At 40.7% G+C, this 229,358-nt stretch overlaps 12 protein-coding genes and 2 long non-coding RNA genes across 32 annotated transcripts; 7 read left to right on the top strand and 7 right to left on the bottom strand.

Annotated features, from left to right (window-relative positions):
• The first annotated feature begins 9,320 nt into the window (after nt 1-9,320).
• slc18a3a (solute carrier family 18 member 3a) lies at nt 9,321-11,932 on the top strand. Its single transcript, XM_082558438.1, has one exon. It carries the CDS (start codon nt 9,830-9,832, stop codon nt 11,378-11,380), a length of 1,551 nt encoding a protein of 516 aa, XP_082414564.1. The 5' UTR covers nt 9,321-9,829; the 3' UTR covers nt 11,381-11,932.
• Nucleotides 11,933-12,591: 659 nt separating this feature from the next.
• Nucleotides 12,592-22,790, top strand: chata (choline O-acetyltransferase a). Of its 4 annotated transcripts, none has more exons than XM_082557902.1 (15): nt 12,592-12,821; nt 14,004-14,102; nt 14,435-14,626; nt 14,885-15,003; nt 15,524-15,577; nt 15,679-15,859; nt 17,559-17,736; nt 17,827-17,996; nt 20,524-20,624; nt 20,732-20,860; nt 20,951-21,073; nt 21,155-21,296; nt 21,553-21,615; nt 21,695-21,832; nt 22,351-22,790. In XM_082557902.1, the coding sequence occupies exons 2-15, from the start codon at nt 14,055-14,057 to the stop codon at nt 22,780-22,782; spliced, it is 2,070 nt and encodes a 689-aa protein (XP_082414028.1). In that variant the 5' UTR covers nt 12,592-12,821; nt 14,004-14,054; the 3' UTR covers nt 22,783-22,790. The 4 variants fall into 4 exon arrangements, with proteins under 4 accessions (XP_082414028.1, XP_082414027.1, XP_082414026.1 ...); XM_082557901.1 differs by having other exon boundaries at nt 13,527-14,102; XM_082557900.1 differs by having other exon boundaries at nt 12,592-13,761.
• Nucleotides 22,791-39,942: 17,152 nt separating this feature from the next.
• On the top strand, nt 39,943-41,346 carry LOC309720754. The gene is made up of 2 exons (XR_014280565.1): nt 39,943-40,438; nt 40,822-41,346. It is a non-coding gene; the product is annotated as an uncharacterized lncRNA (long non-coding RNA).
• A 1,797-nt stretch (nt 41,347-43,143) lies between these two features.
• On the bottom strand, nt 43,144-47,642 carry LOC309720007. Of its 2 annotated transcripts, XR_014280383.1 has the most exons (6): nt 47,600-47,642; nt 47,224-47,302; nt 46,113-46,197; nt 45,229-45,386; nt 44,745-44,802; nt 43,144-43,796 (listed from the first exon to the last, which is right to left on the bottom strand). It is a non-coding gene; the product is annotated as an uncharacterized lncRNA (long non-coding RNA). The 2 variants fall into 2 exon arrangements; XR_014280384.1 differs by lacking the exon at nt 47,600-47,642 and having other exon boundaries at nt 47,224-47,561.
• Nucleotides 47,643-47,997: 355 nt separating this feature from the next.
• Nucleotides 47,998-48,646, top strand: cUnh10orf53 (chromosome Un C10orf53 homolog). Its single transcript, XM_082556507.1, has 3 exons — nt 47,998-48,141; nt 48,256-48,375; nt 48,507-48,646. Exons 1-3 carry the CDS (start codon nt 48,048-48,050, stop codon nt 48,569-48,571), a joined length of 279 nt encoding a protein of 92 aa, XP_082412633.1. The 5' UTR covers nt 47,998-48,047; the 3' UTR covers nt 48,572-48,646.
• Nucleotides 48,638-66,571, bottom strand: ogdhl (oxoglutarate dehydrogenase L). Of its 2 annotated transcripts, XM_082556503.1 has the most exons (23): nt 66,407-66,569; nt 65,602-65,814; nt 65,053-65,223; nt 64,090-64,192; nt 61,201-61,316; nt 60,952-61,106; nt 60,280-60,426; nt 60,104-60,194; nt 59,841-60,020; nt 59,384-59,512; nt 59,051-59,230; nt 58,815-58,967; nt 58,102-58,204; nt 57,839-57,967; nt 56,812-56,962; nt 53,220-53,347; nt 52,965-53,143; nt 52,797-52,868; nt 52,070-52,195; nt 51,184-51,256; nt 50,923-51,086; nt 50,679-50,833; nt 48,638-50,581 (listed from the first exon to the last, which is right to left on the bottom strand). In XM_082556503.1, the coding sequence occupies exons 2-23, from the start codon at nt 65,812-65,814 to the stop codon at nt 50,467-50,469; spliced, it is 3,033 nt and encodes a 1,010-aa protein (XP_082412629.1). In that variant the 5' UTR covers nt 66,407-66,569; the 3' UTR covers nt 48,638-50,466. The 2 variants fall into 2 exon arrangements, with proteins under 2 accessions (XP_082412629.1, XP_082412630.1); XM_082556504.1 differs by lacking the exon at nt 52,070-52,195 and having other exon boundaries at nt 66,407-66,571.
• A 1,791-nt stretch (nt 66,572-68,362) lies between these two features.
• Nucleotides 68,363-96,581, bottom strand: parga (poly (ADP-ribose) glycohydrolase a). 2 transcript variants are annotated; one of them, XM_082556506.1, is made up of 18 exons: nt 96,446-96,581; nt 95,179-95,241; nt 94,368-95,036; nt 94,106-94,238; nt 91,704-91,826; nt 91,499-91,579; nt 91,054-91,128; nt 86,671-86,763; nt 85,285-85,439; nt 79,836-79,915; nt 79,680-79,740; nt 79,144-79,219; nt 75,916-76,063; nt 72,092-72,170; nt 71,891-71,999; nt 71,433-71,538; nt 70,208-70,336; nt 68,363-69,610 (listed from the first exon to the last, which is right to left on the bottom strand). In XM_082556506.1, exons 2-18 carry the CDS (start codon nt 95,193-95,195, stop codon nt 69,429-69,431), a joined length of 2,316 nt encoding a protein of 771 aa, XP_082412632.1. In that variant the 5' UTR covers nt 95,196-95,241; nt 96,446-96,581; the 3' UTR covers nt 68,363-69,428. The 2 variants fall into 2 exon arrangements, with proteins under 2 accessions (XP_082412632.1, XP_082412631.1); XM_082556505.1 differs by having other exon boundaries at nt 94,368-95,039; nt 96,446-96,580.
• Nucleotides 96,582-97,847: 1,266 nt separating this feature from the next.
• On the bottom strand, nt 97,848-119,806 carry myofl (myoferlin like). Of its 2 annotated transcripts, XM_082557412.1 has the most exons (54): nt 119,622-119,806; nt 119,131-119,186; nt 118,925-119,016; nt 115,971-116,079; nt 115,753-115,849; nt 114,162-114,325; nt 113,716-113,844; nt 113,230-113,292; nt 113,040-113,090; nt 112,914-112,944; nt 112,701-112,816; nt 112,474-112,600; nt 112,281-112,384; nt 112,129-112,197; nt 111,998-112,041; nt 111,837-111,919; nt 111,701-111,736; nt 111,438-111,553; nt 111,232-111,345; nt 110,832-111,009; nt 110,466-110,590; nt 110,271-110,380; nt 109,921-110,113; nt 109,641-109,796; nt 109,418-109,549; nt 109,129-109,292; nt 107,368-107,482; nt 106,783-106,885; nt 105,797-105,936; nt 105,543-105,707; nt 105,273-105,360; nt 105,006-105,083; nt 104,702-104,883; nt 104,407-104,565; nt 104,217-104,318; nt 103,962-104,123; nt 103,698-103,863; nt 103,402-103,472; nt 103,296-103,310; nt 103,102-103,200; nt 102,719-102,847; nt 101,075-101,230; nt 100,860-100,951; nt 100,590-100,760; nt 100,306-100,454; nt 100,017-100,159; nt 99,842-99,930; nt 99,666-99,761; nt 99,422-99,563; nt 99,218-99,317; nt 98,932-99,107; nt 98,723-98,832; nt 98,483-98,630; nt 97,848-98,340 (listed from the first exon to the last, which is right to left on the bottom strand). In XM_082557412.1, exons 1-54 carry the CDS (start codon nt 119,707-119,709, stop codon nt 98,302-98,304), a joined length of 6,132 nt encoding a protein of 2,043 aa, XP_082413538.1. In that variant the 5' UTR covers nt 119,710-119,806; the 3' UTR covers nt 97,848-98,301. The 2 variants fall into 2 exon arrangements, with proteins under 2 accessions (XP_082413538.1, XP_082413539.1); XM_082557413.1 differs by lacking the exons at nt 114,162-114,325; nt 115,753-115,849; nt 115,971-116,079; ... (1 more) ...; nt 119,131-119,186; nt 119,622-119,806 and adding an exon at nt 113,387-113,429 and having other exon boundaries at nt 113,716-113,766.
• Nucleotides 119,807-120,109: 303 nt separating this feature from the next.
• Nucleotides 120,110-126,144, top strand: LOC309720456 (centrosomal protein of 55 kDa-like). Of its 9 annotated transcripts, none has more exons than XM_082557419.1 (10): nt 120,110-120,213; nt 120,938-121,099; nt 121,201-121,320; nt 122,793-122,864; nt 123,083-123,233; nt 123,469-123,595; nt 123,999-124,185; nt 124,266-124,340; nt 124,608-124,730; nt 125,449-126,144. In XM_082557419.1, exons 2-10 carry the CDS (start codon nt 120,947-120,949, stop codon nt 125,638-125,640), a joined length of 1,200 nt encoding a protein of 399 aa, XP_082413545.1. In that variant the 5' UTR covers nt 120,110-120,213; nt 120,938-120,946; the 3' UTR covers nt 125,641-126,144. The 9 variants fall into 9 exon arrangements, with proteins under 9 accessions (XP_082413545.1, XP_082413543.1, XP_082413540.1 ...); XM_082557417.1 differs by having other exon boundaries at nt 121,201-121,428; nt 124,281-124,340; XM_082557414.1 differs by having other exon boundaries at nt 121,201-121,428.
• Nucleotides 126,145-126,486: 342 nt separating this feature from the next.
• On the top strand, nt 126,487-128,540 carry LOC309720740 (free fatty acid receptor 4-like; the record flags this gene model as incomplete). Its single annotated transcript, XM_082557876.1, has 4 exons — nt 126,487-126,500; nt 126,698-127,283; nt 127,357-127,488; nt 128,119-128,540. 4 exons carry the CDS (start codon nt 126,487-126,489, stop codon nt 128,479-128,481), a joined length of 1,095 nt encoding a protein of 364 aa, XP_082414002.1. The 3' UTR covers nt 128,482-128,540.
• A 3,776-nt stretch (nt 128,541-132,316) lies between these two features.
• LOC309720550 (leucine-rich glioma-inactivated protein 1-like) lies at nt 132,317-139,302 on the top strand. The gene is made up of 8 exons (XM_082557578.1): nt 132,317-133,112; nt 133,324-133,395; nt 133,946-134,017; nt 134,147-134,218; nt 134,995-135,066; nt 135,502-135,671; nt 135,765-135,929; nt 136,061-139,302. The coding sequence occupies exons 1-8, from the start codon at nt 132,916-132,918 to the stop codon at nt 136,876-136,878; spliced, it is 1,638 nt and encodes a 545-aa protein (XP_082413704.1). The 5' UTR covers nt 132,317-132,915; the 3' UTR covers nt 136,879-139,302.
• Nucleotides 139,303-139,500: 198 nt separating this feature from the next.
• mark1 (MAP/microtubule affinity-regulating kinase 1) lies at nt 139,501-174,926 on the bottom strand. 4 transcript variants are annotated; one of them, XM_082557574.1, is made up of 19 exons: nt 174,375-174,926; nt 171,660-171,860; nt 163,724-163,777; nt 153,514-153,562; nt 152,477-152,542; nt 152,142-152,212; nt 150,743-150,799; nt 150,400-150,636; nt 149,042-149,161; nt 147,079-147,178; nt 146,877-146,989; nt 146,587-146,791; nt 145,736-145,917; nt 145,498-145,589; nt 144,379-144,519; nt 142,686-142,937; nt 141,141-141,167; nt 140,451-140,495; nt 139,501-140,347 (listed from the first exon to the last, which is right to left on the bottom strand). In XM_082557574.1, exons 1-19 carry the CDS (start codon nt 174,423-174,425, stop codon nt 140,002-140,004), a joined length of 2,409 nt encoding a protein of 802 aa, XP_082413700.1. In that variant the 5' UTR covers nt 174,426-174,926; the 3' UTR covers nt 139,501-140,001. The 4 variants fall into 4 exon arrangements, with proteins under 4 accessions (XP_082413700.1, XP_082413702.1, XP_082413701.1 ...); XM_082557576.1 differs by having other exon boundaries at nt 146,638-146,791; nt 174,375-174,925; XM_082557575.1 differs by lacking the exon at nt 141,141-141,167 and having other exon boundaries at nt 174,375-174,923.
• Nucleotides 174,927-184,699: 9,773 nt separating this feature from the next.
• Nucleotides 184,700-203,853, bottom strand: efemp1 (EGF containing fibulin extracellular matrix protein 1). Its single transcript, XM_082557038.1, has 11 exons — nt 203,607-203,853; nt 202,900-203,003; nt 202,706-202,751; nt 202,258-202,506; nt 190,179-190,301; nt 189,972-190,091; nt 188,656-188,775; nt 188,397-188,516; nt 187,491-187,617; nt 187,209-187,401; nt 184,700-186,589 (listed from the first exon to the last, which is right to left on the bottom strand). Exons 2-11 carry the CDS (start codon nt 202,978-202,980, stop codon nt 186,428-186,430), a joined length of 1,341 nt encoding a protein of 446 aa, XP_082413164.1. The 5' UTR covers nt 202,981-203,003; nt 203,607-203,853; the 3' UTR covers nt 184,700-186,427.
• A 15,909-nt stretch (nt 203,854-219,762) lies between these two features.
• On the bottom strand, nt 219,763-220,545 carry LOC309720872 (cystatin-like). The gene is made up of 3 exons (XM_082558071.1): nt 220,194-220,545; nt 219,971-220,121; nt 219,763-219,860 (listed from the first exon to the last, which is right to left on the bottom strand). Exons 1-3 carry the CDS (start codon nt 220,392-220,394, stop codon nt 219,799-219,801), a joined length of 414 nt encoding a protein of 137 aa, XP_082414197.1. The 5' UTR covers nt 220,395-220,545; the 3' UTR covers nt 219,763-219,798.
• Nucleotides 220,546-229,358: the final 8,813 nt, after the last annotated feature.

Here is a 229,358-nt window from a genome sequence, read left to right as displayed (position 1 = left end):
GCTTCTTTCCTCCACGCCAGCATCTAAAGTTTGCTATAACAATACAATATCACCAAGAACTGAATAAATCAGTGTTATTTACTGAGGCGAATTCATGTCTGGTCCAGAGTGCTCTATGAATTAATGTTCAAGGAACATTTCACTTCATCCATTTGACTTCTGCATATCATGAAATTTGTTTTTACTTTGATGTTTATGTAAAATACACCATTGTTTAAGCACAACATTGAACAATACACAGTACCATACTGGTTATTATAAAATGACTATTTTTTTTAAGTAGGTTTCAGAAACCACGTACCACATTCTTATGGTTTTCTTTTACCAACTGTTGATACTCGTAATATGAAATGCTAAAATGTATAACACACGTAAACTTTTGGAAAACAGCAGAGTGCTTCAGAATTTAATATAAAAGTTGTTTTAAAAAGGATATGTTTTTAAAGATGAGGACTACTTTAACAAATCATTTTTCTGTTTTATGTTACAACATAAAATACATTTGTGGTCACAAATCATTCACACTCATCATGGACATGAATGCCATGATAATTCTGGGCTTTTAATTATTTCTTAGAACTGTTCATTTTCCCAGATGGAGTCATTGGAGTCAGAAAACAAGAATTTGGTGCCCACGTTTCAAAGTACTTTTATTTTTCTCCAATCCGCATACACACACCCCGACTACTATTTGGTCCTTTAGCAAGTTGCACCTCAACCAGATGCTTTTAGCAGCCATAAACAAGCTTCTGTATAATTGTGGTTTAATATTTGATCACTCTTCTTGGCAGAATTGGTAGAGTTCATTTTAATTAGTTGGGTTCCTGGCATGAATGGATTTTATGCACAGTCCACAAATGTTCAGTAGGGTTGAGGTCAGGGCTTTGGGAAGGCTGTTTCAGAAGTTTATTGTTAGCCTAATTTATTGATTCCAAAATCAGTTTTGATGTGTATTTGTGACTGTGCCAAAATAGCTCAATCTTTGTCTCGTCTGACCATACAATTAAACTTTTCTCCTGAAGTCATTTGACGTATTAATTGGGCAGATCCAAATTTTAGTCAAGATCGAAGGTGTTGAGTTTGGAGCAAGGGCTTTATTCTTGTTGGTACCCTCAGTTTGCTCTCATCTGAGGGTGACAGTTTGGATTTTTTACCAGTACTTAGCAAAGCGGTGACACATTCGAATAACTTATCGTTATGTACAACTAATTGAACTGATTACTGTGGACTGGCAGGTGTTTAGAAATGCCTCCAAGAGACTTTCCTGGGAAAATGCAATGAATGAAATAAATGAGGTCCTTTCAAATCTTAAATATTAGTTGGTGGAATTTGAAAGACAACAATTCTACTCTACAATGTATACAGTAGATTTTGTATAATGACCGGTCCCTATAAAATCCTATAAATACTGGAAAACATTGTTTTTGTGTGGCTGATGTAATGTTTATAATTTGCAGTCATCCTGATTAATCTAAAACAGTGACAACATGCACTCAATATCCATTCAATAATCAAATAATAAAGAATTGCAGATAGATAAACTCTCTTGTCTTTTCTTATCGTTTTATTCATGTTCAAAAAGATTATGATGCTTATCTAACAAATGTAAATTACCATTAATGACTGACAGTCCTTGTGAGGTTTAAATAGCAGCTATGTGTGCAGTGCTGGAAACCTCTTTCTCTTGAATCTTAACTTGAGAATTCAAATGAAAAGATGCACAGAGCAAGTTCAACACTTGGAATCAGCTAAACAAGGAAAAAGGATTTGCCTGGTCATGAAACTGCTTGTCCATGAATTATCCAATTACTTTTGACCCTCTGAAAATATGGAATGATGTGTAAAGGGGGTTGTAATTCCTAAAAAACACTAATTCCAAATTTTTCTGAAAAGCTTGAATTAATATTGAAACACTGCAGGTCAATCACATCTTGATTGTTTGCTTTAAAATCCACTGTAGTTGTGTACAGGAGGTAAACTATCAAATAAAATTCACCATTATCAAAAATAAGCATCAAGATCTAACTGTATAAAGATCTGATGTATACAGTATGTATTGTTGCGTGTATTTCTACTCTTCAGTATCGCTATTTGTACTTGAGTTTAGCTCTGGGTATTTCTTCCTCCACCGGATGTGTGTCAGGGTGATTACACTGTAGTATTCATTCAACCAGCATTGTGGACCTAACACTCAGTGGATGTAACATACAGTAGAAGCCCCCAGTTGGTGTTTTTAAGCAGATTAACTGATGACAGTCTGTCAGTTGAGTGTGTTGTTGCATAATTAAGAACTGCTGACACATGTGTCATCAGCAACTTTCTCATTTATTGCAGGTAAGTCAACCATTTTCCATTAGAAATTGGACATTTATGGTTCCTTGATCTGTACTTGAAAAAAAGGACTATTTCTGCTAGATGCAAGAGTCCTCTAGAGATTATTTTAGTAATTATCAACATAAAATAACCACCAGAGCCTTAATGACATGTACATTGAAGTGCCCGGACACTGGTGGGCATATGGAGCTGTCATCTGGTAGGAAGGGTTATTCTGACCCCACTTCCTGAACCGCTGCAGGCCGTTATTAACTGCCAACATGAAAGGATCTGTTGTTTCAAAGAGCATTATGCAATAAATAATTAGAAAGTCAGTTCACCACCAGAGTAAAATAGTAGTAACCCAGCGCTTATCATTTCAGCTCCTATCTGGTATCGCCATAATTTCTCCAGGAATCAAAATAGTGGAACATCTTCAACTCAGCAATTTTAAGTAAAATGAAAAGTACAGGAAGCTTATATTTTCTAGATAATAAAATATTAAACAAGAAAAAAAATAAGAAAATACTTGTTTCTGTGCAGTATGTTATCCCTGACTATGAAGAATTGCTGTGAAACACTTAAGGATAGAGATAAAATCTCGTTAAAGGGTTTATTAATAGCTAATCATGAAGTGTCGTCATATATTATGTCTGCAGATTAATTATTTAAGCCACACTGGCCAAAGATTTACTTCAAATAGCTGCTGGATTATGTTATACTCTGAATCCAAATGTCTGGCAGCAGAGCACGGGTAGCTTTTTTTTCCATCGGCTTTCCTTCTCTTACAATCAAAAATATTCAGGTACTTAGAGTTCACTGAGGATTATGTCTGGTCAACCAATGAAGTTTTCATATGGGTTTTTTGAGAGGATTACACAGGAAGATGACTACAAGTGCTGGAGAAAAGGTGGGGGGGGGGGGGGGGGGGGGGCGCAAGGAGAGTCTGGACTGTTCGAGAAAGAAAGAAGTCATGAATCAGTGTTATAAAAAAATAATGTGGAAGATTGGAAGGAATACGATTGCAAGTGTGTGTGTGTGTGTGTGTGTGTGTGTGTGTGTGTGTGTGTGTGTGTGTGTGTGTCTGAGGCCCCCAAAACAAGTCTAGGTAGCATGTGATTTGTATTAACTATATTGTTTGAATGGATCCTGTAGCCTCAAGCACAGACTGTTTTTTTAAAAAGAAGGTGGTTAATGTCTACAGTTTTTGATTAATTGTTTTTTGTTGATATTATAAAAACCTCAGCATTTACAAATTAGTCAGTTAATTCCAGTATTTTATTTATATGTGACTTTGCCCTAATTACCAAGTATCCTTCTGTGTGATACACAATCATGCTCACTAGATTTGCAAGGTATATGAAAATACAGCACTCCACCTTCCCGTCTAAATATGTTTACTACTTTATCTCAAAAACCCAAATGCAAAATATCAGATTTCAAAATGGGACTTCACAAACCAAAAGGAGACCTAGCTCTATTTCATACACAGTCTTAGTCAGTCTTAAATCTTACATCAGTACGTCTTTATAAAGCTGGACCTACAAACTGACAAATTGCTAACAAAAAAAAGTAAATTAGCTTGATAATGGGTAATACTTTCTATTAATATAATATTAATATGTTTATGCTAGCCTTTTATCATTGGCTTCTACCTCCTACCTTAATAATAGACAGCTAATGTGGCTACCAGGAAATTGCTAATAGTCAAACAGCTGAGTTACATTGAACCTTAAAGCAGATTCGAGCACAGCTTCTTATTTTTTATAGACAATGCTTTGCTTAACAATGATTTCACAAAGATCAAAGCGCTGTAAAGAGAACTATACAGGAAACCGAGCGAGTGCAACAGAGGCAGAGGTGTGTTATTACATGGCTTTGGATGACGGTGATTACTGTAACATAGCATATTGGAAAAACAAAAATATCTAAAATCACTCTTAACGATAATTTATAATGAATTTATAATCAATCTTTTTGAAAAACATACAGGTAGTAATTGCTGCATGTGTGACAATGTCCCACATTCAGATTGGTCTGCCCATTATTGAAAATGTGTATAAAAATAAAAATAAGTGTTTAATAATGTTTGTTATATAAATGAATAAATTATACATTTCAGCAGGTTTAATTCAAAATATTAATAAAGTAAAAACGTGCAACAGGCCCAGTTGGTCTTATTTTAAATCCTTTGGTGAGGAGGAATGAAAAGAGAGACCCAACCTGGGGTGCTAATTCCTCTGCCACCCTTTTTAATAGAACCAGAGAGGGATTTCGGCTCCTCATGACTGACCCCAGGCCAGCCGAGCACAAACACAAGATAAAACATCAGTCGGCTGCCTCAGGTCGACCAAACTCTCTTGACTGTCAGTGATCTTGACTGTCAGATGTGGAGCCGATTATATAACCCTGACAACATGAGACTGCACACGCACACACACAATACACAGCAGCACAAATGCTCTTGTTGAGCAGCCACAGGACAATCAATGGTAATGCTGAACACAGCTGCTCCTCCAATCAGTTCATTGAATTTTAGAAATCCCACTATTTGTACACAGTGTGATTTACAGAAAATGAATGGACATGTGAACACTATATTCACGTTCATCTTACCAATAACAATGTACACATAGCACATTACATATTAGCAAAAACATATTTGTTTTGAAGAAACCACATTTTTACAGGATTAGTGTTTCACTATAATCTGGATTAAAGAGGGGCTGTGCATCACTGCTCTTTAGAAATCACTATTTTAAATCATTAAACCACACACTTTGACCAGAATAGGATGTACCGGTCTGAGGCCACTTCATACTTCACATGATTTACATTTACACGACATATTAAATATTTAAGTTTATCAAACAGATTCAAATATTAGACAAAGAAAAAACAAGTAAAGACAAAAAGCAGCTTCTAAATGAAGGTACTTAAAATTGCTGCTAAGAGTGGCCCAACCAGTTATTAGGTTTAGTGAAATCACTTTTTCACACAAGGCCATGTAGGTTTGAATTTTTTTTTTTCACCTTAATAACAGACTGCTTCTTTTTTGTATGCTGGAGTTTTAGCCTGTATTTTCGGATGGCACGGTGTTCACAGACAGTGTTTTCTGGAAGTGTTCTTGAACTCACACAGTGATTTCTGTAACAGAAACAGGGCAGTTTTTAATTCAGTGGGACCAGAGAGCCCAGATATCACACAGGCATCCAATTTTGAGTTTCGGCCTAGTCACTTGCACACAGAGATTTCTCCAGATTCTTTAAATCTTCTGATGTTGTGTGCGGTAGATGACAAAAACACATTTTTATATTGAAGAAAATAATTCTGAAAGTGTTACACAGTTTTTTGCAGATTGATGAACTTTCACCCATCTTTACTTCTAAGAAACTGTACCTCTCTAAGATGCTCTTTTTTAAAATCTTTTTGACACATGTTGCTGTAACCAAATTGAAAATCAGTTATTTACTATACATGAAATAATAAAACGTCTTAGTTTAAATATTTTATATGTTTTTTTATGTTCTATTGTGAAGTGTGGTTTATTAGATTTGCATTTTTTATATACATTTTGCACAGTGACCCAACTTATTTTGGAATCACTGTTGTATACTTAATTTCTTTTTTTAAAGTTCTCACTCTTCATTGGTGCACAGTGTCTTCTACAGCAGCCACATAGATGAATCACACTCTACTACATAGACCAACAGCTCTTACTATTAATTTGACCTCAGTTGTATTTTACACATAAACATTAATTTTGGCCTAAAGCAGCAGGCCAGTTTATGCACAACATCCAGTCATCAGTTTTTCTAACCACACAGGGCCTGGACGCCATCGCAGTTGACAGTGGGCAAGAAGGTGGACACACTGCACAGGTTCCCAGTCTATCACAGAAACAATCCATTCACACACAGAATCACCAATTAGCCTAGCATGAATCTCTTTGGATATCTGCATGGACTGAAGGAGGTTTTAGCACCCCCAAAGAAAGGCTACTCTATATCACTGAAAGTAGTATACCCTGCTTTAAATACAAATGAAACTTTGCATTTAGCATTTGCTGATTTCAGTTTCAGTCTATTAAAAAGAAACTAATATTATAACCATCAGTGGCGGTCCTAGCCTGTTTTGATCGTGCCTATGCCATTCCCACTATGCGCTGGCATGACGTCGGGGCAGCACGAGTACGAGCATTTTTGTTTGTTTGTTTTTTGTCGATGCCCGTGATGCCGCCCCCCACCACGATGCCGCCCCGCCCATATCAAAAACCGCTATGGATAACCATTTAGCTCCACAGGGGTTATTTTTGACCTTTCATAATGTGTGCATTTGGCCTCAGTAGCTTTGGATTTTGTGTGGCTGCTAGAAATTAATGCTTTGATAACTGCTCGAGATTACATGGTGATCTTGAATCTCCTGAGCAAATCAGATCAGAGCAGAGTCACTGGGAAAACAGCAACAAAAAAAAGGAAAATGTTGATCCCCTAACACAGCCAATCCAGTTATGAGGTCTGTGCTGGCCCTGAGAGGACATTGCACTTAAAACAGATAAAGATGGGGGTGATTGACAAAATAAGTAAACACAGTTAACTAAGTTTGAAATCTGTATAAACGGTTTGTGTTTATTTATCTGCCACTTCTGTGTGTAACTGTGTCTTCATATGTTTCTGTTTATGCGTGAATGCTAACAGACGGAGTGAGCAAGAGGACGTCAAGGTCAAGAGCCCCTTGGGAAAACCAAAAGCCAACTCGCAGTTTGGCCTTCATGACTGTGCATAAGCTTTTCCGCTACAGTATGTTTACCGAGGGAAATAAATGTGATTATCGAGGCTGTTCTCTCATTAATGTGACATAACATGTGGTCTAAAAATAAAACTAATTTTGAGCTGCCTTTTTGTCAGATTTGTAACAATTATTAGTCGGATTTAACATGCCTACGTCAAATCGCTCGGGGAAAACAACGGGATTTAATTCAAAGAGGGATCAAGTAGAGTGTAAATTAAAGCTAAATTTATTCTAACTTCAGCTTAGAATACTTGATCATACTCATTGTTTCCTTTATGTCTGACGGTCTCACAAGTGTTTAGATTTTACACCGTTGCCCTACATTAGTCATAAAAAATTAGGTCTTTGAGGTCTTTTGGGTCTTTTTATAACAACAGAAAATTAGGGAACACGTATCAACTGGCAGCTAAACTTCATCAAGAACAAAAGATTTCTTTCTTCTTACAGATGTTAACATCAAGAATCTTTGAAGGCTTTTTTTACTATCACACACGACGATTCGTTTAATTCTTTCAAGGCTCATGAATCCACCACATTTAGTCTGCATGCTTTCTATTTTGTTTCATTTCAAAGTTGTTTAAAGAGAGGACAAGAGTGTTGGTGGCTTCTACTTTTTTCTGACTTTTTAGGTTTACTGTGTTTTTCCTGTGCGTCTGGCGCTTAATGTCATAAAGACTTTTGAAAATGTAAAAACATAGTGCACATAGTGAAATATGAGTTTATGATGAAAATTATAAAGAGCAGGAATGAGAGAAAACATTGAAATAATAATAGCAGCGCTGCGGGGATATGAGGACATCTACCGGCTGAACAAATGCACAAAGGGCAAAACACAGTAATCACAGTAAAGATACTAATAAGTAATAACTGATTGATAAACTTATCAAAACACAATCTAGCTAGACGATCCTCATTGATTATATAAATATAACTCACAATCAAACCATAATGTAGCATAATCATTAAAAAACAAACACAAAAACTGATTTTGCTGTGCAGTTATAGGTTGGTCAAAATTCACATCTCAGGTTTTTGTTTTTCATCAATTCAATCTTCCTCCACTAGATGTCGGCACAACTCTGTCTCATATCCCAGGTCTGTAGCTTACTACAAAAGCTGACAAATCAAGTTGTATTTTACACGCGAACACATGAACACAGTATTTGCCTCTCATTGAGTGAAAAAAACAAAACAAAAACGGAAATGAGTTTGAATCTACTTCTACTTCTTTAAATCCCATTGTACCTGCTTTCAGTTTCTTAGAAAGTATAATAATAAAAGTATTAATAATAATGAAATTGTGTATCATGACAAAACAAAACGACATGTGACTCCGATAACTGATTCATGAAAATTCTCTGAAGGGTAGACATCTGTTGAAACTGAATTGTTTTTCTCTCTTTATTAGAAAAAATTGCTGTCACTGAAAAGTCCTGCAGTTACTGTTTATTTCAGCCTCACCACTGGATGGCAGTATCTACTTTTAAAAAGTCAGTTCACTCATTTTATTCAGCTTTTCTGTTTTCTGTCGTTTCATGACGTACTGGGGTTTTACTGATGTTTTTTAAAGTTTGCGACTCTCTCTCTCTCTCTCTCCCCACACACACACACACACACACACACACACACACACACACACACACACACACACACACATATATATATATATATATATGCACAGTCATGAAGTTAGCTATATATATATAGTTAACTATATATATATAAACTACTGGGTTATAGCAGTGGTTAACAAAAGCGCATTGTTTAACTGTTAAAACGCATTGTTTTAGTGTCGTGTTCTGTGGAGCTGTCCACTTGATTGTGGTGCTGAATGGAGGGTGGGCGGGGGTCATTTTAAAAACTACAATTCTGCATGTTTCTTTCCTTGTATGGGTACTGCTGCTCGTGATCGCAAATGCATTCCTTGCGTTACTGAATTCAGAATCAACCAGAGAACTGAATATGTGCTCCTCTGTATGTCCGATTAGAAAAGTATTCTACTTTTAGCTTTGAATCAATTATAACCGCTGAAAATCTGGTAAAAACTGTTTAACATTGAGAAGGTTAAACTGAGCCTTTCAAGCAACTCAGTGGACAGCAGTGCGCACTCGGGATTTTATGTTTAATTAGCATAAAAGATCTGCTGGAGAGCAGCAGGACTGTGCGTCACAGCCATTGGCGAAGGTGGGAGGGGGATACCTATGGGAGCCAACAAAGTGCAGTGTGTACTCCTTCCTCCGCCGACAAAAAACATCTTGCCTGATGCGAAATGATGACTTAGCTCACAGCGTTACAGGTGACCGGAGACAGCTGGGAGTGTCTGGGTGCCGGAGGGGCGCAGCAAACGGACCTGAAACAGCCAGAGCACTGATGGAGCCGGCACTGTGAGGAGTGGGTGAATCCCCAATCTGGGAGTGCTGCCCGGGGCAAGCGCGTCACCTGAATGACGGGATATGAGACAATGAAGCAACTAAGGACGGCGGGGATAAAACGAGTGCAAGTCACACAAGTGGAAACGCGTGTGCGATGACGAACAGCGCAAGCGACAGAGAAGAGGTAAAGCAGAGAAAAGTTACTTAGTTAATTGGAGTGCCGGAAAAGAAAACACCATTTTTAAAAGAACATACACACATGTGCCAAGTGTGCGTAATTCTGTGAAAAGCAAACTGAGGAAGCAGCATTTCTTTTTCAAAAGTCAAGACTTGAGTCAGAAAAGGATAAAATCATGGAGCCGGAGGTGACCACAGAGGGCCGGGGCGCTAATATGGCACAGTCTGCCGCCTCCAAATTGTCCCAGATGGGTGAAAGAACTAAACAACTGGGCAATGTAATGCAAGACCCAGAACGACAGAAACGGATTATTCTAGTAATAGTCTGCATAGCACTTTTATTAGACAACATGCTGTACATGGTAATTGTGCCAATTATACCCGATTACCTTGAAGAGCTACAGAATGCAGCGGATCAAAGCCAAGCTGTTGCAACCAACTCCACTAATAGCACCCACAAAATCACCAAGGGGAACTTCGATCTGCAGATAGGCGTTCTTTTTGCCTCTAAGGCCATCCTGCAGCTCCTGGTCAACCCGCTAAGCGGCACGTTTATAGACAGGGTCGGGTATGATATCCCGCTCTTCATCGGACTAAATGTCATGTTTCTCTCCACTGTTATTTTTGCCTTTGCTGAAAACTACGCGACTCTCTTCCTGGCGCGCAGCATGCAAGGCCTAGGCTCTGCTTTCGCCGACACATCCGGGATCGCTCTGATCGCAGACAGGTACACAGAGGAGACAGAAAGGAGCAAAGCGCTGGGCATTGCCTTGGCTTTCATCTCTTTTGGGAGTCTTGTGGCGCCCCCGTTTGGAGGGGTCCTCTATGAATTCGCAGGGAAGTCGGTGCCCTTCGTGATTCTGGCCTGCATCTGTCTCATTGATGGCATATTATGTCTGACTGTGCTGAAGCCCTTCTCTAATCGTGAGAGAGAAAACATGCCAGTTGGTACCCCCATATACAAACTCATGATTGATCCTTACATAGCTGTTGTGGCCGGTGCTCTGGTCGTTTGTAACATCCCCCTCGCTTTCCTCGAGCCCACTATAGCCAACTGGATGGAGGACACCATGCATTCCAGCCAGTGGGAGATCGGCATGACATGGTTCCCTGCATTCTTTCCTCATGTCCTAGGTGTGTATCTCACTGTGAAATTATCAGCCAAGTACCCCCATCTGCAGTGGTTTTACGGGGCTATAGGTATGGTATTTATAGGCGCAAGCTCGTGCACAGTGCCAGCCTGTAAAAACTTTGGACAGCTGATGATTCCGCTGTGTGGCATCTGCTTTGGAATCGCCTTCGTGGACACGGCACTTCTACCAACTTTGGGTTTCTTAGTGGATGTGCGCCACGTGTCAGTGTATGGCAGTGTGTACGCGATTGCAGACATCTCCTACTGCGTGGCGTATGCCCTGGGGCCCGTGGTAGCCGGACAGATAGTGCACGACCTGGGCTTCGTTCAGCTCAACTTGGGCATGGGGCTCGCCAACGTACTTTACGCACCGGCGCTGCTCCTGCTGAAGAACGTGACACAAATGAAGCCTTCTTTCTCCGAGCGAAACATGCTCCTAGAAGACGGTCCAACGGGACTGTATGATACGATTAAGATGGAGCAACGAGAGAAAAAGAGAAAGGGTTTGTGTACAACGATCGACGAGAATGGCATTGAGACCTTTGCTCGGCGCTCTTATTCAGAGGAGGAATCCTCTGGGGGAGAGTATGCGTAAAAGACCTTTAGCTGGGTGTTAAACTATCCAAGTGCTAATGTAGAGTTGTCTGTATCATGTCCGATTCAATCAATTCCATAACACTATTATGATTGTGTAACAATATCAATTATTTACCGCTTCTGGTGACAAGTTCTCTGGGTTTTGTCAAATCGAGTAGGTTAAAGCTTTAGCAGAAAGGTACTCGCTTGCGTTTCTTTATTTAAAGGTAAGATTCCTGTGAAAGATTTTGCTGAGATAAATGTATATTCATTAAGAGTGTTTATCATTGTATCGGAAACTGACTCATATCGTGTTCAGGGATTGTGCAAATGTGTTTGAACAAAAGAAGAAATGTAATGCGTCTTTATCTGTAATCTGTATTGTATGTCAAACGGCATTTGAGAAAGGTGGGGAAAAAGGTGAAATCTGCTTTTGCGTTTTATTAATTTTTTTCTGGAATGCATAGGAATGTATAGCCTCACTGTATGATGATCCGCGACTGTACATAAATGTATATTCATGTACATAATTAAATCATCATCATGCGAATGATATTGTTTACTGAAATGGTTTATTTAGGGCACAAATTGTAATTTTTATTCTGAAATGTTATTTTCCTCTATAAATGGAGATAATATATACTTAGAAAGTTATCGCAACTGAAGAATGATATTTAAATGTGTTGTTAAAACACGAAAGTGTCTCATTTAAAGATTCTGACATGTTTTGCCCGTGGAAACAAATTGGTTTGAAAAAGAAAATCTGAAATTAAAGTTTTTAAGGCCAACATATTTGTGGTGCTCTGATCCTTGACCGTGAATTTCAAATAAAGAGAAGCATTTGATTTTACAGTGAAAGTGTAACTGAAAATTTATGGGAAAATGTCATTGGTTCAAAATATTAATAATTTCAGAGGGTTTTATGGTTTATATGAATAATAGGGTCTATTGAAGCATCTTGTTGGTCACACAAATATCTGCTCATAACGTTAAATGGCGTCATCTGAATCGGTCAGGTGCAGTCAGGTGAAAGGAGTCGTGCACCTAAACTGTTCTGCGTGTAGTGTTTGTAAATTTTGAAAGCCAAAGGGGGGGAAAATCCACGAAAAAATGCGTCCTAATTGTTTTCCTGCAAAGTGTTTCAGCATCTGAGGAGCTCAGATGGCGTCTAAATAAGGTGGGGTGAGCATGTGAAGTGCCAAATAAACTTCCCGGCGAATAGCAGGACTTCTGGGAGGAGCCTGGCTGTCAGGAGGCTGAGGTACCCTCTTTTAGCATCTCTCCTGAGCCAGCCAGGGAGTTGTGCTCATGCCATGTAGGGGATTGAAAGATGCTTAAAATGAAGGATCGAAGCAGTGACATTTTAAAGAAATTCTGTTATAAACGGATTCAAGTAAAGATGGACCAACTAAAACTACCTTCTTGAGCTCCAGGAAGAGAGGGTGTTTTTTCCCTCGCTGGTGAGTAAAAAATTCAGTTGCACTCTATTTTTTGTTGTTCTTGTTAGTTTCGCCTTAGTACTGGGAACATGTTTTCATCAAATGTGCAGTTTTGTAAGGCAATTTTCTCAATGTTATAATCTTGAAGAAAGTGCGCATTTGTATATTTCTGGCAGACAGAAACAGTCTGATCTTGTATTTTTCATCAACTTTCTGCGTGCATCATAATATTTTTCATCTGCAGATGAAAACTGATGGTTCTTAAATTGTTCTTCAGATGTCTTCATGGTTCTTTAAAGAGCCATCATACGTCAAAGAACCTTTTTATTTTGTAGCTGGTTCTTCAGCTATTACAAATGGTTCTTTAAAGAAAAAAAGGTTCTTCATCCTTAGCTATCTAAGTTTGATGGTGTAAAATGGCATAAATATTTATTCACTATAATGAGGGTGTGAATTATACTGTGTGTTTTGTTTGTGTGCATGTGTGTGCGAAGGTGGAGGGCGGGTTACCTGGTGATTACCCTTTAAGAGCAGATGGTAGGAAACTGAATATTCAAATAAAGCTAGAAATACTTGCTTAAAAATATACTGGTGGCAGGGGTGGGGGCCAAAGCCTAATGAACACACTTATCAACACACTTACTTAGTTTTGGCAAAGCACACTGCTTGGGTAAATGATCTGAGTACTTGTTCATCACTGAGCAATTTATTAAAAATGTTTTTGAGCCGAATGACAGGGAGAGAGAGAGACGTTAGAACACGTTGTACTATGGCAACCTCCCGGGAGCGGATGGAGGGGGTCAGTCGTTGGGATGTGCATGCGCAGGCAGATCGCGCGAGCGGTGTGCCTTGAACTTTCTAAGGGGAAAACACTTTCTCACGACCGGTGACAGCGAAGCGGATAACAGTCTTGAGCACTTGCTGGTCTTTGAAGATCTGGATTCTGGGACTGTTGGAAAAGGTAAAACATTTCCACTTTCCACTGAAAGAAATGGTTCTTTAAAGAACCATTGTTTGAAAGGTTCTTTGTGGCACCAAAAAAGGTTCTTCTATGGCATCAGTCTAAAGAACCACTTTTGGTTCCAGTTGGCACCTTTATTTTTCTGAGTGTGAGTGTGTTGGTTTCCGATTGTCACTGTGACTGACATTTATATTAATAAGTGTCGACTTTAAATAATGACTGTAGATTTTGTTTGTGGACAGAGAGTTCCTCTTGTGACTCCACCTGCTTGATTGCCCGTCTACACCGCCAACATGCCAGTTTTCGACCGAGACGCCTCCGAAGATTCAGGGGGCCGAGATGTAATTACATCTTCCATCTGCCTTATAAGCACACCGTATATGTTTTTCTCAATTCTACAACAGATAAATTTACATTTTACGATTAAAGGTTGCAAAATCAAATAAGGTCTAACAACATTTCAGGACATAAAAGTGGCTTTCAAAGGATTACGCTGGAATTCATGGGCAATTTAATTGGAATTTAATTGGAATCTCATCGATTCCTTAAATATTTGCTTAATAGCATGCGCAATCCTTGCATGGGGAGACTTACGTCATGTTTAGTCAAGAATTTGGAAAAAGGAAAACTGGTGATGAGAAGTGAAAGCTTTTCATCCCGCCATGTTCTCCAGGCTCTGCCAAAGCTGCCGGTGCCCAACCTGAAAGACACACTGGACAGATACCTGAGGTGCATGAAGCACCTGCTCACAGAAGAACAGTTCAACAAGACGCAAAACATAGTGATGCAGTTTGGAGCCCCTGGAGGAGTGGGGGAGCTACTACAGAGCAAACTCACGGAGAGGAGCGAAAACGTGGCAAACTGGGTAAATAAAAAAGACGTTAATTAATAAATGAAATATATGTATTTAAGAAACAAAACTGTGTTTTGGATGCTTATACGTTTAAAAATGTTAAAGTTTTAAACCAAATCTTGAAGACATTACTGATGTCGATAAACCTTTTAGAAAGATTGTGAAGCATGATGCTGTTTTATCTGCTTTTAATGGTCCAGTCCCTTTTTTTTATTTTTTTTTTTTACCTACAATCCTGTTTGGTTTTTGCTTTTTGTTTTTCCACCATAGGTTTATGACTACTGGCTGAATGATATGTACCTGAACAACAGACTTGCTCTACCTGTCAACTCAAGTCCTGCAATGGTCTTCCCACAGCAGAACTTCATGGCTCCTATTGACTCTTTAAGGTATGCACACCTGAGACGAGTGAACCACAAAAAAAATCTCATCATTTGATACAACGGGACAGACGAAGCCTCTGCAATCCACTAGTAGACAGAATCCTTTCTTCACTGGTGTAGAAACAGTCTCTGAAAGAAAAAAAATATCTAATTGCTCGTGTTACAAGTTGTAGGTGATTTTGGTTATTCCAGCACAAAGACTGACAAATAATAGTGAACTGTGAGAATTGCTTTTCTACCAGATTTCATTGATTATACAAATTTGAACACTTCCCTCTTGGCTGGACACTTTCAGAAAGGGTCATTACTCAGAATGCCTCGAGGTCGGAAAACTGTGGTTTGGTTAACATGGTATTGATCTGTTACCGGTTCCTTAACCACATGATTTACATGAAGCATTTATGTTGTTAGGTGTAATGAAGCTACACAATTAATCAAGAAAAAAAAGTGTGGTGGCAAAAGAGTGACCAAGTACAATGTGTGTGTTTTGTGAAGCATTAAAACTGAGCAAAGATATTCTTTCTAGATTTGCTGCACACTTAATATCTGGAGCTTTGGAGTACAAGACTCACCTTGATGAGTGAGTTAACATTTAATTCAAATTGTCATAAAAGAATATTCTTCACTTTCAGTTCTTGTGTAGAGAAAAAGCCTGAAAATGTTGTGTATGTCTGCGTGTAGCCGTGACCTGCCTGTGGACTATGCCCGGGGCCAGCTGGCAGGAACGCGTCTGTGTATGGAGCAGTATTATCGTCTCTTCACCTCCTACCGTCTGCCAGGACCTGAGAGGGACACTCTCGTAGCACAGGAGAGTAGCGTGATGCCAGAACCTGAACATATCATCGTGGCGTGCAAAAACCAGGTCAGACTTGGAGAAAACAGTCCCAGGGCAAGAGCCATTTCTTAGTTCTCCACCATATTACATGGTCTTCATCCAACGAGAGATTGGTTAGCATGTAACACAGCACATTCCAGATTTCTCATAGATATGCATTACAATTTGATTGATAGATTGAATCTTTATTTTGAACATGTTGAAAAAGTACAACAACATAGAATTAAAAGAGACAAATGAACAAAGCAAAACAAAAGGAAAACGAGCAACCACAACTACAAATAACTTTCATGTTCAAAAAGGAGCAGGAAGAAGCATAAGCTTATTTAATCCCACCCCTTTTCCACTATCTAGTAATCAATAGACTACAGAAATACCTCCTTGCAATTACATTATATGTCATGTGTATTTTTTTATTATTATTCTTTATATATATATATATATATATATATATATATATATATATATATATATATATATATATATATATATATATATATATATATGTTTCTATCTATCCATACATACGTATATACACATTTTCAATAACCCCAGTAACACCTCAAAGGATACACAACCTACAGATATATATATACACCCATACCAACATACCCGTGCACCCACACACACATGAAAATATTGGACAAGAACACCCTATCCAATCTTTACCTCTTCCCTGTACCCTGTAAAAACCATATCCTTAAACCGCTTTTTAAACTGTGCCATGCTCGGACATTGCTTCATATCTTTATTTAGTCTGTTCCACAGCTTCACTCCACACACAATTTTGTTCTTTATGTTGGAATGCTAATGAAAACAGAACAGATCACTTCACAATAGGGGTGACACAGTGGTGCAGTGGTTAGCATTGTCACCTCACAGTAAGACTGTTACTAGTTTGAACCTACTGTAGTAAGAAGAAATTCCTTTTGATGTAACTAGGTCGGGCTTTTCTGTGTGAAGTCTGCCTGTTCTCCTCATGTCTGTGCAGATTTCCTCCCACAGCCCACAAACAGATTTGTTAGGTTTGGTTGTTCTAAATTGGCTGTCTGTGATGGAAACTTGATGTTTACTTGAATTAAGATCATCACATCCAACTAGATTTAATAAAGAGTGTAAATAAACTAAGACTTTATTATCAGTTGAGCTAATTCAAACAGCAATTAGGAAAGAAAGAAAGAAAGAAAGAAAGAAAGAAAGAAAGAAAGAAAGAAAGAAAGAATGAAAGAAAAACGATTTTATAATAATAATGGATTGCATTTATATAGCGCTTTTCGGGGCCCTCAAAGCGCTTTACAATTCCACTATTCATTCACTGGTGGAGGCAAGATACAGTTGTAGCCACAGCTGCCCTGGGGCAGACTGACAGAAGCGAGGCTGCCATATCACGCCATCGGCCCCTCTGGCCATCACCAGTAGGCGGTAGGTGAAGTGTCTTGCCCAAGGACACAACGACCGAGACTGTCGAACCGGCAACCTTCCGGTTACAAAACAAACACCCAACTCTTTGCGCCACATCGCCCTTATATCATGTGACCCACTATTTGTTACACTTGCACAGTTTTTCTGTGGCTTTAAACTGCTTCTGTGGGAGTCATACCATCTGTGCAGGTACTCCTTGTTCTTCTTGTTCTTTGTGGCTCTGGCTAAGTTTGGGGCTCAATGCTGCTAAAAGAATCACTTAGATGTTATTTCACAATGTGGCTAATCTGAACCCTTTGTCCAGTTCTTTGTGCTGGATGTGATGATCAACTTCCGGCAACTGAATCAAAGAGATTTGCTGACTCAGCTGGAGAAGATTGTCAAGATGGCTGACAACGAAGAAGAGCAGCTCCCTCCTATAGGGCTTCTCACTTCAGATGGACGGACAGAGTGGGCTGAGTCTCGTAGTGTACTAATGAGAGGTACATTTCAAAAGGGATTTTATGTGGACTGCCAATAAAAACTCTCTTTTATATGAGGTGCCTCTCAGATGGACTTTTGTTTTCCTGTAGAGTCTACCAACAGGGACTCGCTGGACATGATTGAGCGTTGTCTGTGTCTCGTCTGTCTGGACGACGCAAGTGGACCTGAACTTAGTGACACCAAACGAGCCATGTTGATGCTGCATGGAGGTGGATTGACAAAGAATGGAGGCAACCGCTGGTATGATAAGCCAATGCAGGTAAGTGAACACATTTATCAACAAAAAAGGTTAAATTAATGTTTGTTTTATTAACTTTTTGTACATTCTGTGTGGAGACCAAAATTCTGAGTGATATTTGTTATTAAGGGAAAGAAAACTCTGAAGAAAACGTGGGAACTGTCTAAAATAACAAAACCCATGTAATGATACTGAAAGATAAGATACGATAAGATATCTGGGCCCTATTTCAGGAAGCCGGTTTAGTGCAAACTCTGAGTAAGTATACCCTGAGTTAACGAAAACTCTGGGTTTTCGGTTTCACAAAGCGAGTTTAGATTAATTCTGAGTGAGTCACTATGACGACACACTCCGTGAAGCTAACCTGCCCCCTAGCAGGTTTACTTCAACTAACCCTGACTTTCTCCGCCTCTTTGTCGGAAACCTGACTGTAGGAAGTGTCAGACATGGCGTGCTCCTTCCTTGAAGAGCCAGTAGATGTTGAAGCCCAAATTCTCCGCAGAGCTCTCCGCCGGGAGAGAGTGATTAGAGCGCGTTTGGACATTTTATCATTTCCTGATGATTTTCTGTGTGGACGTTACCGTTTTTCAGCACAATCTATAATTTATTTGGATAACATCCTCAGGCCTAATATTACGCATGTGACACATCGCGGACATTCTCTCAGTTCTGTACATATTATTTGTATTGCACTTCGGTTTTTTGCAAACGGGAGCTTTCTGTACAATATTGGTGACGCTGAGCACGTTTCCAAGGCTACCGTCTGTCGGGCAGTCAGGAATGTTACAGTTGCACTGAAACGTCTCCTGCACTCGTTTGTGGTGTTCCCCGGTCATAGACCCACAAGATTTATCAAAGAGGGATGCCACAAAATTGCAGGTATCAGGATGAATGAAACTTAATTCATGATGTGGTGATACTTGAACTACTACTTAAATTGCACATTTATTCTCACGGTTCCCAGGCATGATTGGCTGTATAGATGGCACTCACATTCCAATCATTGCTCCTTCAGTAAATGAAGGAGACTATGTGAACAGGAAGTCTTTCCACAGCATTAATGTACAGGTACATAGTTCCCTGTAGCATTTCAAACTAACAAATTATTTCATTATAGTAATGGATGCTAATTGTGTTCTCTGCACTGTGAAGATCATATGTGATGCTGCCAACATTATCACAAATGTGGGAGCCAACTGCTCAGCCTCTGTGAGTGGTGGTGGTGGAGGACCCCCACCTGTTTTTCGGGCCTCCGCTTTTTTTCTGTTGGCTATAACGGGTCGCATATGAGCATACAGAGTAAGCAAATATGTACTTGTAATGTGCTCAGATAATTTCAATAAGTGCTTACAGAAAGAAAATTAATGTAGCCTCTAACTGCAATTGATTTACATCGGACAAACAGACCAAGCACTATGGCTCATAATACAATTACACCTTACCTGTTTGGACTATATTTTTATATTTCATTTTTACTTGCTGCCAGGAACGTTTGGGGCCTGTTGGGTTGCACCTGCGCTCACATCACATCACAAAATCAAATGTATAAAATAAAAAATGAAATATAATAAAATAACGTGTTAAATGGGTGGAAATCTCTAGATCAATGTTTAAATTAACACTCACGCATTGACTCTGTCGGCTATGTTTTGCCATGCATGCTCCCTTTCTTTTGCAGCTGAGGCTGTGTTACTTTTTTTCCACAAAATTTGCATGTTATCGGCATATACTGCCATCAGAATTTCGGCCTCAAGCGCTGTAAGATACATTGACCGCGCCTTCTTTCCCTCCGTCTCCATGGTGACTCGCTTAATCTGTGCTCCACTAATCAGGGCTTTATGTATCCTCGTGCGCGCGTTTAACTTGGGGTTAAAGCAACTCCGCGTTGACTGAACTAATTGTTATCAGCCTTTCTGAAACCGAATATTCCGAGTTGGACAGTTCGGGGTTACTCAACCCTGAGTATCATTTTTCACTCTGAGTTTTCTAAACCGGCTTCCTGAAACAGGGCCCTGATGTCCAAAGTGAACAATATTTTTGGAGATAATTTATTTGAATTTCAGGAGCAGGACCACACCTCTACGCACGCCCCTTTCAGTTCTCTGTCAGCCCAGCAACCACCACCAGTCCCCACTGAGGCCCCAAACCACGGCCTCAACTCATGATCAAAGCCATCTGCCATTATCTAATAGAAACACTGTCAAATCTTAATGAGGAAGTTTTTTTGCCTTCTTAATGAGGAAAATTAAATGAACAAATTCATGTTGATTTCTCAACGCATTAAAGGATATAACTAACCAGTTCCATGGCCAATTAAGGAAATGCAAACTAAAAGTGGACGTTCCACTGGATTTAAAGCCATCATCTCACAAAATGGCAAAATAATTTAGTTTACTCAGGATTTTTTCACTTTAGGGGGTAATGTATGGATGTAAGAACATGTATTTGGAGCAAACAGTGCAGAGGTGCAGCAATCAAAAATTTATATTATTAAACATTTCAGTCCAACTCAAGAAAACAACCCCTGAAAACAACCTTTCTGTAACAGTTTATTGTAGGAGCTGATGGCTGCTGTGGAGTCGTGTGTGAACACTCTGCATTTGAAGGAATTGTCCTTGTGCAGTGCACAGAGTATCTCCTCAAATGCATGTGAGAAATGACACACATCTGATTTTGGAAGTGTGCAGTATATATGAGTTACATGTTTTAAAATAAGACTATTATAAATAATTGCTCCATTTATTTCTACTCATAAGGATTGGGAGTCCATCAAAGCTGGTCAGAGCTGCAAGTGTGAGCGAGCTGCCCGCGCCACGCAGACTCCGCTGGAAATGCACTCCTGAAATTCACAAGCTCATCACATCTGCTGCTGATAAACTCCAGAGGTGTGGTTTTCTTTAGTTCCTTGTCATTTGAAGAGATTAATTAATATGAGAAGCACATGATTTCAATAAAATGTATTCTTATTTTGTCAGAATGGTAAAGAATCTGGATATAAATGTCCACAAGTTCCATGATTACGGGAAAGGGTTTATCAAGAAGCAGAAGATGAGTCCAGATGCCTACATCCAGCTTGCTCTTCAGTTAGGCTTCTACAGGTAAAAAAAAAAAAAAAAATAGTCATCTTACAGAACTGATTAAACTTACCTACATTTTGTTCTCCCTGTACATGACTGCAGGTGTCATGGCAGACCGGTGTCCACCTATGAGAGTGCTTCTCTACGTCGTTTTCAGCAAGGCAGAGTAGACAACATTCGCTCAGCAACACCTGAAGCCTTTGCCTTTGTCAAAGCAATGACTGAAAGGAAAAACAGCACAAGTGTAGGTTGTTTTTATGCAGAAACTAAAGTCATACTGTGACTCAAATAAAAGCTGCTACAGGTTTAAATTAATTTTGAGTGGCTTAATCAGTTTGAGGTTTTTTGTTGTTGTTTTTTTTTGGGGGGGGGGGTGTTCAGTAATGCTATTCTGTTTTCTATTGGATTTTGTCTTGATGTATTCAAGCATGAAAATCTACTTACTGTAAATTAATGACCTTAAAGACTAAGCACTGACTGTCAGTTGTTTACTTCTCCAGGACACAGAAATGATGGAACTGTTGAAAGGAGCAATAACTGCACAGACCAGTTATACACGTCTGGTAACTATTCTCTTCTTCCAGATTTCTATGACAGAGACTCACATTAAATAAATGCAGTAACATACTTTCTATTTTTCAGGCTATTACAGGGATGGCAATAGACAATCACCTACTAGGGCTGCGTGAAATTGCACATGAAATGAAGATGGGGAAGCTCGAAATGTTCAAAGACGAAGCTTATCTTATCAGTAATCAGTTCATTCTCTCTACAAGTCAGGTATGTGCATGTAATTTTGGAATAAAATGATTCATATTTTAAAATTCAGTTCAATTCAATTATATTTATACGGTGCCAATTCACAACAACAGCCACCTCAAGGCACTTCATACTGTAATATAAAAAAATATATATATACCATGACATGATCCTCTGTGAGCATGCACTTGGTGACAGTGGGAAGGAAAAACTCCCTTTCAACAGGAAGAAACTAAAAGAAAGTGGGACAGCCATCTACCCTGACCTTTGATCTGTATTAATACATCGTAACACTGCAGTTACTATAATGGTTATGCCCTTCTTGTTTATTCTTTATAAAATTTCTATATTGTAACACAAAAATGGTAACTGGTTGTTTGAACGAAAACTACAGTTTAGGGTTTCCTTGTAATGAATGAGGAAAAACATAATAACACAAATCAGTCTCACTACCTACCTAAACCTTTCCTAGAGCAGTATTTCATCACACCAGTAAAGCTTCTAGTAGTTTAGGACTGAAGCATTTACTCTTCCCTCAGGTTCCCACTACTGTTGAAATGTTCTGCTGCTATGGACCCGTGGTTCCAAACGGATACGGCGCGTGCTACAACCCTCAGTCAGACCATATTATCTTCTCCGTGTCCAGTTTCCATGAGAGCCAACAGACATGTTCAGCAGAATTTGTAAAGTGCTTGGCGCAGGGACTTCGGGACATAAGGGATCTGTGCAATAAATGCAACGCTGACTGCGCTGCCACAGAGGAAAGAAAGGGCCAGACACAGAAGGCACACACACAGACCGAAACAAAGTGGGAGGAAAAATCCCCCCAGAGACCATCTGATTTGACTAAAAACAAGCAAACAGTCCCACAGGTTCTGGTGAAGACAACAGACCAGAGTAGCGTGGAGGCCCAAACTCAGACGCTACCACACGGAGAGGCACAGCCGCTGAGCAAAATTAGTAAATCATAGAAAACTGTCAGTGCCTGTGGTAATAGTGGTGATGTGATATTAAATGTGTTTTTCTGTGCTGCAATAATGTATTAGTAAGTCAATTTTAAAATATACACTGTACAAACTGTGATACAAAATGTCATGTAGATATTTATTGTTGTAGAAGATGCTTTTTCCAGGAATTGAAATGTGGCTACTACAGGATACATGTAGCTGAGAGTTCGTGCCAGACGAATGGGTAAACCTGACATGAATCAGCCAAAGAAAGAAGTTTATTTATTGCTGACCAACAGGTCTTAGAGTAAGGTTAGTGGGAAATATTGAAAAAAAGGGAAACGAGAGATGCAAACACTGGAGGTTCATTCGTATTATCACATCTCTGCATCATCTTTGCCGTCAGTCAGTTTGACAAAGCAAAAGCAGGCTGTGAGTTATGCCAAACGGCTGATTGTCTCACAGTGTCAACCTGCAAATTGCATGCTGCTATCTAATGATTTTCGGAAGACCAGAAAACAGCAATCTTCTCCTTGTGTTGTCTTCATAAATTCTTGTGTCTGTTGTACCAGTACCATGTGCCAATACATCTGCTCAAAAAACAAAGTATCCATTTATAAAATCCTCTTCATACTGTTCTGTACTCCTTATACTGGGACTCACACTGTGCTTGTGTACATAATAAATCCAATGTAGCCGTCCAAGATTTTATAAGGATACTTTATAGTTAGCCTAAAGAATGTTAAGTTGAACCAAATGTGTAAAGTTTTGAGCAGAATATTTCAATTAAAAATTAAGTTATTTATTTTTGTATCATATACAAATATATCTATATATATATAATGTTATAGAGAAGTAATCTGAAAAGTAAATATATAAAGGTTACTAACCAAAGGTGTTCACTGTATTGATGACTGTCAAAGTACTGTAATTAAAAGGCGCTGCTAATGAATAAAAGGAACAATTTAAAATGGTATCTTGCTATTAAGAGTTGAAGCATATTTCATGTTTAGTTATTTTTTTTAACCTCATATGTTTTATTATCACATGCACTACACTGCATGACAAGTTTCTCACATGAAAATGGCAATCATTTTGACCATAAACAATGATCAACATACAGTCAGGTCCATAATTCACTGAACAAGATAAATTTTTGCAGTTTTGCCTCAAACAATCAAGACGTGATTGAAGTGCAGAGTTTCAGCTTTAGTTCAAAGGGGTTTCATAAAGATTTGAAATAACTGTTTAGGAATTACACACATTTTCATACACAGTCACCCATTTCCAGAGACTTCAAATTAATTGGACAATGGTTTGTTTAGCTGATTCCAAGTGTTAAACGTGCATCGAGTAGCTTTACACTGGAATTCACAATTCAAGTTCCAACGGGGTGTCAATATAAGTGAAACAGTCCATCATCAGGCTGAAAAACAAGAAAAAACTATTGGAGATACTTGAAAAGCTTTAGGATTGACCAAATCAACAATCTGATATAGTCTTTAAAAAAAAAAGGAATGCACTGGCCAACAACACAAAAAGGCCTGAAATACCAGAAGCAATAACAGAATTGCATTTCATTGGTTAAAAAAAACCCCAACAACTTCACAACATCTAACAAAGTTAAGAACATTTTCAAGGAGGTAATCATTATCAAAGTCTGCAATAAAGAGATGCCTTCACAAACATAAATATAAAGGGTTTGCAGCTAGTGGCAAACCACTAATAGTTCAAATGATGACTTCAGATGATCTCCATCCAAGTGCTGAAACAGTCTTGATATTTTGTAATTTTGTCTAATCCCCTTTGAGACCTTGACAATGGGACTGTGCATAAAAGTATCTGTTATTCCAAAGTAGCTAATACAATATTTTTGTCTCTAATTTAAAAGCAAAAAGTCTGCAATTACATTACATATTGATTGTATTGATAGTGTGATGTAAATTTACTGTTGTGGTGTGCACAGGCAGAATTTGAAAAACTGTGTCTTTTTCCAATAAATATTGGACATAACTGTAACCATAAATGTCCGCTGTTAGACCCAAAACTCAATCCTCTGATTTCATCAATTCAATTCAATTCAATTCAATTTTATTTATATAGCGCCAAATCACAACATAAGTCGCCTCAAGGCGCTTCATAGATACAGAGAAAAACCCAACAATCATATGACCTCCTATGAGCAAGCACTTTGGCAACAGTGGGAAGGAAAAACTCCCTTTTAACAGGAAGAAACCTCCAGCAGAACCAGGCTCAGGGAGGGGCGGCCATCTGCTGCGACCGGTTGGGGTGAGAGAAGGAAGACAGGATAAAAGACATGCTGTGGAAGAGAGACAGAGATTAATAACAGATTTGATTCAATGCAGAGAGGTCTGTTAATACATAGTGAGCGAGAAAGGTGACTGGAAAGGAAAAACTCAATGCATCATGGGAATCCCCCGGCAGCCTATGTCTATTGCAGCATAACTAAGGGAGGATTCAGGGTCACCTGGTCCAGCCCTAACTATATGCTTTAGCAAAAAGGAAAGTTTTAAGCCTAATCTTGAAAGTAGAGATAGTGTCTGTCTCCTGAATCCAAACTGGAAGCTGGTTCCACAGAAGAGGGGCCTGAAAACTGAAGGCTCTCCCTCCCATTCTACTTTTAAATACTCTAGGAACAACAAGTAGGCCTGCAGAGCGAGAGCGAAGTGCTCTAATAGGGTGATATGGTACTACAAGGTCATTAAGATAAGATGGGGCCTGATTATTTAAGACCTTGTATGTGACGAGCAGGATTTTGAATTCAATTCTGGATTTAACAGGAAGCCAATGAAGGGAAGCCAATACAGGAGAAATATGCTCTCTCTTTCTAGTCCCTGTCAGGACTCTTGCTGCAGCATTTTGGATTGCTGAAGGCTTTTCAGTGAGTTTTTTGGACATCCTGATAATAATGAATTACAGTAGTCCAGCCTGGAAGTAATAAATGCATGAACTAGTTTTTCAGCGTCACTCTGAGACAGGATATTTCTAATTTTAGAGATGTTGCGCAAATGGAAGAACGCAGTCTTACATATTTGTTTAATATGTGCATTGAAGGACATGTCCTGGTCAAAAATGACTCCAAGGTTCCTCACAGCGTTACTGGAGGCCAAGGTAATGCCATCCAGAGTAAGAATCTGGTTAGATACCATATTTCTAGGCTTTTCAGGGCCGAGTACAATAACCTCAGTTTTATCTGAATTAAGAAGCAGAAAGTTAGCGGCCATCCAGGTCTTTATGTCTTTAAGACATTCCTGCAGTTTAACTAATTGGTGTGTGTTATCTGGCTTCATGGACAGATAGAGCTGGGTGTCATCTGCATAGCAGTGAAAATGTATGCTATGTCTTCTAATGATGCTGCCTAAGGGAAGCATGTATAATGTAAACAGAATTGGTCCTAGCACTGAACCCTGTGGAACTCCATAATTAACCTCAGTGTGTGAAGAGGACTCTCCATTTACATGAACAAATTGGAGTCTATTAGATAGATATTAGAGCTGGACGATATATCGAGTTTTTTAAAAATATCGATATATTTTTATACGAGATATAAGATGTGACAATATCCTTTATATCGATATAGTCTATGTTACGTTATAATTATACTTGTGGAGCCGCAAGTTTGCCTCTCTTTCTTCCACTTTCGTCTTTACGCAACGTTACTCGGCCTCCCCTCCTCCCCCATCGCTTCACCTGCAGGAAGCGACAAGATGGACACGGCAAATCTCCGTTAACGAGTTACTGCGCATCGCCCCGTGCGTGGGGCTGGACGGCGTCAACGTGTTAGCTAGCTAACCACGCTAAAGAGCTAACCACGCTAACGCCATGCAGCCCAGAGGTGCTGCACGGACTAAAATCCTTTCATTTTCTCAAAAGTTGACAGCGCGCCTTATGTATGAATTCTGGTTGTGCTTGATGACTGCGAACCGATTTTATGTGGAACACGGCGCTCAGCAATCTGTCAAAAAATGTTTTAGTACGACTTTGGTAAGCTACGGAGCTGCACCGCTTGATGGATTGTCGGAGCATTACGGCTGAGCCTCGCGGAGTGATACGTACTGTGCTTCAACGTAATATTACCCTACTGTGTATAAGGACCATAAATGGCACCTGTTAAGAGACGTGGTTGCGAAGCGGATTTCAAACTCCAGGCTGTCAGTCACGCAGTACAAGTTGGGAACAGAGCTGCTGTGAAACTGTCTTTGTTATTGTGCTCAGCGTCTTTTAGTTTACATTTTGACTGCACAATTGTGAGCTTTTTGTTATGCACAAAAACAACATTGTTTTCTTTTATTTATGGAGCATTATTATTTAATAAATGCTCATAATTTATTTTTGAGTAAATTTTATGTACATCTGTTCTATGTTAATAAAAGTGCCTGTGTGACATCTGGGACACAGCTTTGACTAAGAACTCTCTTTTTGTTCTTACTTTATGGCTTTAAAAAAAATATATCGAGATATATATCTTATATCGCCATCCAGCTAAAAAATATCGAGATGTGAATTTTGGGTCATATCGCCCAGCCCTAATAGATATGATACAAACCACTGCAGTGCAGTACCTGTAATACCTACAGCATGTTCTAATCGCTCTAATAGGATATTATGGTCAACAGTAGGGCTGCTCAATTAATCGAATTTTAATCACGATTACGATCTGGGCTTTCAACGATCATTAAAAATGACTGAGCCGATTATTAGCCCCTCCCTCATTTATCCGCGACACCTTAAAGGCCGGTCCGTGAAAATATTGTCGGGCATAAACCGGTCCGTGGCGCAAAAAAGGTTGGAGACCGCTGATTAAGAGGACCCGAGGGAAGCTCGGAAAGCTAAGCAGAAGTTATTTGGAGAGGAGAGTGACTGCTGTTGGTTGAAAAGAGAGGTAAAAAAAAAAAAAAACTTCAGTGGTGTTGCACACTATTTTATATTATTTTTTAAAGTCATTGTTAACCCTTTAAATCCGGTCAGAGCAGCACGCTCCGTTTTGTGTAACTATTTTTAAATCCCTGTAGAATCTGAACCGCGTAAGCTAGCGCAATAATTTGTTTTGCATATGAAACCGGAGGAGTTGTACTTACATCTTATGCCATCAGCTTGTCCTCGGTCACGGTTTCCTTCCACATATAGCTTTGCAAAAATTGCATAAAAAGCGCTTGCAGGAACAAAAACATAATATTCCAGAAACACGCTTTGCCGATCCGATCAGCTGTTCATAACACTTCCCACAGTGAAACAGACGTCGCATGTCCGCCATTTCCTGGCCGAAACCGGAAGTGACGTCATTTTCGCGGAAATGTAGTTTTTTACTTGTAGACCTTAAAAACCTCTACTGGTCATGTTTGGCTTTACTGAATAGTTTCTGGGATGCTTAGAACTCGAATTGCACTGCTGGAAATAGTTTATTTTGATGCACATGCTGTTTTCTTTGCAAATTTGCATCATAGGATTGTTTTTTTTTTGTTTTTCCTGCAGTGTATATAAAAATTGGTGTATCTCCAAAATAAAACTATGGAGACACTCAAAATAAATTTCCTGTTGTTGTAAACTATTTTTTGCAACTTTTTTGTATTTAAAGTTTTGAGGGATAAACCTCTTAAATTTCTCCAAGTAGAAATATATGTAAAAAAACAAAACAAAAATGATTTTCAATTTTTTTGTAGTTTATTGCACTTTTTTGCAATTAATGTAGTTACTATGGACTTAATGCATACATATTATTAAAATATGGGCTATAACAGTTATTTAGCAACTTGAAATGCTCCCACAAATGGCACTACAACATGTAAAAAAATAATATAAGCTCTGGCGGACTTGGTTCTATAGTAGGTCTTAAAGGGTTAAATAAATATCGTCAAATAATCGCGATCTCAATTTCAGTGAAAATAATCGTGATTATCATTTTTGCCATAATCGAGCAGCCCTAGTCAACAGTATCGAATGCTGCGCTAAGGTCTAGCAGGACAAGCACAGAGATGAGTCCACTGTCAGAGGCCATAAGAAGATCATTTGTAACCTTCACTAAAGCTGTTTCTGTGCTGTGATGAGCTCTGAAACCTGACTGAAATTCTTCAAATAAACCATTCCTCTGCAGATGATCTGTTAGCTGTTTGACAACTATTCTTTCAAGGATTTTTGATATGAAAGGAAGGTTTGAGATTGGCCTATAATTAGCTAAGACTGCTAGGTCTAGAGATGGCTTTTTGAGTAAAGGTTTAACTACAGCTAGCTTGAAGGCCTGTGGTACATAGCCGATCATTAGAGATAGGTTGATCATATTTAAGATCGAAGAATTAATTAATGGCAGGATTTCTTTGAGCAGTTTTGTAGGAATGGGGTCTAAAAGACACGTTGATGGTTTGGAGGAAGTAATTATTGAAGTTAACTCAGAAAGATCAATTAGAGAAAAAGAGTCTAACATTGCCGGCAATAAGTCGGACTCGTTCCCGGTGGGTGATGGGCTCCGCCAGGGCTGCCCTTTGTCTCCGGTTCTGTTCATAATTTTTATGGACAGGATTTCTAGGCGCAGCCAAGTGGCGGAGGGCTTTCGCTTTGGTGGCCTCAGAATCTCATCTCTGATTTTTGCAGATGATGTGGTTCTGTTGGCTTCATCGGGTGAGGGCCTCCAGCTCGCACTGGAACGGTTCGCAGCCGAGTGTGAAGCAGCGGGAATGAGGATCAGCACCTCCAAATCTGAGGCCATGGTTCTCAGCCGGAAAAGGGTGGAGTGCCCACTCCGGGTCGGGGATGAGTTCCTGCCCCAAGTGGAGGAGTTCAAGTATCTCGGGGTCTTGTTCGCGAGTGATGGGAGAAGGGAGCCGGAGATCGACAGACGGATTGGGGCTGCAGCTGCAGTAATGCGGACGCTGCACCGGTCCGTCGTGGTGAAGAGGGAGCTGAGTGTAAAAGCGAAGCTCTCAATTTACCGGTCGATCTACGTCCCTACCCTCACCTATGGCCACGAGCTGTGGGTAGTGACCGAAAGAACGAGATCGCGGATACAAGCGGCAGAAATGAGCTTCCTCCGAAGGGTGGCTGGCCTCTCCCTTAGAGATAGGGTGAGAAGTTCGGCCATCCGGGAAGGGCTCAGAGTAGAGCAGCTGCTGCTCCACATCGAAAGGAGCCAGCTGAGGTGGTTCGGGCATCTGATAAGGATGCCCCCTGGGCGCCTCCTGGGTGAGGTTTTCCAGGCATGTCCCACCGGGAGGAGGCCCCGGGGCAGACCCAGGACACGCTGGAGAGATTATAGCTCTCGGCTGGCCTGGGAACGCCTTGGTATTCCCCCGGATAAGCTGGAGGAGGTGGCTGGGGAGAGGGAGGTCTGGGCCTCTTTGCTTAGGCTGCTGCCCCCGCGACCCGGCCCCGGATAAAGCGGATGAAGATGGATGGATGGAGTCTAACTTAACATCAATGGTACTAAGAGTAGCTGTAGATAATATTACATCTGTGGGATGATTACTGGTAATTTTTTCTCTAATGATAAAGATTTTATTTGTGAAGAAGTTCATGAAGTCATTACTAGTTAACGTTAAAGGGATTGTCACATTTGTATAGCAGATTTTTCTTTACAGCAAATTTTACAGCAATGTTCCTTTTGGAATCATAACCTCTTTTAGAAAGGTTCCACTTAGCTTCTTAACAAAATCATTTATTGAAATACATACTGACCTTAAGAGGCTCCTGCAGGCAACCAGTTGATTTAAGCCGAGTTTATGTAGTGATCAGTTGCTCCAGACCATTGTATGGTTGGGCCATCCTGGAGGAGCTACCTGTGCAACCTGATTGGGTTATAGGTAATATCTCTTGATATCAGCAGTGAGAAGGACAGCAGCAAAAAGCAAAACTAAAGAAAAATCAGCCCAGATCAATAACGGGATAATTTCTTTGAAAAGTATGTATGTCTTGGTGTGAACATTTGTAATAAACACTGATCAGCAGTGAGTCTGCGGTGGCGCAGAAACCGATGGTAAATGGTAAATGGCCTGTATTTATATAGCACTTTACTAGTCCCTAAGGACCCCAAAGCGCTTTACATATCCAGTCATCCACCCATTCACACACACATTCGCACACTGGTGATGGCAAGCTACATTGTAACCACAGCCACCCTGGGGCGCACTGACAGAGGCGAGGCTGCCGGACACTGGCGCCACCGGGCCCTCTGACCACCACCGATGGTTATAGATTGCTTCTCTTTCTTTGATCTGCCCACATAGGCTAACCATGTCAGCAATTGATGCATATTGAATCAGTTACCCAGGTGACACACAACAAACAATGCCAGCAAATGCGCGGGTCACACTTTGCTACGGACCTTATAAATCCAGCGGAGTAATACAACACAGGACCTTCCACCTCCAGGGTCTCCAGGGTCTGTCTCATATCCCAACACGTTCTCACTCCCAACTCGTCAAACGTGTGACGCATGGTCAGGCTCCCTCTGCTTCACTTATGGACGCGCAGGGTACCCCCCTCGCGTCGGGAATTGACGTGAAGGGTCCTCCGATTGAAGAGATTGCCGCGGAAGTGCCTGTTGTCGGTATATTTAGACATTTTCCAAATAACATTGTAGTGACGTATACAGAACACAATAAATTATATGATGTAAACAACTACCTGAAAAACAGGTAGAACGATACTTTTGTATCGTTTATTGCATTTATGGAGGGAGTGATGTATGCTGGGTAATGGCACAGCTAGCTACTGGGTGACTTTATTCACCCGCTTCGGCTGTTATCAGTCCATACAATGGGCGTTATTAGCACAAATCAGTCCCATAGATATGGGCCATCTCCTGCTGGATTTTTCAGAAGGTTGTTCTCATCCATCCAGATGGAGGATCACTAACAGGAGCGTGGGAAGACTCCAGAATCCACTCTGGCTGGAATCCGGTGGATATGCAGTGTGTACAGGTAAGACCATTTAAACGGACAGCATTTATAGAATGACTGTTAAAAGTCAGCGAGTGTCAGTAATGTTAACGTGGTTATCTTAGTAATACACAGAGTGCTAATATAACAGCTTTAAGATGCATTTGTAGATATTATTACGTGTTTTACCGTCTTTATGGTGCTAGCTTAAACGTTAGCTTATATTGGAGTAAAGCTGTTACTGTTTAAACGATGTTAGCACAGAAATATTAGCTTCTGTCATGACTGATGAAGTTACTAGTTAATAAAGTTTTCAGTAAAGTGTTTAATCGCAGCCACAGATTGACAGCAAATATCTCGATTAGCTTCAGTGCATCTATAATACATATGTGCAAGTTTCAGTGCTTCGTTTAAACTGTATGATACTTATACTGACCCAGGGTCAGTGTAAAATACAATCCTAGCTGTGTGAACAAAGCCACCGTAAATTTAATCCTGCATGACAAACCTCAGAATGCAGGTTATTATTACTCTTTCCTGCTGGCACACCTGAGAGTCAGCTAGAAACTTACAGTGACGTGGACATCATGCAAAGACTGCCAGACTCTGTAATACTGCAAATGATCAGTGACTCAGGTTATCACTAAACTTTAAACGGCACCTCTGTGTCTCTGTGTGCTGAACATTTAGGATTGAGTCAGGCTGCATCAGCTGAAGCTGTTATTTGTATATATCAGTATTTTTTATTCAGGTGTGGGGAAAATACGTAAGACTGCAGTGAAGCGATGCACCAGATTAATCCCTGGCCAAAGGTATCATACTTAAATCAGACTACTGATCCAGCCACATCAGCCTTTTGTGAGGTCTGTTTAAAGTTGACTAAAAGTGAACTGCAGGTTCCTGAGAGGTGGATTGTGAGCACAGAAACACATGTTCATACATACAGCTGCAGCAAACTTACATTAATTTTAAATAGATTTGTTACTCTGATGTCTGTCTCTGTGTTAGTCCTCTGACAGACTGGTGACCTGTCCAGGTGTGCTCTACCTATGACTACTGGGACAGGCTCTAGCCTTTTTAATAGAAATTTTCTGTTATTCTCATTTAAAGTATTTAAGTGCTTATGCATATGCTTAGTTGTGACACTGTTATAGACTGTTCAGTGAAAGTTTCTAAAACTAGATGAACGTACTTCAGCGTCAGCAGTTTGAGAAAACAACTCCCTTTACAGGTGCTGATAAGGCCAAGGGCACAAAACAGCATAACCATTGATCCGTTGAAGTGTGGTAGGATCAGTTTGTAACTTCCTCCCTCTTCCTTGGAATGCATAAAAGAGGAGGAGCACCACTTCTGTGGCAGCGCTGACATGACTGAACTGTGATGTTTGATGTGTGTTGGCGCAGTAATAAATAGCTTGATCACAGCTCTTTCTGTGTTGCAGACTTTATTTAAAAAATTCCACGACACCTCCCACCCTCCCACTGTGAACCTGAATTGAATATTCAGAAGACATTTGTTTAAATAGTTCTACAAATCTGAGCTGTTGGTGTGTCCTTGGATTGTGTGGTAATAATATTAGAGCCTGCAATCTTTCTTACTGAATCTCTACTATGAGTCATGTTACCTGAGATTAATTCTATGTTTACCTGTCAGCCTGGACAAATGTGCTGTGTGAAGGAAATTAAATTAAATCAGATCTGAACTGCGTACATTTAAGGAACCTGTTCATATTTAATTGAAATATGAACTAGTGATTTTTTTGATTGCTGATTCCAAGAGAGTCTTTGTGGAAATCCTGTTTGGCTTTTTGTTATTTTAATTCTCTTCTCTGTTTTCCAGAACAGTTCTCCACAGTCGCTGTCCACATGGGTCAGTGGGACCAAGAAGCACTCTGCTAATGTGTGGACTCTGACCAGCAACATCCAGCAAGACCCAGACAGCGTTTTCTATCTCCCAGCTGGAGTTTTTTGTTTGTCTGTGACTGGAGAGTCAGATTTTTGTTGAGCTTCACACTTGCAGAGTTAAGTCAGTTTGCAGAGATCCCTCCCACCCTGGCTTTTATGTCCTAGATTTCTTATCTGAAAGAGTCCCCCAGAACACAAGAGACCAAGGAAGACCAACAGAGGGGCAGCCGCGCCACTGTCCCAGAAAGAGCTGAGGAGAGTCTCAGATGAGGGCTCACTCAGCAGCCGCGGAGCAGAAGCCAGGGGGAGTTGCAGTGACGCGCCCGTGAGCTCCGCCGGCAGCCAGTTGTGCCTGAGTGACCGAGCCCCAGGCCAAGAGGCCGGGGGCACCCCACCTCCGAAGTGGCCCGAGCGAGCCCCAGGCTCCAGGCCCCGATAAGCGGCCGCCAAGGAGTGAGCCGGTGTGTACCCGGACACAAAGAACCACCAACGCACCAATGTCTGAGGGAGTCTGCCACTGGCAGGGGAAGTGGTGGTAGGGGGAGATAGGCCTCCAAACCTTGGAGGGCCTAAGATGTCCCCAGAGAGGTGGCGCCTGACACCCAACCTGACATATAGACACAGAAATACAGGCACACACATATACAAACATCCATTCCCACCCTCATGCTCTCATATGCACTTATTCCACACTCAACCAACGTGGAGACAGACATAAAGAGACGCTGTACACACGATCACACTCCCCAAGCGTACTCTACAAACCGGGTCTAGGTACCCTTGCCCCTGGAGGGGGGAACTGCACCCAGACCCAGGTGGTGTTACCCTTTTCCCTGCGGTGGGGGGAGGCAGACCGCCCTGACTCCGCAGCAGCAGGGAGGCCCCACACTCCAGACCGCAGTCGGACGGCCAACTCCTCCTCCTAGCCCCCCCGCTCCAGCAGGTTGCAGAGAATGGGGGTGAGAGAAGACTCCAAACCTCCCTCCACCCGCTCATTGTAGTGTTGATGCATGTGTGTTCTAAGGTGCATTTAAAACCCAGGAGGGCATGGAGCTACCTGCCAGAGAGCAGCAGGTAAGCGCATGGTCCCTCCTGCTAGCCCTCAATGTCTACGTGTATTTAACATTGAGAGGTGGGCAACGACGCCAGGGGTGGGGTGTACACCCTGATGGTACTTTGGATTCCGTGTATCGTGCCCACCCCCAAGATCCTATATGTATGTGTAATGAGAGTGTGAGTAATGTGAATGTCTAAGTTGTGGGATAAAATTGTGGCAGAGGCAGCCAGAAGGGGACAGGGGGGGGTAGCCTCCTCTGCACCCTGGTGACATACCCCTACTCCAAGGTCCTGCATGTGTGGGTGGTTGTGGTGGAGCGGGAAGAGGGAGGCAGCTGGAGATGGGGAGGGAGGGAAGGGAGGGGCAAGTGACCCCTCCCTGGGGCCAGCTCCCCCGCTGACCCCAGTAGGCACCCCCATACTCCGCGACCCGCCAGGGAAAGGGGGCCCAGGCCCATCCAGACCGGGGCCCAGCGCAGCAGCGCCTCCCAGCCCCATAGAGCCCGGGACAGTCCACCCAACCCCACCACAGAGAAAACTGCACCCACCCCACCATCCACTCATCTTCCAGACTACATAAGACAATAAACACCCAGGCTGAGATCTTCCTCCACCTCTCCTGTATCTCCCCCTCCTGCAGAGAGAGCCCCTGAGGAGAGGAAAGCTCCTGCAAGATGTGACAATCTTCCCCACCAGTTGAAGAGCCCCCCAGGTGGCTCGATGCACCGGCGGCTTTCGCTTTTGAAGTTTGTTGTGTGAAAAATGACTGCTGTCCGGACAACTGGGATTTTAGTTTATTCACCTTTTTCTTTCTTAGCTCGCTTTTCGGCGGGAATGTAGTCGTATTTTCCGTGAACAGTTCGAAAATGCCGCTCCACATTTTCCTTCTTTGGCATTGCGATGGTAGCCTGGCAGATGAGGCAAACGCACTTCGAAAATGACATCGTGAAAAAAAAGTCCTCCTCCCATTCCGTATGAAAGTGATACGTTTTTGTCTTCTTACTTGGTCCAGCTCCCTCACTCATTTTTAACCCTTTCTTAGGTTTAAGAGAAAAAACCGAGAGCTAAAAATTGGAGTTAACTCGCTGACTAGCTTGTCAGTTTTACTACACTTCGCGCCGCTGTTTGCGCATGCGCAGCGACCTAAGCGTCAGAAAAAATCTGATGTCATCTGACTGGCTTCCCTGTATCAATCAAGTGACGGGATGGATGATAGGCTGGCATCTATTTTTTTAATGCCATGCGAGCTACCAATACTACCTTTGCGATTGACTGGTCGATCGCGATTGACGTATTGAGCACCCCTGGTCTACAGAGTGTTTCATCGATTGAAGAAGCCCAGCAGTTGGTCAAGAAACTACGGCAGCTTCTGCAGTGGGCTAGTAATAGGCCAGAAGTGATTAGTCATCTGCCATCCGAGGCACGGTCAGACAAACTGGAAGTCTGGCTGTCACAGGACCGACAAGAAGCGCATGAATCAACCCTGGGACTGAACTGGAACTGTGAGACGGACACCCTCAGCCTCAAGCACTGACCCATTGACTATGGAGAGCCCACTATGAGGAACATATGTCGAACCCTGGCTAGTCAGTACGACCCACTTGGGTTCATCATTCCCTTCACCACCAGGGCCAAGATTATTGTACAGCAACTCTGGGACAAGCATCGAGATTGGGATGACCCCCAGTTACCTCATGATTTGCTGCACCAGTGGAAGACATGGAAGGGGGAGTTGGTGCATTTATCAGAGTTAACATTGCCACGATGTTACACACTGCCGCACATGGATCTGTCTGACATTGCAAGAGAGGTACATATCTTTTGCGATGCATCAGAGCGAGCCTATGGCTCTGTGGCTTACCTGAGATCAGAAGATCATTGTGGTAATGCGAAGCTGTCATTCCTCATGGCCAGATCACGGGTTGCTCCAAGGAAGCAGATATCTATTCCCAGACTCGAACTCTGCGCTGCACTCACTGGAGCCCAGCTCGCAAAGCTACTTCAGACAGAGCTAACGTTCAAGGTGACCACATGTACGCTGTGGTCTAATTCAACCACTGTCCTCAAGTGGTTGCATTCCACATCCTGCCATTTCAAGGTGTTTGTTGGCACCAGGATTACAGAAATTCAAGAGCTTACTAACCCCAAAGACTGGCGATATGTGGATTCCAGAGGTGGGACCAAGTCATTGTTTTGCAAGTCTCAAGTAAGTCTCAAGACTTTATCCTCAAGTCTCAAGTCAAGTCTCAAGTAATGTCAGGCAAGTCAGAGTCGAGTCTCAAGTCACTGGTGTAAAAGTCCAAGTAAAGTCACAAGTCTGAAATTTTGAATTTCAAGTCCTTTCGAGTCTTTAAAAAAAAACGAAAAAAAGCATGTTGCAGTTATATGCTAAATGTAAATATTAGACCATGTAATTTTTAAATCTGTGTTTTTCTCAACACATAACAAAATAGTGAACTTAGAAAATATACACAAATTGTGAAATTGCACCTCTTTAAAATGCAGCTCAATTAAACCTAGCTCCAAGAATAATTTTCACCAACAGTTCTGAGATAAGCTGCATGTTATTCTTGGATGCGGTTGTAGGACTGGCTTTAAAATCGCATGACAAAAATATCATACATAAATAAATGATTTTTTTTTAAAAATATCATTAAAAAAAAAAACTGCATCACCAACGTAGCCTGGAAAACATTTGCTAGTTAGATGAAGTCAGCTATCTCATCGTAGCATATTTATATGCATATTTATAATCATACGGTTCTTGGAGTGAGTGCATACACTCATGAAGTTTAGTAACTTCCGGTCACTGCAACAAGCCCAGGTACAGTTTACCGACGGATGGGTGCAGGACCTTGAAATGCACCGTGTAGAAAGTAAAGACCATCGTACGTATCATAAGTTTACCAGTCTCACAAATCGTCGTCATAAATACACATTCGTTAACCGTTTATTAATAGGACCTTTGAGCTCAATGGTAATTAATTAGCAGTGGAAATAATTTCTGGTAGCATCACAGAAATGTAGCAGTGACAATAATACTGTATGCTGTAATCGTACTGGACAATTAGTGATACAAAACAACTGTTTTATCCTGTGAATAAAAGTATATGTTTTTGTCAATGTACCATAATAACAGAAGCGAAACGCAATATTGTGTCAGGACAATTCACTATTTATGCACAATAAACACAATAAATAAAGGAGCATAGCGCGACAATTTCTGTTCAGCGCCAGACTTGCTTGTAACCTATATCACCAATTATGTTAAGAAAAATGACGTATTAACTACAACAGCAGACTGACCTTTGTGGAAATGCTTGGAGCAGACTAACCTGTGAGCTGGAGTGTTCTGGGACGTTATAATTGGTCTTTGAATGGCTGCAATCCAGTCGCCTCTTTGTTACTTCGGAAACATGGCTCGAACAATTTCTCTTCAACGACGTAATCCGATAACAACCGATCTCTTTACTCGTCGGCTTCCCGTGGCTGTCATGCGACCGGCTATTGCAGTTAATAATACAACAGCTTCTTGACATTTTTGTGTTTCTTTTTATCGCTGTATAACTGATTTTAATTGAAAGCCTGCGTGCGCTAGTACCGCTTGCCACGAGTTCCCAGAATCCTTTGCGGTTCTACCCGTGAATGACGTCACATTTTCAATCTCTATATAATATGCATGTTAAATTTTATATTTGGGGTAAAATATCAAGTCTTTTCAAGTAAACCGGTTCAAGTCCAATTCAAGTCCCAAGTCATTGGTGTAAAAGTCCAAGTCAAGTCACAAGTCTTAGAACATTTTTTCAAGTCAAGTCTAAAGTCATAAAATTAATGACTCGAGTCTGACTCGAGTCCAAGTCATGTGACTCGAGTCCACACCTCTGGTGGATTCTACAAGAAACCCAACTGATGACATCACAAGGGGCAAAAATCTCACTGAACTGGCCAGCCCAAATAGGTGGACTCAAGGACCAGATTTCCTCCTCCTACCTCCTGACCAGTGGCCCTCCTGCCCATCGTTGGGTACATCAGACCCAGAGGATGGCATCGAGCTAAAACGCTCTGCCATATGTCATATGGCTAACACGACCCCGGGTAATCAAACCCCAGAGGCCCAGCGGTTCAACACATGGGCAGAATTAGTAGAAGCCACAGCTAAGGAGATTCAAAATGCAGCAATGCAGGGTGACCCAGCTGGGAGTAACTCACCTACTGCAGGGGCCTACACCGAGGCAGAGCAACAGATCTTGAGACAGATTCAGATGGACTGTTTCCCAGAGGACTACCACCTACTACAAGCAGGCAAACCTATACCGGCTAACAGTCGGCTGCTATGCCTAGCACCGCAGTATGATGCCAATCATAGACTGATCCGGGTTGGTGGCAGGCTGCGGCGAGCAGAGAGCCTTGATCTGTCTGTTGTACACCCTGTGGTCCTGGATCCCACCCATGTGTATACCAGACTACTTATTCAAGATGTGGATGCACGTCTCGGTCATCCTGGCCCAGAGAGAGTATTCGCTGAGCTTCGGCGGACTGTATGGATCCTGCGAGGTAGAGAGGCCGTTAAGCGGCACCAACATAGTTGCATGGATTGCTGTAGGTGGAGGGCAAACCCAGCTTCTCAGCAAATGGCTGACCTGCCGCCTGTCCGCCTCAGGCTGTTCAAACCTGCCTTCTATTCGACTGGCATGGACTGCTTTGGTCCTTTCTGGATCAAGATAGGCAGACGCAGGGTGAAGCGATGGGGCATTTTGTTTAAGTGCCTCACTACTCGGGCCGTCCATATAGACCTCCTGACATCCATCGACACTGACTCCTTTCTGATGGCCTTCCGAAGGTTCATTGCGAGAAGAGGGAAACCGGCAGAAGTTTACTCGGATCAGGGGACAAACTTCAAAGGAGGGGAAAAGGAGCTCCAGCAGGCGTTCTCCATCATGAGTCCGGACCTCCAGCAGAAACTGGCTAAGCAGCAGGTTCGTTTCCGCTTCAATCCACCTGCAGCACCCCACTTTGGAGGCACTTGGGAAAGAGAAATCCGCTCTATCAAAAACGCCTTATACACCTCTGTTGGCTCTCAAACAGTGAGTGAGGAAGTACTCAGGACCCTTCTTACAGAAATCGAGGGTATCCTGAATGCCAAACCCCTAGGTTATGTTTCTGCTGATGTGGCTGACATCGATCCAGTGACCCCTAACTACTTGCTCATCGGGCGGCCTGACAGCTCCCTACCTCAGGTAGTGTATCCCGAAGAAGAAGCGCTAGGGAGGCGAAGATGGAGACATTCGCAAATCCTGGTGGACAGATTCTGGTCATTTTTCATCAGACACTATTTGCCTAATCTCCAAACTCGCATGAAGTGGCAGAGACCCATGGAGGACATAACAGAGGGAGCGGTTGTTCTGCTGGTGGATCCACAGCTACCCAGAGCATCATGGCAGATTGGGAGAGTGACGAAGATTCTTACTGGTTCTGATGGCCACACCAGAACAGCAGAGGTGAAGATACGTGACAAAACATACACCCGGCCTATAGTACGTCTGATTGTGCTTCCGGCGATCAAGGATGAGGATGACCAGGTGGGGGAGCCCTCGTCTGTATAAACAGCCTTTCCATGGGGCCAATTTGCACCGCAAATTGGGGGGCGGCTATGTTGGAAAGGCTGTCAGCTGTGTGGGGGGGGGCCCTTGTGGCGAGAGAGCACAGTTGGACTATTGAGCACATGTTCCAGTGATCAGAGTTGGAGCTAACACATAGCAAGAGCCGCCTGGCAGACTGACTCTGCAGGGGATGTCTACACACGGTGTGAGTTGTGTGCGTCGCTAAAGAACTGTGAGTAGACGTGGAGCCATGCCTGAAAAGGACAGTTTTAGTCTTTTATGCCAATTAGACATTTAGTGGATGTAGAAGTGCAATGTGTATCGACCTGTTCGCTATGTGGCTAGTTCATGCTACTAATGCTACCTGTTATGCTACATACCTGCTGGCTGTAAGCTAAACGATTTGGTGTTTGTGATATATTGTTGTTGGGTGTATTGGCAATCAATGTCATGTACTGTAAGGGTTTGGGAGTAGTGTGTGAAACTCGTGTATGTAGATGTTCATATAGGAATTCCCATTTGTAGTTCTGGTTAGATTCGAAGAACGCTAATGCATCATAATTCATGACTTAGATGTTTATTACATTCAGTATTCTGTATATGTTCTGTTCACAGACCACACACACCCACACCCCTCACCACTCTGTAAGCCTGCGGTTGCATTACTGTGTTGCTGTACTGTGCTGTTAAGCTGAGGAATCACAGTAAAGACGGTATAACCTTTATCTGTGCGTCCTGTGTGTTCTGACCGACACCCCAAGGTGAACACCACTGCTATTCAGCCAACGCCTATACAGCCCTGGGTTCAACCCAAATTAACAAACAAAGTTCACCAAACTCACACAGTTTACATTCTGTATGTTTCCATCTTTACCAGCCACACTCTAACTGCATTTAAGAAAATAATCCTTAGAAATCGTTGTTTTTCTCTTTTGTAATTGATGATAATTCAGTGAATATACTGCGCTGCTTCCTTTGATTGCGTCACACATTGCTTTAAGTTTTTCAGTGTCCAGTTATTTTTTACTGCTGTTTGAATTCTCTGTATGTTTGACCCTGTAGACTGTTTGATGGACTGCTTGTCTTCCTGTTTGTTACCGCCGCCTGTTTTTTAATAAAGATTTGGATTTCTGACTTTAACACAGCCTCTGCGTGTCCTCCCTTTGTGTCCTCTTCCTCTGTGAATGTGTTGCATGTGTCACAGATTCATTTTATTAACAGTTTTCCCACAGTGAGTTGCATCAGCATTCATTCACAGCACATTTCAGAAGGATTCAGATTAATACAGTGATCTTACAGTCAGAATGATCCTGACAGAGTGCCACTGTAAATGATCTTTCGTCAGGTAAATTTTAAAGTTCAGTATTTCAAAGCAGGAGTTATGAAGAATCATACTGGAAGACAATCAACTTTTAGTGTTTTCCGCATATTAATTATTCTGAAATAGAGACGGTGACCCTAACTGTACAGAAGCACTAAACAACTGACAATCTAACAGACATCATTGGCCCGAGCTGTCATGCACAGTGAGTCTGATCCTTTGCTGTGAGAGTATGAAAAGCATGTTTCTGGTCAGTTTGGAAGAAATAATATCACAATGTTGATCTTTCTTTCCAATATTCCTTGTCTTTTACAACATAAACTGTGATCAAAGGTACTTATGTTCACAGCATGTAATAATACTGACAGTCCAGGGCATTGTGGTCTGTTGAGCTAGGGTTAGGGTTAGGGTTAGCAATTCAGACATATGTAATCAATATTAAACGTCTCTGACGTGGGCCACTGTCCGCAGTGTTGGGAAATCCATACCAGGCTGGAACGAGTCAAGGTAGGTGAGCATCCACGAGAAGACACAGCAGATGCATCCTACTAATACTGACAGGACCAGGAGACTCCAGAAACCAAGCATCTTCTCTTCAGTGCCATCCTCTCCTGTCACCCTCTCTGCTCGCAGCTCTTTGAGTATGGGGTGGAGAAGGGCGCAGAGAAACCCTTATTACTAATTTGTATTATAATTCAATTTTCATGAAATATTCATATTCAGTATTGGTCCTTTTATATTAATAACCACGTATCCACCCAGGCTCATGGTGGGGCAGGGCTCTGTCCTGGGATGCTTGAGTACAAGGTAATGTACACCCTGACCAGGTATCCAGTCTGTCAGAATTGTTTTCAATATTTGGTTCAAAAACATGAGTGACAACAAAAATCCAACTAGGATTCTTGCATATGATGAATGAAGTCTGTCTTTGACTGTATTGTCCAGCTGATCCATCAAACCCCCAGCAGGTGAATCTTATTCATGACATAACACGGCAACAATGTAAAAAATGAAACAGCAACAGTCTAAATGTAAAGTGCATTCTAAACTCCTCTTCAATAAATCATATGCAGAGTCATTCAGGACTGTAAAACGTGAACTACAGAACCCAGAGTCTTCATCATTAAATCTCTGGTTGCTTCATTTTTCTATCCTATATCAGACACTATAAGGTTAGGTTAGGTAAACTTGCATTCTCATGGTGAGGCAAAGTGCTTTATGTGTGTGTGTGCGTGTCATGAACGGCTATAAAAGGCCTATAATTAAAGAACAAAGCGGGGTTTGAGTTCGAGTTGCGGCAGACTGTCACTACTTGTAAATGGAACGCAGCCTTCCTATGGCGGACAGCTAATAACAGGAATCGGACGCGGTCCAGCCAAGTCCACAGCAACCACCATAGCAACCACCTAGCATGACCTTAAAAACATATTCTGTCTTCATAACTATCAAAAACATGAAACGATTTGAAAAGTGTTTAAGTGTTACAGCTGCAGAGAGCTATGGCGGTATCTTTGGAAGCTGTTTACATAGCTAATAATATACGATGTAACCATGGAGACAGTCTGAGCTAGCGGTGCATGTTTACTACAGTGAATAAGGTGATTGCGTGCACAGCGTCCACATGCTGCAGAGGGTAAAGACATTACTTCAATATTGTTTTATATTGATATATATTTGCCTTCTGTTGACCATCACCTCAGGTTCACCATTACAGTTTCAGCAGACAGATGCACACTGTCTAAATATCAACACATTCAAAACTCATGTCTCAGAAATAAGCACAGCTGTTCATGTTTGTCATTAGAGTTTTATTTGTAAGAAAATTATGAACTTCATATTGTGCATCAAATAAAAGAACATTTCACAACTCTGAGTCAACAGAAACAGGTAACAGAAATGTCTCTAATGTAGACATGTACAGTGTAGTGTAAGCATTAAAAGATCATAAAGGAAACACTAACATTTATGTCAAACTAATTGTAATAAAAAAATGAACAGGTGCTTTATAGATTTAAAAGAAAGAATCTGAAAACAACAATTTTTTGGTCTAAGTGATCAAAGTAGAAAACAGAACTGATGTTCAAAAACAAACCGTAGCTGCACTAATATTACACATCTCCATTGTTGTGGTGAACAGACATGTTGCTTTTAAAACCACATGCAGTGTGTGACCGTGACTGTTCACTGAGACCATGAACGCCACTTCGCTGAAGCCTTCGCCTTCTTCTTCTAAATTGGAAGCAGAAGGAGCACGAGCTGCTTTGATCTACTGAAAGGAAAAAGCAGAACATCTGAGCTGAAACCAGTCAGCTGAAATCATTAAGACAGGAACAAATTCAATGCAGTGTCTCAGGTGGCTTAGCCTGTTACAACTGTTGATACAAGCTAAATACGGTTAACACACAGTGTCAGGGAGCTCCAGTGTGGGAACTAGTGGCTTTACGTTTGTAGTCATTTAACTTTCATCCATTCATTCATTTAATTCAGGAGGAAGAAATGTCAGGTTGATGCAGGCTGGTTACATGCATTTGGTCCCATGCTGTCTTTAACTAAATGACTTGGTTCATTTTATGGCTGGGCTGTATGTGGGGTTATATCATGTTATTTGGGCAGGAGTACCTGTCCTCTGTTAGACTTAGAAAGTTTCTCCATAAGTAGAGTTTCTAACTCTTCTAGCACATCTGTGGCTGACAGCTTTTTGGTGGCTCTTTTTACCCCACACTGGTTGTGAGTGTGTAAATAGCCCCACTAGTTCTTTTGGGTTGCAGTTAACTTGGGAGGAAGAGGTAGGTCTGCCATGACTAGATGAATAACAATTATCTGGGATAGATAAATTTCATAATGCATGCATATATCTCTATAAACCTGGCCTGAGGGCTGCCATTTTTTACATTCAGTTATTTCTTTGTTGAATCTAAATAATGAATGTGTTACAGTTAAACTGATACTGGTCAGTGTAAATGGCTCATTGGGACACAGAAACCTTTAAATTAAACCCTATCACCTGATATCGAGTGTCAAACAATATCAAAGCTGTAAAAGCTGTTTACAGTCAGAATTTATAAAAACTATGATTGTAAATAAATTCAAACAAGTGAGCTTTTCTCTTTGGGCTGAATATCAACACTGTGATTTCTTAGACTGTAAGCTTTACTTTAGCACAACCAGTTGTAGAAGCTGCCACTCCAAATGTCTTTTGATAACAAGAAAAAAATACCTTTTCAGTACACGGCCTGAAGTTCTTCTCTGACATCTTCTGCAATCGGCTTTGTCTGCTGGTTTGAAGACAATAAACCACAAAAAAGATGATTTAGTCACTTTGTCTGCATCATGCAGCTTGAATGTGTCGTGTAACGATGTTGAATAGCCGTCGTTATCCCTCTGCTGCGTCAGTAGGATTGTACTGTACAGCATCTCATTGATATGTGAGGAATGCTAATGTAACACGATAACAGACTTACATCATTAAAACATAAAGGACAGGAGATATTTAGATATTTTTATATTTATATTACATTTTATAGCTGACGGATATTACTAAATAGATAGAATTTACTAAATAGCTGGATGAACATGAAAAATATGTCTATAATAACAAATGACCATGAGAGCCAGTAGAATTAATTCAACTGGACACTCGAAAGACGTCCTTAAATGCTCTTTAAGTGGCAGAACAAACGAACAAACAGTTAATCGCTTACTTGAGATTAAATCTGCTCAGCTACTTTGAAAACAGTTTATAAGTGGTTCCTCCTTTAACAGGATGACTGCTCAGGGGTAAGGCCATCATGCAGTCCAGCAACCTTTATGGTTCTGCTTTGATTCACCAGGAACTATTAGGGAAACCTTCCAGCGCCTCCTGTGAAAGACACAGGCATAAACACACAAACATTTATTAACATGTTCCACAGTGTTCCAGTTTGATTTTCTCATCCTGTGGACAACAACGTACATGGATGCAGGTTTATTGTTAACTTTTGTAAGGTTTATTTAGTGAACATATCCAGCTGCAGCTCCACTGTGATCCTGAACTGGATAAGCACTTAAGAAAATGTGTCAATAAATGCACATACATCAACTTACTATATTTATCCAAACAGACGGGACCAATAATGCTTCACTGAGTTAGAGACTTTAACAGTCTCTTCTATGTAAGAATGTCTCGTGCTGATAGACCTGCAAACTTGACAACAAAGGTTTTTCAGACTACATGTAGCTGTCCTCTATGTCAGCTAACACATTTACATTTATGTCACACTTATTTCTGCTTTCCCATTTTATAATTATTACTTACATTTTGATTAGATACCTTGAGTTTGTAAATGATCAGATTAGATAATTGGAATACAATGTATCCAATTCAGGGTTGCAGGAGGATGAAGCCTATCCCAGCTGATACAGGACAAAGACAGGCTGCCAGTTTATTGCAGGGCTAACACAATATGTGTAACAGAAAATCCACTTAAATGTTTGATATTTCTTATAATAATCATAATTATGACTATTATTTAAAGGTTTCTTTATAAATACATTTTGATTTTTTATAACCTCTAAAATATAAACCTGAGCTGTTTCAGATTCTGACCTCACTGCAGCTCCCTCTTGGAAGTACGTCTGCTTCTTGTCTACCCCCAGTGTTGACCGCCTGCCCTTGATATCACGTACTGTACCTGAGGAACAAAAAAGGACAAACACTTGCCTTCATTTAAGAAGTACATTCATACAGAGGTAATCTATGGAAACACACTAGTTCACCCTTTGGGAGAAATCAGTTTCTGTGAAACATTTCTGTAAATGAACATCATGTGGAAAATGAATGAAATGAGTTCTTCAGGTGACTCAGCAGTCCCACACTGACAAATGAAATCTAGTTAAACTATTAAGCATATTTGCTCTTCTGAAATCTGTGTTAAACAACAACAAACATAAATTAGTAACAAAAATACAGCTGAGTAGAGGCTTTACAAACCACCAGAAGCCATAATGCTAAATTTTAATCTTCAAATGTTTCTGAGCCGTCTTCAACCTGCTTTTAACACATTAAAGTCCCACAGTCAATGCAGCCTGACTCAATCCTAGATGTTCAGCACACAGAGAGTCACTGATCCTTTGCAGTATTACAGAGTCTGGCAGTCTTTGCATGACGTCCACGTCACTGTAAGTTTCTAGCTGACTCTCAGGTGTGACAGGTGTGCCAGCAGGAAAGAGTAATAATAACCTGCATCCTGAGGTTTGTCATGCAGGATTAAATTTACAGTGGCTTTGTTCACACAGCTAGGATTGTATTTTACACTGACCCTGGGTCAGTATAAGTATCATACAGTTTAAACGAAGCACTGAAACTTGCACATATTTATTATAGATGCACTGAAGCTAATCGAGATATTTGCTGTCAATCTGTGGCTGCGATTAATCACTTTACTGAAAACTTTATTAACTAGTAACTTCATCAGTCATGACAGAAGCTAATATTTCTGTGCTAACATCGTTTAAACAGTAACAGCTTTACTCCAATATAAGCTAACGTTTAAGCTAGCACCATAAAGACGGTAAAACACGTAATAATATCTACAAATGCATCTTAAAGCTGTTATATTAGCACTCTGTGTATTACTAAGATAACCACGTTAACATTACTGACACTCGCTGACTTTTAACAGTCATTCTATAAATGCTGTCCATTTAAATGGTCTTACCTGTACACACTGCATATCCACCGGATTGCAGCCAGAGTGGATTCTGGAGTCTTCCACGCTCCTGTTAGTGATCCTCCATCTGGATGGATGAGAACAACCTTCTGAAAAATCCAGCAGGAGATGGCCCATATCTATGGGACTGATTTGTGCTAATAACGCCCATTGTATGGACTGATAACAGCCGAAGCGGGTGAATAAAGTCACCCAGTAGCTAGCTGTGCCATTACCCAGCATACATCACTCCCTCCATAAATGCAATAAACGATACAAAAGTATCGTTCTACCTGTTTTTCAGGTAGTTGTTTACATTATATAATTTATTGTGTTCTGTATACGTCACTACACTGTGATTTGGAAAATGTCTAAATATGCCGACAACAGGCACTTCCGCGGCAATCTCTTCAATCGGAGGACCCTTCACGTCAATTCTCGACGCGAGGGGGGTACCCTGCGCGTCCATAAGTGAAGCAGAGGGAGCCTGACCATGCGTCACACGTTTGAGGAGTTGGGAGTGAGAACGTGTTGACCTGTGCAACCTGATTGGGTTATAGGTAATATCTCTTGATATCAGCAGTGAGAAGGACAGCAGCAAAAAGCAAAACTAAAGAAAAATCAGCCCAGATCAATAACGGGCTAATTTCTTTGAAAAGTATGTATGTCTTGGTGTGAACATTTGTAATAAACACTGATCAGCAGTGAGTCTGCGGTGGCGCAGAAACCGATGGTTATAGATTGCTTCTCTTTCTTTGATCTGCCCACATAGGCTAACCATGCCAGCAATCGATGCATATTGAATCAGTTACCCAGGTGACACACAACAAACAATGCCAGCAAATGCGCGGGTCACACTTTGCTACGGACCTTATAAATCCAGCGGAGTAATACAACACAGGACCTTCCGCCTCCAGGGTCTCCAGGGTCTGTCTCATATCCAGCTTTATTGAGATTCATGCATGTCATGCTTGTCATCTGCCTTCGTCCATGTTATAAAACTTTTGTTTTGTTTTAATGACCGATCCAATATGTCTGCAGCCGCTCTGAGAGCGCGCGGGCACCTGTGCGTTTTGGAAGAAACACGCGAGTGGAATATTGTGGAGCTCGTGGTCAGCGGGGAGGTCGTTTTCACCTGTAACATAAAGGATCTGGAGTTTGGTAAGTTTGGTTGACTGGGATACATGTAAGGTTTGTGGGATTAACGTGGAGCTACAAATCAACTTAAAGTGATAGGTCGTGATGACGTCACTCAGTCTGAAAACCTTTTGGTTTTTGTTTTTCCCCCAAAGGCGGAGATGGAAAACTGGACCCTGTTTGCAGAGAGGCTGTTGCTGCAGTGGAGAGTGCTTACTGAAAATAAACCCATATTTAAAAAATGCAATTAAAAACTACATATTATGCAATTACACCACTGTATGGATTCATTTATAAACACCAGTCAATTTATTAGGTTCACATGTTTAACTTCTTGTTATGTGAGATTTTCCTGCACAACTATCTTTACATTTACAGAGAATTCTCTGGAAAAGACATAATATTCAGTGACTAATATTTATCTGGGTGAAAATATTTTGTCAATTCTAGAGGTCTGAGGAGAACGGCCAGCCTGCTTCGATTTGATAGGAAGATTACTCTAACTCGAATAACCAGCCATTACAACTGAGGTATGCAGAAAAGGGCCTCTGAATGCACAACATTTAAAGCATTAAAGCTGTAGATGGGCTACAGCTGCATAAGAACGTACCAGGTGCCACTTTTTTCAGCTAGGAACAGGAAAATGAGGCTACAGTTCAAACGGGCTCACCAACATTGATAAACAGAAGATTGGAAAAAGTTGCCTGGTCTTATGAGTCTCAATTTCTAATGGTAAGGTCAGAATATGAAAGCATGAGTCTGTGCATTTTGGGCTTATGGCCATAATCCATTAGAATTTTGTGGCTTCGATCGAAATTCCATTGTAATTTCTTTAATTACAGATTTGCATAAGAATTTCAATCACTAAGATAGGCAGAGTTTCAGTGAGATAAAGCCTACATTTTAATTAAAACCTCCATGCCACTGCTTGATATTGCGTTCATCTATATTTGGTTCACATGACAGGACAGCCCACATATTTTTAAAGACACATTTATGGAATTAATAGAAAATTAAGGACACACAAAATCTGAAAACAATTACAAAATAGCTCCAGGATCATTAAATCATTTGTGTCAGTGAGCAAAATCCTATTTCAACCTATCATAGATTAACAGATGACCTGTAACTTTACTCATCAGTTCAAACTGTTGTATGTATGCCAGGTCATTCATTTATTAAAACATATTTATTGCATATTCAAATTATTCCCTGTAGGTGCAGTTATATCATGTTGAGCACATATTTCAGCTCCCACATGAATATGTGGCTCTTTCCCTATTTACTAAACAGTCATGTATAAACCTCTTTTAAATCACTAAATATGCAAAACTATGTTTCTGCATTACTGGTTAAATCTCCCAGCTCTACGTTGGAAAGGTAAACTACAGCGCAGCTAGACAAGAAGTATAATTTTAAGGAGCTTTTCTAATATCATTTGTGTTTGATATCTGGGGATTTTAATGTGACAACCATGCATCAATATTGCTCTCTGAGCATCCAAGGCTGTTCTTTGTTTATGTGTGTGCGTGTCCCAGCGCTTCAGAAGAAAAAGCTGAGCCTTATGTCCTAAGTAGAAAACATGGCTGCAAGTCTCTGTGCCAGCTGGCTCATGTCTCCTGGTGAAGTGATGTGTGACAATAAATACACACTCCTTCACAAACAGCTAAGGTAGCCAAACAATAACAGGCTATAAAATCTACTGATGTGTTAAGTTTCAGCACAGTTTTCATACCTGTGACATGCGATTCATAGTTATTGTTAAAGTGTACCTCTGGGGTGTTTTGGGTGTGTTTCATAGCTACAATCAAAATAAATATCAAAATAGTTATTTAGCAGTATTCAGCATAACAGCAAAAGAATATTTGAAGTAGTGAAACCACTCCAATAATGATTGTCACAGTTCTGCGTGGCTGTGTGAACAATACTGGTGTACTACACTCTACCACACAACAGAAGATGCAGGATTGACCATTCTGTGGCTTAGTGCTTATGCTTAATGTTCATAAGGAACTTTTTATTCTTAAACAATTGTGTAGAGATAGGTTTTTAATGACCCTCAACCTAAGACTAAGCCACATCAAAACAATGAAATGACCTTCTCCTTTACAAGTTTCAGTCTTGGAAGGAGCTCATGTTGAAAGCAGTGTCCATAAACTTCCTCAGCTCATTGAGGTGAGTAGATTTGTTTCCTGTCGCCGGTGCAGCCGCAGGATCTCGTCCCACATACCTGAAACAAACACGTAAGGTTTATCACCTGCAACAAGAGCTCAAATGCTTTGGCTAGTTCTCTAACTAGAAGTGAGATGATAAATAAACATTCTTACCAAATGGGTTTCTTGTTGGCAACCACTGTGAGGAAGCGTGGTCGGACATAATCATAGTAACCCATGTTCTTGTGCTCCTCCTGACACCAGATGAGCTCAGCGTTGCCGTATTTCTCCACCTCTTCACTGACCAGGTCAAACGGGAAAGGAGAGATCTGAGAGTTGGAGACCAAAAAATGACCGATGAAGAAATGACCACACAGTGTCAGTCTCATTTTAAAATCAGAGAAGAAGAACTAAAAACCTGTTCAAGCCTGATTATGGCAACATCTCTGTCCAAATTTTGCTGCTTCCTCTCCTTAGCTAGTTCATAGTAGACTTTGCCTGCACAGAAGATAACCCTCTTTACTTGGCCTGGGCTTTGACTTGCAGGGCCCTCATCAGGAATCAGTCTCTTAAATTTAGTGCCTGCAAACATAATGCATATTGAACATTAGTAATAAATGCAAATAAATACACACATAAAACATTAAAAGTTATGTCACGCTTAAAGGTAAAGCTCTACCTTTGGCAAGGTCATCAAAACCTGACCTTGCGTCCGGATGCCTGAGCAGAGATTTAGGAGTGAAAATGATCAGCTGTTTGAAGGGGAGAAGAAAAGGGAAAAAGTTTCCGTCACTGACAAACAACAGATTTATCCTGTCAGCTGTATCTTCATTGTGTGCGCTGAAAAAACTCCAGAGGAAAAAAGTTTTTATCTCTTTTTTCACGCTAATTTATTACCAACATATAGCACGCAACATCAGCACTGGGAAAACAAAACAATTCTTTAACAATCAAATAAACAAAACCCTTTGTGCTCGGTCGACCAAGTCCAGAACTTCGAAGTTTTTCCATAAAAAACCAACAATATTATCCCCTGTAGGCTTCCTCCCTAATTTGCTCTGGAACTAATTTTCTCACGCTTCGCAAAGCATCGCATTTATGTACAACAGGGGATCAGTTAAGACATTCACTGTGCCTGAAAACTGTGAGACAAAAAAGAGCATATAGAAAAAAGAAAAGACAAATGCTTTACACTTTGAAACTTTAGAGCTGAGCTAATTCTACTTTCTTTTTTTTAAGTGCAGGAACATATAGACCGAATTATGAATATCGTCAAACTGAGCCTCTTATAATAGAAACATCACATCTCACACTTTCCCAACTACGATTTTGATTTCAGTCGTGTAACAAAAATGACCCAAAAAAAACAAAATATTCTGCAGGAAATATCAGGTGTGCTCTCGATTTATCGTCAGAGAAAAAAGTGGTTTATACGTGATGTGTGATTTGAAAGCTCTGATCTGATCTTTTTTTTTTTTATTTAAAGTACTATATGACAAGCACAAAAGCAACCTAAGTGAGACATAAAGAAACCATACTGTAGTAATGGTGATGTCACACTTTACCGGTTTTCTGAATGGCAGCAAAATCTGTCGCCTGAGCACGTGACAGTAGTTAGCAGGAGTGGAGCAGTTGACCACAATCCAGTTACATTCATACAGCTGCTGGACATCAAAGTCTCCGGTGAATTCCTTCATGGAAGTTAAATAAATGATATTAACTCTAAAGGTAATGACTTTGAAAAAAGAAATTGTAGTTCTATCTTCTGGCGACAATGCCACTTCTCATAAGTGGGCAGAAGATAGAGCACATAATTGTGTGAGTGCACTGTATCTCTCCCCTGCATACACACACACACACACACACACACACACACACACACACACACACACGAGTACAGTACACAGAGGACAGTGAATGTTAATCCTCACTAATAGTTCAATCAATAACCCCATCTGAAGATGAATCTGGTAAGCTTCTGCTGATACAGCCTCCGCTATGTTCCCTCTTTTATGTTCCCTCGCAGCAACTGGTCACTGAGGACCTGAACTGCTGCTGAATACCAACACTTAGAGGCCATGATGAAGAGACTTTTCAACTCTACAGAAATGGGCAATCATCACTTAAGCAATCACCTAAGTAGCTATGATGTCAGCACAGCCAGTAAAGCAGGAAGGTAAAGAATGCTAATCGCAGTGCAATGTTCAGAGAAATAAATGATAGACTAGAAATGATCTGAAATAAATCATGGCATTAAGAAGAGGAAACCACTCCTACTGCATGTGAACATACAGGGATGTGATCTGGATCATCTTTGGTCATTTGCAGGAAGCGTTCAGGCCGAGCTGATGAATGCTCTGGACCCTAAGGACAAATCAAGACAAACAATAAATACGCACAAAATACATGATGAATTGTGACAAATAACCCAGCAGTGTCCAAATTCTAACATGATCTCACCATTCCTTCCATTCCATGTGGCAGCAGTAGGACAATGCCATTATTGCGAACCCACTTGGCCTGTCCTGAGCTAATAAACTGGTCAATGATACACTGGGCTGTATTGTGAAAGTCTCCAAACTGGGCCTCCCAGAGGATCAAAGCATTTGGGTTAGCCATGGCAAAGCCAAGCTCAAAACCTGAAGTCATAGACATGATTATTCAGAACAACCAAATATCCTCAGCATGATATTCAGCTGCTTAGTCTAGTCTTACCTACAACTCCATACTCTGATAAGGAGCTGTTGCAGACAGTGTAAGATGCCTGGTTCTCCCACAGGTGGTTCATGGGAACACAGATACGTTTGTCAACCTCTTGGTCATGTAGAACATGATGACGGTGACTACAAAACAGAAGATGTGAAACTGAGCCAGGACGGTAAGGACTCAAACAGAAAACAAGATTAGAAGACACCCTCTGAAGCAGTCCATTCACCAGCTGTGCTTTCAGTTAAAGACTTAAATCAACATGCTAACAAGCTGGGCTAGTTTTTAGAATGATAGCATTACAGTGTTCACCTTGTTTCCCTTAGTTTAGCATGCTAACATTATTAATTATAAGGAAAAGTCACCCATTTAGCAGTTATGGGGATTTTTACTCAGGACCAAAGGGAGTGAGAGACTAACAAAAAAGTAAATAAATACAGAAAACAGATCCATGCCGCCAGCTTGACTAAAAACACCACTGCTGTACCGAGTTAGGCACTTCTGTGTGAAACATAAAAACATTTACATTTAAATAATAAATTAATGAAACAATGTTTTTTCTAACTGAGTATCTCACACTGCTAAAATTAATGCATCAATTTAAGAGGCCCATATTTTTTTTTTTAAAAGTAATAGTAACATATATTTTTAATTGGTGATTAATATTGCTTTTACCTGTAAAGCAAAATTATTAACTTGTTTAGTATCTACAAAAGGAAGAATGAAAATTAAATGACAATTTGCAAGAACATATAGAAATGTGATTTAAATGACCTTGAACAGGGTTTTCGGTGCCAGATAGGTTAATCTGAGTATTTCAAATCGACGCTGATCTGCTGGGATTTTCCCACAAATCACCCCTTGGTTTTACAGAAAATGATAGAAAAGAGAGAAAGTCCAGTGAGAGGAAAAGACGTTCTAAGGGTGAAAACGTCTTGTTGATGCCAGAGGTCAGAGGAGGATGGCCAGGCTCCTTCAAGCTGATAGGGAGATAAGGGCAACTTATCAAATAACCACTTGGTACAATCTATGGTATGCAGAAGAGCATCTCTGAATTCAAAACACATACAGCAGCAGAAGAACACACCAAGTGGCACTCCCGCCAGCTAAGAACAGGAAACTGAGGTTCTCTCCTACACGGACTCACCAACACTGGACAATAGAAGACTGGAAAAATGTTGCTGGGTCTGATGAGTTATAATTTCTACTGTAACATTTGGATGGCAGGGTCAGAAACTGGCATAAAGAAGCATGGTTCCACCCTGCCTTGTATCAACAGTTCAGGCTGTTGCTGATGGTGGTGTAATGGTGTGGGGGATATTTTTGGGGGGCACACTTTAAGGGTCCTTAGAACCAACTGAGAATTACTCCACGGTGACCAGATCTGCAGTAAATGTGTGACTCCATCATGTCAATATGGCTCAAAATCTGCAAGGAATATTTCCAGCACTCTGTTGAACCTATAACATGAAGAATTAAGGCTGTTCTGAAGACCAAAAGAGGTTCAAGGGAGCCCAACTGCTAATAGCAGGTAGTGCCAGTAAGTTTATGCTGTCTTTAGTGATTGTGGTGAAAACAGCACTCTTCCAAGGAAATGTTCAAAGGTCTTTAATCCAGGAGATGCACTGCAAGCATTGAAGCCTGTGTTCCTAGCTCATAAAGGCACTTTCCTCTCTAGCGATCTTCTGTCAGTATGAAGCTCAACAAGAGTGGATGTGAGCAAAGACCCAAATCTTAACAAGTTTTGCCAGTCCGCTCAGTCCCACTAAGGAATCATCCTTCAAATCCAGCACGCTCAGACAGTCACTTAGACCCCTTTAAGATCACTTTCATGACATCTACACACACACACACACACACACACACACACACACACACACACACACACACACACACACACAGTGATGGATGTTATGTAATATTAAGGCAGAATAACTGCAGGAAATAACCCAAATCATTGTGCCGAATGCAATATAGTTCCTCCATGAAGACTAGATTATCATGATAGTAATCTTTTACATAGTATTGTCCATAATTATGGGCTAATGAGGGCTCCAAATGTACTGCATAATTGTCTTGCTTGATCCTTAATCTACATTTGGAGAAGATACATTTTCTCTTCAAGAAATATGCTTATGAAATAACAACAGCATCTATTGTATTAATTAAGGTAGCACACATAATTTCACATTTCATTTTTCACAATTTGTTTGCACCCAATCCACAAAGGGAAAAAAAACTTTTAAGAGAGCTCTCTCTTAATTGCCTCATAAACAGCATGCCTACATTTATTCACTTTATTTTCACACACACTCACAAAAACACACACAGTTCCTCTGCCAGGGGGCCCCATTAGTCAGGGAAAGGGGCGCACGCTGAAGCGCATGCAACCTATCCAAACACAACGACTGAATCTATTAGTCCACGCTGTTACGTACATCACAGAAACGCAAGCAGGCCCACTCAACTGTAACATGCCAATATGCTCAGCTCCTAAACACTATGAAAGGAACCAGACTAGTGGGGGATAAAAAAAAAAAAAAAAAAACAGTGTAGGTAAGAGGAAGAAAAAAGCTGTGAGGTAAATTACAGGTAGGAGAGCAAATACAAAAAACTGATCGGGGATTAACAGGTGATACATAGCTAAGAGTGGATCCAACATTTGACTGGGGTAATTTTTTCCCAACTAGGTGAATTGCATTGCTGAAGGGGACATCGGGGTGGGAGACATAGATGTCATTGGTAAATGCGAAGCAAAAAGAAAAAGCCCTGTAGCCTCTGGTTAGTTAGCGTGATGTATGTCGCTGTAAACTGAGATGGGGAGTGTCAGTGAAGATGAGCTGGTAGAGAAATGATAGGGGACAGACGAGACAGGCACAGAGCAAGGGAGGCTGGTTTTGTTCATGTGTCACTCGTTCCCTCTATACCATGACAACACCATGTGGGCTTCAGCGTTCCCAGGAGACTGCACTGACGTCTTTTGTCTGGCAAACTCGCTATGCCACTCTTCCCACACCCCTGCTTACTTAATTTACTATCTGTCAGAGAGTGCCATTTACCCTTTAACACTACTTAGAAATGTTGACAATGAAATATGATGGATCTTTAAAGATATGTAGTACACTTTAACAATTCAAGAACTATATCTAAAAAATGAAGACGTTCAAAATAATGAACGGTGCTCCTTATTCTTCTTAATTAAGCATGCAAGCTAATTTAGTTAGAGGACAGTTGTGTTTATGAGGACTACCCATCTACAAAAATCTATATAGCAAAAGTTAATATACCTAAACGTCTTTTGCACAATTGCGCAGAGCTCTGTAACAGACCTTTGCAGCATGGTGAGCTCCTCCCAAGACAAATGTGACAATTTAAAAAATTCAGACAGTGACTTTTTACATCTTGATAATGCATGCTCAATCAACCAGGTAAGGAAATCCCAGAAAGTTCATTCTGTTCATCCTGATGTAGCATTTTCAGTCACTCCCTCAGCAGTGAGTTTTTCAAAGTACTTTTTCAGCACGTGTTTTTCCTCCCACTGAAAATGCTACATTCAGATAAATAGAATCAACTTTCTGGGAGTGACTCCTCACAGGCTCACCTAAAGGTTCCTCGTTCAACATCTTGCCCGCTCAGTCGTACATGTATGCCATCTTTCAGGAGGGAGCCAAAGGCTATGTACTCTCCTAGAGCCCAGTCCATCTGACGACTCTTCACTAGGTCAGCTCGACCACGCAGGATACGGGACACACCTGTAGAACCGAACACACAAACACACAGGCAAAAGACACATATGACTAAAAATATTGTGTTGTGTGGATGGAAGAGCGGTGTGATGGTTAACACTGTCACCTCGCAGCAGAAAGGTCCGGAATTTGAGGCTAACTGGGGCTTTTTTGTGTGGGGTTTACATGTTAATCGCACAATCCATTGGAGATTCTTAAGTTGGCCACAGGTGTAAATGTTTCTTTTTTGTGTTAGCCCTACAACAGACTGGCGACGTGTCTATAGCATATGTCGGCTCTCACCTTATGGCAGGTAAAAGAGGCTCCGGCCTGCCAGCCACTAACTTGGATAAAACAAATATGAATGGTATTAAATGGATGGACTGTGCTGTAAATAGAATTTTTTTAAAAATGTTACAGTCTCAATAATTCTTTAGCTTTTTTGTTACATGAGCTTTCCAGTTCTGAATTTTGGAAAGGATGTGTTATGTAGATTTGTGTAATTTAAAAACATTACACTCACAAGTGTTTATGACCACCTTTCCAAAATCTCCAATACTTTGTAAAATGTAAATAACAACAGGGTGTAAGGCTTTACAAATTATTTAAATCCCTTTATTAATTTAAATAAACAGTACAAAAACAAGCTGATTTTTTTTTACCATTAAACTGTATCACTGGTTCTTTGTTTTGTCTATTAACAACAATTTGAAAAGCAATTGCTTTACTAGGTTTACCTCAACCATGCAGGACATGGCACAGTGGCTTACAGAGGTTTCAAAACTTGGCCCTGTCACTGTGCATATATATTCCACAGTATATCAATGTTACTGCTACCACCACTACTATGACTGATCCTCTGTCTCACTGCTTTGTTCTCTGGCATAAAGCAACCAGACTCACCAGGGTGGATGTTAAAACCTTCCAGAGGCACTGAGCTGGCTATCTGCCCAATGTGCTGCAGAACCTCCTCGTCCAGTCCTGTAGGGAGGCAGCTCATGCTCTTGGGCTCTCCCTGCGCTGTGAAAAAATCTGCAGAAAGCAACACAATCACTCCATCGGGGAAACAGAAATTACTCACAAAAACAGTAAATAAAACATTAACTTAAAAACTAACTATAATTTTCATGGTTAACTCACTTTTTGTTTCTAAGTGGATAATTTACCTGGCCAAGGGGAGTCGAGCCAGTGCCGAATGTGTAAGATCTTTTCATCTTTAGAGCTGGTGTATGCCTCCTCACATATTTTGTCATATTTTGCAACTTCTTCCTGCAAATACATTTTGTAATAATAAATGCTACAATTTCCCTAATGCTAACTAAAGTGTGCTTTAATCACAGACCTTCAGCTGACTAGCCTAAACAGTGTGCAGCAGTAATATAGAGAGATAGAGGGGAAAAGTCTCCAGAAGCATTCGTGCCTTTGCTATATATTATAAATGGAGTGTGAGTCCAAATAGCAGGCCTCACAACAGAAAGCAGTGTCCATCAAAAGCCAGAAGGAAGGAGCTGTAGTATTACTCTGCCATGTGATATAAAAAAAAAAAATCAGAATGGATGTTATGGTCAAAGTTTCTGTTGTGGATGAAAAACCTCTGCAATTGCACTGAATGGCGACAGAACCGCATACTTTAACTTCACTGGGCAATATATACTCTATGTGAGGGATTGTGAGGCTAGATGACTGAAGTGAGGCAGTAAATTGAAACTCAAATACAGCTGTGCTAGCATAACATATTTAGTTGAAGGCTAGGGTAATATCTAAGTGTGATTTAATGCACATAGCCCAGCAGATGGTGATATACCAAATAAAACTGCATACAGTAGCAGCAGCAATATACAGTATATTTAACAAGAGAAAACACTACTAGATCACAAACCTCAAATTCCTGCAGTGTCACCACTCCCTCAGCAATGAGTTTTTCAGAGTACTTTTTCAGCACATGCTCCTGCCGATGGATCTGTTTGTACATCAGCGGCTGGGTGAACATGGGCTCATCCATTTCATTATGGCCAAAACGTCTGTAACAAACCTGCAAAAACAGACACTTTAAAAATAAAACTGCTACACATACGTAAGAAGCTGTTAATCTATTTAGACTCTGCTGCGGCTGACCAGGTCAATGACGACATCCTTGTTGAATGTGGCCCTCCACTCTGCAGCTACGCGGCACACATACATGACAGCCTCGGGATCGTCCGCATTCACATGGAAGATGGGCGCATTGACAACCCGAGCCACGTCAGTGGGGTAAGGAGATGAGCGGGCCACTCGAGGATCTGTAGTGAAGCCAATCTGACAACAACCACATGCCAAAATTGGTACACTAATTTTGCTTCATTTTATGTAATACAATTTAACACACAGACAACAGGAGACAGACAAATTATTTTCCAGATATTTTTTAATAAGTGGGATTGTACTTAAGTGATGCCAAAGTTCCAATACCTGGTTGTTGACCACCACATGGATTGTACCATTTGTGGTATAAGAGGGGAGTTCACTCAAATGGAACGTCTCATAAACAACTCCTTGTCCCGCAAAAGCAGCATCGCCGTGCATCAAAATAGACATCACCTTAAAAATCACATTATAGGCTTAAAGGAAGCATTTTGCTATCATTTTTTTAGACAGTAAAAGTATTGTGCAAAAGTCTTGAGCTACGCGCATTTCTTTATACTAATAAACCTCTGTGCTATGTGGGGGTATTGAATGTTTAAATATACAAATATAATTGAGACTGTGGGATTTGTATAAAATATTTGTATATACTGTAGAGATGTCACTCACGGGCTCTATGTCTCAAATGAAGACCCACACATAGCACAGGGGTTTACTAGTATGAAGAAATAAAGGGTGGCTGAACACTGTCGCACAATGCTGTATCCGGTACAATAAGGGTTACCTTCTTTCCTTGAGTGTCTCCTCTGTAGAACTGCTCTGCTTTGGTCTTTCCCTGAACCACTGGATCCACTGCCTCGAGGTGCGAGGGGTTTGCCACGAGTGACAGCGTGATGTTCTTGTCAGTCTCACGGTTAATCCTCTCGTGGTACATCCCCAGGTGGTATTTGACATCACCCGAACCCTACATGCATAAAAAATGGAGACTGAATAAAGCATCAGCTGTAAGTCCAGACTTATTTTCTCTGAGAGTTTTCCACATATCACCTCATCAGCAGCCTCTAATTTGGGGTCAAACTGACAAAAGATCTGATCCAGGTCCTTACGGATCACATTAGCCAAGACGTTCAGTCGACCCCTGAAAGTACAGTTTATAAATATATATAAACAGAAGGAAAAGACTTTAAAAAAGACTGATGTAAGAAATAGGAAATGCACATTACCGATGTGGCATCCCCATGATTACGCTGTCGATCCCTGCTGCGCTTGACTTGTCAATGATGGTTTTAAGAGCAGGAATGAGAACTTCGCAGCCTTCCAAACCAAAACGTTTCTCCGATGACCACTTTCTCGCCAGGAAGTCCTCAAACCTAGACACAATAACAGATCTTAACAGATCCCATATATGGACCACAGATGCTTGTGCTACTAACAGGTAGCTGTGAACAGCTGGTTATACAAAATATACTGGTTCTGACTGATGATAGCATATGCTCCATTACAGTAATTTATTTTTAGAATAATACTATGATGCCTTAAACACCTTGTACTCAAGCATTTAGAAAATGCATCTCACTACGTGTGTGTGTGTGTGTGTGTGTGTGTGTGTGTGTGTGTGTGTGTGTGTGTGTGTGTGTCATCAGAACAGGACAGTGACAACAGAATAAAACAAGCAAGGATACAATAAGACATATATTCACCCTAGCGAGATCATTTTAAGGACCCTGCAGTGACTTATGAGCTAATTTATTAAGGATAAAAATGAGCTCACATGAAGAATAGGGTGTGTTAACTTCCTATTTTGTTTATGTTATGTGAGTCAGTGTTGCGAGCTATAACTAAAGGTGAGGTATTGCGCTGTCACCACAGTGTGAATTTGTTTATTCACTGCTGACCGTGTGGATCTGATCAGGCGCGCTAGCAGGGTTCTCTTCTCAGCACTAGTGAACTGCATGATTCCCGGAGTCTCGAACTTCTGACGAATCCACTGACACTGGTTCACATTATTAATGAACATAAATTCAACCCCTATGTGACTGCAGTAGGATGCCTGAAAGCAAAAAGTTGCAAAGTAAAAGAAATGCACAGAAAGGAAACAGCACGACAGCTTCTCCTGTTCATCGGAGACACGTATGTACAAATACCTCTAGTCTGCGTATGATTTCTCTAAGTGGAAGGGTAGTCTCTTGTCCACCGATGAAGGTGGTGTGGGGCAGCTGGAAACTTCTATCCAAGTCAGACTCATCAAGACCATATAAACCTAAAACAAAACCACATGAAACAAATATCTAATTAAGACTCTTAAGAAAGGCACAAGATATAATTTACTGACTCACTTTGAGCGCATACTCCAAGCTTAAACAAAATACTTTCCACCCAAAATTAAGATTTAAGTTGGTTTCATTTGATCAAATGAATCTATTACAATTTGTGTCCCACGTCACTGCAGACAAAGGCCTATACCCTATAATGGTTTTCAACAGGGATTAAGAAAGGAATAATCAATGACCTGGCAATTGAGTATTGATCAATTTTCAGATCAATTTTCAGTTTATTGGAAGAATTAAAGTCCTCCCAATTTTTTAATATTATGTAAGAAGAAATCGTAGTAAAGCGACCCAAAAAAAACTATACAAATACATATTTAAAGTGTCTGATTCCATAAATTTATCTTGTTGCTGTGGTGAGACTAGTTGAATTAAAAAAAAAAACAGTCTTTTTTTCTTTGTTTTTAAATGTGAAAAAAAATGACAATATTTAAGTTTTAATATTTACAAGGTACTCTTATACTAAAGTTAAAGATTGAATGTATATGTGTGTGTGAAGTTGCATGTACATATGTGAAAGCTGTAAATACATAAACAACTCAGAAGACAAAGAAAGAAACAGAAAAGATGATCTTGTGTGAGCAATGTGAGCTACTTTCAGCTATCACTTATTCACAAGGGGTTGCCACAGCAGGTAGCTCTGCATGTATTATTTGGCAGATTTTTATGCTGGATGTGCAACACCCAAAGGTTTTGTGTCTCACGGTGTGAGTAAGGTAAAGACCAAAAAACCATCCATCCATCTGTTTTCCGCCTATCCAATTCAGGGTGGGGGGGGCTTTGGGGGTACTGAAGCCTATTATCCCAATCGTTACATGGCAAAACTCTGGGTACACCCTGGACAGATTTATAATCTGTTGCAGGGCTAACACATAGAGACAGAAAAACATTCATGCAGGAGTGCCCAGAGAAAACCCACACATACATGGGGAGAAGATGCAAACTTCACACAGAAAGGCTTACCCTATTCCTGTGTATTTTTTTCACCTCCTTTTATAATCTCTGTCTTTTCAGGTGAATGTTTATCTTACATCTCAATGTATCACTACTCAGCTGGTGTAGTCATTAAAAGAAGCAAGACAGGCACTGGTTTCAGTTCAGGGCAGAAGTTTCAACGGGTTAAGGTGAAGGGGAACAGGATCTCCACCGTGATTGAAAAAAGTAATTGCAACAATGGTTGATACATTAAAGGAAGAAACTACTACTCCTCTAAAATATTGTAACTGTGATTGAAAAGAGGCAAACAAAGGATGTTAGATGGAACGACTGAGCAAGAAGGTATGTGGCGCATATCTCAGTTAGGTGTATATATTACAGCTTATGACGTAGTCATGGTAATGAATTATTCAACAATTAAAACAAACTGAAAAACTATACAATCATTTATTGTTAAATCCAATTATCAACCATTCAAGCACATTAATGCATTAGTAATGATTTTCTAATTGTATCTAAGTCATGCTAATGCTAATTAAATATGCTTGGGTTTAGGACTGCTAGTCAGTCAAAACAAGCAATCTAAAGACATCCTATCAGCCTATGGGGAATTGTAGTGCCCATTTTTCACATTTTATAAATGAAATGATTAATTGATCTATCAAAATATAATAAGCAAATGATTAATTACTAATGAAAATAATGATTAGCTGGTCTAAATGAGATTGCAGAGCCCCCTCCAGCATGGCTTGCTAAGAATTAACTGACAAACTTCAGAAGTTTCATCTGAGATGATTGGTTTGATGGCAAAGACTTCCAAAAAAATTGATTAGAAAATAAACAATAATACACTATTAATTTATAGATAGTAATGTAGAAGGGCCCATGGATGTAGTGCCCCCACATACAGGTACAATAAGGTTCTGTGGTAACAAAACCCACCTGAGAGGGCTGGTCAAGCTCAAGATTACTGGCAAACATAAGAGGAGACAGGTGCAAATCATATTAGGAACACAGCAAAGACAAAGGGGGCCAAGAATAGACTTGTGTACAATCAGCTGACCAAATAAGGGGCCATGGAGGCTGTCATTAGCTTTCATTAGGGAACTATAGCCCTGGTGATCATACATAATGCGATGCTATGTCATGACTCTCACTGATCACTGATAACACCAGCCAACAGAAACAACGTCTCTCTTTTCCTCCCTCTCACTCACTCTCTCTCCTCCTTACTATCTATTCCTGTAGACTTCGATCGCTTTCTGTGGCCATCCCACATCCTCCGACCCTCAGTTCGCTAAATGAAATGGAGAATGACAAGAGCTCAGCCTGAGATTAATGACAGCATCAGGCTGACCAACCAGTATACAGACTTGATAGGTGCTTTGTACTGAAAAACCACATCCACTCATCAGTGTGATCAGTTATATAACCCTTGATCTTTAATGTAAGTGAAGCTGTACATGTATCTACTGTAAAAAATACAAAAATGTTGAAATACGGTCCAAGAAACAGACAAATACAATCTTGTCACCATAAGCAAGGCAAGATTAAGCTTTTGAGACTGAAATCCTAAAACATGGGAAGCATCTTTAGAGTTAAATACAAGGGAAGATTTCTATAGTAGGATACTCATCAGCATATATACAGCCTCAGGGTTAAATCCATATATATTCCATCAGACGGGGTCTAAAACAAGGAGTCCCATACAACTTCCTCTTCAAAGCCTAAATCAGACATGACTCAAATGACTAAAAGAAAGCATCTCACCTAATTTATCAATAGTGGTGATCAGGTCGGACGGAACGAAAGAGTCGAGGTCAGCATCCAGGATTCCTAAAGGGTCTAACTGAGCAACATGGTGACCACGGATCTAAACAGAGAGACAGATGGAAATGTGCAGTGGGGGTGAAGAAAAGATAGAGAATTAGATTTAAAAAAACTAAATGAGAGAATCTGACAGGCAGAAAAAAATAATAAGCAATTTGGTTTCCATCATCAAACTGAGTATGAACAGCTGGAGAATAAGCTAACACTCAGTTATAGGTCAACCTTTCAGAGAAAAGATACTCCTGGGAGAGCTTTTATGTCTGTGTACACACGCAGACATAAACATTTCCACCAGGACTGCAACAAGCTGGGAATAAAAATGACGCCTTTGCCAAAAGACTGAATTTAATAAATCCCTTGGATAGTTCCTTGAATTAATTAGAGGGCGAGTGGAAATGTTACCACCTGCTTTGTTTGAGTAGTCTCTTTGATTTTTCCATTTTCAAAAAGCAGTCAGGGTAAGTAGGTTGGAGTTAATCTTGCAATTTGCATAACCTCGTGCAGTGACAAACAAGTTGTATATTCCTTTTAATACAAGGACACGCACAAACAGCTTTCTTTGCCAATTGCATCTGCTTCTCCAAGTCCAAGCGGAGTCTGTTTGATGTATTTTTCACATACTCGTCAGAGATGCAAATAGTCAGTTGCAGCTCGAGATGGATGACATCTTAATTCCATACACAGACACTGCCTTAAGATTTAAATGGATAGCTATGAGATGTGACTTAATTATATCATAAATCAGCATCACATCAAAATTAAATGTCTGTATATCTATCTGTGTGTGTGTGTGTGTGTGTGTGTGTGTGTGTGTGTGTGTGTGTGTGTGTGTGTGTGTGTGTGTGTGTGTGTGTGTGTGTGTGTTAGTTATCCTCACAGCTGTGCCAGGTGAGTGTGGCCTACCTGGTAAGCTCTAATGAGGGTGTGCACAGCCAGGTGGTCCTCCACCACTTTCTCTGCCACGTCTAGTGAGTGGGACAACACTCGGCCCTGCAGCAGAGCAGAGGGCCGTCTCTCATCCGCCTCGCCAGATGGACCGGAGGCCTGGATGTTACGGAAGAAACTGTCCCAAGACTACAGCAGAGAGACAGACAGATCCATCAAAGGAACGCTGGTATATGTAACATGATTATTCAGTGACTAGTGAATGCTTGGACACGGGTGACAGAATAGGGAAAAGCTGGATGAGAATCCAGGACAACGCAACTACATCAGATGCCCCAGGCAGCTGAACTAAGAATAACATAATTTAACAAGAAAAACCTTAGTAAGGTCAGGGATATTCAGCTGTATTTCAGGACCAGCACTGGCACCAGCTTGCAATTTGAGTAACTTCTGCAGAAATTCTCTAGGTGTCATAGTTTTCTCTTTAAATTTTCATTTATGGAAAGGTATATTCAACCGACCTTTTTCTGTGTAACTTAAGATGCAGTTTATGCTACACATTGTTACCTCGTGGACGTTTTTATGGTCATCCAGCCATGCCAAATACATCTCCTCCACATAGCTGGAGTTGCTGACCACTGCTGGAAGAGGATCAGTCCTAGAGGAGCAGCCTCTCTTTGGATGAGCCCAGCAGCGCCAGGTCAGCCCTCCTGCACGCCATCGAAGGAAGGGGCTCCCTCCACCTTTCAGCACACCAGCTAATACCCGAAACTGACTCATCTAAAAAAAAAAACCCCCAAAAAAAACAAACCCTAAGGTTAACACTAAAGGTTAAGACAGACATACCACGCAGGAATGTGAACAGAGATGATTTTTTTTTTTTTACCGCAAACGGAATGGGACATTTTTGTAAAAATCCCAGCTAGAGTGATACTCATCTGTGTTTGGGAAAAGCGCAAATCACACCTAAAGGGACTGTGTTTGCAACACAGGGTGGCTTTAACAGTTTGCACTGAGTTTTAAGATCAGCCTGAAGGAACAGTCCGTTTCTGCGTAGAACGTGTGCAGCTGCAAAACGCGAACAGCCCGTATGACGCTCCACTAAGTGAGCAGTATGTGACCGACTGCTACATTCTTCCTCACCTTTTTCCTGCATGATCTTTTTTGTTTCCTTCACTCAACATCGCAGGCATCAGTATCAAAACATTTTATATTTCATTCTGCGACTGTTCCACTTTCGGACCTCTAATCCCTCACCAAAATAAATCCTCATAATCTCCGCTCGTCCCTGATACTGCTCAAGCGCAACACGGAACAAAAATATACAGGGTTAAAATGTCACCTGCCTTTTATTTCTATAAAGTGCCTTTACCTTAGACTGCACTGTTCTTTGGCTTTACTGTCATCGCCGAGAGGTGCAAGTGGGACAGGTATCAATGAAGGTGACACAGATCCGAGGACAAGAGCAGCTGCTCGGCACGCCCCCTCGGTGTCAGGTGACGCTTCTCCGCACAGAGGCAACTTGCTGCACCCAAAGGTACCTAGGTAGCGACCTAAAATATCTGTTCATACAGAGGATTTAAAAAAGATCATTAAAAACAAATAGATGTAATCAAATAAACATATATAGCACATATATAGCAACCCTATTAGTTCTTGTGTTTGTGCTGTGAACTCAATTTTATAATCAGAGAACTTTCCTCAATCCTGTCACTTCAGGCACACGGTTAACATCCACCCAAGTAATTTTTCTTTCTAAGATGCATCACACATATGTCAGTGTTAATTACATAAACCAATTAAACTTTTATAAAGGCTGAACACGAGTCATTTGATCAAGGGCTTTCAGATTGATGGGCTTCTACCTTGAGTGGGTTAAACAATAAAATAATTGGCCCTCCCTCCACCCTCTTTCCTTCCCCATTTCTAACCCCGCTCTCGTCCTCATCTGGATTTTCATCTTTCATACTTGCTGCCACAGAAGGAACAGTATTATCAATCATGACAAACACACCACTGAAAGGGGGATAATGGAGTGAGCACTAGTCGCAAGAGGATCAAGCAGACAGAACAGGGTAGGTCTAAATATCAGAGCATCGCTAATCACAGCATCCCCGTTTTCTTGTTTTAAGCTCCTTTTAATGACACGAAAATGTCTGTTTCTTAACACACTTCATATAACAATGTATCAATAATTCTCAGCCAGCAATAAGGCTCAGTGTCTCCTGAGAGTTTTTTCCTTTTTTCTATTATTTGCATTTGCTTAACATTTGAGTTTGCTGCTGCTCTGCAGGTGACCCGGACTTTGCAGGGTCAGGCAATTATGAACTGAAATGCCATTTTGTTGCAGTGACTTTGCCGCCTGACGGAGATGGAGTGAAGACCAGTTGCTTTTTGGCACGTTATTATTAATGTTCATTGATGAAACGACCTGTGCCGCTGGGTAACATTACAAGCTCGATGTTAAATAACTTCCCGTTTAGAATGATTACATCACTACACTGGGCAAAACCGGAGCGGCTGTCTGTGTCTGCAGTGGTGAAAATCAGAAAGGAGTGAATATTCCATAAACACCCATTTCTAGTGATATATAAAGATGAATTAAAAAAGGGAAAAGAGAAGAAAACAAAACAGTCTTACTATATCATCATTTCTGTTGACTAAGGTTATTCATTTGCAGGATCAGCCTGCCAAATTCAGTCAATGTTTAGTGTTGTTTGATTAAATCCAGCAGGCACCAGCAACCTGAATAATGTTCACATCCAGGTAACCCACGCTCACATCGACAGTTAGATCTGCTTAACCAAATTAACTTTATGCGTGAGTCCGCAGCTTGTTTGGTCAATGCAGGCCTCAGTACAAAGAGCAGAAGAAGCAGATAATGTGTAATCCACTTACCCCAGCCAAGCCTACACACCATTTATGGAAGTCCACGTCATGAGGTTATTTAGGAGCCCTAATTCATCTAATACAGCATGTTTGAAGGCGGAATTTAATTTTTCTGAAAGCCCTAGGTACACGTGCTATCACAAAAATCAATCAGATGATTAAATAATGTATGATTTCATGAAATTAAGTGACAGTGAAGTGCAGTGCCAAGACACTGTTCCAAACTGGACGAAGCCCCGAGATTGCAGCAAAATCTGTTATTTTTGATGGATAATTACATTACCCTGATGTATAGAAACTACATAATGTTACACTACAGAACGACCTCTTTAAAGAATTTTCGGTTCAATCATTGCGCCTAAATTTCACATTGTGGCGATCACTTTATTCAGTGAACCGTGTTTATTTGAGCAGGGAAACGCAACGCAGAGCAGAGAAATACATGTCATACTTTTATTAAGAAATTATAATAAAACGTACAACCTAAAAGCCTAAATTACAGTTCTATGCAATACTCACAGGCTTTAATGTAACCAAACCCATTAAATAGAATCCACACTGCCAATCAGAAAACACAGTAAATAATAGAAAACGTGATCCCCAAAATAAATGTTGTGTAAAAACATATAACAAAAATATTGTTCGTGCCATTTTAACTTTATTCAATCCCCCTGTATGTAGCAAATGAAGTTGTTCAGAGTAAAATGAAACGTCTAGACTGTGAGCTTAAATTTCCTGTATGTTTAATTTGAGATGATTTACATTACTAGTGATCATTTTGATTGTTGTGATCCATAGTAAAATATGCCTTAAGGACAATATGTATGTTACACTTCGGTATCAGACAGGATATAAAAGAGCAGCATATATTTGTAGAATATTTGATAAATAAATGTTACCCATGCATAGACTACAGAATGGCATCTCATTCAGGCACCTCACCATAGCCCGGGTACAGTAAGTAGAGAACACAACTCATCCAGAAAGTGTAGCAAACACAATACAAGACACGATAACCACGGAGGATTATCATGTCCTGGATTATCAATGGTGAAATTTGTTCACAACCATGCATATGATGAATATTTGGGCATATTTGTATTTAGTGTGTAAAATAAAAACAAAAAAACCAAACCCTCCACATTACATCTGGACTAAAGAAAGAACAGCAACCAGGATTTACTATTGCTATAAGTCTCTGAAAAAAGTCACCACATTTGGTGCCGTACTATGAGATTCCTATAATACCACCAGTGAGAAAGGCAGAAATGTGTTTTGATAGCTTGCATGTTGGGATCACAAACTTAAAGTGTGTGTGTGTGTGTGTGTGTGTGTGTGTGTGTGTGTGTGTGTGTGTGTGTGTGTGTGTGTGTGTGTGTGAGAGAGAGAGAGAGAGAGAGGGAGGGAAAACAAGTGACCGTAACCACAATACTAAGGGCACACTGCCTCTTTTACAAAGTGTGAAAGGAGAAGGGAGGTAAGATTAGGTTACAGTTGTTTTCCTGTTAATGAGAGTCTGAAGTCACAGGAGACATCCCAGAATCCTTAGCAGTGTTCAAGGTGTCGGAGGCTGCTGGGGAAGAGACTGTCTCATAGATGAATCTGTAGAGGCTGACGTCAGGTCGTGTCGTGTGACAATTCTTGCACACCTCGTTGAAGTACTGGTTTAAAAGGTCGTACAGCTGCCCTGTGAGGGTAAAAAAAAGGGTGGTGGAGAGAGGGGAAGAGAGGTGGAGGAGAGACAAAAGGGACGCGGTCAAGAAACATGTAAGGAAGACGGGATTTAAGAGAATAGGACCAAAAGCACAAATGAATCGTGAACGAGAGAAACAGACACTCAAGCAGGTAAGAAAAAAAAATGAAGGTGTACTCGGGCTCATTTATAAATCAAGCGCACATACGCACTCGCATACTGCAACACCCCCCCCCCCGTAGCTCCACTTTAGGAAATGGATGGCTAGAGGGGAATTTCTCTGAAAGGCTTCAATAAATGTCAACAGAAGAAAAATGAAGAGAGGGAGAGGGAAGAGGCCGGGGCCAGTTTAGGCAGTAATCCACTCTGCGGCTCAGGCTGAATGGATGGGCTGAGGAGCGGGGATATGGCCCATATGGTAGAGTACCTTAACATACCCATGGAGTGTGTGCTGTTATTTATACACACAGTACTGTAATGACACCAAGAAGGAAAACCTCCCTTGAGGTACAAAAGCAAAAAGTTCCTGTTTCTAATAATTCTACTGAGTGACCACAGCTTTGCCACAAACGTCTTTTGTGTGAATCTTACCAACGGTGACCCGACTCTCGGTGAGGAAAGCGTGCATTTCATGAACATCTTTCATCAGCTGAGCATCTCCAAATGTGAAATACGCCACATCTCGCCCAGCCTCTGCTGCTGCCATGAATTGAATCAGCGCTGAAAAAGAGAGAAGGCGAATTTCAAGACGAAAATTCAGGCGACAACATTCCAGAATAAAACTATAAAGGTGTAATTGAGCGCTGAAAAGCATGACAGACTAAATAATTGGTCAATAAGCCAGATAACGTACAGCCTGTGGCATAAAAGAACATGAGTGGCAATTTGTATTAGTGGAGTAAATAATCCAGTGTTGGTAGAATAGCCTCGTAAACAGCATTCAGTCTCTGAGCTCCTGCAAATTAGGTTTCATGATTTTTAAATATTTAACAGAATGGTTATACAGTTCAGATTAATGACATCATTTGCAAAAGCTCTGTAATCTTTACTTCAAAATACCCGACTAGTGTTATGTAAATACCACATCTCAAGTCAGCTCCTGGACTTTCATGTAAAATACAGTTATTAGCTTCCAAAAATACCAACTATGCTAACACTGGAGCTAATGGGCGGGGCCCCCCGGAAGCTAATATCATCCTCGGGGACTATGTGAAGTCCAGGGGATCTATTCATAGCATGCTGCAGAGGAAATTAGCAGCTTCAGTTTTAAATCCAACAGTCCAGAAGCACAGCCTTAAAGCACTGATGTGCACAGCAAAAACAGGGTACATGCGCCATGAATTTAGGCATACAGAAAACTCTGCACATCCAACACACAATTGGCCAAAAAACAACAGTAAGGGTCTCCCTGCTTATGAAGACTGATGTTGTGTAAGCAAACTGAGACCAGCATCAGCTGGATTTATGGTCGTCTTTCTCTGTAATCAATCGCCCATTTAATGGAAAACATAAATGTGTCAGATGATCTATAAAAGACTGAAAAGGGACAGGAGAGTGACACCCTGGGAGAGCTTCTAATTGACTAGAGAGGCTTGAGAGAAACAGCATCTTGGAAATTGTCGTACACCATTAGCTACATAAATGCTGAAAGTCCTTCAGCAGGGGCTCTACTGACTGGGAGATGCCGTGATCAAGTTTGAGCTACTGATATTCACTGCAGTCTTGGGAATCCAGCCTTAAATTTTTAACGTAAGAAATGTGACACAGATGCTAGCCTAGTTTATAGATTTTGTTGCCATAAATCATCCAATTATACCTTTGAGCCGTGTGTCTCCGCCAAAAGCTCCGCAGCCCCAGTTGCCTGTGGCCACTGCAGAGAGGTGCTTCCTGTTGGCATTATTTCGATGGAATCCGCAGTATGCCTGGAACGAAAACAAAAGAGGGAGAAGGATGTAAGAGTGGGGAAGACAAACAAACAGTACAGTCTTTTCTATGATCTCTCAGAGTCTATTAAAATTAATTGAGAGATATGTAGTATTTAGCAGTTAAGCGGTTTTACATATCACTTAGATTTTAGCAGCTGTACCAGACAAAATGTCAAAGCTCATGGTAGTGAACATTTTATCAAAAACAATATAACATCGGCCGTGTTCGGCACCATCGCACTGACACCTTTAAAAAGGTACTACAAATTAGAGCAGCACTTTATAGGTTTCTTGCCACCTTTCACAAACATGTTTGGAAAAAGAACCGCTGAACTAAATCTTCCCTCACCTTGTTGAGTTCTCTGGTCATCTTCTCGGGCAGAAACTGTTCCAGGAAGTGCCTGTATTTAAGAGCATCAATGGCCACAATCTCTGTACATCTTCTCTGCCAGTCATCCCTGGGAATGAAAGAAAGATTTTACATTTAAAATATCAGCACAAGTACCAACAAACACAAAAATAATCCTATGGAGGGGAGAGAAAAAATTACCTGGGTGTCTCGTCTTTGTGGATACCCACCCATTTGTAACTCTCAGCATAGCCAGAGTATTTACTGTATTGTTCAGCTCCTGCAGTATAAGACAAGGGAAATACAATATTACTCATTGCTCAGCAGTCAAAGCACACAGCAGGTTCAAAAATCAAATTTAGCGCTTTCTATGCTCCACATGAGCATACAGAGTATCAGCTTATATTGAATTGTCACGAATAAAGCCCACTGATTTAATAAGTAATCTGCTATGGGGTTTTAAATGAAAAGCTTTGAGCTACAACTGGGAGAAAATGTAAGAACAGAACAAGCAAAAATTAATTACTGACACACCCGTGTTTTTAAGAGATTGAGTCCTTTGTAACACCTAGGGTTATGTCCTAAGGGTTAGAATAATACACCTATGCTTCTTTCTGAAAAGGCTGCCCCTTAAAGGCTCCATACATTAGGAATGATGTGGTTATATTACACTTTGTTGAAGAGTAGAAGTTAAACATGTGAACTAAAGTTGTATGAGCAGAGTATGAGAAAGTGTTTCTTAAGTTAATGGGCAGAAGCCACTAGAACAAAAACCAGCAATTATGGATAATTTTGCAAATATTTAATAAAAATTTTTTAATGTACATTTTTTTCTGCATTACATATAAAACTTTTTTGGTTTCCACAGAAATTGCGTTTTCTAGTAAGGCACTGGCTGTGCAAACAAAAGGAGCAGTTGCTTTAAAGGATACTGTGCCACTGCAGGTCCAGCACTGCAATTAAAGTGCTTTCCACAACACCAGCGACTCCTAACGTCAAAGAACAGGCTGCCCATATCACTGTGTCCACCAAAATTCTTCCTTCTCTCTATTCACCTTGAGCCACTTCAGTCTGGCAACCGCCCATAATGGCATCCCGCTATGCTGACGTCCATCAGGAGATTGCATCGCAGACCTTGTCTTCCGGTGTAAAACGCCAGTGGGCATTCAAACTTAGACTTGAGTTTTGTTTTACAAGTACTCTGACATTAAAGTTCCAGATGCACTTGAAGACTTGTGCTAGGGCATCGCTAAAGATGAAGAAATATGATCAACTCGACAAAAGAGAAAAGAGTCTAGCAAGAGAAATGGGACTTTAAGAGGAAACACAGCATTCGTGCAAGGAATACTGAAGATTTTAATGAATCTATGGCATAACTGGCCCATTCCATTAGTGCAGCAATGACCTTAGTTGGGCTATAAATTCTTTTCTGTCCAAATGTAATAAAGTTAAGTGGAGAGGAGGAGGATGGAAGAGGGAGGGAAGCACTATGAGGGGAGGGAAAGAGGGGGACAGCGACTAACCACCTGAAGGTCACTGGGGAGAGATAGGAATTTCAAGGAAGACAACATGGCGCCACATAAAAACAGACAACGATTGGCTTGCTGACAGAGTTCGTTTTTTTTTTTCCATTGTGTGTGTTTCTTTGGTAAAGTGGTCCAGCAGCATGAACGTCATCCTATTTGTTTTTTCTACTTTTCAACCGACCAAAATAACAAGCATATAAAGTATGCCGAGGGACATCCGACAATGCAAATGTATTTTAATTTTTTTCAGATATGTGTCACGTTACAAAAAAACAGAATCAATCAATAGCAGCCATTTTTGAGCGATTTAAGTCAAAAAGATATATTCTCATGCCAAAAAGATGAATTTATCAAACAGCATAATGTCTCAAAATGATCATTTTATGAAATAAAAGCATCAAAACAGTAAAACAAAGTAAGTGTTTATATTTTTTCCACACGTCTGCATATCTTAATCTGCACATACTTCTTTCTGTTGACACTGTCGAGATGTGAGGCATGGAAAAGAAAAAAAGAAAAGGTAGGATGACCAGAATTGCAAGAGGGAGGCAAATGAGAGGAAAGAATAACCGAAACACTGAGTTGGAGGTTGAAAAATAGAGCAATTCTGCTTGGGAGAAATGAAGGATAACCAAGCAGTCCCATCTGAATCAATGCAATGGATTTACCTTCGGACTGGAAGGAAGTATGAGGGCAAAAATAAATGGAGCCCAATAAACACAAAGAGCTCAATGAACAGGAGAAAATAACTCAGTGATGGACAAAACACCGGTTTGAACCAAAATGTAATACTAGAAAGGCATGGGAGATACATAGATGTGTCTAGTTTCTATTGGAGAAAGAGGAAAGCCAACACAATACCAAGGAATAATTGCCAAATAATAGCCTATATACCCCATGGCATGAAGATAAATTAAATGTAGAGTATTTATAGTCTGGTTACACCATATATCAGTGTCTAGTGGTTCTATATGTTTTGTAATAGTGTTTACTTTCTACTTGAAATAATCCAGTACATGTACATTACATAAGGGGACAGCTTGCATTGATACTCAAGTATTATTACACAATCAATAAATCTATCTATCCATCTATTTTATGACAATATTTCTATGTTGCAGGATCAGTACTCTAGATTTTCCTCTCCCTAACCACCTCCTCAAGCTCTGAAAGGCGGTATAGAAGGGGGACACCAACAGCCAACCAACAGATGTAAGTTCTCAAGCACGTCCTGACTCCGCCACATCCTCTCCTGGTAGGCGATACCTGTAGAAGGTGCCTGTAAGTATCTTAGTCAGATGTCTAAACCACCTCGACCATGTCCTTTGATATGTAAAGGTACTATAGCAGCTCAATACTGAGCCCCTCCTAAATGACTCCTCATCCTATCTTTATAGGAGAGCCCTTTCGGAAGAAGCTCACTTCCCCCACTTATGTCCACAAAATTACTCTTTCAGTCACTAGCTAAAGCTACTGAATTATTAGAGTAGGGATGTAGATCAACCAGTAAATTGATAGCTTTGCCGTCTCTTCACCACCACCACAGATCACACTGTACCGAACGCTGCACAGCTCCTCTACTCGAGACAGCAAGTGGAGTGAGCACTGAGTGAGCCCTCCACCCATTTCCAGCCAACAACTACTATCTCAAAATCGACTTGCCAATTTCATTCCCACCATATCACATTCAGTTGCAAACCAGTCCAGTATGACCAGGAGGCCATTAGTCATTGAATTAAAAAAAAAACCACCTCATTCACAAAAAGCAAAGAGGTGATTCTGAGGCCCTCAAGCTAGAGACAAGCCGCTATTTGGCTATGCCTCAAAATTCTACCCATGAAAGTTATGAAGACAACCAGTGACAAAGGGCAGACCTGGCAGAGCCCAAACCCCACCACAAACAAGCCCAACTAAGTGGCAGCAATGCATAGCATGCTTTCACTTAGCTATAGCCCAAAACAAGAGGCCAAATACACAATACTCCTGAAAAACATCCCACAGGACATCCCAGGGAAAACCGTTAGTCAAACTCCCTTGAGATGATCAAGACCTTTTCCAGTGTTTGACAACCAGGTTGAAACCACACTGTTCCTTCTGAATCAGAGGTTCTAACTAATAAATGGACTCTCCGGAGGATCATGCTCATCAGGCTCTCATTGTTGTTGCCCAGGTGAGCATGGAGATCCCCTGGAGGACGACAAAGTCCCCACATGGTGACTCTTACAGCGTCCTGCTCAGTGACTCCAAGAAAACTTTTCAGCACATACTGTAAGCACAAACAAAAGTCAGGACCCATTCCCCAGGCAGAAAGAGCAGGGAGACAACCTTCTTATCCATCTGAAAACAACCCCAAAACATGAAATCACTTTTTCTTTAACTAAAAAAAAAAAAAAAAATAGATTGCAGTGATCAAGTTCCCAGTAAAAATGTCATACAAATCAAAGCCTCAAGACTTAAAAATACATATGTTTGTGTGAGAAAAAGAAAGAAACTACACACCTGTGATGATGAGGCATTCATTGTATTCAAGAGCTTCAGTAAAGAGGCGAGAGATAATGAGTTCAGGGTTGATAAGGAACCTGATTTCTTCTTGGACCAGTCCATGTCCTGTGACTCCACCACCTACAAACCTGTTGGCAAAGTCCACCTAGTGAAATACAAAAAAAAAAAAAAAAAGAAAAAGAAAAGAAAAAAAGAAGGACATTTGTTTGGCCTCAAACTTGAAATTAACATTTATTTAAAAAAAATACAGATTTCTATTTGGTTTGTTGCATGACATGACATGTACGGTATGACATACTGCCCTTTGACCTATCAGTATAAATGAGAGAATTTGTGAAATTCTGTCACTGTCACTCCTGTTATTTAAACAAATACTTCAATTAGTGTCTCATTATCTATCCTTTTGTCCACTGTGGCCATTTATATCAGATAAATCTATAAAGATCATTGCAATGATCCTTCCTGCATGGAAATAATCCAATCAGGAAATTGTAACAGAACACAACCCATGAAGTCTAAAGATGTACTTCAAATCTACAGTGCATGAATGTGTGCAGATTTCCCACATGTCTGAGTTTTGCATTTTCTAAGAGGCCTCACTATTCATTATCTATTCAGTGTTTATTCAACAAAGAGAAAAAGGAACCGGCCAATAAAAGGTCATTGCTGTTCAGCAGTCTGCCAACTTTATCTGCGTTTTATCCAGTTGCATCTTTTATAACTTACTAAAAGTAAAGGACTTGTCCATCTGAAATTTTTAAGACTGAACAACATATTTGAGTTATGTCAAAAACTACAACCAAACCAATTTGACACCAACTCCTAGTGTCACAATCTAAAGTCACAAACCCTGAGAATCAATATACAGTCAGGTAAAGAAAAGAAAAGTGCTACAGCTCTGATTCTACAGGCCTCAGCTACCATGTTAAAAATGAAAGTTCATGACAATACAATTAGAAAAAGACAATAGTATGGAAGGGTTGCCAAGGGAAACCCTCTTCTCTCTCTCTGCAAAGAACATGGCAGCACAGTGTAGGTTTGCCAAGTTGGATCTGAACAAACACCAAGACTTCTTGAACAATGTCCTTTGGACATGTTTGATGAAACCAACACAGCTTCTCAGCAGAAACACCTCAAACCATGTCAAGCACGGTGGTGGAGTGGTGATGAGTCAGGCTTCTTTTGCAGTCACATGACCATGTTTTTCAGTCTTAAAAAACTTCAACCCAATCCAGCTAAAAAAAATACATATATAATGATATGAAATGACCAAAATAACAGTCTGGACTAGGGATGGGTACCGGTTCTGACATAAACGGTAGTAACCAGACCGAAAAGCAGCGCACATTTCGGTGCTTTATTTCGGTGCTTTTTTTTTCCTGAGCTGTGATACACTTTAGATTCTAGCCAATCATTTTACGTTTCTGAGGATAGTAGGCGGGCCCAGGTACGTACGTTCTGTTAGAGCAGAGCTACAGATTAAAAATGTCCAAGGCGAAGCGGTCAAAAGTCTGGCTGTACTTCACAGCAAAATATGCAAACTCAGCAGCCTGCAACAAGTGCTTTAAGCTGATACTGTGATACTGTCAAAGGAGGTAACACCTGAAATCCGATGAAACACCTGGTGACGCATAGCGTTTTTTTTAAAAGCCCAGAAATGCGCCGTATTTGATAGCTTGCTGCGAGACCTCACACCGAGCACATGTACTGCGGGTGGGTTACCTGTTATGCAACATCCCCCAAAAACACGAAGAGGAGAGTCCTGGCCCCTAGCCCTGCCAGTGTAGCAGAAATGATGACGGATGATGGTGGCAGCAGCAGCCGTTCTTCTCTGCGTGAGTAGCTAATTTACATTGAGTAGGCTAACCACGTTATTACATTAATGCACGTAAGGTGAACTAGCAAACATCATCATAGCTACATGCGGCTGTCCTCTTGTTTGATGGCAGATACTCCCTTCACCCTGGCTAAAAGGGCTAAAATGACCAAAGAAAAAGTGGAAAACAGTTAAACATGAGAGGTTTAGGACAAAGTTTGTGTTTTTTCCATTCTTTAAGCACCGGTTTGAGCACCGTTTGAGCACCGGCACCGTTTCAAAAGTACCGATTTGGCACCGGTATCGGATAAAAACTAAACTATACCCATCCCTAGTCTGGACTGATATTAATGACATTTTCCACATTTCAAAATCCTCTCTGTTACCCACAAAGTTCAAGATCTACACTGAATAGAGTCCAAGAAATAAAATTTTAAAAAACAGCCCAGGGATTTGTTGAAATAAGATAAATCCATACCAATAACCGATATGTTTGTGCTTATTTCTAGGACTCATGCTTCTTTGGGGAAGTATTTTCAGTGTGGTGCTTGAGCTTCATGCCTTGAAAGACCAGATCTTGTTTTTGTGGCACGCATAAGAGAACATCCCATTCAAATCACAATGCGGATATTTAAACAGCTTGTCAGGGGTGAAGGTTCTGCTCAGTGGCCCACAGCTACGTCAATCTGTGTGACAGTGGGTTTGTGTATGTTTTCTAACCAGCCACTCAACTCCTCACCTTCACTGGTTTACCCCTAACCTCACCCCCCACCCTTCAATCTCACCTCCCGACAGGATGACAGCTCGCTCTGCCCTATCAAAACTCAACACACAACCAATATCCAGCCTGCTGAGGTAGCCATCAATCCGCCTACAGGACTCCAAGCTCACTGGGTCACCCCAGTGAGATGGATCCCCGACGTCATCTTTGTCTCTGTGTGCCTCCTTCTCCCTCATCCCCCACTCCAGGGTCCTCTCCTCCACCCTTGCCACTCGGAGCTACTCATGTGTATACATCAGCTGTCAACTAGAGTAAAATTAATGCGGCAGCTACACAGAAACAACAAGGGGGGTAAGAAGATGGGGTGAGTCACTGCAGACAGAGATTCAATAACTTGCATTGATATGCACAAAAATCATACAACTGGTTTAAAGCTGAAGGTCATATTTTTACTTTTTAAGCAAGAAAAATAGACTGATTGACAGAATCATACTCATTAGGTGTAACCACAGTAAAAAACTGCAGAATACTATTTGTATTTAAAATTAAAATTCTCACATTAAAAGAGAAAAGATGCTGTTAAGAAGTGCTTTGGATATTTTTAACAAGACATGGATGACATGAAAGTATTTAATTACTGAAGTCAGAGGTAAAACTGTGTGCTTAGTGTGTGGTAAAACATTCCTACCTGGAGCATTCCATATCCATGTTCCTCAATTGTCCCTTCACAAGTGATATGCAGGCGTGTCAGCTGAGTCTGAGAGCTGGACAAAAAAAAGGGGAGAAAAAAAACCCAACGATTACAAACACTTCAACATTCATGTGGACTTCTCATCCACATTGGGGCCCTTTACTCTTTCAAATCCACCCTTTAAAAACACTGTCCTACTACTACTTTCATTGTAGGAATTTATATAATGGCAATTATCTGTGCACATGAGCACCAAAGAAGCTATGAGGAGTTGATGGTCACTATCCCACTCAGACAAAATCAACACACTTCAGAGTTATTCAGGAAAGATTTAGTGAAACTTTGATAGAATTTCAGGGTTTTACTTCCTGTTAAAATAACAATTACTCCCCTACAACAATTATATGCCTTCACAGAATGCAGAATATACTATTTGTTTTGGACAGAGTATGCCATGAATAGCAAAATAATTTATTTTAAATGCACTTCATTAGTTTATTATGTTCATAAGGAACCAGAGAAGTAATTATTACCTTTCCCAGTCTGGTGGATTGTTTAGTGTTTGTCTTGTAAATGTAACAAGACCCTTGGGTGCTTAAAAATAAAGCAGACAAAAGGTTATTCAACTGAAAGACACAGGGAAGCGCAACAACTTCTACAACATTATGTTAGTTATTTTCATTGCTTACTAGTCTGTGTAACTCTCCTGAAGTAACACAGCAGAGTTTTCAATTTCTCAATTTTTCTTGGTGAAGGACCTTCAAACAACCTGAAACCAAAAGAAAATGCATGTCTGAGTTAAAAAACACTTAATTTAAAACACTACATGAAAAGGTTTATACAACTTCTGAAAAAAAGAGTAAAATGTACAGTATCTCCCCTTCAAAGTAGTGTCTGTATGCCGTTCAGGCATATAAACAGTCAAACAAATTGAATGGTGACACTTGGCATTGTGCTATCCAGCCAACTATCCAGTAGACCAACGGGAGGGGATGTAGAAGTGCAAGTCATCACAGCAACACTTCCACAGCAATGCTGAAAGCATAACCTTTCCAGAATATCTACGATGGAACATGAAGCCAAATCTAATTCAGGTCTAATTTTAGATTTTTATGGGGCAAGTTCCAAAACTTTATAATAGCACCTGTATTTTTGACATTAAATAATGTGTTACATTTTAGAAGATGAGAGGCATTAATGTTTCACTCATTTATTATCTAAAGCTCACTGCACAACAGGAACATGAGTGAAGTCACGCTTTCAAACTGGCATGATGTCTCTCCCATCTACCCTCATCCTTCATACAACGGCACTGCCTGAGGCCCCGTTTCAGTTTTTCAGTTACTATTAAACTAGGGTGGAGGGATGGAGAGAGCATTGGATGGAAAGCTTAAATCACCCCCATTCTAGTACACTCCCTCCATTAAAAGCGACCTAAGCTGATGACTAACCATAGTTCAGCATCTCTCCCTCCCACCACTTTCTGCTCAGACCGGTAAAGAAATAAAAACAGAGGGAACAAATTAAATGAAAAGGTAATTTGCTAAAAGCCTTACTGTGAGTAAAGAAAAAAAAAGCTATTTATTTAAGATAATTTTTTCATGTCAGTTTTGGTTTTCTCTACACTATTTTCTTACACAGCACCTTACTCATCCTCTGTGAACCCCTTCACCCCATCAGTTCCTTTAGTCAGTGTTAATTTGGCATAATGTATCCTGGAGGACAACATTACTATGAGAAAGTGTAAGTGAAACAAGTAAATTACAGTGGGATTTACAGTATAGCCACAAATTATACCGCACTTGAGAAAGAAGGACTACTAATTATGAAGGATTTTGTTACAAAATATACTGCAGCAATTTTCATTTAAGGACAGTAATTAGTTGGTTCTTGTCGTCTATAACCGTACCTACTGCATAAAGTGCATATGGAGACAATATTTCTGACAGTTTTGCCATAACCTGTTCAGCTATTTTCTTGCAAACAAGGTAGACCATCTCACAATGACTTAAAAACAAAAACAGGTATTTATTTCTTACTAATGAGCCTTCATTGTTGACCAAACTTTTATTGGAATTCCCTATGTCATTTTCTTCTCAAACCCAGGAAAAGAAAAGCCATAAAATGACAAGTCTTCTGCTTTCTATCCTCTTCCTTGAATCTATCCATCACTTAACAGAGGACAAATCTCGACAGTTCTGCCAAAACAGCAATCAGCAGATTGCTTGCTGCTCTGTTTGCCCAAGACAGAGCGTTAGTGTAACCGATAAGCTAAGTGACGGACACTCCCTCAATTACTGCGAGAAGGGGAGGGCGTGTAACGATCCAGGACCCATTTTAGACTGCAGCGGTTGTCTCGTCTCGTTTCCTCAGAAACACAAAGACTTTTTTCCTCCTCTCTTGGCCTTTCCTGTATTTTGCTCTAGGCAGAAATACTGACAGTGAAGGCAGACCCAAGTGGTCTGAAACAGCCAACGCTGCAACTAAAATCAATACTTACATCATTACAGACACAGATATCGTGCCCTCAAACAGATGACACACAGATGACACTGAAAGTGCAATTATGGTTTAGATAAAATAAGGCAGCTGAAGGTTATATGGACCAAATCAAAGATAATTAGTAGGATGACAGGATTTGTAAAATAATTCTATCGAACCTTAAAGACAGAGCAGATGCATAATACTCTGAACTAGAGGAGGGAGTTATTTGCTGTATAATACTATAACAACAAGAAATATTTAGGAATTCATGCAGATAGCAGGAGACTATGTAAAGCTACAGAGTGGGATCACCAAGTGCTGGGGCGCAAAGTGGTTCCCAACACTCTGCTGACTCAGTAACTACAGTGCAAACCTCCGCTGGCACTGACATTAGTACAAAAACTGTGCAGCAGAAGCTTCATGGCATAAGTTTCCACTGTCAAGCAGCTCCTGTAGATGTGATGTGTAGGTGACCAGTACTTTGTCTATATAGTCTAAGATGCATAAATCAAGTTATATTGATATGAATGAGATGTTATTGCCTGAATTCAAATCATATTGTGCTTTTATAAGATGATAAAGGGAATAAATATATAGACAGTATAAAAGGTGGATTCAGCCCATGGTTGCTGAAGTCCTGTTTTGAAGATCTCTGGCTCTCTTCCACATTTTCTCTTCATTCACCCTCAACTGGTCGAACCAGATGGCTGTTTTTCTCCCCCCACTGTCGCCAAGTGCTTGCTCATAGGGAATGGTCTGACTGTTTGCAGTTTTCCCTGTATTATTATGGGGGTTTACCTGGCAATATAAAGCACCTTCAGGTGACTGTTGTGGTAATTTAGCCTTATATAAAAAAAAACCAAATGGAATTCGACTGAAAGATGAAATTGAGTGTTTCTGCTATTGCCTTGCATCTGACTGTGAAAACGCACACTCATTGGATAATGACTTGTGATTAACAGTCTATTAGCCAGTAAACATGTGTTTTCATAGCACAGATAAGCCTCCAGTTTTAAAACATAATATAATGAAGATTTACAAATTCAAATGAATTTTTATTCAATATGATCAAAAAATGAGTGACTGAGGCCATAAACTCAGATCAACAGTGTTTACAAAGGTCAGATCAGAAAGCCGCTCTTTCGTAGAATTCTACAGGACCAGAAGTCTTTTTTTGTCAACTACAGCTATCGCCATCTGGTGGCTTTCAGATAGAATGGAGGCTTTAAGGCACTTCTACATTGTTTCACAGTCTACACATAAATGTTACCAATGGGTCATTTTAACCTGTTAGCAGCTAGTTGCTAGGCAATGTCATGGCATCATGGTATCAGATACAGATAAGAACCATCAGGGGTCAAAGATGTACCTGTGTGCCCATTTTGATTGTTCAACTCCTGAACATGAAAGAGTTGTTTGTGGGCAGATTTTGTGTGTTATGCTAAGATTATTCCATTTTAATAATATCCATTTTCCACCTTTGAATTTCTTTTTCTCCACAGCAAGTTCATTTATTTTCCAATTTATTTTGACAAACACCACCATGACGAGCGATGAACTAGTCACTCTGGTGAGTCAAACTGGAGCGGGAATCCATTAAACGCCTAAAATGAATACAAATGTTGATATTTGGCAGCAGTATATCAATAAAGCAAGAGGCAGCGTATACAATAAACTGAAAAATTTATTTGTTCCATCTGAAAATGACCAGCAATTAGAGCCCATGTAGATAGCAGAGAATGTCAAAATTCATAGCACTAAATGTTCATGTTCTGCAAAGAATATGGGAACTCATTATAAGGTATTACCGAACCAACGCCTTCAGTGTGTCAGGCAACAACCCTAAGGTATTGCAAATGTCACTAATGAGGAGAAGGGCCTCATGGAAATAGGGGAAAATTGAGTTGAGGTATTGTCTGGACAGTGTTCAGGATATACAGAGGCACTTACTGTCCAAACATGAAGTTGCAAAGCATGTAATAAAATCTAATTATAACTCTGTTACCAGCCATTCTCACCTATAAACAATATGTCAACTTTCTAGCCACTATCAAATGGGGGAAAAATACTTGGAAAAAATGCCTATCCGATTCAATTAGCTACCTGTTCATAGTCATCATGTCATAACTTTTCACACTCAGACAAGTTTTGCTTTTTGTAATAGTTTCTTATGTTCTGTTATACACAAAACTTTGCTTTGTGTCATAATTCATATGTCATCCACAGTTCTTGTCCTGTTTCACATAAATTCTTCTTTCTTGTTACCAATACTCAAAACAAAACATTGGGCAGGAAAACACAACAGTAAAAATCATTTTCAATTCAGATAAACTTCTAAATACACTTCCGGAAAAACAACAGCCACTATAAACAGAAGACGTGACTTAGATAAATGTAACCACATCTGTAATAGGATAAACCAGATCAATGGCGTAGTAGCTCATCCAGGTAGAGATCCATCACAATTCACAGGTTACTGCTCATAAAATGAGAAACAAAATTTGGTTGAAAGCCTATTAGGCGATCATTGAGTGCAATAGGAAGGAATAGAGAATCATGTGAATTATGGATGAGGGATGCTTCACTGTGACATAAAATCATCGGTCATTAAGCCGAATTCGTTTTAAAAAATAGTTTTTATTCTTTTAAGGTGGAAAATTACGTTCTCTCCATTTAGGTAGATCTTAAAAAGAAAGTAAGTAAGAAAGTAAGATATTTAGACTGGCAGTTTACTTTAACCTGCTATATCTTTACAATGTCAGCTGTCACCTACACTTCACACCTGTTATGTTTGGAGCAAAAGCACAACAGCACATCATTGTTATACGTTTAGGCTATAAAGTTGCATGACTTCCTTTTTTTTTTAGAACAAATAAAGTGACACTTCAAGTTATGAGAAGCCAGTGACACACAGACAAGCAGACAAGTGTTCACTTTAAAACAGTCTATTATAACAATTTGTTTCCATTAGCTAACCCATGCTTTCTTAACACACCACTGGTTTTGAGTAGGTTGTAAGAAAGAACTCCAATTTAACACTCCTACTGGGATCTCCCTCCCACGCATGGGGTATAACATGGAGAAAGATCCTCAGCCCACAGCCCCATCCTCAAATCGATAACATGATATTTGCAGTTACACCACAAACTGCAATATAACAACTAAAAACAAATGACAAACCGTGGCTCCATTCATACAGAAATCAGTTCATTGTTTTTCCAACCACTGCAGCCAAGGTAAATTTCGACACTGAATGTGCAAGAAACAATATGAACAGAAAGTAAGTAAAAACAAAACAATTCATCTATTAAGGGTTTTCAAGGCAGTAGTGCCCCCTGATGGATGTTAGTTTAATTTGAATGGTAGGATCATTAAAAACAGAGTCGCTCAAAACAATCACACTGAGGCAGATAGCTGAAATTTATAAGAAAAAACCTATTACTGATATGTATTATAGATACTGAGGGACGGATTTGATCCTCAGTTATAGGGTAGAACAGCAACAGGGTTCAATCACCTTAGACGTCCTCTGTCCTGCTCTAAATAAAGGCTTACAAAGCAACATTGTGGGCACTAAAGGGGAAAACCTTTTTTTGTATAAAATACTAATAACAGCAGGCTGCTGGTGATTTCTTTTGTTTTGTGTGCTTTCACCTGTAGAAGTTGATCTCAGGATAATTGCCATACTCGGACTTGCGGGAGTTGCGTCGAGGGAATGTGCAGAAGAAGGCGTTGGCCAAAAGACAGGCTATTTGCTCCTGAGAAAGGGTCAGAGACTGATTCATCCTTGACTTAAGTAAAGGAATTGGCTGTAAATAGAGAAAAAAACAGAAAAATCAAAAAATCCAATCAGTGATTTGATGATACAATGCCAATGCTACAGTGACAAAGCAAAAAGTAAGAGAAGGGATTACAGTAACAAAGACAGATGCAGAAAAAAACAGACAAAGTAATATGGGTTTAGTGGTGTAGGCTAAAGAGCTAATGAGGATAGATAATTAGTTTAGCAATCTAGCAAACACTGAGAGTTCCATTAGCTAAATGGGTGGTAGCAATTAAGGTCCCAGTTCTCTTGCTCTCCCCCAGGTTTGTTCAGTCAGGCACACAGGGCCCATCCATCTTCACTGATTAAGGCTAAAGAGCCTCCCAAGGCTGCCCAGTTAGCAGATCAATACCAGCTCTAATAACGCACATATAAATATTAGGCTTGACGCTTAATACTGCCAAACACAGCTGAGAGAGTCAGAAAGCTTCATTATTCAATATCTGCAAATAATGCCCTTTAAAATGGAATTTGTAACAGAAACTCCATCCTCTAGTTAAAGTGGATAATACTTAAACCTCTGCCCCTGGCTCTCAACGTAAACAGGAACTAGAGGGATTCCCCTATCCCGCAGTGGGAGCTGAATTCTCTTTATTAAATTATACTGAAGACTGAAATAGATAACGTGATTACAAAAATACCAATCCTGTAATTCTCAGATAGCTAAAATTGATGACAGAAGAGGGAAACAAGGACAAATGGACATGACATTTAAAAGAACTCTGACATGGATCTCCATGTAATGTGAACTGCAAAAAGGCCTTCTGGGGTTCAAAGCGGCCGATTTCAAACCCACACTACCAATGTGTCTTGCTTGGAACAGGAATACTTGTGGAAATCTAAAGCGATAGACTGCATTTTAAAATTCAGAAGTCCCAACTTAGTGCACCGAATTCACAAAAAGTAAGTGGAGTTTCCTAAGTGCAAAAGCATAGCACATGAAATGGATGGCAGAACATGGACCTCTCCTCTCCCAGTCCTCTTTTCTAATGAAGCAGTTCCTGATATGGACCAAAGAGTTGGATTCATTAGCTGCGAGTTGTAACTCATAAGTTGATGCACCATCTAACCCGTCCTGCTAACTTACCACACTTTTATTCGTCTTCCTGCATACCTTAAACACTGCTACTTTCATTAGTAATGCCTGACCTTTACACATTTCCAAAGCCCTTAAAATAAATAATTTGGTATAAATACAGACAACAATCAAAACCTACCATTGTGCACAGCCGAGGAGCTTTAAGTGCAAGATCAACCATAGCAGGTAGTACGGTATCAAACAGTTGCTGTACCTCACAATGTTCAAGACACTGAAAAGACAAAAAAAAAATACATGTAAGCTTAAGTATTGTTAAATGAGATATGTGTCGAGCTGACTGCCTACTTAGGCAGTCAGTTACTCGGAGCCAGCAGTCAGAGTGACTGATTATATGTAAGTTGACATATTGTTTTGTCACACCACAGATTTCTCTTAACAAATGGAGAAAAAAAACCTAACTTTTTGTTATTTATTTAAGAATCAAACCAGTGCTTGTTTTTGTGCTTTACATTTTCTGCTCATTGACTTGAGCATGATTTTGACTTGTTTTTGTCCAAACAAAAAACAAAATCTGTCTTTTTTATGTATAAGTACAAGCTAAGAAGCTACGTCTTCATTTGTTGCACTTTCAACAAATATACTGGAACAACTCATTCATGTAATAAATATGAGTTTTAACATCAATCCATCCATTTTCTTCCCCTTATCTAGTTCAGTGTCCAAGGGGCTGGAGCTTATCACAACTGCCCAAGTGTGAGACACAGGATACATCGTAGCCCGGTCGCCAGTCTGTCACAGAGCTAACAAGGACAGACAACCATACACATGCGAATTCATGCATAGGGCTAATTAAGGCTCAAATTAACCTAAACCCACATATGTCACACATTGTTGATGTGTGTTAAATTTTATAAATAAAATAAAATAAATTTTCCACGCATTGCTTTCCTCATTGAATATTAACAAAAGAAATGATGCACGGGTTTCATGCAATTAAAAAAGAGCCATAAATTATTCCTTGTTTTGTGCATTTGTTGTTCATTTTCCCTCAATTTTAAACGTGCCATTTTTTAAGGTTTAGTATTGTTTTCTTAAGCCCAGGACCCAGGATGTAACTGAAAATCTGAGGATGAGCCAACTGTTTGATTAACTTGACATGGTCTAAAAACAGCTTTACAGCAAGTCAGAGGTCATAAACGTACAACAGTAAGCAATATCTACGCAATTTTCTCTCATATCCAACAATAAAAACTCAAGTTTCAGTTTATTGTTGTTATAGAATGAACTCCCACTACTCAGATATCAATAATACTTAAACTTCAACAGTGAAAAAAAACCACAGAAACAGAAATGCTGCAGAGGCGTTCACTACACAGAACCCTTTTCCAAAGAAACTACCATCAATCTAGGAATGAGCTCGCCACAGCTGAGGCATCCATACTTCAGCTTGAAGCTTACCTCAGCATCCATCTGCAATTCCCCCTAAAATAAACACCCAGTTATTCCATCATACGCCCCAGATTTACAACGCAATCATTTATGAGTGTATTGGCTTCGAATGTCACTGTCATCAATCACATGCCTTATTCTATCAAGGTAAGCAGGGGAGCTTGTGCTGATTAAATGGATCTTCTGGGAGCAAATGCAAATGACCAATTGTGGAGAGAGTGGCAGGGTGGCTTGATTTTCCACAGGAAGTCTTTGGTGGTTGATTTGGCCAGGGGCATTTATATGGCTGCAGAGCAGGTCTGACTAAATGCTGTCAGGAGTAATGAGCTGGCAGACATCATAAAGCGCTCCTGTGGGACTAATAGATGGTAGCTGGTGATGCGGCAGGATGAGGGCAGAAAGACAACCCCCCCCCCCCCCCTTCCCCCTTTTCCACAGCTAGAGCAGCTCACCACAAGGTTAGGGTGGACACACAAACTATACATTTCACATCCATAAATATGACAGACCAAGTTTCATCAGGGCAGTCAGGATTTAGTGCTTCATAGCATAGTGATCGATTAGACATTGATCTTCCATACATTCTAGTCTTTACAAGTCATTTTAATTTTCTGGCAGCTCAACCTTCACAACTCTTGATTTGACTATTTAATTTACAGTTCTTCTAAGGGTGTTTCCCCAATACATTTAGTGTCAAACCCTACATTTCAAGACATTGTTAACAGTGAGAGAGACGGAAGCAAACAAGCAAGCAACAGCGCACAAAAATGAGAGGAACAGCCTTGTTGTCTTGCTGCTATATATATGTTTGTGTACTGAAACATCAGCTGTACTGTACTCCCGGACTGGGTTTGTGCTTAGCCCTCAGACATTCGTCAGAAAATGACACAGTGACAGTTTCATTCGGCAGAGGAGAAACACTAAGACAATTTACAGACAAGCCCTAATTTGGAAACCTCTTTTTTTTTTTTTTTTTTTTTTACCTAATGGCTATTACATGCTGAGCGGACTGTCAGTCACAGGCCCAGGGGCCACGTATCCCTTCACTATTTTACCTCAGTGATACAAGATGTTGCACCACATTTAATTAGGTTGTATTGGCTTAGAAGTTCAGTGGTTAGCATTCGTAATGACCACAAAAAACAAATATGACACTGAAAACTGTTATATCAATCAGCTGGTTTGGCCACTGTTATAGAATGGCTGACCGTTTGTTTCTTCACGACATTAGAGTGTGCATAACAAATAAATCGCTTTGCATGAAACAGGTCTGCCGTAGAAAGACAGCTGTTAATCATTTCTGCTTAAGTGTTGTCATGAAGGTCTGAATGCTTGATACCAGTCACAGCCAGCAGGTGTGCTGTGCCTACGTCTTTCTATTCAAGAATATTTAGTGGGTGGATTCATCACTTGGCTAACTGTTGCTTATGTCAGCGGTCCCCAACAACCAGGCCACGTACCCGAGTCGTTTGGTATCGGGCTGGAACCAGTCCGTGAGTCATTTGGTACGAGAGTTGAGGCTCGGGTGTGAAATTTATGGTTTTCAGGGTTTTTATTATTCTTTAAACGTTTTTATCGTTAACTCAGTTTCCCTGGGTCTTTTCCCGTGTCTTATGAATAAATCCTCCTTGTTTTGGGTACCAGCACTGGTTTTATTTTGTTGTATTTATCCACGACACCTTAAAGGCCGGTCTGTGAAAATATTGTCAGAGATAAACCGGTCCGTGGCGCAAAAAGGGTTGGGGACCTCTGGCTTATGTAATCAAATTCTGGTTTCTACTGTGTCATTTAAACACTGGTTTGTCCTTCTCTAGTGAGCGCCGCTTGCCTTTATAAAATGTCTTTGGAACATAAAAATGACAAAAGTGGGGGAATTGCTGTGGTCACGACAGCGAGCAGGCAGTTGGAGTTGCTGATGAAATTGCTTCCGGGAAGACCAACTTACTGCCTGGCCTTACTTAGCATCCTTACAGACTTAATGGGGGCTTTTAATTAAATTGGATTAAGCTATAAAAAGGCTTAGACAGCTATTGATCTGCCAAGCTTTCTGACTTACTAAGAAAATATCTCAGAGAGAAGGAAAAAAACAATTCTGAATGGGCTAAATTTAGCTGAGTAATCCACGATGAGAGGGAACAAGCATTAGGTTTAAATAACAATTTGGCTGGACTGTGCCAGATATCACAAGCACTCACTTAATTCTGAACACTGCATTGTTATAACGATTCTGTTCCTAATTGATATACCCAGGAAGAATTTAGGAATAAAACAAATGCTTCTAAATGCTAAAAGTAGCTATAAAATTAGGCTTCAAATTGAATTTGCTTTGCCATCTATCTTTAGGCTCTTTTGGGTGCTGGTGTAGTTAAAATATAAAGTTTCAGCCTGTGCAGTAGACATAATAAGTAATAAAGATCATACTTTATCTACAATCTCTAAGGAGAGAAACTCTGTAAAAGGGCTGACACTTTAAAAAGTTATCTTGTAAAATTGAATGACAAGAAATCATTGTCCCATATCTAAAAATGTTATCCTCATAACACGAGTGCAATTATAGCCCCTAACTGTCTGGAAAGAGGATAAGAAGTGTTTAAAAGGATAAAGAGGAAGACAATAAAAAAGAAGACATTCCCCTGGTTCACCTGAAACAGCTGGTGCTGCTATGCTCTGTGCTCATCTGTCCTAAATGTGCTCCCGGGAGACTCACAGGTACCGTGAGGGGATGACACACACTAATGGGCTTACAGTCAAACAAAGACAAGCAGATTCCCTTTGCGATAACAACTTTACTTTACTATCAGCTTTAGATTCATTCTTCATTAGACTAACATTTAACCAGATAATCATGGTGACTTAAATTTTGCTGGGACTTACAAGTCAACAAGGCTCAATCAGATTCAAATAAATCTTTATGAGTTTTTTTTCATGGTAAAGATCTTATAAAAGGATTCTTATTTCTGCTATATTCAGCAAACATGTCTGTACAGGACAAGTTGTTGGAATTAAAACATTTTCAGTAGTCCATTAGGAAGTTGTGCTAATATTATGCCTTTTCTTTTGTACAAGACAGGCCCATAAACATCAGGTAACAGTCGTATACTGAACATCGTACCTCTGTACAAAGAAGGTTCAGGGCAGTGAAGTCCCATTTCTTTGCATGGGCTGTGTTATACCTAAGGATTGCATCCTGAAGAGAAGAATGAGAAGTTAGAAGTCAGACTGAAAATGTAACATTTGCGCACAAAAGTACAAATCTGGTTTTATAAATGGTGTAAAATACAACTGATGCAAACTCTGCCACCATGTGGTTGCTTATGGAATACGATTTGTATCTTTGCCATTGCTTTCACAATATAATTGGAAACAAATATGCTCAGAAATTCTTCAATATTATGTAAAACACTTAAAAGCCTACTGTGGTCATTTGTTTGGCAACTCTGGCAACACAAATTTTTTCTGCTTTTTGAAACAGTTTACAGGAGTGTAAGTGTTTCAGGGTTTCAACTGCTTGGTTTCCATATTTTAGGTTTGACTAACCAGTGTCTCTGATCTCTTACCCTCACATCCAGACAACTTTTGAACCCCCTCTGCAAAGCAGTGCGGATCAGGTCCCATCGACTTTGGACGCCATTTCCATCCTACACAACATAAAAAATAAATAAATAAATACAAACTTTTCTTACATCAATGTTCTTGCAGTAACTAACTTTATTGTACTGAAATGGCATGTCTGGATGGAGGGATGCTATACAACTATTATACCTCGGTCTCCATAGGAAACAGATTCTTCTCAGAGCAGGGCATCTTCACTGACAAATCATCCCATGCATCCTTGAACTTGGTAGGGTATGGGACAGGGACTTCTCCCTCCCTGAGGAGATCTGTCTGTAACAGGGAAATAAAAATGCAAGAGGAAAACATGTTCTTTACAGGTTACTGTTGTTTTTAGAGAAATTATGATGAAATTAACCGTTTTCCCTTTGCTCATTAAAAGAATGCCTTTTGGTTTATTTTAAAAGCCCCTGAAAGTTAGAGCACGGCTTGGTAGATAGTGTAAAAAATTAAAGAATAAACTAAAATTTCTATAAAAGCTTATCTTGTATAAGGCATTTTAATTGCCTCACACTAAAGGTAAACGCATAGAAAATAATAATACAAGCATTACATATTTTCAAGTCATACATTTCTTTGATGCGTAATGAACTAAAAGACAACCAGTTTTCAGTGTACACATTAGATCTAATTAAAAAATTAATTACAAATACATTTTCATTCTTGGAATTTAGTGATTGGCAGCATCTAGTTTTTGTGGCAGTGTTTGGTGATGGTAAGAGCAAGTTGTAGCAGTAAAGCAGCACTGACTATGTCCCTGTGGGACGAGCAGTGGAGGATAGTCTGATAGGACTGCTACTGACAAGTGCCCCTCAGGGGATCATGGAGGACGGCTTCACTCGGCCCAGCACTGTCTCTCTCATTCTCATTCACCCTGTCTGCATCTCAAGAGCCATTCTTCACATCATCTTTGCCAATCCTCCCAGTCTTCTTTTCTCTTATATAAACACATTTCATCAAGCGATGATACACACTCACCAGACACTTTATTAGGTACACCTTGCTAGTACTGAGTTGGACCTCCTTTTGCCTTCTGAGTTGCTTTAATTACTGTAGCATTGATTCAACAAGGTGCTGGAAATATTCCTCAAACATTGTGGTCCATGTTGATATAATAGCATCACACAGTTGCTGCGGATTTGTCGGCTGTACAGCCACGATCCAAATCTCCTGTTCCACCACGTCCCAAAGGTGCTCTGTTGAACTGAGATCTGGTGACTGTGGAGGTCATTTGAGTACAATGAACTCATTGTGATGTTCAAGAAATCAGTTTGAGATTATCTGAGCTTTATGACACATTGATGCATGATGCATTATCCTGCTGGAAACAGAAAGATGATAGCCTGTGCACTGGGATCATTCAGAGATAGATAAACTCAGTCAGCAACAACACTCAGGTAGGCTGTCATGTTGAAACAATCCTCAGTTGGTACCAAAGTGTGCCTAGAAAATATCCCATAGACTATTACAACCACCACCAGCCTGGACAGTTAATGCAAGGAAGGATGGAGCCAGGTTTTTATGCAGTTTAATTCAACTTCTGAATCTACCATCAGAATGTCACAGTACAAATCAACACTCGTCAGACCAGGCAAAGTCTTTCCAATCTTCTATTGGATCATTTTAGTGAGCCCATGTTAACTGTAGCCTCAGTTTCTTGTTCTTAGCTGACAGGAGTTGCACTTAGTGTGGTCTGTTGCTGCCGTAACCCGTCTGCTTCATGGTTCAACATGTTGTGCATTCAGAGCTGCTCTTCTGCATACTTTGCCTGTAACAACCGGTTATGTGAGTTACTGTTGGCTTCCTATGAGACTGAAGATCTCTGGGCATTTAACTCTGACATGCCCTTATTAGCCAGAGAACCGCCATTCACTGAATATTTTCTCTTTTTCACATTATTCTCTGTAAAACCCAGAGATGCCTGTGTAGGAAAATCCCAATAGATAAGCATAAGTATTAAAAGACTGAAAGAGTGAGACAGTAACAAAGGAAGACATTCCCCTGGTTCACCTGAAACAGCTGGTGCTGCTATGCTCTGTGCACATCTGTCCTAAACCTGCTCTCGAGAGACTCCCAGGTATCGGTGAGGGGATGACACACACTAATAGGCTTACAGCCAAACAAAGAAATGCAGATTCCTTTTGCAATAACAACCTTAGTTTACTATCAGCTTCTGCATCATCCTTTATTAGAATAACATTTGAACAGATAATTATGGTGAGTTAAACAAAATCTGCCTCATAGGTTAACAAGGCTCGGTAGTCAGCAATGTGATTTAAATAAATTGCTTTATTTCTTTAGGAGTCTTTTTTTTCCAAAGTAATACTTTTGAATTACAAATATTCAAGCATGTTGGATGGAAAACATTTTTTTTAATTCCCCATAGCCTGAAATACACAGAGCAGCCATCAACATTCATGACACGTTCAAATTCACTTAAATAACCTTTCTTCCCATTCTGATGCTTAGTTTGAACTTCAGCAGGTCATCATGAACATATCTGTATTAGCAAATACAAAGATCCACAAAAGAAGAAGTGGCTGTTGACTCACCCTGACTGTGACAGTGTGATGAGGTGCTGATTTCAGGTGGGACAGAGGAGGGGCACACTGGGGTAGTCTGTTCAGCTCATCTATGGGCGTCCCCTGCCATTTTGTCTCAATGTTATGTGATGGCCATGAAACACTATACAGAAAAAAGGCAGAACAGGTAAGCAGACAGCAGATTAACTAAAGGACATTATGAATATAATGGCATTAGGGCACAAAAAAAAAAAAAAAAAAAAAAAGTTGTAGTGAAAATCTTTCCAAGGACCTTTGCAAAATTGCATCTGGCTGGCTTTCAATTAAGTCCTGGCTCATATTAGATGACCCACTGTGGTCTGCTATTTCAGCATCCTCGGATCCGATTGCAGGAAGATGTTCTCTTTCTTTGGTTGAACTTCCTGGATCAGAGTCTTTGATAGTCTGCTGAGATTCCATTACCTGAGCCTTTGCAAAGGCAGAGCGCTCTGCACAAAAACCTCCATCACAATCCTGGTCTGCAGAGTTGTTGAACATGGTTTTACAGACTGGACTATCAGGACTGAGCATCTCCACATCAATGGGGGTACACACTGGGTTTTTGGAACTAAAACTAAGACAGGGATGGAGTTTTGTATTGGTAGTGTGTGCAGCAACACAGGTTGTCTTAGAGGGGTGAGGACCTGGTGAACTGGGCCTCTTAGATTTCTGCCCATTAGAACACTGTGTTGGAGCTGTGTTACTTTTGCTGCACGTGAGCACAGCTTCATCCGTGTCACCTGCAGACCTACAGTCCATCAAATTCTGGGAAGACACATCATCATGCGTGTTCTCTGTTTGTGCACTGTATCCTGTAGCGTCAGACGTTTGTGGTTCAAAACAGAGTTCATCACTTTCATCTGTGAGGTTAGTTTTTGGAGCATCATTCTTTACATCTTCTTGATTAACCTCAGCATTTAAACTGCTGCAAAAAAGAAAGAAAATAAAACATAAAATATACTTTTATCATAATCACACATTTTCCATCAATATCTTCTTTAATTAGCAGTACATTGGAAATTAATCATGCAAGACCAAGCAAACTGTTAACTTGGATACTTTACCTCGTTTGAGAATCCATAACTTCATCCACGTTTAACACGTCATACAAGACTAATCAGAACCAGCTGTATTAGAGAGAAAGAAAGTAAATATGCTGGCACAGTAAGAAAAGGCAGTTTATATACACTCATCATTGGCATGTCAGGGTAATTTGAGGCTTTTAATGGTTTCTTTGAAGTTTTCCAGGGTGGCATGATTGTGCAGCAAGATAATTACTTCAAACAACTGTACATAAGTACAAGTTATGCGGCTGTGTGTTTTCCAGCGTCTGGAAATATACCCAAAGTTTTAGAGAGGAATTGGTAAGGATGTTGTTCAGTGATAACCCTGGAACTACAAAGGCTAAGCCTCCCGTGAAGTGTCGACTACTCGAACGCCAGCATCAACGTCCACATTGACAACGTCCACATTGACAACGTCCACATTGACAACGTCCACATTGACAACGTCCACATTGACAACGTCCACATTGACAACGTCATGGACTGGAGGAGTATCTCCATATACTTCAACTTCATCTCAAATCAATAGCTAACCAAAAAATAATAAGGGTGTTTATATATTTGAGTTTGTATATATACTTTTGATCAGGTGTGGATTAGAAAAAAACCAAATTCACTTCATTTTTTGCACCCAATTCTTGTATTTTAAAGCGATTACAGATTTATGTTGTACAGTAGTTAAAAGAACTGTTCAAAGAAATCCTTACAAACCAGAAATAAACATGACATTCAGCCTTCGTAAGCAACAACATAGAAACAATAGAAATACACGGGTCTTGGTATGTATAACTGGACTTCTAATACAGTGAAATACAAACTTTGTTTATTCCTAGTGCCGTTTGGAAGCTACAGTAAGACCTAAATAGGTGTTTTGGTCCACTTATTACATTCTGAGACTTCAGCGAAGATGGTCGTAGGTAGATGTTCACAGTAAGTTACAGATTCAGTTCATTTTACCTGTATATATGTGCATTAATTACAGACAAAGACGGCACACCGCGAAAAAAAACGCACAGCTGACAGCTCCAACAAAGCTACGACGAGCTGGCCAAGCATATTTTCTTCATTTGACACGTCACTTTCACGCTAAAACGACAGATTTTTCTTTATCTTACTACCCTGAGCGCACTGCAAAAACACAGCATCTTTAGCTAACTTAGCTTTGATTGGCTATAAATGCTGAAGGTTAGCCTCGATTACTGTAGCTCGGATTAACCTATATAAGCTAACAGTGCGGTCGTCATTCAAATAAAGAAGCGTAACTTACAAGCTTGTTCCTTGTTCGAGGCTTTTAAATATAAACTATTTTTCTCCACATTATTCACTTTCACTTCGAGATGCTTCTTCTTCTTCTTGTGGCTTTTAAGGGCGGATAGCACACCAACTTACAAGTGCATTGCCGCCACCTGCTGGACCGGTGTAAATACACGTAATGCTAAGATGGTAAATGAAAGAAATATGTCAATGTGACAATGTGAGGATTTAACTATAAGAAATAAATGTGTAAAATTACATTGCACAGGCCTTCCTGTATTATAAAACAATTAAACGTACAATTAAACAATATAAAATAATATTTGTTAATTTGCAGATTTTTTTCATCTTTATTTCTATAGTAGATATAGCAGAAAAAAAAGATGCTGCATGAATGGCCACAGACGAAGTCTTTATCAGTTGGAAAAGCTGAAACATATACAAAAAATATAATAAAATATGTGCCAACTATGCTCAAATTTATGCCCTGCTTCACATTTTCCAAAGTCTAATGGGTCCAAATGGAGTCTTTACTGGGGTGATTCTTGACCCTGGACCCTAAGGGTTTTAAACCCTTACTTCAGATTAGTATTGAAGTAGTAGTAACTCTGTTTTGACCAAGAATAAAAAGTTGGCTGTTTATCCATTTGTCAGTTTGTGATTTCAAAGAACATGATTTGTGCTGTCATTGTGATATTTGAACCCAAACATGAGTAAAAAGTCAGAGAGCAATGCAGAAGCTGCAGACCTTTTCCTAACTGAAAAGAAGCATGCACAATGCTGTTTCTTCAAGCTAAAACTTAAAGTTTTGGAGCTGGAAGTTTGATGAAGTACATTTTTTCATCATTTTACCAGAGCAAATGTTATTAAGGCTGTCAAATGGTTCTCTGTCACACAAATTTTGTGTGCACAAGCTGGTTATAACTGCCACAGTGATGAGGAAATAAAAATTTGTGCAACGGCTGAAGACCAGGAAAACTGAGACTCTATCAGCAGGGAGGCCTAGCACGAACATCCAGTCTACAACTCCACCTGAGAGGAGAGACAGAAAAAAAGGAAAATTCCCCATTGCTTGGACCATTACACTCAGAGCCAGCCTCTCTGATCAGATTATTCGGACGGCTGGTGCCAACAGCTCTCTTGCTCAACCAACAGACCACAGCAAAGTACTCTCAGGGTGATTCCAGCTTTTTGTTTGTTTGTTTTTTATAGCTCCAACAACCAGCCTGTGGGGGCTCATGGGAAATTATAAAATCAAAAATATAAAAAACCTTGAAAACCTACATACTGTATTTATGAATTTTACTGCTACAAACAAAATATTATTTTATTAATAGAAAAAAATTATATATTTATTTAGGCATCTCACTTAAAATTTAAACACTCAGGTGTTGTGTGAAAATTATGAACCAAAATTGAATTCATAATGACATTTTACTGACTGACGTTCAAACATGTTTACACAGAATACTTGATGTTATCATGATTTTCATACAAACTATGTATGAAGATATGGATATCTGGCTATGTATCTATCTATCTATCTATAGATAGATAGATAGATAGATAGATAGATAGATAGATAGATAGATAGATAGATCCCTATGATTTATTGAAATGTCATTTCTGTTGCTTTTTTTCATTTAACAGTCAGTGAAACAAATTTGATTTAATATACATGAGGTACAAAATAATACTGAGAGTGAAAAAATACAAAATTAATAGCAGTCACTGTGACAGGGAAATGCTTAGTGTCAGATTTCTAAGGCATCAGCAGAGACAGTTATTGCTTATTTCCATGGGATGGTAACAGCAAGCAGGTCTGTAGGTTGTGCTGCAGGTAGGTACAGAGCTTCTCTACAGTGCTTCTTAAGAGAAAGGCTTGACAATCTTCATGGAGATATAATTCTGCAGAGAGAAAAAATGGTCTTTTTAAATGCTGAATTAAATTCAGTATCCAAATATCCAAAGTGTTTTAGACAAAATACTTTAAGGGTTCTGATGGACACAACAAACTTGACTTCATTATCAACAAAATGAGTGAACTTACGGGGAGGGAGTAGAAAAGGATCCCAAGGAACAAGAGTACAAGCAGGAGAAGAACTCCTAAAATGAAAATCCACTTGAATCTGCGCCACACTATGAACTTCATGGTCTTGCAAGGATTTGTAAACCAGAAGAACGAAGTGTCAGGGCGGCTGTTAGAGAATAGAGATACACAATTATTTTTAAATGAAGTATATTAATGTAAAACAGTTATTAATTTTTCTTTGGAGAGACATATTTTTACTTGGGTGGTTCCAGTCTGGGATTTATGTTGGGCTCTTCTCTGCCTTTCCCGGCTGGCCTTTCCTCCATCTCCTTCTCGTCCACTATTTCCAGTGTCATCTCAACTTTTCCCTGCAAATTTTTTAAAAACAAGGCCTTAAACAGGATCCCACAAAAAAAACACACATTTAAAAAATATGACAAATAAGTGTGCTGGAGACATGAACATACACCAAGTACAGGTTTTCCACCCTGCTCAATTGCACATGGCCACCAGCCTCGCACAGACTTCTGGGAGAAGAGTGAGGTGGGCTGTGATGCCATCATTCCTTGCAGCATCTTCAGGCTGCACTTTTCTGGGGTCTTTGCAGGAGGGATGAGATTCAGTAAGTCCAGCTCAATTGACCCTGCAACATAAAATATGTACAAGTCTTTCTGTGACAAAGCTGCAGAGCATATGTTATAGCATTTGGCTCTTTTTAAGGCATTTCCTTCAAAATTTGGAATACTGTTTCACCTAAGTAGTCATCCAGGGAGAATTTGTCATTATCCCATATCTGGATGATCAATTTAGGAGGAATCCTAAATTCAGTTTTGTCCAAATTCCAAAAATGCTCCTGTATAAAGATAAAAAATTATTTCATTTATTCAAATTATAACTGGTTACATTATTAGCAAGAAATAAATTGGGGTTTTGTTGCTCATCCATGACTTTGCACACCTTTCTAGAGACAACACACAGCTGCTCTGCAGGTAGGTAGTCAAAGCCAAAGATGAACCTCCAGTTGAAATTTCCATCTCCATCCAGAGATCTGTAGTGGACATCAGTCTTCTGCTTGTTGTCCTCCATTCCTGGCATCCATCTAAAGAACAAACAAAAGCAATATGTCGCCTTCTTGTTGATCACAGTACAAGTGCAGAGTACAAATAAAGGATTAAAGTGAGAGACGGGACATTTAATATACCCTTTAACGTAGATGTCGCTCATGTTTTCTCCAGTGATGCTTCGTTCATCCAGAGTGACATCACTTGTGTTCCAAATGACAGCTCGCAAGAAGTACCTGTTTCAAGTATGCAATTATATTTCACCCCTTGGTGCATTACGTTAAGATATATGATTATTTTGTAAAGAGTTTCTTACTTCTTAGCTTTGCGTGGAGTGATTTCACACGGAGGCCCGGGCAAACCGAGCCTCTTGGGGAAAATGTCTACCCACATCTGAATTCGTCCCTAGATTTTTGAGAAAAGGGTTAAACAAAGCACAGCACATAACTAAGTTGCTCAAATCACAATGCATTGAGTGCATGAGTGTTAACCTGTGATAGATTTGGTTGGTGGGAGCTGAATAGGGTCCTGGTCTCTACATGCTCTTGTACCAATCCCTGGTCTCTGAGGACATGCAGCGCCAGCCTTTCTCTGGCCGGGCCCAAGTGCTGGTGTTGTTGTACAGTGTTGCCCTCTGCAAAGAATGCAGTCAGTGTTAATATCACTGAGAAAGCCTCCAAAGTAGCAAGGCAAAAAACAAACAGGACACAATTAAAACAACAATAGAGACAGCACACTCAATATGTGCTATGATAACAGGACTTTCAAGAATGGCTATACCAAATTCCTGCAGGTGGTATTCTCTTCCTGCGAAAGACAATGAGCTTCCATCACCCTCAAAGCGTGGATTAGGGACGCCCCGCACTTTAGCCAGATTTTGGAGTATCTGAGAAGGCTTCAGCTGATCTCTCCACTGATTGATCCCAGATCTGCAAGACATTCGAATCGATGTTGATGTGTAACATCTCTTTTGATCAAAATGACTAGATACAAACAAAGCAGAGCTACAAAATTGTAGACTTAAGAAAATAAACAACTGAAGTGCACTTAAAGTACATACTTACACACAGTAAGTCTGTGGCAGGCCACAGCTAGGCCTGAAACGAGAGAGAAGCCTGTTTTCCAAATCGATGACTGTCTCACCCACTTTTTCATCTCTGCTCAGGAGGTCATAGTCATACACAGAAATCTTCAGATCCTTGTCTTGAGGCAGGAAGCAGGATAGCTCAAACATCCTGGAGAAAAGTATTTGAAATGCTTGAGTTTTCACTGTAAAATTATTAAATATCAAAAAAAATTTTTTTTAAAAACAACACATCTCAACAGCATCTCACCTTCCAAACACAGGATTGAGGGTGTTAGGTTTGTAGTTATCTCTATCATCCACTGTTTTCCTCCCCAGCATAATCTTAATGTACGGGTCGCACTGAACGGAGAATGGATAAATAAATAATGTTGAAAGTATTCATCTTTTTCACAATTGTGATAAGCTGTGCACAGGATTAAAGCAACATGACTTATCAGCTGCAGCTTCATGTATGAGACGCACCATGCCGTTTGTATCCTTAGGCTGCAGGTCAGTACAGGACACCACATATATTCTGATCAGGCACTCCTGTGGTCCACTCTCAGGAAGCTCTCTGAACTGGCGAGGTGGCGCTGGCACGCCTGGGTCATCAGGCAGTGGGTAAATCTTGAATGAGCCCTGTACACCACCAAAGAGAAAAGCATTGTTAGTTAAATTAAAATTGCAGGTTTCTCCAATGGCATCACAAAGATATCAGGGTTGTTGAAGAAATGATTTAGGGAAGCTCAATTCACACATTTTTAGCAGATCAAAAGCATTTAAAAAAAAAAAATTTCTGTTTAATTTTTACTTTTCTACAGCTTTAAAGGATAAACCCTTCCAATTCTATCTTAGCTAACGAGGCACCACTGAAGAAGAATCAGGCTGGGACTTATGGACTTACTTATTTCCTCACTAGTATAGTTATAGCCTCTTTAGGCTTCTTTGGCCAGGGATCACTTATTGTTTCAGGCAAACCTGTTAATCTTAGTGGAGCCACCATCGGTTCCACCTTAAATTATTGTTTTAGTTTAACTGCAATTCCTAAATTGTCCACTAGATGTTACAAAAGGAGTATTGAAAATGGCTGTGTACTAGGGCTGGGTATCGTCACTGATTTGTAGAATCAGTTTGATTCTGATTCACAAGGTCCCATACTGATTCGATCCACGATTCGATTAGTTTTGAATCGGGGAAATTTTGCCTCAGACAGTCAGAAATATTATAATTCTGACCACTTATCAGTACATATCTATATTTTTATACCTATAAAAAGAAAGCTGACACTTGTGAGTCTTTTTAAAGGTGTAAGCATCACAGCAGATGCCTTTGTGTCAAAGTAACTCAGGATAAAACACAGAAAAACATGAAGATTTTCCTAGCCTGGGATTTTATAGCAGATGACCTTAAAAATATTGTGCAGTCAAAAACGAAGTGAAGCAGAGCAAAGTTACAGAGGTTTGATTAGAGACACAGCTAAGCATTTTGCAATTTTGAATAATTTTAAAAAGTTTCAATTTGTTCAGTATTGAACAGCAGAAATGAGAGAGAGAGAGAGAGAGAGAGAGAGAGCTGTACATGAAGTGTGATTTTATCGTGGTGGAAGCAAAACAGCAAAAGTCAGAGGAAATTCCTGACGATGTTTATGTGAAGCGAAATGTGAAGCGTAGTTTGGATCGTCTTTGGCTGCTGGTTCAGTCAATATTGTTTGGAGAGAGATAAAACCTGCAGCTTCAGAATCTAGCACAAAGAGGACGTAAACACAAAGCGCCCGCCGACGCTTCAAAATCAGCGAGCTGTCGGCTTTAAGCCCCGACGGCGTGTCCACGAACGTGCAGTCGGGTGAGAAAGGCGACATTTCACTGATTCGGATGCGTTGGGTCCGCGTTTTGTGTTTACATCTTTGTGCAGAATCCGTGTACCTGCTCTCATTTACTGTTTTAGCTGTTTGGTGGTTGTAGAAATTCTGGCGTTTCGGGCAAAATAAATTTCTATTTAAAAATCAATTCAGGATTTTAATGAATCGATATCACGTTATCCAAGCCAGAATCGATTTTAATCGATAAAGCGATAATCAAAACCCACCCCTACTGTGTACTAATTTTACAAAATTTCACACTTCTTTACCTTGAACTCTCCCACCACTGAGGGATCATCTTCTTCATCTTCACTCTTTCCTCTCTGAAGTTTGAAAGTGCTGCAGAAATCAGTCAGCCTGTGGAACTCTTTAACCTCTTCTAATTCACAATTGTATACCTACAAAAACACAAAAAGCATTACAATTCACTGTTTGTTACAGCGAGTGGATTAAAAACTGGTCTATCACTTAGCTGTGGGGCTTCACAGAACACTCATGCTGGTTTTATTTAACAGAAAATGACTGCAAAATCTTAAGTGCTTTCAGATCACAAGCCTGTCTGTCACAGTAATTTAGATGCAGGTTGTAAACCCATCACAAATTAGATCAGATTAGATCTTTTCTTTTTTCCACCGAGTGTAAAACACATCACCTGCAATTTGTCATATCCCTTTTTCAGGTAAGGTCCACACTTTTCCTGCTCCCCAGTGGAGGCATAAAACTTACTCCACCAGTCTACTGCCTCCTCCTCCTACACAACGCAAAAACAAATATCAATACATTTGGCATTTTTAAAATAGATGATGATATCCATTGGTCGACAACGTGTGACAAGAGAATTCTGACCTTTTCTTCTTGAAGCTATAAAGATGGGAGCAAAGAATACTTTTCATTAAAAAAATATTATTTTTTAGATTTTTCTGTTGTTTTGTTTATGTGACATTTTATTTACCTCTGTTTTTATGATGGGTCTCCCCTCCACGTCTATGACAACATGTCCTTGGGCAGCAGCTATCATTGCCACTGCAAAGGTAATGCAAAATATATATATATATATATATATATATATATATATATATATATATATATATATATATACATACATATATACATACATATATATATATATATATATATATATATATATATATATATATATATATATATATATATATATATATATATATATAACAGACACTTATCTTATGAAGCTAAATATGCATGTGAGACTTCTGTGTCTGTGGATACCTCTAGCAGACATGCAGGTTTCATTGTTAAGACGATACGGGTCACAGCGGAACTCCTCCAGACAGTCAATTGTGCACTGTCCCACGACAGGCTTCCTACCAAAAGGTCTGTGGTCGATCACCTTGAGCACGATGGGAGGGGCGTACATCTCATCTTTGGGAAGAAGCTAAGTGAACAGTGAGAAGACAGGCCAAATAAGGAAATATCTAAAGTTTATATATCTGAAGGTGTGTTATTCCTTCAAGGAAGACTTGGGGTTATTACCACTTTGAGTAGCAGCACTGATCCAGGAAAGTTGGGGTTCTTTTTGAAGTTCTTAATCACAGCAGTTTGAACGGTCTCACCACCACATTCAACTATCAAACTTGGGGAGGATACTGTGGCCAACTGATATGTCTTCATGTTCCTCAACCCCCAAGTCAAGACCTACAAGCAAAAACAAATATTCATATTGCAAAACCTAGCAGGGCAGATAAGGAGAGCATCACACAAGAGGGCTTGAACAATTTAAAGATATACCTCAATCGCAGTGAGCTGCACAACTGGCCTGATTCCCTGAGGAACCATGTAGAGATTCTCCCCCCGCCGAGGAGGCACCAATGGAAAATCTCCATCATTAACCTGGAAGACAAGAACAGAGGGACCTCATTTATAAAACTTCCTAATGTTAAATTACAATTGAATCACTTAATTTTGGTGCTTTCTGTACCTTGTCCTTCAATATGAGCTCAGCAGCTAGCAATGCCTCTCCAGCACTGCGACCTTTTTTGGTGACTGGGAACCACAGCAGTTTAGGACTGACAGCCCCACTGGGGTTCAGTTTAACCACAGGGGGGCATGTGCAGCGGCCCATGGCCTCATCTTTACCCTAATGAATATAGTACAGACTTAATAAACCCATATTATGTCGATTAGAGCCCAAAATGTGCTTTTCTAGGACACAGTTGTGTGTGTACGATTATGTAGTTTGATCAGAAGTTAAGCAGATTAAACACTGAACCTACCACTTGATCTTTGTCATACAGCTCCAAGACTACATCGGGAGGGTTGCAGGCGATGGTCTGTGGGTCTCCGTAGATTTCAATGTCATCAAAAATGAGAGTCTGATCCCATGTGGGATTCAGCGTGGTCTTTATGACTTCTGTGGTCTTGCTCACATGCAGAAATGACACATGAGCATAGGGATCTAGAGAATCCAGAATACTCTTATTACCATACTTTCCAAAATTGTACCTCAGGAGTTGATTTTATTTATTGCTCCTTAATGGATTTACACTTTGTGTGCCTATCACAAGATTTTGCTCTTACCCGAGAAGCTGTCTTTGTCCATGGCACAGAGATTTCTTGCCTGATAGACATAGACTCTCAGGTGGTAGATGTAAGATCCTGGGGGGGGGGAATTATTTTTAGTAAAACTGGATAACTCCAGTTTATCCAGGCAGTTATATGTATTTGGATTTGGGATATCAGTGTAGTGTCACACTAAGAGCAGTCAGTCGGGATGTAGTTCAAAGAAAACCTCTGCCTTTAATCAGCAACAAACAGGAATTTATTTTATCTGATTCAGCTACTTACGGTTAAAGTGGCAGGAAACAGTGGGTGTGTTGGCACCAAAAACTTTGGCTGCACCCGTTTTACCGGCCTTCTCATCAACATCGACCCCCTGTTAACAAAACAAAGGAGCTTAACAGGAGACTTTTCTAAATATTGGAGCAAACTTTAAGAAAATTTAAAGCAACACAGCACAACAACCCAAATAAAATCGATTTTACATCTGACAGAAATGGGTATAGAATAGAAATTTATATTAAGCAGTTTTACTCATGGTGCTTAAACTAGACCTACTAAAGCTCCTTCCAGTCTGAAGATGGCAGAGGCCCCAATGCAGTCTGATGGGACCATCTTTCTCCTCCAACGTCGGCGGCGGAACGTGTCAGAGGAACGCTCTTTCCTGTGGAACTTCCAGCCAATCAGGGAAGAGTATTCCCAACCTTCCCCCGATCCTCGTCTCTAAAGAAGGAACAAAAGCCAAAAAATCCCGCAATGAGATTATACCTGTGTGCTGAGTCTAGTCTTTTCCTAATCTGTGTCTTCCTCACCTCAGCAATAGCAGTTTTCTCAGATATCTTCCTTCTTTTTCTCATGAGTCTCTTCCTGCGGTGGACATGGTACATCTTCTCTGCTGGAGCCCAGGACTTTGGTTTATCATCAGGGGGAATGGTGACCCCATATTCCCAACCTAGTGTCAAAAAATACATATATAGTTAGACTCTTCCTTATTTGCAAGATGACAGTAGTAGGAAGAGAGGATGTACATTGTTAGGCCCATAACTTGTTAAACAAAGACAAATTATGACATTTTGCCCATATATACCACAGAAGAGTTTAGAAAAACAGTCAATATGTAATTAAAGTGCAGGCTTTAAGAGATTAAATAAAGTAGTATTAACGTTTTAGGAATTATAGACATTTTCAAACAGTCCCCCGTATTTACAGGCTGAAAGTGATTGCACAAACTAACATCATTTTAAATATAAGGATTGCTTCTGATTGATTGTCTGAAATCTAGAATCCATAAACATCACCAAATGACGTTTCCTCTTTGAGATGCTTTGTCAGGCCTTTACTGCAGCTACCAGCAGCTGCTGCTTGTTTGTGGGTCTCTCTCTGCCTTCAGTTTTGTGTTTAATACCTGAAAGGAGTGCTCTGCTGGGATGAGATCAGGTGATTGACTTGGTCATTGAAGAATATCACATTTCTTTGCCTTGCGAAACTCTTGGTACATCATCAATAAACACCAGGGACCCAGTTCCACCAGGCGGCCATACATACCCATGTCATAACATGGCTCCACCATGGTTAAAAGAAAAGGTGAAACGCTTAGGACTTAGAGATTATTGCTTTTCTTAACCATGGAAAGAGTTCCAACACTTCATTTGTCTTCGGTGGTCTGTGCTGGCCGGTGCGTTTCTGTCCACTCCTATTGTTTTTGATGTCTCTTCTATAGGTTTATTTTATTTATATACTTATTTATTTATTTTCTGTTTACTGATGGGTTGTGTTTCAGTTTTAATGTTCATGTTACCTCTCTCATCGACAGCTCTGTTGCTATCGAAGCTCCAGTCATCCTCCCAGGTCCATCCAGGTGGACACTCAAAGTCCCCTGGGCTCTGAACCTTTTCACCATTCTACACAAAATAAAAAGTTTTTATTAAATGATACAGAAACTTAAAAAGCCCAATTGATTTTATTAATGCTTCATATTCTATACCAGTCGGTCTCTAATTCTGTAAAGTTTTTAACAGCTATGTGTTCGGATACTCATGGGAACTACTCAAAAACTCAGACTTGGGTGATAGACATCTGCAGCAGCTTTGAGGTTTTTGGGCTCTTATGCAGCCCAAATACTCAATGTGGTGTCATTATCATTACTAGCAGGCCTACTAAAAACTACAAATGGTGCCAGAAAGACAGCAAAAATCACGCCAATGCAACCACAAAGAAATCAACCTGTCACAAGTACACAGTAGTAAAGTAGAAACTGATAACATTGGAAACAAGTATGCATAAACAGGCTTTGTCGTGCTATCTTCACCCACATATTTCAGATAGGGCTTTAAAAGCTAAACGTGTGTTTTATATGTCTGTGGGTAAGACCAGTATAGCATACCACGTCTGTGTAGGGCTCTGCAGCAGGTTTCCACTCACCACCAGGAAACCGTGTTTCATTCTCAAAAACCTCATCTGTGAACTCTGTGTGGCCTGCATCTGCTTCTGTCAACAGACTTTAGAAAACACCACCATAGCACTAAGGTTAATAAGAGGCTGTCTGACTCAGGCAAAAGTTATGTAGGTCCACAATAAACAGATCAGAAGAGATCAGGAAAGCAGGCTTCAGATAGCTAAGGCTATTTACTCAAACTTCAGTATGAGGCTGTAAGCACTTTAGAGTCAGAAGGCACAAAGGGAGGGAAGGAGAAGAAACCAAAATGTTGGCTGATGCCAAATTCCTGTTCATTTCCTGTAATTGTGATGATAATTTGGTTCCTAGCGTTGGCTGGTACCCTCAGTCATTTGAGCGCACACAAGGGATTGTACCTGACAATTTGACCCACCGACAACAACAATCAAAAGCAGGAATAAACAGCTTCTCAGAGGAAACTGTGCAAAAATAACATTAGCCATGCAAAAAACCTGGTAATCGGATTCTGAGGAAAAGCAGGAGAGAAGGCCAGATGGAAAACAAAGAATTATATATAAAAAAAATAGTTAATAAAGAAACAGAGAGAAAGAGAGAGTTTGTATATGTAAGTGAAAATGTGGTATTTAACCTATTAAAAAAAACACTGGGCAGAGATTGTTTCTAATAATTTGTCTCATATCACTATTTTCTGCTGTGCAAAGACTGAGAGCAATTCTTGGAAATTCTTTCTCTGTTAATTAAGTAAGTAAGTAAAATTTTATTTATATAGCACCTCTTAAGATCGATATCACAAAGAGCTTCACAACAAAAAGTGCAAGAACATTAAAGTTTAATAGATGATGTTTTTTTTCTTCATTTTAAAGAGACCACTGAGTCCACAGAGCTCAGGTACAAAAGCTCTGTAGCTTGTATGACAGACAGTCATCAGGCCCTGATCACATGACCTCAGGAACCTGCTGGGGACATTTGAATGCAGAGGTCTAAAAGCGGACCGAAACTACCAGCGGTATGACACGTGAGTACTTAGAAGACTTTGTTAGAAAGTGGTTTTGGGTTTTGGTTAAGACAACTGAACAGCAAGTTAAAAGTAGACAGACATATCTGTAGACAGAAAAACATAAATCTGAAGTTCACATCTGGGCGTGACTGCAAGTGTTGATTTATAACATCAAGTGGAGCGTGACATTTTGAGCACCATGCGACCCACTTTTAGCCACAACTGCCAAAATGAGTCCAGTCCAGGCCCCAAACTTATCTGCTTTCTGATTGAAACAGGAAATTAAGATCAAACAAACAAGTGATGTTTTCACTTTGATTACATGCAGTTTTAGCTCCATAGTGTACTGGCTCAACCATTCAACTATCAAGTGAAAGCTCCCTAGTTTTGATCCTAGGAGGTGAAACTAATCCCTTTTTGGGTTGCTTCAGAAACGGCAACTAGTGTAAAAAATAAGGGAGTAGCTGGAAATTCCTTTTTTTTTTTACTTATATGCATTTTGTTTTTGTTATAGACAGGATAATAGTGTGTGGTTCTTAGCCTCGATGACATTCTTACATCCCTTACAGAACACACACAAGAACACACAGCTTGCTGAGTTTTAACCTTTCCATAAAAGATACTGAAGTATAAACAGGATAGTAGGATAGTATGTCCAAGTGCACTGCAACAGGATGTACGCAGTTGATTGAAAGGGCTGCGAGTGTGCGTGTACTTGTATGATTACTCACCATCGCTCAGGATCAACAAACCAGTCTCCCTCCCATTCCCATCCACGTGGCGGCAGAAAGCGTTCCTGCTTGAGCTTCACCTTTCCAGTTACATCGGAGAACTTATGACGTCCAACCAAGCCAGTGGTACCCCATTTGCCAAACACCTGAGCCTGGTTCTCATACTACAGAGGGGGAAAAAAGCAACAGTGTATTCAAGCCATAGTTTATACAATGCCCTCTAAAGTAAGCAGTCACAAATGTTTGTATTTATTTCTTCAGAAACAAATGTTTTGCATAGATACTGTACCATTTCAGCGTACACACTGAAGTTTCCCTCTGAGAAAGTATTGAATTTTTTCTCTTGTGCAGAGAGACCGAGCCACATGTTGATCCTCAGCTGAACTGGGATCTTCAGACCTTTTTCTTTGTCCATGGGATACTGAATACAAGAATTAAATGGCATACAAAATATACTGTAAAACCTGAATTATTGCAAGTTGTTAAAGAAACATTTATGACTTTTGCATTACCTGCATGAAGACGGTCCGAGTCTTTCCACAATGTTTGCCACAGGCCTCGTCACTGAAGTTAGAGTACAGGATCTGGTTGGCTGGGACTCGGGCATAAGCCACACGCTTCTCTCCTCTCAACATCCATATGATCACATCTGGCATGCTGTTCTGAGGCTGAAGGAGACATGAAACATTTCAATTACACAAAGTTTCGATCCTGTTTTAGAGCTGCACTACATTGTACTTTTGATAACAATGACGCCCTGGACATTCTTTAGCAGAGGAAACATTTTCTCACCTCCTCTGCCAGCTGCTTGAGTCTGTCCAACCAGTTTTCAATTTCACCAACAGTCGCCTTGACGTCTGTGGCTTCTTCTCTCACCCGAGTGGCCATCTGCCTGATACTTTCCACAGCGGCATCACGCAGGCTTTTTATTTGGAGATCCAGTTCTGTAATGTTTTGCTGTTCCTCCAGAACTGGAAGCTGCAAACTGTCACACGCACATCAGATTATTTAGCTTTAACAGCCACCTACAAATGTATCTGTCCTAACAGAAAAAAACACAGCTGTCTAACAATAATCTACATCAAACCACTACTTCATGCAACTGAAAGGACTAGTGTAGGATCTGCCTGGTCTCGTCTTACTTGCTAAGGTCCTCAATCAGGCAGTTGATGAGTTTAAGCCAAATTTCAGCAAGGTGTGTCTCAGGAATTTTGGTTAAGATGGCTGTTTTAAAAGAAATAAGGTGAGACTCCTAAAACAAATCACAAAGCGTAAAGGGGAGAGATTAATGAGCAGCAGAAATATTATGAAATATTATGTCTGTGTGCTATTCTCACCAGCCTCTCAGCAATGAAGAGGAGAATATTAACAGAGTACAGGCGGTAGCTGATGTCCTCCCAGTACGAAGTGAGAATCACAACAGGCTTAGTGTCAGCCCAGGGTAGGTAATAGTAGTGATTACCTGCACCATACACAGTAAATGTGCTGTTTTATTATTTATTTTACACACACATTAGGAGTTTATGACTCAGTATTCCAAACACTTACAGTGAGGTTGACAGTTTAAGTAATTTAGTCATATATATTTGACTTAAATAACAATTAAAAAAAAAAAACACATGCCTACCTAAATTCCCTTAATGTCACGAAAATATCAAAACTACGTCATAGTCCATAAACAAGCTTAAAAAACAACTAAGTACCATCAAAAACAGCAAAGCTGTACTGGGTGGTGGACGCCAGCGGCTTGCAGGTGGAATCCAGCTTGTTCCCATAATTACCGATGCTGACCTCAAACTGGATTGGTTCACCAGGCTCTTGGAGCATGCATGCACTGTGGAAAACTGCGCACAGGGAATACTTCCTCCTCCGCTGGTATTTCTGCAACCAATTAAAAAGATGTGGGAGTGTTATAATTTAATTCCACACTGTTGGTTAGAGGTATTCTATCCCTGTTCAGGACCACATTTAGATTACGTAAATGAAAACAAACTGCTGGTTTTTGTTTCTGCTTAGGGATGTTCACACCATCAGTTTAAAGGCACCTTGCAGTTTACTGGAGTAAATACAGCATGACAGGGTTACGGTGAGCGGCGTGAGTACCTGTGCGACCAAGATGTCATCACTTGAGATGTCATCCACATTTTTATCAGTCTTTCCATCCAGCTGAGTGGACAGTTGAACAAGGACCCTCCCCCTGTATGCGACCCCTTCTCCCTGAAAGAGTTGAAAATGCAAAAACATGAATATGAAATAAAATGAATACCAATGAGAGTGAAATATCATGCAGAAGTTCTGGTTGGTGCTACCTTTCCATGGTTGAGTTCATCGTATGGGTCAGGCAGACCTGAGTACTCTCTCGGGCTGCCATACAGGTTGACGTAGCAAGGCCCAAAGGCTGGGAGAAAACCAACTTCTGATGCAGCTGTGCTCACGGTAACACACAGAAAAAACAAAAATCCACCAGGATTTACAGGTAAGGTTAGATACATAAAGAGAAGGAGTGAGTTAAGCTCTTAGAAACTTAGAGTCTTTTTTTTACATAAAAGAAGATAAATCATTTAGTACATACATTCGGTGACTGTGTTGGAATTTTCAGCCTGTGTTTCTGTTTTGAATGAATAAAAAAAAAAGCGGTATTACATTTCATATCACAACATGGACATAAACCAGTGAGTGACAAAATATAAACAATACTGTATGATTACCTTCAATCTCTCCGCCAGAGGAAGATATCTTGCTTAGATTCAAAAATGCTGTTCCTATGGCATCATCCTTGGTTAGACGATCCCTGCAAAGAATATATATACATGTCAGATAGTGGTCGTGTTATTGTTACCCATGTCTGTGAATGAATGTCAGTGCTTACCAGTCATACATAGTCAACTTGATGCATTCGCACATGGAGGGAAACTACAGAGGCAGAGGTTATTTATGATGGAGATTAAAGTCTCATTCAATTTTGAATCAAAGCTTCTTTTTAATATGCATCTTTATTACCTTTACTTGAAGACTGATCAATTGGTTAAACTCTGGATTTGCATTTTTCTCAATTATTTTGGTAGAAGCCTAAAAAGACAAAATAATAATGTTAAATGAACTATAATTACATTGAGGGAAATTTTTAAAAACTTTAATCTAACATGAAATACCTTCTTCCCAGCAAAGCTGACTTCCAAATATGGATCCACCAAGTTTTTCCTGTCTCCATCCCCTCCAAATACCTGTTTTACTGTCTGAACAAAGGCATCATCCACTGCAACATAAAACAGAAGCTTCTTAAACGGATTTCAATGCATCAGCCCATGAGAGCTGCAGAAATTTAATACCCGGTACACCACTTACTCTGTGGCATATCCTCAGCACGATAGACTTTAAGGTTCAGCGTGGCTGATCGCATCGTGACTCCAGCTGGCACCAAAAGATTGTTCTCTATGTCATCTTGCTCCTCATTTGACTCTCTCTTCTCAGTCTGTACGCAAGAAGCAAGAGCAGAGCAGAAGAGATCTTTATGTTATTAACACTGCATTAAGAGAAAGGTGTTTTGATTTTGAGGAAGAAGCTACTCTTACCGATGGTTCATCTCCAGTAGCCACAACAATTATGCTGACTTTCAGGTAGCCTCTAGGCCCCAAGCTCGAATCATCAAGATCACTGAGGAGGAGCCATTTCCTCATTATGGCGTGACCTGGATATGGTGTCATATTCAACATGTTCAAACATCTACCTGCAGTGTATAGAAAGGGAACTTTCCCAAGACGTGCATACAATACCAAAATACTCACTAGGTTCGTCGTAGATGTAGCCAACATCAAGCTGGATAGGAAAGAAAAATGTCAGACTACTAATTCATCCTTGAACTGTGAAACGACGAATGCAAAGTTTAGTATTTAAAAGCATTTTTGACACACCTTGAACTCTCCAATTAGACTGTCAGATCTGAGGGAGAAGGAGTCATAGACCTATGGAGAAAAGATATGAGATGGAGAAATGATTTGATTGTAAAATCGCATAACAGATGGTACAATATACTAATTTTCTGTAAAAACAAAACAACAAACAAAAAACAGTATTACATTTTAATATAACTTATCTGCATACCCGAATGTTGATGCTCTCATCAAACAGTTCTGACGGTAGCATGTTAAGATTGTAGAAAAACATCTGGAGAAGAGAGAGAGACAACTGTGTGTGCACAGTATATTTCTATGCCAGAAGCACGCTAATATAACTTTTTGTGGCAAATCACACAACTTACATTTGCTTTTAGCTGAGATTCTAACTGTACATTCTGGCAAAAGCTGAGATGAGGTAAATGCAAATGCAAATGAGAGGGATTAGTTATACTGCAAGAGAAAGCTGAAAGGACTCCTTCAGTATCTACAGAAGGCGACTCTAAAGCTGCTGATAAAGAGAGAAATATCACAGGAGGTTATTAAAGCTCACAGAAGTGGCAAGGAAAGTAGACAAAGGGAGGTTAAAAATAGACAAGCAAGGTCAAAAGCAAAAGTATGCAATCAGTAACAAACTTCTCAAGAGTCATTTCTGGACGAGTTGAGTATCTTTGCGTGGCCATAGATTCATTACCTCATCAAAGAACGGGCTGTTCCCTCTCCTAATTCTCGTCCTGTGGGTCTGTCCACATACACTCACTTTAACCACAGGCTTGATGTTGTTGCCAGGCAGCTGTCTACCCTCGACAACCCGAACACGGATCTGTTTGAAAAGGTAACATTTTTTTATTTATTTGGGCTACTTTACTTTTTCTGCCAACTTTTAAAGTACAATCCAGCTCAATTAAATATTGGAAAACTGTGGATCAACAATATTGTCCCAGAGAAACTGAAGCAGAACCAGAAAAGTTGTTGGCATGTCTGTTTCCTGTTTGTCTATTCCCTGGCACTGGCTTACGTGTTAAGCAGTACTGGTGAAACTTTCTGTCATTTATGTGATTAACAATAACATTTCCTTCTTAGAGTGATATTTGTCATTATCTAGGCGTAGATTAAAAATAATTGCAAGTCAAACAATACCTGGAAGTCCTGAGGCTTATTGGCCAGGGCTCTGTGCCTCTTACGCCTCAGACGGATAGATTGTCTGGATTTCCCAGGGTGGCCTGGTAAAGTGGGAGCTCCTGAGCCTCCACCCTGACCTCCCCCATCTGTGTCTGCTTCTCCCTCATCACCCTCATCACTCCCTTTTTGGTGCAAAATCAGAAAGAAAAACATGAAATTCATAGTCATTCATATTCATTATTATTCTACTCATGCTAAGCTTCAGTCCTGTGGTGACTAATATGTCTCGGCGTGCAACTGGTTATTTAACCCGATGCAGTGAACAGCTCCTTTTTTTCTTAAACAACCATGTTTTAAGACATATCCCATAACTGTGGAAAAGATGTTGCTCATTTTCAGATAGGTCATTTGACCTAATGGCATCAAGTAGATAAAAGAACTAAGGAGATTGCTGAAACAACTAAAACTGTGTTACACACTGTCCAACATGTCATTAAAACCTACAAGGATCATGGTGAATTATCATTTTTGAGGAAGAAATGTGGTCAGAAATAAATCTTGAATGATTGTGACCATAGATCACTTAAATGTTTAGTGATATCAGAGTGTGAAAAATCATCAGTAGAACGCACGGTTGTTTTTAACAGTGATTTCTGGAGCATTTTCACGCATTCAATGCAACGAGAACACAAGGGATTGGGACTAAACTTCTGTGCAGCTTTAAGAAAACCATGCATCAGTGAGGTCTAAGGAGCCTGAAAAGAAGGCGACTGGATTTTTAAAAAGTTTTTAAAGACGTTTCACCTCTTATCTGAGAAGTTTCTTCAGTTCTAAAACCACACGGTGGAGAGTTCAGGTTATTTAAACCCTAGTGGGAGTTGTCCCTTAAGAGGGTTGCTGACCCACTATTAATCATCTCATGAGCCAAGGTATGAAGAAAAATGTTGCGTCATTATCACCAGCGGTTTTGGGTGACGCCATTGCGTACCCTTGCCTCACCGTATTATGTGACCTACTGATGTCATCGAATGCAAGATGTCAGTGGGAGTTGAGGCACCAGGAAAGGGATCTCAAGACTACATTGTTGGTGGGTAATCTTCGGTGTCATAAGCCACCCTCTCTGTGTGTTAGTTGACCTGGTCAACCATGGCCTAAAACTTTTCAAGCTCCTTTGACTACCATAACCTTGATGACTGAGAACCTACACAGACATGCATCATCAAGGCTAGTCAGAGTGGGATGTTCTTCAGTTTCCTAGTGAACATGAACTTTGTTGCAATGATAAACAGTCATGTGGTATGATGAATCCAGATTTAGCATTTTCCAAAGTGATGGGTAGTGAAGGTGAAGCCATTCACGCACCATACCTAGGAAGCACGAGACATTATTTTCACACTTGGTTTTAGCTACCACAGAGTCCAGACCTTAGCCCCATTTAGAATCTCTGGGATTGTCTGGAGAAGACTCAAGGATCCAGCTTTCCCATCCTCAGTATAACATCTTGGTGTACAATGAATGCAACTATTCATGGAATGTAACTTTGCATATGATAGATAGATAGATAGATAGATAGATAGATAGATAGATAGATAGATTTTAGTCTTCTTACCAGCATCCAAATGAGATATGTCTCCATCAGTTTGATCATTTAGGTTTGAAGTGGCATTGATAGGTGACTCATACCCAATGAGCAAATTAATGACTGCCTAAAAAAAGAATACATTCTTAATTACCACCCATCACGATGTAAATCTGTCCAGCTGTATTGCATTTCACAAAAACAACTGCACAATAAGTAGGATCACGCTATTAATTAAAGGTATTCACCCCAAAAGACTGCTGCTTCTCATTGACAAGTGGTATGTTCTTGGATGGGAGGGATTTCGCATGACCACTGGCCAAGTCTTTCAGTGAGATTCTTGCAGAACCAATAAATCTGAAAAGCAATCACATTCATTTCCATTCACATTCACTCAAGTCATACGCCAATCAAGGAAACCATCAACCTCTTTCCAATCGATAAAACTAAGGATGCTAGGGATGCTTTGCTTCCACAATTTGTGCTGAAGAATTACCACAGGCAGGAACTGGACTCACTGTTTGTGACTGTAATTGCTCGTTGCTGTGGATACCTAAAAGTTTCCACTTCTCAGTTTCACTTCTTCATATAAATATAACAAATCAAGCAACAACACCGACATTGTTACTTTATTAAAAGGAAATTATGTAATATATGTAATAATGACAATAGCTTGCAACACACCGGGCATTTTTATAAATCATAGCATGGGCGCATGGGCGCAGCTGGGGCTCAGAAGGTTGAGCGGTTTGTCTACCAGTGGAAAGGTTTGTAGTTCAATCCCTGTAGTTTGCATGTCAAAGCAATCTTGGGCAAGACTGAGATGCCCTCAGCTGGTCCATTGGAGAGTGAGCATATCTGCGCTTGTGACATCAGGGTGTTGTGTTTATCTTGTCAACCCCATTAACCTGTTCTCTCACTTATCTGATCTATTCCTAATGCTGATTGGTTGTTGACGGCTTCCTGCACAAATATAAACCCAGAGAAGGTGGGATTAGGATTGAACTTTGTTATCATTACACGTGTATAAATACAGGGTAACAAAATACAGTACCATAAGTACAGCATGATGGTTGGCAACTGGTGTCTTTGACCTTTTCACTAGCTTTATCTTTCTATTGTTTTCTTAGCTTTGATTATTAAGTATAGTTAAAGTTGGGAGTTCTCAGTGTTTTTAGCTTTGGTTTATGTTAGTCTAGTTTTCCAGACCTAGTTTAGGGGAGAAGCCTGAATCCAATGCCCCGCTGTGTGGCTGATGTGGTTGGCTCATGGTCTTCTTCCTCTTTTGTTTGTTTCTAGTTGGGAATTCTGTGTCTTTTTGTTTCTGTTTGTCCTTTGGGAGTAACTATATTTCCGTTATTAGTAGCTTGTTGAATGGCAGCAGTGTTGTTGCATCTGATATGCTGGGTTCCTTTGAGCCATAAATTTAAGGACTATAACAGGGCGAATGTGGCTTTATAGTACAAAGAGCTGAATGCTAAGTTAGAGTAGAAACCACTATTTAGGTTCATTTACCAAATGACTGTAACTCAAGTTGAACTCAAAGATTAATTCCAGAGCAAGTTTTCCTCTGATGTCACTTTACTCATTTTGTTAAAAGGGAGATTTGCATACAGCAGTGGAACTAGTTTATGAGGAAAACCCATAAAGATGGAAAGCATTAACATGTACCACAGGCATGTGCTCTATGCCCAGTTTAACAATGAACAAATGCAGAGCCAAAGAGGTGGGAGAACAGTCTTATAGTAAGTAAAGAACATGAGAATGGTCGCTTTCATGAGTTGCTTTCACAATTTTCTCTGTGGTTCTCAACAGATGTGGGATTAGTTGAGACTCCACAGAGCTTAGAAAACTTGTTCTTGGCAGAAAGTGTCATCTGTGGAAAGAATCTGGGATGGTAAATTACTGCCCCTGGCACACTGTGCAAGGAAAACACAGTATAAGGATAATGAGTATACATAACTTCTACTGCGAAAGAAAACTTTAAATTCTAGTGTCAAATATTTGTAGCTGCTCTACTAAAGAGAGGATTTTTACTTTAAAATGTCTAACCATTTTTTGGTATACACAGGTATTTTCCACTACTAATGTATGGCTTTTAAAGACAGCTGAGGAAATACCAAAATAAAATGTCCCAAAGGAAACTAGGTCTCAAAACTGCAAGTTGAGCAGCTGGATTTGCCTTCTTTTAACTGCAGTACAGATTAGACATCCCTCTTCGGTTCCCTGAATCACACTCCTTCTCTTTCCTATTATGGATTTTAGATGGGGGTAACGGTTGGTTAAAAAAAAAAAAAAAAACAAGTTTCCTGATTTTTGGCTTTACTGTCTGTTAATAATGACAAACGTGCCGATGACAAGCCAGCACAAGCTTCCCCTCTCATGCAGCTTTGGAAAAGCATAAAGTGCTTGTGTAGCTAAGGCAGACAGTCTTCACCCACTACCCCCACCCACCCCCACACCCCTTTTGCCTGCCTCAGGGGAATTTATACTGTGTACAATCAGTCACTGCAGTGACTCAATGGAAATGTTATTACTTGGTCTCCTTTCTTGTCTCCACTTTTTAAAAACAAAAGAACCCAGACTCTCTGTGTTTTGTGCATATCTGTCAAACACATTAATGAGGATTATTAAAGTGACTAATAAGCAACAGTTTGAGTTTCAAGAAAGAATAGTGAAAAGGAACAATTTTTTTCCCTTTTAAGGTAATATTTTTTTAAATGCTGGATCACCATTGTTCACCATAGCAAGTCTTAACATGGACGAGTCAGTCCTGGAGTTAAACATACCAGTGAAGTTTCAACATGCTGCTTTGCTCCTCGGGAAAAGATCATAATAACTGTTTTCAGCCACACGCTGGGAGTTATAATGTTGGTCATCGGTGCACAGCTACCATGAAACTCTGCTACACTGATTATAATTACATGTCAAAAGGAAAAACCACTGAGTTGGGATGAGGTTTTCCCTTTAAGTTATTACCAGAGCCATAAAACACATGTATATCTGTAATGACTAGCTGCACTCAAATGAACTTGCTGACTCAGAGACTTTGTTATGATGGGTTAAGTACTGATTCAGTGCCACACACCAGTCTGGTTTAAGACAACTAAGGCTGCCATCACTTTAAAACAGACACACATTCATGACTAAATCAACATGCAAATGTGATCATTTTTCCACCCATTGCCCTCCGTGCACATACTTGTCTTTTCCGATTGTTTCGTAGTCTTTTACAACCACGTTGATGAATGAAGATGCATCCAGAGGGCTGCCTTTCAAATTAAATTCAAACACCTGTAATTACAAATAAGGGGCATTTGGAATCAACCACCAGCAGGGAGTCATGTTGACAACATACACATCAACATCACACCCAAACATTAAAGTTAACTTTCAGTTTACACTTACTTCATTCCAAACTGGATTGAGCTCATTATCAACTGCTTTGGTTTTCTTCTTTTCACCTGTAAGAAAAAATGACAAAGCAATGATTTATATTCCTTTTTTAAAATATCTTCCTCCCAAGCATTTTGAAGTTTAACAGTGAATAGGAGCGACACATAAAAGTCTCAAACCAACGCCAAACTTATTTTTCAACTAAAAATAATTGCTGCACAAACAATTTTACAATCCTGAGGGAGTTTTTATTACAATAACAATGCAAGCCTTCTCCTTTGGGAGCCGTGGGTTATTCTGACCTTATAAGGATGCATCTTTGTTTTTTTGAGTCACAGCCAAAATATTCAGCTGCAATAAACGTTTAAGTGATTACAACCAAAAGATGTTAACCTGACAGAAAGTGAAACACTGTATGGATGCTCAGTTTCTCCTAGAAAAGAAGTGGCACAGCATACAGCAGGAAGAGTTAAGGTAATAGTTATCCTGAAGAATTTTCTCACCTCTAAAGATCACCGAAGCTATTGGATCTGGGTTGCCAAGTTTCTTTTTGGGTATCCCGCTGGCGGATTCAACTATGACCCGCAGCATGTTGATAGAAGTCCAAAAAAAAAAACACTCAAAGAAAAGCTTTATATTCCTCTGAGAGAGAAGGTGCCATCATAGGAGGAACTGAGACAAAGTTTAAAGCAGAGGAGGAGAGGGGCGGATACCAATCACCTTATGAGTCACAGCAGCCACCAGCAGCCTGAAGCGGCTTTACTGTACGGAGCACCAAAAAGAGACCCTCATCCTGTGCTGCAGCGCCACTCTGTGGTGATGCCTAAGTACTGCCATCTTCCCCTGCAGTCAATTTTTTTAAAATACTTGCTTAAAGTAACGTTTCTTCTATTAAGTAAAGCCACACACTTTTATGTTAAATCTAAAAGTTAATAAGCTGCAAAAACATTCATATAGAAAGGCAATATTGTTATTATTTAACACCAGTTTTATCCGCTGAGCTCCTCCTCTTCTCCGTTTTCACGCTAGTGGGCGATGAAGAAAGGTTGCCATAATCATCCAACTTCACAATTTGACAGTCAACACCATCTTTAGGTAACAAAATATAAACCCAGTAGGTGTTGCAGCAGATTTGGTAAAACAATACCTTAAGAAAGTAAGATTTATTTTAAAATGAGCAGTCATATTTCAATACTGTTATAATAACGTTAGCTAAATGGTAACACTAGCAATTTAACGTTGGCTAGCTAGCTAAAGTAGCTTTAATTCTGTCTAGCAAAAACCTTATAGATTATGGCGGTTATAAGCGGTTTTTTACATCATTAATGTTATTTTATAGATATGAGAGACCAATATTCGGTATCCAGTTTAACTCTTAAGTATGAGCGATTTTGTTAGCATGTTAACTGTTAGCTTGTTAACTAGCGATAGACACAAAAATATATTTTAACGTGTGTGTGTGTGTGTGTGTGTGTGTGGGGGGGGGGGTAGCACTTTGCTGATGCCAGATTTATTTAATTCAATTTGTCTTACATGTAGTGGGATGTTGCTAATAAATTTAGAGACACCTTTAAATAAAATAAAGAATAAGAAAAAAAAAATATGTATATATATTTAAAAATACACTAGGTTTCAAAGTCAAAAGTAACTAGCTGCAATGCAATACATTACAAACTAATTATAAAATTACTGCTCAGAAATCAAACTTTGGTGAAGTTGTCTTTGCTCGTGAATATTAGGTAATGTAATCCTGCTCGTATTGTTGATGTTTCATATGTTATGTTCTAAGATGCATTGCTCCTGTGATACTTGTGAGCAGGTAACAGGGATGGCAGCATCTAAATACAAGCGCTCTCTCAAGAAAAAGCTCAACTCAGAGCTTGCCATGGTTGTCAGCAGCCTCAGGAAAGAGAATGCCTACCTGAAAAGGACCCTGGCTGAACTGACCCATCAGCAGTCGCAGCATAATAAGCTTGTAGAGGTAATCATGCTCACACTGCTAAGTCTAATTATTTTTACAATTTTTTTGTATCAATACATCCTGCCAATATTTAAAAGATGTTTTGTTGTGTCTCCATGCAGAGATTCCTCTCTCTTGAAGCCATCAGGCTCGAGTGTACCCGGGAATTTAGGATGAAACATGAGAAAACTGCTTCACCCTCTGAGCAGCTGTGTGAAAAAGAAAAGAGACCAGTGGATGCAGTGAGTAGCATATCCCGTTACTCCAGAGAGATTGAGGAAATCGAGGAGAAGCTTGAGGTCATCTCAACAAGGTGTCAGTATGTCGAGAAAAAAGTTACAGGGAAGCAGGTATAGCAGATTTTCAAATTAGAGATTATAATGTCGGAAGCAGTAAAAACAAACAGTTCTGTTTAACCCAGTACATCTTTCTCTTCAAATCTATAGACCATATAGCATTGTCTGGTTAAAGCACAGAAAAAGGTCTGGAGCATGTTAGGCATGCTTAATTGCTTGCCAGGTTTTTTGCCCTGCTACTACAGGGGACAGCCAGTGATGTCAATGCAAATAATTCCTTTCCCACAAGGGGTCACTGCTGAGTTTTCCAACACAGCTCCCCTTAAATGTCAGTCATGACTTTTGTATTCATTTGGAAAGGCAGGCATCAGTGTCTGTCTCTTTCTCTGAAGCTTTGTATTTGGGAAGTTGTATTAGCTGAGTAAGTTTTATCTCAGACCTTTAGTTTAGCAGTCTGGATGCTCAACAGCTTCTCCTACCTCTATGAATGCTTTACTACCATTAATAAATAAATCTTCAAATGTCCTCCTCCTTTATCCTGACAAAACTGAGTATCTTGTGTTTGGATGTCTGTCACTAAATTGTCCCTCTCGCCAACAACATCAAATCATCTTCTAAGCACCTTGGTATCATCCAGGGGGCCTAAAACAGTTTTGCCCAATTTTTGCCCAACTGGTCAACAGGATGAAGCTTAGTGGGTCATACTGGCCAGCTTCCTATAGAGAGTCCTTCGAGTAGGAATTCTGGCTCAGTGGAGTGTTGTTTATAGACCAGTGTGTCATTGAGATAGTTCCACTGCATGCCACTAGCTGGTGACTGTTGTGGACAGACGTGTCCACTGTAGGTGCAATGGGAGCAACATTTTTCTGCACTGGTTTACTGGTGGAAGAAAGCTGTCTGAAAATAGTGGAAGCAGAATGGTTAGTACCATCACCTTAGACTAAGAAGGTCCTGGATTTGAATCCAGTAGCTGGGCCTTGATTGGCGATTCTAGCATGAATGTTTGTCAGTCTCTCTGTTATAATCTAGCAAACAAGAAAAGGTCTCGATGTTGTGTGGAGCATTTTTAATTGCTTGTTAAATTTGCAGCTGTCCTGCTTCAGATGCAGTCATGTGAATGTGATTATTTCCTTCACACTGCTCACATTACTCTTAGACTTTCCAGCATCTGTTTAGCTAATTAAGCCCCTCTTGCCCCAGTTATACCACTAGATAGCAGCAGGTATTTTTCAGTCTCACTACCATTAGGATACTGAGAGCCATGATAGTCATCATAGAGATGTTATGGATCTTTTTTGAACTGTTCTGCCTGCCAGCTAGCTTTTGTTTTTTATCGTAGCAACTAAGAGACTGTTAATATGAATTGCTCATTTTCAAATGTGCAGTATTGTTTTGTGTCTTTCTGGTCTCTCTGGTAGGACTCCACAGCTGATGAACAGGTTTCCACGAGTAATGAAGCTGTGGCAGAGGTCCAAATTCATCTCAGAGATGTAAGTGTTTTCTTGGCACAGCTGGGAAATGCCCCCTGTGTTTTTCTATCCACTCCTATCCTTCCCCTTAATCTTCTTTTAGTCCGTTTTTACTTACAAGTCAGGCTACAGTATACATGTCGTACTAAGTGTTTGTGGTTTGGAGACATCTTTCTGGCAAAGATCTGTTTCTGTCTTTTCTTTTATGTGCTTCTCATTATTTCATTCAATGCCCTGAGGCCTTGGAAAAAAACAAGCAGTGGCTGGAGTATGACCAGCAGAGAGAGGCCTATGTGAGGGCGATTCTGGCCAGAATGTTATGGCTGGAGAAGCAGCTGAATGAAGCCAATCAGGCCCGTTCACAGCAGCACAATGAGGACCATTCAGACGGTGAGCCAAGAGGATAGTGGGCAGTGGACACTCACCACTGGGGCGACAAGGGGCAGCAGTCTGTCACAACAAGTTTTTAAAATATCAAGATTGTCCAATAGTAGCCCACTGTAACAGAATGTGTCCTCATGTGCTTCATTTATCTTTTTTTAATGCAACATGGCACACATCTGAGTAGACATGCTTTTGTTTCCCACTTCTGCTTTTAATTTTTGATTTCTTTTTCTTATTGTAGAGAAAGAGAAAATAAGCCAGATGCAGGAGCATTATGAAAGACTCCTCCAGAAAGCCAAGGATGAACTGGAGGTACTGAGGGAACGAGTTGAAGTGACCCACCAAAATCTGATGATCACCCAAAATTGGTATGTTTGAAAAATCAAGGCATAAAAAATAGATCAGTAATAGACAAAGTGTGGACTGCAGCCCTCTGGTGGACTGTACCTGTATTGCAGGTGGGCTACCAGGAGTTACTTTTTACATTGAAATATATTTGAAAATATATTTTATAATTGCCAGTAGTTTTGCTTATTTTATAATTCCAATTAAATAATCCATTAAAAATGGATTAACTTTAAGAACTACGTGATTTAAAACGGAATTCTTAATTTTCTTTTCTGCCTTTTTTTGATACCAAAAACAAAAGCAGACAGGTTATCTTTATACTTTAAAATGGTTAGCAGTCTGAAGTTTGAGAATGGCTGTAATGATTATATGTTTCCATTTAAGTTGGTGGTTAGCTATTTGACAGGCAAAAATGATCTGTAGGTGCAAGGAAAGAGAAAGGGAAGTGGAGGAGCTCAAACAGCAGCTGCAAGCTGAAAGGTTGAGCAGAAGCACACAGGAAGTGCAGAATTGCCCTGAGGATGAAGAGCAACAACAGAGAGATGTGAGAGAAGTCCTCCAGGGCGTGCTGGATGATGAGAGAAGAAGGTCGGGAAACTCTGAGCTGCAGGTAAAAAGTAAAAATCTTAATGTGCTCACATGAGGGAAGAAAGAGCCAATGAAATCACAGAAAAATTACTCTCCAATCAGGCGAATCTCTTTCAGAGGTTTATGTTAAATCGTCACCATGCAGACCAGGAAAAGATTGCAGACCTAGAGCGACAGGTATGACAGGCACATTTACTTTCTGTTAGTTTTCGCAGTTTCGTGTTGCTGATTTACCCATTGTTAATGATGGCGCAGATTAATGACAATGCACAGAGGATGGCCAGTTTGTGTTTTTTAATAAGTCTTTTGGAGATAAAAAGGTTGCAGTATGCAAACACAGTGTGCTCTGTTTTGTCTGTGCCTGCCTTCTACAGCCACACATTATCTCTTTTATTATAGTGTTATTCATTCAGTTCATCGCAGTGACAATTTTTTACATTTTAGATCCAGATTTCTTCACAAGACCTTGAGGATGAGAGGCAGAATTGCTCTTATTTAAAGAAGCAAATGGTCAAAGTTCTGAAGGCATTGCAAAAAGGAAAAGGCCATGTGGCAAAGCAGTTAAAGGTTGGCGTCAGTATCTAATCAGAGGATGATAAGATTGATCTGTGATCAAACTTAAAGCTGCATTAATAGAGTTTTTACCCCTCAGCCTTTAAAGGATAAAGAGTGCCCACCCCATCATGGTGTGGACGTCAACGTTTCTGAACATGATAACTCATGAACAAGGCAAGACAGGATTTTGTAATCTCGACCTCAAGATCAGAGGTCAAGTTTTCTTAAAATCTTGTAATAACTTAAGAAGGAAATGACCTAGGAGTTTCAAATTGATACCATAGGTTTGTCTACTAGGAGGCTGAGGGGTAGCTCTAGCAGCTGCCAGTATTTTGTTTTCCTTTTTTAACAAATTCAGTGTTGCAGGCAACATTAATTTTCATTTGGAGCTGTGTTTTTATTTGCCTGGTCACTGAATATTCAGTACTTACTGCCTTTTGTTCACCTGAGCACACCAGATGTTTCCTCACTTTGCGTGTCTGCTGCTGTAATTTCTTCCATTGATAATTTTCTGCACGAACCACAGTTAAAGCAAACATTCAAAACGAATTCAAGTTGTAAAATCAAGTAAAAAGCAGCACCTTTCATACTCAGCCTACTCTGTTATTGTAAAAAATAGTGTAGCTTTAAGATTTACTTTGGAATAAATTTAGCAGTTTTCTTTTTTTTTTGTTAGTTTTTTTAATCCCAGGACTAAAGTGTAACTGATGGATGTTGTTGTTTATGTTAGAGAGAGAAGCCGGATCAGAGCTCAGGGGAAACGAACCCTCCCCTGTCCCAGTTCTCCAGACCCAGCCTGACGTCCTCGCCTCACAGCAACTTGATGAATGAAAGCTTCCTGGAGTGTCCCGTCTGCCAGGCCGAGTATCCAGTCAGTCACCACCGAGAACTGATGAACCATCTAGAAATCTGTCTAAACTGAGCTGAGCCTGGAAGCTCTTTAATGATGGATCTTCTTTAAGATGGATTGGTTGTTAAATTAAAGTTATTTTGATAAATTAATGTGACAAGTTGCTTAAGCTGTGTTTGAAACGAATCCTCAAAGCTTTGATTAAACATAACAGCAAAGATTTCCCCAGAAATGTAACTGAGTTTGGAGCAATCTCTGCTTCATCCAGCACAGCCAGGCAGCTGCAGCTGCTTACAGCTCTTGGCAGCATACTGTTGCAGCTGCTTGAAATCTGTAATTAGCAATAAATGCACTATGTAAAGGGCTACATCTTGTCTTCATTCTATAGTATTTACAGATTGTTTCTCTAAACTGGCCTTGTATTATCTGGACTGGACTAGCACACCAGCTGTGCTGGATGCGGAGGGATTGCAGAGGAATAACACCTTGCATGTTTGTGTACAAAATAAACACTATTAGTTGGAAAATTGTTTGAAGTTTGGTTTAAATACTCTGTCGAGACTGTGCTCCATGTAATAAATCTACTGATATTGATCTTTTTTTGATGCACTCAAATTATTTTTGGTTTCAACTGATATATACAAATATACAAGCAACTATTTGATGTTTTGAGTGTTGTTGCTTTTTAGCAGGAAGTGTTTTAGCAAACGGCAGTGGTAGGTTTATTTCTATAGCACATTTTATTACATGTAGACTATGTGCTTAAAACAGAAGGCAGTGAAAAGAGCAAAATAAAATCAATTTAGAAATATTTCCAAAGTGCAGCACTTAACAAATTTCTCAGACTACTTGTCATTAAAAACAAGAAAACACATATTTTAGAAATTTATCAAAAAATAGTTTAAAGCTAAAAACGATATGTTATTTATTAGGTAAACAACAAACCAAATTCATGTTTTTATGTCCAAATGTGAGTAAGCACATCATCACGTCATCACTTAAAGTGAAAATGCAAAGACTTCCTTTTAAGCATTGCAGAGCAAACAGCATCAGAAAGTCTAGTCTCCACCCTTTCTCCTCTTACTTCTTATCAGCATCTGTCAACATTCATTTTTCTGTTTGTCTGCAGGAGTGAGCAGTGTGTGCATTTCACATTTAGTACCTTTTCAGCCTGCATGGATACAGACCTTCACATTCATTCCCTTCACTTGAGAAACTTGACTTTTTTTTCTTTCTTCTCTGAGCTGCACCACTCAAATCAGGTTGCTACCACTATAATGGAAACCGCAGCTATCAGTGCAGTCTTTCTGGTCTCTGTAGCTGCAAATGCAGGAGCTGCAGTCCTGGTAACCTGTGGACGCAGGCTGCTTGCCAATAAGACCATCCTGATGCTCAACTTGTTCGTGGCTGATCTGCTGTTCGTCAGCATGATCCCGCTGATTGTGACAGTGCGTTGGACCGTGTCCTGGGAGCTGGGGTATGCAGCCTGCCACACATTGCTCTATGTCATCTGTATGAGTGGCTGTGTCACCATCACAACCTTGGCCACGATCAGTGTGGAGAGAGTCCAGGCAATTCTCTGGCTGCAGACTGTGCCAAGTCTGGCTCCCAGGATGGTGACTGTGACCCTCGTCTTCATCTGGGCTTTCTCTGCACTCACCTCCCTCCCCCTCAGTCTGTTCTTCACTGTGATGGAAGTGGATTTCCCAAAGCTGGTATGGATGAATTTAAAAAAGAGGAAATATTTCTACAATAGAGCTATGCCTATGTTTGTTATTATCTCCGCAGGAACACGGTCACATCTGTACTCTCAAGTGGCCTGACCCAGCAGGGGAGATTGTGTGGAACGTAGTCTTCACTGCCCTGAGCTTCCTTCTCCCAGGACTCATCATTCTGGTTAGTTACAGCAAAATATTGCAGGTGGGTTAATGCTGTCTTTGCTAAAGATGGCAGGCAGCGAGGAGAAGGACAGATCAGCTGTTGTCTGTTTTTATGCTTCTAACACAAATTGTAAAAATCCAGCTCTGAATTTACCGTTTTCTCAATTTACAAGTTTCTTACATGAAGACAGAAATATACATGAGTTAACTTAATTTTTAAACGAAAAATGTTTTTGGCCACTTCAGTTTCTTTTTCCAGCTGTCATTATACTTATATTATTAATTAAATAAGCATTCTTCCTTGAATTAATGCATGGATATCCTGATTTCTTAGACATTTCTCTGTCCCCGTGGGGGGAAAAATGTGCGCTTACTAATTATTACCTTTGTGTGTACGTTCAGTGCTCTCCGCTATCAACTGTTAACACTAAACTGGGCAACCAGTTATGCCAATGTATCCATGAGTGTGACACAGAGAACAGAAGAACATGGTGACCAGCTGCAAATTGATTTTAGCGCTCAGTAGACTTTATGGATGAGACAAATAAAACTGTTTCCATGCTTCATGTGTAAATCCATATACAGCTCAATCAGGGTGTGTAAATGGTTTCATCATGTCTCTGTAACCACAGGTGTTTGCATTGTATCAAATATTGTATTTCTGTTCCAGATTGCTAAAAATTGCAGGTTAAGGCTCCGACCCAGAGACCGTCAGCAACCCAATGGAGACTCTCCTCACTACTACATCTCCTGCCAGGATATGAAGCTGTTCCGTACTATGCTGGTCTTGATGCTTTCCTTCTTAGTCATGTGGAGCCCTATTTTCATTATCTTCTTCGTCATATTGGCCCACAACATACAGGGTCACATATATGTCTCTTCCACCATGTTCTTCCGGGTGGTGACGTTCACTCTGGCAAATTCAGCGCTCAATCCCATCCTCTACTCGGTCTGCCAGTTCAAGAACAGCTGGCGCAAACGCTGCTGTGGCTCAGTTGTGTTTCCAGTGAGAAAAAGACCCACCAGTGGGTGAACACTGGGAATACATCCATAATCATGTCAAATAGAGCAGGGATGTCAAACTCATGTTACATTGCGGGGCCACATACAGCCCACTTTCACCTTTAGTGGGCCACACCAGTGAAACTCTTCTTTCTCTCTGTGTAAAGAAGTCTAAATACACATTTGAGATATCTTAATATAAGAAAAAGAAGTGCAATTTCAACCATATGTCTTATTTTCCTACATGACTAAGAAATGCTGCTGTATTAAATGAATCTGTCAGCATGACATGGTAAGAAATTAGAAGAAATAAATGTACAAAATTACAGAAAACGTTCTAGTAGCTTGTTGTTCAGATTGTCTAGTAAATATAAAACAGAACATGTTTTTTTTCTATAGTAGTGAAAAAACAGGGATTTTGTCAGTTCCTTAATTGTTCATATATTTGTTCATTACTTTACTGTAGTATGAATGGCTGTGGTGGAGGTCTTTTTCATTAGGCTATAAAGCTTGATTATTTTTACAAAATTTTACAACATTTTTAAAGCCTTCCAGTGGGCCAGATTAGAGTCTTTGCCAGGCCAAATTTGGACACCGGACATTAAGTTTGACATTCCTGAAATAGTGCAAAGCATGTATGTCTGGTGGCTTTTGATGTACAACATACCGTATATAAGACAAAGAGTGTGAATGCAACACCTACAGGATTCTGCATTAGTGTCAAAAGCAGTGTTTCCAAAAGGTTATTGAGGGCTATCTATCTATCTATCTATCTATCTATCTATCTATCTATCTATCTATCTATCTATCTATCTATCTATCTATCTATCTGTCTATCTGTCTATCTGTCTGTCTGTCTGTTGTGCTTTTGGCTCAAATACTGCCAAAAGGTTTTGCATATTGTTTGACCAACTTATTTCTTATCCTCCTGAGTTGTCCACCTGGTGTTTCACTGCATTTCTGACTTTTTTATGCTGTTGTCTCAAAGGTTGTAACAGCATCATAACCCTTTAGCTGTTTCCCAAATGACTGATTCACTTGTTCTATATGAAAGACTGGAACCTTTCTTTGAACTGCACAGTATGAAATCAATTCTTGTAAACTCTAATGACCATCTTTTACACCACATGCCCATCCTGATGCAACCACAAAAGAATCTGTGCCTCCTTCCCAGGATTAAACTGAGGAATCTTTCTTTTAAACCATTACACACATATTTCAAGTAGTGGAATTTTTATTAACTGCACAAATTTATAATTCAAAAAAGACATAATTAATATACTGTATTTGTCATTTTACACAATATCTTATGGAGAAACTTAATGGATGGAAGAGATTGTTTTTGTCTTTCTCTCTTACAACAGGCTCTGACACCATTCTTTATCTATTCACTCTAAATAGTAAAAAAACCCAAACTGAATAGTATAGGGTGGAGGAAAGATGTTTGTTAAGGAAATGCTCATGTGCCAGACAGAGTCCAAATCAAATGACATGCAAACTGTTCTGGTAAGCTGATGCACCACATAGATGATGTTGTTAAAGCCAGACTGAAACAGATCAGGATGTCAAACTTCATGTCAGCTGTGATTTGTCCACAAAACATTTGTTTGGTTTCTGCATCCAAGGCTGAGCAAACTGCTGCAGACAGCTATGGTCTGACTGTTCTGTCTAAAAGAAATAAGCAGTTATATTTATCTAGCTTTTTTCTAGGGAATCAAATGTTATTTATTCCTCTGCTTTTGTTTACTGAATATAAATATTTTTGCAGATCTCGTAAATCGTGATTTTAATTGTCTTTTCGCGCTCTTATGGTGGCAGCGTAAGTTTAACAGCAGGGAGGCCTTGGATGGGCAGTTCTTGAGCAGCAGCTGCTTGTAAAAGCTTTACGGGGTGTTTTTGGCACAGTGTACACTTTCATAATCATATCATCATAACAATAATTAGCATCTTCTACTTCTTCATCATTTAATCACTGATGGACAGGAAAGGATCCTAAGATGTAATTTCATCGTTCATCAAAACATAATTTTGAGCTTTATTTGTTTACATTTTTCATATAATTGAGGTTTTATGCTATATTTTCATATAGTAGGTATGCCTACTCTGTGGGCTGACAAGATGGCAGACCTGCAAAACAAGTGCATTCACTCAGTTTGCTCAAGATCAGAGCGGGAGAGCCTCTAGCAATTTTAAATCTTGATAGTCATGTAGAAAAGCTCCCTGTGGATGATGCTCTCTTCCCCTTAAGGTGTAAATCTTAGAGAAAGAATTTTATGAAGCTAGTGAGTCCACCTGACAACTAAACATATCTACCTTGCTCAGCATTTCCCTCTGGTGGGGAGTTCAGCTCATTTGTGTAGACTGCCAGACAGAATGGCTCTATTTTACCCACAGCCATTGGGTGAAGATTGAACATATCCACAAATAATATAATTTTATTCATGCATCTTTAGGTAAAGGGGCAGATAAGTCAGGTCACAAGCTAATACAGGCCCAAACAATGATCAATAACAATATTTTAAAAAGCACTGAAAGGTGAAGTTAGTAACACTGAATAATTTGTTACACGGGCATTATTCTGCTTGAGTCCTTGGATTCATCATGCTACAGTGACACTTACCACCCATGTAAACATTGTTCCAGCCCTTCATACCAGTGCACAAAAAAACAGCATCTCCCATCAGGATGATGTCACACTGCTATAACTGTTATGGCATGGCTCAAATAACACAACAAAAGCCACCCCAGCTTCCAAACTCCTCAGATCTCAATGCAAGAGCATCTGGGGGATGTGCCAGAACAGGGCTGATCCACTGAGACTCCACCCCTAAACCACACAACACCCACAGAGGTCCTGTGTCAACGCCCTGACTTAGGAGAGGGGCTATTTGGGTGAAAAAGGGGAAATCTACAAAATATTACACAGTAGTCTAATGTAGTCAGTGATCAGTGTTTATTACAGGAAACTCCAAATACATATTAAAAAGTGAGAAACACTTGACTGACTGTGGTCATATTGTTACTGGAAAGTCTGTGTCCTACTCTGGTGATGAATGGTGACATTTATGAAGCACAGACACTACACAACATCTTGCAGCACACACAATAATATCCACTGTTCTCTCCCTGGTCCAGCAGCTGCTGATACTTCTTAGAAGCAGCCTAATAGCTTCATTCTTCCCAGCTTCATTTTTCAAACCTCCCAGAGGAGGATCACGCTCCTCTAATTCTCTTGCATTAGTAATATCACTGTAAACATGCGCAGGATATCAAGTATTGTAATCATGTGAGTATTTGTGCACTTTTCAAAAGGCCTGTGCATATTTGTACCAAGATGGGTCAGAAGCATGCAGGCCTGACAGCCACAGTGAGTAAACATATTAATCAGAAGTAAGAAATGAGATGATGACAGCCTTATAGGGCTCCAAGAGCACCCTCCTGAACAAGCAAGTGTCTGGCATAGAAGATTAAGAAAAAACTGCAATAAAACTGTGAAGGTGGTGGCTTGCAGCAGTATTAAAGCATGAAAAGAGACGAGTGTATTTTAGAGACCGTTTAACCTGCCCTTTGTTTAAGAGGATGAGGGGGATGGTACTGAGGCAGAACAGATGTCAGAGTGACAGGAGGGTTTCCCCACACCCCTCCACCACAGGTCAGAAATACTTTGCATCCTCCAGTCGTCATGGAAACCGAGTGCAAACCAGGAAATATACCCACAACATTTTACAAATATGGGAATATTTAAGAAAGCACAAAGTTTCGGTGACTTTATCGGCACCAAAGAACCCGTGATTTGTAACGGCAGCGTTTTGACAGTCAACATCTGGTTTTGAGCCAAATGTTGCAGCTACATTTCCATAATCACAATTAATTGTCAGCGGGTTTCCCATCCGCTTCCCGCATAGAACGCTCGTGTGCGTCTGCGCCACAGACGACAGTCCGCTGGCTCATGTCAGAGCTTCTTCTTCTCCCGCTGATTCACGAAAAAAATTGCACAATTCCGTTGCCCATAGGGCGGAATCCTCCAAGACCCTGACACGAAGAGAGTGGCGTTTGCTGAAATCATAGGCGTGGTTTTGGATGAAGATGCTCCGTCTGCTCCCGTTGGGATCCCCACCTGCCCTCACACCGCGTTTGTCACCGAGCCAGCTGGAATATTCCTGAGCTTCAAGACTCCACAGCAAGCGTCACATTATATATTTATTATTATTGCTTTTGTCTCGGAGGGTTTAGATTTCTTTTCGTCTGGAGGTTCGGTGTAATTACGGCGCTGTGGGCGCACGGGTCGCCCGGTTTTATCACCTCCAGAGCGGCGGTGGCGCACGGAGATAAACAAGAGCGGACATTCGCGTGGCCTCCAGGCAGAAGCGGCTGCAGCAGCGGTGGGAGAGGAACCACAGCGGAGACCCTGGTTCATGTGTAGGGCTGTTCGACGCGCAAGTTGTGCCCGCTGCGGATCTCAAGGATGGAACATACACACAAGATACCCAGCAGATCGCTCTGGCTCGGCTTACTTGTGGTGGCGTCAGTTATACTTCTAGTGGACAGCAGGAGACCCAAGCCGCCTCGCTGTCCCTTAGTGTGTACATGTTCCAAAGATAACGCGCTGTGCGAAAGCGCAGGACTCATCCCTCGCAGCTTTCCCCGAGAAATCACATCTTTGTAAGTTCTATTTAATATCGTTTTGAAATAAAAACCCACTGCAGCGATGAACGCAACATGCTTAGCTCTACCTGCTGGTTAAGACGTGGATTTTTCCGCCAATGCTGCATAATAATTGCATATCCAAGGAACAGACTGCAATAAGTGATCGTCAGTCTGTGCTGTAAGCCTAAACAGTATGCGTGTGTGTGTCGTGTTTTCCCCCCCACAGATCATTTGTCAAGTCTGAATTCACTGAAATTCCGAAAGAGAGCTTCATCCTCACGCCTGCTCTGCATCTCCTGTGAGAAATCTCTTAGGAGTTTTTACTTTTTTCTTGCTTTTCTTGCACTCTGTGAGCTGATCAACGCCATGTTTAATGTTCAAGACATTTCCCCCTTCAATGATGCTACACATTATGATAGAACGGGTGTTGCTGTGGCTATTGATTAGGTTGGAGAAGCCTTAAACCCAAAAAATCATTTGCTGAAAACGTGGTTTTCCTGCATCCCTTTTCATGGCATGGTGATTTTAAATCTCTCTGCTAGGCTTTCTTCCAAGCCTTGCATTAAAATGTCTCTGTGTATAATAATGTGAATCCAGTAATTTACGGGTAATTCCTTCTTTTGATGAGGGAATTCATTTCCTCATTGGGTGGAGTACTGACAGAGACACTGTGTGTCTAAAAACAGACATGCAGGCCTGCAGGAATCCTCAGAGAGCACAGATCCGTGTCTTAAAAGTATGTGGTTTACAGTTAGCAACAATGGTTTTCTATTAGGCAAGATGTATTTTTATTATCCACTCGCTGACCCTGAATAGTAAAAATATTAACTTGAGATTTCTCCATGCAGCCTCTTCACAGCCAACAACCTGGAATCTATAAATGAGGATGCATTCATTGGTCTTCCTCACCTAGAATATCTGTGAGTAGTTGGTACAAAATTATCCTTCAAGTTGGTTTTTTGTTTTTTTGTTTTTGATTTTGTGATTGTTTTGTTGCATTTGCCTGACATTATCTCCCGTCTCCTGCATTTTATCCAACAACTTTTCAGATTCATTGAAAACAACCAAATCAATTCGATATCAGCGCATGCTTTTCGTGGACTGAAAACCTTAGTACACCTGTAAGTACTTTTTCTTTTTTTTACTAGAGGTATTAAAGAAGCAAACACTACAGTTGCACGGGGATTTAATTTTGTGACCTATTTCATTTAAAAATCTAATCACTGGTGACCTGCTTTAAGAGGGAGAACAAGAGAAGCTTTCTCTCATTTGCATCAGACATTGTAATCTATGTGCAGGTGCAGACAAGCACTGTTCCAGTAAAACGCTGACAGTTTTTATTGCGCAACTTGTATTGCCACATAGACACTTCTCCCAACATTGTGCAGCTGTTATGAATATGATTACGAAGCAAATCCCGCCACCGTCAATGTCCACTGTAAATGAAAGTATAATATTCTTTCATTACAGATTTGTGAAAGTACATTATAAGTTAAAAACGCTCTGAGATTTTCTTTTATTGATGCAATAATATTTAAGATAAGGCTCTAAAGAAACTTATAAAATACTACCCAAGTCTTCTCAACAGGAAAAAGCCTTTTTTCCACCGTCTTCATTGTAGCAGAGAAAGCCATAAAATGGCTGAGGAGGCAGTGCTAAAAATAGCTTAATGTTTCCTCAAACCCACAATAAGCAATGTTCCTGCTGTACTCTCCAGGGTGGCAATATGTGCCCCAAGCTTCTTAACAGATATCTGTGTACATACAGAAATACTGCTTAAACAGATTATTATTTAATAGTTTGAGATGGTGTGGCTATGGGGAGGGGGGGGAATGCATGCACATATAATCAATGTGGAAACCAGAAACTAAGCACAATTTTTTTAATCTATTTTCAGGAGTCTGGCCTACAATAATCTTGAGACGCTGCCCAAAGATTTGTTCAAGGGTCTCGAGGCCTTGACAAAAGTGTAAGTATGAATTTTACCTTTGCCTAACAAAGAGATTCATTGCGTTTCAATTTACATGCGTGCCACTGAGATAAATGAGTTTTCTGTGCAGCCTTCTATATATAGAACACTGTATCATTATTCCACTTCAGCCGAGGCTCGAAAAATGTGTGGGCAGCTGGTGCTTTTAACACTATTAAAATTGCATGCAGCAGTGAGGAAAGAGATAAGTTTGCAATCTATCACCCACTGAAGATGTCCGGTTCTCCTTTATAGTCCCCCTTGATGATAATGAGGGCAAAGATTGAAGCTGTGAGGGCCACAGAGCAAAGCTAACAGTAGTCACACTTCAGTAACTCCAGCTTTTGGGAATTAAATGCATTCATAAAGCAGAGGCCTTTCTGAATGCATTTAATACAGCATGCGGAGTTTAGTTTGGTGGTGTTTTCCCTTTAGAGACTTGAGGGGGAACCAGTTCACCTGTGACTGCAAGCTCAAATGGCTGGTGGAGTGGATATACAGCACCAATGCCACCGTGGATCAGATTTACTGTAAAGGCCCGGCCTCGCAGCTCGACAAAAAGATCAACGACCTCCTGCCACAGTCATTCGACTGCATCACCACAGGTGGAGTACAATAAATACAGTTGTTTTCTCTCAAAGTTTCACTGGATTAAAAAAAAAGTTATTTCAAGTGGGTGTTTTTTGTTTCACTTGCAGAGTTTGAATCCTACCAGTCCATGGATTTTAACTCCATATCAGTGGAAGCATTTTCTTTTGGGAATGACCAGTACGTTGTGTTCGCTCAGCCCTTCAGTGGGAAGTGCAGCTTTCTAGAGTGGGATCACGTGGAGATGGTCTTCAGAAACTTTGATTTTATTGAGAGTAAGTGAAAGACGCATTTTTTTGGGAAAGGGCTGTGCAAGTTTGAAAGGAGGGGTGATTCAAACCTCTCAATGGCGATAATTATTGGAGGTGAAGATATTTACTTTTTATCCTGTCTTCTGCTTCACCAGGTACATCCACGGTGGTCTGCAAACCCCTGGTCATTGACAACCAGCTTTTTATCATTGTGGCTCAGCTGTTTGGTGGCTCGCACATCTACAAGCGTGACACGTCCGCTAACAAATTCATCAAGCTCCAAGGCATCGACATCCTGCGAATCCGCAAACCAAACGACGTTGAGACGTTCCGCATCGATGGCGAATTCTTCTTCGTCATAGCGGACAGCTCCAAGGCCGGGTCCACCACCATTTACAAGTGGAACGGCAATGGCTTCTACTGGCATCAGTCCCTCCACCAGTGGTATCGGGACACCGATGTGGAGTACATGGAGATCTCCTCCAAGCCTCACCTGATCCTGTCCAGCAGCTCCCAGAGGCCCGTCATCTACCAGTGGAACAAAGGCACCAAGATGTTTGACAGGCGCACCGACATCCCAGAGATGGAGGATGTTTACGCTGTGAAACATTTCCAGGTCAAAAACGACCTGTATATCTGCCTGACGCGCTTCATTGGTGACTCCAAAGTGATGCGCTGGGACGGGGCCCTCTTTAGGGAATTGCAGACCATGCCTTCTCGTGGCTCCATGGTATTCCAGCCCTTCGCTGTGGGAAACTGGCAATACGCCATCCTTGGCAGCGATTACTCTTTCACCCAGGTTTACCGCTGGGATGCCAAGAAGGGCGAATTTGTTCGATTTCAGGAGCTGAACATACAGGCACCGAGGGCCTTCTCTCCAGTTTCCATAGACAACCGTCAATTCCTGCTGGCCTCCAGTTTCAAAGGGAAAACTCAGATCTATGAGCACCGGATCATCGATCTGAGCAACTGAGCTAATTTTTCTTCTGTTGCAGATTGGTTGGTGGGTGAATTTTGTGATTTTTTTTTGTCTAGACAGCAGGCTGTTGCAGCAGATGCAGTGCTGAACAACTCAGAAAGCGTTGATCCTAACTTGAGAACAGCAGCCATTACTCCTACTGATTTTCAAACTCTTCTAGTTAAATTAGTGCACAGTAGATTAAAGGATAAATGTATGCATCTCAACCAAGCATATGACCGAGATGCATTTTGAGTCCAGTGCATGCACCTCAAGTTAGGATTAGATCGCATATGTTGTCAAGTCATTAATGCATGACCAGGGCCTTACACGGGCCATCCCATCCCAATAAATGCAGATCTATGTTCACTAATACATCTAACACTGGCCAGTAACTTTTTAATTTTTAATGTGTGTTCAGCCTTTTGTGTCACTCAATGTTTATACATTTCTAATGTCATATATTTATCTACAGAAACAAATGAAATTGTACTTTTTAACCTATTAACATGTTTAACTGAAGAAATCTGCCAAAATGAAATGTTTACATTTTTCCTGTCTTTCCATTTGTAAATGAAGCTTTTAAGAGTTTTTAAGAGTTTACCAACAACCGCGACAGATTATTATTAGATAATTGTTGGAGAATGATTTGAAATGATGCCTTTGATTTGGAAAATATCAAAGGTTAGAGTCTACTTGTATATCCTTGCAGCTTATGCTTTTATTGTAATAGTTTGCATAATGTTTAAAGTATTGAAAATACAGCTGTTCACAACTGGGAACTATTGAAGGTATTTTCAACCATTTTTGGGCACTGAAATGAAGGAGGACATTTGTCATAATGCTTTACCTTTGACTAATGTGACTGACTGTGTCATAATTAGGATTGATATCATGCAATTTAGAGTCAATAAAGCTTAACATTTCATCGGAGTTCCCTGCTAGTGCTGTGTAGCATGATATGTCTTCAGTGTGACATACTTAAAGCCAAAAACACAACAGCATATCTAAAGTACTGTGCAAAAGTCTTGAGCCAATCCTCATTTCTTTATATTTTGATAGGAAAGGGCAATTTATTCAAACATACATGGAACTGATTATACATCAAAAGTGGTTCAGATTTTCAGTCCAGTTCTTCTGTAATTTGGCACACTTCACCCTTCCCTAAGAATGGCTTTCTCACAGCCATCCTTCCACTGAGACCTCTGATCAAGCTTCAGTTAAGAGCAAATGGATCAACTGAAGGGCCATTTGAATCTCTTTGGTCCTGTGTCGGGTCTTTGCTGGATTTCTTTTTCTGTTGCTTAATGACATCACATTCAGATACTGTTAATTGGTTAAAAAAATGTATGCCTTCCATTTCTTTTGTCCTCCACATGTCTTAGAATTTTTCAAGGCCTTTTGAAAGTCATTTTTCAAGCAATAACTGTTTGGGAAACATCTTATTTGTACACAAATACTATTTTATGCCTGTCAAACTGTGATCTTTGACATCGTTCATAGGCTCTGTGGTTTCAGTGTCCAAATAAGGATGGCGAGGGACCTTCAGAAAGCCAGGAGAACTACTGCTCAAGACTACTTAAAAAAATTTGAAGAACATCTGGCTCCTTGGATGTAAAGAAATCAGTGGTGACTCGAGACTGTTGCACAGCACTGTACTTCCTTAAGCTAAATGAGGCAAATTGTCCTGAACCCTGGGTGTGTAATTATGTCAGATATGAAAAAAATAGGAGTAAAATAAATACAAACAAATAAAATCCTTTTTATTTTCTCCAACAAAGTGCACGCCTCAAATCTACAAAGCAGCACATTACAATGTAATGGAATAAATACAATAAAATCCGCTGAAATTAAAAAAAAAAAAAAAAATGAAAGAAAGAAAGAAAATTAACACACAAGCAAGGAGATACACAAGTACCTGCACAATCACACTGGTGGCAGGACTAAATCAGGCTCTTTAGAAAGGCTCCATCAAAGAAAAAAATAAAATGCCTCGTCGTGGCGATCAACACGTCATGTATCATCCTGTCAGGCGCTTTCTAAAGTAAACCAATTTAAACCCTGCTGTTTTTTTTTCTTCGCAATTGAGGACTACCAAACTAACATCAAAGAAATACAGGTGCATACTCTCATGTTCATACACATCACCCTGGAAAAGTTGTGCAATTGCAGCAGGACCCCCAAATCACCAACCTACTGCCGAGAGAAAATAAAGTGAACACAATTTCAGTTTTAACTGAACTTACTACTCAAGTCTATGTGGTGCAACTTAGTGTTTTTTTCCATAGGCAAAAAAATATAACATAAAAGGCAAGGGAACAAATCCCTCAATTTTCCACAAAATAATTTAGTGCTTTTTAAATAAAATTGAAAACACTATTTCCATATGGTGGCTCTTAAAAAAAAAGAAAAAAAAGAGAAGAGAAAAAAAAAAACAGAGTGAAAGATTAATGCTCCAAGAGACATCAATTATATTAGGAAAGAACTCAAATCCCATGAAAAAAAAAGACAGTATTAACAATAAAAGTCTGTACAGAACGCTAAATTAATATACAGTACAATACAGTACCTGCAGATGTTATGCATACAGTACAATTCTCTTTTTACATATGGGCTCCAGCCTGATCTATATACTGACTTAACACAGGTGGAAAAGCGGCTAGTTTAGCATACGGTAGGTTTAATGGTTATTCAGCGAGGAGAGTAGATCTTGTAGTAGGCGTTTAGAAAAAGAAGACTGAAAACATTATTGCAGGATGGTCATCTTCAGTTGCATACTGCATGTGTTACATAAATGCGTCTTCTGACGTGGAGCAGCGGGCCGATGAGAGCGAGAAAGAGAGAGACAGAGGGCCGGACGGAAGGAGAAAAAAAAAAGCTGGGTTAGCTGTTTTTTTTTTTTAATGTTTTCTTTTTTGCTATCTCTCCGTCACAGACGTTAAACTTTGCAATATCTCTCTGATCCACTACCCTGTACAGTACATTCGTGGCCAGTATTGCACGTTTACCAGCCGAGTCCACCCTGATACTGCATGGCGAGGACCGTCAGTGCTGAATTTTGTCCTGCGAGTCGACACTAATCCAGTGATGAGATGAGACTGCGACCAGAGAAAAGACTGACTGGGGCTCCATCTGCTGTCACAGTTTGAGCTCGTTGGCAATTTTGCAGGCGATGTTCTTAAAGGCGATGGACGTGCCCGATATCCTCTTGAAGCGCACGCCGTTGAGCGAAAGGCGGGGCAGCTTGCACACCTCCATCTCCCACTGGACCAGATTGTCCTGGCGAGCGTCGCCGTGGACACAGAAAAGCAGGAAGCGCTCGCGCTGCTCGTAGTCGCAGCTGTTGGCGTCCAGGACTTTTCTGATCTCCCTCATCATCTCCGAGGGCTCCATGGAGGAGGTGGTCTTCATGCTCCAGGTGAAACGCAGGGAGCGAGGCTTTGAATCCCGACTGCCGTCCTCCTTAGTGTCACCAGACGCACTCCTGAGCAAGAAACCATCAGGGAGAGAGTGAGAGCGGGGACAGGGGAAGTAGGCAGAGTTGGGTTTCACGTTCTCTGTGAACTTGACATCTCACAAATTCTTACCTTGGTGTTTCTGTCCTGGCACTGGCCTCTCCCTCACTAGGTACCCTGAAATAAACCAGGAACAGACTCGTTATTCCCTTGGGATCATATCAACACATGCAGCCCCGCCCCGACTCACTACTAAACACCACCCCCATCATGACTGGACACAGAGGGGGTGTCAGGCATCATGCCAGGAAAGAATCCACACTCCTGGGTATCAGGGTTCAGCACACAATGAGGTGACTGTGACGGTCTTTGTTTTGAGGGTCATTCTATTATAGCTCACATTAACCAAATGCATCATCCCATCTACAATACGCTACCTTTCCTTAATCCCCACTGATCTGCAAAGAGCGGAAAAGCGTTTCTAGACAGTCCATTCGGCCTCTGGATTTTTGCCTGGTCTTTTCTGTTAAGCTCAGCCAAAGGATGGGGGAGAATAAGGAGAGGAAAGCTAGCAACTTGAGAAGCAGATATCTGGTGGCTTAGTACAGAAGAAGCTGGTGAGCCGTGAGGTTTGTTTAAGAGGCAGTGGACACAAGGGAGGGAAATACTGCATAACAAAGGGTGTCAGTAGGCAAGGACGTGGTGTAGTGGGCAAGTACGCAAGGGGTTAAGGAAACACGGGCCAAGGTCATAGTGGGCACAAAGAGGTTTGGTTTATTTCGGACGGGGGTGACAAGTGCAGCAAGCGTTATGTTCTCCTACCTCTGGGTCGACCTGAAAGACAGAGCTCTAGGCGGGGAGAAAAGGAGAGAAAGCTGTGAGCCTCCACCAGATGGACCAGCGTGAAGGTGCTAACTGCTGTATGGATGACGAGGGGTGGCAGTGTGGATGTGTGATATTCACAGAGGACTGGGGAAACTATGCAGCATTTATAGTAAACAGGCAGAGAGCGTGACGCTTCCTTCATTTTTATACCTGGAAAGTTCGCATAAAGGAATCCGAACAAACGTCGCAACTCCTTTAATCACTTCAGTAACTTTTACACAGAGACACACAGTATGTCCAGGGATGATTTTTGTTGTGTATCGAGATTTGAATGCATCTAATAATTTGTCCAATGACTGATACCTGCAACATAATTCACCTCACCTCAGCTGTACTTTTTATTTTGTTAAACTTACACAGTGACCATGATAAAGCTAACACCTGGTATTGTTAATGTGAGCCTGTTAGCATGTTTTTACCAAGTATAGCCTTACAGAGCTGCTAGCATGGAAGGAAACTCAAGTCCTTTTCTGAACTGCCTTGTAATCTATTTAAAAAATAACTGTATATTAATTTGGTGTCAGACTAGAAAGAAAAGTGACTTTCTGATTTAGATAATTAATGTACAGTACTGTGCAAAAATCTTGAGTTACTGCTCATTTCTTTAGAATTTGTTTTCAAGGAGCGTTTTGGTATAAATTGCCATCAATAAGTATAAAGGATGGCAGGAGAGAGTGTCTACAGTCTTCTGTAAAACATGCTGGAGTCTCCTGTTGTGGTTTAGGGCTGCATTTCAGCCAGTGGGGTTTGGGATCCTGTCAAAAATAGAATAATTTGCATGCAACAGCATCTGAAAAATGTCTGGTTGGCAGGGACTTCATTTTTCAGTGGTACAATGATCCCAAACACACAGCTAAAGAATACTACTTGAATAGAAAACAAAACACAGATTCAGTCGTGGATTTGCCACCTCAGAGCATCAAACCAAACATTATTTCTACATGGCAGGAAAAAAAAAGCAGCTAACACCCAAAGAAGAGCTCTGAATGTCCTTTAGGAAGCCTGGAGAAATATTCCTCAAGACTACTTAAAGAAATTACAAGACAGAGGTTGTGTTGAAAAAATAAAAGTGGTCAAACCAGATGTTATTTCCATGTATGTTTGCACATTTAAGTAAATCACTGCACTTGTCTTCCATTATCCAAGCAAAATAAGAAGAAACGAGCGGTGGCTCATGACTTTTGCACAGTACTGTAAGTTTGAACAAAACAAAGCAGGAAGAACGACTTCCTGATCTGGAAATGGGACTACACCAGGAGCACATGAATGTTTCTCCCTGTAGAACCTGCATTTCCCTTCAATAATAAAAGCACCTTAGCACAAAGGAAGTATAAATTAGTAAAGTATGGCTTTACATCCTGCAGTTTTGAAAGCGTTGAGCTGTTCTCAGTCAAATATTTGTTTAACATGTAGCTCTGAGTTTGAGACCACGGTGGTACAATAACTGCTGGGTGCAACGACTCTAAGGTACAAAGCACTGACCTGCGGACAAACTTGGAGGTGATCTTGCTAATGATCCCTGTAGAGGTGCCCCTGCGTTGTTGAGCGAGAGCCCCCGTATCATGAGACAATGTGGGTGAAGCTGGAGGTCCGTTGTAGGTGGCGCTGCGGCGGTCTCTGAGCTGGGCTCCGTGAAAAGTGCTGCGACTGGTGGTACCACGGGGGAAACGGTTCTTCTCTGGGGTGCTAATACTGTGTGCAGACGGAGAGGTGGAGGGGCCGCGTGGAGACGAGCTGCAGAATAAGAAAAACGCGTTGGAGGAGATGAACATCTGGCACATTTCTGTTTGTATTTTAGAATGAAGTTATGGTATTTCTCGATGAAAAGTACATTTTTAACGCCACTGCTGAATCTGAATGACTGTGTGAGCGTGCAGGGTAAAACAGCAGTTTGTGACCATCAGACTGCTTTTAAAGACACAGACCGTACATTTAATTGTTCCATTTGCTGAGTGAAATCAAAGCAATGAATATAAAAAAAAAATTAACTAAGGTGCAATCACATGATCTGTTCCAACAGATGTTTGTAATTTGTTTCTGAAGTGATGACCCAAGGACATTTGCTCAACATTGTGATTCTCATTGTTAAATGTTGAGGAGCACCTGCATGATGATCTGTGAAAATAAACATAATGATTATTTTTGTTTCATGATTATTTTTGAGCCACAGCTATCAAGGCATATACCAATTCTTACCATTGTTTGGACATACGTACAGCTATTGATTATTATTTCAGTAATCAAGTACTCTATCAGTTATTCCATTGATTAGAAATTGCAACGTTTTGCATGTGTTTAAGAAAAAATAATCATTTATGTGCCATATTAAATACAATTTTTAAAAGAACATTATGTCAAATGCGAGTCAAAAAAAAAAAAAAAGGGGGGGGGGGGGGGGTGATATTACCAAATCTCCTGAATGAGGTAGATCTGGTGTGTGTTCACGATGTCCATGTGTATCTGTGAGTGTTATATTCTATATTAAGTAACCCAGAAAATTATGTTCCTAAAGCCTTAAACTAAATATGGTCTTTGCCCCCTTCAGAGTCACAGGTATCACTCCAATGAAAAGTAGGACAACTGCCGTCATCCTACAGCAAGCTGGCTAAGTTAAACATCGCGCCAGACTTTAAAAGTTCATCTGTTCATCTCACTTTCTACACACGTGCTTTTATTTTAACCTCTGTAGAATTCATGCTGTGTAAAAGAAACGGTGGTGGATGGGAGCAAAGTTCTCTTTTCTTCACAATGGCGCTTGATGAACACATAGTTTGGTTAACGAGTGCTATCAGCTTCTTCCCAGTAAAGGTTTTAAAGTTGATTATAAGAACGAGCGGGTTTTGGATGCTAGAAAAACGTTTTATTTCACTCCACCTGAGCTCACCATAACACGATAACAGCTGTGTGTGCAGACTGATTCCGGCCCCACGTTAAACTGGTTAGATGGTGACGACTGAGCGCCATACAGTCATGGATTAAACAAAGCACTGAAAGTTTCTTTTAAAATTGAGTTATTTAAGTTACTTGAATCTTTGCAGCCCTACTATGGAGATTTATTTTCTTCCTTTTTAATTGTAAAGTTTGAAAATAAATCTGAGATTTTAAATCATCATGTTGACATTTAACTTAAAAAAAATACACCATTGTAATCTCCATCACCTACTCGGCTGCTCACCTGGCTTTAAGCTCTGTGTTGTCATCGATGGGGGGCAGTGTGCTCTTTGAAGGATGCCCTGATGATGACATAGACTTGGTGTGACGAGGTCGTGTGGAGCTCATTGCAGTCGACGGGGTACTCCCTGACACCTCGGTTAAACTGGAGACCGAAGCAGAGTACAGATAAAGATAAAATGTTCAATTCATATTATTTAAACAGCATATTCACAAATGTGAAACCACAAGTTTCTCATTTGTGGCTTTCATAAAAAAAAAAAAAATAAAATAAAATAAAAACAGGAATAGTGATGCTCATAAGCATGGAAAAACATGCATGCACGGTGTTTTCACACCTGCCCCGCTTGAAATCAAACTCTGGTTTGTTTTGCTCCTTGTCGAGGGAGGGCGGCTGGTGGCCGAGCCTTAGCCCTAGCCCATGGAGCCCAGTCAGGTGACACCCAAAGAGAAGACATTGGCGTGCCTTCTTGTAGACCAGGGGTGGGCAATTCCATGCCTCGAGGGCTGGTGTCCTGCAGGTTTTAGATCTCACCTTGGGTCAACACACCTGATAACTAGTTGGTTACCAGGCCTCTGGAGAACTTCAGGACATGTTCAGAAGCTAATTTAGCCATTTAAATCAGCTGTGTTGGTTCAAGGACACATCTAAAACCTGCAGGGACACCGGCCCTCGAGGCCTGGAGTTGCCCACCCCTGTTGTAGACCCACAGGAGGTGCTGTTCAGTGTGTGTCAGATGGATGGATAAAGAGAGAAAGAAAACCTTTAAGCTGAGCTAGCTACCAGGTGTGCACTGCAACTTTGGGCTACATGCCTTCCTGTAGCCAGGTAAGCCTTGCATTCTGGGAAGCAGCAGAGTGCACAAAATGTAGCAACTAAGCATAAAATGAACCCACTGCTTGCCAGCCCAGATCACAACTCTTCCATCCTGTTATTAGTTTTGTTGCTGTGCCCCAGGCACTTCCAACCAATAAGCAAACTCAGCGTTCTCATGTGGTTTCTAGTGACGCATTTTAGTTCACTTGTATCTTTAAGTGTATGTGAAGAAACCAACACAAAACAGAGCAAAGTACTACAGGTGTGAAAACTGATCTGTAGATTGATCTAAATATTAGCACGTACCTGCTGTCTTTGCCATTGGGAATAGCTGAATAGCGGTCAGTGGAGGATCGCTCACACACGTATGTGTTCCTGCGAGTCATAGACCCGTTGGTCTGCTTGTGCAGAGAGACAACAAAAATTTACTTAAAATTACTGTGAATCATATAAAAAGGACAAAACGTTTTCTTGAGTATTAAACACGGCTCTGTCAAAAGTTGTTTATTCAGGAGTACGCAGTGTACAGTGCCCACTTCCTCACCCCCACAGCACTTGTGGTTTTCTTCCTCTCCTGCACCCCCAGGGGTGAGGCAGGAACGTCTCCTTTTGAAGTGCTGAGCTCTAGCCGGCGCGCTCCGTCCCACTCCTCCCTGTGGTCACTTTCCACGCTCAAAGCCTGGCCACGCTTTGTATACGATACCGCCGGCGGCACAGACGGACCCACTAGGAGAGACGCACACACAAACAAACGGGATTGGACTTACTTATGTTTAACCAAGCGCGTCGTTATTTCTACACCTCCAACATTTAAGCTTTCAGGAGAAAAAGAACAGACGAGGACAGTATCAAGCAAAGCCAATCCAAGCCAGGATTTATACATCATCGAATCTTTCAGAGGCAGCATCGAGTTATACAGATACAGAAGCCAAGGTGAGCACATATCAAGCAGAGCTGTTCCCTCCACATGCTTTGAGGTGCTGCTCCTGAGGGAGCTGCAGGAAAGCAGCAAGCCAGAAGATGGCGCCAAACACAATGGCCCCACAAGACTTAGGAGGAAGCTGCTACACAACCAGTGCAGTGTGCAGGCTGAGTCACTGATTTTGAAATTTAAGCGTTGGTTCACTGTTTAGGAAAATTAGACCACATTAAGCAAACAAGTTAGTCTGTCGAGGTTTTAAATACTTTTTTCCCCCACCATAAATAAATCTGAGAGCACGAGGAATGGAAAGTTCCTAAATTAGTGTCAACGGTGGGAAAATGTTTCTGTTGTAAAGCTTATTGAGGTCTATTCAGCAGTGTACACTCATTCGGCCAATCATCAGTGACTGAGAGTAACTTCCCTCTACACAACACGCAGCACTCTCAGAGCCGGGAAGGATGAGGTTACTTTACTTGGCTTCTCTACGACACCACCACCACCACCACCATCATCATCATCCCCACCATGATCACTGTAGCGGCGCTGCTTCTGATTGGTCGAGATGCTGCGCGTGACCTTGGGATGGGCGGGAGAAATGCTGGAGCTGTTGTTGATGTCACTGGTCGGCCGCTGTCGCTGACCCAGGATGCTGTTAGCCAGAGGCTCGCTCCCTTCGAACTGCAACGTGAAGGCGGATGTGGTCACATGACTCACTGCAGAGGTGATGTAGGCGATCAATGAGTCGCAAGTCAAACAAACTCACCTCCGGGGCTTTTCTTCCCAGGAGCAGGTAAGTGGCCATGACTTCGTCATATTTTTGATTCTGCAGGGAATCGGTGATCTCATCTTTAGGGAAGCCCATCGTCACCATGAGCTCTGAGTGATGGAGTCAGTTAACATTAGCGGCGAGAATCCCAGAATTTTAAATGACAAAGAATGAGATCAACACAAACACAAACACACACCTATTCTAGATGAATCACTGAAGTCCGCCTCAGGCTCGATGTAAGGTTTAAGCTCCTCCTCCTCGTGACCTACATTCATCCAGTGGTCTTTCATGATTTGCTGACAAAGAAAGAAGGCAATTAAAAATCATGCATATCTTCTTTAACGGCTCGTAATTAATCAGTTATGCAACACGCAACAGGAATTTGACGAAAGTCTGACAACATGGCGATCAATTGTTATTATTACTGGAGAAATCTTTACTATTGAGCCTGGGTCTGAATGCAGGGATGATATTGACCTGTAAACAATGAGTGTCCAAACACTATTTGCAAAGGAGAAAAACTCATAATCAGTGATGGGAATAACGCCGTTACAAGTAATGGCATTACTTTTTTCAGTAAGGAGTAATCTAACTAATTACTTTCCTATCGTTACAACGCCGTTACAGTTACTAACAAGGAAATGTGGTCCGTTACTATTTTCCAACAAACAGAAGGTTGAAGCTGTGTTCAGCTTACCGCATCTTATATCAGTTGCACGGAAGTAGCTGTTTACGTAAGTAATCTGGGCGCTACAGCTTTAAGCAGCTGCGCGCGCTCCCGCGGATGATAATCACAATCACTGTCTAGGACAACACCTGGAGCTCAGGGGGCAAAACAATTGCATGAGAGCTGCTGTTTGACTGAGGAAGAATAAAGTAGTCGTGGTAAGCCAATCACATGACCACTTAAAGACAAAGAAACAAGGTGAAATATACCAGTTTATAAATTGTGTTGATAGGCTACGTAAAACCAGAGTCATGATAAAAATGACTTTTGGTTTTTTCCTCAATAGCTTAGTCGCGTTTACTGCCTAAGGACAGCGCAGCAAGCACTCTCTGCTTATGAGCAAAAAAACCCCCAAAAAAACAGGGGAAGTTAGGAGTGACGGCAAGAGAGAGAGAGAGAGAGAGAGAGAGAGAGAGAGAGAGAGAGAGAGAGAGTTAGTGTGTAGTGTTGTGGATAGTTTTGTGTTGTGTGTCAGAACAATGAGGCGACTGCTGCAGGTATCAGGCTGTGATGTTTTCCTTTATAGTGGACAGAAATTATTGTTTTGGAGTGGCACAAATAATTTGTGGCATCTTATTGAATGCAGAACAGCTGATTGTTATGTAAATAGTTTGAAATGGTTATTTAAAAAAATCAAGGTAAAAGGTAAATGGATGCAAATAACTTTGTTTGCAAAACTTGTGCATAGGATTTTAAAATTGACAATTTATATTTGCATTTAAAGTTATGAAATATGATTCATTAAACATGTTTGTGGTTGTTACAGTAAAAATAACTTTTTCTACTCAGATTTTATGTTTTTTGTCTGATTTTAAATCAATTGTGTTAATACAGTATGTCAAAATGAAATTCAGACAGGTGAGGTTGTGCTGAAAAGAATGATACCAAACAAGACAAAGTAAATAGTTTTTAAAGGTAAAATGTGGAGGGAAAATCAAAAGTAGTTAAAAATGGCCAATTATACCCTGGACCCCAGAGGGTTAAACGCTTTTTTAAAGTAACGCAATAGTTACTTTTCAATTAATTAATTACTTTTAATATTGTAACTCAGTTACTTTTTTGAAGTAGTAATTAGTAACTATAATTAATTACTTTTTCAAAGTAACTTGCCCAACACACGCTCATAATAATGAATGCACATCGTATAAGGATTTTGCACACAAAATTAAGGATTATTTCCATTCCATTTAGTTTTTCTGTTGATGAAGGCTGTAGTGAAATCAAATTTTAAGTCCACTCTTTGAAGAATATCATTCCTCTGACAGGCTATAAAATTAAAACCATTCTTTTGTTTTCCACCAACCAACAGTGGCAATTACCTGCTTCCATGACATTAAAACAATATCACTCCACATGGTTACGACTGTCTTTTTGACTACTTGCTGGAGAGGAAATAACTGTTAAGCTGCATCAATGCAAACACAGGTATTACCTCCAAACTGCCTCGTTTCACGGGATTGAGCACGAGCAGTTTCTTTAGCAGGTTTTCACAGTCTGTGGACATGTAGAAGGGAATACGGTACTTTCCTCGCAGGACTCTCTCTCTCAGCTCCTGCACACCAAAGTTGCAGACAGACAGGAGGAGAATTTAGCAACAAAGTTTAACAATAAAAGGAACAGCATCATTTTTCCCATGTAAGCCATTTGAAAGGAGCAGACCCCAGCGTAAACAACACAATCGCTCTATAATGTTGCTTATTTACTCATCAAGTGTGCACTCAGTAGCTATTTAGAGTCAAGTGGTGAATGCCAGTCAAATATTTATTCTCCTATGGCTCCGTTTTGGCTGGCTGTGTTCACATGCTGTACTTGTGGCTGTAAAGATATTGATCAATGCGCCTATAACACTGCAGGTCATTCAGCCCTGCTGTGAACATTAGTGAATCTGACTAAATTTAGTCCAAACTGTTGCTTTATTAAAGGAACATGAATTCATGCGCATGTCTCATTACACACAATACACAGTAAATTCCACCTTTAATTTTTTATGGTTGAAGTAACCACCTCGTGTGAACATCATAAGTCTGTCAGAATGGCTCAGATTTTTTTTTTGGCCCAACTTCATTTACGGTAATCAGGCTTTTGGAGTTCAAGCTATTTCATACTCAAACAGAAGTATTCAAACTGATGAATAAAAGATCTAATTACTAACACTGTTACGGTTCAGCTATAATGTGTTCAGCTATAATGCTGCTGTGACAAAACAAATTTCCCACGTGTGGGACTAATAAAGGTTATCTTATCTCTTTTATCTTAATTATTTGGACAATAAATATTTTTTAATAAAATGCGCTGAAGTTCAGAGGAAAAGATTTGCATTTGTAGTTTTACTGTTGGTTTCTGTTTTTTCTTCTTTCTATACGACTTGTCTCTCAAAAAGCTTTTCCTCACTCTCAACTGTGATGTGGACAATTAATAAAGGAATTTGTAACTCAACTCAAGAGCAACACCACAGTTGTACTAACCATGATGAAACCTGGTAGAAAAATAACTCCTCCCTTTATGTACACTGTATCAGTGTTTTCTGTTGTCTGAATGCACACAACTGAGAATATCTGCAAGACCCAAGTGCAATATGATCTTAAGATCAGATGATTACATAAGCATTTTATCTGAAACACACAGAGCACTTTATCGACATGTGGACAGCCAGAGGTGGAAAGTGCTCACAGAGAAAAAACTTTTCCAAGCTTATCACCAGTTGCAACATTAAAATTTCCAAGTAGTTCCTGAGTCAATATGAACTACTTAGAACAAACAAACAAACAAACAAACAAAACAGCTGCCCACCTTTAGGTTCTGTCCATCAAAGGGCAGTGAGCCGCTGACCAGTGTGTAGAGGATAACCCCTAGACTCCAGACATCCACCTCTGGACCATCGTACTTCTTCCCCTGGAAGAGTTCGGGAGCAGCGTATGGCGGAGAGCCACAGAAAGTATCCAGTTTGCTGCCCACAGTGAACTCATTGCTGAAGCCGAAATCAGCTATCTTGATGTTCATATCTGCATCTAACAACAGGTTCTCTGCCTGCAGTGAAGAGAAAAAGAGGCAAAGCACACCGTGGACTGTCAACACCGACAGGAAGTGACTGATGTGGATAATCGTGAGGAGAAATTGTCTCACAAACTTTCACCTTTAGATCTCTGTGTACTATCCTCCTCTGGTGACAATACTGCACTGCAGACACAATCTGAAATATTAAAAAAAACAAAAAACAAAACAGGCATCATGACAGTTAAATACATGTACAATATCATGTACATTACATAGAAATGCACACAAACTGCAGCCTTTTCTTTATTGATTAATCAAACCGGTGTTTGTTCACAAACTGTTTTCGTAGGACTAGCTGGTGATTCTAAGGGCGCTTTCACACCGATAGCTTGTTTACTCTGAATCAGTTGATGAGTTTGTAAACTAGCAGCTTCATCCCAGGGTTTGGTTTGGTTTCACACAGACAAAAATCCAAGTGAAATCCAAGTGAACCAAAACGCATCACAACAAACCACGTGAGAACATTCAGTGCACTCATTGGCTGGGGCGGGAGCAACAAAGGTATATACAGGAAGAAGGTGTTGGGTGAGAAAACTGAATTTACATTCATTTCAGTTAGTTGCTAGCCCATGCAGACCTTTGCACATCTATAGTATCTTCCTGCAGTTAGAATAAAAAACAAAACAAAAATACGTTTCTACGGGATTTTTGTTTTTTAACTTAAACTTGTAACATACACCAGGGTAGTTGGTTCAGATCGGGGTTGGATTACGTTCACACCATAAATGAACCGTTCCAGACCACCTCCCCCCAGTTGTCACGGTGCGGTTGTTTTGTCTGATCACACCTGCACAAACTAACTGCACGAAAGGGGAAAATTAACCAGAATCAGAGTTCGATTTCCACAGGTGTGGAAACCCCTTAAATTAGCCACAGATGTGAATATAACTGCAAAAGACTAGCTACCTGATCAGGTGCACCTCGCCTCTCATGCTATGCCAGCTGGAAAAGGCTTCAGACCCTCCAGTGAAATTAATATTTGAATTAGCAGTTAAGAAAAATAGAAGGCTGGATATTGTATAAGATTCTTGCAGTGACATTGTTTATCTCAAAACGTGAGACAAACAAACAAAGAGAGCTTTCATGCAAGCAAAACATTTTATTAGTATTTGCACATGATCTTTAATCAAGCTATTATTTAAAAGAGGCCACAAACCTGCATGCACTCAGACATAAATGAACACATCTGGATTTTGACCCTGTCGACGTTACACCGAAGGAAAAAGAATAAAAATAAAATTGAATTCTGTTCACTTTCAGGCCAAGCATGAAAGGAAACTAGTAAATTCACAAACTACTGTAGATGCCTTATTGCTCCTGCAGCACCACTAGATGTCAGAGCAGCATCTAAAAGGAAGTTGTTCCCTCTTTCCTCTGCAGTCAGTGATAAAGCTTGATCTTGGTGCATGCAGTCTTCTCTCAAAAAACAGTAAGGGAATGACGACAGAGGCGTGAGCGCTGCGATACTGATGACTCACCTGTCTGAACTTGGCTCTGGCCTCCTTCTCCTTCATTCTGCCGTGAGCCACTAGATAGTCAAACACTTCACCTGTAGAAAGAAGAAATATATAATTATCAATAAGTATATTGATAAAAATCACATCAATAACCATGTACTAATGCTTGCTTTGAGGTAACCCAACAAATAACATGTTTAATATTTAATTTGAAATGGTGACTAGCTGGAGTGACAGATTTGTAAATAAGCATTTTTGCAATGAATTTTAGAGTTAAACTAACACAACAGAGTGACACTCAGAAAAATTAACAAAATGTCACCTGTTTGGTGGACATGAATTAATGCTTCACTTACCACCACTGGCATACTCCATCACCAAATAAAGAGTCTTCTCTGTTTCAATCACCTCAAACAATTTCACTGCAGGAGAAAGTGGGGAAAGGAGGCAGAGATGAAGTAAATCAAAAGCTAATTGAAGGTTGTGATTTGGTGTAAGCTGAGCTTGCTGGTCTGGTCTATCCTAATGCAATAAAACTCTTAACAGAGTCTGAATGGTGCCAGCATGGTACAAAGTGGCATTAAACCATTTGCTAACTATGCTTGTACTTTTGTACAGTCAGATCAAGATGTGATCATTTCTTTATATTTTTCTAGGAAAATGGGAAGCAGGTTCTGCGATTTATTTAAACAAGTTCAAACACACAGTAGATAAGACAAAACAGAGTTTCTGCAACTCTAAGGAGCCTAAAAGTCAATATTTGGTATGACTACCTTCATTCTTTAACACAGCCTGAACTGTAGTTTAAGTAGTTGTCAGGAATAGTTCTCAAGACATCTTGATGGACATTTAAAGCTCTTCTTTGGATGTTGGCGGCCTCTTATTCTGTTTACTCTCAAGTTGATCCCACTCTGCTTTTTCACCCAGACTCTGGGGAGGCCAACATGACTGATAGTGTTCCTTTGTGTGTTTTTCTATTCCAGGTATGCTTTTACTGTATTTGGCAGTGTTTTGGGGATCACTGTCACGCTGACGAATGAAAACCTTTGCTTCAATCAGACACTTTCCAGGTGATATTGCATGGCATGGAGGAGATTTCCCTGCAGCCAATGTTCCAAGAAAAACTTTAAAAGTCCTTAAGAAAGCCTAGAGAACTATTGCTCAAGACGAGCTAAGAAGAAAAGAAAAAAATGAGGTGTGGATCATGAGTTTTGGACAGTATTCTAAGTAAAAGAATAATTTGCAGAAGGAAAGTACAATCTTATCAAAGTGTGAGATGTTTTCATGGATAAGGCAGTAACTTAATGGGGATCGCTTGTTACACAGTGTGCTTTCACAGGGAAATACTAATCCAAACTCACTGAGGGTCTTGTAGGTTGCTGTTTGGGCTTACCTATATTTGGATGATTCAAAATCTTCATTATTCTGACTTCCCTGAAGAGCTGTAGAGACAGACAGGAACATTTAATGCACCCACAAACATGTCAAATGAAATTACAATCAATGAGCACTTAGTGTCAGCTCGGGCTCTGCTGGGAAAGCACTTATTAAGCACTGATTGGAGGAGTTAAGTGAAGGGAACTCAGCCACAATAAATTACACGGATCTTCGAAACCATAAGAGAACCTGAGGATGACAGGACAACTGGACTGTGTGAAGCAACATGGCGCAGCGACAACATTGTGCTAAACCCTGCCCTACACAGACAGGGTAGAGAATTACATCTCCACCGACACGCTGCAGTCCAGCAAGCCGGCCAATCGGTTGTCCAAACAGCCAGTCAGCAGCATCGCACGCACAGCCAGCCACTGCAGAGAGGCAGTACACAGGCTCAGAGCCAGTCAGACATCTGCTGCCTAATGTAATCATCTTAGCATGCAAAAAAGATGCAGAAATGATGCTGATGCCTTAGTCACATAACTGTAGAAAACAAAATGTAGAAGAAGGTTCCTCTACTGCAGAGGGAGAAAGTTTCTACCCAGCCACAGGAGGCTAAAGGAAAATCTAATTTCTCTGAGCCTCCCTGTGCAACATCTGAGTGATGAGTCAGAAAGCAGAATCATTTAAAACTCAGTCTTGGCACGGCTGTTTATGTCAGACGAGCTTCTGCAGCCACTTAGAGGTGCTGTTGAATCGTCTACATTCTGCTGATTCTCAGCAGAGCTCTGCTGAGGTTGTGTTTGAGTGTTAAATTTCAACGCCAACACGACTGGGATTTCACACCTGAGGCAGAACACAGATTTTTGCCATTTGCTGGCTTCGACTCAGTGAAAACTGAGCGACGCTTTGATCCACGGTCTTTTCTAAAAACGAGGAAAAATATGTCGTTATCGAATGTGTCAAATTAAACGAAGAGAATGGATACTGTATTGTGGTGTGTGTGTCTATATGAGCGTGTTTGTTCGACTTCTTTCAGTGGCCTTTTAGGTCTTACATAAGTGCAGGGATAGTCTATGTTTCTAGGTCATCAAACACAGCTATTACACCAGTGTGAGCAGGCCTGACTCTGTGGGACCTCTGAGCCACAGTCTGGTTCAACAACATGCAGGTACTCACTCTCACTCTAATTCTTTCTTTGGGTCCCTGTCTCTACTTGCTCACCTGCCTCACTTTTTCTTTTCTTCCTCTCATAACATCCAAAAAACACACCCACGCCCACACACGAATAATGCAAGAAAAAGTCTCAAGTTTTCTTAAACCTAAACAACACTTTTTCCCCCAAACAAGTGTGGTTTGAAGACTAGCATAGATTGTTTCCCAGTGCCACAGAGCTCCGTTGTTGTCCGGAAAATATTAAAACCACATCAGTAAGGCACACTCGGTGGCATTTTCCCTCTTTACAATGTAGATGGGCACTGTAGTTTATTCAGAGGCAAGCCCACACTCCTCCCACTGCTCTAAATGTTCTCAACAGTACAAAATAAGCAGTCCAAGACATTTTTTTTGTAAATAAATCTTCATCATAAAGTTTCAAAAATGTCCTTTTCATCGTCATGTTAATGACATTTATTGACAATAGCAAAAAAATTTAATTATATTTCATCCCTATTAAGTAAGCGAGCTTCTTTGGCGTTTCATGACAGATCACAGTAATACAGACATATCTGAATTTCATTTTATAGCTTTTCACCGTTTTAATTATCAGGCCCAAAAGAGATGCACTGGCCAGCTGAGCAGCACCAAAAGGCCCGAAAGACCACAGAAGACAACTAAACCGGATGCTAAAAGAATGATTTCCATTATTAAGAAGAACAACTTCTCAGCAATTAACCAAATCAAGAACACTCCTGAGAAGGCAGATGTATAACTGTCAAAGTCTACAATGAAGAGACGCCTTCATGAATGCAAATGTAGAGGATCTACAAGGTGCAAACCACTGGCTACACTCAAGAACAAGAAGGTCAGGTTAGACTTAGGCAGGTCATACCACATGACCTGTCTAACATGGTGGAGGCTAGGGGTGGGGGGAAAAAATTGATACTGTGTAGTATCGTGATATTTTGTTTGCTAATAATGTATCGATACAGGGACAGCAGAAATCGATATTTTGTTACAAAAAAGGTTTTTGTGCTCTGACTTCAGAGCATGTTGATCCTTTTTCTGAGCAAGAATCCTGACATTCCTTCACTGTCCAAATGTGTTTAACTTTTTCTTTGGCAGCAATAAACATGACAGTTTACTTATTTTAATTTAAGACATGTTTTATTTTAATTAAGTTTAAAACTTTTTTCCATCCATCCATTCGCTTCCGCTTATCCTTTTTTTTTTTTCAGGGTCGCGGGGGGCGCTGGAGCCTATCCCAGCTGTCATAGGGCGAGAGGCGGGGTACACCCTGGACAGGTCGCCAGTCTGTCGCAGGGCCAACATACAGGGACAGACAACCATTCGGACTCACTTTCATTCGCACATTCACACCTAGTGACAATTTGGGTTATCCAATTAACCTATCCCCACTAGTGGGGATAGGTTTAAAACTTTTTTATTAATGTAAAATGATATTTTGTTTTAATTTACTTTCAAATTCTTCAGTTGCTGAATGGGCTGCATAGTTTTCATAAATTTCATAGTTCAAAATAGCTATAATTGTACCAGATGGTTGCATTCAGTTAAGCTGGGCTAGACTGTAATACAAACCGTTCAGTTTGTCAACAATAAAACTGACTGAAATGAGAGAAAGACTGAGTGCGAGACTTTGATATTAGATAAAATGAATATTGATAAAGTTTACCTTTATGTACAGAATCTGAATATCGCAAAATATTTAAAAAAAACTTGCAATAATATCGTATCGTGCGTTAAGTATTGTGATAATATCGTATCGTGGGATGTATGGTTCCCACCTCTAGTGGAGGCGGTGTTATGCCGTGAACATGTATTGCTGCTAGTGGAAGGAGGTCACTGTTGGGTCGCCGGTGTTTACTGATGATGTGACAGCTGATAGAAGTAGCAGGATGAATTCTGAACAAGTGCACAAGGCGATACTCTGTGTGCTCATTTCTGCTCATTTCGCCAAATGCTGCAAAACTGAATTAACAGCACACAACCTAAGAGTTTCTCAAGGCAAAGAAATTGGATATTCTTCAATGCCCAAGTCAGTCGCGTGATCTCAACTCAACAGAGCATGGTTTTCAGGTACTGAAGGCGAAACTGAATGCAGATCAACCCACAAACAAGCAGCATCTGAATGTGGCTGCAGTGACGGGCCCTCACAGAGGATCTCATGGGAGGAAACAGCGTTTGGTGATCTTTAGTGACTGACTGCAAAGGATTTTCATCAAACTATCAAAAACAGTCCTTATATTTAAAATTATGTTAGTTTGTCCAAATACTTGTGAGCAACTATGTATGAAAATTAAATGGTTAATAGGAAATTTTTGTTAAACATCTTTGCATTAAAGCTGAAAGTCTGCACTTCCATCACATGTTGACTGATTTCAAATTCACTGTGCAAAAACTTTTAGCATCCCTCTCATGGCTTTGTACCTAATCTGTGTGATCTATTTCTGTACTAATATGAAAACAGTTTACAGCATATTAACAGGCACAAATATAGAGTTCCTACAGACTGAGTGTATGGTGTTCACTTGTACGATGTACATGTACGATATATACACTCACGTTTATACATTAATGCAACTATTTTGAGATTGACATTTTAAAGGAATGTGTGCATGCAGATTTTATAGCCTGAATTTGTTATGGGACAAAAATCTTCCTGATCCAAGTGCCTCAGAATAGCAGGCTTCTGCATGGCAAACCTTGCTCCATACTCATCAACTGCCATGTTGGCCTGAGAGGTTCCCCCGTGGTAACAAAGTCAATTAGAGTGGAAACACACTGACACAATAACCAGAAGATCTACCGCACTACACAAGAATAAAAAACAACCCCCCCCCCAAAAAAAAGTTAGAACCTCCGATACACATCCATCCATGCACGTGCTTTAATATCTGATGCATTGGTCAAGACAGAAAATCTGTAATATTCTGGATGAGTGATGAATTATAGAGGCAGTGCTTTATCTCAGTCTCTTATCTCTTCCCGTCTCTGCCTTGTTCCGCCTCTCTTTCTCTCTCTCTCGTTTGCGTCATTGCCCTAAAGCCCCTCACATGGGAAGCACGCGTGCAGCCACTTGGAAACAAAAATTAGAACAAATCTGAGAAGGGCAGTGGAAAACGACAACAACAAACACTGTGTCTGTCGATATAAGCTCAATAAGGATGTAGCCACCATGCAGGGCTGACAGGAGATAATGAGTTAGCGGTCTTTGATCCAATCTACTATTAATATCAATAATATCTACAGATGCAGGAAGGGGGGGGGGGGGGGGGGTCACAGCCTGGCATAAAGCAGATTTTCAGGTAGACAAGGATTACAGAAAGAGCTACAAAAACAACAAATTTGCATCGCACACATCATTTGCAATGCGGTTGAATCTCAGTAGTCTGTGCCAGTGACCTACTTCCAGCCACCCAGAGGCACCCAGTCTCCCAAACTAGCCTTAATTACAGCAGTCCCCATACAGAAGGAGCAGATATCAGACTGGGAACACTTACAAGAACTGGCTGGACTATTTCAGTCACAGCAGCACAGCTGCTCATTCAACATGGAGATTATTGATAGGATGAGTAGTCTGGAAGCCCTCATCCCTCTAATGGGTACGTGCGTGCATGTTTAAAGTGCTCAAATATTACATAAAAAACCACATATCAGTAAATAACCATAGCTTTGTTTTTCCAAGAAAGACAGTGAGAGACAAAGACAAACAGACAGGCATCACTGATATTCAGGAAACAATCCCATCCTCGACTCCCAAGGTGCTAAAACCCAACAAGAAAAGGCACACATCTTTTTCAATCACTCTGCAACTATGAGCCACTCGTTATTCATAATCCACAAAACCAAAACACACTTTACTTACACCAAAACTCATTTTAACGCTTGTATAATATGTCTTATGGAACAGAAAATATTCACAAACATGTAAATCTGTGCATATCTTAGCCAGCGTTTCAGTTGTGTTATGATTCACCTCAAACACAAGTGCTGCCCGTCCAATCACCTTCCGCTCATCTGAACAAGACCAAAGCTTCGCTAGCCCATAGGCTCAACAGCGTTTCATTGGCTAATGCAGAATGGCAGGCACAAGACAGACATCAACAACACCCATTTACAAGAGCTTGACCCCATAGTGAGCTTTTTGTAGAATACACAAACAGAGTCGCCGTGTATTGTTCGGAGCAGTTTCTCACACAGTCACACTCGGATATAAGAGTGAGGGTAAAGGTTGGTACTGCAGCTTTGAGCCATGTTAAAAATAATAACCAGAGAAGCTGCCAGTGTTTCTGGGGTTTAATTTACCCTCTTCATGCTCTTCAGTCTTTTACATGTCATGTGTAACAGAAGAGAACCACATGCCAATCATGCAACCTTCCATATTTCACTGGCGTCTTTTAAGCGATGAAAAAGAAAACAACTCTTATTTACAGATTACAAAGAGAAAGCGCTGGGATGATGGGATGAGCGCAGCGTTTGCTCGGAGGGGATTAGCGGAGAGGCCTATTTTAGGGCTAAAATGCCTAAAACCATGACAACGTCAACAACCCTGACCACAGATGACATGTGATGCATTTCCTGTGGCGAATCTCAGGAGGTGCTTTGGATGCTAAGCTGACCTCATTTCCTGTTGGGGCTGAAACCACCTCAAAGTCACATCAGGGCCAATGGGCCATAAAGAAAAAGAGGGGAGGTTCGCTGTAACCTCATGACTCATTTTGGCCTCTGCTAACCCCTCTTTAAAATCAAGTGATCGGGACACTGTGGGCTCACACAGATATGCTTAAGAAAATAAGTGTTAAAGTGCTGTTTGATGTGAAATAAAGCTAATTCTAATCAGAGAGGATGCTAGCTACACTAATGTATAAATGTGTGCATAATGTTGCCAAAAATGACAAAAAAAATCCCCAGAGATTCTGCCAGCTAGAGCCTTCTGCATAAACCAAATATCTTCTGCTTATGTCTCTGTGTGTCATACAGGTTTGCGTGTATGTGCATGCGTGTGGTAGTAAAAGATCTGACAGGGCGATGGTTGTGCCTACAGTGCCAGATGGTGAGCCCACAGCCTGGCTCCTCTGAGACCATAAAAAGAAATATTAGTGGCATTTTGACAGGCTAACATGAAAGAGTGGCAGGGAGTGTAGGAATAATGTGGCCCAATCAGGCATCTCAAACCCACACTGAAACAGAGTCAGCATGAATGGCTCAAATGTTCTCCATGTTTGCCCTGCGTACAAAAGGTCTAATCAAGTCCAGATTAGTTTTTTTTTTTTAAATGCACTGGACAATCCTTCTCGATCCACGTATTTAGTGTTGCCTCCAGATATAGTTTACTTAGCTATGCAGACCAGCATTTTAACCATGAAAATCTACATCACACGATAATCAATTTGCTGTCCAGACAGCTGTGTAGTAAAAATACAAAAACTACTATGATACCGATGTCGAAAGGGGGGAATTTGTGTATAGCTGCTTAAATTTTGCATCTACTCATTGGTGAAGGGTCATAGAGCAGCCCAAACAGCCTCAAGCATTACAGTGAAATTAGGTCTAGACTTGTAATTTGAAGAGTGCCTTCAACAAAATCGCTTATTTTAATATACTCACTTTATTAGGTAGACACAAATTCCATTGCTCGCTAATGCAAATATGACATCATTAAATCAACTGGCAGCAACTCTGAGCATTTAGGACATTCAAACCCAGTATAAGAATGAAGAAGAAAGGTGATTTAAATGACTTTAAATGGCCAGAAGACAGGCGAAAAGCGACATTCTGTCTTGAGCTGAATGTAACAGTAATTCAAATAATCACTCGTTACAACCAAGTTGTGCAGAAGAGCATCTCTGAACGCACATGTCAGACCTTGAAGGAACTGGCTACAGCAGAAGACCACAGCAGGTTCCACTCCTGTCAGCTAAGAGCAGGAACCTGAGGGTACAATTTATACAGGCTCACCAATTAGAAGATTGGAAAAATGTTTCCTGGTCTGATGAATCTCGATATCTGCTGCAGTGTTCAGAACCTAGAGTTCAAATTTAGCATGAACAAATGCCACATATCAGTGGTGGTGTAATGGTGTGGGGGATATTTCGTTGGCACACTTTGGGGTCTTTAATACCAAATGAGCATCATTTAAACACCACAGCATAGCTGAGTATTGTTGCTGACAATGACAATCCCTTTATGACCACAGTGTAGCCATGGTCTGATGGTCGTTTCCAGTGGGATAACGCACCATGTCACAAAGCTCAGATTTCTTGAACATGATCGTGAGTTCACTGTACTCAAAAGGTCTCCACAGTCACCAGATCTCAATCCAATAGAGCACCTTTGGGATGTGGTGGAACAGGAGATTCATGGATCCTGGATGTGTGCTATCATGTCAATACAGACTAAAATCTCTGAGGAATGTTTCCAGCAGCAGAATTAATGCTTCTGAAGACAAAAGAGGGTCCAGCCAAGCGCTAGTAACGTGTACCCAACAAAGTGACCAGGATGAATATTTTGTACACCCAGGAAACATTTAAGAGTGAATGAAAAATCTAAATATCATGACTGACTTTGGTAAGATCATGGTTTGTTTTGTTTTATTTTAATCTTAAATATTGTAAAGGTTTTCTTTTTTGGTTCTTTTTTTTAAAAAAAACCTTAACTGTGTTTTCTTGAATTTTAATTATAACTGGACTGAAAAATAAATAAACAAACAAATGTGAACCTAACTGAAAATGCGTCAGCCTGCCAGGGTGTGACTTGGGGGATTTTAATGGAGAATAGAACAGAAACATAAAGGGAAATGCTAGATTTATTAGACGACACAATACAAACGCATCATAGAAAAAAAGAATCTCCATAATCTTGTTTTCATCATCGTTAAAAGCAAAAACCATGGCTGAAAATAAAATTAGATCTATGAAAAGCTCTGATAAAATGCGAGATTAAATTATCCACACTACATATTATAGCACAGTGGTGATTTCTCATTTTTGCACTCTCGATGCCCACTTGTTATTATTTTTCCAGCCTTTCAATTGATAATCAGCAGCAATACAAACCTCCAAAAAAACAGGAAACAGAGCAAATGACTGCAATGTTGCTTCTCTTTGGTTTTTCCAAGGCATTATTTGATCAGTCCAAGGTCGAAAGAGTGCCCAAGCAGAAAACTGTATATAAAAAGCACATGTTCCCTTTAATGTATTCGTGATGGAGCTTTTACAAGGGTAGCATAGGACACTCTGGGTCAATGAGACGATCGATTCAGTCCACGAGACGGCTGCTGCATTACAAGACGAGCTTCTGCATTGCAGATGGCATATCTGTATACTATTACGGGAATCTACAGTATGGAGCAGAGGGCGTGAAAATATATAACTGTGTATATGCTCCAAATAAGGATACATAACAAGACTCTACAGTTGATACAAATACAGAACATTTGACATCATCTGCTAATGTGAATGCAAACGCCAATGTACTGTATGATGTAATATTAAAAACACTTTATCCCCTATATATTAAAAAAAGCTGTATAAGTGCTGCAGCTCACATATGAAAGCCCACTGAATAATTGATCAACTGGGCTGCACGGTCACGTGATACATCTGTCCTGCTACATTCAACACTACACAGCGGACAACCCAACCCATCCGGTATGAAACTCCTCATGACCCAATCTGGCAGTGTCCCAGTCAGTTTCTATGCAGAATATTAATCCACCACATACGCACAAAACAAAATGTTCATTACCCTCACTTTGTGCACAGATTAGAAACCACACAATAGGCTGCGACACAAAAGAGCTCAAACAACGAGAATTATCTCGGTCAGATTAGATGAGCGTGGAACTGAGAGCTTGAAACTCTCACAGCAACTACACACTGATTGGCTAAAGAATTGTCGTCGGATCCCATTAAGATCCAAGACAATTGCAGGAATATAATCGTGTTAGAAATGCCCTGATAGGCGAAAAACCACCGTGTTTTACAGATGCCAAAGAAGGACTTCGGCAGTGAACCAGATTTGGTCTCACAATAGCCCTTTATGATTACACTCTGCTTGATTAGGCCAGCCTTCACTCACTCACCGAGTTCACTCATCTCATCTCCATTCAGACCAACATAAGGTGGAAGCACTATTTAGAAGCTAATCGCAATTATTTTGTCATTAAGAAGCTTGTAGGGGGCAACATTTTCCCACCCTGGTGGCCTACAAAGACACCATCAAGTGTCATTTATGTAGGTGTGGTTGTTATAATTGTCCATTATCAAAATGAGTCAGTCAGTTGCTAGGTAATTTTTTCATCTTTTACAAAAACCGGAAAGTAAAAGAGCAGCAGCGCTGGTGAGCCGCGCTACGATAATGTCATGATCATGAAAAGAATTCCAGTCAGTCAGCTGCACACCTGATTTATTTTTAGACTCGCAGTAGGTGATGTTGGCAGCTCTTGCTTTCCTTCCACATGTTCTAATCTGCGATGATGACTGTATGTGTACCGGTCTGTGCATTTACTTGGATAGCTTTCTTTGTGAGGACTGGCTTAAGTTTAAAACCACTGGAGTGACGAAATTTAGGGAAAGTGAGGAGCTTTTGAGCACTCCTTCCCTTTTCACATATATTCAAAGACCTATTTGAAGATGAACCTGGATTAGCCTGGTTTGAGAGCTAATAATGCAATATATGGACAAAGAGCACAAAGATAACCACGTGTGTTTAATGGGAGTCAGTAATCAGGAAACAGTCCCACAGCCTTTTTTCTAATTGGTTATGACTGCTAGACAAGGGAAGTGACAAACCGGACAGCAAGTGTATTTTTAGCTGCCCGTAACCACAAACAACAGAGTCAGGAGTGAAGGAGGTTGTGGCTGGAGATTAAACAAGCCCTGTGGTCTCTCCTGAGTACATCTGATTACATTATGTAAAATAGCACATCCTGAGTTCAAAGAGCAAAGAACAGAGTGGGGAGAACTCGGGAAAGACTATCGGAAAAGCCCACGAACACTGTAACCAAGACATCAATGTTACCATGTGGTCATAAAACATAAACTCACCTTCTGTAGGCTGGTTGGATTCAGCTGGGTTTTGTCTATTATCTTCACCGCCACCTAGAGAGAGAAAAGACAGGAAGACAGGGGAAGTAAAAGAAAGGGAGGGAAGGGGGGAGAGAGAGCGGGATGCAGACAGGAAAAAAATAAAAGATAACCAAGATGTCAAAGCTAATTCCAGTTTTGTATTTGTGCAGTTAAAACTTTCATTGAAATGAATTCTTATTATTTCACTATTGTGCGGTGAGGTGACTTTGTCAAAACATGTCACAGCTGAATCATCCATTCAGCCTGAACACACCTAAAAGCTTCTCTATTCAGTAATTCATTAAGACGTGAAGCATTGATTTGCAGAGATCAAAGCAGAAATACAAATTCCCTCTTGACTATGACTATACTGTGAATCAAGAGCCTTTACACACTGAGAAAGGCAACTTAAAGCAGGGAGCAAGAAAAGTTTGGGTAAATATTCTCAATTGGCAACCATGTCAGCAGTCATTTGCATCCATCTCAATAATCACCCCAAAGTGCTTGAGGAAACTGACATAGTCTCCTCACTTTGAGAGCTCAGCAGCTTTCACTGACTATCTGTGCCATACTGCAGAGTCAAAAGCGAGCCACTATATTATCTTGAGAAGTTTTAGTTTTTCATACACTGATATGTTGCCCCCCACCCCTTAGCTCCCTTGTAGCACACATAAAGTCATCCTGTACTACTAAATTCTCAGGTTAAACACCATTTAATGTCTGAGCTGATTGCTCACACACAAGTCTAGAAAAGTTCACAGCTGCATGTGTGAAAAAAGTGCTATGCTAAGCTTTTTTTATATGCGTAAATAAATTAGAATGACAGTTTTTATAGCCTAACCACAGGTAATTACCATAAAATCTTTTCTTAGCCTGACTACAGAGAGCAAAGGGGTCTAAGGATCAAACTAGTAGCTGTTTGCTGACTTGATATTTGAAATCCTTCACGCGTTTTACAGCCTCCATATGTCTCTTGAGACTCTTCAACCAACTGACAGTATCAAAGCTCTTAAACATGCGTTTGTTCCTTCTTTTTGCACTGTACTTTGTACTGAATGGATGCTGTTGTCTCAATTCAGAACTGGAAAGGAGAAGCTGCTGTTGGCTTTGGTGCTAAGATAATATATTCATAAAATGCATTAATAAAGCAAACAGAAAAATATCGAATTAACATCTGTGCAGTTAAAAATTAACTTAGTCTGTCAAAGTTCCACTTTCCTGATCGAATAAACCAGTAGGTTACAGAACGCTGTGTTGTTTGCCCAACTTTATTGCACCAAATGGCGCATGTAAATGTACGTACTTTTTATTACATTGCACAAAGTTAGCATATCACACGTATGGGGACAGAGCATGAGTCCAGCTATAACTGTGAATGCTGTCCATGGCTGCAGTTTGGACTTAACCAAAAGAATCTGTATCTTGAATTTACACTAAGTAACAATACAGGAGAATTTAAAGATGCATAAACGTATTTGCTCGTCTGCCATTCTTATAGGGTTTAATGTGATTTCAGCCCACCCTTAGCAGCAATAAAAACTTCAACTCTTCTGGGAAGATTTTCCACAAGGTTTAGGAGTGTTTCTGGGAATATTTGATCATTCTTCCAGAAGTGCATTTGTGAGATCAAACACTGATGTTGGACGAGAAACAACCCCACATCATAATTCCATCTCCACCAAAACTTAACACTTGGCACAACGCAGTCAGAACAGTACCATTCTCCTGGGAACCCCCAAACACAAACTCATCCATTTGATTGTCATATGAACAAGCATGATTTGTCACTCTAGAGAAAAGGTTTCCAATACTCTAGAGTCCAGTGATGGCATGCTTTACACCACACCAAAACTTTGCATTCTGATGGAAAGCTTGGCTGCAGCTGCTGGGCCATTGAAACTCTTCATACAAAAATCTCCATGTGCAGTTCTTAAACTACTTTATCTTTAATAGCAAGGTCATCTCATGGCTGGACTTCTTCCACAGGTGGCATCGTATCACGGTACCATGCTGGAATTTACTGAGCTCCTGAGAGCAATTCATTCTTTCACAAATGTTTGCAGAAGCAGCCTGCAAACATGAGACAGGCGATTTTATTCACCTGTGGCTATGGAAGTGAATAACTTCTGGAAATATAGTGAATGTATCACACAGTGACAAAGCCCTAGGTTTTAACATTTTGTTGGGTATAGGAGTTGCACGACTCATCTCAAATCAAGTGATTTATACAACATTATTGTAGGATGTGTCCCCCCCCACACTCTACCCCCAGGGAGCTGTGCCTTAACCATGATCTCCAATCATAACCATGTCTAACATTAGAAGTATCATAGGAGCGGATCTTGAAGAGATTTTGTCATCATCTATGTTCATCTGCTGAATTACATTCTAGCACAAAGATTGTAACCTCTGTAGAAGACACACTGATAACATTAAAGATGAATAATATCACAAAAACATACATTTTTTCTAAAGCATTACTGTGCCTCTGGCCTTATAAGAGCTTAATAAGCATGCTTCAGTGGATGCAGGCTGTTGGTAAGCCTGGTAAGGGGGGAAACCAGCAAGCAGATGCTGAGTCATGGTGATGAGAATACAGGTTATTCATCTAAAACCACTTTCCCTAAGAACTATGGCACAAATTGTTTTGTAATTTAATTTGATACAACCCCAGAAGCCAAACTTGATAATAACACCAAGAAACAGTCTAACAGGGAGAGGATGGAGCAAAGTGAAAGACTGCAGAAAGGCCTACTATGTGTAGAAAAACACAGTATGCAGGTGGTGTCTATTTGTAGCCCTTCTTAGGTGGGCAGGTGCACAGACAGACTCCCTTCCTCTCTGCTTCCTCCTGTCACGGACGAAGCTCAGGTTTAGGCACGTATTTGTGTGTCTGTTGATGTACAGTACGCCTACAGGTGTTGGAACGGTCCTCGTGTGTCACTCTGCTGCATCAACTTCCACTATTCCCTTTGCATGAGTCAGTGAGATTCATTTAATTTCCTCGACACGATGCCGGGCAAATATTTTCATTTTTGTTAGCAGACAGAGATTTGATGAATGAGTGGACGGCACAAAAATCATACACAAGGCCTCTGTGTGCATGTGGGTGCGTGTGTGTTCACGCTAATGGATTTGAGGGTAAATAATTCAGTTTCACAGTGACAGAAGGGCACTGTGCATCAGTGTTAATTATTCAGCCCAGTCGTAACACAGGGGCCATATGCTCTTCACAGTATGCAGGACTTGTGATCGTGTGTGAATATTTAGACAGCGAGGACACAAAGGGGAAACTTTGCATCGCTCGTGTGCTCGAGTGCTTTGCGCGTTTCCTCTACACTCTGATTTCCCTTTAGGCTCTGTTATCAAAACCACAGAATCATGATATCTGTGTGCTAAAGGGAAGTATTTTAGCATTGTATAAGGTCATATGCGATGAAAAGAAAGGCATGACTGTAATACAGGGAGCAGGGCTGATGTATGAAATGTACGACAACAAAAGTTATTTTCACGTCACATCTATGCAAATAAGTGCTCTGAATGTTGTATGCATATTTGCTTCTACACACTTCTATGCACTCTAAAACAAGAAGCACAGTTTATACCATACTTGCCATATAAGTGCTAATGAGTATGTCCATATTTTCAGTGCTTTGTTTTCCTCGTTTCTATATTTAGCTCTCCAAGTAAATTTGCTCTCTGCGGAGACTAAGAGGATATTGAGAGCTTCTAAGAACAAGGGTCAAATTCCTTCCATGTGTCAGCAAGAAAGCTGCAACATAGACTGAAAAAGATAAACAGATCAACAGATAATTTGATTGATTTGTTATTTACGTTAAAACTATTTGTAAACATAATTCAGAATTAATGGAAAGTGACCATTTACTCTAAACCTAATGCCTTAAAAGCATTAAATTACCATGACATTCATGCTCATATGTAAACTTGATGGATGTAGCCTCCAGGTCTGTGAAGCAGTCCTAATGGCCAGATGGTGACTCTTCGTGGTAGAAAAAGTCATCTATGGTATACAAGAGTCTGAGAAAACAATTCTGCTTCTCACTTAAGTTTTTGCCTCAGGCAAGCAGTTTATAGCCTCAACAGATAGTTTCAAATCTTCTTCATTGCAGAAAAATTTGGTCATTTTGTAACTTACTGTCCTGTTTACTGTGAAATAGGCATGTCTACCTTGTGCGTGTGCAATACAATTATCAGAATGAGTTAACCAAGCTAGCTAATGCTAACATTCGCTAACGAGTTCTGCTCTCTCATCCAGTTTTCAAAGACTGCAACAGAGAAAGCGACAAACCCAAGGCTTCAAACTTGGACAATAAAAGACAGGGTTCAACACTGGCTGCAAGTATATTTTATGTACAATCTATATCTGATTGGTTTCCCCCAATATTGCCACTATATGTATGATAAAACCACACTAATAATAAATTATATCAATCCCAGGTCACCAATAGGTGGACTGTGGATTTTGATGGACAGTTTCTATTTTACTCTCTCGTATTTACAGTAAAGGTATTTTTCATCTGTGCTGCCTTTTCCTTTGTGATGGTCAATTTATGCACACAGGAAACACACAGAAAGAAACGGAGGGTTAAAGCTGAGATGGGTTTACACGTAAAATGTGGTTAAAGAAAACGAAGCAAAGAAGAAAGTCAAACTACACTTTTTAACATTTTAAATTGAGCACTTTATTTAAAGACATTTGAATTCAAAAGTTATTTTACTTGAAACGAGAAAATGACATTCTGTCATTATTATATTATTAGACTGCACGCCAGTTCATTAAAAAAAAAAAAAAGAATAATAAACATTGTTGAAATAATGTTGAACGTTTTTAAGCTACTTAAAAATAAAACGTACTGGACTGTAATGTTTGTTTGAGGGAGTTTTAACTGGACCTCCTTAAATTTTAATTAAATACCCCTGATATAGAAAAGTCATGACATTATAGGACTACGTCTTAATTTCAGTTAAGTTTACAAATAATGTTGTCCGCTGAGTAAGTTCATAGGGGCGTATGGTAGAGGCAAATGTTACCATTAGTATAGCTCAGCATGCGTGTGAATTGACGTGCGTGTTCATTTGGGCAGACAGAGGACACTCTGTCACATGGAAGTGAGTCTGTGCAACCTCCTTTTTGGTTCACAGGACCTTTTGTTGTTTTTCTACACAGTTAAACCTCTGTTTATCACATCTGGAAAATCTATGTCAGTAAGTGTCTTTCTAGGTTCCTGCTACGATAACATTCGTTTTAGTGGGTCATGTTCTTTCCACCTGTTTTCTCCCTTACTCTGATCCATGTCTTTGCATTCTGATGAGCCAGCAAAGGCTCTCAGGCACACAAAGTGGCGCCTGACCTTCTCGGCAAACAGTGGGTAGCACACTCAATGTGTCTGTTTTACACTTGCATTAAAGGACACAGAACAGATCAAACTGTTACCGGTTAGACCTGAGAGAATATTTATTCCCTGGGCACTCAATACCGATATGACCTGATGCTTTTTAAAACTCAGAGGATTAAAAGATGCAAGTGGCTAAGACAGACATGAGAAGGACCTCCGAGGTGGATCGGGGCTGTCAGTGAGCCCTGCGGGTCCTACTGAGTGAAAGACAGTGAGCAGATCGCAGGTCATCGTTTTCTCCTTAGAGAAACAGGAGCTTTAACTACAACACATCAAAGCAGGGCATCTATCACTCTGACAAGGCAGCAGTGTATGACTGTGAGTGGGTGAAAGGGAGCGAGAGGTTGTCCTCACTGGGAAAGCTAACATGGTCAAGTACAACATTGTCATGACAGGAGATAATTCGTTCATCTGACAGCCAGAACACGGCCGAAAACTGGGTCTGACTGCAAGTAGATCAATGCCTTATCAACTAATTCATGTATAATCATTTTGAGTTGATAAATAAATAGCGATACCATCATTCTGTCACGTTGTGGTTTCTATGCGGCGAGGCATAACTTGAAAAAGATGCAAATAATTCAGCCGTGAAGCTGAAATATTTTTCTTTTAAGTGAGCCTTCTTGCATTGTTACCAGAACTGAAACTATAAATGAAAAGGTCACTCAGAGTATTTAGTACAGTATGGCTTTGTTGGTTTCCTGTGAGGGTGAATTAAATATATTCATGTTTTAAATAGGTCGAATAAAACAAGAACACTCCTAAATAGGGATCTGAACTTAAATCAACCAACAATGAAAGAAAACTGCAGTCTTAATTGTTAACATGGAGCAATGAAAGAGTCGGCCACAGAGGGCCACAGAGTTTCTTAATCTTTGAATTCAGGTGTTTTCCCATCGCCGCAGGTGCCTTTACAAGCATTTATGAAAGAATGGGTTGTTCCAAAGAGCTCACTGAATTTGATCGTAATATTGTAATAGGATACCACTGTTGGAACAAGTCAGTTCATGAACCTTCTTACCTCCAAGATATTCAACATTTAACTCAGAGTGGTACTATTGCAAGGGGTTGAGGAACCGCTCATTTAAAGTTACAGAGCGTGGTTGCCGAGTGCTGATGCACATGGTGTGTAAAAGTTACCAAAGATTTGCTGACTCGGTGACTGCAGAGCTTCAAACCCCCTGTGACATTAATATCAGCACAAACAGTTTGTGCCAGGAGCTAACGCTGACTCCTTAATCCTAACTTTTGATTTTGTTCAACATTTTTTATGCACAAACTTTAAAAGTGTTAGAGGGGGTCGAGTTTGGTGGCTTCTAGATCATGTTTCTGCATTTTGCAGATAGGTTGGGTTCGTCATACAACGACCTCCAGCTTGCCCTGGGTTCCAAGTTATAGTTCAAGTGTAAGACCATGAGTCACAGTCAGAAAAGGGTGCCCACTCTAGATTGGGAATGAGTTGCTGGCCAAAAGTGGAGGATTTTAAGTATCTTGGGGGGGTCTTGTTCAATAATAAGGGTGAGCAGAGCGGGAGATTAACAGGTGTTGGTACTGTGCCCACTTGGATGTGCACGCTATACTGGTGTGTCATGTTGAAGAGAGAGCTGAATGTGAAAGTGGAGCCGTTGATCTACGTTCCTGCCTTCACCTGTGGGAACAAGCTCTGGGTGGTGATGGAACAAATGAGACTGTGAATAGAAGTGAAATGGGCCTCCTCCATGAAGGGTGGCTGGGCTCACCTTAGAGACAGGGTGAGGAGCTCGGTCATTTGGAAGGAACTCAAAGTACAGTTGCTCTGAGAAAAAAGCAGCGGGTTGAAGCTTCAGGCTTCTGACCAGGATGGGCATATCCTACTGGGAGGATTCCCTGGTGCAGTTTCAGGACGTGCTGGAGAGATTACACATTTTGGCTGACTTGGGAACACCTTGGTGTCCCCCCAGAACAGCTGGAGGAGGTGGCCTGAGAGAGGGAAGTCTGAGTGTCCCTGATTAGACTGCAGCTCAAATGACCCAGCAGTAGCAATTTGTGTTAAATAACTAATAATATTATTACTCATTTTATTCCAGCTTAGCATCTGTTTATTGTTGTGGTAGTTTGTCCTTTTTCCGTTCTCACCTTTACCGTTCATGCACCGCAACAAAACAGAAAAAAGGCAGGTGGAGGTCATGATAACAAAAATCTGAGTCGATGACAACTCATGAACTACAAACCTACTGCACAGAGTCTTGCAGAGAAAGAATCACCGACTGAGCTTTTCAGTCAACTTAGTGAGCACAGCTTAGTCACAAACTACTTAAAACAGAGAAGTTGTTGGTGTAGCAGATTTAAAATACCTTAAACTGCTGATCCTTTGCTGTTAGCTGTCCTTTTAGCAAATAATGCACTGCTGCTGATCAATATCCCATATAAATATTGGATCAGTGCATCACTATATTATATAACACAAATAAAACGCACAGTATAAACGTTATAAAGCAAAGATTAAAAATTTGTCGCACCTCTCGTCCAGTCAGGACATGTCGTGCCAGCTTCACTTTGGCAAAATTCCCCTTCCCAATGGTTTTGAGGAGGCGGTAATTGCCAATGTGAGGGTGCTCCTCTGTGGAGGTGAAAGAGTTGCGGCATCGTGGCAGGCTGTGACGACTCGCGGACTTTGTTGGGGGGGCTTGGGGTTCAACAAAGCCGTCCACCGAAGAGTGCTGCAGGGAAAAAAAGTGGAGATCAGCAACATCCTTTGATTTACACAGACACCAATATTATTTAAGTAGTTTTGTGGCACATTTCCAAACTGATCATTTTGCTATACAGGCAAAACATACAGAAGCAATGCAGTACTGTTAAAGCTGAACTTTGAAAGAGTAGCTTTGCCCCAATGCCAGAGTTGGTTTCACAATGAGGATCTATACAGAAGTATTTGGGGGAGAATCAAAATCTCGGTGCTTTAACGCCTTAAACCTAATGACCCTATCATTCACAGTGTAAGAGTCAATATCAGAAGAAACTGAACTTCAGACTGTGTGACAAAACCAGCAAAAAAAGTGTAACACACAGGCACATTTTGTGATAACAATGTTGCTGGTTCCACAGTCAAAACCAATAACAAGCGTCTCTGTGATACAGCATGTGAAGGTGAATTAGGAACAGCTTGCTATAAGTACTATGCTGGCACAGGCTATATGCAGTCTCCTCTGGTCCTCTCCTCTACAACAGCTGCTAATGTCAGTCCAGGTCAGAGATCCCATGATCCTCTGCTCCTGAGCACCACACCCAGCCAGAGAATAAAGCCTTGGTCTGGTTACCCGGGCTCCCCTGCTCCCATTTCACTGGGGAAACGCTACACCCTGCTGTGTGCGCAACACCTCAGCTAGCCTCACTGAGGGAGTGCTATGATGCATGTGTACATTTCACAGCATAAATTTATATTAAATCCCGACAAAGTCAGATGGTTTTGTTTGTAATGCCTCTTTTAGATCAGAGAAATGTGCATGTGTTGTTTTTGCAGCGGGTAAATGCCACACTAGTGCCTTTCAAGTCAATTTTAGATCGCACCTGTAATGAGGCCAGTTTGACCTTCAGCCACACAACTGTGTACACACACACACACACACTTGGCTTAGGTTCTCTAAATCAGCAGTGGAATATTTGGACAGGCAAATGACTCTGGGCTCTTGTGATTGATTAATGCACAAAATTTGTTTCACTTGTCCATCCATTGATCCCAGACACTGAGATGATGTCTTCAGGGGGGCAAACATGAGGCATAACACACCTGTGCACATACACACACACATTAATAAAAAAAGATGAAGAATATAGCCAGAAGAGAGCTACTTCTGTTTTGCTGCACTTAAAGCCACTTGTCTTTCTGAGTAATAAGCTGTTATGCAATGCAGTTCAGCTGCAAGTGGGCCCTGGGGCTGCGTGCTGGAGTCGAACAGAGGGAGCCTGGGCTGGCTGGCTACTGCCAGTGATGCTGAGGCAGTGCTTTAATAGCCACCCAGAAGTCTGTGTCTGTGTCTGAGAGTGCAGCATTAGACAGACAGTTACATTAGCACTCCTATGAGCTGATGCATTACTGAACACTGGCAGATCATTGTTCAGTAATGTATCGGACAATGAGAGCGAGAGAGGACCGATGTCTTCATGTAAAAGTTAACAATAGGGTTTGTTAAGTTATGCAACTTTGCTGAAGAGGAAATGCATTTTCTCACTTGAATTTTAACCACCTCAACATGACAACCCGGGCAAACACGTGCTCAGAAATATAGAGGCAAAATAAAAGCCCTCTCTGTAAGTCTATGAATAGGTCAACCATTAAAAAAAACAAAAAAGACTGCCTGCAGCCTTAAAGGAGGCTTCTGTTTCCAGGAAAGAAAGAAAAAAATCAGACGAACCCAGATATGTCACAGCCTGTCAGCACACTCACACACAGACACACACACAGAGGAGCAGCCCTCATCTGTTCTGATCTCTGAAGAGCTACATTATTGTGGATGTGCGCGCCATAATTGGGAGTGGGTGGTCGTTCATAAACATTCCTCCACACGGCGCATGAGAAATCTCCTGTGATTAATTCAAGTCGTTCTTCGCCCTGTTGTCTGCGTGTTGGTTCGCTGAACAACAACACGCTGCCTCCTCCTCAGCAGCACCGAGCGTGCTCCTACAGCAGGGCCCGATAGGTTATGGATGTTACATTGCGATGCTACCGAGCCTTGCAATTGAAAAGTAGGGCAACATCCCCCCCTCTCACACACACACACACCCTATATATTGACGTCGTGGACTAGAAAATACCCCCCCCCCCCCCCAGCTGCACGAGTGGAGCAACACCATTTTCTCACAGGCCACACAGACACCTCATTCTCAGTGTTAACATTCAAGCCTCGCTTGTGCCATTAAAAGCGGCATAATACTGACGCAGTGCGTTGTTCAGGGTAGCCTTGTTGTGTAGAGAGAGCGAGGCAGTCACAGCCGGGCCGCACTTTTATTCTAAGCTATTTCTACGCTCCATGCTTTCATTCCCATCAGAAGGGAGGGGGGGTGAAAAAAAGCTGCTGTGCTCATTGGTCGAGTCACTCTGCAACACTGTAGCCTCACGAAGAGCTGCCATTAACCTGCACCGGCCAGTGCGCAAAATAACCACATCCCCGGGTCGTTACCACTCCGTCCCCACGCCCGGTATCGCTCAGGTGTCTCCGGACAGCTGCACTTACGTTCTCGGTGTCACGCTCGTTCACTGTGGGCAATGGCGTTCTGGTCGACATCTTGTGTGCTTCATAGGCCGCTCAGCGATGCGGCGGGCTGGGTAGAGCAAAAGCAGACACGGCGCGGTCCGTGAGGGAGAGCGGCGCCTCTGTTCTTCTCTACATCCCCTGTGAACACCGCAAATAGCGGCCCTTTTACCGCAGCATAGCGCACACAGGGCCCCGCCGGCACGCCAGATTTTCTTATCGGCTTTGTACACTTCCCTTCAGGTAGGCTAGTGGCAGACAGAAAAGGAGGAAAGAGAGAGACTGGGAGAGGGAGCGAGCGGGAGGGAGAGAGAGAGCGAGAGAGAGAGAGGGGGGCAGGCCAGGAAGATGCGTCGGTAGCGGACGGGTCTGCGCAGCTCATCTCAAACCTCCCACCAGGAAGGATGATGGGATCTCTCGCCCTCTCTCTCTCTCTCGTGCACATACACTCTCTTTGTCTGCTCCAGAGCTCATCATTCAAGTCACCAGAAAGCAGTTAAGGGCACAGTTGGAACAGTCACCGGCAGATTTAGACCAAATCCAGCTACAGGGAGTGTGCTGCCTGCCAAACAGGTCTACACTGCTACTGAACAATGCCCTAAAACCTGACAGTGGCTGTACAGACGTATTTTATCACGCAGTATCGTAGAGATGTTGAGGTAGACTCACTAAATAAGTGGCTCAAATGTGGCTGGAACAATATAAATTAAATGGCTTATTTCTGTTATTTTATGCTATGGGTTTTAATTTAGTGCTTACTCCATGATGGGTTTGAAGAAGACAATGAGTTGGAGAGGCCTAGTTTAGGGATAACGCCCGTGTCACGGTATGAACTGGGCAGACTTTGCCATCTGTCGGAGAGTTACAGCACTGCACCCGTCATTGTTCTACTTAATCCTAAAATTGCAACAGCTATTTTTTATTTTAATTTTTTTTTTGAGTGATCAGAGAGCAAATATATGAACAACCTTTAGATTCCTAGAGACATATTTTGAATTTTTCATGCTTTTACCTTTTTTTTGTTTGTTTTTTAGGGGTGTGGTTGTGACAGTGCGCACGCAGATGTGCGTGCGGAGTTCTTCCACTAGGGGTCATTATACGCCTGCAGTATCCTTCATATTTCCTTCGTGCAACCCCAAACAAACGCCATGCCGTTGCTCGTTGATTTGCTTTCATCCTCCGAGTACATTAACATGTCATAATGTGATTGGGGAATAAGCAGGGCGGCAGGCGTTAAAGTCCATTAATGAGTCTCTTGTATGAGATGTCGTGGCTTCTTTGTCTCTGCAGTAATATTGTGGAATTCAGGCAGACAATCGCATCTCACTGGATGTTACACGATTGATGATTTGTCTCACACAGTGTGTCACAATAACTGATAGATACAGAACATGAAAGCCGTCGAGAACATTAAGCCTGTTTTGGAGGTTTTGAGGAATCTGTAGGTTGTTAGTTTTAGTGTTTGCCACTTCCATAACAGTTCAAAACGCCTTCCTCTGTAGTCACATTAGAATGTTCAGATAAATGTCACTGAAACATGCTTTGCCTTTAATATATTTATGTATGTGTTTTGTTAGCAGTATCCAAATAATATGCAAAGAGATAAGGCGGTTCAGTGTAACCAAATGGGTCTAACACAGAATCTTGGCATGTAGATGGGCATTTTTGGAATTCTGCATCTTATCCCAGCATGGATCCAATCCCAGCATAGCAGATCTTATCCCCTCTGAGCCTTAACAACTTGGACCAGCTCAATTATTTCAGCCGAACACATCCTCTTACTACTGATAGTGAGATTTTTGGCAGGGTTATTCTGGGATCTATTTTAGATACAATTATTGAATTTTATTTGTGTTGAATTCAATTTGTATTTATGTTCATCAGAATGACTGAACAGTTCCCCTGGAGAGTTTAAACAGGAAAACACCCAAACCGATAATAATTCATGGTTTTCTTTTTGATCTGAGCTCCAAAGTGTTTTTCTTCTCTGCGCTGAAACATCCTGGGAGCACGCTCCGTTCCTGCCTGGGATTTGCATTCTACCTGAGTTGCACTCCTGAGGAATGTAATGGGCACTGACACCGGTTTAATGAGTGCATGTACACCCAAGGCCAAATGCAATTACATGCTCTCACAGGCAACTATCAAAAAAGAGGCAGCTGTTAACAGCCATTCATCGCGGATGGTCATGCAGCTAACTGTATTTGCAGGACAGGGGGTGAGAGGAAAGAGTAGGAAGACAGAGAAAGAGGGGGAGAGAGGCTAAACTCATTATAAGAGCGATAGTGGAATAGCATCTGTCATCACTGGCAGTTTACCATATCTCCTTTTCCCTGACTCAGTCTCACCAGTGAGAGTCAAGCCATGCAGCCTCTCCAGTCAGTAAAAATGTTTGCCACACATCCTGCAGAAGTGTGGGAAATAACAGGAACTGCTTTTCAAAAAAGATGTTTTATAAAGTTTTGCATGCGCCCCAGTATGTGCCTCTCATGCACTGCTATTATGTGATGTAAAAAAAAATCAACAGCATTTTTTTTTAAATCCTTAAAGGCCTTCCAAATATCTAGGTTATTGAAACTGGTAGACTTGACACGGTTCAACCTGTGTCAGGTCTTGTCCTGTGTCAACAACAAGAGGTTTTAAACTTTTTTTCCTTCAGTATATGCAGTTCTATTCCCCAAGATTTTCATGTGTAACACAGTTATATATTACTGCTTCTATAGGAATTAAGAGAATAAGTAGGAGTCATATCCTGCTCACCAAATGCACTTGATTAATTGATCATCAGCAAGTGTGACTGTGTCCACAAAAGCAAAAGTTTTGGCAGTTTGCTGGTCCAGAGCATTCAAGTGTGTGTAAACACAATGCCACATTCTTACCAGGAATGGACATCCCAGGAAATTCTCCTCAAGGTCAGAGTGTGCAACAATTCAAGCAACTGCAAAAAACCCAAGAGCTACATTTTTGACTCTACAGACCTCGGCTAGCATGTTAAATGTTAACAAGTCGACAAATACTGAACAAGTATGGGTTGTTTGGAAAAGCTGTCAAGAGAAAGCCTCTTCTTTCTAAAAGGAAAATAGCAGCATAGCTTATGTTTGCAAATTTGCATCTGAACAAACTATAAGATGTCTTTGGACAGACGAGACCAAAGTGGAGATGTTTGACCATAATGCACAACGCCACTGCTGGTGAAAACCGAAAATGGCATATGAGTTATAAAGCACCTGCCCACCTTGCAGTCACTGAGTCGACTGTGAACTTCTCTGTATTGTAAGTGTGAGGCCATCTGTCTAACAGCTTGGCCAAAACTGGCTGAGGCAACAGGACAATGATCTCAAGCATAAGAACAAATCTACAAGATAATGTTTAGAATCAATGTGCTGCGGTGACCCGAAGTCCTCAGCTCAACTGAAATGCTTAAAAGAGCCGTGCATAACAAATGCCTGCAAACCTCAATGAACTGAAGCAATGTTGTAAAGAAGAGTGAGCCAAAATTCCTCCACAATGTGGAGGAATTTTGGCTCACTCTTTATCTATTTGAAAGCCATACAGAAAACAGTTTACTTCAAGTTACTCTTGCTAAAGGTGGTTCTACAAGCTACTGAATCATGCGGTGTAAGTTTTTCACAGGAATGCATAGAGTCCTGTAAAAACTTTACATAATAACTTTATCTTCTAAATTGCTTTTCTCCCAGTGTGTGCTCTACAGTAGCTCTAATCACTGCGTTTACCTAAAACACGCAAACGTATTACAAATGAAAAAAAGTGATCTGCAGACATTCCTGCTTTAAAACCTGTTAACTGCACACCTTACAAGGCAGAGCTTGCACTCCTGCTGTCTGCTCTGACAAGTCAATAAAACCCACTGGTATGCTGAACATTTTTGGAAGGCAACAAAGATATGGGGCTGCAGTGGAATTTGATCAGGCAGGGATCCATCCTTCTGTTCATTACAGAGATTTCCAGCAGTAACACACCCTCCAGGTGAGTACACCTCGACCTGAGGAAAAGTATTACTGACTGGCACACCAAGAGCTCATGCCCACCCTTGGCCTACCCTCACCTGCCTGTCTTTGTGGCTGTCACACAAGCATGTGTTCACGCCCTGGGAAGGCTGGCAGGGAAGTAGAAATTATGAAAACAGTTGAAAATCCAGGGCAGATGTCAAGCAACACAGTAGGATGGATGAAATTGGGTGTAAGTGAGTGCAAGCTCAAGACAAATATGCAAAGTTGTGAATTTTCACAATCATGGTGAGCAGTTTTCTATAAATTTTCCTGCAGGTCTGTTTTACAGGCTCATTCGTACAGTTATACTTTAGATAATTACACTGCTCAGGTTAGTGTAAATAATAATATGTGGTCACCAGTCTACATCACTAGCCACTTTATTAAGTATACCTGTTCAACTGCTCCACGTTGAACAGGTGTACCTAATATTCAGCCAATCACATGGCAGCAGCTCCATGCATTTCACCACGTAGACATGGACAGATAACCTGGTTAAGTTCAAACTGAGCATCAAAAGGGGGGAGAAAGGTGATTTAAGTCACTTTGGTTGTTGCTGGTCTGACTGTTTCAGAAAAAGAGAATTTTTCTGGGTGCCTTGTTGATTCCAGTGGTCAGAGGAAAATGGCCAGACTGTTTTGAGCTGATAGGAAAGCTGAAAGTGATGCAGAAAAGCAACATGTTGAACCGTAAGCAGATGAGCCACAGCAGCAGAAGACCAAACTGGGTGCCACTCCTGGTTGCTAAGAACAAGAAATTGAGGCATAAACAACATGAAAGCATGGATCCATCGTGCTTTTTGTCTAAAGTTCAGACTGTTGGTGTTGTTGTAATTGTGTGATATATATTTTCTAGGAACACTTTGGGCTCCTTAGTACCAATAGAGTATCATTTAAACACCACAGCCTTCCTGAGTATTTTTGCTGATCATGCCCATCCATTTATGATCACATCTTCTGATGGTTGCTTCGAGAATGATAATGTGCTATGTCACAAAGCTCAAATCATCTCAAACTGGTTTCTTGAGCATGGCAGTGTGTTTGCTGTACTTAAATGACTTCGGTAGTCATCAGATGTTAGTGCAGTAGAGCACCTTTGGGATGTGGTGGAACAGGGTATTTAAATGTGGATGTGCAGCCTACAAATCTGCAGCAACTGTGTGATGCTATCATGTCAGTATGGACCAAAATCTCTGAGGAATGTTTCCAGCATTTTGTTGAATCAGCACCACAAAGAATTAAGGCAGTTCTGAAGACAAAAAGTGGGACCAACCCAGTACTAGCAAGGCATACCTAATGAAGTGGGTGTTAATGTGCTGTTTATTGTGATAGAGATAGGTGTAAAATGATGTGCTGTCCTAAAGATTGCAACAGCACTTACTGGAAAATGAAAGACGTGCCAATCAAGGATAGTCTGCACATGCCCACACAGTCTGCAGAAGTCTGTTAAGGCAGTGGAAGTGAAAACACCGGTGTAGATGGAGAACAGGGAGTTTATTTGAGCATTTATACTATACAGAACAAACATCAGGGGAGCTACTCCTTCTCCACAGTGTGGTAAGGGCTGCGGAATGACAAAGTGTACATCTTCCTCCAGAAAACGTCTTCAGTTTCTCCGCACATTCTCAGAAAACATAACAAGTCATATATTTTATTGCAGCATGTCATTTTTCAAATGTTTGTCTCTTAATCTTTCTATTTCCGTGCATGACCTGGTAGCTTTTTTAGCTTTTTCTCTCCTGCCAGCAATTTAAATATGTGTGCTTGGCCAGTGTGCGTGTATACTCAGAGCATTAGCAACATATCAAAACTCCTCCGGATAAAGAAACATTTTCATGAAATTATCTGTGGCCACAAATGATGCATTCCAGGTCCAAGATATTTCCTCTTTTGGCCCAGCAGCTAATGTTAAACACTGTGCCGAGGAGAAATCTAAACTTTTCCCCTGTTATGAACTCGTATTCTAAAAGGTAGTGCCATTTACTGTTACTGTACTTGGGGATAATTATCATCCTTGCATATCATGTTTTCCCTTGTAATTATGTCATAATTCAAAGGCTTCCCTGGTGAGCTAAAAACGGTCAGGTGCGTCATCATATAACAAACTCTTCTCTGAGGACTGGGCCTATTAATTGTCAGGATATAATTACATTCACAACACCCCGAGGGCCCGTTTCATTCAGTCATCTCGGAGTTACTGCTCCAAACTATAATTAGAGAATGTAATCACACAGGTATGGACCTCCAGGATTTATTTTTCAGCCCGACTGAAGGCTTATTGAAACGACATCTGTGGTTGGGTACCAGGCAAGGAGTGTTTATGGCCTGGCACGTTTTCAACAGCCACATGCAGTGGCACTAAGCAGCATACCACACCAGCACAATTTACATAAACAGATATGCACACATTGGATGGGTGGTTCTGCTAATTAGTTTGAGTGTGTACATTCTTGTTGGATGAGTGGTTTCTTGAGTGGCATGCGTCTATATTATATGAATGCCCTTGTGTGGTTGTGCCACTCTCCCGTGGCACCTTTTGCCAGTGTTAACAACTGACCTCATCCTATTATGCGTTTCCAATCTCAAAGCCATCCAATAAACTACTCATTTCTCACCTCTTCATGCACTCGCTTTCACCATCAAAACACCTCTTACCTCTCTCCCTGGCACCCAAAACAGGCCGGGGAGAACATAAAGTGACAGCACCATATGGAGTGACTTTGCGTGATTTCCCAGTAATATGCGATAAATTATTGAGGTTCAACTGCATTTTTTCCCGTTGTGAAGCTAGGGAATACCAAAATTTGTGTAGTGCTGCTTCACACACACCATTTGTGCAGTTAGGGGTTTAGTTGTATTTGGTTCTTTATGGCCTCACTAGTGCCATGGCTTCAGTGACTTGGACTGAAATATTTGTTAACGACAGAATACCTGCAAAACAAGAGACGATACAGTCAGCCTAAGCTGTACTTTCTTTTCTTTTTCTTTTAAGGGACATAGAAAAAGTGGCATTCACACAAAGTAAAGTCCTTTTCTAAAGCACTGATTTTAGCAGTTTGTCCATTGATGTCTTTGCTTTTTGGAATTATATTTTAATGAGAAAGTGGATGTATGAATGCAACACTGAGAAATAGATGCATAATTATTAGTGCCTACTAACATGAACATCAGTTCATTAAAATGTTAAAAAAAAAAAAAAATGCGCACAGCGCTGTAATTATTTTTTGGATGAAATTTGGTATTGTAACCATAGAGTATGTATAAAAGAAATCTTCATATTTTGAAGCCCCAGTTTTGGCATTTTAAAAAATATTTGTTTATTTATTCCTTTTGGAGCCAAAAGTGAGTTTATTTAGGTACTAAATTACCAAAGCAAGCATGGTCAGAAACATAAACTGTACCGATGCAACACATGTCTGCTAATTTATGCTCAGTAACACCAGTAGGTGGCTAGAATCAGTAAAGGTGAATTCTAGCAGACTGACAGAAACTGACTTCAGCAGCCAGTGTCAGCCCACCTGTCATTCAAAACAGCCACATCCCTAGCTTTATGCCACACATATCTATATTAGTTACTATACAACATCACCCACAAAACACTGCTGAGGGGTCCAGTTTAGTCTGATTTAAAAACATCAAGATGGCAGTGACCATGTGGCTGTATCCATCTTTTATATAAAGTCTATATGACTTTTTATATAAAGTCTATAGTCTTCCAGACCATCTCCGAGGCAAGCTTTCCCAGATGAATGTGCCTGATCCCATCTGCCGGTGGATCACTGACTTCCTGACGGACAGGAAGCAGCATGTGAGGCTGGGAAAGAATGTCTCGGACTCCCGGACCATCAGCACCGGCTCCCCTCAGGGCTGTGTTCTTTCTCCCCTGCTCTTCTCCCTGTATACTAACTGCTGCACCTCCACCCACCAGTCTGTCAAGCTAATCAAGTTTGCAGATGACACCACCATTATTGGACTCATCTCGGACGGGGATGAGTCTGCCTACAGGAGGGAGGGTGAACGTTTGGTGTCCTGGTGCAGCCACAACAACCTGGTGCTGAATGCCCAGAAGACAGTGGAGATTATTGTGGACTTCAGGAAGCACACAGCTCCACTCCCCCCCATCATCCTGACTGACACCCCCATCACCTCTGTGGACTCATTCCGCTTCCTGGGTACCACCATCACCCAGGACCTGAAGTGGGAGCCCACCATCACCTCCGTCATTAAGAAAGCCCAGCAGAGGATGTACTTCCTGAGGCAGCTGAAGAAATTCAACCTGCCAACACGGACGATGATGCAATTCTACACTGCAATCATCGAGTCCATCCTCACCTCCTCCATCACCGTGTGGTACGCTGGAGCCACTATCAGGGACAAACAGAGACTGCAGCGTGTTGTGCACTCTGCTGAGAAGGTGATTGGCTGCAGACTCCCATCTCTGCAGGACCTGTACACCTCCAGGACACTGCGGCGTGCAGCCCGGATCTCAGCTGACCCTTCTCACCCTGGACACAGTCTGTTTGACCTGCTCCCCTCAGGCAGGAGGCTCCGGTCCATTCGCACCAGAACCTCTCGCCATAAGAACAGTTCCTTCCCCTCTGCTGTTGAACACATGAACAATAACCGTATGACTGTTCCCACCACTAACACATGACCCTACGCTGTGTTCACTGCATCATTCCATGTTTGGCACTGATCACCACCTGCACTCATGTATATATCATGTATATATCTATCTATCTACTTAGCACTTTTAATTCTTATTCTCATTTTTATTTTCATGTCTATTTAAGCTTAATTTATAACAGTATTTATAACAGTATGTTTGCACTGAAGCACTGCAGCAATTTCCTAATGTTGTAAACCCGCTCAACATTTGGCAATAAAACCCTTTCTGATTCTGATTCTGATAACATTGGGTTTTTATTTTTGTTCATGAGTGGCTTTTAAAGGCTGGAAGTTTCTGCTTGTTGTGCCATCGATGAAAAAACAAACAAACAAAAAAACATGTATTATGAACATAGCGGACTTACTGCTGCTAACACATTATTGTTGCTACATGTTTGGAAGCCAATGTAAACTCTCTTGCTGTTAAAACACCTTCAGTTCATTGTGTTACAGATGTCACAAAATCACATGATATGGAACCAACCGTATAAATTTATTATATATTCTAAAATAAAATTTCTACATTTTTGTCAGCTGTCCATTTGTGCTCAGAGGCTTTCTGGTGGATTTAGAGGCTGGGAAGACAACTGAACTCACTGAGTGCTTCTGCTTTACATTATCATGCTGGACGTAAGACATTAAGGGATAGTAAATCAAGGCCATGGAGTGATGCATAAGGTTAGCAACAGTTCTCAAATAAAACTATTCAAACCCTGACTTATTGGTATTAAGGAGACCAAAGTGTGGCAAACAAGTTATGAAAAAAACAGCAAGAAAGAGGGGGCAGCTATTGCATCACTGGAATATTGTATGGAGGAGATGACAGAGGATAACAAACTTGGTGAACTTTCATGACTTTTTCCTTTTGTGTGATCTTCAGCCAGTGGCTTTGGCTTTGATCAGTTCAATAAATTTAACAATGATTAATGAAATGTCTAGCTATATGCAAGGAGATTAAGTTAATTAGCCTGTTACCCTGAGTGGAATATTAATCAAGAACAAGAACCTGAATATGTTGCTCTTCTGATGAGGTTCGGCTCCGGTTTAGTCACAGAAAAAGTGGGTGAGCAATGTTTTCTCATGGGGGTTGAATCATGCATGTACAGCAAAAACACAACTCCAATGAGTGGGGAGCTAAAGATGGGGTTTGGGGAACAATGACACATCATGTATCATCTTACATGTCCCATTGCTGCTCTGACTAAAGCTCTAGACAGCAGCGTGATTGAGTAACAACTTACCATAAAACCCCTCCCAACCAATTTTACATCTAAATATGATGTGTGTGTGTTTGTGTGTGCAGGCTTCGTAGTCGTCCCTGAGCACACGTTTACTCAACACAGCATATTACCATATCCCCTCTGGATCTCCTTAAATAAGATAGATATGATGGCTACGGCATCATGTTCACTGCATTTATCATTGTTAAATTCAGATGAAATCATCCTCACGTTTTCCCTAAATCACGAGGGGAGCAGCAGAGCATTTCATCCAGCCGCTGCTTTTTCCATTACAATATATGTGAAGTCAGAAAATGTTTACTTTGGTGCGTGACTCTTGCGATTAGTTTTCACACATCTTAAAGCTGTTCCTCTGTGCTGTTGGGCAAAAAAAGAGAGAACAACCTGGCCCAATTTATACATCATATTTTATTCAACAATATAACTTTTAAACTCCAGAGTACAATCAATATAAGGTACATATGACAAAATATATATTTAAATAGAAAAGAAAAAAAACATTAAGGCATCTCATGGAAGAAAGTTAACATTTTTCTTGTTTTTTCTTTTGACAGCATAAATGATAAGATTACTGTTACATTTTCATGTTTATACCTCTAAGGCACTACGGTATGATCACTGCTGAAACCACATTAAAGGGTTTTAGGAAAAGCTGGATAACTTTCTATACCTACAGATTGGTGACAACATGGTGATTGTCCATGCGGTTTTCAGTGCTGTATATCTACAGTTTATAGTGTTTCAGCAATAAGCCAGAGTGGACACGTGGAATCATAAAAGGCAAAGCAGGTAGTGAAAGATTTCTCATTCTGCCAAAAGTCTGGTGGCATTGTATTAACACTTTAATAATCCCCCTGTGTCGCACATGAACCAGCTACAGGGCAAAACACTGTAATTATCTTTATCACGCAAGCCAGCCTGGTGCCAGCCTGGCTTCTTTGACTGGGACTGACATTAGAAAGTCCAGCTGTTCCTCTGGAGGATCACTGTGGCACCAACGAGTGGTCAATTCGCCAAGTTGTATTATGAAAACTGTCATTTCCTGTACGTGTTCTCGAGTTCAAAAACCTCTGTTATTGCCTCTGTGACCGAAAGCTGTTAGGATGGTATCACAGAAACGCATAAACAGCTCGACCACATCCACCAAACCCGGGGGCAGAGAACAAGCTCTTTCTCACTCTTTCCCTTTCTATCCCCTCTGCGTTTCACACTTACATTTGCTTGCATGCATAAACAAAGGCAATCGCACACACAAACATACACACACACACTCACACCTTCTCACACGTCAGCACACTGATTTGTTACCTAGGTATGTACATGACTTAACTCCTGGGAGTAAATTGTACGAGTAGGCCTGCTGTAACATAAAGTTAAGTATTCTCTCAACTTACAGGCTAATTCCCTCCCTTTACACTTTTGAACTGTTCCTGGACTCCTCTGGAAATTATTACTCATGAGGCAAACTATACAGAAACTTGCACAAATAGCGGGGCGCAGCAGTACTAACCCCTAACAATTAACAGAACAGAGGATGTGATTTACAAGGTCAAAAGCTGCTCATACTGGATACGTGTACATGTACATTTCTATAGATTTTTCTTTCTTACTTACAAATGAGGCACACACTAGTTATTGTATGCAATTCTAGTTTGAACAAAGGGATATATGAAGGTGCAGCTCCATCAAAAACCCATCAGGTTTAGGTTGTGTGTCCTATAGGCCTCGTTTCCTTAGTGCCACTGCTCTGTTCCTGATTTTTCAGGAAGGTGAGACAATCACGATATGGGGAAGACACTGCATTTATTCTTCAAGCACTCCAAAACTATGTCAAAATGATTAATCTTTCAAAATACTAAAGAAAAAGTACTACGTTTTAAGATTGGTGCTTTCTTAATCAACACCTTGATAGAAAAAGATGCCCAGTGGTCATGTTATAGCAGAAGGTGGTCTGACTTGAGCAACTGGAACTGCTGTGCTGCTGTTTGAGACTGAGACAGCCTATATTATATACTGAATGTATATGAAAATGTAAAGTATGTTATGCTGATACAGGCATCTGCTGTGTTACATTGCCATGTTTACAGACTTGTGTGCGCTGTTGGGAACTGAGCCGCTCAGAAAGCGTAGGGCCCTACGATGATGGTGAGCCGCAGCAGTGAGCTGGAGCGGTAGTTCATGGTCAAATGGTGAGTGATCATCTCCAGGTCCACGACGTACTCTCTGGGGCCCGTCAATGGCTTGGTAAGCACCAGCATGGCACTCACATTGGTGGAACGCTGCAGAAAGTACAATCAATCCGTGTGTTAGCATGTGAGTGCAAATTGTATCTTTTTTGACACAGTTTTACATTAGTAATATAGACTCACCAGTCACTTTATTATGTACACCTGTTTAACTGGTTGCTTAATCTAATCAGCCAATCACATGGCAGAAACACAATGCATGTAGGCACATAGCCTAGCCGGACCATTTCTGGCTGAGAGGAAGGCAACAGTGACTCAAATAACCACTTATAGCAGAAGAGTATCTCTGAGTGCACAACATGTCGAACCTCGAAGAAAGTTGGCTTTTTAACTTTTTTAAGATCACACTGAGTCCCTCTCCTATCAGCTGAGAACAGGAAATGGAAGCTACAGTTTTCACAGACTCACTAAAAGTAGAAAAAAGAAGACAGTCATATTGCCTTGTATAACGGGTCCTGATTTCTACTGCAATTGAAAAATGTAGTTAATTTCTACCAGCTTTAGTTACTATGATAACTGATGGTGAGAATCAATGTGGATACTGCTAAGCATCAGGGAGGCTGTGGGTTCTCCAGTTTGTCCCCTTTGCCAACAGGCATCGTAACAATTATTTTACCCAGTTTTTGTTTTGTTTTTTTCCCCATCAACATACCCGAAGGAAAAACTCCCCTCCATCATTCCCAGATTTAATCCTGAAAGTGTTGTGTGTGTTGGCATATATGCTTGTGGCTTGAATTTGGAATATTTCCGCTGGCACAGTCCGCTCTGCCTGGATGCTCATGTATTTGTAGACAATTGATGGTGGGAGACCTTGGCAATCAGTCTGAGCCCGGCAGATGCAGCGACTGCAAGCAGACACAAAAATTAAGACAGACTTTTTGAAACTTCTTGTGCAAATGAGAGAGAATCAAAAGAGCCTGTGATGTTTACTGACTTTTCAGATGTTTGGGTGTAAGGTGGCTCGCAGGGGTTTCTGGGGTAGCAGCGGAAGCCTCCATAATAGTTCCAGCACATTTCATCATCTTGGCAGTTATGGGTTCCCGTCTCGCACTCATTTATGTCTGGTGATGATTGGAAGAGAGACAGAGAGAAAAGTAAGTGAAAAGTCAAATAGTTGGATAACAATTCAAAGCATTTTCAAAGAGAACTGTGTAAGCACAGTCAAAGTTCAGGTTATGTACAAGAGGTTTGGTTTTTTGTTTTTTGCTGCAGCAGCATTTGTTTTGGCAGTGGAGACACAGAAGAAGGAACCCGCAGATCCATAAGGGAGGGAAGCCCCTTGTGCAACCCCACAGAGCTCTAACTAAAGCTCTTTCCGTTCAGTACCATGAAAATAGAGCCATCAAGTGTGCCCCAAACCGCAGGGCTATTTCTGGCACAGCAACCTGGATTCATCACCAAAACGTCCCTCTGACACAACAGGCTAGATTCATGGCTCCATCTATAAAGCTTGCACCTGACTGAGGGGGAAAGGAAAAAATAACAGCTCTCCCTTTGAGAACATGCCGGACCTTCAAATAAATCCACTTCAAGAAACCAACATCATGCATATAAATTCACAGAGGTGGCTTAGCAAGGCAACACGAAGTTTGTGCGTTTGCCTTGCCTAACCTCGGCATTCTTTCCATGACAGTACTGGTGGCTTTAAGGTCTGCTTTAGAGGTTAAACAGATGATGACAGGAAGAATAACCACCAGTTATCCTCAAAGAGTTTATGTAGAGGAAGTTTGTTGTGTTGGAAAACAGAGACCGGGGTATGAGATAGATAATAAACGAATGAACACAAAAAGTAAATAAAAAACTGATTTATGGGAGGAAGGAAAGGGGTGGACTGCCATACCTTGACACAACCGGTTTGCCTGGAGCTGATATCCTTGTGGACACTCACAAGAGTAACTTCCTGGATTGTTAACACACTGGTACTGACACATGTAGCTGGACAAACCGCACTCATCGATATCTGCGCAGAAAACATGCACACACAAAAGTAGACAATGAGTAGAACAAGTCAGGCTCTGAAGTCAGTGTGCGTTAACAACCGGGAACGTGTTTGCATGTGGATGGTTACATTTATGCACGTAGTGTGCATGTGTGTGCACCTTGGCAGGAGACCGTGTCTTGAGCCAGCTCGTAGCCTTGGTCACACTGGCAAAGGAAGGAGCCAATCAGGTTGTAGCAGTGGTGATGACAGGGGCTTTCTGCATCACATTCATTCACATCTAAAACAAAAGAAGGGGTTTTACAAAGAGTACAGTGTATGGACACAATCTTATCTTCACCTTCTAGTTGTTACCCTCCAGCGTCCAGGCTCCTGGTTTTCCTTTGTTTGTAAATAGTGCTTTCTTCCCACCCGACCTTGTCTTGGTCTGTTAACTATCCTTCTGTGTTGACTGCATTTGGGTCCACAATCCTACACTTCATGACACTTTTTACCAAATCAAGTAATTTTCATAACCTGTCAAATAATCTGACCATTTTTTTCTTTGCAGAGTTGGAAATTTCCCAGAAGATAGCAGATCTGAACTGTCATAAACTTGTAATCGCTAAATCAGTTCAGTTCAAAAGAGGCAGAAAGACTGATACAGTCTGCACTGTTGCACACGCTCAACAGAAACAGACTTACACATGTTTCAGCTTGCGTATGTGTGTTTGTTAAATCACATACACATGTTTCTGCATAGATAGGAGCTGGCAGCCAGTCACAGGTTTTCTAAATATGCTTCAGAGATAAACATCTCTGTGACACACTCAACAGCTTCCTTTGACTTCAGGAGATTTACAGTGTGGATTCAGGTTGCTTGCACCTTTTGTTTGGTTGAGGTGACTTCCTCCAAGGGTCTGCATGTCAAAAAACTGAGGAGTGAGACAAACCCAGTCAGTGTGAACACTGGACTTTGGTAGCTAACTCATTCTTCTACTCACATCTACTTAGTTACCTAACTTTATTTAGGTCATTATTAGCCGTATATTTATATTAAACATCTATTAAATTGATCAGTCTAGAAGAACCACTCATCCAGTTCAAGGTCAAGGGGGCAGCAATGCAATCTAAGCAGAGATGGCTAGATTTCCCTCTCCCTAGCCACCTCCTGTAGCTCTTCTGGGACACACACACACACACACCAAGGTGTTCCCAAGCCAGCTGTGAGATGTAAAGATGTCTTTTCAGTCGTCTTTCTAGGACGACATCCCCAAAAACAATCACCCAGGAGACAGCCAGGAGATGGTCAGATGCCCGAGCCACCTCTACTGATTATTGATTGTCTGGAGGAGTAGCTATAGTTTTAAGTGCTATTAAAGGTCAGCTTGATAGCTTTTATTATATACATTACAAAAGTACAAAGTCTTGATATTGATGCCTCTGCAAATGAGAAAACGATGCACACACACACAGCATGGATTTTCAGTGGCTTACCAACACAGCTGTGGTTGTTGCTGACCAGCTTGTAACCTGTCTTGCACTCACAGTAGTATGAGCCCGGGGTGTTCACACACCTGTGCATGCAGTAGTGGGTCGTGGCACACTCATCTCTGTCTGGGGGTACACAAGAGTCATGCAGAACAAGTTTAAATCGGTTAATAAAAATCACATAAAAAAGCATTTTATATAATAAAGACTTACCGACACAGAGGTCTCCATTCCTTTGGTAACCTTGAGCACACTGGCACATATAGGAGCCTCTGGTGTTGTAGCACACCTGTTCGGGACCACAACTGTGACTGCCTGTCACACATTCATCTATGTCTGCAAAAAACACACACACATGCACACACAAACTGAGACAAAGCTGCATGCAGTCAATTATACAAGAACATATGGAAGACAAAGCAAAGGGACGTGCCTGGACCGCATGAGCTCTGTGATGTGTAAACTGTTTTCCACAGGCAGCAAAATGTGTGACCACTGACACCATCACATTACACACATGGGCATAAACACACATGTTCACACAGAGAGCAGGCGATTACATAAAGACGGCTTTTATCGAGCAGCTCTGGGTGAGGGGAAAAACACAGATCATATCTTTAACTAACAAGACAGTTATTTGAAGAGGGAAGTATGCATGCGTGTGTGTGTGTGTGTGTGTGTGTGAAAGAGGGAGAAACACCTCTACTGATAAGTCATGTGCTGTCTACCATAACGCTTTTGTCATGGTCCTGGGTCGTTGACCCAGCGTTTTGTGTTTTGTGACTATTTCCCTCTGTTCTAGTTATTCTGTGTCCTCCCCCCTTGTGTCCGGTTCGGGTTCTAGATTTCCTGTTTTACTTTGTAGGTCTGTGTCTCGTTATGCCCATTAAGTTCCAGCTGTGTCCCCTCCTGTGTGCCATTTCCTCATTACCTGGTGTGTGTATTTATAGTTGGTGTCTGCCTGTGCTCCTCGTCGGCTCGTCTGCGTTCATCCATGTATCACTGCGTTCCTCCGTGTAGCTCTGCATTCTATGGTGTTTCGTTCCTGTCTCTGCGTCTCTCTGCCCCGCACCCCTTTTGTATGGTCTCAGGTTTGTCTTTAGTTTCTCCCAGTTTAGGTTTGTAATTGCTCATGTTGAGTTGCCTGTTTTTGCCACCACCACCACCTTGTAAATAAACATCACTCTGTCATCAGTTCGCTGCATCTTGGGTCCTCCTTTTCCTCCACACCACACGGCTCCCTCCGCCAGCCGTGACAGCTTTGCTCTCTCAACAGACATCCATCAACTTAAAACAGACCCAAACACATTCACTTTCTGTTTCTCAACCCATAATTCACATGTAGTGAGATGATAAAAGTACGGCGAGCTTTAAAGGGGGTGAGAATGAATTCCAGGAGCGCAAACCCAAAAATGACAAACCCACATTTACCTCCAAGATGTCTTAAATAAATGTTGTCATACGTACAATCTGCATGAGCTGTAATCTGAGCTTCTCTGTTTAATGTCTTGGTAGCAGCTCTGGCCGCACGTGCATGTTAATACATGTGAGTGCCTCCCTTGAAACTGTAGGCCTTCCTGGTGTTTATAAGGAGGATGAGAACGTGACCTCCCACACTGTGTGGTAAAAGGAAGATGGCAAAGTGCAGGCTGCGGTGTTCAGCTTCCAGAGGCGACTTTCCAGAGTTTACTCTACGGAAGAAACAAAAGCTAAAAGCGCCTTTCTGGCATAGATAAGGAGCAGAGGTATCACTGTCTAGATTTTGAGGCATAAAGAGCTACAAAAAGAGCTCAAAGTCAGTTTTGGTTCTTTTGTTTTAAGGCTGATGCTCTAGTGTGACATCCACTGGTTCTGAACATCATGTATAACACTTTAAAGAACTGATTAAACCTCCAAAATATGAGACGATTCTACGTTTAATGCTGATTCTACGAACACATTTCCAACTTTGGATAGTTCAGAGCCAGATCTGCTTAAAAAAGGCTTTTCTCATGGTTACCTCCCAACATACACACACACACACGCACACAAACTATTAATATGCCAATGGTGTATACTCTCATCTCTGAGGCCCACCAGCAGGCCTCTTGGGTGGTCTGATGCAACCCATCATATGCAGACAGCCACTGGGAATTGGTTTAACAGCATGACAGACAGTTATCCCCAATACCACACACAAGGGGAAAAGAAGAGGGTACTATTACTGCATTGCTGTTTGGCACGTGTGTAACTTAACAGTAGTCACAAGAGCCTGGAAGGTGTAAAGCTATACGAAAAACCTATAGTTGCACTGTGTCCTCTAGAAAACATGACATTAATAACCTCCCTGCAGTCTTTAGATAAAAATCAAATACAACTGAAAAACAGAATAAATGATCAGTCGACACATTCAAATCAGTGCAGGACAGTTAAAAGTTCTGTTGAACAAATAATTCAACTCATATTTCCCTGGAAATGTTTCATGCGATAGACCTGAAGAGGATCATGCCCTTCCCTGAGTGCCTCAAATGCCTTATATTCCAGCCCCACAGCTTCCTCAATGAATGGGACTGATGCCGGTGAGAAATTGGCTTGATTTGCTGCGCAAGAGCCCGTGAAAGAAAAGCCAGACAGAAGGTAAGTTGTCTTCACTCCCTAAAGGAAAGAAAGGGAAGAGGGCTGAAAGGTTCTCAGCTCTATGGGGGCGCAGTGATAGGATGAAGTACATTAGGGACAAAAGCAGGGCTTATCTAAAGGTCCACCTTAGAGACAACAGGTGCAAACTGCATAAAGTGTGGAATGCACACATAAGGATTGTTGCTCATTGACCCACTTAGTAGAGGACAAAGATGAAAGCAGTGCTGCTCTGGAAAATCTGTGTTCTGATGTGGCTTGAAAGACATCTAGGAAAAGACATTCGAAAACAGCACCAAATGTCAGCAAGAAACCAAGTGCCGGGATTGCTCAGTATCACACTTTGGGATACTGTCCCAGTATCCCAACTCAAAGGCTCAATGACACTATTGTCATTATATTCCAATGCCTCTGTCACTGCTAGTGCAGCATCCAGGTTTAACCTGTAAAAGAAATCTAACTCAACCGATTATGAACAGAAGATTTCACACATGCAATGTATGTAAACATTTGATCTTTGTGGTAATACCAGTACCAATGGTATTACCACAAAGATCCAAAGGTGATGGGTATAAATACTGGGAACAATATATAGCCTAAACCTGGCAGCCAGCTGGGGTTTGCATGAGTTCTCTCTGGGTACTCCGGCTTCCTCCTGAAGTCTAAAACCATGAAGCTGAATGGTTATCTGGTGACCTGCCTAAGGTGTACACTGCCTTTTGCTCAGTGGCAGTTGGGATAGGCTCCAAGAAAATGGATGGATGGAGTGAAAAACAATCACCTTGCTATACTGTTGAAACCTGTGCTAAGTAGCGGGTTGATGGCAAACTACGAGCCTTGACAGGTAAATATGCAAAGTAGCAACACTGTGCAAGAAAAATTAGGTTGAAGTGGGTGTCAGAGAAATAATGGAAATGTAATCTTGCATATGTACGGCACAAAGAAAACGTCTGAACAAATGTCAACAATTACTTAGACAGAAGACAGCAGTCAGAAGCCAGGATCAAGTCCCTGTGACTCATAACCACACCTACTTACTGGAGGTATTTGGTGATTCATTTAGACTGGAAATGCCTTGCCTTCTGGCTATATAATAGATTCAGACAATACAAGTCTGAAAAAGCAGTCTTGTGTGTTCACGCTACCCTACCGCCAGACATCAACAAATCCATGATATCAGTGAAATGCTCTGCGTGTAAATACGGCAACTTGCTACGTCACCACACAGATTCACTCAAGTTGCAAAAGCATAGCTGTGTTTGCTTAGAACTAAACACAAACTGGCAATGCCATTATTTTTACAATCATTTGAACATTAATAAATAATAATAGCAAATCAGTTCACAGTTTAACCTCCTTCTGATTGGTCCACACTGCATCCCCAGACCCAAAGGTTTAATATTCAGGCCTGAAACATGCAGTTCCTCAATTGACCACTTGAAGCTGGCTCAAAAAGTGAGTTAATCACCTACCTACAGACTGCCGTATTAAAATACTCTACTTTGAGTAGAGGAACCTGCAAACTTGAACTGAAACTTCTCCAAGGGGATGCCTACTGGATATTACAGTATATCATTTGCAAACAGTGAATCCACAATGATTAAATAAGGAAATGTTGTTCTGTATTTTATAACTATTATATGGTGTGCACAAACATGTCTGTAGTTCCTTACTGGGGGCCCTAGGACGTGCATATAATTTCTGTACACACATAGTTCCATGCAATGTTTAACCTGTTTATGGGTTTTCAAATGTATACTTTGGTCATCTTTGAATGTGGATGAAGCACATTATCTCTTTTGTTAATGTTGTTGTATTGATGATTGTTGTATACATATACTGTATGTATCAGAAATGCCACGGACAGAAAACCACAGACTAAAACGCCCCCATTTTTTCTTATTGCCACGGCACATTAAATGTATTGCATATGTATTTTGGAGTGCTTAGATTCTTATTAATAGTTCCTTAAAGATCCTTGTTTGAGAGTGTATTAGAGTTTAACATTATAAGAAATTAAGGGAACAGCCACTGTGACTAACAAAGCAGTCGCTGTTCAGTATTTAATGGGAAATATATTTTATGGAAAGCCTGTTAATATCGGCATTGTATTTAACATCAAAGTGACTTAGGACCATACAAAGCTAACCACTGCAGCTAGCCAGTATTAGAACTACTTTCATGTTCAAATAATGTGACATTAGCGCCAAAATGTTAAACTAGAATCATAACAGCAGTTCACAAACTAACTTCAGGGGATAAGCCAGTGCTCATGGGCAGAATGAGCACCTCTGACTGAACTTAATGTTGACTTTCTTCTGACTTAATTCAGGACAAATCTGAGCCTGAGCTGCTCCACATGTGCCAGCAGCTTCAAGGCGAGATGGCCACTCCTGATAGCAGCATTTGCTCATGTTCTGCTGCCAACCGGAATTACATCAGTGCATTTGGACTCATTTTAGTGCGACTTAGCTGGCATGAGTCCAGCAACATCTATGCCACTGTTGGTCAGAGTGGCTCTGGCTACCTAAATCAATGAACAAGGTGTCAGGGGTGTACAGAACATATGTTTGATCTGTGTCCCAGCATTTTCCTCAGCAAGGTGTAGAGACCATGAACTCTTCTAGTAAATGGATATGACTAAGTAGTTTGAATGTGAACAGTGTAGCTCCTATGAAAATTCTGTGTGCGGAAAAGTCAGAGTCATCTTCCCTCTCCTGGAAGAAAGCTTGGAGAGGTCTAAATAAAAGCATATGTGCTGAACACAATCCAAAGGTTCATTCACAGGAATATCTTGTGGTAACTGCTACTTTGTCACTAAACCTTTAAGGAGCTGCCAATACAAAGTTCCCCAAAACTTTGTGTAAGCATGTGCGTGTGGGTGTGTTTGGAGGGGGGGGGGTGGGGGTGGAGGGGGAGTTTATCCCACATTGGCTGGCTCCTAGGTCCCATAAAGTCTCCACAGTTTGCCATGCTGCACACTCGACAGGAAAACTGCAACAATGTGATGATGTGTTGCGTGTGGGGAGAAGTGACTGTTCCCCGAGGTCAGATTTTTGTCAACGTTTATTCAACATAGCTTGCAAGTTTCTTCCAAGAGCGAGCCTGCTGTAACATCACAGGGAAAGATAAGGCTGTCCAGCAAGAGAGTGGAAGATGTGGAAGGAAAGAATGAAGAAAAAGGGTGGAGGCTTTTTTTTTTTAAACAAAAACTGGCTTTTTTTAAGATTTGAAGTTAGATTTATGGCCGTGTGTGCATATGTGATGTCAGAGTTAAAACCTCCTTGCTTTTCAAGGAGATTAATTCTAAATGCCTTGTGGGAGCTGGGGGAGTAACGGGAATGGCGGCAGCTCAAAGAATGTGAGTGTGTGTATGTGTGTGTTTATGGATGAGTGGGTGTGCGTGCATCGGAGGTCCTGTTTGAGGTGCTCATTAAATGGCCTTTTTTAGAGCTGCTCATGTTTTATGGAATGGAGTGATGCACTCTAAAAAGGTGTATATATGAGTTTTAGTGGGGGGGAAATTAATATATATCCAAAATGGGGGCCTAAAATTTATTTGGCTTGAATTCAGAACAATGTGTGGCGTGCTCCAGATTTATACTGACATGATAGGGCTTGTTGTAATTATCACTTGAGAGCGTTTAATCTTGTTTTCACTGAACCACTGCAATGGAAAGCAGGAGCTGATCCAAAAAACAAAACAGTTGGAGCCATCCTGCTGTTGGACAGCATCTCTGTTTCCCTCTGATTATTGGATAATTCAATCTTTGGGCAAGCAGGGGGCAAGATGTGTGATGTTAATAGCCCATAAAATTTTACAATGTCAGATTTATCAGCATGTCATACACCATCTATTGTAATATCATCCCTCGCTGCACGGCACATTGTTTCATTTGTGTATAGTTCTCTCTGCAATGCAGTGTGAAATGCAGCTATCGCTGGCTTGAATGCAACCCCAGGACGAATGGGAGTGGTGGTGTTCCCCTTTCAAAGCAAGTCCAAACACAAAGCAGATAAGAAATCAAAGAATTCAAGACACTAAAATCATATATTCCGTGTATTTTCATCCGTATTAGGGCATGAAATATTTCTATGCTCTTGCTGATAGCACCACTCCCAAGATTCCCCTCTCATCGCTCTCATTGTTCAGGAGAAACGGGAGTTTTAATCATGCTGACACTCACTAACTGATTTGTGAGTTTGTTCCACACGTTTGTAAAGGTCGGGCACGCTCTTGACGTTCTTGAAAATCCGTCCAGTGTGCCAGCCGCATTCCCTACTGATAATAATCCTTCCTGTTACTCTGAAAATGTCTAGAAAAACAACCAAAAAAAAGAAGTGCTGAGCAATTCTGCTGCTTTTCAGCGCGAAGAAGATCAGTCGCTCTGCTCGCCTGACATGCCAGGAGCTGGGCTGCAGTCATTTACAGCCCTTAAAGGTAATTTCCGACACCGAAGGAGTAAAGCTGCAAAAACGGAAAAAAAAACATGTTCAAAATAACAGCGGGATCATTCGAAGAAAAGCAGAAAAAGTGCGTTAAACATGGCTCGCGATTGCATGTGTGTGTCAACCAGCTGAGAGCGAAGAAGTGATTTATAGCAGCCCTGTGTCCCTTTCCATCATGAGGTAAACGGAAAGATCAACACATGTAAGCACATCAGAGGAGGAAGCATCTGGCCACTGGACAGGCACCGACCTCAGGGAGAATAATAACAACAACATTAAGCGCCTGCACCGAGGAGGCACGGCAAAGCTGCTTCCCCCTTTTCTCCTCTCTGCCATTGTTGATGTGATGGCAGCAAGGAGCCAGTAGCAAACCATAAGCAATAACAACATACTGTACAGCAACACGGCTGAGGCCAAAAACAGGGCTGCCTGCATGATGGTTTGATTATATTCACAGAGGCTGAAAGACACTCTCTGGCAGCGTAAGGAAGCTGATGAAATACTGTCACCATGGTATACCCATTAAAAGATAGAAAGGCTGGAAATCATTCTGCAAAGTGTATTTTTAGATTCCATGTGTTTATTTTTCATGGAGAAAGGGGGGGGGGGGGGGGGGGACAAAACTAAGGCTGTAGCTGTTTAAATTGTTTCTATGATCGAGAAATAGAAACACTGTTAAAGGAGCTTTGTGTCATTTATCCGAGGCTGAGAAGTTGCAACATCAGCAGGCCTCCTGGCACCGTTTTCTAATGGAAAGTGAGCTTTAACTGTCAGAAATCGAGCATCTCTGAATCACTTCTGCTGACTCTGAAACATAACTTGTGAAAGTTTTGTGCAGATCACATAAATTACCTGGCTTACACATATTGTGGCCATGGAAGATCTCTCTGGTGGACACAGTATTTCATGGTTTCAAAACTGCCTTTGCCATTTCAATTCTGACATTACTTCTTACTTAATAGCCAGGTGCTGATTCGCTGAGCTTATATCCAGGATATTGCCCAATGTAGAGCAGTAACATGAGCTGGAGGACTGATCTCATCTCTAGGGAACAAATTGACTTCAGTTGTCACTCAACTTCCAGAAGAAGTCATATTTTCCCTCTATACAGCACTATGCAAGCAGATAAAGAATATACACCTATTTCCTTTTTTTCTAGGAAAATACTAAGAAATGAGGGTTGGCTCAAGACCTTTGCAGAGTAATATACAAATAATCATAAAGCTAATATGAAGTGAATAAAGTATTCAATGGCTCAACACTAAATAATCCATTTAGAGCCTGACTCTGTAATTCTGTAAGGCTGTACATCCAGGAAACACTTGCAACTGTAACAGAAATGCCAAAGTTATTACAGCTCATCCTGACAGGAAGTTGGAGCAAAATGTCTGTACCAAATTTCATGGTAATTCACCCATCTAATCTATCGCAACAACAAACTATTTTTGACCCAGAAAGCATGTGCAGTTCAAGAGCCCGAAGGTGCAGCTGCAGTGTAACAGGTGCAAAAGAGCCGGGCAGTAAAATCACAGGGCGCTAGAATAGCAGCATCGTGCAGACGAGCGCAAATCACGAGTTTGGGAACAGGTGGAAGGTATGAGCTTTGCTGGTAATAGATAGGTTCAACGGGGACAAAGGTGTGCTTCAGGTGTCTTACTGCCTGAGTAAACAAAAGCGGGTATGTTTTCATTAAACAAATCTTTTGTGTTTGATCCAGCGTCCTCCTGCTAAGCAACAAAATTGCTGCATAATGTTTTAATCTAACATCTGGCGTATACTGTATCCGTTTAATTTTAGAGTTGAAGGCTTCATTCTCTGTGAAAAAAATACAAAAACAAAAACAAAACGTTTTCCAAATTTCTGTCGCTTATTTTTGGAGAGGAAACAAACACTAACAAGATAACATCTAAAGGAATTTCCTGAGAAGGAAAAAAAGAAGAAAAGCATTACAGCAATCTGTTTAACTTCACATCTTTTTACATTGTCCATGGCATGGCAAAGGCTCATGGTTGGGGCTTGTATCATCAACTGCACATGCGAGGATGAGCCAACAATAAGTGGAACTGTAGGAATTAACTGTAAAGGTCAAATAGTGAAGCCTGTTGGCAGCGTTACGCTGTGCTTTGCAACCGCTGGGCTCTCTTTCTTCGCTCCGCTCCCTGCATTCCTGCTCCTCGCAGATCGATCCGATGCTTATCTGTCAAGGTGGTGAGTAATTCCTACCATCACAAAAGATGGGAGCAAACGGAAAAAACAACCACGGCTAACATTCCAGAGATATTCCTCCCAAGTGCATTGCATCTGTGTGGAAAAATGTTATTGCATGCGCTTGGCCTTGTTCGGAAAAATACACAAGTTCTCCGTCATGCGGGGCTTAACGGCCTTAATAGAACATATTTAGGAAAAATTTCCGGCCACTGCAGGTGAAGAGCGTACAGGCAAAGCTGAAATTAGTCAGGCATGCAGGTGGTAATGTGGCCTACATGACCTCAAGAAACCAGACAGGTAAACAGGAGTGGCATGTTGCTTCATACTGCAGCTCATGAGTATCTAATTTAGAGATGAAAAATAAATAGGCACCAGCCAAAGTATGTAAACTTAAGACCTGCGAGGAGAATAACACAACCCGCAAAGACATAAGGTATAATTATCTGTCAAAGATTATACTGAAGATGCAGTTAAGCTGGGATTTCTAAACTGTGAGGGTGTATTGTCATACAGTATGCTTTAACGAATCTAGAAACAAGAGCTTCACACTATTCTCCTGATTTATGACCGATTCAGCTGTCATTTGTCTGAGGAAGTGATCTCACTTGGAGGCATCACCTGGCGGGGTACACAAGTGAATGTATGTTGTATGTTTTTGGAGGGTGGGTGGAGGTCGTGGAAACGTGAGGAATCATTAAGCTGTCATACATATAGTCAAGGTTCACAGCTTCTCTGCTTGGCTGGAGAAAGGTGCCAAGTTCCCCTATACTGTGTCACTACAACAACAACAACACACGCTTAAGCCTCTGTTCTCACTCAGGACCAAAGGGCTTTATAGCCCCCTTTTGCAAACAGTTTTCCGCACAGGGATGACTGCTCAAGCTGCAAATCAAACAAAAACACGAGGTTGAAGAGTGTTATATATTCTGTGGTCTGTTTTGCTTTTAATCAGCATAAAGAATAACGCACTTAAGAGAAGCTTTTCCTTTTTTTTCAGTTTCATTTGCGCTGTGGAAAATTGGCTTCATTTTTTTGCAGCGCTGGTAGCTGACCTCTCTGCTATTCGCCACACACTCAGCAGTAAGTCACTGAAACAGCAAGCAGCTGCACAACCCATGACGCTGGTGCAACCTGGCTTGGTCAGTGCTCCGGCACTTCTGTGGTTATTTAGTCAGTGTCCGCCTTTCATCGTCCCCTTTGCCCTATCTGACTCTGCACTCCAGGTTTCCTCCACAGAGTGGTGAGTTTGCAGGGAAGGAGCCTGATGTAAGCGCTATTTGATACACTGAGGTTTTCCCCCATTGAAAGCTAATGGGAATTCCTTTGGTAGCAAGATATGTACGTAGCTGTTCGGAAAGGCTGCTGCAGTGCAAAAACGAAAAGATAATTCTGTGTCCAAGAACAATTGGCTCATTGTAGCTCTGTTAACTGTAATGACAGAGAAACTGGAGACTGATGTAAACATGGATTATATCATTCGAGCAGTGAAAATATACGCCCACATAACAGCATGAGACGCCTTCCAGTTAAAACTGCAGTCATTTCAAAGCAATAACACTGACAGCAACAGCCTATCATTGTTTAGCCCATGCACTGAAACAGCTCACCAGTGAATAGGTATTATACCCATGCCAGCTCGCTTATGTGGTTACTTTAACTGATATGCTGCCATGTTTTACACTCTAATAAACCCTAATTGGGTTCCAATTCAGAGAAACACATAAAGCACCTCACACATATCTTTGTCCCAGGTGTAAAATCAAATTTGTTACTTTCACTGGAGCGCTACGACTGCAAACCTCACCACACAGCCACACACCACATGGTGAGAGGAGTTTTTAATCACTGAACATATGTACTGTACTTTACTGCACTTTGTTTTTGCATTAGATTTATAAAGGGGCGTCTTTTCCACTTAACTCTCACACATTAAGACAGATGGTAACTAGATGTACTGTATAGGGTTACAAATGATTTCAAATATTCTCTCTCTTCTGTGTGGCACAAAGTAACAATTAAGGGCACTAGTGTGTGTGTGTGTGTGTGTGTGTGTGTGTGTGTGTGTGTGTGTGTGTGTGTTAGTGAGACAAAGAATGAATCTCCCACCACTCCCTATTTGAGAAGATCAAAGAGTTTTTCTCAAACACAAGATCACACCCACGCAGTCTTTGCGCAGCTACCAAAACCACAACCTAGTAAAGGCGCAGGGGATATCTACTGTAGCTGTAAGGGGTACATGTGAGCACATAGCTCACCAGAATTTTACAAAAGCGGCTTGATTTCCCCCCCGAAGCGCAGGACTTCAACACCCAAAACAAGAAGAATTTAAGGAAGAAGCTGAACTCTGGCCAAAAACATCACGCTGCGAGCAACCAAAGGGTTTTGAAAACATGACATCAGAGTGGAAAAAAAACAACAAAAAAATGAGAAGCTTGCAACACATCTGGCAGCTATGCATAGTTAAGCTGTTGATGACTGTCAGACAGATGGATGAACAGTTCACCTTTTGAGCTCTCAGCTTACTGGGGCTCTAAAGTCGTTAGCAAGTAATTATCAAATACCTGCGTAGCCCTGCCAAGTGTAAAAAGAGCATACTGCTCTTTTTAAGGAGATAAAAACACTTTGAAAAACAATTCTGCCACTACACTGCAGAACACAGCAGCTAGAAAAAGGGGGGTGGCTGAAAGTGTATCTATATTTTTAGGATGTAATCTGTCTCACAAAGGACAAAGACCTATAATATTCTGGAAGATTTAAAAACTCTTGAAAATAATGTGGCAACCATCCTTTTTAAACCTCTGGACTTTATTTCATGGTTACACCTCTAGTGCTGCTGACAGAAGCCAATTTCTCTCTTGAGGAGTATGTCAGCACCACTTCCTGAGATAACCGTGTGTTTACACCATGTGTTGCTGTAAAGCACTTTAAAACAAAAAAGGAAGCCAATTTTTCATGGTACCTCCCACAATCATATATCTGTACAGGGAGAGAGGGGGAAAAGTTTCTGGGCTGCTGATATTACCTTTGCAGAAGTTCTGCTCATCTGCAGCATGTCCTGGTGGGCACCGAATGCTTTGAGAAGGACCCCTCGGGGGCTGAGGCTGGTCTGGTGGGACAGCAGGGACAGGATTGTCTGGCAACGGCACCTGCTCACCGTCCTTACTAATATAGATGACGGCGCTCTTTGGAAGGCAGAGGTATCCACCAAAGTGGTTGATACACTGCATCCCTCCTTTGCATGCGTCGTCATACAAGGCACATTCATCAATGTCTGAAAGAAAGAAAGAAAGAAAGAAAGAAAGAAAGAAAGAAAGAAAGAAAGAAAGAAAGAAAGAAAGAAAGATTGCAGATATGCTATTTATGCTATTATTGTATTTGGATAAAGTACAACTTGCATTAAGCTTACATGGAAAAACGTTTTTTTTTTTAAACAGGAGTATAAAAAGCTACATAAATGTGTAATTTCTCACCTTTACATTGCTCTCTGACTCTGTCGTACTCATAACCCTCTGTGCACTGTGAAGGACATACAACAACGCATTGTTTAGTATCCTTTCAGGAACTCTCGAGCTGTACATCAGTAAATGAAAAAACTGAGCAGCATGCATATGTCAGGCTGTATTAAACACAGACTGACAGGTAGAAAAAAGGTACGCTTACTCACTGTAATAGAGACCGGCTCTTCAGCCTCCTGAGAGAGAACATGTGCAAAAACCGCACAAAGACACACACAGATCCCCAGCATGTCGACCAAACGTCGGAGAAGTACTGTAACGGGATGCGGAGACGTCAAGTGGATTGAGTGTGCAGGACCATTTTTGCCTGACATGCCTACGATTTTTAGTATCAATTATAACATTACTGATGGCATTACTCAACGAGTCCCAACATTTCCCCCTGCTGACGTGTTGTTTATGTTGGCACCGCTCCAGGTAAATCTCCGACTTCAACCGAGTGTTTTTTCTGTCGTTTCTTTCCTAAAGGATTAGTGCGTAACACGCGTAAAGATCGTGCGTAAACATGCCCCCTCTGTGCCAATCGGGGTTATGAAAATGAAGGCACGCAGACCTCGGGTTGATTAATATTTTGTACCTGCCAAATACACGTCTTTCCTCACACAAGCTGCCTAATCACACGGTAACGTGCGTGTCTATTCTTGATTTTGCTTTGTTCATCACAGTTCAAGATCCTGACACTTGTTACTGGACAACTCCCTGAAACAAGCGAACTGCAAGAGAAACAAGTGCCACCGGAGTTTTACTCACTTGTTTCAACAGCTTAACATTTTTCACATTCGATGAATTGATTTCATTGTTGGTAAGAACGATGTGTGCAAGTGCTTCGTCATCCCGTGATGTCTTAGCTACATACCTGCAGTTACCTGCGGATATCCAAACTCTCCCGGCAAGCCGAACTAAACGTCCCCGGCGTCTTTGTTGTTGCAAGTCCGACTGTGCGCGAAGCAGGGTGGCCTTTATCGTGCAAACGGTGCAGTGGATGTCAGATGCTTGGCGGAGTGCAAGCAGCGCTTAAATGATGAACATGCGGTTAGTACAGTATGACACACTGGGGGGCGGTGTACCGGGCAGGTTGACTCCGGGCTTTTCTCTCACCGGGGTGCAGTAAACCATCAGCAAGTTTCAGTGGCTCCCTCTATAGACTGATGTACAGTGAGGGAAGTGGATATTCTCAGAAAAACAGATAATACGGTATTATTATCATCAGCCAGTAATCTATTAAAACTCTTTTGATTGTAAATTCATTAAGAAATGCCTTTCACATTTTAGGTTATATGCAAAAGTTTGTGTTCATGTAATAACATATTATACACATAAGGACATAGCAGTATCACCTTCATTTCTTAGTTTGTTTGTTTTTCTGAGCCAATGTGGAGCTATAAGTCATTACATTTGTAGAGGCCTGAATTATTTCTATATTTTACTCTACAATTGAGCCTCAGTTACTTTGTTGGCTGTCACATGCAAACCCCTCTCATCCTGTGAGACCTCAGTGCCAGTGTTATGTACAGAATGTGTGAGCAGCAGGTGGTAAATCAAATCTTGTGTTGAAGAACTCTGTCAGCAAGCACTACATTAGCCTCTAATACATTTCATGGTGTTTACAAGATGCCTGCACTTTAGGAACATCTGCTGGATTGGCATGGCTGCTGGGATTTCCCATGGGGGAAGAGACAGCAAGCGATTGTGTTTGTGTGCATGTATGCATGCATGTGTGCCAGGAGCTTGCTGATATAAGCAGGGCTAAAATGGACTTGGCACCAGCCCCTTTAATGCTGACCCCCAGACCCTTTCCTTAGAGGGTGTTCATAAAAGAATAGAAGATATATTCTGCATGGCACAACATCCTCATCCTTCCTTTCTTTGGGGAAAAAAAAAAGTAGATTCTCCTCAACCTCAAGAAACTAATTATAGGAGTCGTGTAATCACATTAAGATGTTCATATAAGAGCTGTATTATTTCCAGTAGGTCTTTTAACAAAACTACTGATTTGTTCACAGATAATAATGCATTTGGGTAAACATTAGGATATGCATGCACACACCTTTACAAACAAGGACAATCACAAAAAAGAAACAACTGTACAAAATGTTTTACTCTTCACTAGAATTTTATTGTACTTGGTAGGCTATTCAACACATGCACAAAAACAGTGAGATAAGACATTTCATTAGTAAGAAGCATTTTGAAACCGTTTATAGAGATTAATAGAAGATTTTATCCAAGACTGATGAAAGAGAGGATGAGAGAACATTCCCTTTGGTCCTGTTCCCCACTGGAACAAAATTAGACAGTCATGCTTGTAAATCACAGAGGCGAGGCTGAGCTGGTTAGATCTCTAGGTGTGACCAAGTCTCCCTGTGAATGTTACTGAAGTCAATAAGCCCGCCCCTACACCCCCACAACCCCCCCCCACACACACACACACAACAAAAGTATTATTCTAAGTAGTACAGTGCACAAATGCATTAAAAGAGAACATGCTAAAAACAAGTATGACCTACATTGATGCAGGTATCCCGTTTGGACTCCAGCGAACAAGAGGGGAACATTATATGAACATAAACATACATTTAAATGCCAGAGTGATAGATTGGCCCTCAGCTTAACATAAGTACTGCTCTGAGTTTCACAACATCTCTGTGATCATTATTACCTAATCCCCAGCCCTCAGTGGTGACTAATATACATGAACCCACACACAAACATACACACATTCATTCTTGGGAACTGTGTGAAAACTACTAAGAATCTGTTTATTTTCCACATTTAAGAAGTGCAAAAAAAAGTAAGAAAAAAAAAAATCAAATTTAAAACCATATTTTGAGTTCATAAACCAGAAGAATATTATTCCAGGGGAAAATAGAGAAGCCAGCACTTTGTGACGTTTCTTTCAATGCTGAAGGCAATGCATCAGGTACTGTTGGCAATTGAGCATTAGCCAATCAGTTCCTGATGCAGTATCATCCACATCAGAAAGCTCTTCCTTCACTCCGACATCAGTGTAGGGGTAGCTGAAGCTGAATAATTTACAACACATTTTGATCGCACGCCAATACGTCCTAGTGGTGAGAGGAGCAATGCAAAATAACCCAAACTCATAACAACAAGCCAATTATTATTCTTTTCATCCTATGATAATACAATAGCCAATACTGTACAGTACACATCATCGTAAGTCAAGATGGCAGCAGAAGCATCTGGAAAGTGAATTCATGCAAATTCCAAATGGGCATGCATTATGAAAGAGCTGCAAGAGATGAGGCTGCACTTCAAAAGACTGTCGAAAAGAAATTTTTAAAAAGTGGGGAAGGGGGATGTGAGAGAAGGAAGAGCAGACAGAGAGGGTGTCTGTGAAATGCGCTTGTGTAATTGCAGTGACATCTTCATTGAGAGTCCTCCATCTCTTTCCTGTGTGCTCCAAAGGGCGTCGTTGACGCCGGTCGATGTGCAGAGCAGCCGAGGCGCTGTGTTTAGCATAATCCCAGAGGCCATTGTGAGAGCAGCTAGTGAACGACTCACAGTTGCCAGCTGAGATTTCACCAAAACACAGCAGAACACAAGGAGAAGGGGATGAGACAAGAAAATCAGAGGTGGAGGAGGGGTACAGAGAGGGGACAGGAGGGAAGGTAGGAGTAATGAAGAAAAGAATGCATGTGCCAAATATTACATTACCCTAAATCCAAAGGGTGTTATTGTGTGCATTAGTGTTGAGGCTAAGGGTGGTGGTTTTCTGTACTGAGCATTCAGCTTTCGCAGCATCAAAGAGGGAAAGTGTGAAACTTGCTTTCCTCCAGGTGGACTGCACCTGTTGGCCCTTATTCAGCACTGCAATTCAGTTTTTGCCCCCTTTTTTTCTTCTTTTAACCAGTCACTAAGTGTTTTGACTTGTAACAGTCAGGCATACAAAGATTAAGCTAAACTATCGCATGCCCACATCTGTTGTGTTGTGCAGTGATCGTCACCCAAAGCTAGAAAGCAAAACCTGCTTTGATCACAGGTTCAGGTAGGTGGACATTTTTGGGGCCAACCTTTGTGTAAACAATGTGGTGATTTGTGAAATGTTCAAACAATATAGAATTTTTCTTAGTTTGCATTGTTATTCATATAAGGAGAAAGATGGAACAATGACTGTTTTAGGGCTGCTTTTTAAAGGGATATTAGACAAACTGCAGAATCTCTCCAGGTGATTGTGAGAAAATAAAGCACCATCACAGTTGCCTGCAGAGATTACTCAGTCAGCCTCAGATTTTTCTCTCTTGAACACGCATGCACACTCTTCTGTGGCGGGTATGTGTTATAGCTATAAGAGTCAATTGGCAGCAGATGGTTAACACTGATCAGGATAAAGGATGAGGTTTGACCCCCCTACCGTTTCCTCAAAGGTCTTGTGTTACCATAGTGACTAGTCCAGGGCACGTGCCTCCCATTGTTGAGCCGTATTCTCCGGGGTCAGCCACACACCCAGTTAGAGGTCAGATGTCACACAGGCCTCTCGCTCTGGTCACCACTCTGCAGCTTTCAGCCTCTGACCCCAACAAACACTGAAACAAATTAAGAGATGGGGAGAGGGGAGAAGACGATGACAAAATTAACCACATTTACTCAACAAATCTGCACAATCACATTCGGGTTCAGGTTATCCTGACAAAATCTGTTCTGAGTGCAGTGCAGTTTTCCGGGGAAGATGTACAGTGTAGTGGAGACTTCCTCTGCATCTTACAGTTTGTCTCCCTCTTGTGGTGAAGTATGATAGTTTTATGTGGACTTGGTCTACATGATGAAACAAAAATGCACAGTATGGGGACATTCTCATGGCTGAGGGGTTAATGCCTCACATGTCTCTCTTTCAGTGTTTTCCCTCTATACCAACACTGCACACACAAACAATAATAGTGATGGTGAGCTCTGAAGAAGTGTTGCATGAAAAGATGCATACGATACTTTTTGACAGTTACTTGACACTTGGTTCTCGCCATTTTACATGTAACATGACCACATCTCATTCATGCAGCCACAAGGCTGACAAGACTTTCTACCAAACCTTATGTTTAATTATCAAATAGCTATCAAGCTAATGCACATTTACTGACCAGACTGGACACATTTTTGTAAGTTTTTTGCCAGAGGTACCATTTTTTTCTGTGTTGGGATATTCAGGTCATCGAGTTGCAAAGTGTTGCTCGGGCATTGACAAAAGAAAAATCTTAAGTTTATTAAACGGAACAGGCTGACAGTCCACACTTTGTTAGGCAGTGAATGAACAGAGTGGTTTTGACAGGCCTAACCTCTTAAGCTTCGGGTCCCACTGAGCTCGGCGCAGCTAGAGCTAAATGCCATCTGTCCCAACATCATGAGGCCCCCCAACCTGTCCCCCAACAGTTTAGCATAAAATCATGCATTGCTGCTATTAAGAAAGGACGCAAGATCATTTTAATCATCTGACATCAAAGTCCACAAATTAAAGAATTTGCCCCATTGCCAGCAAAAGTTTAGAAAAAAGTTATAAGGCTCGTCAGGTTAAAAGCTTTGCATACAGCAGTGCTTGTAATCCACTTGATTTGGTTTTCAAAAGAAAACACATAAGGAATATGCACTGGATTACAAGCAAAACAACTGTCTTTGAAGAATAAAAAAAAAAAAAATCTTTCAAGAGGTCTACACTCTTTTGTAAGTTAAATAATGTTGCTGTTGCATTTCCCTCCCTGCCTTCATCTGCAGCCTGGCTTTTGGGTGCCTGCTACCACTGCTGTGCGTTTACACCTAAAAATAAAGAGCAGAGAAGTCAGAGATGTGGAATTAGAAGGAAAACCCAATGAAATAGTAGCTCTGAACAGATACCAGTGACCCCTGAATACAGTCTGTCCTGTTTTACGACTGCTGCACAAAAGTCTTCATAAATAAATATTGTATTAAAAACTTCTTTTTTTTTATGGACATTTTAAAAAGTAAGGAAATAAAATGCAGTTCAATTGTGTCAACTGCAAATGACTCTTTGCTTCAGTTAATCTCTGACTGTTTAACAGTTTTTCAAAAATAATTTTATGCTTTGCTGACTTTCACATACAGCACTGAACAATAAAATAATATCACGAGATGAACTTTGGTCCTCGTCCTTTCACAGTGTTGTCTGCTCCATTAGCTGTCATCTGATGTTAAGAGCAGAAACCAACCTTTGTGCCCTGCAGCTAGTGTGTGTGCGCTTTAGTACTTCATTAAGGTCTTGGACCTTAACTGTACAAGCAATTGTCCTCCTCCAACAAAAAGACTGACGCATTGCATCAGTTGGAGGTAAATTTATCAAAGGAGGCACATACAATAGACACAGCAGCACAAATTATGAAACAGGTCTGTAAGGGGCCTCCTGGTGAGCCATATTGTACTGATTGTTGATGGTCCAGTTTGGACTGAATGACATGTAGTGACATTCAGATGGAAAATGACAGAAATAGTGCTATACATGTACAGCACGAGTCAGTAAATGTGCAGTACGGTGAGCGGTGTGAAACGATGTGCATTCGTGTACACGAAGCCATGCTGAGTGACACAGACAACCCATAGACCTCTTATAGTTACACATTGGCTAAAAACAATTGGGATCTCCATGAACTGAAGTGACATGAGTATTTGTTCCAGCCTTTCCATTAGGAGCCCTTCTGTAGAGGTGAAAGAAAAAAGAACAAAAAAAAAACCAGCACTGAGTGAGGGAGGGTAAGAGGGATAGTAGGATAAGGCGTGCGTACAACAATGTCTGGCAGAGTAAAAGGGATCAAACTGCAATAGCACGAGCTGCACTGAATTTGAGGGTGGGTTTATCTACTTACACAGCCATTTTACTCTAGCCACATAGCAATGTTAAATATCACAAAACAGGCAGAACATGAATCATGGCACAAAAATGTAAATGCACAATTGATCAGTCCTGAGATATGTTTTTCCAGTGCTAGCTGTGAAATAATTATGTGCTTTTATAAAACAGGATTACCAATTTTAGAGCCGCAACAATCGGTCAATCCCTTCGCAAGTCCATTAGCTGAAAATTCAGCAATTATTCTGATGAATCTTTTTAGTAAAAATCACCAACAGTTCTCTCCATTAGGAAGATTTGCTGCTTTTCCCTATTCCATGACATTATTTTTATACACTGTTTTAGACCAGACAAAAATAAATAAATAAAAGCAGTTAAAAAATAAAACACAGATAACAAAACAATCTACTGTGAGGCACGTTTACTAGACTAGTTACTTAATTTCAGATAAAAAATAAAAATAAAAATAAAGCTCCTGTACAGTACTGTGGAGACCAGTTTTAATTTGCCTGTCGTTCACTTGAATATGAGCCTGGCTGCCATTTAGCCCCTGCACTGCAGTCTCACATGAAATGGACCGATGGCACATCAGACTGTCCTCACCATATTTACATCCCATCTCCGTTATTGGATGCATAATTCCTCCACACATCTCTTCAATCTTGTATCACAGACACACACACACACACAACTGACGACAATTATAATTTCATATGCCCCAGTGTATCGCCCACCCAAGCAATTTTCTGCCATTTAAATGTGAATTTATGTCTCATGTAAATGCGCAGGGATTCGATTTAGGCCCATTGGAGGACTGGCCTTTTCCCCAAAGAGTTTACTGTTATAGACTTCTGGTCATTTCAAGGTCTCTGTTCATCACCTCGATTTCACAGATTGCATCGGCACTGAATGACATCACACCACCTTATCAACTTCTCTCCTTACCCATAATACGGTTTCACCAAAAATCTGAATATTAAGTCAAACCATCTCTTACCTTGATCAATGCATCACCCTTCTGTTTTCAACCACCTGCTCTGCGGGTTTCCTATTAATGAAATGTAATTAGCTCTTATTTGTGACTGATTTTGAATAATTAAATACATTTTCATTGTCTAATATCAATCCCAGACATGTTTATGATAAAACTTTCCTGTCAACTTGAGCACTGCACTCCCTGACTGTGTGTAAATAAAAATGTTGAGTCATGTTTTAGAACGAGCCAGAAAAAAGGAGGATTCTCTAATGAAGAATAACATCTTCTCCCTCAGTGGGGATATATACTTTCAAGTCTGCACAATAAAACTAAAGCAAAAAGAAGAACAGTTGTTCCAAATCATCAGTTTATTTAATAAACTTCAAAATTATGGGCTTCTGGTCAGGTAATTTCCCAAACCTATAGTTTCACCATTTTCAAATGAGGCTAGAAGAATGTTGCTATTTCTTTAAATGCCTGTTTTCCATGCTGACGATAAAATCGGTGAAAAAACATTTCAATTAAGTTCACGTTTCACAGGCGGTAATTGGCTGTTTTATTGGCCACATCACAACATAGCAAGCAGTAATACATGACCTTTGTAAAGAGCATTTCTTGACAACGTGTTACTGTTTTACTTCAAATAAGTTTCTTCTTCATTCATTTAGAAAAACAAAGACTCAAACTTCTAACTATACACTGGGCACTTTCAATTCCTTAATAAAATGTCTTCTCTACTAACACAATACAATGAGCACATTTAAGGAGGCAGGTAATTTTTTACTTCATTTACGTATGTGTGTGTGGTTATTTTTTTCTGTGAGAGTAAGTCAGCTACTGTTCTAGTTCAGGAGATAAATATGACGTGAACCTTTCAGCTGCTCAAACTATGAATCCAAGATAAGACCTTGACCACATGATCAATTTCCTGCTCTTATCACAATAATAACTAGTCCACCTGCTGCTGATCACATGCACCCTCCAAAACCCTCACAAATACTGCAAAATGCATAGCACCATCAGTCTACATTCCCTCATCTTATCCGAAACCCAAGGTCTTTACACTCAGTTATCAAATACAGCTGGCTGTTGCGCAAACCATCAAGTGACACTTCTTTTGATGGCACCTTTAGTTTCACTGTGAAGAAGAACGTTAATATTGATAATACTGGTCAAACCTAAGAGCAAAAATAATTGGTAGCTCATATTTGAGCCACTTTTTAGGCTGATGCCATGTTCAAGCAGACAAAAAAGCAGCACTGCATGGAGGCCAATAAAGGCCTACAGCAATAGTTAACGCCCCAGAAGCTGTACTCAGAAAGCTTACAGTACCTACAAGGAGGTGATGTTACAAAGCAGACACAAGAGGTCTCCTCCATCTTTTACTTTCTTTTCAGAGCTACTGAAAGACCCTTTGGACGCCACTCTAAACTGTTGTCTTCACTTTCATATTCAATACATATTCACATGTTGCTTGTCATGTGTTTCTTTGGTGTATTAAGAGTTGTTTTTTTTCATGTGCTATGTGCAGAGGTGTTTTTTTCTGTTCTCAAACTGATCTCCCTGTTGGAGCTCAGTCTGAGGGGAGTTATTTTTTTCTCCTTATCTTTCCTCGTGTGGTGCATTTTCCATTGTTATACCTCTCTGACCTGTCTTCCCCATGTGATGTTTTGTGTAATGTATGTATGATCGGAGGGTAAGATGGCGCCGCCATTGCGTGCAATAGGTCGGCAGCCTTATGAAATTTCCCCTTGTGGGACTAATAAAGGTATATCAAATCAAATAAAATCAAATTATAAACAAGAAACTGGCTACCAACTTGGGCTGCTTTAAAACTTACACCATATAATTGTTTAGTATAATACAGTGGACTTCAAACGTTTTCTGGCGAGTACCATTTCAGAAGGAAAAAAAGAAAAAGAAAACTGAGCTCTACACCAATTTTTTATCAATACAATACAAAAAGAATTCAAGATGAATTTTCCCTAAATAAAGGTCACACAGCAGCATCAAAAAACTCTTGTTTGTTTCCCCATGAATTATTCAACTTAGTTTCACTTCATATTTTCACCTGGTTGTCTGCATCCCACCTGAAGTAGCTTTGTGCCCCACAGTTTTTAGAGCCACTGGTTTAATAAGACATGGCACTGCACAAATGTGTTGCATGAGTTATGGTGCAGGGTTCAGACAATGTCCAGAAAAATGCAGTGTTGCAGGTAAAGTGCTGTGTAATTCCAACCCAGAGAGAGAGGACTTGAGGGACCAGCAAAAAAAAGCAATGCAGCTCACTGTGCATTTGTGATTGATGGTCTCTGTCTGTGCAATAGCTGACTGAGCAACATGTACATCTCTCTTATTCAAACACTTAATGCCATGCACACTTACAATAGTGTGCTCAGACGGGCATCTCAGTGTATCTGAGTGTATCTCAGCCCAGTCATATGCGTCAGGCTTGCTATAGTGGCTAATTTAGAAGAGGGACCTACTACATAACTACCATGTCTTAGGTTGGCGTCCGACTTGGGGTCTTTGTCGCACGTTCTCTGTCATCCACTGCACCCTGATTCATCGTGGTACACCACTGAAAGAAAAAGAAAAAAAAAACATGGAGAAGAATATCTTTAATCTTATGAAACTCTTAAGAAATGTGTCCAGCATATATACTGTCATATTTGTTGATCTATGGGTCAACAACACTGCATACTGTAAGAGCATATTTCTGCAAATTCTTGATCCTGTCACGTCTCTGTTGTCTGGTGCCAAGACATGTTCGGTCTGGCTTTTGGCCAGGCTGGGCTGGTCGCCACCACGGCCCCAGCAGCCTAGCAGGCAGGCCTAGCTTAATGCTGACACATCGCTAACATCAGCCAGGGAGAAGAGACCTCTGGGAGATGCTGAAACATCAGCACAGCACCATTTCAGATATACAAGGAGGGATATGCGTGCTCATCTACAGCAAAATTTAAGAAGCTGCCACAGTAACACGTAGGGACATTATTTTGACACACAACATCCTCTTGTGGGGAGTGAGGCTGTTCACACTGCGTATTACGCACACTGACAGAGAAACTGTGGAAACGCACAGAAAAAGCCACACCCCTACAAATAAACCTATGATCATTCACATGAAAGCGTCCGATCATACTTTCGTTCCCCAACAAGAAAAACAGATGAAAATATTCAAAGGGACATAACCAGTCACATTTTGCTTAAACTGGTGTATTAGTGGTTTAAATTTGTGAATATTAAGAAAAGCATAATCTATTGCAATATTGTGACTTTAGGGACAAATAAACCTTAAAGATATTAACAACAACAACAACAACATATCACAGCACCTGATCCCAGAAAAGAAAATATATTTTCTTCTTTATGGGCATGTTTGGGGTAAACTAATCAAGCAGTGCTATTATTTCTAAAGGTAAAGGGCAATTCTAAACAATCACTATATTCTGTTTAAAAAAAACAAAACAAACAAACCTCGGAGCTTAATGAGGACAATATTGTGTAAACTAGAACAGAACTAAAAAAAACGGACAAGACCCAAACTCTTCACAATAGTGGTGTTTTTTTCATTCACGCTAATCCTATCATAACGGCTGCCCTTTGTGCTTAGCAAGCCATGCAGATGAGATTGGCAGCAACGAGCATGTCATCGATATGCACAGATATAACCAGGAGTGCCGCTGATTGATGATGCAAACCTTCTCCCTATAGCCTTGTTTGTGACCTCTGACTTCTTACCCCTTGAGGGGTTAAACTTATTACCCTTTGACTCATGTGACCTCTTCTTTGAAAAGGGCTAGATTGAACGATGACCACAGCTTGGGTCCTATTGGCCACTCTGTCTCCAAACTGCGGCCAGAGGGCTGACCATCCAAACCCTACAGGGATGTGACCCTGGACCTGCCACACGCTCTGTGGATAATACTATTAACAGGTCAATACAAACCTTAAAAGAAGGGGGGAAGCAAATGCTGCTTTAACCTAAAGATGAGCAGAAGAAAGGGATGAGGGGGAGATATGTCGAAGGAACACATTTGCAAGACGTATATGGAGGTTATTTGTCAAGTCTGTTTGAACAAATGGTCGCCAATTTGATATGCAAACCGAGATAATGACCTCACCTGGACAAATTTTGGAAACCACTGAAAGTACATATCAGTATGGCTGCTCTGTTAAAAAAAACTGTATGGTCATTCACTGAAGGTGCGGCCAAAACTGTGTGCAGAAAAGCAACAGAAGTGAGCAAAATGTGTTCAGTTCATTAATTCTCAACTTAAATAAACCTCAGTGAAAGAACATGAGTACTTTTATCGTATCTAATTTAATCGAAAACTCGATTTTGATTATGTGTAAATTTAGGATTCAAGATTCTGTTAAAAACAAAGAAATTGTCCATGTGAACATTTAATTAGTGTATAATATGAATGCAATAATTAAATGTAGCTTGATCTCCAGCCTGAACCGAGGAGGGGCGTATTGGATGTTTGCCAGTAAACCACGCTACATGCAAGACATGTGCTCTCCCTCTCATACACACCCTCTACACAAGGATTGTTAGCTGTTTAATACCCATTACTGTTATTTCTCTCTAAGAAAAAGCATCTAAATGAGCTTTTGTAGAGTGAAGCAGTTAACTTATTGGTAAAAGATTTATTGGGATTTTAACCAATATGTCTTTATACTACACTTAAACTTTTTATGATGAATCAAACCAATATGCAGCATCGCCTATCTGAAACTGTTGTCCTTAATTAGGATACTTCAAAATGAATGCTGTGCAATCTCAAAACCATTAGCTAACTAAAGAAAATCCCCCAAATTCACCGTGTTTATCTCCAACTCTTTGGCAGTCTCTGCGATCAATATCACAACCCCCCCAAAAAATGGGAAAAAATGAAAAAAAATTAAGAAAAATTTTTTTTTTAAAAATCCCATCGCTTTAAAGACAAGTATATCTACTAGACTTGATTTGACTGAAAGCCTGTACTTAAACATAATGAATACGCATATAGAGGGTGTACACAGGGCATACATAATGCGCTTTGTCTACCTCCACCCTTAAGAGTTGAGTGCCAATAAAAATAATAAAATGCAAAAATAAATAATGCAACAAGCAGCCAAAGCCATGACCCCTATAAAATTTGTTTTGAAGAACGCATTACAGGATAATAAAATAAAATTGAGCTCAAACACATGGAGAGAATTCACTCTGCTAAACTTGTCAGACCTGCGGCTACAGTGGCGCTTGTAAACAACCCTACCTACAAGCACACATTCAGCCTCATGCAAACGCACATGCAATCTCACACAAACAGCAGAGGCTCACGGATTACTCTGAAACATGAAGAGGGGGAAATCTTCAAATGGAGAGGGAGAAAGAGGAAACCCAAAGAAAATTTAAAAAGAATTTGCTCACAAGGCAGAAAGGGAAAAGAAAAATAATCAAACAGTACCTCCTATAGCATCCATGTCAGGAGAGAAGGGTGGGACACCTGCAGAACCTCGCATGTCTATCCAGAGCTCTTCAGCGACTGCTCCCTCACGGAGCAGAGTGTGTGTATGAGCCAGAGAGAGAGTATGTGTGTGTTGGTGACTGAGGGAGGGGATCCTACCATCCTACCCCTCCTCCTTCGGACTGTGCCTCCTTAACAGGATGGAGGGGTAGGTGGGGCCACCGCAATAAAGCAAACACATACACACACATTTCTCTATGGTTGTTATGTCCTCGCATCTCTCACTCTTTCCCGCCTCCACACTTCCATCTTTCCATCTCTTTCCAAGACTTGCTCTCTCCCTCCTTCCCTCGCACACTTGTTCTCGCGCTTCTCACCTCGTGTTTCCCTCTGAGTCTTGGTCTGTCTGCCAGGCTCCTACACTCTCCCACTACCTTTCATCTCCCGCCCCTCTCTACTCCTTGCCCCTATCCCCTCCTTTCTCACTGTATCGTAATACTAACATGCATGCTCTTGTTAATCTGGAGGGGAGAGGGACATATGCTGTTTCTGGCTGGTGGTCTACAACCTGCTAAACTCCTGGTGTGTATGGCATGTGTGTGTGCGTATCCTGTTGGTTTTTAGTCTCATAATACTACGCTGCTAGGATTAGGCGGGACAGTCAGAGAGCACTGCATGGTGGAGAGGTGAAAAGAGAGAAGAGGGACAGCAAAAAAAGAGGAGCGGCGCCACGATCAAGAGCAGCAAAACACACTTCTTTTTTTTTTAACCTTTTATAGTTCTTTTTCTGGGTCGCTGTGCCAGCACCCCTCCTTTCCTTCATTCATCCGGCCACACAAGTCCCATCTGATTCAGGGAGTACCCATCCCTACATAAATCATTCTCTTATTCCATTGGCCACACATTACATTCAAAATATTGATTCCCCCCCCCCTGCTGCAGCACTGATTGCAAGGAAACCCTGCACACTGGTCACAAACAGGAAGTGGAAAAACAAACCACGGGTGTGTTTCGATTGACCACAATGGCGGACTCAGAGCTTTGGTCACAACACTGACAAGGGGAATCTATGCCTTTCTGCACAAATAATGGAAATCCAACAACCAAGTAAAACAGAGAAAAAGGCAGTTAAAAGGAGTTCAGAATGATTTACAGCCACATTATCCTCAAAACAACCCAGAAAGCACCACTAGGAACAATGACGTACATCTGCTTTTCAACATTTTCAGTCTACAGAGTTAATGTCTTAAGATTATTTCTTGTTACATAAACCATGCACTTTTGAAAACAAAACTCAGTTTTAAACAAACCATTGTCCTTGAATTCAAACTGACCATCAGAAGGGCAAATGCTGCTGTTTCCATGACAGCACAGCTGACGATACTTTGAACTCTGACCTTATACTCCTGCCTTTTGCTCGGAAGCAGTGACCAACCCAAAGGGTCAATCAAAACGAGGTCAGGAGAGGTCGAATGGTAACGACTTCTCTCTGGTTACGCAATCACACCATATCAACCTCCACCAAACTGCATCTAAGCATCATTCATCCTAATCAGAGCAGTGCACCTTCCAGGAGCAAAGAAGGGGGGATGCTGCATTCAGTATTACGAGACAGGTGAAAACCCCTGGGATCACACAGGGAAGAGCAAATATGAAAATCTGAAATAAGAAAAGAGGATAAAACCACGACAGAAAGTAATCACTTATACTTGTGGACTCCCATTCATTCATGCAGCGGGCCTGTATTGATGTATTAATCTGTCTGTCACAGACCACTTTATGTAGTCATTTAGAAGTAATTTTGATGTAATTATCTTATATTATTTTGCAATTATGCGCAAGAAATTGGATTAAAATAAGGGAATGAGGTCAGTGAGCATGATTCAGCTGCATTTTTAAGAGAAATGTAATAATGGCAGGAAGGCTCTTAACTCATGGCATGCAATGAAAAGCATGATTATTCACATTACTCCAGATGAGAAATATAAGAAGTTATAATAAGAACTATATAATAAATTATCCTGTAAGGTTCATACACAGGTATACCAGAGGCCTAAGATGAGTCAGCAGTTTTGTGTGATTTTTTGTTTTTGTTTTTTTAAAGTGTAGCGACAGATCCCAACAACAAAAAGGTCTCATTCATCAGAGAGGATGGCGGGCAAGTGCACCAACTGTATTTTATAGAGAATGTGGTCTCATCTTGAAAGACAGAGGGGTAAATCTTTAAGAAAGGATGATACCGTCTTCTGGTAGAGAAACTGGGTTGGAAGATATGGGGGAAAGACAGATGAAGGGGTGGAGAGACTGATCAGAGGGGTGCCAGACACAAAGAGGCCAGGCCATGGCCAGTGGCACGCGATGGGCAGATTAACCAGCGTTTCCTCCCCTAACTGAAGCATTAGGACACCTGACTGAGTCCCGCCAATGGCAGCCAGCCAAGGATTTGTTGGGGGGGAGACAAGCTGAGGCTCGCCTTTCAGCACTCAGGCTCTGCAACTGCACAAAGACGGGCGGGGTGGTTTTCGCTTGGGGGGGGGGGGGGGGGGGGAATAAGGGGTGATGGGCTGGTGGCTTGGAGTTGGGAGGGGGGCCTACAAGCCTAACCCCTCACCATCTGCTGAACAGGCTAAGTGAGGACAGGGGTAGGGCCAGAGTGCGGGTGGAGTATGTGAGCGCGTGCATGGAAACTACGCGTGTATCTGCATGCACGCACCTGTTAGTGTGTCAGTGGGCGGGTGAGTGGGATGGCAGATGGACAGGGCATACTCCTGGCACTACAGCTTCAGTGTTAGTCATCCCAAATTAAGGAGTATCCCCCCTTCCCCCACATTCCTAACCCCTGCTACCTAATACACAGTGCCAGCCAATTCTTTATGTTTTGCTCAGTTTGATTAAGACATCCATGATTAGAGACATTATGAGCTGGGTGAGAGGGTGTGTGAACAGCTTAGCCATGCAGCTCTTTACTGTAATCAAAGCCAAACAGATGCAGTCTCATTGGTCCCCACGCCACTCAGCAATATCTCATATTCTGACATTGCAGACACATTTTATCCAAATTTCATCTTGAGCAAAATGCAGCAGAAATATGGATATATTTATACCCACACACACACACACACACACACACACCACTGCTGCCCCAGACAACACATCTTCATACCATAATTTGATAATCCCCCTACCAACCCCCTTGTTGTTTGCCTGAATTTACTCTCACACATTGTGATCTGTTTATCCCCCCCCCAATTTAGGGGAAAAAAAAAAAAAAAAAAAAAAAAGGGGGTCAGAGTGGCAGACAGTTCAGTCTTGCTGAGCAGTAATCTGAAAGAAAAAAATGCCTGTAATCCTCCATACAGAGCCCTTCTGGAGACCGTGGTTATATGTGGAGGTGTAGCCTCGTCTCAGTTTAGCAGCCATGTGTCTGACCAAGCCTGACACGCAACTAGGTCCTTACAGCTGCCAGGACACACACTGAGAGATGAGGCACAGTAAAGCTGCCCCCGGTCACTCACTGGAATAATTATGCTTTTTTTTTTTTCCCCCATACAATGCCGAGGTGGCGCAGGTCACTGAACTTAATCATCTCTGTGTTGGTACAAGTGACATAAATGAGAGCCAATGAAATCATGGTTTATGATCATGCTATTATAAATTTAGAGTGGGCACAGTACACCAACTGGCACTCTTTCTGAAAGTTGAGATGATCAGACTAAAACAACGCTCACTGATAACTCTTTACTTGGAAACACCAAAAGTGACAGTATGAGTGTATTAGCTTTTATTTTGGTGGCACTCATTTTTAGAGAGAACACGTGATTTCTCCCAGGAGACTTCTACAACGACGAAGTGGCACTGGTACTCCTGAAAGAAATGGCAAATTAGTACATTTAACTACTATGCAATTTGAAAATATTTTTTTTAAAAAGGGGGGGGGGGGGGGGGAGGGGTTAGTGGGGTTATGATGCATTTACCCCCTCGGTGTGTTATGCACCACCCAGTTCTTGAACTTGCCTTGCGTCTAGACTGGAAAGCACATGGCTCGCTGTCCGCAGCAGCGTGGTTTCTGCTGCACACAGTCTGCCCCAGCAGCATGTCCAGAATGTACTTTATTCCCGCAACTACCTGCAGAAAACATCACCAGCTATTCGTATATTTTAACTGAAAATTGGGTTGTGACTTCTGATGAAGTTTTACCTGAATTTTAGCCGATGTTATCGCCACAGTTTTATAAGCGAACATCTCTCCTGCGTTGACTTTGTTGAATTCAGCCACAGCAAAGTGAGCTGCCGTCAAAACCCTGGTGTCGTTAACCGGAACACGTCGGGGCTCCCCGGTCATGGTTTGTTCGGCGGCCGAAGCACAAACAAAAACAAAAACAAAAAACCAGGCAAACATCCTGAATCAAAACATGTGGGTTCAAAGTTTATAAAAGAACGTCTAGGCTCTGAGTGCCTAACTTCGCATTATATGCCGGGTTAAAACTTGCTCGGTAAACGCACACCTGCGTCCAATCTGCTGATTAACTGAACGTAAAAGAGACACGCGCCACTCAGAACAGTAGATTCGGTGTTGCGCGGCAACCACGTTGCTGAGCTACCGAGAAACACAAGCTACTACAGACTAAAAAAATATATATACAATTAATTTAAGAACTAATGGCATGTTTATTATTTAAAACAACAATGTCACTGCTATAAAGACAAAGTATCAGTGATTATTTGAATATATGAAGGGTGACAAGGGGGGAAAAAAAATAACAGAAACGCCAATAAAAGGGATAAAACCCCATTCTTCTTAAAGTTATTCACTCATTTTGTGTTTTGATCATGTGGGTAAGCCTAAAATCTTTCACAGGTGTTTCTCCTCAGATCTCTCCCCTTGAATCTGCAGGTCTGGATCAACTTGATCCTTATTTTCACAAGCTGACAAGAGATTTTATATTAGAACTACTGACTTCTATTTTTAACATTCTCCTTTCAAACAATGAGATCTCTGTCATATGGAAATCTGCCTATGTTTTCCTTTTATTAGAAGGAAATTACCAATCAGTTACAGGCCAATTTTAGCAACGGTGTTTTAGCAAAGGTTTTCCAAAGACTTATCAATGAACAACTAACTGTTTTCCAACATTAGTCAAGTTTTAGAAAGCAGCACAGCAAAATAACAGCTGTTGTTAATGTGGTGAATGTATAATGGTGCAATGGACTGCACAAAACATTGTGCTGTTCTTTTTCGTGATCTGTTTTGACACAATTGATCATGACACCTAAATGGACAACCCAACATTGGCTTGTCTGCAAATGCTTAAGTTGGCTTTTACATTACTTGTCAGCTAGAACATAGTACGGCCCCTTTACTGCGTTTTCTTCTTCTTTTCTCCCAGTATCCAGTGAAGTTCCCGAGGGCTCTATATTAGCACCACTCCTCTCTTTCTCTATGCAACTAACATTAGTGAAAAATGTTGCATTTTCTTTTATGCTTATATGACTCCTTGAGTCATATAAGCCCTCAAATTTCTGATGCTTGTTAAATGAAGGCAAATCCAATGTGGTGATGTTCTCAAATAGCAAAGAGTTAACAAATTTGCCTAAAATCAAAACCACTCAAGGGGGTAAAATTGAAACGGTCACAATTTAGGCAAGTATTTAGGCATCATTACAGATCAAAAAATGTCTTTTAAACCCAAGCTGAAAAGCTTGTGACCAAGCTGAAATATAATCAAGTTTCTTTTAGGAATAAATCTTATTTCTTGCTCCTCGTGTGGAAACACCTGATTTCTGCAACTTTTTTTGTGATGGTGAGGTGTTCTTTATGACCAGTACCATTGTTCTTTATGTTTTATTATTAGCTTGGAAATCATGGACATCACTGCTTGGGCTAGTTATACACCCAGTGCACCTATGTCACTTTATCCTGGAATAATCTACAAAAGGAGCTGAAACAATCAGAACTGAGGGAGTTAAAATCAATTTTAAAGGACCAAGTTGCTCTTGTAATGATCTGTTATTGTGTATGTTTAAAGATATTAGTGTTTGCCATTTTTATCTTTGTTATATTGTTATATATTTCTCTTGCCCTCTTTGCCAGGTCTCTCTAATAACATTTACCTAGGTAGATCAAGGATATATACATAACCAAGCTGAATGATAGTCTCTTGTGCAACATTTTACTGGTGTGGTAAGCAATTTTAGTTTAAAGACTGCAGGGTCAGTTACTGGTTTCAAAAACTACTAAACACAAATTGTCAAACTCCTCTTAGGCCACATACAGCCCAGTGTGATTGCAAGTGAGACCAACCAGTAAAATATTGCATTAAAAAAACAGTATTCCAATGTTTTTTCCTATTTGTTTGAACAAGTAAATACTAAAAATGTAAAAATAAATTAATAAATTAATACATTTAAAAAAATAAAGTTTTAAAAAGAAAAGAAAAATCAATAAAACCAACCCCCAAATGTAAGACACCCTTTATCCCACTCCTCTCAGTTTATGTTATTGCATAAGCCACAAAATATTGACATTTGGAGCTTTTATACCTAAACAAGAACATTATTTTATGTCTTTACTAATACTTTCCATATAGGTAAACTTCTATGTAGTAAAACTGGCAATACAAAATGAATAAAAGTGTTTTTTATTGAAAAATTGAAGTAGGTAATGACTGCACGAAGTTTTTACAATTTACAAAGCTATGCAGTGGGCCAAACTTAACCAGTTTCTAGCCTCTGGGTCGCATATCTGACGTGACTGTACTAAATCATTTACACAACAAGGTTATTAAAACGCAGCCTCACCCAGGCACAGAAAATTCCTTGAAATGGGGATATCAAAGAGCATTGCTGTAAATCCATCCTCAAAACTTTGAAGTCTGTGTGAGAAAGGGTACAAGCAACTTTAAAGGGGTTGCAGGGTTACCATGTTAAATACAATATCGGATGGAAACACTGCAAAATAACGCAAAGCACACCTTGCCCAACCCGAAGCCTGGCAGCAGCATGTTCATGCTATGGAAACGCTTCTATGCCGCAGACCCTGTAAGGGTTTGTGAAGGTAGATGGATCCAAAGGATCAAAATATGGGTAGTAAAATATGCTTTTTTTGGTAACAGGACAATTTTAAACATAATTTTGTATCCTTTTGCAAAGGTGTGTTTTAAAACCGAATCTATTTCTACACAATTCAGCCTGAATCTACTGCCAACTGTGACAAAAACACACAATAAATTATTTTCCTTAGTTTCCCAGCCTTATCACACACACACACACACACACACATACAGACACACACACGCAATGTAAACATGAACTCTCACATAATTAGGCTTGCAGTAAGTCACCAAATTAAGATGAGAACAATATCAGCTAAATTGTAAGATGTGTTTATTTGTAATATGAATGGACATTCTAGGGGTTTTATAAATCTTATCATGTAATGTGACATAGTTTTTGAGTTAACTGCAGACAAATATTGAGAAATGTCGACTCATAGTTGCAGAGTCACATTCATGAGAGGATCTTTGCCCAGAGAGTAGTGTGGTGCTGTAGAAGACATTGGGAGGGGGGCATAAATGGACATAAACTACAGCGTTTGTGAGTTGCATTTAAAGATATTACCAAATTAATACCAAAATGTAAAAAAAATATTCCTTTGTTTCACTGTGAACTTCCCACAAGGCTGCGGTAATCCAAAATGTTGAGACAGTGTGTAGTGTGGGTGGGAAAACAGCATACTGAAGGTGGGTGCTGAGTTTATTTCACAGAAGCAAATGATCTTTTCAAGGCCAATATGAAAAGGATAAATAACTGAATTAGTACTGCAACTAACCAGTGTTCCTATTTCCAGTTTATCTGCCGATTATCTCCCTGTTAATCAATAAAGGTTTTTTCTTGATAAAATATCCGAAGATGGTAAAATAGTAAAGGGAACAGAACGTGGAAAATCCCGACAACCAAAAACATGAAACCAGATAAAGAAAACCAGAAAAGTGGCATCTTTTCTTGTTAAATAAATGATTTAAATGACGAATTGCTTAACAAAATGACTGCAGAGTGATTTTCCTCTTGAACAACCAACCTCTTATTCCTGTCAGCTCTACATATATTGTATTAAGGTTCACTCAAAACCCAATCTATCATTTAATGAATCTCTTCTCCTCCTTTTGAAGGAGAAAATGTTTTGCAGCTGAACTTTAAAAAGCTTTTAAAACTTGAAAATACTTCAGCAATTAGTCTCCAGAAAGAAATCATCCTGAATCAAAAGCAAACATATAAAGTTAGGATGTTGTGTAAAATGTAAATGAAGCAGTTATTTTCAGAGCATTTAAATACTCTAATTGTAAATAGCATAAAAGATAACATTTGAAGGTGAGAGCAAAAAAAAGGGAATAAAAAAAAATGTATTTGATGCCGGCAACATATTTGTTTAGATAGAACAAGGTTGTGTAATGTTTAAAAATAACCACTGGCTGGAACATATCACAGCTAATCAGGTTAAACAGTAACACGACTGGGTGAAAAATTAACATGCCAGAGAGGCTGACGATTTTCAGAAGTAAACATGTGGAGGGGTTTACCGTCCCATGAAAGAGTACTCAGAAATTTTTAAAAATTAAATTTATAACTCAATTTAAACTTGCAAAGAATTCCCACATCTATGGTTCTCAGATAGCATCTCACAGGCAAGTAAATAGTGCACTTACTCACATTTTATTTATTCGTACACGCACTGTTCACTTTGTTAGGTTAAATTGCTTGTTAAGGCAAATATCTATCTAACAACTCAGTGCATTTAGACATGTAAACGCCATGATCAAGATGACCTGTTGAAATTAAACGGACTATCAGAAAAGTGATTTGAGTGATTCTTTACTTAAGATGGTTGTTGGTGCCAGATGGGTCTGAGTGTTTCAGAAACTGCTGATCTGCTGGGATTTTCCCACACAATCACTCCTAGGGTTTATAGCAAATAGTCTAAAAAAGAAAAAAAAAGAAAATATTCAGGGAGCAGCAGCTCTCTGTGTGAAAATACCTTGTTGATGCCAGAGGTCAGGAGAATGGCCCGACTGCTTCAAGCTTATAATTAGGACACAGTAACTCAAATAACCACTCGTTATAACCAAGGTACGCATACCATGGTTATAACGAGCATCTCTGAACACACAACAGTCTGAAATCTGAAAGAGATGCGAACCATGTCCGTCCCATGACCACAGCGTTACCCATCTTCTGATAGCTACTTGCAGCATTTCACAATGCTTAAATAATCTCAAACTATTTTCTTTTTTGAACATGGGAATGAGTTCACTGTACTCAAATCATGTCCACAGTCACCAGAGCTCAATCCACATCATGGATTTACAGACAGCACATCTGCAGCGACTGAGTGATGCTATCGTGCCAATATGGATGAAAACCTCAGAGCAAATTTTCCAGCACCTCGTTGAATCTATGCAAAGAATTAAGACAGCTCTTAAGGCAATGCAGTACTAGTGTGCTGTACTTAATAAAATCACCAATCAATGCATACTATGACATAGCAGCATGACATGAGTGACAGTTATAAACATAAATGGCAATCATCTGAAGAGGCACATTAGCATTTTAAAAGTGTGGCTTTTTTTCATGTTTCCTTGCTTCGTTATTTGGCATGTGATTAAGGAAACACATGAAAAAGACAAGATAAATAAATGTGTACATTCCCCTGATACACGCCATGTTAAACCATTAAAAAAATTAAATAACTCACAGACTGTAGAGAGAACTCTATGTATAAGGACAAGGCCTAAAACCAGTATCACATAGCTGTGATCTCGGGGTACTCAGAAGGTCCTGCATCAGAAAACAGATATAATTCTGTAGTGGAAATCGCTGCATGGGTGCAAGAACACTTTTGAAAAACTGCATTTACCTTCTCATTGATTGCACTTTGTCCCTACAACAAATGCAAGTTAAAAGCTTCATCATCATCTGATGACAGAAAACATAATACAAACATAATATAAACATGAAATAGAGCTCATTTAAGATGGACAGACACAAAGAGGAACTCTTTCATGTGGTTTATCCAAAGTTTTTTGTTTTTAAAAATCATGGACAAAACATCCTTGAGACTAAAGGAGAGGGACCATCTGGCTTGTCAACAGCCTTGGGTATGGAGAGGCTTTAGTGAACATGGGACATTTAACTTGCACATCTGTGAAGGCACCATTATTGCTAACGATGTACAGAGCTTTTACAGCAACATATGCCGCCATCTACATTATGTGTTTTTCAAGGATGGAGGCTGATTCCCAGTGACCCATTGAATTAGCCAAAAAGAATCTAACTTTAAGCAGTTAAAAGAGCAGAAGGGGTGATACAGCACTGGTGGTTATCACAGTGTTGACATTTAAATGTGTTGCTGGTATTAAATAAAAAAATGTGCATATGTTATATGCACAAATAAAATACATGCCTTCAATGTTAAACAATTCAAAACTCTCTCAATAAATGCATTCTGTTTAAGCTGCCAATAACAGTCGAGCATGATTGGATTTAACCTGGCCAGCACCACCACAGTGAATGCATAATCCTGACAACAAAGCACAGAGGTGGCAGTGTGATGATCCTGGGTTGCATGAATGCAAAAGGTGTTGGGGAAATGCCGTTTAGATGGTGCCATGAATCGATAAACCTCACACGCTTCTGTTGGTCTACAGAAAACAAGCAGATGACGCATATTCAAGCACCCTAACGGTCCAAAGCGGACGGTTAAATTCATGAGAAGAAAAGTGAGAACTTTGACCTGGCAAGTGTGCGCTCTGCATGAATCCAGCAGAATGCTTATGGAGAGGAAAACAGAGCAACACAACCTCTTAAGCAAAGAGCAACTGAACAAGAAGAAATCTGTCATCAAGAATAAAGATGGACATAAAAAGTACTAAAGAAAAACGGAACTGTTGCCAAATGTGTGCTGACCTTAAAATAAGTTTCTGCTGTGGAGTTTTACAAGGAAACTTTTTTTTAATAGAGCAGATATCCTACCTCTCATTGTCAAATTTTGCCATAAGACTTTAAAAGTAGTTAAAAATAGTCACGCAGCAGCGGAAGCAGCTCTTTTAAGAGTACATGATCATATTTTAGCACCACCAGCTTACATGTCAGCGCGTCACTAATGGTGACGGGTTAGCTAGCTGGTTTAGTTAGAGGTAACTTTGACTAAACCGTTTTATGTAGACATTTTATTGTATGCAAAATGCTATTCTGTAAAGCTGTGAAAGAAAAGGAAGTGTGTTAAAAATTCGCTATGAAACTTAAAGGAGTGGAAGTATGTGAATTAATGAAATAAATGTAAACAAACTTTTTCAAAACTGTTTAACGACGGTCTCGTGACAAGTTTGAGAAGTTGTTTTTTAATATATATGTTTGTGCGACATTAAACTCTTGGTGGCACAAAGCAGGCCTTTGTGCTTCTCCTGACATATTAAGCCCAAGTACGCTTATTTGTTCATTCCCAACAAACCTCATCAAAACGGTAGAAACCACAAAACGCAATGGGGCGGCTGCCATCGATTCTTTACTGCTCTTCTTCTTTCCTCCTTTTTTTTTATTTTTATTTTTTACGGCAGCTGAGGTTGTTCAGTGATGACGCGACGAATCCTACTTCCGGGTCTAAAGTAGTCTGCGTTTAATATGGCTTTTGTGTTGTTAACATGTTTAATGTTATGTATTTTCTTCTATTTGATCTCAAAAAGCTCCTAAAACAGTCAGTGATCACTGCTGACCTCCCTCGGCTTTTATTACCACTAATCATTTATTTAAGCTCAGTTTTTAAAACCTTAGGATGTAGCTACAGCCCAGCCTATGCAGCAGTATATGAATGACTAACCTCGTATTATGGATGGATTATCTCAGTTGTTCTCCTGGCTGAAGTTTGGTCCTTTTACAGCATCCTGCCATGCGATTACATTTGTTTCTGACCACCGAGAACACTCACGTTAACTTTTATCGAGTGGAAAAAAAGTTAGCTTGTTTATATTATGCTAACATAGCTGTGTCGCTAGCGGTCACGTAGCACATCATTATATACCAGCTAGCACAACTTCAGTAACCCCACAAGCGTCACTGCTGTTTAGTTTTCTGTCTTCATTTATGCTGGAAGTGATAACAGAGCTGTACGTTTTAATTTGTTTCCAAAACCCCGCAGTCAGGACATGCTATATTGTATTTAGATAGAAGCTAGCGAGCTAACTCCCTGCTAACTTCTAACTCCGTTAAATGTCATAAATTCCGTTTTCATGGATGCCTGGATGTTAAACTCAATTGTTACACCTGGTAGAGCAGAACGCTGATCATTTTATTAAAGATGAAAGACTTTAGACAGTTTTTCAACTCTCAGTAATGCCACAGTGATCGTTTGATATATGGACCTGCAGCTGAGTTTAGACCCAGACACGGCTAGTGACGTCAGACTGAACAACCGGATTGGCAATTGCTGCTTTACCACCCCCTACCGGTCTGAGCGTGAACTGCCTTTCCTTAAGCTGCTGAGGCCAGGTGGATTTGTCTAAATGTGATCGCGAAATCTCTCCCGAATTGAATATTTCTCCATAATACACGCACCAATAAGATTAATATAGCGACTGATAAATGAAGATGTTTAGGCAGTTTTGAAGGACTATAAAAGCAATTAACCTGACCAAAACAGTTTGATGCAGAATTGAAAAGTACAGATTTGGCAATATAATGCGATTTGGGTGATTACAGTGTCTCTCTCTCTCTCCTCCTTGTGTTTTGGAGGATTAGACTACACCTGAGCTTATCAGCCTGCTTGTAAAAATGTGTAAAAATCTTACAAATGTTAAGAGCAACTGCTAATAGTATATTGTAGTTTAATATGCATAACAGACATAAATGAAGGTCTAATGGGTCAAGTTATGGTCAATATCCACATGATTAAAATATTTGCAGTATTTGTTCACCTCAGTTTACTGCTTTTGATACTAGATTTGAACGGGAGATTTAATTTAAAAAAAAAAAAAGATCTTTAAACTTAAAGCACAAAGAATATGGGAGTCTGAAAACATTCCCCATCTTTCAAGTATTTTTCACCCTTTCGAGATTTAGATTCAGTTTTCAAAACTACATCCCCATTAAGGTCATTCTAATGTTTTAGATGCTGCATCTGGAAATTAATTCAAAGAAAAATATGTGAACGTGCTGTAATTGATATATTATAAATAGAGGGGGGGGAAAAAAAAGATACTGGTTTTTTTTTATTTTTTTATTCAAAACAAAAATATAAACCACACTACACTTTTAAAAAGCCTATTTTCTCATTTGTACATTACATTTTAGTGTTGAACACATTTTAAAAATAACC

This window comes from Aulonocara stuartgranti, assembly GCF_965226115.1.
Source record: "Aulonocara stuartgranti genome assembly, chromosome: 13".
Classification (NCBI taxonomy): domain Eukaryota; kingdom Metazoa; phylum Chordata; class Actinopteri; order Cichliformes; family Cichlidae; genus Aulonocara; species Aulonocara stuartgranti.
This window is presented reverse-complemented; position numbering and strand designations above follow the sequence as displayed.

Bases quoted from the DNA above. Each gene is read 5' to 3' on its own strand.
- myofl (XM_082557412.1), bottom strand. From the start codon at position 119,709: ATGCTGCGGGTCATAGTTGAATCCGCCAGCGGGATACCCAAAAAGAAA. The intron at 119,187-119,621 runs GTGAGAAAATTC...TTTTTCTTACAG, and splicing joins AGCTTCGGTGATCTTTAGAG to GTGAAAAGAAGAAAACCAAA. The intron at 103,864-103,961 runs GTAATAACCCCA...CTGTTCACTTAG, and splicing joins CAGTGCTGCTACTCAAAGTG to CTTCTTCCCAAAGATGAGAT.
- slc18a3a (XM_082558438.1), top strand. From the start codon at position 9,830: ATGGAGCCGGAGGTGACCACAGAGGGCCGGGGCGCTAATATGGCACAG.
- mark1 (XM_082557574.1), bottom strand. From the start codon at position 174,425: ATGTCGACCAGAACGCCATTGCCCACAGTGAACGAGCGTGACACCGAG. The intron at 152,543-153,513 runs GTAAGCCCAAAC...TTTCTCCTGCAG, and splicing joins TTTGAATCATCCAAATATAG to TGAAATTGTTTGAGGTGATT. The intron at 149,162-150,399 runs GTGGGCAGCTGT...TTTGGTGTGCAG, and splicing joins TTGATGGACAGAACCTAAAG to GAGCTGAGAGAGAGAGTCCT.
- chata (XM_082557902.1), top strand. From the start codon at position 14,055: ATGCCAGTTTTCGACCGAGACGCCTCCGAAGATTCAGGGGGCCGAGAT. The intron at 15,004-15,523 runs GTATGCACACCT...TATTCTTTCTAG, and splicing joins GCTCCTATTGACTCTTTAAG to ATTTGCTGCACACTTAATAT. The intron at 17,737-17,826 runs GTACATTTCAAA...GTTTTCCTGTAG, and splicing joins TCGTAGTGTACTAATGAGAG to AGTCTACCAACAGGGACTCG.
- parga (XM_082556505.1), bottom strand. The intron at 70,337-71,432 runs GTATAATTGGAT...TCTCTTTTTCAG, and splicing joins CGGAGACACACGGCTCAAAG to CGCTGATTCAATTCATGGCA. The intron at 69,611-70,207 runs GTAAGATTCACA...TTACCCTCACAG, and splicing joins CGAGAGTCGGGTCACCGTTG to GGCAGCTGTACGACCTTTTA.
- LOC309720550 (XM_082557578.1), top strand. From the start codon at position 132,916: ATGGAACATACACACAAGATACCCAGCAGATCGCTCTGGCTCGGCTTA. The intron at 133,113-133,323 runs GTAAGTTCTATT...TCCCCCCCACAG, and splicing joins CCCCGAGAAATCACATCTTT to ATCATTTGTCAAGTCTGAAT. The intron at 135,672-135,764 runs GTGGAGTACAAT...TTTCACTTGCAG, and splicing joins ATTCGACTGCATCACCACAG to AGTTTGAATCCTACCAGTCC.
- ogdhl (XM_082556503.1), bottom strand. From the start codon at position 65,814: ATGAGTCAGTTTCGGGTATTAGCTGGTGTGCTGAAAGGTGGAGGGAGC. The intron at 60,195-60,279 runs GTAATGTGCATT...CTGTACTTTCAG, and splicing joins ATCATGGGGATGCCACATCG to GGGTCGACTGAACGTCTTGG. The intron at 57,968-58,101 runs GTAAATTATCCA...TGCTTTCTGCAG, and splicing joins GCTCGACTCCCCTTGGCCAG to ATTTTTTCACAGCGCAGGGA.
- efemp1 (XM_082557038.1), bottom strand. From the start codon at position 202,980: ATGCTGGGGATCTGTGTGTGTCTTTGTGCGGTTTTTGCACATGTTCTC. The intron at 202,507-202,705 runs GTGAGAAATTAC...TCTTTCTTTCAG, and splicing joins AGTCAGAGAGCAATGTAAAG to ACATTGATGAATGTGCCTTG. The intron at 186,590-187,208 runs GTATGTTGATGG...TACTTTCTGCAG, and splicing joins GAGGGGAGTTTTTCCTTCGG to CGTTCCACCAATGTGAGTGC.
- LOC309720456 (XM_082557414.1), top strand. From the start codon at position 120,947: ATGGCAGCATCTAAATACAAGCGCTCTCTCAAGAAAAAGCTCAACTCA. The intron at 123,234-123,468 runs GTGAGCCAAGAG...TTCTTATTGTAG, and splicing joins CAATGAGGACCATTCAGACG to AGAAAGAGAAAATAAGCCAG. The intron at 124,731-125,448 runs GTTGGCGTCAGT...TGTTTATGTTAG, and splicing joins ATGTGGCAAAGCAGTTAAAG to AGAGAGAAGCCGGATCAGAG.
- LOC309720872 (XM_082558071.1), bottom strand. From the start codon at position 220,394: ATGTTTGCCTGGTTTTTTGTTTTTGTTTTTGTTTGTGCTTCGGCCGCC. The intron at 220,122-220,193 runs GTAAAACTTCAT...TGTTTTCTGCAG, and splicing joins TAACATCGGCTAAAATTCAG to GTAGTTGCGGGAATAAAGTA. The intron at 219,861-219,970 runs GTAAATGCATCA...CATTTCTTTCAG, and splicing joins GTGCATAACACACCGAGGGG to GAGTACCAGTGCCACTTCGT.
- cUnh10orf53 (XM_082556507.1), top strand. From the start codon at position 48,048: ATGCCAGCAAATGCGCGGGTCACACTTTGCTACGGACCTTATAAATCC. The intron at 48,142-48,255 runs GTCTGTCTCATA...ATATGTCTGCAG, and splicing joins CCGCCTCCAGGGTCTCCAGG to CCGCTCTGAGAGCGCGCGGG. The intron at 48,376-48,506 runs GTAAGTTTGGTT...TTTCCCCCAAAG, and splicing joins CATAAAGGATCTGGAGTTTG to GCGGAGATGGAAAACTGGAC.